Source organism: Elephas maximus, chromosome 21, assembly GCF_024166365.1.
Source record: "Elephas maximus indicus isolate mEleMax1 chromosome 21, mEleMax1 primary haplotype, whole genome shotgun sequence".
NCBI lineage: Eukaryota > Metazoa > Chordata > Mammalia > Proboscidea > Elephantidae > Elephas > Elephas maximus.
The window spans coordinates 35791852-36059154 of NC_064839.1; the positions used below are offsets into that span (position 1 = coordinate 35791852).

The 267303-nt window shown below is 38.6% G+C and overlaps 3 protein-coding genes across 9 annotated transcripts; 1 reads left to right on the top strand and 2 right to left on the bottom strand.

The window, feature by feature from the left end:
* The first annotated feature begins 66082 nt into the window (after positions 1–66082).
* Positions 66083–209902, top strand: NFAT5 (nuclear factor of activated T cells 5). 6 transcript variants are annotated; one of them, XM_049864841.1, is made up of 15 exons: positions 66083–66521; positions 68243–68296; positions 135910–136035; positions 147641–148199; positions 152984–153176; positions 155497–155687; positions 157147–157319; positions 166674–166808; positions 166935–166987; positions 171496–171628; positions 173548–173631; positions 195741–195889; positions 196602–199089; positions 200318–200563; positions 201211–209902. In XM_049864841.1, exons 1-14 carry the CDS (start codon positions 66449–66451, stop codon positions 200551–200553), a joined length of 4647 nt encoding a protein of 1548 aa, XP_049720798.1. In that variant the 5' UTR covers positions 66083–66448; the 3' UTR covers positions 200554–200563; positions 201211–209902. The 6 variants fall into 6 exon arrangements, with proteins under 6 accessions (XP_049720798.1, XP_049720799.1, XP_049720800.1 ...); XM_049864843.1 differs by lacking the exon at positions 68243–68296 and adding an exon at positions 100975–101097 and having other exon boundaries at positions 66432–66521; XM_049864846.1 differs by lacking the exon at positions 66083–66521 and adding an exon at positions 100975–101097 and having other exon boundaries at positions 68280–68296.
* NQO1 (NAD(P)H quinone dehydrogenase 1) lies at positions 206737–234125 on the bottom strand. 2 transcript variants are annotated; one of them, XM_049864849.1, is made up of 7 exons: positions 233914–234125; positions 218594–218758; positions 218355–218485; positions 215840–215953; positions 215156–215257; positions 213585–213930; positions 206737–206827 (listed from the first exon to the last, which is right to left on the bottom strand). In XM_049864849.1, exons 1-6 carry the CDS (start codon positions 233918–233920, stop codon positions 213625–213627), a joined length of 825 nt encoding a protein of 274 aa, XP_049720806.1. In that variant the 5' UTR covers positions 233921–234125; the 3' UTR covers positions 206737–206827; positions 213585–213624. The 2 variants fall into 2 exon arrangements, with proteins under 2 accessions (XP_049720806.1, XP_049720805.1); XM_049864848.1 differs by lacking the exon at positions 206737–206827 and having other exon boundaries at positions 209557–213930; positions 233914–234123.
* Positions 234126–249680: 15555 nt separating this feature from the next.
* Positions 249681–261320, bottom strand: NOB1 (NIN1 (RPN12) binding protein 1 homolog). Its single transcript, XM_049864635.1, has 9 exons — positions 261237–261320; positions 260983–261115; positions 258765–258895; positions 257294–257365; positions 256946–257074; positions 256645–256851; positions 255995–256092; positions 253619–253763; positions 249681–250399 (listed from the first exon to the last, which is right to left on the bottom strand). The coding sequence occupies exons 1-9, from the start codon at positions 261297–261299 to the stop codon at positions 250130–250132; spliced, it is 1248 nt and encodes a 415-aa protein (XP_049720592.1). The 5' UTR covers positions 261300–261320; the 3' UTR covers positions 249681–250129.
* Between the last annotated feature and the right edge of the window lie 5983 nt (positions 261321–267303).

Sequence of the window (267303 nt, forward strand, 5' to 3'; positions counted from 1 at the left end):
ACAAGACCCCATTAGCCACATATGCCTGGTGATTGCTTAAATGTGGTGATTGTGACTGAAGAACTGAATTTTTTAATTTTAATTACTTTTAAATAGACATAGTTATGTGTGGCTAGTGTCTGCTGTAATGACAGCACAGTTCTAGATTCTTTTCTATGCATATGTAGAGGTAGAAGGATATAAAGAAAGGCTACGGGTTGCAGACCATTTTGACAATACCTGCTGTGATGGTTAAGGTTATGTGTCAACTTGACTAGGCCATCATTCCCAGTGATTTGACAGATATTATGTAATCATTCTCCATGCTGTGATCTGGTGTGAACAGCCAATCAGTTGACAGCCAATCAGTTGAAAGTCAATTGACTGAAAGGCGATCAGTTTCCTTGGGAGTGTGGTCTGCATTCAATATATGTAGATGTTCTGACAAAGCTCTCTCTGAATCCTCGATGTGACTTGTCATCTGCTGATCTTTTGTTCTTGGGACATGAGCCACCAGCCTACCACCTGTCCTGCAGGTCTTGGGATTTGCCAGCTCCTACAACCCCATGAACCAGCAGCCTTCTGCCTAACCGGCTAATTTTGGGTTTGTCAGCTCCTACAACCACATGAGTCAGGAGAAGACCCCACCCTGACTCCTGACCCATGGATTTGGCACTTGCCAGCCTCCACAACTGCAAGAGCCAATTCCTCGAGATAAATATCTCTCTATATATATTTATATACATGTGCTTTGCTGGTTTTGTTCCTCTAGAGAACTTAGCCTAAGACATTTGATACCAAGAGTGGTTCTAGAGGGACAAAACTGTAAGGATGACTTTTCTGAATTTATTCTCAAGTCTGGCTACTCTTAAAGGCAATGATGACCCTGCCTCCAGTAGTAAAGAGGGCATTGCTAATCCATGGTGTGAGGTGGCAATAGAAATATGCAAAATATCACCACCAATGGATCAAATATTTGTGAGAGACAAGGCTCTGGGTGATTTCACATTTGATACTTCTCTCGACTTTGTCAGAATGAGAAGTATAAGGAAGCTGGTTAGCTGGTTAGCTGGTCCTGCTTTCACTAGACAAAATGGTGAAAGAAAGTGATGAGCTCAGGGCTTCAAAGTTACAGCTCAAGCACCACATAAAAGACCTGAAAGTTACCACTTGTGCCCTGAAAGAAACCCTCATTTCTTGTAGTAACAAGCTGATATGCCAAAAACCAAACCCAGAGCGTATCATAAGAGTGGCTGAATTACAACTCAAATTGAATCCCCAAACTCAAATGGTGCCCGAAGTTAAACTGAGGGCATTGATTGGGAAGAAATGGGATCCTGAAACTTGGAATGGGAACATATGGATGGATAATCAGGAAGCTGGGGACATTGAGCCCCTAAATTCCATTGAATCACTCCTGTCGACAGAACCAGGCCTCTTATTCCCATCTGAAGAGATTACTCCATCTTTGTCTGCTGAACCACTCTCCCCAGTAAAACCATTATCCCTCCCATTCCCATCTGATGAGATTAACTCAGCTGTGTCTGAAGAAACTTTGAGATATCTCCTGGGGTGGCATCTGGGGCATGACCTGAAGCAGATGCCTTATAAGACATTGCTGAATGTCCCCAGGACTTATCCCCATTACCCATTTTTGCTTCTATAGATCCATAATTAGACTTAAATCTCAATAAGCCCCAAAAGGTGAAGTACAAAGGGTAACCAAGGAGGAGGTATGCTGCACTCCAAAAGAACGGCTTGACTTTTCTAATATATATACAAACAGAAACCTGGGGAATATGTGTGGGAATGGCTATTAAGGGTGTGGGATAATGGTGCAAGGGACATAAAGCTGAATCAGTCTGAGTTTATCAATATGGACCCACTAAGCACAGATTCTTCGTTCAGTGTTTCAGCTCAAAAGGTTAGGAAAGGATCTAATAGTTTACTTGGTTGGTTCACTCAATCATAAATTAAGCAGTGGCCTACATTAAATAAGTTTAAACATCAGATTTGCCTTGGTATACTATAGAAGAGGACATTCAAAGGCTTAGGGAAATTGGCATGTTAGAGTAGATTTATCAGGTTGGACCCATAGACCCACCCATGGAGTGCCCAGAGGACACACTTTTCACCACAATGATGAGGAACGAATTTGCGAAGGGAGCCCTAGTATCCATGAAGACTGCTGGGATTGCTATTTTATGTAAGTCAAATTTGACAGTGGAAACTGCCGTATCTGAATTAAGAGATGTTTAGCTACGATAGGGCTGATAGGACCCAGGAGTGGTAGGGGCCGAGTGGCAGCACTTCATCACCAAAGACAAGGTAAGTGTGGTTGCCATTATGGACAGCAGAGTCAAAGCAGTAATCAGAATAGTCTGACTTGTATGGACTTGTGGCATTGGCTACTTAGTCATGGTGTCCCTAGGTATGAAACAGATGGGAAATCTACTAAGTATCTACTTGATCTGTACAAGCAGAGGAATTCTAGGCAAGTGAATGGCAGTCTAGCTTGAATCACCAGAATAGAGAGTCATGGCCCCTCAATCAATCCCCAGACTTGAGCCAGCTTATAGACACACAGCCCCTTGAATGAAGGAAAGGCCAGGTCCCCTTGGGAAAGGACACCACTACACTGCCAAAAAATTATAGTGTTAGTTTTCCTCCCAGACTTCCCCAAAGGGATCTATGGCCTTTTACGAGAGTGACTGTTCATTGAGGAAAAAATATATAATCAAACCTTTTGGGGATTACAAGACACTGACTCTAAACTAACACTAATTCCAGGAGACTCAAAACATCGTTGTGACTCAATAGTCAGAGTGGGAGAGTATGGAAATCAGGTTATTAATGAAGTCTTAGCTCAGGGCTGTCTCACAGTGGGTCCAGTGGGTCCCTGAACTCATCCTTTAATGATTTCCCCAGTTCCAGAATGCATAATTGGAATCAACATACTCACCAAGTGGCTTAACTTAACCAAGCAGTGACTCCAATTGCAGCTACTGTTCCAGATGTAGTTTCATTGCTTGAGCAAATTAATACATTTCCTGGTACCTGGTGTGCAGCTATTGATCTGGCTAATGCCTTTTTCTGCAGACCTGTTTCAAAGGACCACCAGGAGTAGTTTACTTTCAGCTGGCAAGGCTAGCAGTATACCTTCACTCTCCTACCTCAGTGGTATATCATATCAACTCTCCAGTCATATGTCATAATTTAGTCAGCAGGCGACTTGATCCCCTTTCCCTTCCACAAGACATCACACTGGTCCATTACATTGATGACTTTATGCTGATTAGACCTAGTAAGGAAGAGGTATCAATGAATCTAGACTTACTGGTAAGATATGCATGCTGGTAAGATATGCATGCTGGTAAGATATGCATGCTAGAGGGTGGGAAATTAACTCGACAAAATTCAAGTGCCCTCCACCTCAGTGAAATTTCTAGGGTTCCAGTGGTGTGGAGGCATGTTGAGATATTCCTTCTAAAGTAAAGATAAGTTGTTGCATCTGGTCCCTCCTACAACTAAAAAGGAGACACAACACCTGGTGAGCTGCTTTGGCTTTTGGAGACAACATATCTCTCAGCTGGGTGTGCTACTCCAGCCTATTTATCAAGTGACTTGAAAAGCAGCTAGTTTTGAGTGGGGCCCAGAAAAAGAGGAAGCTCTGCAACAGGTTCAGGTTACCATCCAAGCCACTCTGCCACTTGGGCCATATGATCCAGCAGATTCAATGGTTCTTGAAGTGTCAGTGGCAGATAGAAATGCTGTTTGGAGTCTTCACCCTATTGGTGAATCATAGTGCAGACATTTAGGATTTTGGAGTAAAGCCCTGCCATCCTCTGCAGATAACTACTCTTCTTTTGAGAAACAGCTTTTGGCTTGTTACTGGGCCTTAGCAAAGACTGAATGCTTAACCATGGGGTACCCAGTCACCCTGTGGCCTAAGCTGCCCATCATGAATGTTGTCCAACCCACACAGTCATAAAATCAGATATGCACAGTAGCACTCCGTCATTAAATGGAAGTGGTATATACAAGATCAAGCTCGAGCAGGACCTGAAGACACAAGTAAGTTACATGAGAAAGTGGCCCAAATGCCCATGGCCTCCACTACTGTCACATTACCTCCACTCACCCAGTCTGCACCTATAGCCTCATGGGGAGTTCCTTATGATCAGTTGACTGAGGAAGAGAAAACTCGTACCTGGCTTAGAGATGGTTCTGCATGATATGCAGGCACCACTCAAAAGTGGATAGCAGCAGCAGTACATCTCCTTTCTGGGGCCTCCCTGAAGGACAGTGTTGAAGGGAAATCCTCCCAATAGGCAGAACTTTGAGCAGTGCACCTGGTTGTTCACTTTGATTGGAAGGAGAAATGGCCAGATGTGTGATTGTATACTGATTCATGGGCTGTGGCCAGTGGTTTGGCTGGATGATGAGGGAGTTGGAAGGAACATGATTGGAAAATTGGAGACAAGGAGGTATGGGGAAGAGGTATGTAGCTAGACCTCTCTGAATGGGCCAAAGAAGTGAAGATATTTGTGTCTTATGTGAATGCTCACCAGAAGTGACCTCAGCAGAGGCAGATTTTAACAATCAGGTGGATAGAATGTTGTGGAAACCAGTCATCTTTCCCCAGCCACTCTTGTCATTGCCCAGTGGGCTCATGAACAAAGTGGCCATGGTTGCAGGGCTGGAGATTATGCGTGGGCTCAACAACATGGACTTCCACTCACCAAGGTGGCTTGGCTACAGTCATTGCTGAGTGCCCAGTCTGCCAGCAGCAGAGTCCAACACTGAGTCTCTAATATGGAACCATTCCTTGGGGTGGTCAGCCAGCAATCTGGTGGCTTGCTGATTACATTAGGACCACCTCCATCATGGAAAGGGCAGCATTTTGTTTCTACTGGGATAGACACTTATTCTGGATGCAGATTTCCTTTCCCTGCATGCAATACTTCTGCCAAAACTATTATCTGTGGACTTACAGAATGTCTTAGTCACCATTACGGTATCCCACGCAGCATCGTCTCCGATCAAAGGACTCACTTTACAGCAAATGAAGTGTGGCAGAGCACCCTTGCTATAGAATTCACTGGTCTTACCATGTTCCCCGTCATCCTGAAGAAGCTGGCTTGACAGAATGAATGAATGGCCTTCTAAAGACACAATTGTGATGCCAGCTAGGTGGCAATACCTTGCAGAGTTGTGGCAATGTTCTCCAGGACACTGTATATGTTTTAAACCAGAGTCCAAAATATGGTGCTGTTTCTCCCATAGCCAGGATTCATGGGTTCAGGAAGCAAGGGGTGAAAATAGGAGTGTCACCACTCACTATTAGCCCTAGTGATGCACTCACAAAATTTTTCTTCATGTTCCTGTGACCCTATGCTCTGAGAGTCTAAATGTCTTAGCTTCAAAGGGAGGTTGCTCGCTCCTGGAGACACATCACTGATTCCACTGAATCTGGAAATTAAGAACGCCACCTGGCCTCTTGGGGCTCCTCATGCCTCTGGATCAACAGGCAAAGAAGGGAGTTACTGTACTGGTTGGTGTGATTGATCCTGGTTATCAAGGGGAAATTGGATTGATATTACATAATGGAGGTAAAGAAGAGTATGTGTAGAATACAGGAGATCCTTTAGGACGTCTCTTAGTACTACCATGCCCTGTAATTAAACTCAATGGAAAACTACAGCAACCCAATTCTTACATGACTACTAATGACCCAGACCTTTCAGGAATGAAGGTTTGGGTCACTCCACCAGGTAAAGAATCATGACCAACTAAGGTGCTTGCTGAGGGCAAAGGGAATACAGAGTGAGTGATGGAAGAAGGTAGTTCTAAATACTAGCTACAACCACATGACCAGTTGCAGAAATAAAGACTGTAATTGTTTTTAGCATTTCTTCTTTGTGTATGTGTGTGTGTCTGTGTGTATAAAATATCTTTGTTTTCTTCCCTCCTTTATTCCATTAAAAAAAATTTTTTTTTTTTTTTTACTTATAAAATATAAGATGTAAACTGGGCTAGTGCATTTTTGGTTGTATGCACGTTGGTTGTATCATGTTAAGCGAAGTATGACTTTATAATTGTCTTTATTTAGAGATTATGTATGGTTTAAGGAGTTGTGTACAGATGTCAATTGACAAGGCGTGAACTCTGATGATTAAGGTTATGTGTCAATGTGGGTAGGTCATGATTCTTGTGGTTTGGAAGATATTAGTTATCCTCCATTTTGTGCTCTGATGTCAGCAGCCAATCAGTTGAAACCCAAGCAATTGAAAGCCAATCAGTTTCCTTGTGGGTGTGGCCTGCATCCACCATATATGGATGTTCTGGCAAAGCTCTTTCTGGATCCTGCAACCGACTCATCATCTTCTGACCTCTGTTTCAGTGGCCTGTCTCCTGACCTGGAAATTTTGGGTTCGACAGCTCCTGCAACCATACTATCAGGAGAAGCCTCCAGCTTGACGCCTGACTCACGGATTTGGAACTTGTCAGCCTCCACAACTGCGAGTCATTTCCTTAAGATAAATCTCTCTCCATATATATTTATATATATATATATATATATATATATATACTGCGTGACTCATTTCCTTAAGATAAATCTCTCTCCATATATATTTATATATATACTCTTCACTGGTTTTGTTCCTCTAGAGAATCCAGCCTAAGACACCTGCCAAAAGCCTCACAAGTGTGGTTCCTAATCTACCTAGGAATTCCACCTCTGTGAATTGCCCTAAGGAAATGGTTATGAATTTACTCAACATTTAGCTTTTGAGAATGTTGATTAGCACAAAAAAACTGGAACTTCGTAGGAAAATATTTACTGACATGGAATAAGGTTCATGACCGTCTATTAAGTGAAAAGCAGGCTACAAAGCAGGATGATCCTATTAAAATATAAATAGCCTAGAAAGATACATTTCAAACTACTCAGCATGTTGCAGGCACTCAATAAATATTTATTAAATGAATGAGTGAATTTTAACGAGAGTTAGCTCTGGGTGGTGAAATTAGGATTTTTTATTTTCTCCTGCTCCCTTATTTACCCTCAATTTATATGTTCTAATTTTCTGTGGTAAATACATATACCTTTGTAATGAGAAAAAATATTTATTGAAATAAAAAGTATAGTTGTTGTGTCTTAGTATTTCAGAGCTAGAAGGAACTTTAGAGACGAAGGCACACACAGCTAGTTGGTGGTAGACACTTAGATTACCCAACTACACACAAACACTTCCAGAGCCAAGGAGAAAATATTGTTTGATTGTTTCCTGTTCTGGATTATCCCTGGCAGGGGCAAACTCAGAGTGGCAATTCAAGAGTGGATTTAGGGAGGAAAAAACAAAGGGTATTAATATTCCTCAACAAGATATAAAACATCATGAAAAATCTTATTAACAAACTATGTGCCAAGTAGTCTTTGCTGTAGATGGTCCTGACCACCCCTCCAGTGCCCTCCAGCAGGGACATACCCCAGGACTCTCTGTCCAGCCAGCATGTGGGAGAGAAGCCTCTGTCCCTTGCAGGACAGCCTCCTGGTTGTCCCCACACTTTGGCTCCTCTTCAAAGCCTGTCGTTTTTCCAAAATTCTTAACTGGGTTGCTAAGTCTCTACTCAGATGTCCTTTCTTTTTATTCAGCCTTTGCCGCTGGCTTTCATGCTCAAATTTGGAATATGAAATGATTACTGCTAAAAAAAAAAAAAAAAATTTTTGTTTTTTACTCACAGCTCTTAGTTCTTCAGATTAGTTCATTTTATCCAATATTTTTGAGTGCCTTCTGGGTGCCAAAAATTGGTGGACCCAGAAATTACAAAAAGGTATTCATTAGAGAGAAATGAAGACATATACCCACAAAAAGACTTGTACATGAATGTTCAGCCACTTTATTCACAATAGCCAAAAACTGGAAACAGCCCAAATGCCCATCAACAGAACAAAGGATAAACAAATTATGGTATATGGATATAATGGAATACGACTCAGTAGTAAAAAGAGGTGAAATAATGTTATACACAACAACACGAATGAATCTCAAAGACTTTGTACTCAAAGAAGCATACCGTATGATTCCATTTGTATGAAGTTCTAGAACAAGTAAAACTAAACTAAGGTGAAAAAAATCACAACAGCAGTTGCCTTTGAATGGATGGATGAAGGTACTGAATGAGAAGCTACAGAGAATAGTGAGAGGTAAAAATGTTCTATATTATGAAAGCCAGTTGCTGTGAAGTCGATCCCAACTCCTGAAGACGCCATGTGTGTCGGAGTAGAGCTGTGTTCCATAGGCTTTTCAATGGCTCATTTTTCAGAAGTAGATTGCCAGGCCTGTCTTGCAAGGCACCTCTGCGTAGGTTCAAACCACCAACCTTTGGCTTAGCAGCCAAGCATTAACCACTGGCTCCACCCAGGGAAAGGGGTGTGTATTACTCAGGTGCACCCACTTGTTAAAATTGTATAGCCTAAGATTTGCATATTTTAATATGTGTGAATGTCGTGGATTGAATTATGTCCCCCCAAAAATGTGTGTATCAACTTGGTTAGGCCATGATTCTCAGTATTGTATGGTTGTCCTCCATTTTGTGATTGTAATTTTATGTTGAAAGGATTAGGGTGGGATTATAATGCCACCCTCACTCAGGTCACCTCCCTGATCCAAGGTAAAGGGAGTTTCCCTGGGGTGTGGTCTGCACCATCTTTTATCTCTCAAGAGATAAAAGGAAAGGGAAGCAAGCAGAGAGTTGGGGACCTCATACCACCAAGAAAGAAGCACCAGGAGCAGAGCCTGCACCTGAGAAGCTCCTTGACCAGGGGAAGATTGAGGACAAGGACCTTCCTCCAGAGCCGATGGAGAGCGAAAGCCTTCCCCTGGAGCCGACACACTGAATTTGGACTTGTAACCTACTAGGCTGTGAGAAAGTAAATTTCTCCTTGTTAAAGCTATCCACTTGTGGTATTTCTGTTATAGCAGCACTAGATGACTAAGACAGTGAATTTTACTTGAAAGAAAATAGTAATAATAGAGTGGGAATGAGAAGTGGGTAGAGGTATAGATGAAAAAAGGACAAAATGTTGATAATTATTGAAACTGGGAGATGGGTATACAAGTACTCTTTATGTTATTCTCTTTGTATATGCTTGAAATATTCCATAATACAACTTTTTAAAAATTATGAGCTACGTTTTCTCTCTATATTGTAGTCAGGGTTCCAGCAACAAGTATGTACCAAAACAAAACAAAACAAACCAGTTGCGGTTGAGTCGATTCTGACTCATAATGACCCTGCGGGACAGAGTAGAACTGCCTTGTAGGGTTTCCAGGGGCTCCAATTAAAATTGGGTAATTTGGAGAGAGTTTAATAAAGGAACTATTTATAACTATAACAAACCAAAAAGCCAAAACCAAACCCAGTGCCGTCAAGTCATTCCGACTCATAGTGACCCTATAGGACAGAGTAGAACTGCCCCATAGAGTTTCCAAGGAGCGCCTGGCAGATTCAAACTGCTGACCCTTTGGTTAGCAGCCGTAGCACTTAACCACTACGCCACCAGGGTTTCCAAACTACAAAGGCTGCACAAAATTGCTTTCTTCCAAAGAGTACAGAAGGAGCCCTGGTGGTGCAATGGTTAAGCGCTAGGCTGCTAACTGAAATGTTGGCAGTTGAAACCTACCAGCTGCTCTGCAGGAGAAAGATGTTGCAGTCTGCTTCAGTAAAGATTACAGCCTGGAAGGCTCTATGGGGCAGTTCTACTCTGTCTGATAGGGTCACTATGAGTCTGAATAGACTCGGCGGCACCCAACAACAGAGTACAGTATGGAAAGGAGGGGAAAAAAAAGAAAACACCTCAGCCAGATGATCAAGATCAACACCAACAGTCATGAATCATGATGACATGATGTGATGAAAATGGCATTTTACCTCTTTGGTCTCCCTCTCAGAAACCCACAACCCCAGTCTAATCATGAGAAAAACATTAGACAAATTCCAGTAGAGGGGCATCCTACAATATACCTGACCAATACTCCTCAAAACTGTCAGGGTCATCAAAAACAAGGAAAGTCTGAGAAACTGTCACAGCTGGGCGGAGCTAAAGGAGACAAGATGACTAAATGTAATATATCCTAGATGGTTTCCTGGAAAACAAAATGGACTTGGTAAATTAAGGCAATCTGAACAAACTTAAAAAAAAAAACAAACCAAACCCATTGCTGTTGAGTCGATTCCAACTCATAGCAACCCTGCAGGACAGAGTAGAACGATGTAGCCAGGTTGGTACACTAATTGTATGTACCATAAAACTAACATGTTAATAAGAGAGGAGACTTTGCATGGGGTATATGGAAACTCTGTACGCTCTTCTCAATTCTTCTATTAATCTAAAACCATTCTACAAAATAGAGCTGATTTTTAAAAATTCTAGGCCCAACCCTCAAGGAATGGAGTGGTTGGGGGCGTGAACTCTGGAGTCTCCTGAGTTCTAATCCTAGCTCCACCACTAACTGGCTGTGGGGCCTTGAGAGAGTTATGTTACCTGTTGGCAAGTCAATTTCCTGTCTGTAAAGTGGGGAAAATACTAGTACCTGCCTCACGGAGGTGCTGCATTAAATGAGATACTCCATACAACGTGCTCAGCATTTTATAGTGTTGCGAGCGTGCATTTTGGAGCCAGGTAGTCTAGAATCCAAATCCTAGTTCTTCCAGCATCTATTTATAAAATCCTGGACAAGCCACTTGGAGCTGCTGAGTCTTGGTTTCCTTAGCTATAAAATGGAATGAGTAACACCTACCCTCAAGGGTGCTTGGGAGGATTAAATGAGCTTATGTATGTAAAGTACCTGATATGTGGGGACTGTAGAAGCCCAGTAGGTATGCAACGAGAATCCAGGGGAGGCTGAAATAAAACTGCTTAGGAGTCCAGGAAGGCTTTCCAGGGGAGGCCACCGAAAGGGGACTGCTCTAGCTTCTGGGCTATGGGTACTGCTGGGCCTGCTTCACAGTCCTCCAAGGTCCGATGTGACCTCCTCCCCAATCCCGTCAGGTCCTCCCAGGTCCCCAGAGCTGGCACAAAGCTTTTCGTCTGCTGTTGTCCCACTGTTCTCTGTCTGAACTCTGATTAGGTCAAAGGGTCTGGCTTTGCCCTGCTTGGCTGCCTGTCACATTCAATTCCATTTCAGGGCATTCATTCTTCCCTGGTCCCACTGCCCCTGAGTGTGAGTCTCTGGGATGCGGGGCTTGATCTTCATTGTCCTTGGTTCCCACAATACTGAGACCATGTCTGGAACAGAGCAGCTTCCCAGCACATGGAGGTTGAAGAGAATGAAATTATTGACAAACTATATGGTCAGATTTCAAGGCACTGAGAAACACCTCCACATACCTCCTACTTCAAAAATACCTTCTCTCTCTGGCCTTCTTTTAGCCCCAAATTCTATGATTAGAGCTTCATTGCTTTTGCTTAAGCCAAATAGGGAGTTTATACCTGATAAGATACAATATTCTGGGTTTAGGAAGGGGGAGGAGAAATGAGATCTCAATGACTTGGCCTGGCCTTCATGAAGGAAATTAGGAGAAACAGAGTGACAAAGGAATGGAGTCATAGAATGGAATGAAGCTTTCCTGGGGCTGGGAAAGGGCCAGGAATAATCTAGAGCCTTGCTACTCAAAGTGGGGACCGGGGACCAGGATTATTGGCAACACCAGCAAGCTTGTTGGAAATGAAGAATCTCTGGGCCCACCCCGGACCTAATGAATTAGAATTTGCATTTGCATCAGATTCCCAGATGATTCATGTCCATGTTACAGGTTGAGAAGCCCAGCTTTAGTTCCTCCGGCTTACATGAGCCTGCCCTGCTCAGTCTCCCCCTCCCCCAGTACGCCGTAACATTTTTCCCTGGGAACCCTTTCATTCGGAAAGTCAGTCAACAAACACTGAATAACTAGTCCATGCCAAGCATTGGGAATACAGGAATTAACAACAGACAGAGAAGCAAATGGGAAATCAACCCAGTGTGGGAAATTCTGAGATAATGATGTTGGGCTTGGAATGGATATGGGAGGACCAGAGAAGGACCCCCAGTCTGTGGTGGGGGCAGTGGTCAAGGAAGGCTTTTTGGAGCTGTGCACCTCTCTCCCTCCACTTGCCCAAATCTCACTCACTGATTCCACTCTGGTCTTGAAGCCAGCACCATTCACTTGGTCTAAAATCTTCCTCTTCTGATTATTCCACAATTTTGTGCTCAGGTTTCATCTCATTAACTAGATTGTACTCTTGTACTCTTCTTGTTTCCTCCCATTCTAACCCCTAGCTGTTCCTGAATGAATGATGGATGAATGAATGGTATGGTATAGATTATAATTCCCCAAGTAACAGTGAGACCCACTCCTTTTTCATATCTGTCAGCCTGCTCTGCAGACAGACCCCCTTATCCATCTCTTCTTTTCTACATATGATTTTTGAAATTTGAGGGTTTCTTTCCTCATTCATCAGTTCTTTAGTAGAAGCAGTGCACAGAGCAACCTAGGAGGCCTAGCATAAGGAAGTGATTAAAAGCACAAGTTTAAGGCAGATGTCTGGGTTCAAGTCCTCATTTCATTATTTAGTAGGTGAGTGACTTTGGGCATGCTACTTAATCTCTCTGTGCCTCTGTTTCCACATCTACCAAATGGAGGTAATGATAGCACCGTGTTCATAAGGTTACTTGGGGGCATTCCACGAACTGCTATCTGTAAAGTGCTTAGAACAGTTCCTGGCACTTGGTAACACTATGAGAAAGTGTTTGCTATTCTTCAGAACCTGCTGTGTGCTGGGCCTGTGATTCCTTTGCATGATCTCATGTAATCAGGAAGGCCGCCAGTGATCATCTGCAAATTGTAATGGATGGGAGGCTGGTCTTCCACACACAGACATGAGAGAGCAAGTCAGGGCTAGAGGAGAGAAGTTTTTGTCACCAGTAGGAGGCCAGGCTGTGGGCTTGCCTGGGGCCATCACAGTCTAGTAACTACTTTCATGGGAACTGGAAAGGCCTTCTTCTCCTGTTTTTCTCAGCAGGAGTTCTGTGATTGATTCTCTTGTCAGGGACCTCTCTGACCTCCTCCTCTTTGAAACCTCAAGGGCTGGTGCCCTTTCCACTTCTCACTGCTAATTGGAAGTCAGTGGGTTGGCTCTGGTAGGCAGATGGTGATACCCAGGTTTGGCTGGCATTGAAACTCTTTTGTAGCGTTCATATTTAGTGAGTTCTGAAGGTCAAAGGGCCAATGTGTTTAACTTGAGCATCCTCTGAGCCTTGATCGGGTCTGTTTCTTGTAAGTCAGTGTTGCTGCCACCTGCCTCCTACCTATCCAGTAGAATAGGAACAGGGCCTGTATCCTGACATCTGAGACTAAGCAGCGCAGTGGAAAGGGCATCCTTTACTTTAGGCCAGTTCAAAGACATTTGGCTAACTCTGTGGTTCTGAGATGCTCTTAGAAATTTGTAGGATTTTGCACCATGGCCAGACTGCTCTGAGCTGGATGGAATGAGATTGGTTTCTGCCTTTTTTTTAATTGTGCGTTAGGTAAAATTTTACAGCGTAAATTACGGTTTTTGACTTTTGGCCCACGGCCCAACTCTGTCTTGGGGGACAAAAGAGTTACTGGTTCCATTTCTCGGACCTCATGGAGGAGCTTTTGAGATGTCTTCCAAGTTGAGATCGCCACTTTCAGGGGCTGACTATGAAGTCACGGAGATGACACCAATGTTTTGGTAATGCAGAGGTTCCTATCAGCTACTGGGAGATTGTCATCAACTCAGACAATTGTCACCTTAGATACAGTGGCAGCTTGGTCATGACATTTACTCCTTCTATTTGCCATCCTATATTCTGTGACAGAGACTCTCAGGAGCCTCCTTTTCTTTTTTTAAACATTTTATTTTTAAGTAATTTCGAACTTAAAGAAAAGATGCATAGTGTAAAGAATTCTCATAATCCCTTCACGTAGATTTACCAATTTTTAATATTTTGCTGCATTTTTCCTCTCTTTCTCACTCTATGTTTATGTATATACCACACGTATAAACCCACCCAGTGCTGTCAAGTCGATTCCGACTCATAGCGACCACACATATATTAATTATAAATAATAATTATTATTATTATAAATAATAATTAGTATATGTGTGGTATACACACACACACATAATTTTTACCTGAACTATTCGAAAGTGAGTTATAGACATAAACTACACTTATGCTTAATACTTCAGTGTGTATTTCCCAAGAACAAATACATTTTGTTATGTAATTACAGTATAATTATAAAATTCAGAAAATTTAACATTGACCCAATATTAATTCGAATACTAAATTCGTATTCTAATTCATCAATTTCCAATAATGTCCTTTTATAAAAAATTTTTTTTCAGTCCAGGATCTAATCCAGACAAGCATTACATTTTGTTGTCAGCTGCCTTTAGTCTGTTTAACCTAGAGCTGTTCCTCAGCCTTACTTTATCTTTCACGTCCTTAGGAGTTTTCTGAATGAAAATAAATCTGAAAGCATTCTTGTGGCTATGACTTCTCTAAATGCTCACTTAAAAAAAACAAAAAACAGAAATCCTTTTTAGTTCCTTCCTTTGAAGCCTCAGGACAGATGGGTTTGACAATAGTCTATTTTAGTTATGCCTGGGCATTTTGGGCTGATCCATCTACACTAGTCTCAAATGATCCTGGGATTTGCTCTTGGGTACACAGTAGATGCTTAATAAGACCTTGTTGATGTGCCAGGAGAGAGAGTGGATTTGACTACAGGATTAAATAACCCAAATGACATTCCAGGAAGGCTTTGCTGATGTAGGTAGAGAGACAAAGCGTTGGCCCTTCCAGAGGTCAGTACTACGGGGTGTTAATCCAAGGGCAACACGCAGGCCTAGAGTTCTTTATCTTATTTTTATTACATAGTACACTAAGGCTTTCTTTCTCCTCAAATTCCCCAGCAGAAGAGTCAGAAAACTCCACTCCAGTTTGTTAAATACACCAAGGGGAGAAAGCAAACCACTGTACTGTCAGGATCCTACAAACATTTGACACATACTTTTTTACCTCTTGTCTGCGGTCTGTACGTTTGGATCATGTCCTCAGGAAAAATAGAGGACATACCTTTGAAGGCAACCTATTCGTGGTAGTCATCCTCCAAGATGGTCCCTAATGATCCTCACCTTCAGTATCTACACCGTGGTGTAGGTTATCAGTAGAATATGGCAAAAGTGACAGTGTGTGACTTCCAAGGCTACGTTATGCAAGATAATTCAGCTTACACCTTGATCTCTTGACTTGTTTATTCTGGCAGAAGCCAGGTACTTTGAGGACATTCAGGCATCCTTGTGGAAAACCCATATAGAGAGGAACCCAGCCAATAGTACCAACTTGCCAACCATGTAAGTGAGCCATCTTGGAAATGGATCCTCCGGCTCCAGTCAAGCCTTCGGAATACTGCCACACTTATCAGCACCTGTCTGCAACCTCATGAGAGACCCAGAGACAGAACTTTCTATTCAATTCAAGGTGCTCCCAAATTCCTGACCCACAGAAACTGTGAGCGATAATAAATGATTATTGTTATTTTAAGACATGAAATTTTGGAGTAAGGGGTAATTGACACATTATTCCATTTACTCCTAGATATATACCCAGGAGAAACAAAAATATATGTTCACACAAAAACTTGTACATGAATGTTCATTACAGCTTTATTCCCAATAGCCAAAAAGTAGAAGTAACCAACTGATGAATGAATAAATAAAACATGGCATATATCCATACAAAGAAATATTACTCAGCCATAAAAAGGAATGAGGTACTGATACATGCTACAACATGGCTGTTATCAAAACAAAAAGCATAAAGAGGCAAGGCTATCTGGGGGACCACACAGAAGTTTCTTTCCTATTCTTTTTGATTAAAATAATCTAGTATCTCTTTTGGCGGGTGCTTGAAGGTCCTAAGAAACTTACCTGGCTGTAAGGTGGAAAGGAGCTGCTGTAATTGAAAGTCAGGAGCAAAGGGAAATGCTTTTCTGCTAAAATGATTAAAGAAAAGTTCTAAGACACTAAATGCTGTACAATGAGAATCACAAATCATAATCCCTACAAGATTAGATTTTGGGTAGGAAATCAATAATAGAACGCAAATTCCTAATTAATTCCTGGTGAGATTTTGATGTTTCCAATCTCTAAGAATAACAATTAAAAGTAGTCTTGCCTCCTACACCTGCACTAAAGCTGATGCTTTAGCTCAGAGTGGTGTCTATTCTGAACTCTCTGGAGTTACAGATTAGAAGTGGTAGCTGCCTTCCTTTAGCAATATGCAGACCTATATGTTCGGTGCCAAAAAAGCCTGGTAATTTTTATTTTAAAATAAAATCTGTAGTGGGTACAGAGTTTCTGTTTGGAGTGATGAAAAGGTTTTAGAAATAAATAGTGGTGATAGTTGCACAACACACACGCAAAATAAATAAAATTTAAAATCTGGCTGTAACTTCTTTGTTTTGCCTTTTTAAAAATGTTCCATGGAAACAATTCCTTACTGTCATGGATTGAATTATGTCCCCCCAAAAATATGTGTATCAGTTTGGCTGGGCCATGATTCCCAGTATTGTGTGGTTGTCCTCCATTTTGTGATTGTAATTTTATCTTAAAGAGGATTAGGGTGGGATTTTAACACCCTTACCCAGAAAATCCTGGTGGCATAGTGGTTAGGTGCCACGGCTGCTAACCAAAGGGTCGGCAGTTTGAATCCATCAGGCGCTCCTTGGATACTCTATGGGGCAGTTCTACTCTGTCCTGTAGGGTTGCTATGCGTCAGAATCGACTCCACGATGGCGCTGGGTTTGGTTTGGTTTACCCAGGTCACATTCTGGATCCAATGTAAAGGGAGCTTCCTTGGGGTATGACCTGCACCACCTTTTATCTCTCAAGAGATAAAAAACAAAGGGAGGCAAGCAGAGATTTGGGGACCTCATACCATCAAGAAAGCAGCACTGGAGCAGAGTGCGTCCTTCGGAGCTGGGGTCCCTGTGCCTGAGAAGCTCCTTGACCAGGGGAAGATTAATGGCAAGGAATCTTCCTCCAGAGCCAACAGAGACAGAAAGTCAACCCCTGGAGCTGACACCCTGAATTTGGACTTGAATAAATTTCTCTTTGTTAAAGCCATCTACTTGTGGTATTTCTGTTATAGCAGCTCTAGATGGCTAAGACAGAATTCAATCAAGGGGTGGAAATGGGAGTGCCACCACTCACTACCTTACCCCTAGTGACCCACTTGCAAAATTTTTGCCTCCTGTCCCTGAGACCGTATGCTCTGCAGGCCTAGAGGCCATAGTTCCAAAGGGAGAAATGCTCCCACCTGGGGACACATCACTGATTCCATTGAACTGGAAGCTAAGAACGCCTCCTGACTTTGGGCTCTTTATGCTTGTGGATCAACAGACAAAGAAGGGAGTCACCATACCGGCTGGTGTGATTGATTCAGGCTACCAAGAGGAAATCGGATTGATGTTACATAATGGAGGTAAAGAAGAGTATGTCTGGAATGCAGGAGATCCCTTAGAGCATCTCTAGTACTACCATGTCCTCTGATTAAAATTAATGGAAAACTACAGCAACCCAATTCCGACATGACTCCTAATGGCCCAGACCCTTCAGGAATGAAGGTTTGGGTCACCCCACCAGGCAAAGAACCATGACCAGCTGAGATGCTTGCTGAGAGCAAAGGGAATACAGAATGGGTGGTGGAAGAAGGTAGTTCTAAATACCAGTTACGGCCATTTGACCAGTTGCAGAAACAAGGACTGTAATTATTATGAGTATTTCTGATTTGTATGTGTGCATCAAATATTTTAAGATGGAACGAATACATAGAGTCATTATACCAAAAAGAATTAGTCGATGTTCAACCATTTCAAGAGGTAGCATATGATCAGGAACTGATGGTATTGAAGGAAGAAGTCCAAGCTGCTCTGAAGGCATTGGCGAAAAACAAGGCTCCGGGAATTGATGGAATATCAATTGAGATGTTTCAGCAAACAGATGCAGCGCTGGAGGTGCTGACTCGTCTATGCCAAGAAATATGGAAGACAGCTTCCTGGCCAACTGACTAGAAGAGATCCATATTTATGCCTACTCCCATTAATATCACACGCAAGCAAAATTTTGCTGAAGATCATTCAAAAACAGCTTCAGCAGTATATCGACAGGGAACTGCCAGAAATTCAGGCTGGATTCAGAAGAGGACGTGGAACCAGGGATATCACTGCTGATGTCAGATGGAGCCTGGCCGAAAGCAGAGAATACCAGAAGGATGTTTACCTGTGTTTTATTGACTATGTAAAGGCATTCGACTGCGTGGATCATAACAAATTATGGATAACATTGCAAAGAATGGGAATTCCAGAAGACTTAATTGTGCTCATGAGGAACCTTTACATAGATCAAGAGGCAGTTGTTCGGACAGAACAAGGGGATACTGATTGGTTTAAAGTCAGGAAAGGTGTGCGTCAGGGTTGTATTCTTTCACCATACCTATTCAATCTGTATGCTGAGCAAATAATACAAGAAGCTGGACTATATGAAGAAGAACGGGGAATCAGGATTGGAGGAAGACTTATTAACAACCTGCATTATGCAGATGACACAACCTTGCTTGCTGGAAGTGAAGAGGACTTGAAGCACTTACTAATGAAGATCAAAGACCACAGCCTTCAGTGTGGATTGTACCTCAACATAAAGAAAACAAAAATCCTCATGACTGGACCAATGAGCAACATCATGATAAATGGAGAAAAGATTGAAGTTGTCAAGGATTTCATTTTACTTGGATCCACAATTAACAGCCATGGAAGCAGCAGTCGAGAAATCAAACGATGCATTGCATTGGGTAAATCTGCTGCAAAGGACCTGTTTAAAGTGTTGAAGAGCAAAGATATCACCTTGAAGACTAAGGTCCGCCTTACTCAAGCCATGGTATTTTCAATCGCATCATATTCATGTGAAAGCTGGACAATGAATAAGGAAGACCGAAGAAGAATTGACACCGTTGAATTGTGGTGTTGGTGAAGAATATTGAATATACCATGGACTGCCAAAAGAATGAACAAATCTGTCTTGGAAGAAGTACAGCCGGAATGCTCCTTGGAGGCAAGGATGACCAGACTGCGTCTTACATACTTTGGACATGTTGTCAGGAGGGATCAGTCCCTGGAGAAGGACATCATGCTTGGCAGAGTATGGGGTCAGCAGAAAAGAGGAAGACCCTGAACGAGGTGGATTGACACATTGGCTGCAACAATGAGCTCAAGAATAACAACGATTGTAAGGATGGCTCCGGACTGGGCCGTATTTCGGTCTGTTGTGCGTAGGGTTGCTATGAGTCGGAACCGACTCGATGGCACCTAACAGCAACAAGAACAATCAGATATTTTTGTTTTCTTCACTTATAAGATACAAGATGTAAACGGGGCTAATGAGTTTTTGGTGTCATGTGTTAGTTGTATCATGGTAGGCACAAGCATAACTTTGTAGTTGTGTTTATTCAGAGATTATGTATGGCTTGGGGAGATGTGAACAGATGGCAAGTTGACAAGGGGTGGACCGTGATGGTTAAGACTGTGTGTCAACTTGGCTGGGCCATGATTCTCAGTGTTTTGGCAGTTGTGATCACTTCCCTGTTGAAATTTGATATGTGATCACCCCCTTGATGGGGTCTGCTGAGTGGTACTGGCAGGGGTGGGGCCTGTGGTGGCTCACCACTCTCTCAGCCTTCATCTCTCTGCCCTCTGCCACCTACTTCATTTCTGCTCACCTCGCAAAAGTTGTTGGCTTGCTCTGGATCCAGAAGCTGTCTCTTGTCTGACCTCTGGTTCTTGGGACTTGAGCTAGCAGTTTACCTGTCCATCTTGGGATCTGGTGATCTTCACGGCCTGCGAGCAAGAGTCCAGCTCCATGACCTGCCTATCTTGAGTTTGCCAGCCCCTGCAGCTACATGACTCAGGAGAAACCTTGCAGTCTTGCCTGCCGACCTTGGCAATTCCTTGACTGTCATAGCCTGTGACCAGGAGCCCTGGTCTCCGGCCTGCTCATCTTGGGTTCACCAGCTTTTGTGGCTCTGTGAATTGGGAAAGGCCTCTATCCTGATCAAAGGACTTGGGATGTTCCAACCCCTATAATCACGTGAGCTGTTTCCTTGATATAAATCTCTCTACATAGATTTGTACGCTTTACTGGTTTTGCTTCTCTAGAGAACCCAGCCTAAGACACCTTTTAAAATTAACTCATAATTTTAGAGCCCAAGGATAATCAAGATGGCCTGTAGTTATATAATGTACATAAAGGAGGGATTAAGAGTTTTTCCTTTTTTTTTTTTTATGACATGTTATTTCAGGTAAACTGCAGCCCCATTTTATAGATGAAGGAAGTGAGACCTAAGGACATTTAGTGACTTGCTCAAATTGGTATGGAGTGGTGCAATTAAATACTTTTGCGTGTGGCCTTTCTAGCCATGGTCTTGTGACTCCTACCCATGTGATTTGGGTGGGGCTGTGCAAATAAGATAATTGTGGCCCACTGAGGGGATTGGCCAGTTTTACCTTAAAAGAGAGCCAAATCTAAAGGAGAGAGGAGAACCCGCCACCACCAAAGAAGGAGAGACCTGCAGCAGAGACCAGCAGCAGAGACCCTTGTTCTGTTTGAATGACTGCTTCTTGGTCTCTGTATGGGCCCCTCATGAGCACAATTAAGTATTCTGGAATTCCCATTCTTCATAATGTTATCCAGAATTTATTATGATCCACACGGTCGAATGCCATTGCATAGTCAATAAAACACAGGTAAACATCTTTCTGATATTCTCTGCTTTCAGCCAAGATCCATCTGACATCAGCAATGATATCCCTGGTTCTATGTCCTCTTCTGAATCCGGGTTGAATTTCTGGCAGTTCCCTGTCGGTGTACTGCTGCAATCACTTTTGAATGATCTTCAGCAAAATTTTACTTGTGTAGGATATTAATGAGGAGCCTGGTGGCACCGTGGTTAAGAGCTGTGGCTGTTAACCAAAAGGTCGGCAGTTCAAATCCACCAGCCACTCCTTGGAAACCCTGTGGGGCAGTTCTACTACATGCTATAGGATTGCTATGAATCAGAATTGGCTCCACAGCAATGGGTTTCAGTTATTTTATAATATTAATGGTATTGTTCGATAATTTCCGCATTCTGTTGAATTGCCTTTCTTTGGAATGGGCACAAATACGAATCTCTTTCAGTCGGCTACACAGGTAGTTGTCTTCCAAATTTCTTGGCACTTACAAGTGAACGCTTCCAGTGCTGCATCCGTTTGTTAAAACATCTCAGTTGGTATTCTGTCACTTCCTGGAGCCTTGTTTTTTGCCAATGCCTTCAGTACAACTTGGACTTCTTTCTTCAGTACCATCAGTTCTTGATCATATGCTACCTCCTGAAATGGTTGAATGTCAATCAACTCTTTTTGATATAGTGACTCTGTGTATTCCTTCCATCATCTTTTATGCTTCTTACATCATTTAATATTTTTCCTGTAGAATCCTTCAGTATTGCAACATGAGGCTTGCATTTTTTCTTCTGTTCTCTCAGCTTGAGAAATGCTGAGCACGTTCTTCCCTTTTGGTTTTCTATCTCCAGGTCTTTGCACATTTCATTATAATACCTTGTCTTCTCAGAGCTGCTCTTTGAAATCTTCTGTTCAGCTCTTTTACTTCATTAATTCTTCCATTTGCGTAAGCTACTGTACATTCAAGAGCAAGTTTCAGAGTTTCTTCTGATGTCCATTTTGGTCTTTTCTTTCTTTCCTGTCTTTTTAATGACCTTTTGCTTTCTTCATGTATGATGTCCTTGATGTCATTCCGCAACTCATCTAGTCTTTGGTCATTAGTGTTTAATGAGTCAAATCTATTCTTGATTTAGATAGTCTTTAAATTCAGTGGAATATACTCATTCCTTTCATGGACTTGGTCTAATTTTCAACTTCAGCTTGAACTTACTTATGAGGAATTGATGGTCTGTTCCACAGTCAGCCTCTAGCCTTATTCTGACTAACGGAGTTGAGTTTCTCCATCGTTTCTTTCCACAGATGTAGTTGATTTGATCCCTGTGTATTCCATCTGGCAAGGTCCACATTTATAGTTGCCATTTATGTTGGTGAAAAAAATGTATTTGCAATGAAGTCATTGGTCTTGCAAAATTCTGTCATGCAATCTCTGGTGTCATTTCTATCACCAAGGCCATATTTTCCAACTACTGTTTCTTCTTTGTTTCCAACTTTTGCATTCCAATCACTGGTAATTATCAATGCATCTTGATTGCATGTTGGATCAATTTCAGACTGCAGAAGTTGGTAAAAGTCTTCAATTTCCTCATCTTTGGCATTAGTGGCTGGTGTGTAAATTTGAATAATTGTCATATTAACTCATCTTCCTTGTAGGTGTATGGATATTTTCCTATGACTGACAGCATTGTACTTCAGGATAGATCTTGAAATATTCTATTTGAAGATGAATGCAATGCCATTCTTCTTCAATTTGTTATTGCTGGCATAGTATACCATATGATTGTCCGGTTTAAAATGGCCAATACCTGTCCATTTCAGCTCACTAATGCCTAGGATATCGATGTTTATGTGTTCTGTTTCATTTTTGATGACTTCCAATTTTCCTATATTCATGCTTTGTACATTCCACGTACCCTTTTTTTAATGGATGTTTGCAGCTGTTTCTTCTCATTTTGAGTCACACCACCTCAGCAAATGAAGGTCCCGAAAGCTTGATTCCATCCATGTCATTAAGGTTGGCTTTACTTTGAGGAGGCTGCTCTTCCCCAGTCATTTTTTGAGTGCCTTCCAACCTGGGAGGCTCAGCTTCTGGCACTATATCAGACAATGTTCCATTGCTATTCATAAGGTTTTCACTGGCTAATTTTTCAGAAATAGACCGCTAGGTCCTTCTTCCTAGTCTGTCTTAGTCTAGAAGCTCAGCTGAAACCTGTCTACCAAGGGTGATCCTGCTGGTATTTGAAATACCACTGGCATAGTTTCCAGTATCACAGCAACATGTGAGGCACCCCAGTAGTACAGACTGACAGATGTGTGGGGCTACTGACTTTTTTTTTTTTTTTTTTTTGGATTCACCAAAATCCTCTTCGTAATCCTAGGAGACTTCTTCTGAAAATGACTAGCTGATTCTAAAATTTATGTGGAGGACCTAGAATATCCAAAAAAATATGGGAAAAAAAGAAGAAATTTAGAGGACTCCCATTGTCCAACTTCAAGACTTACTGCAAAGCTGCAATAATCAAGACAGCAAGCTTCTATCATAAGAATCAACAAATAGATTAATGGAATGGAATAGAGAATTTATAAATACACTTACGTGGTCATCTAATTTTTGACAAAGGTGCCAGAGCAATCCAAAAGGGAAAGGAAAGTGTTTTCAACAAATGGTGCTGGAACAACTGAATAGCCATATGAGGAAAAAAATGAACCTCAACCTTTACCTAACACTGTATGCAAAAAGTAACTTGAGATGGATCACAGACCTAAATGTAAAAATTAGAATTATAAAGCTTCCTTATAAAACTTAGGAGAATACCTTCACGACTTGGTGGTAAGCAAAGATTTTTCTAAACATTCAAGAGAACCAATAGGCCAGCCATAGACCGATAGACATTATTTGTAAAGTATTAATCTGAAAAAGGATTGGTATTTGAGACTTAGAAAGAATTCCCACACCTCAATAAAAAAAATTACAAAAGACTCAGTAAAAAATGGTCAAAATTTGAACAGACACTTCACAAAAGAAGATCAGTAAGCCAATAAGCACTTGAAAAAATGTTCAACATCATGATTTATCAGAGAAATGGAAATTAAAACTACAATATGGTAATACTACACACCCACCAGAAGAGCTTAAATTAAAAAGTCTGATAACACCAGATGTTAGCAAGGAGGCTGAACAACGTAAACTTTCATATATTGTTGGTGAGAGTATAAAATCATACACTCACTTCAGAATAAAGTTCTGACAGTTTCGTATAAAACTAAACATACCTACCCTATGATGCAGCAATTTCAGCCGTAGATATTTACCCACGAGAAATGGAAGCATATGTCCGTAAAAAGGCTAGTACGAGAATATTAATAACATCCTTTTTTCATAAAGCCAAAACTGGAAACATCCCAGATATCTGTCAACAGGAGGCTGGAAAAACAAATTGTGGCATATTCATACAATGAAATACCACTCAGGAATAAAAAGGAAAAAAATTATTTATTCACATCATGTTATGAAGGAATTTCATAAATATTATGCTGAGTGAAAGAATCCTTAGACAAAAGAGTACATACTGTATGATCACATTCATATGAAGTTCTTGATCAGGCATAAGTAATCTCTGATTTAAAAAAAATCAGATCAATGGTTTTGGGGAGGGTTCAGAAGAAATTGAGAAGTAGCACGAGGGAACTTCCTGGGGTGATATTTTGATAGAGGTTTGGGCTACACAGGTTCATGCATTTCTTAAACTCACTGAATTGTTCTCCTAACATTCGTTCATTTTATTTTGTGTAAATTTTCCCTCAAAGAAAAATCCATAAACAAATATTGAACCCTGGTTAATGATATGCATGCTGTAGTGTTTTGGGGTCAAGTGTACTGATGCGTGCAACTTAATTTGAAATGCATCCAAAAATAAGATGGCTTGATGGATTGCTAGTGGGATAGATAAGTGATGAAGCAAATACAGTAAAATGCTGATTTAGAGTCTAGGTGGTGAGTAAACAGATGTTCACTGCACAATTCTTTCAACTTTTCTGTATATTTGAATTTTTTCAAAATAAACTCTTGGGAGGAAAAATGAACACTAGACACAACCAAATATGTTCATGGCAGCAGTGTTTGTAATGGCCTCAAAATGGAAATGACCTATATGTCCATCAATAGTACAAGGGATAAATAAAGTGTGGTATAATCATATGATGGGATAATCCAACCCAACTGACTCTGCCATCGAGTTGATTTTGACTCATGGTGGCCCTAGAGGACAGTGTAGAACTGCCCCATAGGGTTTCCAAGTCTGTAAATCTTTATGGAAGCCAACTGTCACGTCTTTCTCCCACGGAGCAGCTGGCGAGTTCGAACGACCAACTTTTTGCTTAGCAGCCGAGCACTTTAACCACTGTCCCACCAGAGCTCCTCTATAACGGAATACTCTACAGAAATGAAAATAACAGATCTAAGCATTGCATCGGTATAGAGGGATCTCATAAATATAATGTTGAGTGAAAGAAGTCAGACACTAAAGGTAAAAAACAGGCAAAACTAGTCCATGCTGTTGGAAGTTAAGGTAATGGTTGCTCTAGGGTGGAGTGGGGATTGGAAGAGAACATGAAGAGGCACATTTCTGTCTATATCCACTATACTTAAATTAAAAAGTTAAGAAGAAATGAATGTTAGACATCACTGCTCTTAAATCAGGTTCCTTAGCCCAGCCCCACCCCTGGGAATTCTTTGCCAGCCGCCTTTCTCCCCTCAGTCTTCTCCCAGTTCCCAGACTTGGACACGCCTGTCTCCCTCACCTGCCAGGGAGAAACTCAGTGCAGAGGAATTTAGTTCTCAACCCTTACCCTAGTCCAGGCTCCAGGATGTGTCCAACTAGAAAGGCTCATTAATAACCTTGCCTAAATCAAAGAGCCGTTCAGCCCCAAGATTAATTTCTCTGCTTCTTTATAACAAAACGTAACTGCTGCAGCCATTTTTGAAAAGCAAAATTTACATAGATGTCTGCACCTTCTCTTAGTTACCACCATCAGTTTATCCCTTCCACCTGTGTGGCGGCACCAGCTTACTCCCATGGCCAAATCTAGGAAGCAATGACTTGTCTAAGAGATTGTTCAGTGCTTCATCTTGGGTCCAAGAGTCTCTTGCCTGGTATTTCAACTGTCAGATCCCAGCAAAGCATGGGAGAGGGGAAGCATGGTGCAGAACTCAGGAACACGGTCCCTACCCTTCCTGAACAGATGAATGCACATCTAAACAAGAGAACTACTATTTAACTAAGCATTTCTTATTTTTATCCAATGGTCAATTTTCGGAAGCATTTGACATAATTAATACTTCTCTCTTCTTGAAACGCTCTTCTGGGTTACTTCTTACCTCTCTGTCTATTCTTTCTTGGTCTTTTTTGCTTGTTCCTTCTCTTCTCTTTGGCCTCTAAATGTTGGAGTGCCCCAGGACACTTGGGAGACCTCTGCTCTTCTCTAGCTACACTCACTCCCTTGATGATCTCCTCTAATTTTGAGGCTTAAAAAATACCATCTATACCCTAATGACAACCACATTTGTGTTTCTAGCCAGATCTCTCCCCTGAACTCCAGAACCACCTACTCAACATCTCCACATAATTGCCTAATGTTGTTAGGCGAGTCAAATCAATTTTGACTCACAGGGACTCATGTGACAGAGTAAATCTGCCTCATAGGATTATCTTGGCTGTACTCTTTATGGAAGCAGATTGCGAGGTCTTTTTCCTGTGGAGCTGCTGAGCAGTTCTGAACTGCCAACCTTTAGGTTATCAGCAGAGAACTTAATCGTTATACTACCAGGGCTAATACCCAAACCCATTGCCTTTGAGTCACTTCTGACTCATAGCAACCCTATAGGACAAAGTAGAACTGACCCATACAGTTTCTAAGGAGCAGCTGATGGATTTGAACTGCCAACTTTTGGGTCAGCAGCCTCAGCTCTTAACCACTGGGCCACCAGGGTCCCACCAGAACTAATAGGCATCTCAAATTTGCCATGGCCAACACAGATATTCCTCCTCCAAACCTATTCCTCCCACAGTTATCTTAGTAAATAATGACTCCATCCCGGAAGACCCTTGGGCCAAAAACTTGAGTGTCATTCCTGGCTCCTCTCTTTCTCTCACATTCCACAACCAATCTGTCAGGAAATCCTATTGACTTAACTTCAAAATACGTCCAGAATCTGACCACTCTCACCACCTTCACTCCCTCCAACCTGGTTCAAGTCCTAATTAAATAATCCATTATTAACTCTCAATCTCATCCCCTTTTAGTCTACTCTCAACACAGCATCCACAGTAATACTGTAAAAAAACAAGTCTGCCGCAGATTCCATAATGGCTTCCCATTTCTCTCAGAATAAAGGCCAACATCCTTATAATGGCCTGCAAGCCTCCACCCAGTCTGGACCCCTTTCCTTACCCTCCCACCTCATCTCTGACTTCTCTTACCCTCACTCTATTCCACTGCCTCCTTGCCATTCCTTGAACACATTGCTCCTGCCTCCATGCCTTTGCATTTGCCCTTCGATCTTTTTCAAATGGCCTTTCTCCTTTATACACCTGGCTTACACTTATCTTGATCAGGTCTTAAGTCCAGTATCACTGCTCAGTAAGGCCTGCCCTGGCTACTGTGTCTAAAATTGTACCTTCTCTCACACATTCCCTATCTCCTTTCTCTGTTCAGCATTTATTGATATCTATTATATGTATTTTTTTATTTATACTGTCTAGTACATGTCTTCCTCTACTAGAATGTAAAGTTCATGAGACCAGGGATTTTGGCCTACTCTGTTCACTGCCAAGTCCCCTAGAACAGTGCCTGGCATATATTTATTGCATGAATGAATATTTCGGAATGATCTGAAAGGTGCTAACAGGCAAGAGGAATTAAGTAAGATATAAAACCAAAAACCAAACCCGTTGCTGTCGAGTCGATTCTGAGTCAGAGCGATCCTATAGGACAGAGCAGAGCTGCCCCATAGAGTTTCCAAGGAGCACCTGGTGGATTTGAACTGCCAATCTTTTGGTTAGCAGACATAGTACTTAACCACTATGCCCTGAGGGTTTCCAAGTAAGATATGGGAGGCTCAAAATGGGCTATGGATACCTGGGAGGGGGTGGAATTTGCTTTGGGTTTTTGGAGAATAGGGAGGCCTTAGAAAGGTGAGAAGAAAGAGAGATCCTTTTAGCATAGTGATTAAGATTGTGAGCTTTGGGGTCAGCTGGCTTGGCTCAGCCACATACTGCTATGGGTAAACTACGTAATGTCTCTGGGCCTCATATCTATAAAATAGAGATAATCATAGCACCTACCTCATAAGGTTGTTTTGAAGATCCAATGAAATAATATATAAATTGAGTTCAGCCAGGGCAGGGTCCTTAGGAAGACTTTGCTCAAAAAGTGGTAGTTGTTATCACTGGGGAGAGCTCAGAATACCTACAAGTGGAAGGCATCATGGAGCCCTTCAAACAGGGTACAGAGATGGAGCTAGTAGGGTTTGAGCTTTAGACTCCAGAGGAACAGCTCCTAATAGGTATAATAATGACTCCTGTTTCAGAACTATCAGCCCCTGGACTCAGCCAGCAAGCAGTGTTGAACCTAACTCCCATCCTGCATTAGTTAAGATGGCCTGGCCCTACCAGGAGCAGAAGGGAGGGGGAAAAGTGGAGATTAATAGTGATGGAAATATCACGTTGATTAAGGGTGGAGTTGCACAGCTGCTTATTGTGATTGCAGTCAATAAGTGGTACACCAGAAAAAAGTTGAATTGGCAAAAGTGTGATAGATATATCTACAACAACAACAAAGGAGCTGCTGAGGATGCTTATGTACAACCAAACTCCTCATGAGATTTGTTTTCTTAGTTTTTTACTGCTTCCGTTCTATCTCCTAGTTCAATGTGTAGTGCCTGAGGTCTTTAAGCTTACAAGGAGCCATAGGCGTAACAACTGGTTTCTATTCACCTGGAACAACAGAGGAAGACAAGTCAAGAACAAGAGGAAGATATGAAATGTGTGGCTAATTGCCTCCATGAACAACTACCTCCTCTGCCATGAGACTGGAAGAACTGGATGGTGCCTGGGTACTATTACTGAACCTTTTGATCAAAGATTCCATAGAACAATCCTCATCAAAAGCGGGAAAATATAAAACAAAATTTCAAATTCTCATGGACTCCAGACTTCCTGGAGCCAAGAAGTTTGGATGAACCCCTGAAACTATTGGCCTGAGATAATCTTTAAACCTTTAACCAAAAATATCCCCTGAAATCTTCTTAAAACCAAATGATAGTTTAGCTTAACTAGTAAAAAATGTCTGCCTTGAGCATTATGCTCTTTTAAGAACTATCTATGTGGGATCAAAACTGATAACAACTGAAAAAATTAGAAAGGACCCTTAGAGAGCAGTAGATTTATGTTAATGGATGAGGAACAACTCGGAAAATATAGGTGAGAATGGTTGCACAATTCAAAGAATGTAATCATTGTCGCTAAATGTAGAAACTATTGAATTGCTGTATGTTTTGCTGTGTATATTCTCAGCAACAACAAAATAAATAAAATTATATTAAAAAAAAAAAAAGATGGCCTGGCTTACAAGCAAAAAGGGAACCAGAATTAGGCACAAATATGATGTGAGGCCTCTGCTGGAGACCAAATCGCTCCCAGCCAGCTGCCGCTGATGCAATCAGAGCAAAGAGAAATGATTCAATTCGATCCTGCCACCGACTCAGGATCTTGGCCAAGTGCAGGTTTGAGGTTGGTTGGTTGATTATTTTTTCCCTTCCTGAGTTGAAAGAGTAACTTTGTGTTTCAAAAAGCACTTTCTTTATGCAGAGAAATTCTGTGGTGAGGTTTTGCTGGGCTCGGTTTGGGATGAACCACTTTGCTTATATCTGGGGAGAGAATGAAATCTAGCATCCCTATTTTTTCTCCTCCCACCCAGTAATGACCCAGAGCTGAAAGGGTCTTTCAGAAGGGCTGGAGACAAGGGAGGTGACTCCTAGGTAAAAGGACACAGTACAGGAGGCTGCCAGAGAAGTGGCTTTTTGTTTGTTAGCGTGGATTTGTGGTGAGGAGGTCTGTGCAGTCCTCCCCTAGAGTACCTAGGTCTAAACAGAACAAATAAAACCTCTCTTTGTTCATCTCCCCCCTGGATTTAGATGGTGCTTTATGGCCATGGTTATGGAGATCAGCTGAAACTCAGGCTGATGTTTATTCCTGGGGTTGCAAAGACAGACAAATACCTCTCTGTCCTTCCACTTTCCAGGCCAGGAGGCATGAGATACTTTCAGTCAAGCAGGCAGTCAGTGAAGAGTTATTTTTTAGGTGCCCACTGTGTCCCCAGTGCTGAGCAACATAAATATAAATAGAAAAAGTACAAAACTCAGGCTCCAGCCCTCAAGGTACATAAAATCCAGTTAGCAGGAGGAGGCTTGGTGGGCAAAACAAACTCAGGAGAACTTGTTAACAAACAGTGCTGTGAGGCACTAAGAATGAATCTTACGAGAGGGAACGGAGGAGGAAGATGAGTGGGAGTTGGGGTGGTCTTGGGGAAGGCTTCACAGAGAAAGTTCATAAGATAATAAGCATGGTGACAGAAAAATTGTCTGTTTTGTCCTGCACTGTAGCCTGGCATTTAGCATAATGCCTGGCACATAGTGGGCATTCAGGAAATATCTGAAGAATGAATGAAGAAGGAGGGGGCTGATATTACAAGAATAAATAGGTGAAGAAGAGGGAGGAGGCCATTCCAGCATGAGGAGAGGCCCAGAGAAATGAGTCGGATGTCTTGGTGAGACTGGTTTAACCACAGTGAAGGGTGTGTAATAAGGAGTAGTGGGAAATGAGGTTAGATACGGGGCCAGATGGGGAAAAGGCTGGAAAGCTAAGCAGAGAAATTTAGAGGGCTGAACATTCCTTCATTCTTTCATCAAGCTTTTACTGAATCCCGACCATATGCAAGGCACAGAGGCAAGGGAAAGTGGTGGGATATAGAGATGAATAAAGGCATCACCATCTACTGGGGATAGACAAAGTATCTGAACTTTATTCTAATCACTGTAATAATGACAGTGTGGACGGAATGTTTTGATGTTCTAGTCACTGTTTGGTTTCAAGAAACTTAGGCCACATGAACTTGCTCAAGTGAATTGGGAGTTTATTAAAAGGTATACCAGACATTCCTGGGACAGAAAGTGAGGTTCAAAAGAGACATGACGGGGCCTGACCTGATAAATCAAGCACCAGCTCTCTTCCCTCCCTCTCTCTGGGCAATGTCTCATGGGTGGTCTTTCCCCTCTGCCCCCTTCTCTAGGTGGACTCCATTCTCGGGCACCTCTCTCCTACTTGGATTTTACTTGGTCCAGTCTTAACACCTTAACACCACAAAACCCTCCTGCCCCAGGGCCAGCCAACCTCCTTTGCTCTCTGAGCCTTTTAGGTCAGAATCTTGAGGAAAAACAATCTGATTGTCTCAGTTCAGCCTATCATGATTCCCTTGGGTAGGTGATCATTCAGAACCAATCAGCTGTGCTAAGGAGGCAAATCATGTGATAAAACATGGCTGCCCGCACTTACTCAGTTTTACTAAGAACTGTGGATAAAGGATAATTTCAAAGAAGGGGCACGGATGGGAGGCAGTAACAGACAAGTCTAATTCCCACAGGTTAACCATGCAGGGAGCAAACCAATTCACCAGGGGTGGGGTACTAAAAGGAGAAAGCTTCATGGTGAAATTTGACTTGGGCCTGATTAAAAGGCCTGATTTAGCCCTAGGGGAAAAAAGACATTCTAACTGTCCATGAAAGCAGCAATTTAGAGCAATTAGATTGGCTGTGGCCCATGGAGTCCCTGGGTGGTACAGTTAATGCACTTAGCTGCTCACTGAAAGGTTGGAAATTCGAGTTCATCCAGAGACACTTCAGGAGAAAGGCCTGGTGATCTGCTTTAGAAAAATCAGCCATTGAAAAGTCCTATTCTGACATACATGGAGTTGCCATGAGTAGGAGTGTGAGAGGAATTAGCAAAGCTGAAAACTGAAGGGACATAGACTATCAAGAAAACCTTTGCCTAACCCAGAACAGAGCAATTTAGAGAAAAGGATTTTTGAAAAATTGCAGCCCACATTCCTTCAGGACAGGGTCTGCTTCTCCTTTATTGCTATAACCCCAGCCACATAGGCTCAGAGTAGAAGCACATTACACATTTGTGCAATTGAATTGAACTCTCCTAAAACCTAGACAATCAAAGGACATATTGCTATTTGTACTCTGTTAGGGACAGAGCCAGGACCAGGAACTCAAAATAAAAAATCAAAACATGTTTTTTTGATTCCTGGTCCAGTGCTCGGGTCACTGGATGCAGACTTGGTGAGAAGCAAAAAGAAGGCAGAAGGGGAGTATGAGCCAAGGTGCCTGGCGGACGGCTAGATAAACAGATAGCACTGTGCCCAGTGGCTCCAGGGACAGATCGAAGCCGGCTTCCATGGCACAGGCAGCAAGCATATCAGGAATCTGGGGACCTCTCACCCAATCCCCCACCCATGCTCACAAATGGAAAGCCACACCATTAGTGGTCACACCTTTGAGCACTGCCAATGCACAGGCATTTGTGACAAATCTTTAACGGTCTAGTATATAGCTCTCTCCAGACAGGCAGCTGCGGTATGACTGTTTGTGTGATCTTTGGCCAGAATACCTGGGTTCACAGCCCAGTTCTGCCACTTGGGCAAGTTATTTAACTACTTTGTGTCTCAGTTTCCTCATCCATAAAATAGAGTTAATAAAGTCTCTTCTAGGGTCATTGAGAGGATTAAATGAGATGTGGAAAGCATTTAAAACAGGGCCTGTAAGCACTCAACTGATCTTAGGTTTTATATCATGTTTTTTATAACTGGTACCAAAAGACTAAACTGCAGAGAAGACCTAAAAATCATAGGATTTCTAATCTGCAGGGCCAGAGAGATCATTTTAAATCCACAGAAAGCAACCTGTGGATGGCTATGATTGGGCTTGCCTACCACCCATCTCTCCTTTCTTCTGGGAACAGACCCCTCATTGGTGCAGGAACTGGCAGAGAAACTAAGCCAAGCCTATCAGAATTCTTCCCTAGGATTTTGCAACTGTGTCTTAACAACTGGTAGAAAAGAGAGCCTTTTTTTCCCTTTTTGTATTGCAAATAGTCCGGACATGAGTCTATAGCCTTTGATTTTTTTTTTTTTTCTTACTTCATGTGGAGAAGCTGGCCTAAAAGGATGAAGCTGATTTGCAGAGAAAAGCTGGAATGAGAGTCCTGGCTTGGGGTAGAGCTCCAAACCCCTGAATCCAATTAACAAAATAAATATAGCAGCTCTTGCCCTCTCTATCCTCTGAATATCAACAATCCTTCCTCTCTGAATTGCCTGTTTGGACACTGAGTCATAAACTCATTTTTTTTTTTTAAGTTATTGAGATAAGATGTTAAGCATAGGACATAAAGTTTGAGTGTCCACCTCCCACCCTATCTGCAGTTTGGCTACAAGGCTACAGAAGCCATTAAATCAATCTGAATATCTCTCTTCCTCATTAAACTAGCTCAGATTATGTTTCTGTAACTTACAACTAGAATTTGTGCTTGAGGCTCAGTTCGGGAGAAAAAGCTGAGTTTACATATTTTTACATTAAAAAATGACGATACTTTGACTTCTGTGGCAAACAATGTAGATTCTTACAGTTTATATTTCTTCGGGGTTTAAAAAATTGTTTTTAATTTTATCATAGTGGAAATATACATAAAATATATGGCATCTCAACAATTTCTGTATGTACAATTCAGTAACATTGATTATATTCTTCAAGTTGTGCAACCATTCTTGTTATCCTTTTCCAAATCAGTCCACCACCATCAACATAAACTCAATGCCTCCTAAGCAAAATCTCCCTTCTCCCACCCCTGGTAACCACTGAAAATCTTTGATTTCTATGTATTTGCTTATTTCATGTAAGTGAGATCATAAATATTTGTCCTTTTGTAACTGACTTATTTCCCTCAGCATGATGCTTTCAAGATCCATCCATGTTGTGCCATGTGTCAGGACTTCATTTCTCTTTATGACTAAGTAGTATTCCATTGTGTGTATATACCATGTTTTTATCCATTCATCTGTTGATGGACACTTGGGTTGTTTCTACTTTTTTGGCTATTGTGAAAAGTGTTGCAATGAACATTGGCATACAGGTTTCTGTTTATGTTTCCGTTTTTACTTCTTCCGGATATATCTAGGATTGGAATTGCTGGGTCATATGGTAGTTCTATATTCAACTTTTTGAGGAATTGCTAAACTATTTTCCACAGCAGCTGTACTATTTTATTATTTGTGGGGAAGAATTCTATAGTTGTAGCAGCATTCTTCCCAACTCCATCTCGCCCAGATCCCCCAGAAAAGTAGAAGAGTCTATCTTGTAGAACCCTCCTTTTCTTCCCTTTTGGTTGAGTGAGAGTGCACATGCATTAAGATTTGTAAGCCAACCCTTCACGCCTTTATATCCTCCCATTTCAGACAATTATTTCAATTGCTCATTCCAATTCTCTATAAAACTACCACTCTGCGGATGATATGCAACATGATATGCACTTTGGGCTGTTCAAGGAGCCCTCATGGCACAGTGGTTAAAGTGCTCAGCTGCTAACTGAAAGGTCTGCAGTTTGAACCCACAGGCCTCTCTGTGGGAGAAAGATGTGGTAGTCCGCTTCCATAGAGATTACAGCTTTGGAAACTCTATGGGGCAATTCTACCCTGTCCTATAAGGTCGGTGTGAGTTGGAATTGACTCGATGGCAATGGGTTTTTTTGGTGGTTTTTTAATTGAATACTGATTAGAAAGTTGATGGTGCTTTGTAGCCACTAAAATGTTCCTATCTTGGGCCATTTGAAGAGGAGCAACCTAAAGGTGATCTTTTAAAATTTCATCTCTTAGAATTTTAAATGCTTCAAAGGTTAGGGTACATTTACATCAAGGTTTGCAAACTCAGATGCTACAAAGGGCCAGACAGGTAATAGCAGTGAGTGAAATGGATGGGTGGGTGTTATGCAAGAGGGAGTGGTGCAGACTGTGGCAAAGTGGCAAGTGTTTGATCCATGTAAGAGAAGATGCCACCAGTCAGCCCCAGCCTATCGTTTCCAAGGAGGCTCAAAGTTGCCAGATCCTCCAGTTTTTAAGAGGTGCTGGACATTTGGAATGTTTAATATGAAATCTAAATTTTAAACAGTGGCTGTGAGATCAATTTTATAAAAAACGACTGTGTAGGCAGCATGACCACCCATCCCAGTTTGCACAGGACTAAGGAGTTTCTGGGGATGCAGGCCTTTCACTACAAACTGGGATGAGTTAGTCACTGTATGTGTAGGCCAAACGAAATTCATCTAAGACCTCTGGCTTACACACCTGGTCTCATTTCACCTGGGAACAATCCAGTGAGGTAGCTAAGCATGGTACACATATTCTCTCAGGGGCCCCTCCTCACAGTCCCAGGAGGCAGGTGTCATTGTTTTCCCCACTTAAGGATGGATTACTCAATAAGTAAGGTACACATAGGCTTACTTGTGCTTACTTACTAATCTGTAGACACAGCTTCACCTATTTTTCTCTGATGTGGTGAAATTGTCCATTACAGATTAGTAAGTAAGCACAAGTAAGTTCGTGCTTACCTTGCTTGCTGTAAGCCTATACGTACCTTGCTTACTGGCTAATCTGCCCCTGTTCCCACTTCACAGAGGAAGAACCTGTGGCACAGAGACCCAGAAGCTTCTACAGCGAATGTGAGGCAGAGAATCCATTTATTCCACAACCCAATGAAACATTCACTCCACCTCCCTAATGGGCCTGGCCTGTTTGATAAATAACACTCAGGCCTCTTCCAGCTGCTTCCAATGGCTTCTCCATGGCTGTAAGCTCTCATTCCTGCTTGGGAAGAACAGAGTCTGTCTGCTGGGCAACCAGGAGTGATTCTAAGTGGTTGCCTTAGATAAGTTTTCCGCTTAATCCCTGCTCTTTACGCTCAAAGAAAGTTTGTATTTATAATTACATTCCATATAGTGAACTTGGAGCTGGTCCAATTTTATGAATGTGGAAAGCGAAGGTACAGAGAGGAAAGATGACTTGCTTGAAGCACACAGCACGTTGGTAATTGATTCTAACCTTTAGTGTCTTGTTTGCTGGCTTCGCACCAGTCTCTTCTGTTAGGGATAGGGAAGGGGACCAGTGTTTGGTGTTTGCCTCTTGGGTACCAGGTCCGCTGCTGGGCTCTCACATAGCCGTCCCAATGGCCAACAGACTTCCCAGGGAAGGACTGGAGGCCCAGGCCCGTGCCCTTTCCAGTCCACCTCCCTGCCAATCCAGGCGTGCCAGGAGGGTGTTTGGAATTGCCAGGTTGTCATTGCACAAAGGGAGGGGCATGCAGCTCAGAATAGAGTGAAATAATAAGGGTCACAAGTAGGCTTGCTCCGCAGGCAGCTTGCCAGGTGTCTGTCGTTGGCTCTGTGGGTGGGTTACAGGGAAAGACAGGTCCACCCCCTCATGAGATCATTCTCTGATGAGATGATGCATGTTAAGCGAACTATAAACTTTTAAGAGCACATTCCATACCCACTCATAAACATTAGGAATCATTCCCTTTGGGAAAGCTGGTATTCTCTAGGCAACAGAACACACTGCCAGGCTAGAGGGGGCCCCCGCTAGGATTTCCTCCCAACCAACCAGAAGCCTGAATTCTTGTAAGGGAGCCAAAATTGGAAAGAAAGTGAGGTTTGTGTTTTAACACCTTTAGCCCTTATACCTTAGGTGTCTTTGACCCCTTTTAACATAGAGACAGAAAGACAATATCAACCACATCATGGTTATCAGCAGGAGGTTTTTTCTGTCAGATCTGAGTTTGAATCCCATCTTAGCCTCTTAACAGCTGGGTGATGTGGGAGGGCAGGCTTCTGAACCTCCCTGGCCCTCAATTTCCCCTCTAGGGATGAGGCTAAAAAGACAAGTCATGGGGCCATTCAAGGATTAAAAATAAGAAGACATATGCTCTTCATATGACCCAACAATCCTGCTCTTACATATTTACCCACAGAAAGTGAAAATATACCTTCACACAAAAACTTGTATGGAATGTTTATAGTTCTATTCATAATTGACCCAAAGTGCAAACAATCCAAATGACCTTCCACTAGTGAATGGATAAGCAAGCTGTGGTACACCCATACAATGGAGTACTGCTCAGCAATAAAGAGGAACAAGCTGTTGATACACAAGACAATGGGAATGAATCTACATTGCATGGCTAAGTGAAAGAAGCCAGACACAAAATACTACAGATTATATGATTCCATTTATATGACATTCTGGAAAAGGCAAAACTATAGGGACAGAGAATGGATCAGTGACTGCCAGTGGCTGGGAGTGGAGGTGGGGAGGATGACTGCAAAGGGTCATGAAGGAGTTTTTTGAGTCGATAGACCTGTTCAATATCTCGATTATAGTAGTGGCTACAGGACTGTATGCGTCTGTCCAGACTCACAGAACTGCCCACAACAGCAGAATGAATTTTACTGTATGTAAGTTTGGCTTCATTAAATCTGACTTAAAAAAAATGAGACGACAAAGGAAAATAGCCCAGCTCACTGCCTGTAGGAAGCACTAAAACCTGTTGCTATCGAGTCAGTTCTGACTCAGAGTGACCCTATAGGACAGGGTAGAACTGTCCCATAGGGTTTCCAAGGAGCGGCTGGTAAATTCAAACTGCCAACCTTTTGGTTAGCAGCTGAGCTCTTAAACCACTGCCCCATCAGGGCTCCGCAGGAAGCACTGGGTACCTAAAATATACCAAAAAAACCAAACCTGTTGCCGTCGAGTCGATACCGACTCATAGCGACCCTACAGGACACAGTAGAACTGCCTCATAGAGTTTCCAAGGAGCGCCTGGTGGATTCCAACTGCTGTAGTACTTAACCACTAAGCCACCAGGGCTTCCGCTACCTAAAATATAAGGCCTTGGAAACTCAGAACACGCAAGTTAATTACTTCCCTGGCTTGCCTGGGGTAGACCTAGTTGAAAGTGCTAAAAAAGACAGAGCAGCGGAGTCCTGCCATGATTGGGAGCACAGGTTTTGGAGTCAAGTCTGAATTTGAACCTCTCCTTATCTTCTTCCTAGCTGTGAGCCTTTGTTTCCTTCGTGCTTTAGTTTCCTCATCTGTAAAATAAGAATGTTAATAGCACCTGTATCTCGAGGGTTGACATGAGGATGAAATTAGATCAGGCGGGTAATATGCACGCAACCATGAACAACCCACCTTAGGTGCTCAGCACCCAGGAGCCCTTCTCAAAGAGATCAAGGCCATGCATGTGGTTCAGGGGAAAAGGGTGACAGACAGAGGAGCAGTGACATGGAACAATACCAAGAATGAAAGCAGGGCGGCGGGGCTGACTCACTGGATGACTCACTTCCTTGCCCAGGGATGTTCTGAGCATCCACGGAGCTGCTTCTCACACTTCTCCTACCCTCTGTTCCCTTTTTTCAGGGGGAGGAGGAGGCAAGGAAGATTCCCCTGCCCCCACAGAGAGCAGGGAGCAGAATTTCAGACCCCTCCCTACCCAGGACCACCTAGCTAGAACAATGCTTTTTAATTTCCAAAATAACAGTCCCTGAGCAATGCAGTCATTCTAAGACTGAACAGTTTTTGCCCTGGAATACAAGAGCAATTCTAGACTCCTTTTGCCCTTTTCTAGATGATCGCAGGGATGTCTGCACCCATAGAACATTTAGAAAGGACAGGAAAGTGTAAAGAAGCTGAAAAAAATCACCCATAATCCTATCATTTAGAGTCAATCACAGTGAAGAGTCTGGTATTTTTCCATTCACTTTCTTTTTTCTCTGCCTTTTTTCATTATGTGGTCAAGTTATATTGTATATATCAGCACCACCCAGTAGAAATATTATGCAAACCACAAATGTGAGCCACATATGTAATTTTAAATGTTTTAGTAACCTCATTAAAGAAAAATAAAAGGAAACAGGTGAAATTAATTTTTAATCATGTATTTTATTTAACCTAGTATAGCTAAAATACTATCATTTCAACATGTAATCAATATGAAAATTGATTGTACATTATTTTTAAGTCTTTGAAATCTGTTTTTTTCTTTTTTTTTCCTTTTGCATTCACAGCACATTTCAATTTGGACTAGCCACATTTTAAGTGCTCAATAGCAACGGCTTCTATATCATACGGTACAGGTCTATACAGTTTCTATCTTGCTTTTATTTTTGCTTAAATTACACCCTAAACTACAAGACATAAAATGATACTGGTGAAGAGTGTGCTTCTTAGCTCAGGAAGATACATGAGATTAACGGGCAGCTCCTGTCTGGAGGCGAGATAAGAAGGCAGAAAGGGACAGGAGCTGGTTGAATGGACACGGGAAATACAGGGTGGAAAGGAGTGTGCTGTCACTTTATAAAGAGAGCAACTAGGGTCACATAACAATGTGTGTGTAAGTTTTTGCATGAGAAACTAACTTGAACTGTAAACTTTCACTTTAAGCACAATAAAAAATAAATACAATTTTTAAACATTGTACCTTAAATATTTCCTCATATTATAAAGCATCTTTTGAAAAAAGCCTTGAAAAAATTCAAATAGCATGTATTTACTGTCTAATTCTTAAGGTAATATATTTTGTCTTGGGATAAAAACTGGAAACTTCCCAATGAGAGATAATTTGTCTTAGCCATTTGATGCAATTATTTCTAAACTATTTTCTCAGCAGATATCCATATTGAACAAAAATTAGATGCATACAAGATGCACTGTTTTAAACCACTCTTTTTGTGCAATGATATGTCATAAACACACAAACAACAATAACAATGACAACATTACGTTTGAGCCTCTGTTAAGAGCCAGACACCTTCAAACATCTGTCCTTGCCTCAGCAATGGGAGAGGCAGCATTTCCACCCCCATTTTTCAAAAGCGGAAGCTGGGGTTCAGAAAAGCAAAGTAATTTCCGTTATGGCAAGGTTGAGATTCAACCCAGATCTTGAACCCAGAGCCTTTTGTTTCCACCATATGTTCTCCCTTTTGGACACAGGCAGACAGAGAATCCAAAACATGCCAAAGAAGCAATTTACAAATGAATTTTTGGAGTAGGATTCTCAATAAATTGGGGCTGTTTACCCATTTTTGTTAGGTACCATGGAGTTGCTTCCGACTCATAACGACACTCTGTAAAACAGCGAAACACTGCCTGGTCCTGTGCCAGCCTCACAATTGTTAATGTTTGAGCCCATTGTTGCAGCCACTGATTCAATCCATCTTGTAGAGGGTCTTCCTCTTTTTCACCGACCCTCTGCTTGATCAAGCATGATGCGCTTCTCCAGGGACTGGTCTCTCCTGATAACATGCCCAAAGTAAGTCTCTCCATCCTCGCTTCTGAGGAGCATTCTGGCTGTAGTTCTTCCAAGACAGATTTGTTTGTTCTTCTGGTAGTCCACAGTACATTCAATTTTCTTCACCAACCCCATATTTCAAATGTGTCAACCTCTGTAATCACCCAGATAAATCCTCTACCCCCTCCACGCATATCCCTCAAGGGCTGCCATTTTGTCTTTGTGGGACATCCTTCTCCTCCAGATTTCTCCTCGTAACTTCTAAGAAAGAATCCTGAGAGTCTCTCAGATCTTCTCAATCTTGGCACTATTGACATTTGGGTCAAATAATTCTTCATTATGGAGGACAATCGTGTGGCATGTAGGATGTCTAGCAGCATTCCTGGCCTCTACCCACTAGATGCCAGCAGCACCCCCTTAGTTGTGACCACCAAAAATGTCTGCAGACATTGCCAAATGTTCTTGCTGGGGTGGGGGTGGGGGAATTGTCTGTGGTTGAGAGCTACTCTAAGTGTTAACAGATGGAAGAGCCATTTCCTAAACCAGTCATTTGGTGTTACCCTGGACAAAATAGAGCAATTAATTCTTACACAGAATTCAGTTCCTATGATAGGAACCTTTTCTCTCCACCATTGAATCTCTGGAACTTTAGCATAGTATCTGCATATAGTAAGTACTCAATAAATGTGTGCACAATGAAGGATGTTGGTGTTTTTGTTTGTTTTTCACCTTATATTAGCCTTTTCAAGCCCAAGCTAAATGTACACAAGACATGTCCCAAATGATGGTGCCCTTTAAAGATCATATCCTTTTCCCCTGGAGTTCTATGCCTTTCAGATTCTGATGTTTAATCTGTTGTTTCCTAAACCAAAGAAAATGATATGCAATCTTACCAACTACATTCCTGTTACATTTGGATAGTGCACATATGTCCTATGCTAGACTGAACAAATATTTCTATGAGACAAAAGGAAGGTGGTTTTTCATACTTGCATCATATGCCTAGTTAAGCACTTTTCTAATTTTGAGCATTTAGATTGCTTCCCATTTTTTCTCATTTTAAATAATACTGCAGTGGACATCTTTGTGCATATATCTCTGCTGAACTTTTTTTTTTTTAAGGAAACCGATTTCCCATTTATGGAATCCAAAAACAAACCCCATCCAACCCAGTACACAGAAACTTTTGCTGGATTTTACACCTGGGAACTCTTTCTCTGATTCATAAAACAAATTTCCAGCATTAATTGAATTAATGTTATTGTTGTTGTCAGGTGCTGTCGAGTCAGTTTCAACTCATAGCGACTCCATGCACATCAGAACAAAACTCTGCCTGGTCCTGCATCATCTTCACAAGGGTTGCTATGCTTGAGCCCATTGTTGCAGCCACTGTGTCAATCCATCTCATTGAGGATCTTCCTCTTTTTCGCTGACCCTCCATTTTACCAAGTATGATGTCTTTCTCCAGGGACTGAGCCCTCCTGATAACATGTCCAAAGTGTGTGAGACATAGTCTCGCCATCCTTGCTTCTAAGGAGCATTCTGGTTGTCCTTCTTCCAAAGCAGATTTGCTCTTTCTTTCGGCAGTCCATGGTGTATCCAATATTCTTCGCCAGCACCACTATTCAAAAGGTCAGTTCTTCTTCTGTCTTCCTTATTCATTGTCCAGCTTTTGCATGCATATGAGGTGATTGAAAACACTATGGCTTGGGTCAGGAGCACCTTAGCCCTCAAGGTGACATGCTGAACTAATAAAAAAAACCCAGTGCCGTCGAGTTGATTCTGACTCATGGCGACCCTATAGGACAGGGTAGAACTGCCCCATAGAGTTTCTAAGGAGCGCCTGGTGGATTCGAACTGCCAATTCCATTAAATTCAGCTGAAGTTGGCCTCCATCTTTGTGAATGTTAACTAAGGTAGTGGTTTTGAAGAGACTAACTTTGTAACAGACTGCCACTCCTCTATTTCCTCATCTGTTAAATGGGAATAATAATAGCGCCAGCTTCAAAGAGTTTTTCTTTGTTTTTTTTCCAAGGGTTAAGTGAGATAATGTATGCAAAGTACCTGGCACATATTCAAAACAATAAAAAATAAATCAAGTATAGTAAAATGTTTAAGGTAGCATCTAGGTGTTAGATGCATGAGTGTCCCCTGTAAAATTCTTTCAAATTGCCTATATTTTGAAATTTTGCATAATAAAATGTTGGGAAAAGAAAATGTAATAAATATTATCTTAGTTCATATCACTATTATTGACTAACAAGTGAATAGGATAAGTATTAGAGAAAGTCCGGTGCAAGGGAAACACATTATACCAAGCTTGAAATGTAGACCCTGCACCTCAGGTACCTGATGGAATTTATTTAGATTTCCTTGAGTGTAGAAAAGTGTGACCAGAACTTGTGTGAGCGCTAGCAAAGACTCTTGGGTTTGTTTTGCCATCTGGTCTCAGAATGTAAACCACGGTGTAGGGGTAGCATATGTTCGGGAAGTGATTTTCTTTCTTTCTTTTTTTTCCTTAAGTTTATGAAATTAAAGTATATATATACATAGTTTATATGCAAAGCTAGTTTGATACATTCAGACAAAACATGTGCTTTGGAGTCAGGTGTACCAGGCTTAGAATCCTTTCTCAGCTGCTTATTGGTTGTGTAACATCTGGGCGAGTCACCTCTCCTCCTGGAACCTAAGTTACCTCGTTTGTACTGGTTGATAAGAATACCTTCCTCACAGAGTGGTGTGAGGATTAGGTGAGAGCACATAAAAGCGCTGCATGGAGGGCTTGGCACAGAGCAAGGGTTGAATGCACAGTGCAGTTTTCCTTCTTTCTAAGGGGCCGCACTTACGGTTTGTTTTGCCAGTGAATTATTCAAAAAGCTGTTCTGCTAATGTAACTGAGGGCGATTTTTCTGTTGGGAAGGTTACACAAACTAACTTTGAAAAAACAAAAAAGGTATCCTGAACTGCCCACATACCGGTGTTAAAAAACTCAACATATTGTTGTTCCGATTTCCTGCTATTCAGAGGCCCTGCACGTGGTGACTGGCTTTATGATTCACTGAGATCACTCCCAGAAATTTCTCTTTGACCTTAAATGTGTGAAAATTCCACTCCTGGCAAGTGCAGCACATTGCTTTGGGAAAGAGAGCTGGACACGCTTTTTTTCTGAATCCTGTATTAACTGGCCAACATTGGAGGACCCAAAATGTGCACCCATCATCCATAGAACATGGGCTTGCTGTAACATATGAAATTTCACGCCCCTGTGTTTCCTGATATTTATAGAATACATCGCTCTCCCCATCCTCTACCACTGGCAACACGTAACACATTCAAAAGCACACTCATTATGTTTTACCACAACCACGGCCATGGCCAGCATCACCATCCTCTTGGCATAGGAGACATGGAAGGAAGAAAACTGGTGCTAGACCGTATGGTATCTTTGTGCCAAGTGCAGGAGGGTTCCCTTTCTCCAAGCAGATGCACCAGACTTGAGAAGAACCCATGACTTAGGGAACAGAGAGTGGCCCCCACTCATCCCCTCAACTGGATACCCTTGTGCAGGGCACAGTCTGGTGAACCCTGGGAACGGCATGGAGTTTGAAGTTAGGTGGAGTCTGCTTTGAATGCTAGTCTCAGATATTTGCTAGCTCTGTGACTATCAGCTGGTTACTTAACCTCGCTGAGCCTCAGTTTCCTCATTTGATTGTAATGCTATTTTCATACGACTGTTTGAAGACTTATATGAGGTAGAATATTTTAAAACTGTGTGTGTGTATCTGAATAAACATAAAAGAAAAGGCCTGGAAAGAGATACACCAATCTGTTAAAAGTAGTTGGAATTTAGGGGTGGAATTACAAGGCAGAAAGGAAGGACATTCTTTTTTGTTTCTTTTTTTTTTTTTTCTTTAAACATTCGTTTTGCTTGCTTGAATTTGTTTTAACGAGCCTGTATTACTTGTTTTAGATTATCTTTTTATTTTAGAATAAAATAATTTTAGATTTATAGAAGACATGCAAAAATGATATAAAGGTTCTGTATACTCCTTACCTAGTTTTTCCCACTGGTAACATCTTATATAACTGTGGTACGTTTGTCAACAGTAACAAACCAGCATTCATACATTGCTACTAACTAAACTCCAGACTTCATTCAGATTTCACTAACGTCCTTTTTCTGTTGTAGGATGCCACGTTGTGTTTAGCTGTATCACTTATGAATTCATATGTATATATACATCTGCTCCACGGGAGAAAGATGTGGTTGTTTGCATCTGTAAAGATTATAGCCTTGGAAACCCAGTGGGGCAGTTCTACCCTGTCCTATAGGGTTGCAATGAGTCGGAATTGACTCAATGGCAACAGATTTGGTTTTTATCATTATTGTTATTAAGAACTGGAGCCTTTGAACTGCAGTGTTGGCAAAGAATATTGAATATACCATGGACTGCCAAAATAACAAACAAATCTGTGTTGGAAGAAGTACAACCAGAATGCTCCTTAGAAGCAAGGATGGCGAGACTATGTCTCACACACTTTGGACATGTTATCAGGAGGGCTCAGTCCCTGGAGAAAGACATCATACTTGGTAAAATGGAGGGTCAGTGAAAAAGAGGAAGAACCCTCAATAAGATGGATTGACACAGTGGTTACAACAATGGGCTCAAGCATACCAATGATCATGAGGATGGCACAGAACTGGGCAGTGTTTTGTTCTGTTGTATGTGGGGCCACCATGAGTGGGAACTGACTCCCTGGCACCAGCAACAACATTTTTTATATTATATATAATTGAAGTATTACACATATAATTTATTTATATATAATTTAAAACTGAGAGTGCATACATAAAGTGCTTGGCATACAGTAGGCTTTTTTACTGTAAGAAATTTTATTTTAATGAAGTTTAACAATACATTAATATTAATGTCATTTTAACACAGATAAAAATTTTATTTCAGCTCCAAATATATTCTTATTCTATCTTCGAGGTCAGCTTACATTTTTTCCCATTACTTAAAAAAATTTTTTTATTGTGGTTAAAATACATATAACAAAAAATTTTACTGTTTTAACCATTTTAAGTGTACAATTCAGTGATATTAATTACTTTCACCATGTTGTGCAATTATCACTACTATCTATTTTCAGAACTCTTTTATCACCCCAAAGAAAGGAAAGTCTTTCCCATTCCCCTTCCCCCCAGCCCCTGGTAACCACTAATAAGCTTTGGTCTTTATGCATTTGCCTATTCTAAATATACATATAAGTGAGAGCATACAATATTTGTCCTTTTCGGGTCTGATTTATTTCACTCAGCGTAATGTTTTCAAGGTTCATCCACGTCCTAGCATGTATCAGAAGTTAATTCCTTTTTATGGCTGAATAATATTCCATTTTACATATATGCCACATTTTATGTATCCATTCATCTGTTGATAGACACTTGGGTTGTTTCTACCTTTTGGCTATTGTGAATAATGCTGCAATTAATATTAATGTGCAAGTATTTGTTTAAGTCCCTATTTCCAAATCTTTTGGATATCTACCTAAGAGTGGAATTACTGGGTATTATGGGAATTCTATATTTAACTTTTTGAGGAATTGCCAAACTGTTTTCCAAACAGCTATACCATTTTATATTCCCACCAGCAATGAACAGGGTTCCATTTTTTCTATACCCTCACAGTAGGCTTTGGATATTCCAAAATGTAGGGGAAAGAGAAGATCAAGAGGTTTGAGAATGACTCTGCCATAAACAGCTGTGTGACCTTAAGCCAGACACTTCCTCTCTCTGGACCTCAGTTTCCTCATCTATAAAAAAGTGGGTAGGGCAAGAGATCGCTAAGCTCCCCCTTTCACAGTCCAGGCCCATTGTGTATCAGGGGAGAAAAAAATGAGGAAGCTAACTAACATAGGATACAAAAGCACTTTTAAAACACAATCCTCAAAATATTAAAATAGGTGCTGTAGCTCCAAGGAGTCCCTTTTGGCCTCATTAAAGAAAGGAACAGCTAAAGATCTGATCACATCTTCCAACTGGGGACTTTCAACTACCATGGCCACTGGGGATGGAGGCATTTGGTGATCTAACAGGTCTTTTCCGTTTCTCTTAACTAGGATTTATTTTTGTTTTAAAGGCCCCAAGTGGGGCAGAGAGAGATTTTGTCCAAATTCTTTGAGAAATGAAAAATATAATCAATCTTGATTCTCATTTTGTTCTACTTCCGCCCACAGATCTCTGTTGAGGAAGACAGGACCTGTAGCTGGTCTCCACTTTTACCAGCTGGTTTAGTCTCAAGTTCATGGCAGCCTGCCCAAGCTGTGCCAGTTGAGCAAGCTTTAGACAGTATGATCTGAAACGGATAATTATGCATTAAAACCCAGCTTGTTTTACCTCTCTTAAAGGAACCAGATGCCTCTACTTTCACGTCTGACTTCCTTTCCCCTGAGCCATCAGTAGGGACTTGTTAATTCAGCAATGTGTCTATGGCAGGCAAGTACTACCCATTTTTGGCTAAAAGGGGAGGCAATATTGTCACAGCCTCAGAGAAACCTTCCTCATCTTCCCCTTAAAGATTAAGTAAAGTCCCTGGTAAATGATTTCAGAGTACCCCACACATACCCATCACAGCAGCCAGCACGCTTGTCATTGTTTAAATAATTTGCTATAATTTGATTAATGTCTGTTTTTCCCTATAGTTCCTAACAGGAGTGATTTTGCCTCCCAGGGAACATTTGGCAGTGGCTGAAGACATTTTTTGGTTGCCACAACTGAGGAAGAGGGGTGTACTACTGGTGTCTGATGGGTAGAGGCCAGGGATGCTACTAAACAGGACAGCTCCCTAAAACAAAGGTAGTGTTGGTCTTCCCTCTGTGTCTAAAATGCTCTTTTTATATCTCAAAAGTCATTAGACTTGAGACACACCCTATACTGACAAGGACTCATTAACATAACAAAGAAAACCCTATTCCCAGATGGGATTATATCCACAGGTACAGGGGTTAGGATTCCAACATATATTTGGGGGAAACAATTCAAGGCATAACATATACAGGTAATCCCTGATTTACGAACGGGTTTCATTCACAGGACTGTCATAAGTCGGTTTTGACGTAAGACAAATTCCTCTTTTTTTTGTCTTAGCTTTCATTATTATTGCCTTTTATTATCAGTATCTTTATAAATCCTATCTTTGAACACCTTGCAAGTGAACATCGGACAATGATCACATAACAAATTTTGCACTGCAACACTGTATGTAGTACAATGTAATGTATGTAAATTACTAGCAATCAGGTGTACAAAAAAAAGACATCTTGAGTGCAGTTCTTCTTAACTTGAATACATCGTAAGTTGGGGACTGCCCGTATCATACTTTTTCACGGGTTCCTGCAACCTGGCTCTTTCACTAATTCTGTTTTTGACATCTTTCTACTTAGATCTAGCTCATTACTTTTACCTATTGCATAGTACTTCAGAGTATAATTATTTTATATTTTGTTAGCCATTCTCCTACTGATGGACATTCTGGTTGTTTCTAATTTTTATGCTATTATGAACAATGCTGCAACTAACATCTTTGTAGGTCTCCTTCTTGGCAGCGCTCATGAATTTCTGGGCTATACTGTGTGTACATGTTTAGTTTCATCAGAAACTGCTGAAGTTGTGCCCTAATTTTTTCACCTATAAAATAAGAGGGATCCAGTGATTCCTAAGGCTTTTCCCCCCAGCTCTAAAACTGAGTCATTCTGGGACAATAGAGGTGAGAAGCAGACTTTAAATCTTTGACAATGATCTGGTATATAAGTGCTCAGTCAGATGCAGTGGAAACAGATAATATCCGGGGTCATGTGTCCCAGTTGTTCCCTCTCTGGGTCCCTGGGAAGAGAAAGCTCCATAAAACACCAGATCAAATTTTCTTTTAATCCTGTAAGTAAATGAAGTGGATAAAAGTTTCTGACAGTGGAAAACTCCAATTATTCAATTAAATCTGTCACTAGACTTGGAAACCTAAGCTTTGCTTGCTCAGATAGCTACAAAAGTAAAATGGTTTCCATGCTATGCACAATTTTTCTAACTTCCCCCACGTGATTGTGATTTAGAGTCATTTTACCCACTCACACCTGCTGTTACCCAACTGTTAAAATCAGTGCAATGAATGATAAAACACATTGTAAGAGGAACCCTATCTAATTCCAGTAAATACCTCATTCCTATTCACTTTGAATGTGTGGGTTGTCTTTGAGAAGTAACCACAATTCAGGATATCAGAATGTGCACATGCACAGGCAAACATAAATTCTATTTCTTAGAAACTAAAGATACAATAGACCTTGACATTTTGTCTATGACTCATGTCCACATAATCCCAAACTCATGAGAAGGCTTTAGCCCACTTATCTGGGTGGAGGAAATATTGCTAGGACAACACAGACTTTTCCATGATCTATTTAATTGTAAGATACTTGTACTGGGGAGTATATTAATAAAAGTGTATATAAAATATATAAGCTACCTCAGTATTGATTCTGTACTGGCATTAACTGCCCCCAGGTATTTTGATTAAGTTTGTTATGAAACAACCCTTTAAAACAAAACAAAATGATTTGGTGGTCCCCCGCATTAGAGATCTGGTTATTACGTAAATGTTGCGACTGGTGGGCAACTAACAGTAACAATATCTTTCTATACATGTTATGTGTATGTTTCTCTCTCTCTAACAAAACCAAAACGGTTGCCGTTGAGTCGATTCACACTCATAGCGACCCTATAGGATAGAATAGAACTGCCCCATAGAGTGCAATGGTTAAGCGCCCTACTGTTAAAGGAAAGGTTTGTGGTTTGAATTCACCAGCAGCTCCCCAGGAGAAAATACCTGGCGATCTGATCCCATAAAGATTACAGCCTAGGAAACCCTACGGGGCAGTTCTACTCTGTCCTATAGGGTGGCTGAGTCAGAATCTACTCTATGGCACACAACAACAATGTGACCTCTGGCCATATACCTGACTTCTTTGAACCTCTTTTTTCTCGTATTTACAATGCAGATAATAACAGTATATATCTCTAGGTTGTTGTGACAGTAAAGATAGATAATAAAGTGCCTCGTACAGGGCCTGGCATATTGTAACCACTAATTAACTGCCAAGGAGCCCTAGAAGCACAATGGTTAAGTGCTAGGCTGCTTAGGGAAAGATAGGTTTTTGGAACCTACCACAGGCTCCGTGAGAGAAAAGACCTGGTGGTCTGCTTCTGTAAAGATTACATTTTAGGAAACCCTATGGGGCAGTTCTACTCTGGTCAGTAGGGTTCCTATGAGGCACAAAACAACAACAATGAACTGACTGCAATTATTACTCTTTTTTTTTTTTAATCCCTAGCTTCTCACCTCCCTTGGACCCTTAAACTTTATCCTGCTCAATAGATCTTCATGGCTGGAAATGAATCTATTGAAAAAATGTTCCATAGTCAAATGAGTTTGGGAAACTCCATATATTCTAGTCAGCCCCTGATTCACAGTGCATAATAACAACTCAAAAGTAAAACAGTCCAAGGTAAAAAAGAAAGTGTTAAGCCAACATTTCCCAGATTTATATGACCACAAAACCCTTTTGTTGCACTAACATCTATAAACATCCCAAAGAAGTAATATTCTATGTGGAAAATATTTTGGGTAATATTAGTTGTTTGATCTCCTCAGATTATACACATACACTTGAAATGGTGGTCTTATGTGTCACGACCTACAAAAGAAACTTAGCTAGCCCCTCCAAATTCTCCAATGTGAGAATATCAGCATAAATTAGTATATGTGATGGTAACTGTATACTTATTCTCAGATTCTCAGACAGTCTTAAGTACCCTACAGATTATTGGTCCTGCAGCATAAAGCTTTCTTTAGTTATTCCGGAGGCAGTAGTCCATTTATATGTTGAATGGAACTTTGTGAACCCTGGAGCAAATCTCTTAAAACCTTTAACCCTCATTTGACTCTGTACTATGGGATAAGACTGGCACAGTGGTTAAGAGCTCAGCTGCTAATCAAAGTCTGGCAGCTGGAATTCACCAGCGGCCCCTTGGAAAACCTATGGGACAGTTCTACTCTGCCCTTTAGGATCGCTATGAGTCAGAATGGAGCAACGGATTTTACTCAAGGCCTGGCTTTAATATCCTAGGTCTTTCAAATGTCCTTGACAGTTCTGTATGACAAAGAACATGATAAACCAAGGTGAAGACAAGCCACAGAGAAAGAGAAGATATTTAAAATATATAACCAACAAAGAGGAACTCTGGTGGCGTGGTGGTTGTTCAAAGCTACCAGCTGTTCCACGGGAGAAAGGTGGGGCAGTCTGCTCCCGTAAAGATTTACAGCCTTGGAAATCTTATGGAGCAGTTTTACTTTGTCCTATAGGGCCGCTATGAGTCAGAATCGACTCAACGGCAAAGGGTTTGGTTTGGTTTTTGGTTGTAACCAGCAAAGGATTTGTATCCACAATATATAAAAGACTCTAACAAATTAGGAAGAAAAAAAAGGACAAACCACCCAAAAGAAAAAAATAGCTACCAATGGGTCCAGGGTCTGAAATAATGACATCAAGTCTCACTCTCTAGTTTTTTCAGTGTTAGGAACAATGTTAGAGCATATCATCTGATACACGTGAGTGACAGTTTCTCAGACCTAGCAGTGGTATTGCTGGGTCAAGAGCACAGACATTTCCTACTTTACCAAATATTGCCAAATTTCTAGCCAAAGTGTGTTTTGTTTTTTGCCAATTTATATTTCCATCAACAGTGAATGAAATTTATGCTTTCCTTTATCCTTATTATACATAGAATTTTAAGACCTTTAAATTTTTCTACTCTTTAGCTAGGTGATGAAGGTCATCAACAGTCAAAAATCTTGTTGATAGTACATATCCTTGATATGATGTGATAAAAATGGCATTTTATCTCTGTGGTCTTCCTCTCAAAAAAACCATAACCCCAGTCTAATGAGAAAAACATCAGAGAAATTTCACTAGAGGGGCATTCTACAAAATACCTAACCGATCCCTCTCAAAACTGTCAAGGTCATCAAAAATGAGGAAAGTCTGAGAAATTGCCATAACCAAGAGCAGCCTAGGAGGCATGGTGACTAAATATAATGTGGTATTCTGGATGGTATCCTGGAACCAAAAGAAGACATTAGGTAAACCAAGGAAATCTGAATTACCTATGAACTTTAGCTAATAATGATGTATTGGTATTAGTTCATAAATTGTAACAAATGTATCATACTAACGTATGATGTTAATAATAAGGGACACTGACAGAAGGTTTTATATAGGAGAGCTTTCTATATGGTTTATCCCAATTTTTTCTGTAAATCTAAAACTGTTCTAAAAAATAAAGTCTATTTTAAAAAATTCCCCTGCTCTAGTAGGTGTGAAGGAACCCTGATGGTGCAGTGGTTAAAGTGCTGAGCTGCTAACTGGCACGTGAAACCCACCAGCCTCTCAGAGGGAGAAAGATGTGGCAGTCTGCTTCCGTAAAGATTTGCAGCCTTGGAAACCCTATCAGGCAGTGCTACCCTGTCCTGCAGGGTTGTTATGAGTCAGAATCCATTCAACGGCAATGGGTTTGGTTTTGGTTAGTAGGTGTGAAGTGGTGTCTCATTGCTTTAATTTTCATTTCCTTAATTATTGGCAAAGTTAAACATCTCAAATATTTACTGGCCATTCAAGACACTCTTTGGTGAATTTTTTGGTAATAGCCTTTGTCCATTTTTAAAACTGATTTTTATAAAAATGATTTGCTGAAATTTGTATATATCCAGTGTAGTAATCTTACATTGAGTAAATGAGTTGCAAATATTTTTAGTCTGTAGCTTATATCCTTTGACATTTTCTATCATATCTTTTGTCAAACAGTTATTTTTAATTTTAACGTAGTCAAACATTTTTCTCTATGCTTTGTACTTTTTAGTCTTGTTTAGAAAATCTTTCCCTATTCTGACGTCATAAAGATATTCTGTTTTCTTCTAAAATTTTTTAAATGTTGCCTTTAACTTAAAAAATTTTAATTCACTTGGAACTTATTTTCATCTGGTGTAAGGTAGGTAACTTATTTATTTTAGTTCTGTACAAATAGTCATTTACTGAGTTTTTCACCTTTTCCTAGTGACTTACAATGCCATTTCTGTTTTATGCCAAGTTTCCATATGTATTTAAGCTGTTTCTGTACTGTCTGTTCCTTTAATATTTGTTTATTCCCAGACAAATGTCACATTGTTTAAAAAATATAGCTTTATGATAAATTTTCTTATCTGGTAGGTCAAGTTCCCTCTTTTTTTTTCCTTCAGAATTATCTTGGGTATTTTTGGCCTGTTTGCTCTTTCATATGAAATTTAGGGACAGTTTATCAAGAGCTATAAAAAAAATTCTCTCAGAATTTTGATGGTATTACAATGAATTTATAGGTTAACATTACAATATTGAGTCCTGTTCATGAACATAGTATAGTGTCTCTTCATTTAAGTCTTCTTATGTCATTCAATTCTATTTTATAACTTTCTCTTTAAAAGTCTTACGCATCTTTTGCATATTTATTCATGGGTATCTCATCATTTTTGTTGTTCTTATAATTATATTTTTTATCTTTAAGAACACTATTGATTTTTGGGTGTTGTCTTTACCAGCAAGTTGCGGACCTATTTTTAATGTTTTTCTTGGCCTTCCTCTGTAGACAATTATTTCAACTGCAAATGACAAAGATTTTTCTTTCTTACTTTCCCATCTTTATTCTTCTTACTGCATTGGCCTGGACCTTTAGGACAAAGTTTAATTGTAGCAGAGAAAGAAAAGCACCTTATCCTATTTCTTATTTTAATGAAATTCTCCATTTCATTAAAATTTCACCATCTGCTGTGATATTTGCTGTAAGTTTGCTGTAGGTTTTTGGTAGGTAGTTGTCTCATTATCTGGTCTCCTATTTTTCTTACAATAATAGGACCCCAGATCTAGCTGGTCATATAGCTTGCTTGAAATGAATACTACATTTTTGAGCCTCTCTTGCAGCTAGTAGATGTGGCTATATATCTAAGCACTGGCCAACAAACCAAAAAAAGCCAAACCCATTGTCTTTGATTCCGACTCATAGCGACCCTATAGGACAGAGGAGAACTGCCCCCTACAGTTTCCAAGGAATGCCTGGTCGATTGGAACTGCTGACCACTTGGTTAGCAGCCAAGCTCTTAACCACTGCACCACCATATAGTAATTAGAAGTGGTATACATTCTTAAAGGAATGGGGAATGCCCTTTCCTTCCCTCCTTTCCATTGGCTGGTGTGCATTCTAGACAACTGAGGTAGAATAGTCATCTTGAATGAACCAGAAAATGGGAAGATGGCAGGGAATCAAAACGGGAGGACCTTGGTTTTTGACGGTTCTGGAGCTGCCATACTGGCCAGGGATTGCTCGTATTCATACAAGTGAGAAGGAAGTTTTTATCTTGCTTGAGCCACTGTTTTTTGTTTTTTGATAATTTGCAGCTAACCTTGTCTTAATTAAACCTTTATTAAGAGGGAAGCCCTGGTGGCGTTGTGGTCAAGAGCTATGGGTGCTAACTAAAAGGTCAGCAGTTCGAATCTACCAGGTGCTCCTTGCAAACTCTATGGGGCAGGTCTACTGTGAGGTGGATTTGACCTGACGGCACTGGTTTTTTTTTTTTTTTTATTAAGAGGTTAAAGATGTTCCCTTTTATTCCTAGTTTCTTAGAGTTTTTAAAAAATCATAACTGAATAATGAATATTATTATGCAATGCTTTTTTCTGCATTGATTGAGATGAACATAACTTTTGTCTCCTTTGCTACATTCTTTCCACCTCACCTATAACATTCATTTATCCTATGCTTTGTTTCTAACCAGGATAGAAAGATTGATTTTATTATTCTAAAACATAAATTAGAATGACATACAGACAGGGAAAGTTAACCGCCAAATTAGAATTATTTTGAAAGTTAGGTGAGAAAAAAGTGATTAAGAGAGACAGAATTCTAAGAATTCCCAACTTGGGCTGAATTTCTTTAAATTGATTTGCCAACGTTAAATGGACTTTAAAGAAATAAAAGGAAAAAGTAAAACATAGAGGGAAACCTATTTATTCTTTATACATCTAAAAGTTTAATTGAAATTCTGTTACAATTAATAAAGAAAATTTTGAAAACAAAAAAATCCATAAAGCTGCCACTTGAATGCAAATATTATTTTTGCCTGTGACTTTCCAGACTTTGTTCATATACTTTTGTTTTTTACACATTTATGATCCTAATGTATGTATACTTCTTGCATTTTGAAAAATTGGTTATTTTTAAACTTTAGGCAGCTTTAAATCTCCATGTGAGAAAAAGTTAAACTACTGAGCAACTACCAAAAAACACTTAAAATGAGGGTTTGTCCCCTCCCATTTGAGTAATAGAATAAAAGACCTTTTAGAACTGGGGAGAATTTTTTAATCCCACTTTTTGAAGACTGATCAAAGTATCTGTTTGTATGATTGTTTGACAATAGGTTTGAGAGAATGCTCTCAAATCATTAAATTCTTATATTTAGGATTGCATTTTTGCTCTCAGATCTTTGTGATAAACTCAGTTCTAGGAAAGCCTGATTTTTTTCAATGCTTTATCAATTACAATAGCAACTTCTGGTAACATTTGTATTATAATATTGCATTTTATGAAGCACTTTCCCACAGTTTAGCTGATTTTCTTCCTATGATAAGTCCGTGAATTAAAATGGTGCTGTTAAAACCAAAAACCAAACCCATCGCTATTGAGTCGATTCCAACTCATAGTGACCCATAGGACAGAGTAGAACTGCCCGATAGAGTTTCCAAGGTGCGCCTGGTGGATTCGAACTGCTGACTTTTTGGTTAGCAGCCGTAGCTCTTAACCACTATGCCAGCAGGGTTTCCATGGTGCTGTTAGTAACCCCATTTTGCAGAAGAGGAGACTGAAGTTTCACAGTGATTAAGAGATTTATGCACTTAATAAGTGGCAGGGCAGAGATTAAAAAATGAAATATTCTGCTTTTTCCACCTGTGGGTTTTTTTCTTTTTGTTTTCTTTTTTTAGCTCCACCAAATCAGATAATGCCAGTCTTTTCTTAGACTAGGAAAACAATTAATGGGCCAAAGTTTCTCAATTATACGTTTTTCTTAAATGGGTCTTTCATGCTTGTCTGTACTAGATGCTGGAATAGAATGGTACCTGATTTAGCATGAAGTTGTATATTTTGTGATTTAAAATTTTCCTATCATCATTTCTACAGAGTTCTGAAGAGAGCTCGGATTTCCAGGTGCTGTGGCACAGGACTATATTTTAAAAACCATTGCACTAAATTATGCTGAGTAAGCCCTGGAACCTGCAAGCCAAACACATTTTAGGTCCCAAAATGAAGTTAAAGAGCTACTGTGGGCTTGCTCCCACTTCACACATTATTTCTCCTTACTGCTCATCAAAATAAATCTTATTACAGAGTGCATCCAAAGGAAATACATAATTAAGGAAAGGTTATAAGCACATATTTAAGTTACAAGGATGTTCGTCTCAGTGGTATTTACAAAAGTTTTCAAAATAGGAAGTAAACTAAATGTCAAAAGTAGGGATTGGCTAAATAAATTAAGGTACATCCTATAGTAGAATACAGTTCTGCCATCACACATTATTATTGATGTGGACTGATGTTCGCAGCTATATGAAGAAAGCAAGATAATCACATACACAATTGAGCCTTTTTTGGTAACATGAAAAGAAACATATATAGAAAAATTCCAGAAAGATATGTATCTCCGTGTGGTGGTTTATGGGCTTTTTAAAGAATTCTTATTAATTCTTGTTTATATTTTCACCCATTGTTTTTACCTTTTACAATGAACATATATGCATATTGTTTTGCAGCACAAAAACCCCACATAACTTATTTTTGAGTGAAAAAAAAAAAAAAGCTCTGGGCTTTATAAAGCATTGTTAAACATGTTACCTGCTGTGTTCCATCAACTTAGCAAAGGAAGAAGAATGGCTGTGACACAATTTAATTTAGATATAAAGAGAATTTTCTGAAGGTGAAGTCTGTAATCTCTTAAAATGGGAAGGAGCCTAGATGAAACAATTAAGTAAAGGGACGTGGTCATGGTGTTGACTTCTGGAGCTGGATGAATGTACAATGGTGAAAAAGTTTTGAGGGTAGAAAATAAAAGACTTTCTAAAGCTGGCTTCCTAGGATACACATTGCTTTGGTATGAGTCTGAGATGCAGTTAGTTAACAAGGACAGAGTTCTGAGGAGAGAAAAGAAATACAAGTTTGGATTTCAATTATTCATTCATTCACTCATTGCTCAAACTTTATCAATTGTTCACTACAAATCCAGAATGGTGCTAAGCGTTGGGCTCTGTTCCTGACAAGTTTACAATTTAGTTAGAGAGATAAAACATGATGGTATGAAATTTTTTGAGAATGGCTAGAAGTGAGAAGAAAAAAAAAAAAAACCAGGTATTCGTTCAATTAAAGAAGGGATCAGAATAGGTTGGGATTAATTAGTGAGTATAGGCTTCCTGAAGGAGATTTGAATTCAAAAATTTAAGAAAGTTTCAGTAAGAAGAGGAATATGTGAAGAGATTTTTGCTAGTAATCTAATATCATACACATACCTATCATTATTTTATTTGTGAGATGTACCTCTACTTCTCCAAAATTTTAGATTTTAAAATATGCTCCCTTTCCACTAAATAGCTCTTTTTCCATTAAAAAATAATTAGGTAAAACAAACTAGAAAGAAGACTAAAATTACCAAATTTCAGAGAGGGGAAGGAACTTTTGCTATTATGTTATCTGTGCTCTTAAATCCTTACAAGCTTATGTTTAGGATTGCATTTTTGCTGTCAAAGATACTACTAATGATCTACCCAACATCTATTCTTTCCCACTTCTTTGTCAATGACTTCCAGTTTTCTTCAGGGCATCAATGTACACATCTGAAAAAAAACCTACACATTTCCAGCTTCCCTTTCAGATGGAATGACCATGTGACACAGTACCAACCAATGAGATTAAGTAGAAGTCACTGTATGAGTCTTTCAGAGAACGAACTTGTCCATTTTGCCTTTTATTCTTCCTTTCTCCTCTGGCCTAGAATGCAGACGTGATGCCCAGAGGTGATGCAGCCATATGATAAGCATGAGAACAACGGCCTCCCTCTAAAGCTGGCAGAGGGGAAAGCCTGTGTGCCTGATGGCGTCGCGGGGCTGTAAGACTAGCTCTGGATTGCCTAACTCCACACTTCTTGCATGAGAAAAATAAAAACTCTAAATCAGCTCTGGGGTTTGTTACTCGCATCCAAATGCAATCCCTGCTTGATAATCTCACCCAGTTATTTCACAGAGAGGAGAAAGAGGCCCAAGGAAGTTCCATAAATCTCAGCAGATTGTATCAAGTTATGAATTTCTTACTTTGAAGTGACAGAAAACCCAACCCCACCCAACCTTTCAAGAAAAAAAAAAAAAAGGAATTTATCGGTATAGATAATTGCATAGTAGAAGATTTAGCTTCAGGTGTGGCTGCTTCCAGAGACTGAAATGTTATTTTTTCAGGCTCTGTTTTCTCTCTCCCCATTTCATGCCTCTACTTCCTTGTGATGAGTCTATTTCAGACAGACTCTTTCCTCTTTGTGGCAAGGTGATACCAGTAGCTCCAGTCTTACCCTGCTTAGGCTTATATCCAGAGGGAAAGAAAAAACTCCCCTCTGGAGCAAAATCACCATACTGTTATCAGGAGAACTGTGAATGCCTGCTGGACTTCCCAAAAGTGGATAACCTCTGCTTAGTAGGTGCCACACTAGAACTAGAACTTCTAAGTTCATTCCCTTTCTATTTCATCAAAATGCCTCTGATAGCTATGAGTCGGAATTGACATGATGGCAACAGGTTTGGTTTTGGTTTTGGCCTCTGATAGGTATATGTGACATCTATGAGAAATTCATACCTATCAGATATTCCCTTGGATCATGAGTGATTACATGGTAGCTTTTGGCCATTTGAGGTGTGTGAGTACCGAAGAGAAAATACCAAGTCTATCTAGCAGAATAGATAGACTTGACAGCACTGGGTATCTAGAAGAAATTAGAATCCATTTGGACAACATATCTAAAGGTGGCCCCCAACACTGAAGACCATGTCTAATTTGGGGTTTGGGGTTGATCTGCTCATGAGCAATAGTACAGATTATACATTCCTCTTTGCCTCTGGGGGGGAAACTTACTGGAGCAACTGTCAGTAGAATTTATCTCTCATATTTTTCTCTTTTTGAATGTTTCTAATTTCCTTCTCTTTCATATTCCTCTTGCACCCAAAAAGTATTTATTTAATAGCTACAAAGTCCAGATGATCTTCTTATTCCTTATGATTTCAGTTCAGTTTTCAGGGCTCAGTTCTGACACCCATCAGCCTGTTTTGTGCCTGATTTTTAAAGGCCTTGGTCCTTGGTCCAGGCCTTATGGAGTAAACCTTAGGTCCATTATTACCTAAGTCTTCCATGAATGGAAGGTTTGCAAATTGATCCTTTTTAAAGACATTAGGGTGGCTTTTTATTTCTACAAGGTTTTATTTTTTTCCGCTAGAGTTTTGGTCTTTAGGATTCTTGAATTTCTTTCACATTTAGTTATTATGAAAGTGAACATTTAAAGGCTTAAATGTTAATGCTCAGGTATGTCTGGAGTGCAAACCTGGGAATGCATGCTCATGTCAGTTTGTATCTTATCAGCTTACTCTTTCACTGAATTTCAGCAGGTTAAGTTTACTTGGATTTTCTACTGGAAAAAAGTAAGTCCAGGATAATTTCTTTTCGGGTTAGTGTCTTTGCAGTTCCAGATAACAAATTATCAGTATAAAGTCTATTGGGTGATTCATGTCTCATATTTGCTTCTCCGTTAAATATTTGTTTGGTGGGTTAAACTATTGGATTCTAGTGGTGAAGAGTCTGTTGGCGGATGTTTCAAACCTTTGTTCTACTATCTCCTTTTCTTGAATATTCTCATCTTTTTCTCTTTCCCTCACTCTTGACATTTAAGCTGTTTCTGACTTCTTTTGATTCTACTTCCACAATTCCACAATGTCTTATGTACACAATTCCTTCTTTTCACTTTTCCTGCTCTGCTCATCAAGACCTCATTGGCTCTTGGCTGGGCTTTCTTTTCAGGCTCTCAGCTCCCAGTTTACCCCCCACATTGCTACCTCTATTACCTTCGTAAAATACAACTCTGGTCAGGTTATTTTCATCCTTTAAAGAGTTCGATAGTTTGACATAATATTCAAGGCCTTTCACTCTCTGCCCTTCTCTTATCTTTCCAGTTTCCTTCTCCATACTGTTAATATCTGTACCCCATGTGAAATTCCAATTCAAATATCAAAAGATGGCTATTGGAGAGCTTATTTCATTCTATCTGGGCACTAAAGCTATATGCTCATAGTTGTAAGTAATTTAGGGCAAGGGTTTTATTTCAACCTTCTCAGGTACTATACAACCAAGTGTTCTCACAATATATCAGAGAGAGAGAGAGAACTATGAACTATATGAGGATTACTGTTATGGATTAGATTATGTCCCCTAAAAATATGTGTTGTAAATCCTAACCCCTAGACCTGTGTTTATAATCCCATTTAGGAATGAGTTTTCTTTGTTATATTAAAAGACCGTATCAGTATAGGGTGTGTTTTAAACCAGTTCCCTTGGAGGTATAAAAAGAGCAGATTAGGTATAAAGAAGCAAGCAGAGATGGGGAAAGGACGATGCCATGCCACATGAAGATCACCATGGAGCCAAGGAACAGAAGCTGAAGAGATGAGGACCTTCCCCCAGAGCTGACAGAGAGAGAAAGCCTTCCCTAGAACCGCTGCCCTGAATTCGGATTTCTAGCTTCCTAAACTGAGAAAATAAATTTCTGTCTGTTAAAACCACCCACCTGGGGTATTTCTGTTATAGCAGCACTAGAAAACTAAGACAATTGCTATACTAATAATTTGAGCAAAATGCTGTATGAGCCCAGAGGAGGAATATTGAATATTGCTTGGGAGGGTTCAGGATGAATTCCCAGAGGAAGTGATAATCTGAGCTGCACTTGGAAGGAGAAGTAGGATTTTTTGAACATGGAGAAACTGAATGAATAAATATTCTCCCTGTTCTAGTTCTCATATTTTATTATTAGATTCTAAGGCCTGTGGGCAGGTCTGGTGCACATCATTTCTCATGTTTGGGGTGTCCACATTTTCTTATTTAGCTGAAATAAATGCTTTACAGGTAGGAAATGTTATTTCTACAGTCACTCTATCCAATAACTTCAATTTAGCCGTCTTAATTTTGGGGCTTAGTTGTGGATGACCAATTCAACTATTTTATCATAGCGTCCTTAACCTAAGTATTAGCCATAATCCTCAGCAAAGCAGAAAAACAAAAAAAAAAAAGTGTTTCTTTAGCCATCCATGACAAAGTCCAGTGAAGCCCAGGTATTTCTTGGAATATTTGCATCAACACATAATGGCTGTGATGAGTCACAATATAAATGTTTGTATGTCAGGTCTTTGCCCTGCAGCCTCTTTAATCCCCAGGGACTGTAAGAAACTGGGGTTGGAGTGAAGGGATATCAGCTGTGGCGGATAATGAGTGGAGAGGAAAGAAATAGTAACGTGTGTTCGATGGCAATTCTTCCTTTTCAGCTCTGTTAGCTCATTAAGAGAGCAAAAGGATAATTTCTCTCTAGATACCTGTGCAGACCTTCAGCATCGCACCTGTCACTACATATGTGTTATTTACAGGCCATCACCCCCATCAGTTTACTTCTTATATTCATCTTTGTAAAATCTTTGTATCTCCTGCACCTAGCATAGCGCCTGGTGCCCATTTGTGGAATGAGGGAACAATGGATTTGCTTTGCATGAAGGAATTCATTTTCATCTTTTCTGGATTATAGATCTTTCAAAAATCTTAAAAAAAAATCTTATGAAGGCTAAATCCCAAGGAAAGAGATGCATACAAGTTCAGGGAGATCACACATGCCTTGGAGCAAATCCATGGACCTTAAGTTAAAAATTCCTGAATTAGAAGACAGGGTGATAGGAAATTTTAAAACCAGTACCAGTTCCTACTCTTGGTCAAACTAACATCACAGTTGAGGCGGGACTATTAGACTCACTAAATACTATGATTAGATGTGGAAAGAGCATCTTAGCAAACTTGCAGTGCTGTCAGGTCAGCAGGAATAAAGACTTGCTTGCAGTTTGTGTTAAGTCTAACCTGCCTGGTGTTGGGATGACCTAGAGACATTATCTTCCTTCCTTTCTTATTTTAATGGGTCCAGGAGTTTCTTTAAAATTTTCTTTTTTCAATAAGAGTGCTTTGTTTATGTTAAAAATTAAAAAAATTCTTTTCCTTTGAAATTTCTCCTCCTAACCTAACTTCTAAGGAGCCCTGGTGGCACAATAGTTAAAGCGCTTAGCGGCTAACCGAAAGGACAGTGGTTCAAAACCAATGGCCACTTCTCAGGAGAAAGATATGGCAGGCTGCTTGTGTAAAGATTACAGCCTTGGAAGCTCCATGGGGCAGTTCTACTCTGTCCTATAGGGTTGCTATGAGTTAGAATTGACTGGATGACAGTTTTGGTTTGGTAACCTACCTTCTGAATTCCTCTAGCATTCACCTCCTTTCTCACTGCTCACTAAATGCTCCAGATTCAAGCTGATAACACTGTATCCCAGGACTTGTAATGATTCTAGATCTTGAGAGACTTCACTGGTTTCTGCAAGATTCTAGATGAAAGCTCTGACTCACACCAACGCATAAAGTACAGAAATACTTCACCGACATGAATTAGATACTTGATTATAAGATCTAGGCACTTTGAAAGATGTCAGGAGTGAGAATGTCCTAAATCTGATGGCAAATAGTATAGGAACTAATTTCTCCTTCAGAAACATTCGCTAGAACATGTTCTAAGGGTGAAAGTTGACTCACAATCAAATAAGGGTTTGGTTATGATTTTGGCACAAATGCAGTCACTGTTGTTTCCCACCACTATCAATTCTCCATCATTACTAAGGAGGTGCTTCCAAGGTGGGGCAAAAATAATTGGTGGTTTAAACTTTTTTTTAGTCTTTTACTTGAATCATTCTGGAAATTTTCCTTTCGGGTTTTATTTGTTTAGCAAGTTCATTACAATATATGTGCGACTAAAATTATTTTAACAGCCTTAATTGTATTACAATGACAGAACTTCTGTAGATCTTGTGACAACACATTCCTCTGTCCTGTATGAGTTTATTTAATTCCTTTTCAGTGGTTGATATTTGAACCTCTTTCATTTAGAGTAGATTCAGGTACGTAATTCACAAAGTGCCTGAACAGGTTCAAGAGGGGTTAATGAACACACCACCAATATAAAAACTGCCACTCTACTTCATAATCTACACAATCTTGTAGTTAAATCTGGGTTCTTGTGAAATTTTAATCAAGTGACTTGGGAATGTGATATATAATTGGGAAGTAATACATAGGCATCCTAAAAAAGCTACTAAATCTACTATATGTTTTGTTCATGATCCTATTATAATCTTCAATGAGAGGAAATTTCCACTCTTTATGTGCTTAACATTTTACTTGTCACACAGGAAGTCTTATGAAGGTATATATGTTGCAGTGGGGGGGAGGCGTCCGGTTTTTAAAATATAAAATTAGACTATTTCTCATATCAAATAAAAGGGGAAGCAACAGAAACATAAATGACCACAGATGGAAATATTATTGGAAATAGGCATAACATGTTATTTACTAAAGACAAAATGATCAGATAGTCATTTCTGGCAACCTTGAATATTATGCAGGCCATATCATATTTTGTGATCAGCAGAGCAAACACTGTTTACTAATGAATTTAGTAACTTAAATTTTAAGGACAAAATGAAAATCTTGGTCTCTGTGCTGTTGCTAACCATGGCCATGAAAACTGTCCATCTAAGTAAATTTTTTAAAAAAATGTAGCTCTTTAAAAGGAGAAATGGAGGGGGGAGGAATTAAATTTTCAACGGCACTGGGTTTTTTTTTTATTCAGACACAATCAATGCAGGGCCTGACTGGGAGGTAGGGGGCTAAATTCATGGAATTCCAGTCTAGGGAAGTCAGTCTAGCTCAAGTCACACTTTGGGGGACCCCTCTTCACTTTCCTATGGCCTAATCAGGGGAAATCTGATTAACATAAGCAACAACGGGCTCTTACCAAAAAAAAAAAAAGTCACAAAAGGGCAGAGAAGTGTTGAGGGAAAGAGGAAGAGGCCTTGCCAATTCTTGACTTGTTAATTAGGGTCAGAACATTATTGGGGATTTCCTACACCCTGTTTGTTGAGTGATTACATAGGTCTGGGAAAAAAGGATATGCTCAGAGTGATTCATGCAACTTTGTAAATATTGGGGCTCTGCCCAGGACCACTACAATTTCCTCTCCTCACATTATGCATTGAGTAATGGAGGTAGAGGTCTCCAACAGGTGTTTACTCCGGTTCAAAAGCTGTAAGAGTTCAATAAATCTCTGCCTGTTGGGTAGTGTGGAGTTTGACTCTTCCTCTCAGATGAGAAGGGCTCCTTCTTGCCAGTTATGAAGGAATTTCTTTTGGGACTTGTTACAACAGCATATGGAAATTTGAGGGTAGTTTTCTGCTCTGTGTTGCAGTCTTGGGGTGGCTCTGAAAAGCTGTTTTACCTTTGAGGGGGAAGAAGATGTTCCCAGGACTGATTAATTACTACACAGAATTCAGTAATGATAACTGGGCAGCTTGAATCAGATGTTCAGATAAAAAGATAGGTAAGTTCCGACGACACAAGTTTACATTCTGGGTCTGCAGGTAAAACTTTGCAGAGGGCCTCACCCAAGGACGGTTTACACAATAAGCAAGGTATGCAGTGGTTTACTTGTGGTTAATTTACTAATCAGTAGTGCACAATTTCACCTGTTTTTCACTACATCAAAGATGTGGTAAAACCCACACTTACTAATCTGTAGTGCACAATTTCGCCTGTTTAAAACAGGCGAAATTGTGCACTACAGATTAGTAAGCACAAGTAAACCCGTGCGTGCCATGTTTACTGGTTAATCAGCCCCTGCCCAGACACCTTCACTGTGGCCTCCTCTGCTGAGAACTTCTCCCCCTACCCACAGCAATCCAAGTCCACATGGACTTGACCAAATTCATGGGAGAAAAGCTTTAACACAACCACAAAATATATACGAATATGTATAAACCAAAAAAACCAATCCCGTTGCCATCCAGTCGACTCCGATTCAGAGAGACCGTACAGAACAGTGTAGAATTCCCACAGGGTTTCCAAGTAGCTCCTGGTGTATTCGAACTGCCAACCTTTTGGTTAGCGACCTTTTGGTTAGCAGCCATAGCTCTTAACCACTACACCACCAAGGTTTCCATGAATATATATATGCATAAATTTAAATACACATCTATAGTTAAAGGATATAACAGGCTGATTTTTATGATTTGTATCTTTGTTGGAAACCCTGGTGGCCTAGTGGTTAAGTGCTACGGCTGCTAACCAAAGGGTCGGCAGTTCAAATCCTCCAGGCGCTCCTTGGAAACTCTATGGGGCAGTTCTACTCTTTCCTGTAGGGTCGCTATGAGTCGGAATCAACTCCACAGCACTGGGCTTGGTTTTTTGGTTTTTGGTATCTTTGTAGATAAGATAACGAAAACTAAACAAAGCTAAATAGCTTAAAAAACCTTGCTGAAGTGCCTGTGGCATCAATATTCCACTCAAGATTAAAATTATTTCCCAAGATGCACACCCTGAGCTTCAACTGATATATTAACAACTTGATTAAAAATTTCTCAGAAGCCTATTAAGAGTTAAGAAACGGTCTGCGGTGTGAGGATTTGGAAATTTTAAAACGTAAACTTGCGGCCTCAGGAGCAGAATAGAAAAAAAATTAAACATGTTCTTCCTCCATTCTTGCCTAGTCCCAAGGTAAAAAACGAAAACTTTTGAGGAGTGGTGTTTAGGTTTGCTTTTTTCTTTTTTAGCCAGGTGGACTTCATACGATCCAAATTTTAAACTGTCTTAAAACTCCCACTCTGAATAAACCTGGCCGCCCCAGCAATCAGAGAGTTTTTTTTAATTTCTGCCTCCAAAGGCGGGAGTGGGTGGAGGGGGGGCGGGGGTAGAGACTTTGTTAAAAATAACCAGTAATTCGAGGTTTTTAGGAGATGGTCTGCCATTTCCTAATTAAGAAATGAGTTTGACAGCCCTTTGGCCAGTTCAGTGTAGAGAGACACTGCGAAGAAAAAGTGGAAGGGTTGGTGCTGTCCGAGCGATGAGAAACTCCATTCCCCACGAGACCCCGAGCCAGCCCGCCCCAGCCGCCGCTCGTCTCTGGGGTCTTTGCCCTCTTCGCGCGGACACCTCGGCTCCCCCAGGTCTGTCTCCTCCAGGGCTCAGCTGAGCGCTGGCCCGGTCGCCCCTAGCTCGCCGCCACCAGGTCGGAGCAAATACCTCTTCCCTCCCCGGGCCCCCAGCAGGCGGACACCTCCCAGCCTGCCTCCCTCCCTCCCTGGCGGCGGGGCCCTTTCCCGGCTAGGGAACTGAAGCCCCGGCCGCGGCGGCAGGAAGCGAAGCCCTTGTTGATGCTGTGCCATGGCGCGCCTCCCCGCCCTCCGGCGGCCGCCCCGGCTCTTCCCTGGTCTGTGGCGACCCCCTCCGCGCGCTTGCGCAGTGCCCCGCGGGGGGCGGGGCTCAGATGCCTGTCAGCGGCGGCAGCGGTAGCGGCGACCGTCAGTTTTCGCTGAGGAGAAGCACGAAACGGACCCGTTGGCTCTCCCCCATCCCATTCCCCGCCCTGAACCCCCCTCCTGGCTCGCCAGGAATTAGTCTCCGTGGAGTTTCACCTTCACCTCGCCGCCGCTTCTTCGGTCCTCGGCCCGGTGGAAGTCACTGCCCTCGAGGAGGAGGAGGAGGCAGCGGCACGGCAGCCGCCCTCGCCTCGCCGCCCCCGGTTCGGTGCCCGCGGTCCCGGAGAGGAGGTGCCGCCGCCACCGCCGCTCCCCCCCTCCCGCTGCCCTCGGGCCGGGCTGGGTCGAGCTGCGATGCCCTCGGACTTCATCTCATTGCTCAGCGCGGACCTAGACCTGGAGTCGCCCAAGTCCCTGTACTCGCGAGGTGAGTCAGGCTGGGGGCTGGGGCGTGGGGGTAGGGAGGCCGGGCCCAGGGCAGCGAGACGGCTCCCTGTCGCGGGCGCGGGGCGGCTGAAGCCCGGCCGGGCGGCGTCTCTTGGGGCGAGGGGACCGAGGGGGCTGGGCGGCGGTGGAAGGGGCGGCGGGAGGAGCGGCGGCCCCTCCCCCGCAGAGCCGCCGGCCGCGCGGGGCCCGGATTCCGTCGGCCCCCGGGTCTCTGCCGCGCCGGGGGCGCTGCGTGTCTCCCAGCCCGCGGGGCCGCGCCGCACTCCTCGGGCGGCCGGCTCGGCCTCCCGGCCCGGGGATCACCGCGCACTGGGCCCCGCGTTAGGGCGCTGCGACCAGCGCGCGGCGGCTGCTCTTACCAGGACCCTCCTCCCCAGCAAAGTTGCCCGAAGACGGACGGCGTGGCCTGGGGCCCGTTCTGGGTACAGGGTCACCATTTTCCTCCCCCTCCAGGTTGTTTGTGCGCCGTCGTTTTACCCTCTCCTTTCGGCCTAGTCCACTCCCTCCCCTTGTTGGGACGGCCCCTTCGATCAGGCGTTCTTCCTTTCCTCGTCATCTTATTGCTGGAAAGGGCCCGAATATTCTTTTTATCTTCCCACCTCAGTGGTATTCTAGTTACTTACTTCTCCCTCTCTTTTACAAAGATAAGGGTGCTCTCCCTGGATTAGTTTTATTCCTCTCTTCTCCTGGGGGTACTAGTTCAGGCACAGATACTGTCCTTTGAGATTTTCTCTCCGTTGCCATTCTAGAGTTCCTTGCGGCGAGGGGGCATGGGTCAGAGATTCCCGACTTAAAACTATGTTGGCTAAGGCCTGCAGGGGATTCCCAGCATCTAAAATATTAACACTTGAGCTGATCTATCTCTAAAAAATACTGAGGTTAAATTCCTATACTGGACACCACAAGAATGTGTCAGAACAGGTTCTCTGTGCAGGGGGCATCAAATCAAAATACTCCCACTGCACTCCACCACCTTTGAAACCACTGAGGGCAATAGATATAACTGCATTGTTAACTGCTTATTTCACCATTAAAAAAAAAAATTATGTGGCATTATGAGCTCCCTTCCTGAGAAATTTAGTATTCAATTTCGGATGTATCCATCCGCTGATTCCCACTGCTTCCCCCTCCCCCCCACAAAAAGGACTTCAGCTGGACATTAATGTATTTAAATTAAGTAGATCCGAGTGAAATGGTTTACTCTGGAAGGTACTGGACTTTACAAAACTGAACTGACTATTGAGTTTGTACACAGAGTCCTACTTAGTAACTGTAGCCATTGTCTGTGGCTCTGATGACTTTGGTTGGCAGTAACCACCTTTTGGGTTTTTTTGGTGGGGGGGCAACAGTACCTGAAGTAGTTTGGTAATGTAGTTTTGAGAGTCAAAAGAAAGAGGCAATTATCAAGAGATGATTCTTAGAGGAGGACTAATGTGGTACAATTGTGTGCTAAAAATAGTCAAGACATTAACACCTTTTGGGCAGTAATAATTTTCCACGAAACAAGTGCTTTATGAAAGCCTTAGTGTAGAGACCCATTTAGAGACAATTCAGCCTTCCTTTTGCAGGTAATATATTTACAAATATGGGCTTTATCTCTTTTAAATACATACCAGTTATGTAAGAGATGTATGCTATTCTTGGCACTTTTTTAAAAACCATTCAACATAAAAAGTACTTGATGCTTTTTGTGTTTTTCAGATTCTCTGAAGTTACACCCATCACAGAATTTTCATAGAGCTGGACTATTGGAAGGTCAGCGAAGTGCCATTTAAAAGCATATTGTGTCAGTATGCAAAGGCTTTCTCTGAAATGCGGTTTAAATGAGAAAGTGTGAAACTTTGCTAACTCACACAATGTAGTTTTCTCCTAAAGAGCCTGATCCTTCTCTTAGAGCAGCTGAATCTTTCTGTCGATTTCATTGCTGGATTAGGTGCTTGTTGGCTGTTATATCTGCTTTGAGAAGCCTTGGAAAAAAAACAAAAATCATTTAAAATTATGTGTTGGGTGTTCAACTTAGAATTCTAGATTTTAAGTCTAGCTTTTGTGTATGAAAAGGCACAAATTTTAAGTTCATGAATGTAACTGAAAGAGTAACACCAAATACATATTTAGTTTGAAAATTCAGAATTTAGGGCTATTATATGCTGAGCATGTCTAAATGGTGTATTAATTATTACAAAAGCATTAATGTCATTATTTGCATTGTTTTTTAAGGATAAAGAAAGCCAAGTAGTGGGATGATGATTGAGTTAATGGTTGAGCTATGCTTGCAATAAAGGGCTTTCAAAAGCCCTGGAAATGTTAATAGAATCTGTAAAATAGTTTAAACTGCCAACAATTTCTTTAGAAAATTCTATTTTGTGTTGTTTTTACCATTTTAAGACAAAATACTCTATTTGTGGGGTTTTTTTTTTTTTTTTGGTAGGTTTTGAGGTAATTTCTATATCATCTTTGAATCTTATAATCCAGGAATTAGACAGCAAGGATATTATTTTCCCCATTATACAGATGAGTAAACTGTGATTGAAATTAGGGACTTGAAAAAAGTCACACAGTAGCAGAAACCATGCCTTTTGTGTTTTAATTAATGCTCTTTACACAAAGTCAAGCTGACACTGTAAGGTACATGTAACTAGTAACTTAAATATTTTGTGATCCTTTTTAAAAAGGCCCTAAATATTTAAGTTTGACTTTAATTTAGACTTTTGCCTCTCTTGCAGGCAGTCTGGTATCGGGGGAGAGTGGGCTTTTAAATTGAGCTTGAGTTTGAATGCCAGTTTATTATAGTTACTTATTAGCAACTGATGTTTACCTCTCTAAACTTTAATATTCTTTCTATAAAAAGTAGATGATCTCTAAGTTTAGTGAGCTAATATGTATGAAGTGCACAGTTTAGTATCTGACTTATTACATGTTAGTTTTTTTCTTTGATGTTAGCTAACTTGTTTTAACAGTATACTTTCAAGTGTATAAAGGTTCTGTAATTTGTTATTGATTGTATTTGTTCTTGAAAGAAGCCCATCAATATATATTTGTATGAAAATCAAATATTTTGAAGACTGTACTTTGAAGTGAGAAATTTTTAAAGGTATTTCTTAGTGAAACAGATTTTTGCTTTTATTCATATTGTTCAATTTGTGATCATGTCGTGGAGTCGTATTTGTACAAGTCCATCCACTTCCTGGGCAACAGACCAAAGAGGATCATAATCTTAGATATTATCAGGCAGGAGGAAAATAATGGAAGGAAAAAAAAAAAAAGAATGTTAAGTATTTAAGCAAGTATTTTTGAGTTGCTGGAAATGCAAAGATAGTTATTTAATATATATACTTACATGGTTGTGTCTAAATAGTTTTATTAAGTAAGACTTATTATATACAAAATGTGTATTTACCAAATGTGTCATGTCCTTTTTGTTTTTGATACAGGGTGTTATAAGAAACTTGTTTGCTTGTATAATGAAGCATTTACTATATACCAACGTATTTCTATTTTTTAACCTTTTATTATGGACGTTTTAATGAATACACAGAAGTAGATGGAATAATGAACCACCATGTGCTTACCCATCACCAGGCTCTAACAGTTACCAGTTTATGTCTGGTATTCTTTCTTTTATCCTCTCTCTTTTTTTTTCCCTACCCTAAACTGGATAATTTTAAAACAAATACCAGACGTTATATCATTTCATACATAAATACTTCTCTGTTGTACTGTCTTATTTCTTACATTAATTTTTAAAATACTTATTTTATTCCAGGAAATGCGTACTCTAGTTTATTTCAGGAGAGTCTCTTACGTCTCCCCTGCCCTCTTTCAAGATAGAGTTCAGCAAGAGGCTACTGCTTCTAGTGTATACTGTACCCTGTAATCTTTGTTTAGCTTACAGTTCATGAGGTCAGACTTGGGTTCAAATCCTTATTCTGGCATTTACTTGTGTGTGGCCTTGGCCTTATCATTTAATTTTTTGTGGTTCATTTTTCTCATCTTTAAATGGGGACAGTAATACTGTTTTCATCATAGATTGTTCTAAAGACTGAGGCAAATTCATATAAAGCATTTAACCCAGCACATAATAAATGTTCAATAAATGTTAGTTAAATATAAAAAAGTAAACAGCAAACATGTATATAATGCTTACTCTATGTCAGAAACTGTACAAATATGATCTTACAAATTCTCATAACAACTCTTTGAGATACTGTTATTACCCCGTTTTACAGATGAGGAAACTAAGGCGTAGTAACTCTGAATAACTTACTGAGAATCACGCAGCTAGTTGTAGAGCCAAGACCCCAAACCTACGTAGTCTCACTTTAGACTCTATGCTCTTAACCACTGTGCTATAATCCTCCCTATGTTATATAATATAAAGTATTATTAGTGACATGTATATATACATGCTTCAGTAGTCTCGATCTCCAACTAATAATTAAAAACTAAGCCCAGAGTGAGGAGAATTTGAGTAATTACTATCATATAGTCTGCTAGTTTTTTTTTTTTTATAGAGTATATATTTTCCAAATTTAAGTTCTTCATTTAGGGAAGCAAGGTTGGAAAACCTGCAGTTGGGTATCATTAAGCTTTAGAGAGAGAGTCAAAATATCTTTACCATTCAACTAAGTTTACATTTATTTACTTTTACTTAGTCAGTGCTCATCCTTCCTGCTGCTACCTTTATATTTAATTTCGTGATTGCTTGACAATGGGAAAAGATGTTCAGCTATTTAATGCAACAATATATAGCCATTAAAGTGATATTTCTGAAGACATGTGAAACTCTTAGTAAGATAAATAAGTAAAAATGATACTGTTGCACTGGTATTAAAAATAATTTGCATTAAAAAATATCCTGGACGAGCTATATACTACAGGTTTTTATTTTTAATTCTCTTTTTTTATTTTCCCTACCTTCTTGAAAGAACATGGTTTGTATATGTTAAGAAAATAAAATGGTTTACAGTTGGAATAAAAAAAAAAAGTTGCCTTCAAATCAATTTCTGATTCATAGCTACCCGATAGGACACAGTAGAATTGCCCCATAGGGTTTCCAGGTAGTGCCTGGTAAGTTTGAACTGCCAACCTTTTGGTTAGCAGCTGAGCTCTTAACCACTGTGCTTCCAGGATTCAAACTTGAAGGCTAGGGTTCTTTGAGGATCTGGGGGAAAAAAATACAACTACGGAGAAAAAAGGCACCATTTCTTAACTGAAAAATATTCGTTTTGGCCTTTAATTTTTGTTTGCCTCATAAAAAAATAAAGATAAAAATGAAACTAAATGAAAATTAACAGATAGGCTTAAATAAGAGGTCATTATAGAAATATAGAGGCATAGCATAAAATGGTAGAAAATCAGATAAAAATAAGAATATTAAAAAGTTGGAAGATAGAGAAAAACATACTAGATTAAAATTTTTAATGATTTTTTTAAAAGCATGAGTTAGATTACACGATGGATCACGTTAAAGAAGTGGTTAAATAAGAGCTACACATCAATATGGTGGCAATTCTGGTATGAATTAAACGTTTACAACTGGAACATTTTTAAAAGAAAACATGAAATATTATAGTGCCTTAGAAGGAAATAGATTTTTTTAACTACTGCCAATCTGTTTAATATGTTACCGTGCGTAACTAGATAGATGACCATGAAAACCCTAACAATAATAAAAATAATAGCAGTGTCTTATTGACTTTCTGAAATATTTCCAAATTGCGATTAGGTGTGACTTTATTTCTCTTCCTAGGATCCATGTTAGTAAAGTTAGACCTTTAACTTCAATGAAATGTAAGAAGATATCTTACTGGAAAGAATTTTCTTAAAATATGTAAATGTTAAAAATCTGTCAAAGTATTTTCTTGTTTAGTATCTATGAATCTCTATTGAGCCATATCTAGTAACCTAACAATATCATTATGGAAATAATGAAGTTCAAACATATATTAAAAGCCATCCCAGCCTCTTGCTTCTAGGATCCATTTCTCTGTGAGCTGCCAACTGGTGTCATATCTCTTCCTAAACTCTGCTTTCATTATTTTTATTCAATGCTATGGAAACCCTGGTGGTTAAGAACTATGGCAGCTAATCAAAAGGCGGGCAGTTTGACTCTACCAGGCGCTCCTTGGAAACCCTATGAGGCAGTTCTACTCTGTCCTATAGGGCTATCATGATTCAGAATCGACTGGATGGCACTGGGGGTTTAAAAAATTTTTTAAAATTCAGTACTAGAATTCTGTGGTTTATTACCATTAGAGGATAGAAATTCATATTCTAAGGTGTTTTTTAACCTGACCTTCACTCCTAACTCCGCTGTAATTATTTCAGGAGCTCCCCCCTAAAACTTGAAAGTGATAGTACAGAAAAATAATACTGAATGTAGCAAATAGCCAAACTTTATTAGAAAATGTCTCCTCAGGTTATATCTTCTATTAAGAGTAACAGGTGATTTTAAAAAACAAAAGATCAAATTAATATTTGAGAGATCAGTTGGGCCTGATTATATGGTGACAGAGGATAGTCCTGTTAACGTTATAGAGGTAAAAGCCATTATTGAATGGAAATGTTCCTTATTAACTTACGTTACTGTCTTTTTTGCTCTTGCTAAGATTTTAAGTTACTAAAAGAGATTCATGTATCTTCTGTTTGTTGTGTTGTCTTAAAAAATATATAAAAAACTAAAAAGTAATTATAAACATGTACTTGAATGAAAAAGTAGAAATTTTATTTATAGGTTAACTACAAATAATGGGTTCAGCTTTCAAATGTAAATAAAATCTGATGTTGTGGTAAAGGTTCTCTGTTTTAGATGATTTGAGCTAAAGATGTGTTATGTAATAATTTCAGTTACTTCTATTCTTAACTTTTGAAAAACAGATTTTTTTCTTTTGCTTTTATTTTTAATATTTACTTGAGAAGTAGGTGATAATCATTACTGCTACCCTGCCATGAGGATTTATCCCTTCTTTTTTTTTTTTCCTATTCAGAAAATACTGTGATTAATCCTTTACTAAATTTGGTAGTACTTGGTTTTGAAGGTGACAAGGACAGAAAAGTTTCTAATAGAGCTAAGTTGTTAATTTCTCTTATTTTAAAAAATCTACTTAAAGCAATGTTTGTAGGAGATGTTCATCAAAAGAAGGTGTTGGTAGTTGAAGAGAAAAAAGAATAATAAAGCCAATGTTAGTAATAACCAAAAACATTTTCTTATTAATTTATGTGTCAGGCACATGTGTCAAATAATTTATGTGCATTTTACAGATATTTTTCAAATTTAATCCTCAAAAAAAAAAAACCCATGATGTTGTACCATTATCCATATTTCATAATTGAGCAAACTGAGGCACAGAGGTATTCACTAATTTTCTTGAGGTTGCACAGCTAGTGGAAGAGGCTGGAATTTGAACCTCCCCATTTGACCTTACAGTTGTGAGTTTATACTCTTTTACAGTATAAACATTTGATAAATGATATTTATATTTTGGGCTCTAGTAACATTAGACACCCACCGTTCAGGTGGTGTAAAAAGAGTACTTTGTGTAGGATTCTTTAAAACCCAAAAACCAAACCCACCGCCATCAAGTCGATTCCGACTCGTAGTGACCCTATAGGACAGAGTAGAACTGCCCGATAGAGTTTCTAAGGAGCGCCTGGTGGATTAGAACTGCTGACCTCTTGGTTAGCACCCGTAGCACTTAACCACTATGCTACCAGGGTTTCCTAGGATTCTTTAGCTAAACAAATTCTATAAGTGAGAGAAGTTCTATGAGCCACATGTAAAAATCAGTAAAGAGTATGATGATGAGCCTTTTGGGGAAGATTTTAAACTTGAAATTAACAATCATTGCCTTAATTTGGTGTGTGTTTTTGGTGTATGTTTTTAAGATTTAGGTGAAGCAAATGGCTGACCAAACCATTTCTGTGTTGGCTGATAATGGGACTCAGAAGCAAAAAGTAGGGGAAAGATAAGTAGAAGCCACCACCTAAGGAGAATTACTTTAGAATTGGAGATACGATGGGCCTTTGGATTTCTGTGGCAGTAGTTTTATGGAAGCGCTGAAGTTAATTGTCCCTTATTTCTGCTGGTATGTTTCAGAGCCAAACTATATTTGAGAAGAGATGAGCGACAGAAGCAGTACTAAAAGGAGCCTCAGGAGTTGTTTCTCACTGAGTGGTTTTTGTTTCCTGAACTTCCCGGAAACTTCTGTGTTAGGAATTAGAAGATCTGGGTGAATTAGTTCTAGTTTGGCCGTGAGACCTTGTATAAAATCACGTAAAAACTCCTTTTCTTCAGCAGAGACATTATTATGAGCCTACTAGAGAACTATGAGAAAGAACAACTAAAGTAATGTTACAGGGCTTTGAAAATTGTGCAGTGCTATATGAGTTTTGTGTGTTTTTATTACCTGCTGTTGAGTTGACCCCCGACTCAGGGCAGCCTCATGCCCAGTGAAATGCTGCCCGGTTCTGTGCTAACCCCAAGATCAGTTGTCAGTCAGATTGGTGTGATCCACAGGGTTTTCACTGGTTGATTTTCAAAAGTAGATCACCAGGCATTTCTTCCCCTCTGTCTTGGTCTGGAAGCTCACAACATCATACCAACATGCAGGCCTCCACTGACAGCCCCAAAAAACCTGTTGCTGTTGAGTTGATTATGACTCATAGTGAACCTATAGGACAGAGTAGAACTGCCCCATAGGACTTCCAAGGAGTGGCTGGTGAATTCAATCTGCCGACCTTTTGGTTAGCAGCCAAGCTCTTAGCCACTGTGCCACCAGGGCTCCCACTTCCGTTGCCATCCAGTCGATTCCGACTCATCACAATCTGACAGTTAGGGCTCTGTTAACTTACTTTGATTCTTCTTTTCGCTGTCCCTTTTTTTTTTTTATCTGCTCCCTTCTACCCATATCTCCATTTTCTTGTGGTACTCTACAGTTTGCCTGTTGGTTCTGCTATTATTTCTTATATCCTTTACCTTTCATCTTGTATCTTTCCCTTCTTTTTAAATATAAACCACCTTTATAGAAGTATAGAAGTGCACCCATTTTAAATGTTGGATAAGTTTTTAACAAGTGTATACATTTGTGTAGTTGTCACAATCAGGATACAAAAGATTTCAGTCACTATATAAAGCTCCCACTTGATCTTTTGCAGTTAATTCTGACCACTCCAGCCCCCAGGTAACTACTGATCTGATTTTTGTTATTTTAGATTTGTTTTGCCTTTTTAGAATTTCTTAGGAATTTGTTGTTCATCCACCATCATCATCCAAAAGGGAAAGCAATATAAAAAAATGGGCATAAAGGTAATAAGAAATTTTAAATTCTATTATATATGTCTATATCATTCTATAATATATCCAAGTGTAGATTTTTCAGTGATTGATTTTTGATGTTTATTTCTAAGTATATGTTCCAGTTTTTTAAAAAACCAGTTGCCATTGAGTCAGTTCTGACTCAGGCGATTCCATATGTGTCAGAGTAGAACTGTACTCCATAGGGTTTTTTGTAGTTCATTTTCAGAAGGAGATCGCCAGGTGTTTCTTCCGAGGTGCCTCTGGGTGAACTCGAATTTGCAGCCTTTTGATTCGTAGCTGAGCATGTAAACTGCTTCAGTTAATAGGGTGTTAAAGAGTTTAGTAATTCCATCTAGATTGGAGAAGGAAGTTAGTAATATGGTTCACTTTTATTGGTTAATATGAAAATAGTTTTGTGCAAAGAGTACCAGAGGATAAAGTTTCCTCTTATATTTTATGATTGTAAACTGAAGTTTAGAAGTTTAAAATTCCATTTTAGAATAATTTAAGTCTTTAGAGGGGTATAGAGTTGAATATGTAGGAGGGATGTATTTATTTGCTCTGATAGTTTCTGTAGATTAAGCATAAAGGTAAAAACTGAACGTAATTTATTGTCCCTTAGAGTGAGTAGTATCTTGAGCTTAACTGAGTATTGTAAATACTCTTTTTAAATAAAATTCAAATTTGAGCAGTAGTTAAACATACTATATGCTATATTGCTGGTTCAGACATTAGACATTAAAGTACTCTTGTTAGCAATGTAATGGAACATTTAAATGCTTGTTGATGGGGGCCTGGTTATACAAGTGTATTTATTTGAATTCAAGTTTTCATTGCAGTCGTCTGTGTAAATCATTGGGTCACATTGTGGTTGAAAGCATGTTTTATGGCAATGAAACACCCAAACATAGGTTAAGCTAACAAATAGCTGTTCCTCACAGTGGAATTGTAATTTGAAGTCACAAGAATTTGTTAATTTCTTTTTTCCCAGTTTTTAAGTACCAGCTTGCTTGTTCAGTCTTCATTCCAGAACTTGTATTTCCCTTGAAAAAATATTACTGTAAAACGGAATTAATGGTAATAATTTAATGTTCCCATGTGGAATGTTCAATTTACCAACACCTAGATAAAAAACAGGCAGTTATAAGGACTTTAAAAACACCATATATTAAGTTTACTTGAGTAAGTTTTTGTAAAACTATATTGTGAACTCCAAGACTCTTTTCTATATTCTTTTTTTGTTTTTGTTGTTCAATCATATGTAAAGTAAATGAGTGTGAAATATAAACATAGCTTGAATTTTAAGGAAGTTTTCATTTTCTTAGTTTATTTTTGCCAGAGTACAACATGAAGATTTATGTATAACATTTGAATAACAGATGCTTTGGGTGGGTTGGGTAAGATGAGTACCTAATTCTTTAAACTCCGTTATTGCTTTTTTTTTTAAACTGGGTAAGGAAATAGTTCAAGGACAGAATGTCATTAGTTACGTAAACTACCACACTACTACAGTAAACACAAAGAATACATTCACCGTGTAAAGCACGGTAAATAAAACCTAAAAAATAACTTTCTTGAAAAAATGTTTTCAACCAAACTTCACAAGAGTGGATAAAATTAACACAATGAATTCTGCACAGAAAAATATTAATGCATACTAAATTGAAAACAAGGAAACTTATTCAATGGTGGCTCAATGGTGAAGTGCTTGGCTGCTAACTGAAGGTTGGCGGTTCAAACCCAGTCAGTGGCTCTGCAGGAGAAAGACCTGGTGATGTGCTCCTGGAAAGATTACAGCCTAGAAAACACCGTGGGGGAGTTCTGCTCTGTCGCATGGGGTCACTGTGAGTGGAAATCAACCCAGTGGCACATAACAATACCAAATTGACAACAGATTTACAGAAGTTCTTATAAACTAAAAATGGTAAAGGTGATAATAAGCAAATCAAAGCCCCATGTAATTTTCAGGCTTGTGAATTAAAACCCAATTTCGAAAGCGTTCATTACTTTCTAGTTGTATGATTTTAGGTAAGTTGCTTAACCTTTTTGTGACTCCAGTTTTCTTTTCTGTAATGCGGGGAAAATAGACTGATAGAATTGCTATGAAGATTCAGTAAGTTAATGTAATTCTAAATAATTCTAAAGTACTTGGAATAGTGCCTGGTGTATAGTAGGCACTATGTAAGTATTAGCTGTTGCTGTCGAGTCGATTCCAACTCATAGCGACTCTGTAGGACAGGGTAGAACCGCTGCCTACGGTTTCCAAAGAGTGGCTGGTGGATTTGAACTGCCAACCTCTTGGTTAGCAGCCACGCTTTTAACTACTGTGCCAAAGAAACATGGCGTCAGAGTTGGAGGAAGACTCCTTAACAACCTGCTTTATGCAGATGACACAGCCTTACTTGCTGAAAGTGAAGAGGACTTGAAACACTTACTGATGACGATCAAAGACCACAGCCTTCAGTATGAATTATACATCAACACAAAGAAAACAAAAATCCTTACAACTGGACCAATAAGCAATATCAGATAAACAGAAAAGATTGAAGTTGTCAAGGATTTCGTTTCACTTGGGCCCACAGTCAACACCCATGGAAGCGGCAGTCAAGAAATCAGATGATGCATTGCATTGGGCAAATTTGCTGCAAAAGACTTCTTTAAAATGTTAAAAAGCAAAGATGTCACCTTGAAGACTAAGGTGCGCCTGACCCAAGTCATGGTGTTTTCAGTTGCCTCATACAAAAGCTGGACAATGAATAAGAAAAACTGAAGAAGAATTGATGCCTTTGACTTATAGTATTGGTGAAGAATATTGAAGATACCGCGGACTGCCAAAAGAATGAACAAATCTGTCTTGGAGGTAGTACAACCAGAATGCTCCTTAGAAGCAGGGATGGCAAGACTATGTCTCACATACTGTGGAGATGTTATCAGGAGGGATCAGTCCCTGGAGAAGGACATCATGCTTGGTAAAGTGGAGGGTCAGCAAAAAAGAGTAAGACTCTTAACGAGATTGGGTAACACAGTGGCTACAACAGTAACAATTGTGGTGATGGCACAGGCCCAGGTAGTGTTTCGTTCTGTTGTCCATAGGGTTGCTATGAGTCAGAAGCCACTCGATGGCAGTTAACAATAACAACATGCGTTTGTTAAATAAACAAATAAAATAAAACACTTACCCAGAGAAAAATTATTTGGCAAATGAATGTACCTAGAATGTAGCCAGGAACCAGAATTTTAGTAGCATAAGGTTCAGAAGAGGAGCCCTGGTGGTGGTGTGGTTAAAGCTCTTGGCTCCTAACCAAAAGATCGGCAGTTTGAACATACCAGCTTCTCTGCAGGAGAAGGGTTGGTAGTCTGCTTCCATAAAGATTTACAACCTTGGAAACCCTAAGGAGCAGTTCTACTCTGTCCTACAGGGTTGCTATGAGCTGGAATAGACTACGACAGTGGGTTTGGTTTTGATTTTAAGGTTCAGAACATCCAAATCAGATATTGCTAAATTTACATACCAAGGTTTAGGCATTCACAACACTGTGTTGCTGCAGTATTTACCTTCTTAAAATACAAATGTAATCCTACCAGTTGCTTAAAAATCCTCTAGTAGCATCTGTGGGCTTTAAAATGAAATCCAAATTCTTTTTATAAAGACGTGGTTCCTGATTATCTTTTTAAGTTTATTTTTATTTATTTTTTTATTGAAAAAAATTCACACAGCAATGATCATCATTTAAACCATTTTAAAGTGTACAGTTCAGTGGTTTCTAGTATATTCGCAGTGTTATTCAGCCATCAGCACTCTCTAATTCTGGGACGTTTTCATCACTCCAGAGAGAAACTCCATACCCATTAAGCAGTGATTCTCCATTCACTCCTCCCCCCAGCCCCTGACAACCACTAATCTGCTTTCTGTCTCTATGGATTTGCCTATTCTGGACATTTCATATAAATGGAATTATACAATATGTGCCTTTTTGTTCTGGCGTTTTTCACTTAGTATACATAATGTTATCAAGATTCTTCTGTGTTAGTGCCTGGTGAATTCAAACTGCCGACCTTTTGATTAGCAGCTGTAGTTCTTAACCACTGCACCACCAGGGTTTCCTTCTGTGTTATAGCGTGTATTAATACTTCATTCCTTTTTATGACTGAATAATATACTGTATGGATAACATTTGGCTTAAACATGCATTCATCAGCTGGTGGATGTTTGGATCATTTCCACATTTTGGCTGTTAGAAACAATGCTGGTATGAACATTTATGTACAGCTTTTTGTGTGGACATAAGTTTTCATTTTTGGGGGGTGTATATAAAAAAAAATTTTTTTTTTTTTTTATATCAAGGAATGGAATTGCTAAATGATATGGTAACTCTGTGTTTAACTTTTCAAGGATTGCCAAACTGTCTTCCACAGTGGCTGCACCATTTTATATTTCTAACGGCAATATATGAGGGTTCCAATTTGTCTATATCCTGTCCAACACATTATTTATTTATTTTTTTAATTATGTCCATTGTAGCAGGTTTAGTAGGTATGAGGAGTCCCTAGGTGGTGCAAACAGTTAAGCGTTTGGCTGCTAACTGAAAGGTTCAAGTCCACCCTCTAGAGTTGCCTCAGAAGAAAGACATAGTGATCTACCTCTGAAAAATCAGCCACTGAACACCCTGTGGAGTAAAAGGCAACAACAGTAAATACTGTTACATATACAATACTGCAGTAACAGTAATAAACAATTTATGAGTGGATGCATAGGTAGATACGTAAGCTGAACAGGTATGGGAGTACGCCCACAAGCACCTATAGGTATGGCAGAGGGTATTTCTACATATGCATCTGTATGTGCTGCAGATATATCCGTGTATATAGTAGAGCACACAGGGGTCACAGTTTTGAAAACTTCTTAGCCATAACCAAACACCTTGAGGGACTGAGTCTCACTGGACATGAAGGCTTAGGACCAAAGTCTCAGGGGACAGCTAAGTCAATTGGCATAATACAGTCCATAAAGACAATGTTCTACATCCTCCTTTGGTAGGTAGCAACTGGGGTCTTAAAAGCTTTTGAGCAGCCATCTAAAATACAACTATTAGTCTCTTCCTGTCCATATCAGAGAAGAGTGAAGAAAATCAGAGCCTCAAGGAAAAAATTAGTCCAAAGGACTAACGGATCATGTGAACCATAGCTTCCACTAGCTTGACACTAAAAGAACTAGATGGTGCCTATCTACCACTACTAACCACTTTGATCGGGATCACAGTAGAAGGTCCTCAACAAAATGTAGAACAAATTTCAAATTCATAAAAAAAAACAAAACAAAGTAACTGGTCTGATAGAGACTGGTAGAATCCCCAAGACTCTGGCCTTTAGACATCCTTCAAACCTGGAACTGAACCCACTCCCTGAGATCACCTTTCAGCCAAACAATAGACAGGCCTGTATAGTGAACAGTAACACTTGTGAGGAACATGCTTTGAAGAACAGTGAACCATACCAGACCAAACGGGAAGCATTTGCCCAAAAACAAAGTTGAGGGAGAAAGGGACAGGAAAGATGGGCAAGTGGAAATGGGGAACCGAGGAAGGAAGTGGGTAGAGTGCTGTCATATTGAGGGGATTGCAACTAATGTCGTGAAACAAAATGTGTATAAGTTTTTGAATGGGAAACAGGTTTACCCTGTAAACTTTCACATAAACCACAATAAAATGTTCAAAAAAAAAAAAAAAAATCCTGTGATGCACAGTTCTACTCTCATACACACGGGGTCACCATGAGTTGGAATTGACTCGATGACAACTGGCTTAGTAGGTATGAAGTGGTGTCTCATTATGGTTTTTATTTGCATTTCTGTAAAGACTAATGATGAACATCTTTTCATATGCTTATTGGCCATATGTGTATCTTTGAAGAAATGTGTATTCAAGTCCTTTGCCTATTTTTTAATTGTGCTATTTGTTTTATTGTTTAGTTAGGAGAGATCTTTATATATTCTGGATAGCAGTCCCTTATCAGATACATGATTTTTAAATATTTTCTCCCATTCTTTGGGTTCTCTTTTCACTTTTTCAGGAATAGTATCGTTTGATAGTGTCCTTTGAACACAAGGTTTTAATTTTGATGATGTCCAGTTTTTTCTTTTCTTTTTTTTTTCCTCATGCTTTTGGTGTCATTTCTAAGAAAACATTGCCTACTTCAAGGTCATGAAGATTTGTGCTAAGAGTTTATAAGTGTTAGTTCTTACATTTAGGTCTGTAGTCCATTTTGAGTTCATTTTTATGTATAGTGTAATGTTGGGTCCATATTCATTCTTTTGCATGTGGATATCCGTTTGTCCCAGCACCATTTATTGAAAAGACTATTCTTTCCCCATTGAGTAGCCTTGGCATCCTTGTCAAGAATCAGTTGACCATAGATGTATGAGTTTATTTCTGGCCTCTCAGTTCTATTCCATTAACCTATGTGTTTATTCTTATGCCGGTACCACAGTGTTTTGATTACTGTAGCTTTGTGGTAAGTTTTGCAGTTCAGGACTATTTTACCTTAACATGTTTCTTGTTGTTGTTTTTAGTTGTTGTCAAGTTGATTCCAACTCCTGGCAACCCCATGTGTGCAGAGTAGAACTGCTCCATAGGGTTTTTGAGGCAGTGATCTTTTGGAAACAAATCACCAGGCCTGTCTTCTAAGCTGCCTCTGGGTGGGTTTGAACTGCCAACCTTTTGGCTAGTAGTCAAATGCTGAACTATTAGCACCACCCAGGGACTCTTGCTTTGTAATAAGTTTTGAAATTGAGAAGTGTGAATCCTACTAGTTCTTTTCCAAGATTGTTTTGGCTCTTCTGGGTACTTGAAATTCTGTATGTCCATTTCTGCAAAAACAGGCAGCTGGAATTTTGACACAGGGATTGCACTGAGTCTGTAGATCAATTTGGGGAGTATTGCCATCTTGATATTAAGTATTGAACCCATGAACACTGTATATCTTCCCATTTATTTAGGTCTACTATGTAATATGAGTTTGGTTTTTGGTTTTAAGTAATATAGTGAGCAAAAGCTCTCTTAGGGTACTTTGCATCTCCAACATGTTACAGACAGAAAAAATAGAATCCAAATAGATAATAACACCATTATGGATAATTGAGAAAACTAGAGATGTAACCTTAGGTTATGGCATAGAAGGTATCTGAAGATATCAGAAAATATAATTTTTCTCAGCAGGACTTTTTTTATTTTAACTTTTTTTGGGTGTGTGCTTCAAGTGAAAGTTTACAAATCAAGTCAGTCTCTCATACAAAAACCCATATACACCTTGCTGTATACTCCTAATTGCTCTTCCCGTAATGAGACAGCACACTCCTTCCCTCTACTTTCTCTCCTCGTGTCCATTTGGCCAGCCTCTGACCCCCTCTGCCCTCTCATCTCCCCTCCAGAGAGGAGATGCCAACATAGTCTCATGTGTTCACTTGATCCAAGAAGCTCACCCTTCACCAGTATCATTTTCTATCCTATTGTCCAGTCCAATCCCTGTCTGAAGAGTTGGCTTTGGGAATGGTTCCTGTCTTGGGCTAACAGAAGGTCTGGGGACCATGACCACCAGGCTGCCTCTAGTCTCAGTCAGACCATTAAGTCTGGTCTTTTTACGAGAATTTGAGGTCTGCATCCCACTGCTCTCCTGCTCCACCAGGAGTTCTCTCAGCAGGACATTTTTTTCCTCATGTTAGGATGTTTTGGGGGAGGTGGTAGGTCGTAATAAAAAAGAGCTTTGAAAAATCTATGCCCCACAGAACAGAATGTAACTAGTTAGTATGAGATGGTTGTAGAACTGTAAGTAGAGCTTTTACCCAGCACTAACTTGATATAACCTAGTTTTCTTAAGTTTTTTACTTGATATGCTTTGCCTGGGACTTTAGTAGAATGGAGTGTGTGTGTGGCTCATACCTCTTCTCTTCCCTCCCCTCCCCAATGAATAATAAAGGAATTATGTAATTTTTAACTCTGTCATATTTCAGGAGTTAATTTTACCTTTAAAATATAAGTCAATGGGAAATAGGACTTAGTGGTATTATTTATAGATAGATTTAAAAAAAAGTATATATCTTTCATGTACAGAAATACTGCATAGAAATCAAACCCTTTGATTTCTGCAGGTCTAGGAGAAAGATTACATCTGAAACACTGATTTGGGATTACTAAAAATCCATTGCTGTCTAGTCAATTCCGACTCAACTCATAGCGACTCTATAGGACAGAACAGAACTGCCCCATAGGGTTTCCAAGGAGCAGCTGATGGATTCAAACTATCGACCTTTCATTAACAGCCACGCTCTCAACCACTGTGCTACCAGGGTTCTTTGGGACTAGTAGACTTGTGTTATTGATTTTATTAGTAATAATACTACTACTTTTGGAGTAATTGTGTTATGAATACCTTAAAAAAATTTTTTTCTGTTAGAATTAATCTTTGAATTATGAGATACCGAAGTTCAGAACAGTTTGTGTGCGTGTGTGTGTGTGTGTGTATCATTTTAGTCCTGTGATTGACATTCTTGAGCACGGAATTGATGGTATTTTATAAAAATATATGAGCTAAATGAGAGAAGCGTTTAGGTGACTGGCTATAAACAGTATGGATAGAGTATGACTACTTCATTTTATTGATTAGAACAACTTTTTGTATATTTATTTTAACGGCAGCAAAATGCTGTTTGTGCTTTTAAACATTTAAGTCATATTATAGACATACTGACTTTAATATCTTTTCCAGAAATGTTCAGTATTTAAATGTTTTAATATAAAAGCATTGATAAAGTAAAAATACATAAAATATCAGTAAACACATGAAAAGGTGATCAGCACCATTAGTCACTAGGGAAATGCAAATGAAAACCACAATGAGATACCACTTCACACTCACTAGGATGGCTATAGTAAGACAGACAATAATAAGTGATGAGGATGTGGAGAAATCGGAACCCTTATACATTGCTGGTGGGATATAAAACAGTGTAGTCACTTTGGAAAACAGTCTGTCAGTTCCTCAAAAAGTTAAACATAGAGTTACCATGAGACCTGGCAATGCCCTGTCTAGGTGTATAGCCAAGAGAAACAAACACTTACGTTTACACAAAAACTTGTATCCAACTCTTCATAGTAGCATTATTCATAATAGTGAAAAGGTGGAAACAACCCACGTGTTCATCAACTGGCAAATACCTACCTAACCTACTGCCGTCGAGTCGATTATAGATAAACAAAAAAAATTTTTTATATCCATATAATGAAATAATACTCAGTGATAAAAAAGAATGAAATACTGATACATGCTACAACATGAACCTTGAAAACATTATGCTAAGTGAAAGAAATCTGTCACAAAAGACACTATATTGTATGATTCCCATTTATATGAAATGTTCAGAACAGACAACTCTATAGTGACGATAATAGATTAGAGGTTACCTAGACTACCTAGGGTGATGGCTAAGGAATGTGGGGTTTCTTTTGGGGTAATAAAAATGTCTAAAATTAATTGGGGTGATGGTTGCACAGCTCTGTGAGTATACTAAAAACAATTGCATACTTTAAGTGGGTGAATTGTATGATATGTGAATTGTTTTTTTAATAAAGCTGTTACAAAATATATGTGTGTATAATATATAATGTATAGGAGTTTAAACAGGTAGTGAGGGCTGTGAAAACAGAATAGAATTTATGTACTTGATTTTTTTATTGTGTAGGACTGTTCTAACAAAAGTAATTTTGAAAGTCTGATATGTACTTTTTTGGTAAATTTTATGAGACAGAAGTGATTGTGTGGTGCCATGTGGAAAGGAGATGATTTTTGTTCATTTAACAGTATATTTTAATTGTCTTTTATAGTTTTGTTGTCATAGAATAGAATTTGTTACTTTGTATATGGAACCCCAAATCTTTAACCTTAAATATAAATGAGATGAACTAAGTATCACCGAGGGTGACATATCTTGGATAACCAAAAAGAAAATTGTGATGAGTTAGACTGGACTACAGATTACTTTTTGAAAAAAATTTATGAAGCAGACACATTAGCCTCATTTAGATTGGAGTTTTTTTTACTATTAATATGCATGGTTGATTCATTTTGTTGTTTCTAGAAAGTAAATATTTATATTTAATACTGGAAAGAGGTTTGCAGTTTTCTGATAAATGTCACAGAATAGTGGCAGTGAGCCAGGGAGAAGAAAAGCTGCATTAGTGAAGTGAGAAAGACTTCTGTAGCTATGGAAACCATAAACCCTACTAAATCTCAAAAAGATATTGTTTGTACTTAGGGTATTAATTAGACATTGGTAGAGGTTAATGAGAACCCTGGATAACTGCTAGATTAAATCTAGTTGTAATTGTATTCATGAAAGGGTCTGGTTAAGAAGCATTGTTGGGTGGTTTAGTATTTGTTTTGTGTGCACACTAATGTGCTTAATTTATTTTTCTTTAATTTGACTTCTTATTGCCCTCAACTACTAAAAAGCTTTATTTAAAAGGATAATATGTATGTAGATTATTACTACAGCTCAAATTTTAGTTTATTTAAGAATAAATGAGAGAATATGAATATGATTCAGTTTAGTAAAAGTTAAATTTTGACCAATACTTGTTTAATTACTGGTAAAGTGCATATTAAGCTATGCATGCTAGATTTTATGGATAAACCACTTTTCAGGTGTAAATTAGGCACTTTGGTAATTTACAGTAATTCTTGTAAAATGGCCAGTGTTCAAGTAGTAATTTCCTGATGGATACCCTGACTGCCTTATAAGCTTAATATTTCTCATAATTATAGAAACCAACTTATTCTTCAGAATATTTAAGATTACATCTATAATCAGGGTTGCCTATACTCGTTTGGTAGAATTAAAATGGGCTATTGGGGGTGACAAGCATTAGAAGTGAAATGCTGGTTAGTCCAAAAAATAGAAAGGTAACCTAGAGCTAGCAAAGAGAGCTGCTGAATAATTGTGTTCTTCCCACACTTGTTTATTTATGTGTGTGTACATTTCCCCTCAAATTTAGATGTGTCTTCTTATTCTAGAAGGTACTTCTTCAATTTACTAGGCCCATTTATCAGAAACATCCACCTGTCAACTAGCATAGAAGCAGATTGTGTTTTGAAGTCTCCCAAATCAAATAAATTTAGAAGCGAAATTTAACAGTCCTTTATTGGAAATGAATTGGAAAAAGTGAACTGTGAGAAGTAAGCTCTTGGAAAAATTATTTTAGGTCACAGCCTATAATCAGAGCCTAGAAGAAAGAACTGATCCATTGGGAATGCAAAATCAGAGGAAAGTTGGTGGAAAAAAAAAAGTTTTATACCTTCTTCCATGAAGGACTATTAAAATACTCAAAATGTTTTACTTTTTGAACAAAGATAGACCAGGGCATTACATTGCAAAGTCCTTGTCTGTGTTGGACCCTCCCCTTTCCTACCTGTTTTTTTAGTAGCACATTATTCATCTAATTTGTTCATTAATTGCATATTTCAAAAATCACGGATTTCAGTGGATGTAAAAACCAGTTCTCCCACACGTTTATCAGTTTGTCATACTGTGGGGGCTTGTATATTGCAAGAGGATGACGAGACTTCATCTCACATACTTTGGACATGTTATCAGGAGGGTCCAGTTCCTGGAGAAGGACATCATGCATGGTAAAGTGGAGGGGCAGTGAAAAAGAGGAAGACCCTCAATGAGATGGATTGACACAGTGGCTGCAACCGTGGGCCCAAGGATAACAACAATCATGAGGATGGTGCAGGAGTGGGCAGTGTTTCATTCTGTTGTACATAGGGTCACGTTGAGTTGGAACCAACTTGACGGCACCTAATAACAACAAAAACCATTTGCTACAGAGTTGATTCCAACTCATGGTGACTCTGTGTGTCAGAGTAGAATTGTGCTCCATAAGGTTTTCAGTGGGTGATTTTTTGGAAGTAAACCACCACGGTTTTTTTCCTAGCTGCCTCTGGGTGAGCTTGAACCTCCAATGGGTAAATTAACCATTTGTATCACCCAGGGACTCCTTAGTAAACATAGATCTCCGTAAAGGGGCTGGATGGTATGTCCTGTGAGAAAAATACCATTTTAGCAATCCAAATGTGTATGTGTTTCTCGTGATAATGTACTAGGAAGGATTTTTGGCCACTGTGTCTCAAGTTACTCAGGTTTTTGAGAACCAACATGAAAAGGGAAGACCAGATGAAGAGCTGTAGGGACAGTTAAGGGGAAACAAGCATCCAGCTTCTCCTGTTGATGGAAAAGACTTTTTTCTACAACTGTGACTCTCTGTATTTTTTGCTTACCATTATAAAACAAAAAGTAAAAGAGTTAAAGGAAAAAGTAGTATTAAAGCACTTAATTAGAAGAAAAAGTATTTTTAAAAAATTATTTCAGTGTAAATAAAACATCTAAACCTAAAAAAAAAAAAAAAAGTATTTTAAAAACTCAAAGCAGAATTAAACGTAGATAAAACCTCAACCCAGAAATTCAAAGAGCTAGGAGTAGACAGAATTAAAAATTTTTTCCTTAATTTTGATATTTATCTAAGGTTGAATAAAATCTTCCGTGTGCACAGTCTGTACCTCAGGATGATTCAAATGGCTCCTTTGAGTCTTCAGGGTAAGACTGCAGGGTAAGATTGCAAAGCCAGAAATTAAAAGAGAAGTCCTAATTACTTTGTTGCTAAACAGCAAGAGGTTATTTTCCTTGATACTTTGTAACTTTGTTTCCTATGATCTCTCCTCTTTATATTTTGTTTTCCATCATAAGTGTCTCTGACACCATGACATTTAAAGAGTTCCTTATTTTGGCTATTTGTAAATTTTCTCAGTACAGATTCTGATGAGTGCTAAACACCAGGTGACTAAAACTAGTATTCTGAATGAACCAATAAATTGACAAATCTTGTTTCAGGCACTTAGTCTGCTGTGCAATGAAGTGGTTTCCTACTAATTTTAGGTTTTAGCATTTATAAGATTGTATTTAAAAACCTTTATTAGTCAAAGGTCAGGATTTTTCAGGAAGAGGCATTTCACAGTCCAGTGCAGTATTATTTCTTCTTTGTATTAAGACAAAACTTACTCAGTTGAATTTCAGGTTTTAAATACACACTGTAAAATTGTCATTCAGTTACTTTGTCTCAGGCTAGCAAATTATAAGGAGAAAATTAATCCTGAAGTAGTTTAAACCAAATCATGTTTTAAATTTAGTATTGTACAAATTACAAGTTGTGTTCTATATCTTTTTCTAGCCACTGCCCCCCCTTTCCCTGACAGTTTAGTTGTTCAGTTAAGGTTTGTCCCATTTAGTTATTCAACTTTGCTAAACATTTTTGAAATGGCTACCTTTCGGCCAAGGGTAAAAAGACATTGAGTCTCTCATTGTCTCAAAAGTAAAGTTTTCTAACAACTCTCTTAGGTAATGACTTTTTATTGCCCCACTCAACTTTAAGGGTCACACAGAAGTTATGTTATGGGTCTCTCTTCTTTGCTTTAGAGCAGACCCAATTCCAGGGTCTAATGCCCATCTACATAGGAACATTTAATACCCTGCTGTGTGGGGCCAGTACTCTTGTATGTGGTCATATAGAATTTGAAAAAATTTCCTTCATGTCTCTTTACCATTATATTTCTGTGATAATATATTATTCACATGGAGGGGGCAGTGTGTGTAGTACTTAATGATGTGGGCCTGGGTTCAGATCCTAGCTCTAGTGCCCAGTAGGTGTGTGGCAGCCTGGGTAAGTTAACCATCCTCTCTGTTGGTAACAGAGCCTGCAGCGTATGGTTATGAGGATTAAATAAATTAATACAGGTAATGTGCTTAGAATGATGCCTCGTATAAGCTAAATAAGTTGCTATTATTATTATTGGAATATAGTTTCTAAGTATTCTTTTTTCAGAAAGAGATTAAAGAAAAATTTTATTCCATTATTGTTGTTAGTTGCCGTTGAGCTGGCTTCGCTCATGATGATCTTATGTATAACTGAACCTTTCGTTGGCCAGTACTGTGCCATCTGCGTGATGGTTGGTATATTTGAATCCCTTGTTGTGGTTATTGTGTCAGTCCATCTCATTGAGGATTCCCTCATTTTCACTGACCCTCTTACTTTACCAAACAGGATGTCTTTTATTTGTGAATGGTCTTCCCTGATGATGTGTCCAAAGTAAGCAAGCAAAAGTCTCGCTATCCTCGCTTCTGAGGAGCAATATTGTATTTCTTCCAAGATGATTTGTTCATTCTTCTGACGGTCTACAGTATATTCAGTATTCTTCACCAATATCACAATGCAAATGCATAAATTCTTCTGTTTTCCTTTTTCATTAGTGCTAAAGAAAAAGTGGAAAACATCACATCTTAAATAAGACAGGATAAGTATCAAGTATTGGTCTTTTTGTTATTCTGTGTTTGTGTGGCCATTTTCTTTTGGGTATTTTCTTGATTTATCTGATTGTAGGGCGAATAACAGTGCCAAAGTTTCTTTGGGTCTGAAAACAAGAATTCATGCCTATGCAAGAAAAAGAAATGCCTCCAGCCATCTCTTCTTTACTGATGATTGTATTGGCCAGGGTATCTGGTTTTACGAGGTTCAGTTTTTTTATTCTGGGGATGAAGATGAAGGGAAAAAGCCTTAGATAGTTGACTCCAGGCTGCCCATCTTGGAAAAATTACTTCCTGTTGTCTCTGATTTGCAATTCAGTTAATCTAGAGGTAGTTACGTGGTAGTGGGAGAAACTACAAGATTTGTAGTGAGGAATCATATATTTAAATATCAGTTTTACGTTTTAACAGTTGTATTTCTTTATATTCTTTATCCTCATTTCCTCTTTGTCTAGCAGGGTTATTATGAGGTTTATATCAAATAATGTTCTACATTATGCTGGTGCTTTTAAAAGGAGCCCTAATGATGCAGTGGTTAAGCACTTGGCTGCCAGGCGGAAGGTCAGCAGTTTGAACCCACTAGCCTCTCTTCGGAAGCAGAGACAAAGACCTGCTCCTGTAAAGATTACAGCCTAGAAAACTTTATGGGGCAATTCTGCTCTGTCACATGGGGTCGCTGTAAGTTGGAATTGACACGATGGCACACAACAACAGTGCTTTTAAACATTATTTGAATGTATGTCTCTAACTTACTGTGCTGTTTTGAGAAAAAGTTGAATCTTTTTATGAAGAAAAGAAAGTTTTTCAGGATAAGTCAGTTATTTTGGGGTGTTTAAAATATTTTTCATAGAAATTTTTTAAATTGAAAACTTAAAAATTTTCAGGTGATAAATTATACAGGTTTATTATAAAATGTTAGATGATTATAAGAAATATAAAGCATATACAGCAAAAAATTAAAATAATATGTTATAGAGGTAACCACTGTTAACATTTCTTTTTATATATATAGAGTTTATATATATTTTTTTCTAAAATAGGCTTATACTGTAAATTTTATAACCTGCTTTTTTCTGTTAGTATATTTTGAATGTCAGCCAATTAATCAATGGAGCATAACTTAGCTTTATTGTTTATTATAAAAGAGTACATGCTTATTTTTAAAACTTAATATAAAAAACATAATGAAGCAAAAATCACAAAAAATCCCATCTCTCATAGATATAACCATTATTATGTTTCTGTGCATATATATATACAGATGTACCATAATTGCCATTATTTATTTAACCACTCTATTAACGACATTTAGTATGTTTCCAATTTTGCTATTATAGACAATGCTGTAGGTATTTATATCTTTGCATACTTAGTTTTTTTTAATATAGATTTATGGAAGCGTAATTACTGGGATAGAGCATATGCACGTTTTAAAGAATTTTGATACCTGTTGCCTGATTGTCTCCAAAAAGTTTGTACCAATTTATATCCACTAGCAGTAACCATTTCCCTGTACCTTTGCCAATAGTTTAATACTTTTTGAAAATTATTACAATTTCATATGCTCTGTTATATTGTTGTTTTAATTAGCCATTAAAATGTAATATATGTATTTTGTTGTTGTTGAGGATGTACACGGCAAAACATATACTGATTCAACAGTTTCTACATGTACAATTCAATGATATTGATTACATTCTTAGAGTTGTGTAACCATTCTCACCCCCCTATTCTGAGCTGTTTCTCCCCCATTAACATAAATTCACTCCCCCCTTAGGTTACTATCTAATCCTTCGAGTAGCTGTTGTCAATTTGATCCCATGTACACTATATTTAGATAGTTCTTAAAAAAGCATAATGCTCAAGGCAGATATTTTTTATTAGTTAAGCTAAACTATTGTTTGGTTTTAAGAAGACTTCAGGGGATGTTTTTGGTTTAAGGTTTAAAGATTATCTCAGGGCAGTGATTTCAAGGGTTCATCCAACCTTCATGGCCCCAGGGAAGTCTGGAGTCCATGAGAATTTGAAATTAGACGTTTTGTATTTTCCCCCTTTTGATGAGGATTCTTCTATGGAATCTTTGATCAGAATGTTCAGTAATGGTAGCCAGGAACCATCCAGTTCTTCTTGGTCGCATGGCAAAGGAGGCAATTGTTCATGGAGACAATTAGCCACATATTCCATATTCTCCTCCAGTTCCTGACTCTTATTCTTCTGCTCTGCTCCAGGCAAATAGAGACCAATTAGTGCCTTCGACGGCTGCTTGAAAGTTTTTAAGACCCCAGGCACTACATATTGAAGTAGGAGATAGAACAGAAACACTAAACATGTTATTAGGTCAATTAACTGGGAGATCCCAGGGAACTATGACCTTAAACCCCAAACCAGGAAACCAAATCTTATGAGGTGTTTGGTTATACATAAGCATCCTCAGCAGCTACTCTGTTGTTGTTGTAAATGTATCTCTCACGCAACTTTTGCCAATTCAGCTTTTTACAGGTGTACATCTTATTGACAGCAATTACAGTAATTGGCTGTGCAACTCTACCCTTTCATCAACATGGTATTTGCATCACCATTAACCACTCCTTCCTCCCTCCTGCCCCTGGTAACTACTAATAAACTTTGTTCTCTATACATTTGCCTTCTCTTGTAGTTTTTATGTAAGTGAGGTCATGCGATATTTGTCCTTTTGTGATTGACTTATTTCACTTAGCATAGCGTCTTCCAGCACCATTCATGTTGTAGCATGTGTCAAGATTTCGTTTTTTCCTACTGGCTGAGTAGTATTCCATTGCATGTGTATACCACATTTTGTTTATCTTTTCACCTGTTCATAAGCATTTAGGTTGTTTCTACCTTTTGGCTATTGTGAATAGTGCTGAAATGAACATTGGTGTACAGGTCTCTGCTTTCAGGTCCTTTGGGTATACACCTAAAAGTGGAATTGCTGGTCATGTGGTAGTTCTATTTTTAGTTTTTTGAGGAACCACCACTCTGTTTTCTGCAGTGGCTGTACCATTTCGCATTCCCACCAGCCACGGGTAACATTTCCAATTTCTCTACATTCTTGCCAACAGTTTTATTTATTTATTTAATATCTTAACCATCCCAATGGAAGGAAGTGGTATTTCATTGTGGTTTTGATTTGCATCTCTCTGATGGCTAATGACGTTAAGCATCTTTTCATGTGTTTGATGGCCTTTTGAATGTTCTTTTTAGTGAAATGCCTGCTCAAGTCTGTTGCTTATTTTATGATTGGGTTGTCTTTTTGTTGTTGTTAAAGTTTTATATATGTTTTGAGTATTAGATTCTTGTCTGATATATGGTTTCTGAAGATATTCTCCCAGTCAATAGCTTGTCTTTTCACTTTTTTGGTAAAGTCTTTTGATGAGCAAAAGTTTTTACTTCTTATGAGGTCCCATTTATTTATTTTGTCTTTTGCTCTTTGTACTTTTGTTATTATATTAGATAATTCATTGTTAAAAGCTAGGCCTGATAGCGTAAAAATTCTAAGAACTTTATGGTTTTAGTTTGCATGTTTAAGTCCTTAATCCATTTTGAATTTGTTTTTGTGTATGGTGTGAGGCATGGGTCCTATCTCATTTTTCTGCATGTGAAAATACAATTTTTCCAGCATCATTTATTGAAGAGACTCTTCTTTCTCCATCAAATGGGCTTTGCACCCTTGTCAAAAATCAGTTGACCGTAGATGTGTGGGTTTATTTCTAAACTCTCAATTCTATTCCATTGGTCTGTGTGTCTATTGTTATACTGGTACAGGTTGTTTTGATTACTGTAGCTGTATAGTATGTTTTAAAATGAAGAAGTGTGAGTCCTCTTACTTTGTTCATCATTTTCAACATTGTTTTAGCTACTGGGGGCGTCTTGCCATTCCATGTAAAGTTGAGGATTGGTTTTTCTCTTTCTGTAAAAAAAGCTGTTGGAATTTTGATCACAGTTGTATTGAATGGAATATTTTTACTGTATATAGTACGATTGGTATTTTTTTATTGGCATTAGGTAAGAGCTTACAGAGCAAATTAATTTCTCATTTGATAGTTTGTACATAAAGTGTTCTGTGACATTGGCTTTATTCCCCACCACGTATCAGCACTCTCCCCATTTCCATCCTAGGTTTCCCGTTCCCTGTTGTCCTGATTTTCTACCCCTTCCTTATATTTCTTTCTGAATTGTCTATTCATATCCCTTGCTAAGTTTTCTATTGGAGTATGCATTTTCTAATTGATTTAAGAGTTGCACATATATTGAGAGTATTTATCCTTTGTCATATGTTGCAAATAAACACTTTCCTGGTTTGTGAGTTTTTTTTTTTTTAAATTCAGCCAAGTGGCTGTTTCAGAATCTCTTACTGGTGTATTAGTCTATTCATATATGTATATTTTTTGTGTGTGTTATTGATTGATGACGAGGAATCTTTCCCAACAGGGAGGGAAAGCCGTTCCCTGGAGTTGACGCCCTGAATTTGGACTTGTAACCTACAAGACTGTGAGAGAATAAATTTCTCTTCCTTAAGGCCATCCACTTGTGGTATTTTTCTTATAGCAGCACTAGATGACTAAGACAACTACCCGAAGAGATCTCCTGATACAGTGCAATCCCAATCCAAATTCCAACAGTATTCTTTAAAGAGATGGAAAAACTAATCACCAACTTTACATGGAAAGGGCAGAGGCCCCGGATAAGTAAAGCATTACTGAAGAAGAAGAACAAAGTAGGAGGCCTCACACTCCCCGATTTCAGAACCTACTATATAGCCATGGTAGTCAAAACATCCTGATACTGGTACAACAGTAGACACATAGATCAATGGAATAGAATTGAGAATCCAGAAATAAATCCATCCACCTATGGACACTTAATCTTTGACAAAGGGTAGAAGTCCATTAAATGGGAAGAGATAGTCTCTTCAACAAGTGGTACAGAAAAATGAGACAGGGTCCATACCTCATACCATATACAAAAACTGACTCAAAATGGATCACAGACCTAAGTGTAAAACCTAAAACCATAAAGATCATAGAAGAAAAAATAGGGGCAAACTTAGGAGCCCTAGTTTATGTCATAAATAGACTATCAAACATAACTAAAAAAGCACAAACAGCAGAAGATAAACTAGACAATTGGGAACTCCTGAAAATCAAATACTTATGCTCAACAAAAGACTTTTCCAAGAGAATAAAAAGAGAACCCAGAGACTGGTAAAAATTTTTTGGCTATGACATATCTGACAGGGGTCTAATCTCTAAAATTTATAGAAAACTTTTAACAACTCAACAACAAAAAGACAACCCAATTAAAAAGGAGCAAAGGACGCAAACACACTTCCTTAAAGAAGACATCCAGGCACTCAACAAATACATAAAGAGATGCGATCATTAGGCATTAAACCCACTACCGTCTTGTTGATTCCGACTCATAGTGACCCTATAGGATTGAGTAGAACTGCCCCATAGGGTTTCTAAGGAGCAGCTAGTAGATTTGAACTGCTGACCTTTTGGTTAGCAGCTGTGCTCTTAACCTCTGTGACACCAGGACTCCCATTAGCCATTAGTGGGATACAAATCAAAAGTACAATGAGATGCCTTCTTATACGAGCAATAATGGCAGTGATTAAAAAAAAAAAAAATAACAAATGCTGGAGAGGCTATGGGGAGATTGGAACTTTCACACACTGCTGGTGGGAATGTAAAATGGTACAACCACTATGGAAAATGATATGATGCTACCTCAAAAATCTAGAAATAGAAGTACCATACGATTCAGCAATACCACTTCTAGGTATATATCCTAGAAAAAAAAGAGCCGTGAAGTAAATAGACATATGTATGTCCATGTTCATTGTAGCATTATCTACAATAGCAAAAAGTTGGAAACAGCCTAAGTGTTCATCAACAGATGACTGGATAAACAAACTGTGGTACATACATGCAATGGAATAATACTATGCAACATTAAAGGATAACGACGAATCCATGAAACATCTCACAACTTGGATGAACCTGGAGGACATTAGGCTGAGCGAAGTAAGTCATTCACAAAAGGACAAATATTATATGAAACCACTGTTACAAAAAGTCAAGAAAAGGTTTTCACACAAACATTCTTTGATGGTTGCTGGGGATGGGAGAGAGAAGAATGGAAAACCACTAACTAGATAGTAGACACGTACTAACTTTGCCTAAGGGAGAGATAATACACAATATAGGTGAGGTCAGTACAACATAATCCAGGTGAAGGAAGACACTGAAAGGTATGAAAGAGTAAAAGGAAACAACAGTAAGTACTAATAAATATACAATCCTGCAACAACAGTGATAGCAAGCAATGGATACATAGGTAGATATGTAAGCTAAACGGGTGAGAAGGTGTATGGGAGTACACCCACATACATATATACGTGTACATGATGCAAATATAACCATGTATGCAGTAGTGCACACAGGCGACACAGTCATGAAAACTTCTAAACCATAACCATACACCTCCTAGGACTAAGATACTGGGCTTGAGGGCTAGGGACCATAATCTCAGGGAATATCTAAGTCAATTGGCATATTATAACCCATATAGACAAATGTTCTACATCCTACCTTGGGTGAGTAGTGAGTGGGGTCTCAAAAGCTTGTGAGCACCTATCTAAGATACAACAATTGGTTGTCTTCCTGTCCAGAGCAAAGAAGAGTGAAGAAAACCAAAGTCGTAAGGAAACAGTCCAGAGGACTAATGGACTATGTGAACCAAAGCCTCAACTAGCCTGAGACCAGAAGAATACTAGATAGTGCCTGGTTACTGCTACTGCCACTCTGACCAGGACCACAATAGTAGGTCATGGACAGAGTGGGAGAGAAATGTAGAACAAAATTCATATTCATAAATAAGACCAGACTTGCTGGTCTGATAGAGACTGGTAGAACCCCCGAGACTGGGCCACTTAGAAACCCTTCAAACGTGGAACTGAAGTCACTCCTGGAGATCACGTTATAGCCATATAATACAATAAAACCCAAACCAAACCCGTTGCTGTTGAGTCGATTCTGACTCATAGTGACCCTATTGAACAGAGTAGAACTGGCCTGTAGAGTTTCCAAGGAGCACCTGGCGAATTCGAACTGCTGACCCTTTGGTTAACGCTGTAGCACTTAACCACCACGCCACCAGGTTTTCCATACAATACACAGGCCTATAAAATGAGCAGTAACACCAGTGAGAAATGTACGCTTTGGAACAATCAACTATACCAGATCTAAAGGGCAGCATTTGCCCAAAACCCAAGTTCAGAAGGAAGGGTGGAGCAGGAAAACTAGGCATATGGACACAGGGAACCCGGAGAGGACAGGGGGAGAGTACTCATATATTCAGGGGTTTGCAACCAATGTCACAAAACAAGCTGTGTATAAATTGTTGATTGGGAACTTAATTTGCTCTGTAAGCTTTCACCTGCAAAAAGTTATTATTTGTACCTATAAGATTGTACTTATTTTGGACTCCAAAGATCACAGATCTTGAATAGTATGCCTGTGCTTGCAGTGCGATGGATCACTTTTGAGTGGCCTTTCTCACTGTGGTCTTGTAACTCCCACCTAAGTAATTGAGTGGGACTGTGCAGATAGGGTAATCATGGCCTACCAAGGGAATTGGTCAGTTTTGCCATGCTGCTAGGCTTAAAAATGAAGAGAGAGCCAATTCCAGAGCAGAGAGAGATTCCCACCACCCTCCAGGAAAGAAGAGCCAGTGTGTCTTTTGAAACCGGGATCCCTGTACAGAGAAGCTCCTGGAAAAGGGCAACCAAGAGGCAGAGAGCTATAACACAGAAGAGACGAAAAGCAGTGGCAGAGAAACAACGGCAGGAGAGACCAGCAGGAGATGGTACAGTGGGCTTCCTGGCCCACAGAGTGAGAAAGCTGAGTGTCGTTGGGCAGGATTCTTGCTGGAGTAATAGGGTCCCTCCGGGCACTTGGTGAAGCTAGGTTTGCCCACCCACAGAACTAGAGCTTAGTGCCTTTTGGACGAGGCTTATTGGAGGAGTAGGGTGCCAATAGGAAAGAAAGAAAAAAACAAAATGGATGTCAGAAGAGACTCCGAAAGTTGCTCTTGAAGGTAGAGTAGCTAAAGCAAAAGGAAGAAATGATGAAGTAAAAGAGCTGAACAGAAGATTTCAAAGGGCAGCTTGAGAAAACAAAGTATTATAATAACATGTGCAAAGACCTGGAGATAGAAAACCAACAGGGAAGAACATACTAGGCATTTCTTAAGCTGAAAGAACTGAAGAAAAAATTCAAGCCTCGAGTTACAATACTGAAGGATTCTATGGGGAAAATATGAAACGACTCAGGAAGCATCAAAAGAAGTTGGAAAGAATACACGGAGTCACTATACCAAAAAGAATTGGTTGATGTTCAGCCATTTCAGGAGGTACCATATGAGCAGGAACCAATGGTACTGAAGGAAGGGTTCTAAGCTGCACTGAAAGCCTTGGTGAAAAACAAGGCTTCAAGAATTGACGGAATACCAATTGAGATGTTTCAACAAACGAATGCAGCACGGGAAGTGCTCACTCGTCTAAGCCAAGAAATTTGGAAGACAGCTCCCTGGCCAACTGAGTGGAAGAGATCCATATTTGTGTCCATTTCAAAGAAAGGTGATCCCACCGAATGCGGAAATTATCAAACAGTATTATTAATATCACACACAAGTAAAATTTTGTTGAAGATCATTCAAAAGCAGTTGCAGCAGTGCATTGACAGGGAACTGCCAGAAATTCAAGCCAAGTTGAGAAGAGGACATGAAACAAGGGATATCTTTGCTGACGTCAGATGGATCCTGGCTGAAAGCAGAGAATACCAGAAAGATGTTTACTTGTGTTTTATTGACTATGCAAAGGCATTTGACTGTGCGGATCATAACATATTATGGATAACATAGTGAAAAACAGGAATTTCAGAGCACTTCATTGTGCTCATGAGGAGCCTGTACTTAGACCAAGAGGCAGTCATTCGAACAGAACGAGGGAATACTGTGTGGTTTAAAATCAGGAAAGGTGTGCACCAAGGTTGTCTCTTTTCACCATACGTATTCAGCCTGTAAGTTGTTGTTAGGTGCCCACGAGCCTGTTCTAATTCATAGCGACTGTATGTACAACAGAACTAAACACTGCCTGGTCCTGGGCCATGCCCACTGTCACTGTTATGCTTGAGCCCATCGTGGCAGCCATCTCCTTGAAGGTCTTCCTCTTTTTCGCTGACCTGTACTTTACCAAGCGTGATCTCCTTCTCCAGGGACTGATATCTTCTGACATGTCCGAAGTATGTAAGACGTAGTCTCGCCATCCTTGCAGCACAAATTTGTTTGTTCTTTTGCTAATCCATGGTATAGTCAATACTCTTCGCCAACAGCACAGTTCAGAGGCGTCAGTTCTTCTGTCTTCCTTATTTATTGTCCAGCTTTCACATCCATATGATGCAGTTGAAAATACCATGGCTTGGGTCAGGCACACCTTAGTCTTCAAGGTGATATCTTTGCTTTTCAACACTTTAAAGAGGTCTTTTGCAGCAGATTTGCCCAATACAATGCGTTAACTTCTTGACTACTGCTTCCGTGAGTGTTGACTGTGGACCCAAGTGAAATGAAATCCTTGACAACTTCAGTTATTTTCTCAGTTCACCATGATGTTGCTTATTGGTCCAGTTGTGAGGATTTTTGTTTTCTTTATGTTGAGGTGTAATCCGTACTGAATGCTGTGGTCTTTGATCTTCATCTGTTAAGTGCTTCAAGTCCTCTTCAACCTATACGTGGAGCAGATAATCCAAAAAGCTGGACTATATGAAGGAGAATGGTGCAACAGGATTGGAGAAAACTCATTAACAACCTGGGATATGCAGATGACACAACCTTGCTTGCTGGAAGTGAAGAGGACTTGAAGCACTGATGATGATCAAAGACCACAGCCTTCAGTATGGATTACACCTCAACATAAAGAAAACAAAAGTCCTCACAACTGGACCAGTCAGCAACATCATGATAAATGGAGAAAATATTGAAGTTGTCAAGGATTTCATTTTACTTGAATCCACAGTCAACACTCATGGAAGCAGCAATCAAGAAATCAAACAATGCATTGCATTTGGGCAAATTTGCTGCAAAAGACCTCTTTAAAGTGTTAAAATCAAAGATGTCACTTTAAGGACTAAGGTGCGCCTGATCCAAGCCATGATGTTTTCAACCACCTCATATGCATGTGAAAACTGGCAGTGAATAAGGAAGACCAGAAAAGAATTGAGGCCTTTGAACTGTGGCATTGGCAAAAAATATTGAATATACCATGGACTGCCAGTAGAATGAGCAAAGCTGTCTTGGAAGAAATGTAGCCAGAATTCTTATTAGAAGCGAAGATGTTGAAACTTTGTCTCATATACTTGGGACATGTTGTCAGGAGGACCCAGTCCATGGAGAAAGACATCATGCTTGGTAGAGTAGAGGGCCCACGATAAAGAGGAAGACCCTCAAGGAGATGGATTGATACAGTAGCTTCAACAGCGGGCTCAAGCATAATGATTTGTGAGGATGTCACAGGACTGGGCAGTGTTCCGTTCTGTCTTACACTGGGTTGCTATGAGTTGGAGTCGACTTGATGGCACCTAATAACGACAGCAACAACAGGGTGCCTCGGGGCACTTATCAGCAGAGCTAAAAGCTTCCTAACACTTGCAGGGCAGAAGCCGAAGGCCAGAGAGGCATGCCTGTGTGCACAGCTGAGAAGAGGCTGTCCTGATGAAAGAACTGTATTCCGAGCCTGAATTGTAACTTGTTACTTCCCTAATAACCCCCATAATCGTGAGTATTGTCTGTGAAATCTGTGTGGCCATTGTAATGAATTATCAAACCCAGCAGAGAAGTAGAGAGTGCTGTGGGAAGGAGGATTGTTGTCAGAATTGGTAAAGATGGCTGAGAGAGGAGGCTTGTCTGACTTCTGCCTGATAGGAATCAGCCTTGGGCTGTTGACCTTGATTCTCCTTCCTCCCTTGTGAAGTTAGAGGAGGGTAAGACACTGCGACCACGCCATTTTTACAGTGCTTCTTAGAATTTAGATTAAAATGAAGTTGTTTTGTTCCTGCGTAATGTTACTAAAAGATTTAAAGAGCATTAATATTTATGAAATCGTCAGTTTTATCTTTTAATCGCTCTCCTCAATTCATCCTTCTTAAAAAGATACTTCTAGTTAAAAGATAAACATTTTTATTAATAATAAAATATATTGATAACTTTGTTTTATATAGAACTAAGGGATTTAAGTGTTATACTCTTTAAATACAAGTAATGTGTTTGATCAGGATATTATATAATCTGAAAGTCTTCAGCTATTGAAATGTTAAAATTTAATGTAACTTAAAAGTTTTTAAATTCTGTGTTTCTGTCTTTTCTAAGGAGTATGTCATTGATCTAAATAAATTTTTTCCAGCTATGAAGAATTTCATAATTTGTGATAGATTACTTATTTGTCAGCCTCAGTATTAGGCGCTTGCTATTTCTGAGATATACTCATGTACTTGTGTTAAATTTGTATGCTATGTCCCCTAAATAATACACTGTCATAATTTCACTGTAACGTGATGGATTGATGTAAATTCTAAAGCTGAAGTAATTGTGGTAATTTTTTTAAGTATACTGTCCAATTGTTGATTTCTTTTAAATGTTCTTTTAGGTTAGCCTCTGAAAAATTTGAGTGGGATAATTTGCTTTTGAAGTATATAGTACAGTTTATGCTTGGCAGTTTGAAGTTGGGCAGAAAGGCATGGATGAAAGAATGGATTCATATGTATTTCTAATCTACAGAATCTAGGAAGGTAATCCTTTTTAAAACTCAAAGTTAATGGCAATTTTCTGTGAGGAATCATGAAAATGCCAGATTTAAGCATACAAAAGGACATGTACTGTGTGAGAGCACTATTATTTAAGTACATGTACATATAAAACCACCAAACCCACTGCCGTTGAGTCGATATATGTGTATGTATATACATGTATATCTGTGTATGTGTATATATGTGTAAAAACCAAAAGCAAACCCTTTGTCATCAAGTTGATTCCAACTCAGAGCAACCCTTACAGGACAGGGTAGAACTGCCCCCATAGGGTTTCCAAGGAGCATCTGGTGGGTTTGAACTGCCAGCGTTTTGGTAACAGCTGAGCTCTTAACCACTGTGAACCAGGGCTCCATATATGTATATATGTGTGTATTTATTTGGTTATATTGGTGCCCAAAATGAATAAACTAGTTTTAGGTTTCCAGTGTACTTTGAATATTTTGCATAATACTCTTACAAAAAATGAATAAATGAATTAACAAATCTTAGTCAGAATTTTAATTTTTGATTGGTAAACTTTTTAAAATGTGACTTTTGCTAAGTTACTATATCTGTCTTTCCAGAAGATGTTATAGTGGAATATCTAAGAAGGAAACTGAAGTGACATTTGCTATATGAATAATTTTAATTCACTTTTGGTATTGCAGCAAAGTTACATTTTTATTTTTAACAAAGTAGTTTTGAGAATACAGGTAAAAGGGATGTGATTCTGAAACTGGTTAGTGTACAAAGTGGTGTGGGGGAAAAAGAAGCAAGTGAAATTGAAGGAGGAAAATGATAAGTTGGAAGGAAAGATGCCATTTTTTGTGTGTGTGTGTGTCTGTGTGTAGGGTACAAGAGCCTAAGCTAATCAGAATTTTTAAATATAAATATTTGTGTTTTAACCTGTTTTCATGTTAGAACCATTTTTTCCCTAGATGCAGTTTTTAGCTGTAGCTGTAAATTTACCTGTCTTTCTGGTTATTCATTAACCTGTTAGCATTTGGCGGCTTTAATATGTTTAGGAAAATCTGTTTACTTGTTAGTTGAAATTGCTAAGAGCTGGAATTGGAACTAAAAAAAAAATAACTTGTCCAGAGGCACATAGTAACAAGCAGCGGAGCTGGGATTCAAATTGAGACAGTTTGCTATCAGAATCTGCCCTTCTCTCCCCTCTTGTGACTTTGATAAATTTATCTCTCTCAGTTGTTTTGTGAGGTTTGCTGAGATAATGTATATTTAAAGCATCTAGCACTGTAGTTGGTACCTGTTGCTGTTGTTAGGTGCTGTTGAGTCAATTCTGACTCATAGTGACCCCACGTACAACAGAATGAAACACTGCACCATCCTTGATGTGCATTTTTTGAAAGTAATATTTTATTATGTTTTCGGTGAAGGTTTACGTAGCAGTTTAGGTTCCCATTCAACTGTTTGTACACAAGTTGTTCAGTGACATTGATTACATTCTTCACGATGGGTGAACATGCTCATTACTTCCATTCTGGTTGTTCTGTTTCAATTAATCTAGTTTCCCTGCCCCTTTACATTCTCATCTTTGTTTTAGAGTAATTGTTGATTGGTCTCATATAGGTAATTTTTTAAAGGAGCACAGTAATCATAGGTAATATTTTTTGAGCCATTTTATTATTTAGCAACAAGGTTACCTCAGGGGTTAGTTTCAGTTCAAGGTTTGAAGAGTATCTCAGGTCAGTCATCTCAGGAAGTCTTTCAGTCTCAACCAGCCCAGTGGGTAGGATTGTTTGTTTTTTTAAGGAGTTTGAGGTTCTTTTCCACATTTTTCTCCCATTCTATCAGGATCCATCTGTTGTGGCCCTGATTAGAACAGTTGGTAGCCAGGCACCATCTAGTTCGTCTGGTCCCAGTGCAGGTGAGGACTACATGTAGTTCATGTAGACTGTCATTTAGACTGGTTTCTTCTTTGGGAAAATGTGTATTTTGAAGTGAAATTAGAGTCATCTTGAAATGGGCATGAGATATTCACCTGATTGCCTCTGGAATAAAAGAAATTATTTCCATGGGATATTTCAATAACACCTCCTCATCGTATACCCCTGTGAGGACAGTAATTATGACTTTCATTTTTGTTAGTAGCTCCAGTTAATATCTCCATGGTTCAGTGGTTCCTGGTAGCCCGTCAGCGAATATAGAATGGACTCGAGAGCAGTGGGCAGTGGGTATGTATAATTTAAGCAGATATGGACCTATCCATAAAAGAGCTTATAGACTTATGGTAGAGACTATTACAGGTTCAGTTATTAGCCATATAACAACACAAATATATAATTTTGAGTCATGGTAAGGGCCAGGAAGGAAAACTGCAAGGAGCCGTGCTTCTTCCATTAGATTGTAAATTTCATAAGGGTAGAGAGAGTGTCATTTGCTCACCATCGTATCAGTAGATTCTGAAGGACAGAAAAGCAAGCTAGAAGGGAGTTAGAGTTCCCAGGTTTAGCAAGTAAAAATACAGGATGTCCAGTTAAATTTGAATGTCAGTTAACAACCAATAATATTTTAGAATAAGTATGTCCCATACAATATTTTGTTTATCTGAAACTCAAATTTAATGAGGCATCCTATGTTTATCTGACAGCCCTAGTTGGAGTGTGTCATGGATTGAATTGTGTCCCCCCAAAAATGTGTGTTAACTTGGTTAGGCCGTGATTCCCAGTATTGTGTGGTTGTCCTCCCTTTTGTGATTGTAATTTTATGTTGAAAGGATTAGGGTAGGATTGTAACAACACTCTTACTCAGGTCATCTCCTTAATCCAAGGTAAAGAGAGTTTCCCTGGGGTGTGGCCTGTACCACCTTTTATCTCTCAAGCGATAAAAGGAAAGGGAAGCAAGCAGAGAGTGGGGGACCTCATATCACCAAAAAAGCAGCACCAGGAGCAGAGTGCATCCTTTGGACATGGGATCCCTGTGCCTGAGAAACTCCTCAACCAGGGGAAGATTGAGGACAAGGACCTTCCTCCAGAGCTGACAGAGAGAGAAAGCCTTCCCCTGGGGCTAACAGCTTATAACCTACTAGACTGTGAGAAAATAAATTTTTCTTTGTTAAAGTCATCCATTTGTGGTATTTCTGTTATGGCGGCACTAGATAATTAGGACAGCCAACAAAAAGAACATCGAAGAGGAAATCACCAAATCAATACCATTTACAGTAGCCCCCAAGAAATATTTAGAAATAAAATACTTAGGAATAAATCTTACCAGAGATGTAAAAGACCTATACAAAGAAAATTACAAGACACTACTGCAAGAAACCAAAAGAGACCTACATAAGTGGAAAAACACACCTTGCTCATGGGTGGAAAGACTCAACATTGTAAAAATGTCTGTTCTACCAAAAGCGATCTGTAGATACAATGCAATTCTGATCTAAATTCCAACGACATTTTTTTTTAATGAGATGGAGAAACAAATCAGCAACTTCATATGGAAGGGAAAGAGGCCCCAGATAAGTAATGCATTACTGAAAAAGAGGAACAAAATGGGAGGCCTCACACTACCTGATTTTAGAACCTATTATACCGCCTGGTACTGGTACAACAATAGAACATAGACCAATGGAACAGAATCGAAAATCCAGACATAAATCCATCCACATATGAGCAGCTGATATTTGACAAAGGCCCAAAGTCATTTAAATGGGAAAAAAGACAGCCTCTTTAACAAATGGTGCTGGCTTAACTGGATATCCATCTGCAAAAAAATGAAACAAGACCCATACCTCACACCATGCACAAAAACTAACTCAAAATGGATCAAAGACCTAAATATAAAGTCTAAAATGATAAAGATCATGATAGAAAAAATAGGGACAACATTAGGAGTCCTAATACATGGCATAAACAGTATACAAAACATTACTAACAATGCACAAACACCGGGAGAGAAACTAGATAACTGGGAGCTCCTAAAAATCAAACACCTATGCTCATCCAAAGGCTTCACCAAAATAGTGAAAAGATTACCTACAGACTGGGAAGAAGTTCTTAGCTATGAAATTTCTTATCAGTGCCTGATCTCTAAAATCTACATGATACTGCAAAAACTCAACAACAAAAAGACAAGTAACCCAATTAAAAAAAAGGGCAAAGGATATGAACAGGCAGTTTACTAAAGAAGACATTCAGGTAGCTAACAGATACCTGAGGAAATGTTCACGTTCATTAGCCATTAGAGAAATGCAAATCAAAACTACGATGAGATTCCATCTCACTCCAACAAGGCTGGCATTAATCCAAGAAACACAAAATACTATTGGAGAGGTTGTGGAGAGACTGGAACACTTATACACTGCTGGTGGGAGTGTAAAATGGTACAACCACTTTGGAAATTGATTTGGCGTTTCCTTAAAAAGCTAGAAATAGAACTACCATATAATCCAGCAATTGCACTCCTTGGAATATATCCTAGAGAAATAAGAGCCCTCACACAAACAGATATATGCCCACCCATGTTCATTGCAGCACTGTTCACAATAGCAAAAAGATGGAAGCAACCAACAGATGAATCCATCAACAGATGGATAAATAAATTATGGTATATTCACATAATGGAATACTACCCAATGATTAAGAACAATGATGAATCCGTGAAACTTCTCATAGCATAGAGGAATCTGGAAGGCATTATGCTGAGTGAAATTAGTCAGCTGCAAAAGGACAAATATTTTATGAGACCACTATTATAAGAACTCAAGAAAAAGTTTAAACACAGGAGAAAATATTCTTTCATGGTTGCAAGGGTGAGGAGGAAGGGAGGGGGTATTCACTAATTCGGTAGTAGACAAGAACTATTTTAGTTGAAGGGAAAGACAACACAAAATACAGGTGAGGTCAGCACAACTGGACTAAACCAAAAGCAGTTTCCCGAATACAACCAAATGCCGGAGTAGCAGGGATGGGGGTCTGGAGACCATAGTTTCAGGGGACATCCATGTCAACTGGTGTAACAAAACGTATTAAGAAAATATTCCACATCCCACTTTGGTGAGTAGAGCCTGGGGTCTTAAACGCTAGCACACAGCCATCTAAGATGCATCAATTGGCCTCAACCCACCTGGAGCAAAGGAGAATGAAGAATACCAAAGATACAAGGTAAATATTAGCCCAGGAGACAGAAAGGGCCACGTAAACCAGAGACTATATCAGCCTGATTCTTGAAGAACTAGATGGTGCCCGGTTACCAGCAATGACTGCCCTAACAGGGAATACAACAGAGAATCCCTGATGGAGCAGGAGAGCAGTGGGATGCAGACCTCAAATTCTCATAAAAAGACCAGACTTAATGGTCTTACAGAGACTAGAAGGACTCTGGAGGTCATGGTCCCCAGACCCTTTGTTAGCTCAAGGCTGGAACCATTCCCAAAGCCAACTCTTCACACAGGCATTGGACTGGACTATAAGACAGAAAATGGTATTGGTTAGGAGTAAACTTCTTGGCTCAAGTAGAGACAGGAGACTATGTGGGCAGCTCCTGTCGGGAGGCGAGATGAGAAGGCAGAGGTGGACAGGAGCTGGGAATATAGAATGGAGAAGCGGAGTGGGCTGTCTCGTTAGGGGGAGAGCGGCTAGGAGTATATAGCAAGGTGGCTATAAGTTTTTGTGTGAGAGACTGACTTGATTTGTAAACTTTCACTTAAAAAGTACAATTAAAAAAAAAAATGAGCAATAAAAAAACAACCCTATTTCAAGATGGGCAAAAGACCTGAACAGACACCTCACCAAAGAATATACACAGATGGCAAGTAAGCGTATGAAAAGATGGTTAATATCATATATCATTAAAAATGTGCATATTAAAACAACAGTGAGATTCCACTACACACTTAATAGAATGGCTGAAATTCAAAACACTGACAACACCAAATTCTGGAAAAGATATGGAGGGATAGGAGCTCTCATTCATTGCTGGTGGAAATATAAAATGGTAGAGTTGCTTTGGAAGACAGTCTGGCAGTTTCTTACAAAACAAAACACAGGCTTACCATATGATCCAGCAATTGTACCTCTAGGTATTTATGCCCAAATGAGTTGAAAATGTACATCCACATGAAAATCTGCACACTAGTGTTTATAGCAGCTTTATTCATAATTGCCAAAAATTGGAAGCAACGAAGATGCCTTTCAATAGGTGAGTGGATAAACAACAGTGGAGTATTATTCAGCAATAAAAAGAAATGCACTAGCTAGCCATTAAAAGACATAGGAGAGAAACCTTAAATGCATATTGCTAAGTGAAGGAAGCCAGTCTGAAAAAGCCACTTTCTGTATGATTCGAACCACAAGACATTCTGAAAAAGGTAAAACTATAGAGACAATACAAGGATAAGTTCAAAAAAAAAAAAAAAGCCAGAATCCCTGGGTGGTGCTGCTAAATGTTTGGCTAACTGGAAGGTTGGCCGTTTGAGGCCATCCAGAGGTACCTTGGAAGAAAGGCCTGGCAATCTACTTCTGAAAAATTAGCCACTGAAAACCCTATGGAACACAGTTCTACACTTGACACACATGGATCAACATGAGTCAAAATCAACTCATCAACAACTGGTTAAAAAAATCTGTCAGCAGTTGCCAGAGGGGAAGAGGGATGAATAGGTGGAGCACAGGGCATTTTTGAGGCAATGAACCTATTCTGTATGATACTGTAATGGTGGACACATGATGTTATGCATTTGTCAGAGTCCATAGAACTGTACAAACAGCGAACCCTAATGTAAACTATATACTTTAATAATAATGTATCAATATTGGTTTATCACATGTAACAAATGTACCACATGAATGCAAGATATTAGTAATAGAGAAACCTTGTGCAGGGGGAAGAGGGTTTATATGGGGAAGCTCTGTACTTTCTGTACAATTTTCTATAAACCTAAAACTGCTCTAAAAATATGATAAAATCTTTTTTTAAAAATTAATAGGTATAGAAGGATTTCTTACATGCTTCTTAAGCAGCTGCTTCTAGAGCACAGCCACTAGCAAATAGAAATTATTGAACTCTCTTCTAGAGCACATCCAAGCCATCCCACTGAAGTTCTTCAGCTTTCTACCTCTTCAACTCAAAAATTTGAGTCTTCTCATATTTTCTTGTCTTTTTTCTTTTATGTCAGTGGAAGAAATGCCCAATCTCTTTTCTAAGGCACCTCAATCTCCTGGATTTGACTGAGTGACATATTTTCCTTCTCTTTTTATATCTTCCATCTCTCTTTTTTCATTATTCTTTTTTGAATTTTAGGTTTATTTTTTACAGCAGTTGTTGTCAAACTGCTTTTTACTAATATTTTTGTGGTGGTACCTCTTCATGTAATTCAATTTCAAAAAGGGCCCTGATGCTGCAAAAGAAAACTAGAAAACTAGTATAATCCTAAAATAATGCCCCCCCTAAAAAAAGATGGAAACCCTGGTGGTGTAATGGTTAAGTGCTACGGCTGCTAACCAAAGGGTCAGCAGTTCAAATCCGCCAGGCACTCCTTGGAAATTCAATTTCAAAAAGGGCCCTGATGCTTAAAAAGAAAACTAGAAAACTAGTATAATCCTAAAATAATGCCCAAAAATACTTTTATTATGTTCATTACTATAGGGTTGTTACAGGGTCCCTATGAGTCTGAATTGACTTCATGGCAGTGGGTTTAGTTTTTAGCTTTATACTAGTCTCAACTTCTTCACCATCCAGCTTTCCTTAACCTTTTGTTGGCATGCAAACACTTTATGGGAAATTCACTTATGATTTAACAGTTTTAAAATCTGATGGTGTTTTCTTAATTAAACTTCTTTATGTTCTCTCTTGGAACTTGTCAAACTTTCCCCCATTGCTGGTAGTTTCTCTTATACTGTCAGGCATACACAATTTCTTCTTCCACACCAAAAGACAATGAAATATATTTGACCCTGTTTCCTTAAGTTTCGTTTTTCCTTCCCCTTGGATTGACTTTTTGAAATAGTACTCTATATTTTGGCTTATACCCAGTGCCATTGAGTCGATTCCGACTCAGCGACCCTATAGGACAGAGTAGAACTGCCCCATGGAGTTTCCAAGGAGTGCTTATACTGATTTTAATTCCTTGCTTCCCTTTGGCCTTCAACTCTGCCTTCTGACTTTTATCCCCATTACTTCCGTGATACTTCTTTGGTAAAGATATAAAAAGATACCTTTTTGCCACATCAAATAAATGCATTCTTTCAAGTTCCTTCTTACTTGAACTAGATGCACATTTTTACTTTTGGTCATCCACTCCCAAGACTATTCTTTTTGACATTGTACTCTCCAGGCTCTCCTGACTCCTTCTTTAGCTTCTTTTCTCTTTCTGACTCTTCTTCTTTATTCTTTATATGGTCTGTGAGCAACTTTATGTATTCTCACACCTTCTACTCTCCTTCTCATTCATGCAATCATTGAATGAGTTCCTCTTGGTGCCAGGCACTATGCAATATTGTTAGGAGTCAGTGGGAGTGAGACTGATACATCCACTGTTCTCATGACATGTATAATCTAATAGGAAATACAGATAAATAAACTGGCAATCATGGAACAGTGTGATAAGTATTCTGGTAGGGGAAATGCATAGGACGAATACCTAACTAAGCCTGGAGGGGTCAGGGAAAGCTCCTTGGGAAGAAATTACAGCTGAAAGGGACTGTGGGAAGGGCAATGTTTCAGGCAGAAGCAATGGCATTTGCAAAGACAAAGAGAAGGCAGAGCATGACTGAAGAATGGAAAATCATTGTATCCTGATGCGTGGAGGGAAAGAGAATAGAGAGGAATAAGGCTGTAGAATCATATAAGTCCTTATAAACCATGTTAAAGAGTTAGACAGTGTCGTGTGATATTAATGATAATTGTTCAATAATTTCCACATTTCACTTAATCACAATTCTTTAGAGTGGGCACAGATTTGGATCTCTTCCAGTTGGTTGGCCAGATAGCTGTCTTCCAAGTTTTTTGACATAGACAAGTAAGTGTTTCCAGCGTTGCATTCTTTTGTTGAAGCGTCTCGACTGATATTTTGTCAATTCCTGGACCCTTGATCATATGCTAACTGCGAAATGGTTAGACATCAACCAGTTGTTTTTGGTAAAGTGACTCTGTGTATTCCTTCCATCTTCTTTTGATGCTTCCTGCATCATTTAATTTATTGCCCATAGAATCCTTCAGTAATGCCATCTCGAGACTTGAATTTTCTCTTCAGTTCTTTCACCTTGAAAAATGACTAAGGTGTGTCTGACTGAAGCCATGGTCTTTTGAGTCACCTCATATGCTTTTGAAAGTTGGGTAGTGAAAAAAGGAGAAGAATTGATGCATTTGAACTGAGGTGTTGGCAAAAAATATTGAATATACTGTGGACTGTCAAAAGAATGAACAAATCAATCTTAGAAGAAGTGGAAACATTTGAGCCTTAAGTAGACTCTGGGGGACTTGAAAGTTGATTTTATATAGAAACAGAGGGAGAGAAAGGAGTAGTGTTAGTTTTGGTTGTAAATGATAGAAACTTAATTCTAACTAGTTAAAAAAGGGTGTTTACGTAGGTCCACAGAATCCACTGAGCCATGGAAAGGACAGAGCTACTGCTCAGCATTAGGAACAACTGGAACCAGAAATTCATGCTGCCAGGACATTTTTGCACTTTTTGGTTCAGCTTCTTTCTGGGAAAAAAAAAAATTTTTTTTTTTTCAATTGTGCTTTAGGTGAAAGTTTACAGAGCAAATTAGTTTCTCATTCAAAAATATATACACTGATTGTTTCGTGACATTGGTTGCAATCCCCGAAACATATCAGCGCTCTCCTTGTTTTCAGTTCGGGTGCCCTGCATTGATTCATCCAGTTTCCCTGTCCCTTCCTGCCTGCTCATTTTTGCTTTTGGGCAGGAGTTGCACATTTAGTCTCATATACTTGATTGATCTAAGAAGCATGTTCCTCACATGTGTTATTGTTTGTTTTGTAGGCCTGTCTAATCTTGGCTGAAAGGTGAACTTCCACAGTTTTGTCTTTTGAGTTAGAAGGGTGTCTGGGGGCTGTAGTCCCAGTGGTTTCTCCAGTCACTGTCAGAGCGATAAGTCTGGTCGTTTTTGTGAATTTGAATTTTGTTCTAGATTTTATTTCTGCTCTGTCCAGGACCCTGTATTATGATCCCTTTCAGAGCAGTCAGTGGTGGTAGCCATGCACTTTCTCTAATTCTTCTGGGCTCAGGCTGGTAGAGGCTGTGGTTCATGTGGTCCGTTAGTCCTTTGGACTAATATTTTTCCTTGTATCTTTGGTTTTCTTAATTCTTCTTTGCTCCAGACGGGATGGGACCAATAGAAGAATCTTAGATAGCTGCTCACAAGCTTTTAAGACCCCAGACGCTGCTCACCAAAGTAGGTTGTAGAACATTTTCTTTATGAACTGTAATGCCAATCGACCTAGACGTCCCCTGAGACCATGGTCCCCAGCCCTCAGTCCCAGTAGTTCCCTCCCTCAAGGTGTTAAGATATGTCTAGGAAGCTTCTATGGCTTTGCCTTGGTCAAGTTGTGCCAACTTCCCCTATATTGCCTGTTGTCTTTCCCTTCACCAAAGTTAACACTTATCTGCCATCCAGTTAGTGATTTCCCCTACCCACCCTTCCCCTCCCTAGTAACCATCAAAGATATTTAAATGTTTCCTTGAGTTTTTGTAGTAGTGGTCTCATACAATATTTGTCTTTTTGTGATTGACTTATTTCACTTAGCATAATGCCCTCCAGATTCATCCATGTCGTGAGATGTTTCATGGATTCATCTTTGTTCTTTATTGTTGAGTAGTATTCCATTGTGTGTGTACCATAATTTCTTTTATCCGTTCAGCTGTTGATGGGCACTTAGGTTGTTTCCATCTTAGTGCTATTGTGAGTAATGCTGCCGTGAACATGGGTGTTCCTGTGTCTATTTGTGTTGTTTTCTGAATTTTTCATCAGTGCCATTCTTGCAAGGGTGAGATGGTATGTCATCATGGTTTTGATTTGCATTTCTCTCATTGCTAATGATCATGAGCATCTTTTCATGTATTTGTTGGTTACCTGAGTGTCCTCTTTGGTGAAGTTTCTGTTCATGTCCTTTGTCCATTTTGTGATTGGGTTGCTTTTCTTTTTATTGTTGCATTATTGCAATTTTCTGTATATTTTAGAGATAAAACCTTTATCAGATACGTTGTTGCTGAAGATTTTTTCCCAGCCTGTAGGTTCTCTTTTTACACTCTTGGAAAAGCCTTTGATGAGCATAAGGATTTGATTTTTAGGAGGTCTCAGTTATCTCGTTTATCTTCTAGAGTTTGTCCATTTTTACTTATGTTTGATATTCTATTTATGCCAAAATTAGGATGCCTAGCGTTGCCCCTACATTTTCTTTCATGAGCTTTTTAGTTTTAGGTTTTACATTTAGGTCTTTGAACCATTTTCAGTTAGATTTTGTGTATGGGATGAGGTATGGATCTTCTTTCAGTTTTCTGCAAATGAATATCCAGTTTTGCCAGCACCATTGGGTGAAGACTGTCTCTTCCCCATTTAATGGTCTTCAACCCTTTGATGTAGATTAACTGTCTGTAGGTGGTTGGATTTATTTCTGGGTTCTCAATTCTGTCCCATCGATCTATGTTGTTGTACCAGTACCAGGCTGTTTTGACTTCTGTAGCTGTGTAGCAGCTTCAGAGATTGGGTAGTTTGAGGCCTCCCACTTTGCTCTTCTTCTTCAATAATGTTTATTTATCCAGGGGCTCTTTCCTTTCCATATAAAGTTGGCGATTAGTTTTTCCATCTCGTTAAACAATGTTGTTGGAATTTGGATCAGGATTGTATTGTGTCTATAGATTGCTTTGGGTATTACTGGCATTCTCACCATGTTAAGTCTTCCTGTCCATGAATGTGGTATGTTTTTCCTTTTGCAGGTCTCTTCTGGTTTCTTGAGTAGTGTTTTGTAGTTGTCTGTGTGTAAGTCCTGTACATTCCCGTTGGTGTTGTTAGGTGCCGTCGAGTCGTACAACGGAACGAAAGACTGCCCAGTCCTGCGCCATCCTCATGATCGTTGTTATGCTTGAGCCCATTCTTGCAGCCACTTTGTCAGTCCATTCTGTTGAGGGTCTTCCTCTTTTTCATTGACCCCGTACTTTAACAAGCATGATGTCCTTCTCCAGGGACTGATCCCTCCTGATAATATGTCCAAAGTATGTGAGACATAGTTTTGTCATCCTTGCTTCTAAGAAGCATTCTGGCTGTACTTTCAAGACATATTCGTTCTTTTGGCAGTCTGTGGTGTATTCTGTATTCTTCGCCAGCAGTATAATTCAAAGATGTCAGTTCTTCTTCGGTCTTCCTTATTCATTGTTCAGCTTTCCCATGCATATGAGGTGATTGAAAACGCCATGGCTTGGGTCAGGTGCACCTTTAGTTTTCAAGGGGACATCTTTGCTTTTTAACACTTTAAAGAGGTCTTTTGCAGCACATTTGCCCAATGCAATGTGTTGTTTGATTTCTCGACTGCTGCTTCCATGAGTGTTGATTGTGGATCCAAGTAAAATGAAATCCTTGACAACTTCAGTCTTTTCTCCGTTTATCATGATGTTGCTCATTGGGTCAGTTTTGAGGATTTTTGTTTTCTTTATGTCGAGGTATAATCTCTGCTGAAGGCTGTGGTCTTTGATCTTCATCAGTAAGTGTTCCAAGTCCTCTTCCCTTTCAGCCAGCAAGGTTGTGTCATCTGCATAACACAGGTTGTTGATAGTCTTCCTTCAATCCCTGTGTCCCGTTCTTCATATAGTCCAGCTTCTCACATATTTGCTCTGCATACAGGTTGAATAAGTATGGTGAAAGGATACAACGCTGACACACACCCTTCCTGACTTGAAACCACTCAGTATCTCCTTGTTCTGTTTGAACGACTGCCTCTTGGTCTAAGTGCATGTTCCTCATGAGCACAGCTAAGTGTTCTGAAATTCCCATTCTTTCCAATGTTATGTAATTTGTCATGATCCACACAGTCAAATGCCTTTGCATAGTCAATAAACACAAGTAAACATCCTTCTGGTATTCTCTGCTTTCAGCCAGGATTCATCTGACATCAGCAAGGATATCCCTGGTTCCATGTCATTTTCTGAACCTGGCTTGAATTTATGGCTGTTTTCTGTCGATGTACTGCTGCAGCCGCTTTTGAATGATCTTCAGCAAAATTTTACTTGCGTGTGATATTAATGATATTGTTCGATAATTTCTGCATTTGGCTGGATTTCCTTTCTTTGGAATAGGCATAGATATGGATCTCTTCCAGTCAGTTGGCCATGTAGGTGTTTATTCCTAGGTATTCCTAAGTATTTATCTTTTTTAGGGAGGGGCACTATTGTAAATGGTATTGTATTCCTGATTTCCTTTTCACAATTCTCTTTGTTAATGTAGAGAAATCCGACTAATTTTTGCATCTTGATCTTGTTGTACCTTGCCATTTTGCTGAAGCCTTTTATTAGTTCCAGTAGCTTTCTTGTGCATTCTTTGGGATTTTCTGTGTATCGGATCATATTGTCTACGGATGGGGGTAGTTTTACTTCTTCCTGTCCAATTTGGATGCCCTTTATTTCCCTTTCTTGTCTTATTACTCCAGCTAGGACTTCCAGTACAATGTTGAATAAGAGTGGCGATAAAGTTTTGGAGCAAGGTGTTCAATTTCCGTGTCTGACTTTTTTTCCTTGCTTTTTCTGTTACTGATTTTGATCTTTATGGCATTACAGTCAGAAAAGATGTTCTGTAATATTTTGATACTTTGGATTCTGTTAAGGCTTGCTTTATGGCCTAATATGTGGTCTTTTCTGGAGAATGCTCCATGTACTTTGGAAAAGAAAGTGTACTTGGCTGCCGTTGGGTGGAGTGTTCTGTATATGTCTATGAGGTCAAGTTAGTTGATTGTGGCATTTAGACCTTCAATGTCTTTATTGAGCTTCTCTCTGGATGTTCTGTCTGTAACCCAAAGTGTTGTTTTGAAGTCTTCTCCTATTATTGTGGAGCTGTCTGTTTCTCTATTTGGAGCCCTGTTTTTGGGTGTGTAAATATTTATTATGGTTATTTCCTCTGGTGTATTGACCCTTTAATCATTACATAGTGTCCTTCCTTATCCTTTGTGGTGAATTTTGTTTTAAAGTCTATTTTGTAAGAGTTTAATATTACTACTCCTGCTCTTTTTTGATTGTTGTTTGCTTGATATGTTTTTTTCCATCTGTTGAGTTTGTGTCTTTGAGTCTAAGGTGTGTCTCTTGTAGGCAGCATATAGATGTATCGTGGTTTTTTATCCATTCTGCCAATCTCAATCTCTTTGTCAGTGCATTTAGTCCGTTTACATTCTGCATAATTATTGCTAGGTATGAGTTTAGTGTTGTCATTTTGATGTATTTTTGTGTGCGTGTGTGGACAGTTTCTGCTTTCCACTTAATTTTCTGTGCTGAGTTGTTTTTCTTTGTGTATTGTCTTTTCATCTTTTTTGTTGTTGATTTTGTATTTGCTGAGTCTTTATGTTTTTCTTCTTTTTATTTTGGTGTCCTTTGTGGTTACCTTAATATTTACCTCTGTTTTTCCTGGTTTAAACCAATCTGTTATTTCTTTATATCATCTTGACTTCCTCTCCATATAAAAGTTCTATAACTGCATCATTTAGCCCTTCTTTTTTGTTTTAATATTGTCATCTTTCACATATTGATGTCTGTATATACGTATTGATGTTCCCCTATTTTCAGTGTTTTAGCTTTCATTTATTTTTGTGACTTCTCTCTCTGGGTTGATATCTAGTCATTCTGTCCTGTGTTCTAGTCTTGTATTGTTATCTGATGTTATTGATTTTCTAACTGGAGCACTCCATTTAGTATTACTTGTAATTTTGGTTCTGTTTATCTGGAAATGCCTCATTTCACTGTTATAATTGATAGACAGGTTTGCTGGTTACATAATTCTTCACTGGCAACTATTTTTCTTCGAGACTTTATGTATGTCATCCCATTGTCTTTTTGCCTGTGTGGTTTCTGCTGAGTAGTCAGAGCTTAGTCCTTAGTCTTACTGACTTCTTTGTAGATGACTTTTCATTTATTTCTAGCTGCTCTTAAAATTCTCTCTTTAGCTTTGGTTTTGGCAAGTTTGATTATAATATGTTTTGGTGTCATGGACTGAATTGGATCCCCCCAAAAAATATGTGTCAACTTGGTTAGGCCATGATTCCCACTATTCTTTGGTTGTCCTCCATTTTGTGATTGTAATTTTGTGTTAAAAGGATTAGGGTGGGATTGTAACACCACCCTTACCCTTACCCAGGTCACATCCCTGATCCAGCATAAAGGGAGTTTCCCTGGTATGTGGCCTGTACCACCTTTTATCTCTCAAGAGATAAAAAGGAAAGGAAAGCAAGCAGAAAGATGAGGCCCTCATACCACAAAGAAAGCAGCACCAGGAGCAGAGCACATCCTTTGGACCCGGGATCCCTGCACCTTAGAAACTCCTTGACTGTGAGAACATTGAAGACAAGGACCTTTTTCCAGAGCCGACAGAGAGAGAAAGCCTTCCCCTGGGGCTAATGCCTCAAATTTGGACTTTTAGCCTACTTTACTCTGAGGAAATAAATTTCTCTTTGTTAAAGCCATCTGCTTGTGGTATTTCTGTTATAGCAGCACTAGATAACTAAGACACTTGGTGACTTTCTTTTGGGCCCTACCATGTGTGGGGTTCGATGAGCTTCTTGGGTAGATATCTTCTCATTCACAATATCAGGGAAGTTTTTTGCCAACAAATCTTCAACAATTCTCTGTTTTCTCTTCTTTCCAATCACTTGGATGTTATTCCTCTTGATGGAATCCCACATAATTCTTAGGGTTTCTTCATTTTTTTTTAATTCTTTTTTCTGATTTTGCCTCAAATAAGTTGGTGTCAAGTGCTTTATTTTCAGTCTCACTATTTCTGACTTCCGTTGCCTCAGTTCTGCTCCTATGACATTGTATTTATTGACTTTCTCATTCTGAAATTTTATTGTTAATCTTTTGGATTTCTGTTTGCTTTCTGTCTATGGATTCTTGCAGTCTGTTAAATTTGTCATTATGTTCTTGTATAACCTTCTTAAGTTCCTTTGTTGCTTTGTCTTTGTGTTCCTTGGCTTGGTCTGCATTTTGCCTGCTCTTCTTCTGATCTCTTGAAAAGCTGTGTATATTAATCTTTTGAACTCTACCTCTGTAACTTCAAGAAATTATCTTCCTCTGGAAGGTTTCTTGATTCTTTGTTTTGGTCACTTGCTGAAGCCATCATGTTCTGCCTTTTTATGTGATTTGATATTGACTGTTGTCTCCGAGCCATCAATAAGTTATTATATTTATTTATTTTATGTTTACTTTAATGTGGCCTAGCTTCTTGTTTTGTTTTGTTTTGATATGCCCATATAGGCTGGTGGTGTGAACTACTTTGATTATTGGTGTCTTTGAAGTTCTCACGCCCTGTCACCTGGTGCTTAGAACTACTACTAGGCATGCGAGCCCAGGAGCCTGTTTACTTTTATTATGTGGATTCAGCTCAGGAGTTCAGGTCATCAGTCACCAAGTGTGTGGTATAGGAGCTCACCTATAGTCCTAGTGGGAAGGGCTACTTAGGAGTGATTGGAGCAGGCACAGGTATCTGGCTGTAGTAGGGGGTCATGTGCTGAGTAAGGCAGGGGGCTGATGCCTGCCCCGTGTGCTTGCGCAGAAGGCATGTCCCTGTTCCCTAGTGCACATAGGTGGGCAGGTTTTGCAGCCAGACTTGGAGCACCCAGTGCTTATGGCTGTACGGACTGGGAGGCACCACTTATTCTCAGACCCCTGTTGCGGGTGGCTAGGTGGAGTAGGTGGAGCCACCAGTCCTCAAGCCCCTGATGTAGGTAGGTAAGGACCTTGCTTAGTGGGCAGGGTGGTGTCAAATGTCACGAGTCTGCCACTCCCCCTTAGCAGTTGCAGTTGAAATAGGCTTCAGATATATACCCCGTTGTACTGTGCTGATGAGGGCCTGTGCTGTTGAAATGGCCCACACTGGTCTAGGTAGGGTTGAAAGACATGCAAAGTTTGTGGACCCCTGATGCCTGTACCTAGGCAAAAAGGGCTGTGCCTGCCCGGAGTTCCCAGTTTAGGGCAACTGACAGAGTATTTTTTCTTGTTTGCTAATTTGTTCCCTCTCCAAAGCTGGGAGAACGGCTCAGGGCTTGAAACAGGTCTCACTTCTGGCCGAGGGAGCGCAGCAACCACTGAAGCCAGACTGGGACCAGAGCAGAGCAGGGAGTGGGTGGGTAAATGGGAGAGAGGTACTTCCCAGAGGGGGTAAGGGTGTTTTTGGTCCTGTGTGGTATGTTAGACACTTGTACTTAACTTTCACAGATTCAGCTCTGCTTCTCCCTGGTTCTGGAGGCTTGTGCAGACCGTCTGCCACTCAGTTTCTCCCAGTGTGGAAAATATGCCCAAAGGGCTACTATTTGCCTCAGTCTGTGTGCACCGGCCAATCCAACCTGCAAGGTGCCAGCCAGGTCAGGTCTGGCAAATCATCACTGCTTCTGAACTGTCTCTTCCTCCCCCTGCCTCTCAGTCTGACTCCTCAACTTTGTCTTTGATGTTCAGAGCTCCTAGATTGTCCATATATAATTGATTGACTTGTCTTTTCCAGTCTTTTGTAAGAGGGACTGCAAGAAGTGTCTAACTGCTCTGTCATCTTGGCCCCACTCCCACTTGGTCTTAATGTATTTTTTCTTTTTTTGAGGTGGGGATAGGCTGTTTGATTCTATTGGCTTGAATTTTGTTGAAAATATCTGCATCAGTGTTTGTGAGGGATGTTGGTCCACCGTTTTCTTTTTTCGTGGTATCTTTGCCTGGTTTTGATATCCGGGTTATGTTGGCTTCATAGAATGAATTTGGGATTATTCTTTCCTTTTCTGTGTTCTGGGATAGTTTGAGTAGTATAGGTGTCAACTGTTCTCTGAATGTTTGGTAGAATTCTCCAGTGAGACCGTCCGGGCCAGGGCTTTTTTTTTTTTTTTTTGGTTGGTAGTTTTTTAATGATCTCTGCGATTTCTTTTGTGGTGAGTTTGTTCAGGTGTTCTTCCTCAGTTTATGTTAGCTTAGGTAGGTAATGTGTGCCTAGGAATTTTCTCTGTGTTTTCAAATTTGTCTTAGTCTAATTTTTTGTAGTATTCTGTTATGATCCTTTTTACTTCCGTTGGTTCTGTTCTGATGTCGCCCATCTCATTTCTTTTTGGGTTATATGCATCTTCTCTCTCTTTTTTTTCTTTTGTCAATTTGGCCAGTGGTTTGTTGCTTTTATTGATCCTTTCAAAGAATCAGCTTCTAGTCTTGTTGATTGTTTCAGTTTTTCTGTTTCATTTATTTCTGCTCTAATCTTTATTATTCCTTTCTTCTGGCAGCTGTGGGCTTCTTTTGCTGCTGTTTTTCTATTTGTTCTTGTAGTGTTAAGGTATTGATTTTGGTGCTTCTTTTTTTGATGTATGCATTTATTGCTATAAATTGGCCTCTGAGAACTGCTTTTGCTGCTTCCCAAAGGTTTCAACAGTGTTGTATTTTCATTCTCATATGGTTCTAGGCATTTTTTTAAATTTCATTTTTAGTTTCTTCTGTTGCCCAGTGATTTTTAAGCGTAACGTTGTTCAGTTTCTAAGTATTTGGTTTTTCACCTTGTTCTTCCTGTTATTGATTTTCAATTTTATAGCGTCACAATCTGAGAATATGCTTTGTATTATTTCAATATATTTTAATCTGTTGAGGCCTAGCTTTAATAGACCTGGAGCCCTGATGGTGCAGTGCTTAAGAGCTCAGCTGCTAATCTAAAGGTCAGTAGTTCAAATCCACCAGCTGCTTCTTGGAAACCCTATGAGGCAGCTCTGCTCTGTCCTCATGAGTGGGAATCGACTTGACAGCAATAGGTTTAATAGACCTAGAATATGGTCTATTCTAGAGAATGATCCATGTGCGCTGGAGAAGAATGTTTACTGCACTGCCGTTGGGTGGAGTACTCTGTATATGTCTCTGTATTATTTATGTCTTCTGTATCTTTGTTGAGTTTCTTTCTAGTCTGCTGTCCAATGTCAAAAGTGGTGTATTAAAGTCTCCTACTATTATTATAGAAATATCTATGTCTCTTTCATTTCTCTTAGGGTTTGTTATGTATTTTGGAGCTGTGTCACTGGGTACATAGGTATTTATCATGGTTATGTCTTTGTGGTGAATTGATCCCTTAATCATTATATGATGTCCTTCCTTGTCTTTTATGATGGGGTTCGTTTTAATGTTGGCTTTATCAGGGATTAGTGTTGCCACTCATATTCTTTTTTGGTTACTGTTTGCTTAGTGTTTTTTTCTATCCTTTGATTTTTAGCCTCATTATGTCTTTGTGTCTAAGATGTGTCCCTTGTAGGCAGCATATTGATGGAACTTTTTTTTTTAATCCATTCTGCCACTTTGTCTCTTGACTGGTGCATTTAACCCATTTATGTTCAGTGTGATTATCGATAAATATGAATTTACTGCTGTCATTTTGTTATGCTTTTTTTTTTTTTGGAGATATTTACCGTGTCTTTGTTCTGATTGATTTTCTGTGCTAAGTTATTTTTGCCCATGGATTGTCTTTTCATTTCCTTCATTTTTGTCAGTTTACTGGGTATTTTTTATTTTGGTGGGTAGGTTTGTTAATTAGTGGTTACTGTGTGGTTTACCTTTATCATCCTATGTTTAAAACAGTCTGTTATTTTTAGATATTGCCTTGACTTCCTCTCCATATGGAACTGCTGTAACTACACCATTCATTCCCTCTTTTTATTTTGAAGTTGTCAGTTTCAGATTGACATCATGGTTCCCCATTTTCAGTTCTGTAGCCCTATTTTACTTTTGAGATTTCTCTATCTTGGTGATGCCATTGTGTGACCTATACTCAGGTTGTTGTCTGCTGTCATTGGTTGTTTATCTGACAGACTCCCTTTAATATTTCTTTTAAAGATGGTCTGGTTTTTACAAATCCCTTTAACATCTGTTTATCTGGGAATGTCCTAATGTTGCCATTGTATTTGACAGACAGTTGTCCTGGCTATATGATTCTTCTTTGGTAATTTTTTTCTTACAGGGTTTTATGTATACCATCCCGTTGCTTTCTTGCCTGCTTGGTCTCTGCTGAGAAATCAAAACTTTGTCTTATTGGAGTCCCTTTATAGCTAGTATTTCATTTTCCCCAAGCTGCTCTCAGAATCCTTTCTTTATCTTTGTACTTGGAAAGTTTGGTTGTGATATGTCTTGGTGACTTTCTTGTGGAGTCTATCCTGCATAGGGTTTGTTGAACTTAGAAGGAAATCTTGTCACCTTTCATCATATTGTGGACATTTTCTACCAGCAAATCTTGAAAAATTCTCTCTGTGCTTTTTTTTTTTTTTGTCCCTTCTGTTCTGGGATTCCCATCATGTGTAAATTATTCTCTTCATGGCGTCCCACGTAACTCTTAGGCTTTCTTCATTTTTTTTTTCATTCTTTTTTCCAATTGTTCCTCAAACAAATTGGGGTCAAGGGATTTGCACTCTATTTTGCTAATTCTTTCTTCCCTTGTTTCATTTCTATTTCTGTGTCCTTCCATTGAGTTATGTGTTTCTGATATTTTATTGTCAATCTTCTGGATTTCTAGCTGCTGTTTTTGTATGATTTCTAATTGCCTGTTTGATTTGTCATTTGTTCTTGTATTGTTTTCCTGAATTCTTCTCGGATTCTGTCTGTGTTTTCCTTGATCTTTCCAAGGACTCTAGATAAGCCTTCTGAATTCCTTATCAGGCAGTTCCATTGCCACCTCTTCCTCAGGAAGGTTTCTGCCCCTTTATTTTTGTCATTTGTTTGAGTCATTTTGTTTCTTTATATGATTTGGTATTGTCTACCGTCTCTGAGGCATTAAGGGGTTGTTTTAAGGAGAGGGGTGGAGTGGGTGATTGGGGGGGCATAAACGCTCTCTCTGGTGGGGAGGGGTGGGGCTGGAGACTGGGGGTTGCACAGGCGTTCTCTATGGTGGGGCGGCGTGGCTGGGGACTGGTGGACGGGTGGCTGGTGGACACACGGGTGCTCTTCTGGGTAGGTTTTCTCTGAATTTCAACTTTATTTTCTATCAGTGCTTTCTCTATATGATGGGAAAGACAACTTCTAGTCTTGACTGATCTTAGCTATGTGGCTTTAACCTTTGAAGAGGGACTGCTTTGATATTCTCTGAATATCAAAGAATATTCAAGAAATCCTAGGGATTGCATCTAATTAATTGTTCCTGAGTCACCCAACTATTACCTGAAGTAAAGAGGTGAGAGGAGTTTATATCAGAACCTAGTAGCTCCTGCAGTAAAACAGAATGGGAGAAAGGATGGGTAGGCAGTTTCCCATATAGAACTCAAGTATGACATTCAGGTTTCTGACTTGGTTGGTTGAATGGGTAGAGAGTGTTAAGTATCCATTAACAATCAGCAGTTTGCAAGAGCAAGTTTAATATACTAGTGTTGGAAACTGGATTGCAATAGGTTAAAGAGCAAGTCAGAGTAAAGACATGAGTCAGTGAATACAGATAATCTTGGAAGATGTTTGGCTGTGAAGAGTAGGAAAGAGGGAGTGTTTAAAGGGGGATGTGAGTTGAAGAACTTTTTTGTTTGTTTTTAACCATTGGAGAGAATTGAACAGATTGTATAGTTGGCTCCTAAACCTGCATTTGTACTACAGATTCCTCTCATTTCTATACTTATAATTCTAAAGAAAATTAAACTCTATTAGAGTAGAACCTTGAATTTTAGGTAGTATAACCTCACTACCTGTCATAAAATAGATATTTGTGTAAATATTCATTCAACAGGTATTAGTGCTCTCTTATTTAGTTAATTCATGCTGTTTTATTTCATAGTTATAAGGCCACATAATTATAAATTTTAATAGCCTAGTTTTTGCTATTGTAGCTAGTGCTGCTATGAACAATCCAAAGTACGTTTTAGAAGGTGTCTGAGTCTATCATGATTGCTTATTGCTGTTGATTGGTGTTATGATAGGCTTGTACTAGTAATATTATTAGATCTATTTTCAAAGAACCCTTTATTGATTACTTAAGACCATATCCTCTTGTCTCTGGTCTTCTCTAAATGCCTCATATTTGCTGCCTTATTATTCCAACTAGATTTTTCAGTTCTTTGAGGGCAGGGACTGCTATATTTTTATTTACATCTTCCTTTGTGCCTAGAGTACAAAGCATACATATGTGTATATGTACAGAGTGTTTTTGTACTTTTTGAGAAGATTAAGACTCTTCACTTTTTTAAACCTCAAAAGGCTTACCCCAGTATGGGGCACATATATTAGTTGCTGAATTTTTATGTAACCTGAAAAATCTTCAAATTTATTAAAGATTGCCAAGTAGAATATGGTGATATTAGTTCTTCATCCTCTCTGATTTGAGAACATATTGATACATGTTAAAATTACAGTAGAGTAACTTCTGCTTTTGTGGCTGAATGGTAGAATTCTCACCTTCACACAGGAGACCCAGGTTCAATACCCGGCCAGTGCACCTCATGGGCAGCCACCACCCATCTCTCGGTGGAGGCTTGCATGTTGCTTTGGTGCTGAACAGGTTTCAGCAGAGCTTCCAGGCTAATACAGACTAGGAAGGAAAGGCCTAGTAATCTACTTCCAAAAAGAATCAGCGATTGAAAACTCTATGGATTGTAACAGTCCACTTTCTGTTGTGCACGGGGTCGCCATGAGTTGGAGGCTGACTCCGTGGCAGCCAACAACAAGAACTACTTCCAGCCAAGATAGATTAACAGGGACCAGATTTACCCTCCTGACTCAAATAATTAAAACAACAGACGAAAATATATAAAACAATGGTTCTCTTTACATTGAACATCAGGCAATGAAGGACAATGATCCCTTATAGAGAAAACAAATGAGATGAGCCCTACAATTGCCCTGGCTTACTGCCAGGCCGTGGTGCAGGGAAGGGGAAATCCAAGTAGACCCTAGTGGTCTCTCTTAGTTGAGGAAGTAGAGCTAGGATTCCAGGGAGGCCAGGATGGCTAGAGTTCTCAAGGAAGAGTAATGGAGAGGAAAGCAGTGTATATAGAGAGAACTCTAGAGAGCTACAGAGGGTCTCATTTGAATATTCAGTTGAATGGTGATCATTGCAAGCTTGTGAGTAAACTACCCAAGTTGGTGGGGGGCGGGGGAGAGAAATACTTAAAAGGAATAAAGGGAGCAGGGATCAGAGCTCATATAGGGCTGGGAATGATGCCTGTTTACACCAGCAAGAATAGAAAATCTTTTAATTCAGGGGGCATTTGGTAGAGGGTTAAGAAAGGTCTTGCCTCTGTAAAACCAGAAGAAAAAAAAATCCATTGCCGTCGAGACGATTCCAACTCATAGTGACCCTATATAGGACAGAGTAGAACTGCCCCATAGGGTTTCCAAGGAGTGCCTGGTGCCTTTGGTGCCTTTTGGTTAGCAGCTGTAGCTGTTAACCATTACACTACCAGGGTTTCCCTTGTCTCTGTAAAAAAAATGTCTCTGTAGTAGGGAATAATTAACCATAGACTAAACACGCTCTGTTTGTTCCTAACCAAGCTTAAAAACAAGAACCGATAGGATCAAACTGTTTCCAAGTAACTTAACCATGTCCCCAAACACAGCTCAAGAATAGTTATAAGAATACAAAAATATCCATCACCCAACATGGTAAAATTCACAATGTCTGGCATCCTAATTGAAAATCACCAGTCAAGGAAAGAATCAGAAAATTATAACCCATAATGAGAAAAAGCAGTAAATCAAAACTTACCCAGAAATAATTTGTGGCTTTTGGTGGGGGGGGGGCTTTAAGTGAAAGTTCACAAATCAGTTCAGTTTCTCATACAAAAATTGACATACACCTTGCTATACACTCCTAATTGCTCTCCCCCTAATGAGACACCATAGTCCTTCCCTCCACTCTCTCTCCTTGTGTCCATTTGGGCAGCTTCTGGCCCCCTCTGCCCCCTCATCTCTCCTCCAGACAGGAGATGCCAACATAGTCTCATGTGTCTCCTTGATCCAAGAAGCTCGTTCTTCACCAGTATCATTTTCCATCCCATATTCCAGTCATGTGCCTTTTTTTTGTTTGTGCCCATTGGCATTTCCAGTTTGCTGGCTTCTCTAGCACCTGGCAAAAAGAAAAACCAGGGGGCTCACTGCCATTCATTCCTGGTTCTTGTGATCCCTAGCTGGCCTGCCTTCTTTTGTACACCTTTCAGTTGTTGTGTGTTTTTTTTTTTTTTTTTGGATACGTAATGCCCCGGGGTTTTATCTGTCCTTAGTGGGAGAAATAGGGAGAAGTGTGTCTATTCGATCTTTCTAAAAACAAATGTCTCTGAAGCTCATGTTTTTCGAGTAAAAACAAACATTGCTTGCTGGATTAATTGATATCCATATAAAAAACAACGAACTTTGACTTCAGCCTTACAAAACATAAAACAAATTCCAGATGGATTATAGGTATAAGTATAAAAGGTAAAGCAATAAGAAGAAAACATAGTCCTTCAGGTATGCAAAGATTTCTTAAACAGGACCCAGAAATCACTGACCATAACGGTAAAGATTGATTGATTGGGGTTCAATAAAATTAAAGACTCCTGTTTGTCAAAGTCACCATTAAAAGAGTGGATAGGCAAGCTACATATGGGAGAAAGATATTTGCAATCTGTGTATTTGACATAGGATTTGTATCTAGAATATATAATATGCCTGCAGGTGATAGGTATTTCAGTAATGCATCAAATAAATGAGTATATGAATGAATGAGCAAATTATCTACCTTGATTGATTCTACCCAAACAATTCTAAAACATTATTCCCTGTTTTTATACCCATAAACTGAGGTACAGAAAACAAAAACTAAACAAACAAAAAGTTTAAAAACCACTTTATTTTTCTTCTTGTCATTACCAGAATGTCCTACCTACCTCCTGAACTTTTGCCCCATCATCATCTAAACTACCATTTTCTAATGAACAAATAATTATTTTCAGTTCTTACCATCTTTATTTTTGGTGATTTTTTTAAAACCTTAAGCAAGTTGTTTCCTATCAGTTTTCTTTTATTTATATGGCATGAATTTTTTTCCTCCTTCAGTACTGTAGAAATCAACAGTTTGCTTTGTCTTTTCTACTCTACACAAGAATTATCAACAGGAAACAGGAGGAATGTGTAAACCTCATACTTTGAGAGATAAGCTGATCTTTTACAGTGATCAAACATATGTCTGCCATGAGTGGCACTGAACAAATAACCGAGTTCATTACTTCTGCCTTTTAATTTAAGATAGTGGTTATTAACAGGGAATATCAAAATTGCACATGGAAATATGTTTTTCCTGAATGAAGATGTCTGGAGTTCCATTGCAGACCTATTGAAAAGAGTTCACAGAAGGTAGTATCACAGAATGTATATTTCTATAAAGCTGTGGTGGTTCTGGTTGGGAGTCATTTTAAAGTATGAAATTCAGCCCAAACAAGACAGACAATTAAACACCTCTTTAAGTATTGCTAGTTAATTTTTTTTTTTCCTGAAGAGTATAGAACAGAACAGCAGTGAAGAGCTGAACCATCTTTTGCAGATCACCTAAGTTTTTAAACTTTGAGGGTGAAGTTTTCTTTTAAGTGAAAAATAATACCTTTTAGAACAATATACGATGTGCTGTATTAAAACAGCCATGTATCTCAAGTTAGTTTTCTTGCTCCCCAAATTGATACCATTTATATGAAGCCCAGGTCTACTCTGACACTCATGGGGTCAACAGGAGTTATAATCAACCTGACAACAACTGGTGGTATATTATTTTAAAATATTTAGGATACAAGATTGTTTCAGGAAAACAATAATAAAATATAATGTGGAAGGAGTGGTATGAATAAGTAAATATGTGACAGCAGACTAGTAAATAAACTTAAACGAGAAAAATTTATTGAAACAAAAGTATTACCTACTGGTTATTCTTGGACTCCATAATCTTTCTGAAACCAAATATCCAGTAGACCTGCAGCCAGTATATTTTTCCAGTGGAGATGCCCAGTATGATAACTGTCAAGCCTGAAGTGTTTTTAACAGAATGCATGCTGTCTGTCTTCAATGGAGAGCTGTCTGTGTTAGCACAATAGAGGTGCCAGGTACTCTATTTTAAAAATGTCTAACATGAAGCTATAGCTTTGGGATTTACCAGCTCATTGAGACAGTTAATGGAGATGTGGAAGAATGTCTTTTAACTCTTTCAGGTGCCTAGGCTAACTTTGTATTTAGAGTTAAAAAAAAAAAAAAAAAAAGTAAAATCTCATTAAAAAAAATTTATTGTGATAAAATACATAACATGAATTTGACATTTTAGCCACTCTTTAGTGTACAATTCAGTGACATTAATTACAAGTCCCATTTTTTAAACAAGATAAAAATGGATTTTTCAGGGGTTAGAAGCTGGCAAAATGGATACAAAAAGAGAGAGTGGAGGGAGGGAGCAGGTTGTCTCATTAGGGGGAGAGCAGTTGGGAGTATGTAAGTTTTTGTGTGAGAGACTGACTTGATTTGTAAACTTTCACTTAAAGTACAATAAAAATTAAAAAAAAATTTAAAAATGCATTTTTCAGCATTATAGTATTTGGTTTCTACAAGGTATTAGGGAGCATTCATTATCTGAATAACTGATATCCGTGATGAGTATTAGTTCACTTTTTCTTAAATTTCTTAAGAGTTCCTAACACAAAATATTAATACTTTTTTTTAAAACCACATATAGTTCCATTTAGCTACTTGTTTGACAATCGAACAGAAATACCTTATTTACAGAACTTTTTTTCCCTTTTATTTTTCGTCTCTGTGTAGAATTAAGTCAGTTATATTTGTGGCATACAACTCTTATTTTATTACTTGAGAGTAAATAAGGCAGTTTTGAGAAAAGTCATAAAGTAGGTGGACTCTCTAACAATTTTGGTCTTTATGCTTTGACCCCAAAGCAATTGAAATAAATGTTAGTTCTCAGGTTAACAAAAGTAAGGTGGGAGTAAAATTTCCAAAAAGGAATAATAATTTTGCAGAGTCTTTTTTTTTAACATAGATCATCTTATTTAAGCCCCACTGCAATTCTTTTGACAGTGTAGACATCTTAATTCCTATTTAGAAATAAACTGAGATTTCAAAAATTTAAGTTATTTATCCAAAAATTTAAGCTAATTATTGGCAAAATAGGGAGTCAAATATTGGCCTTCTGACTCCAAATTTAGTTTTCTTCGCACTGTACCATACTGTGGGTGTGTGAATGTATGTGCCCATGTATGTGCTTGTGTGCATATATTAGATAGACAGTACGGCATAATGATTAAGAACGTTAGCTTTGAAATTAGACCGATAATGTCTGTGTTCGAATGATAGCTCCTGCACTTCCTGGGCTTGGCTTCACAATCTTTTTTTTTTGTTTTAAATGGACCTCAGGTGTGACCTTAGGTGGAAAGAATTTCATTAGTCATAATATACACTATGCATGTATAGCCCTAGTTTTATTGTGTTATTTATTTTACTTGGTTATGTATATTTATAGTAAAAAGAAAACCCATGAACTCACTGTTCAACCCAGCTTATTTCTGCTTCTCTTTAGTCCTATCTCCTTGTCTCCCCATCAGAGGAAACTGCTATCTAAACTTTGTACTTATCATTACTGTCTCCTTTTTTATCACATGTATTTTTCATTTTTTACTATTACACAAACCTCAAATTCTTAGGATTGTTTTGAGATTACATGAGAAAGAAAGCGTATATAAGAGCTTTGCACAGTGCCTGCCCCTGCCTCCCCAAATAATAAATGGTAACAGTAATTGTATTTATTATTGTTATTTTGCTGAGAAACAAAATCAAGAAAAGCATGTCTTTTCTCAGCTGTTTCTTTTGGTTTATCTCCCATGACTCTTCTGGGGGAAAGTGAGGGAATATGGGAATTTGTGGTCTTTTTATCTTTTCCTGAAACTGAGCAATAATAGAATGAAGCATTAGAGACTGGGATTCGGGCAATCAGTAGTTAGAGCACAGAGTGCCTAGTTGAGAAAAAAAATTAAACTACACTCTTAACTTTTCCCTTCTCTATCACTGCCCTGTGCCCTCAGGATAGGATTTCTGTCTGCTTTGATCTTGACAGGAAACCGTGGTGGCATAGTGGTTAAGAGCTATGGCTGCTAACCAAAAGGTTGGCAGTTTGAATCTACCAGGCGCTCCTTGAAAACTCTATGGGACAGTTCTGCTCTGTCATGTAGGGTCACTGTGAGTCGAATCGACTCGATGACAGTGGGTTTTTTTGTTTGTTTTGACTTTGACACAGTATAGTGAAATTCGTCCACTCCCTCACATTCAGAGTTGAAGAATAAAGGACTGAATTGGCCCAGAAATAATCAGTGACATAAATGGACGAATCAGAGTTTGCTGAATGACCAAGCAAACAAGCCAGCCAGTCAGCTCGTTTCTGTATCGTTCACTTTCCTACCCAGCAATGAGAAGCATTAATTTATTTTCAGTGTCTGAAAATGGTGGCTTTGTTTCTCCATTTCCTTGTACCCTCTAAATGCGTTAGGCTCCTTGCTATTGCTACAACATGAGGCAATTCTTGATATTCAGAACCTGCTCCCCTTTCTCCCTAATTTCTTAATACATTTATATTAACAACATATGTTAAGAGTTTTTTGTTATATCTCACGTGCCATAATTCTACTACATGGATACTTTAGCAGTGCACTTACGTTGAGATTTTGGTGAAGTAAAATTCATAATAAATCATTAAGTGAGCTTATTAAACATTATTGCACAAATTATTAGCAACATTAATAGAAAAAAAGTATAAGAAAACAGTCACCCCAATTCTGCCAGATTGAGGAAAGATTCCTTAGAAAACAAGTGGAAAATCACTTCTAGATTTAAAAAAAATTGCATAAGAGCAGTTTTACCCGCTGTTAGATTAATCCTTATTAAATTTTACCTTATTCATTTGAGCAGATGTTCCAGTCTTTCATGATCTGCAATAAATTATGACATATATCCCTTTTAAGTATGTTGTTAGCAAATTCTTTATATTTTTTCAAGTTGTTGATATAAAATAAGATGAAGAATAGGAAAAAACTGAATGTAGTAGTACTAACAAACACCTTCTAGCTTGAACCTATAAGTTTTTGGGTACTGTTGCTTAGAAATCATCTGTTTTATTAAGTCAGCATTTCTTCATCTTCAACGCGAGAACTTTTATAGATTTTTACCAGGTATTTTATTGAATTTAGGATAACTATTTTTTTTTTTTTTATGCCTGCAGCATATTCCTGATCCTTTGGTAGAAGAGCCTTAAAAAAGCAAATTAGATTAGTTTGCCTGTAGCTTGACCTTCTTTATGATTTCACTTTTCACAAAACTATGTGAAGAGGTATTTTTGTCCATCAAGTTTATTAGGAACATTGATAGAGACCTTTCTGGCTCTTGTGCAGTTTTCGCTTTTGCTTGGTCTTTTTCTCTCTCCTTTCCCTCCTTTTTAAAACAGCTTTATTGATATGTAATTTATACCATAAAGTTCACCTGTTCAAAGTTTGCAATTCAGTGATGGTTAGTATATTTACACAGTTGTGTAACCATCACCACAATCTACTTTTGGAATATTTTTGTTACCACAAAAATGAACCTTATACCTATTCTTTCTTTTCGTAAAATCTAGAATTAGTTTTCCAAGGAAGCCTTTGTCAGGAAGCTGCCTTTCCATTGTGGATTTTCTACTCCCCTTTCTTTTCTTTTTTTTTTTTTTTTCTTCATATTCTGTGTTTATAAACCTAGAATTTCATTCCTCCCTTATCTGTACCATTTAAAAGATAACAAAAGAAAAATAGATTTTATAACTCAACATAACACTTAGGACTATTTGTAACTTTCTTGAGTTTAAAGTACCTATATTCTTGTTGGGTATGGATTACATCTCAACATAAAGAAAACAAAAATCCTCACAACTGGACCCCAGTAAGCAATGTCACGATAAACAGAGAAAAGATTGAAGTTGTCAAGGATTTCATTTTACTTGGCTCTACAGTCGACACCCATAGAAGCAGCAGTCAAGAAATCAAACATGTTGCATTGGGTAAATGTGCTGCAAAAGACCTCTTTAAAGTGTTAAAAAGCAAAGATGTCACCTCGAAGACTAAAGTGCACCTGACCCAAACTCTGGCGTTTTCAGTCATCTCCTGTGCAAAAGCTGGACAATGAATAAGGAATACCAAAGAAGAATTGATGCCTTTGAATTGTGGTGTTGGCAAAGACTATTGAATATACCATGGACTACCAAATAAAATGAACAAATCTGCCTTGGAAGAAGCACAACCAGAATGCTCCTTAGAAGCAAGGATGGCGAAACTATGTCTCACATACTTTGGACATTTTATCAGGAGGGATCAGTCCCTGGAGGACATCATGCTTGCTAAGTAGAGGGTCAGTGAAAAAGAGGAAGACCTTCAATGAGATGGATTGACACAGTGGCTGCAACAGTGGGCTAAAGCATAACAATGATTGTGAGGATGGCACAGGACCGACGGGGCAGTGTTGTGTTCTTTAGTGCATAGGGTTGCAAGGAGTCGGAACCCACTCAGCAGCACCTAACAACAACAACAACAACAAAAACATACTCTTGTTCAGGCATTCTTTTGTTGGCTAGTGGAGACTGTAAAAGTGTTTACTTTAGATTGAATTTAGGAGTAAATAACAATAGTATTAATAGTATAATTTGTATACCTTTTAATCTTTTGATGTCTAATGGGAAGCAGATTTAAGGAAAGCTCAGTGTATGTGGTCAGGTTGTACAATTGTAGTTTGGGGGGAATACCTTTGAGGTATTGGGGTAAAAGAAGAGTTTAAATGAGAATTTAAGTGTTAAAGGGTTAAGTAAGTTGTTTAAAGTGGCAGAGCCAACCCAGTTCTATCTGAAATCAGAGCATATACTGGTAACAACTATTAACTGCTGCTTCCCTTGAACAGATATGATAAAACTTCTGGCAAGATGGACTTCTTTAATTTTTCAACATTTAAGTCAGTGAATCAGAAAAAAAAAAAAAGCCTACGATGAATGAATCCATGTTTCTTACACCTTCCACATGATCTTGCACTTCACCTTAGCATTTTTTGGGGGTGGGTGGTGGCTTTTCTTTAGGAGGGAGGGCTTTCTGGGCTGGGATGTAACAAGTTCTGTGTTTAGCTACTTTTCAGTGTATTTTTTTAAACAACTTTCTTTTTTGTTGTTCAGAATATACACAGCAGAACATATACCAGTTTCTACATGTATATAGATTAGTGACATCGATTATATTCTTTGAGTTATGCAACCATTCCCACCCTCCTTTTCAGGGTTTTTCCTCCTTTGTTATCCAGTGTACTTTTATTAGCATTGCTTTTATACTACTAATACAGACTCAACTTTATACCCTTCTTTGGAAACCCTGGTGGTGTAGTGGTTAAGTGCTACTGCTGCTAACCAAAGGGCCGGCAGTTCCAATCTACCAGGCACTGCTTGGAAACTCTATGGGGCAGTTTTGCTCTGCCCTGTAGGGTTACTATGAGTTGGAATCGACCTGATGGTAACGGGTTTGGTTTTTGGTTTATACCTTTCTTTGGGAAAGGTAGAATGTTTCAGTCCATAGTGGGTTTTAAGAATTTGATTAGATTGATTGATTTTTATAATTGGGGAAGTGGAGAAACAGTCCTCACCAGTGAAATGCTGTTATTGATTGGGCTATAGTAAGGACACATTTTTTTTTTTCTTGACATAAATGTATTTTGGTAGATCCTTTTCTCTTTTCATCCAAGCTATTTTTATTTCCAAGTTTCTGTTTTGTTTGTCCTAAAAAAAAAAAAAAAGAGTTGAGTATGCTTCTCTTTTATGTCTAAGGAACTCTTCAACATGGTCTGAGAAAAAATTATATTAAAATGAGTATTTGGTGATGTAGCATTTCTGTTTAATTAGGCTTTCCTTACCACCACCACCCCCACATACACACACATCTTATTTGAAAGATAGAAGTAATTTACTTAAAGCTTTTTGCAAGTTTTTAACAAGCTGAAAATTTTCAGTCAGGGTATATTCAACAGATGATGAATTTGCCATATGCTTTGAAGATGAAAATTTCAGGCATTAGGTAATAGGGTTTTTCAAAAAGCCAAACCCGTTGGCGTCGAGTCAATTCCAACTCATAGTGATCCTGTAAGACAGAATAGAACTGCCCCATAAGGTTTCCAGTGGGCACCTGGTGGATTCAACCTGCCAACCTTTCGGTTAGCAGCTGTAGCTCTTAACCACTACACCACCAGGGTTTCTAGTTTTTCAAAAGAAATTTTTAAGCTGATTCTTTACTGTGAATGAAGATAATTTAAGAAGACAATTTCTAATTTTAGCTTTTCGTCATGACCTTTTCCCCTATCCCTATCCACATCAGAGTTAGGATACATACTTCAGTGATTAACTGGAAGAATCAAAGTATGAATTCAGTAATCTGTTATCTAAAAGTATTATCTACTACCAAGGATAAAGTGTCTTATAGTGCTGTCTGTGTTTTTAATCACTCATGCAGATAATTAATAATCTTTAATTGTTAGAATATTGGTTTTTTTAGAGTACTAGTCAAGTCCCTTAAACTCTGTCCCTCAGTTCTTTTTGAAAGTGGGCATAAGCTTCTAATTGGTCGTTTGACATTCCTTTCAAGATTGATTCTACTACCTTTAGAGGATATCTTGAGAATTATTTGTTTAAAAACCATAAATAATGCCTGTAATAGAATTGTTTTAAGTATAGATATAAATTGAATTTTATGGGCAATTAAAGTATTATAAAATACTTTTAAAAGGTATGGTGTTCTTTAATCTGGATAAATAGGTGATCATAATCTAATATAGGTATTTATGTCTTCTGATTTAAGAGTATCCTATACCTGTGCCTTTGCAAGCTTGGAAATGCCTCAGAGAGTAAGAAATATTTCCTTGAGCCATGACATTCCTTTGTAGCTTCTTTGGGAGGGAAAAACAAATTAAGATAGTGTTGCATTAAAATATTTCCCACAGGGTGCTTGGTGAAAGAACAGGACTAAACTAATGGACTAATTGTAGAAGCCAGTTTCAAGCTGATATAACTAGTATATGCTTTCACCTGTATAATGGATGGAAACCTTGGTGGCGTAGTGGTTAAATGCTACAGCTGCTAACCAAGAGATCGGCAGTTCAAATCTGCCAGGTGATCCTTGGAAACTCTATGGGGCAGTTCTGCTCTGTCCTGTAGGGTCGCTATGAGTTGGAATCGACTCGACGGCAGTGGGTTTGGTGAGTGGGTGGGTATAATGGATGGTAAGTTGCGGTCTTATTATTTCAGAAAGATACTGAACCATTTTAGGTTATTTGACATTTCTTTTATTCTGTCTAGTTTTCTCTAGTTTTAAAATTTAATATTTAATAACTCTGGAAAGTGTCTGTGATTAAAAGGAATAAAACCAAGGAAGAAATGGGGCAGAAGTAATGGAAAATTCATTCTTCAGTTCAGTAAAATTATACAATGGAGGAAAAATATATGCTAATAACTATAATATTAATTATATGGGATTAATTTTTTATGAATAACAAAGTTCTCTTTGTGAGCGAAAAGACGTATATTGTCATTTTGTGCACATATATTTAGGTTGTTGACTGACGCTCTTTTTAAAATTTTCCCCCCCTCCCCGACAGAATCCGTCTATGATCTTCTCCCAAAGGAGTTACAGTTACCTCCACCTAGAGAAACATCTGTAGCATCAATGAGTCAGACAAGTGGCGGTGAGGCAGGCTCGCCTCCTCCAGCTGTAGTTGCTGCTGGTATGCATTTCATTTTACTTTATTAAAGAAAACTAGGTTATTATCTGGCCAACATGAACAGTGCTGGCAAAGTTCATATCAAAAAGAGTATAATTCGAGGGTTTGTTTTAGGAGGTTTTAAAATATATACTTTTAACATTAAAATTTCTCATTATAATTTTGTTGATATAATTATTATTTCTTGAAATTTCCATTGGCACAGATAAGTGCCGTCTCCTAAAATGGACCTTGTCTTCAAATATGGGAACCAGTTTAAAGCTGTTTTTGTTGACTGCACATTAAAAGGTTAAATACCAAGCTATGGATAGAAAAATCATATTTGAGTCTCTGTTTTGCAATTTTCTTTTTTAAACTTGCTCAAAGGAAAAAAAAAACTTTATTTTGTATTATCTAAAAAAGGACTCAAATCTCTTTTCTGTCTGTGGCATGTTAAAATAACCTTTTCCCTACATTTAAAAATACATACAACTTCATACATATTTTAAATTCAGTTGAAAATAATGGAAAATTTGAATTTAATATTTATATAAAAACATTTTCTAATACCAGTAAAAAGCTATGGAAGTAATGTTTGAAATTTACTGGCTTGTTTTTACTTGGCTCCCAAATGATACATTTTATAATTGCATAACATTGGTTCAAATTTTTATTTTGAATTAAAAGATTGACAGATACCCTAATAGAAAAAAGTCTTGATTAGCGATAAATTAATATGAATACTTCCATAGTGGTTTGCCCAACAGTTGTTTATTTATTTTTTGATTGGGTTTATAGACTGCTAAAGGTGTTTGCTTTATAAAAGGAAACAAAATTGTGTACATTCTGAAGTTTTATCTGCCTTAGAGGTTTCTGCCTAATATGAAACCTCCTATCTTTTAAAATGGTACTTAAAGTCCATTGAAACATTGCTTTTAGTAAATTCTTTCAGTTTAAAAACAGAACAGTGAAGTGGAAGGTTGTGATTCAAATGAGGATATTGGTACTATAGCAGAATCTGGAATATTTTCTTGTATACTTTAACCTGTGTACCATTAACCTTGTGCACCAATCTTTCCCTTGAGCTGTATGTATAGTGCAGTACACAGCCTTCCTGGTTGAGGGCAGGAAAACTTCAAACATGGCAAAGAAACTTATCAGCCCTCTCACTGTTCATGTGTTGCCAGACATTTTCTAACAGATTCTGTGGATTTAATTGTGAATTTGTGAACTATTTAGTAATCAAATTTATAAGATGACCTGATTTTACTTCATAGCCACTGGGTTCTAAAATGGCCCTGAATTTTTTTCTGGAATTTAAAAATTTTAAATCTAGTTTAAAAATTATGTCACATAGTAAAATATGAAACTAATAAAATATTTTTAATGAAAAATTTCACTTTAAATCCACAGGAAGAAATTGACTAACTGATTTCTTTAGTATCTTTTGAGGTTGTTTTTTAAAGACATGTTGAATCTGTATAGAACTAAAAGTCTGTTTCTTCTGTGCTTTTTTAGCATCTGTTCACAGTAGCTCCAGTTCCTTTTAAAAGCTGAAGGAATGGTAGCTAGGTTTGGAAAAAGAACAATACTTCCTTTTAAATAATAATAAACTAAATTTCAGAAGTTCTTGTTTATAAATATTGAAAGTTGTTGAATTTGGGTTACTAATGAAATGTGAATTTATCCCTCTTCTCATTTATTTGAGAAAACCTTCTCCAGATAAATTAGATGAAAAGCTATGAGTTGAAAAATCGTGAAAATAAGAGATTTGACTAAAGGAAGCATTCTAAATGGCAAACATAAAAGTAATAAATTCTTTTTAGATCTTGAAATTATTGACATTGTAAAGATGATAGAGTAGAAAGGTGACTTTGACAATTTTCTTATATTCACACATGGAACAGTCCTATGATCTAAAACCAAGTCTTCTGTAGTCTTTTTTTTTAACATAAATTTGCTTTTAGTAACCAGCAAACTTTATTCTGGGATTCTAATGTCTTGTTGTTAGAATAGAGGCTTTATTGTAAACCATTATAGATAAAAGAGTTTAAATTACAGACTAATTTTTATAGGGAGATTAGTTAGTATATATCATTACAGTCAAATTTTTTATTTGGCATATTAATATCTTTGGTGACATAAGAGAGATTCGGATTATATTACCAGTTTCTCAGTGTTTTCATGGCCAAAAGACTAGATGTCTAGTAGGAAAAGTCACATGTCACATTAATTTAGACTTCTGTGTTTTTTAATCTATAACATTTGCTGTTTAAATATGGAATGCATAAAAATGATGACTCTTGATGTAGTTAATTCTTCAGAATTTTGAAGGAGCCGGATTGGCTGCTATCAGGTATGAGGGCCTGGTGGGAACAGACTTCTAGTTCTGCCATAAAGGTTTGTGTTTCACAAGTTCTAAATCAATTTAAAATCTAGAGGCTGGTCATATGGGTGTTCGTGGACATTCTTTGTTATTTCATTATTAAAAATGTGTTCTCAGATTCACCAATCTACATTTTTTTCTCTTATGTGTTACTGAGGAATGAGTAAATATGATGCTGCTAATCCACAATCCAGAATATTAGGTAAAAGAGTGTCTTTTCAACCTTTGTTGTACCCATTGCTATGACTCAGTGACAGCTAACAGCAGCAGCACTGTTCACCCTTTTAACACATTCCCATCAATGGCTTCTTTTTATCCTGAGCCTGGGGTAGGAGATGGGGTAAGGAGGTCTTACTTCTCCGACACAACTTCTCCACTCTCCATGGGGCCAGGTGTCAGAGTCTGGGAAGAGGTATTGTTGAGAATCTGCAGCTTGAAGTTTGTATTCCTGCCCATTTTCAAGACTTCTGTTCTTGTCCCAGTGTAAAGGTACTTATAGTTTGAGGTTCAATCTGCAAATGAATAAAGACTTTGGAAGTACATTGTCTAAACAGTATTGTAGGTTCTCACTAGTAGGTAATACAGAGGCCATTTCCTAAAACAAAAAAAGCTATCCAAACAAATTGGTATTTTTTAGCAAAATAAGGAATTGATCAAGATGAAATGCAAATCATGTAAAGTTTCTTTTTGTTTGTTTTTTGGTGAATCCACAGTATAGATTACAAAGAACTAAAATGTAGGTATTATTTAGAGAACTAAAACCAAGCATTACCAGAATTTGGAGCTTTCGAAAAGAGGTATGGCAGATGTTTTTTAGAACAACTTTATTGAGATATTATCACATGAAAAACGATCAGGTATTCTTTTTAATCTGTTTATATCACAAATGGTTAAGCATTCAAGTATTAGCCAAAAGGTTGGCGGTTCGAACTCACTCAGAGATGCCTTGGAAGATAGGCCCAGCAATATGCTTCTTCAAGATCACAGTCTTGGGAACTCTATGGAGCAGTTCTACTGTGCACACATGGGGTTACCATGAGTCGGAATCAACTCCAGAGCAACCAACAACAACAGTAATATGTTTATAGTTTTTATCTTTAGATTCACTTAATTTATTTAAAATAGGAAGTTTATCACAGAAGTGAACAATAGACTTTAATCTTCATTTAAAAAAAAAATCAAATTATTGTCTCAGTTCATCCTAGACTTTTTTTTCTTCATTTCAGAATATGGCATTATGTTTATTAACTTATATAAAAATATATTTCGGTAAGGGGACTATTTCAAGCAAAAGTCACCTCAATAGTTTCTTGAAATTTTTTATTCTCATTTTTGAGCTAAACAATGAATTGATGAAACTATTGATTTTATAATTCAGCCAGAGAATCTTAACGCTTCTAAAAAGAAACCAAAGCAGTTGCCATCAAGTTGATTCTGACTCATGGCAACCCCACGTATTTCAGACTCGAACCGCGCTCCATAGAATTTTTGATGACTGCGACCTTTCAGAAGAAGATCTCCAGTCCTGTCTTAGGAGGCACCTCTCGGTGAATTTGAACCGCCAACCTTTCATAAGTAGCCAAGTGCTCAATAGTTCACACCACCCAGGGACTCCCTTTTAAGAATAGCTAGTTAGTAATTCCTTTTCTTATTTTCATAAAATTGTTATATTACTTTCAGTAATTATACATGGTTGTTGTTGTGTGCCATCCAGTCGATTCTGACTCATAGCAACCCTATATTACAGAGTAGACCTGCCCCATAGGATTTCCTAGGCCGTAATCTTTATGGGAGCAGATCATCAGGTCTTTTCTTTCATGGAGTGGCTGGTAGTTTCAAACCACTGATCTTTCAGTTAGCACCTACGAGCACTTAACTATTTTGCCACGAGGGCTCCTTCCAATTATACATTAGTACACTTATAAAAAGGAGCCGCGGTAGTGCAGTGGTTAAGTGCTTGGCTGGTAACCAAAAGGCAGATAATTCAGATTCACCCGGCAGCTTTGAGGTTGAAAGTCCTGGCGATCTGCTTCCATAACGATTACAGCCAAGAAATCCCTATGGGGCAGTTCTGCGCTGTCACATGGCATTGCTGTGATTAAAAATCGACTTGATGGCACCTAACAGTAACAACAAAGCTTTTTAGAACGAATATATTCTCAGCACACTAATAGTTTATATAGCAATTTTTATCATGTATAGATAGAAAAAAAACCAGTTGCTGTTTTTAATGACTGATTTTTTAGAAGTAGATTGCCAGACCTTTCTTTTGTGGTGCCTCTAGGTGGACTTGAACTGCCAACCTTTTAGTTAGAGGCCAAGCATGTTAACCATTTGCCCCACCCAGGGCCTAAACCAGTTGCCATGGAGTTGATTCTAACTCATGGCAACCCCACATATGTCAGAGTAGAACTGTGCTCCATAGGGTCTTTAGTGACTGATTTCTCAGAAGTAGATTGCCTGGCCTTTCTTCCGAGGCACTTCTGAGTGATAGTAGTGAGTTGATCTCAGTTATTCCATATGGCCATTCCCACTTTTCCTAGAAAATTGGACTACTTTTAGAAGGAAGTCAAATTCTACTTCCAGACATGTTACAAATGGGTTTAAAAATCTCTACTACTCCTTTGGTCTTTTATACTGAAATTGTGTAGTAAATCTAAATACATACACATATCCATATGTATGAAAACCCAAAACCCACTGCCATCGAGTCGATTCCAACTCATAGCAACCCTATAGGACAGAGTAGAATTGCCCCGTAGAGTTTCCAAGGAGCGCCTGGAGGATTCAAACTCCCGACCTCTTGGTTAGCAGCTGTAGCACTTAACCACCACGCCACCAGGGTTTCCAAACGTATAGTGTTTGTTTATGCTGAAGTCTGTATTATTAGAATAAAAAGTAGAGTCAAACTTAGTCTATAAATGTCATCGTAGAAACAACTGCTAATTCAGTGATACTTAAATAGCTGGATGATACAAAGCATCTTTCTCTTCTAATAGGAAGGAATTTAAAAACCAAATTATTTAACATATAGCTAGTATATGTACTTAGAAGCTTAGGGTTGAATAGGAAAGAGACATATTTAAGACATTGCTGTATGTGTCAGAACACATAAGTTTTATAAGCATTTTATTTTTCAGGAAATATTTAATTATTCTGGGAGTATGTTAATGATACTCTGACAAGGTAAGAATAATTATTTTAGGAAATTTCAGATTAAAAACTGGAGAGCAATTAATTTTATAGTATTAGAACCCCAAATGGCAATTTGATGGGCTATGGAAGAAAAAAATGGCCTCCAATAGATCAATAATAAACCTTTCAGCTTCAGCAATTAGTGCTAATCGCTTTTTAAGAAGAGACTTCAGGATCAGACATGTTTGTATACAATAGCATGTCTAGTTTAAAAGTATAAGCTGGTAACTTGTTAAGGGTGGAATGAGGAAGTATAGGGGAGTTGGCCTGAGAATTGAAAAGATTCTTTTGCTGCTGAAATGTAGATTTTTCTTACAGCTTGAGTGTGTTGGTCAGGACATGTCCTGTTCTGCTCTGTAAGGGAGTTTGGTAAGGGCAGAGCCTAAAGACACCTGAGGAAGAAGATCATTCTGGTTTATGGGTTAGATTGCATTAGTAAACAGGAGAACAAATTGGTGAATATGAGGTAACAAAAACTTTGAATAAGAAATTTCCCTGTATGCATTTATTTGGATATTAATTTAAGTTTTTAAAGTTTATTTTGAAACATTGCCTATTGTAGCATGTAAACTTATATTGGGTGGGGAAAGTACAAATGGGAAATTGAAATTGTTTTAAACATGTAAATTCAATGATCAACCCTACAATTTTTGTTTTGTTTTGTTTTGTTTTTTGTAAAGTAATCTGGAATGCTTATTTTATATGCTGGGATGCTAGTTGTTTTTTCTATTAATACACTTAACTTGCATTCTAGCTTCGCCATTCAGAGACAGGCATCGTGTGGTGGGTTGTGTGACAGTGTCTGTCAATAGTGAAGACAAATAGTGCCAGAGACACTTAACCCATCCAATCTCACCCAGGGTATAGGTCGGTCTCGTTTTCAGACTTCTTCATAAATCTCTTTCTTTCATTCTTTATCTTTCTTTCTTTTTTTTTTTTTTTTTGTTTCTAAATAGTGGAATGATACTGATTGAAAGTAAACCCTTTTGTAAAGTTTTATACTTTACGTTAATATTATAAGAAGAAAAAGAAGAGAAGTAGAAAACCAAGGTTGGCATGTAAGGTGTTGACAAAGCAGGTTTGCAGCCACTTTGTGTGTCCTAGATATTTCAATCCCTTGGCAACATGAATGTTGGCCTTATAATTTTTTTCTTTGAATATCTTTCCTCTTTGATCTGAAATATGTCCTTGTATCTGGTGACTTTTATCAGACAAGATGTTTAGATTTGAAGTCATCATTGCCAATAAAAAAAAAAGTAATACATAAAAAGAATCATTAAAGTTGAACAATATGTGTTTTAGACCAGAAAGTGTTTCCAAACATCTTGTGTTTTTTTATGATTATTTTCTGAATAGTCAGTAGTTTACTCCGTGTCCGTTCCACTATTGGTTCACTTAGCACACTTGCAAAATTTTATGGTTTTTGTTTTAATGGAGTTTTTAGGAAACAGCTAATCTTGCACTGATGTTGAAAAATTATAAATTATATGTGCATATTTAAATGCGAGCGATTAGATTTTGATTTTGGAAGCCTAGTAAATGTCATTTCTGTCATAAATTTTAAATCAGTGAAAGGTACTTGTTTATTTTGAGGACTTTAAAGGAAGCTTTCTATAAAAAGCTTAGTTAGTTCCATACGTAGTAGGTTCCTTTTTAGTGACATTTTACATACTAAAATGTTATGGTAGTTAAAATAATTTCTAGTTGACAAGTCTGGAACTAGTAGTTCTTTAAAATATAGTTTAAACAAGGGGTATATAAAATGGTTTTATATGTAATATCATATAAAATCCATTTTCAACCTTTTCATCAAATGAATAATACTTGCAAATTCTGGCATATCCACATACTCCATGTAGATATTATTTGCCACTCATTTTATCCCAACTACTTTGGATATTTATTGTAGACATTAGTAATTTGATCAGTTTTTAGAAGAAGTAATGTATGCAATTCAAGTTCTCAACCACTGTTAGCATTTGGTTCAGTAATTGGCTATTGCCAATAGCGGAATTATTAGATTTGGATATAGGACACTATAGATGATGATGCTTCCCTTTACTTATCAATTTTAGAATTCATTCTTTTGAGATTATACATTTCCATTAGTGAATTGTAGAATTCTCTGTCAATTTTCACTTTGGATCGTTCTGTTCTCTGTAGTCAGAGAACATGCTATGGAAAAATAAAAGTCTTCATGCAAATTTGACTCATTTCAAAGATAAGAAAAATATTTATTTGCATGTTACTTAGATAAGGGGATAATTTTAAGAAAAATGATTAACTTTCAACTTTATAAAGGATTGGTGAGGGATTTAAGGAATAAATAAAATTATATAAATACATTATAACTATTCTGCCAGTGAGAAAATAAAAGCAGTTATTAAAATTTTTGTGTTGGAGTTTATTTATTTTTAACATGCAGCAATTATAGTCCCTACATTTCTAACAAATAAAAATGGAAACTCAGAACCAAAGAAAAAGGGGAGGTTGTTAACACTTTGTTTTTAAGTACATACAAATAAAAAGTATAGGTGGGGCAGAATTGTATTAGCACTTCTATAGAATGTCAGTTAAGTTGTTTCATGATATTTTATTTAATGATATAGTGACTGAAAGGTGTTTGTAGATATATTAAATACATTTAAATTATTCCCAAAAATACCCTTTAGTGCTTTTGTAGGAATGCTTGGAAATGACAAATTAGTATTCAGAAATCTAAAATGTTCTTGATATTATTTTTACATAGTTTAATGGAAAAATATTAAGATTTTTTATTCTCAATACACTTATGGATTTTAATGTACAAGTAATTTGACTTATTTATAATTTCAAGAAAGAAAGTTATTAGAGCACTCTTTGTAGAAATACCAAATAGTTATATCTAAACCCTTCGTAATTTTTCCATAGTAGAATATGCTATCATGGTAATATATATTTTAAGCATTTTGAATAGTAAATTGTTTTGTTTTTTTTTAAACTGATATGTCCATTATGGTCACATTAATACATTTATTTGTCAATATAATTTTAATATGCATATCAAATTTTGGCTTCTCATAAATCAATTTAATTTAAAAAATTGAATTTTTAGTACATACAAGGCACTATGGTAGGTGCTGGAAGGGCCCAAGATGACAAAGATGTACAGTCTATGTTCTCAAGGGGCCCACAGTTTTTATGTGCCACTCCACACCTCACCTGGCATTATTAATGCACTTAGGTGAGCTCTTGCTAACCAGAATGTAGCATCTTTATGTGAAAGATTTTATACACTGTTATCATCAGAGCAACAATGATGCCATTGTAAAGAATTTTATAGTTTAAAAAAGATTGTCTCAGTTGTTTCAGTTTTAAAATGAGTAGAGTCTTTGTAACTTAAGGACAAATGGAGATAGTCTTAAAAAATATTATGTCTCAGTTAAAGGATGCTTACTGCTGTCTTCTGACAGTTTGTGTTTCAGTTTCATAGTATTATGCTAATGAACTTTTTTATTTAATAATTATATCCAGGAAACTGCAGGTAAAATACAATAATTGTATGTTAGGTGTCCAAAAAGAATGTATATAGAGTATCTTAATTTATGTAGGGTATGATATCACAGTTTGGCATACCTGTCCCAGAACAGACATTTATTTATGATGATTGTATCAATCGGGTTTTATAATATGAATGTTTTTGATAAGATTTGCAAGGTAAAATTTATATTTACTTCAACGAGCAATGCTAGGTTGTATCTTCCATATTAAATTTATAAATACCACATAACTTACTTTTGAGTTTGTGGTTGCTTTCCACTTGTATTTTTCATCTGTCATGGACAGGGATACCTGAGATGTTCATATTCTGCATTCTCATGTGCATGATACTTAGATTCAAGTGGGAGGAAATTGCTTTGTAGAAATACAAGTTGACAGCATTCATGCCGCATGCCTTGTGTGTTACACTGCAAATATTGCGTGCTGCATACTTGCATTTCTCTGAAAATGAAGACCATAGACTCATACACACAAAAATTTACTTTTATTTTTTCCAATAGTTGGAACAGATGGAGAAATGTTAGACATAATACCTATTTTTTCCTAAAATTCTGTAGTATTTTTTAAAAAACAAGGAAAAAACTTTATGTTTAAACCCAAAGTGGCTACAAATCAGCTCCTAAACTGTCACTGACATTAGCATATAGATTTTATAGTTTTTATAAATCTTTTAAAATATTATTTACTAAGAAAACATTGCATTAATGCATGACACAAAATTGATAAATTTTTCTTTAAATTGGAATGCAGTTTAAAGTGACTGAATTTTCCAATTTCAGCTACTGCATTTGAGAAGGATCCAAACTGGAAAATGGAACTGGTATCATCTAATTGCTCTAGGTTCTTTGACTTACAGTAGTTGGAAAAATCTTCATGTGGCGTTATGTCGGTCACCTTAGTGATGCCTAGTGTTAATTACTGTCCTCTTCAACCATGACAGCAACTAAAAATTATGAGTGGATGTAATTCTTTCAAATAATTTTAATGTTTTGATACATTTTTTTCTATTAAAAAACAGATCTTTGGCATTTGCCTTTTGATTATGTAAATATTGACATTCTAACATTTTACTCTTTACATTATTATTGATTTGAATGTTTTAATTCCAGTAATTGCAAATCAATTTAAAGTTTTTTTCATACTACCTTAAAACAGTGGCATACTTGGCTATGGATAAAATTTAGTTTCAGATCTTTTAGTCTGTCATGTTACTTATTTTTATTTTGTGTGTGTGTGATTATAAACCTTTCCATCTCTTATATGCAAGATATAATGGTATTTCTAAAATTTTAGGAACAGCAACTTCCAGCCATAGCAAGAGTAGTGTGCCTCTGAAGTTATGCTGTTAAGATCCAAAGTAGTAGTATTTTCAATGCTGTATTCTGCCAGTTGCCACACGTTTTGAAAAGATCTACTTATGTCTTTTTGCTAGGCATAATAGATTTGATAAATTGTTTTATAAAAATCCATTTTATAGGAACTAGTTCTGGTGCTCTCCAGAGATTTCCTTACTTATTTTTGTTTGATTTCAGCTAATAAATTTTACTGTTATTCTTTATTAGGAAATTTCCTTAATAGTCAAAATCAAGTAGGCCCTTTAAAGAGAGAGGAAGTAGACAGTGGTTACCAATTGATGAGTATGTAATCAAGTATTTTTTAAAGAGAAGTCCATCCAGGAATTAGCCCTTTACTCTCCCATAAAAGATGGATTTATTTATTTCAGAGCTCATGGCTTTAAACTGTCACTTCCAACTTCTGGAGACCCTCAGTGGTTAACTTGCTTATCTTCTATAGCCCAGCATGTTCCAAAATGAATCTTTTTCACCTTAGTTTCCTAGATTTTACAGCCAATCATAGTGATGGTACCAGTTCCATTTTGCCTCCAATTCAGTTGATTATATTTTTTTCTATTTATTTTTTCATTTTATAATTGATATCTGGAATAATCAGCAGCTCTTTTCTCATTTATTTTCTCATATTTTTATTCCAGGATTTGCCTCTGAAGCAGGGAGTGTCTGCATTAAAAATGACCTGTAGTTCTCTGCTTCATAGGTTAGAAACTTATTTTAATATTTTGTGGCTAAGCACAGTCCCACTTTTTCAAATTCTATGTAATGAATTGTTTAATTGGCATTGGATGTGGACCACAAGCGTATATTTCATGTTGGGGTTTTCTGTATTATTTTAAGTGATTAAAATTCAACAGATCATCCAGCTGAGGCAATAAAAGCTTTATTCTTGCTTTACAGCTTAAGACATTAAATTAGATTTTTAAAAATCCATCAATTATAACGCAAATAAAATAATGCTATTTGGGCATTTAAAAAATTGCATTTCTTAGGCCTTGTATTTATTACTTAAAGCATTTATATTCTAAAACTTAACCAAATTCCAACTATTCATTTTGGGGAAAAACAATCAGTTCACAAATCACATTTTCAATGGGACTGCTAGCCAGCATAGGTAAAAACATGTATAGTGTATTTACTCTCGAATTATACACTGCAGATGCTTCTTCAGCTCCCTCCTCTTCCTCCATGGGCGGTGCTTGCAGCTCCTTTACCACCTCTTCCAGCCCTACCATTTATTCTACCTCAGTCACCGACAGCAAGGCTATGCAAGTAGAGAGCTGCTCCTCAGCTGTGGGGGTAAGTAACAGAGGGGTAAGTGAAAAGCAGTTAACCAGTAACACAGTCCAGCAGCATCCATCAACACCGAAGAGGCACACAGTCTTGTACATCTCACCACCACCCGAGGACTTGTTGGATAACAGTCGGATGTCCTGCCAGGATGAGGGGTGTGGATTGGAATCTGAGCAGAGCTGCAGTATGTGGATGGAGGAGTCCCCCTCCAACTTCAGTAATATGAGCACCAGTTCCTACAATGATAACACTGAGGTACCTCGTAAATCACGAAAACGAAATCCAAAGCAGAGGCCGGGGGTCAAACGACGAGATTGTGAAGAATCTAATATGGATATATTTGATGCCGACAGTGCCAAAGCACCTCACTATGTGCTTTCTCAACTTACCACGGACAGCAAAGGCAACTCAAAAGCAGGAAATGGGTTGGTATTCACATTTTTTGAAGTTCTATCACCAGTATGCAAAGCAAAAAAATAAATCATTCCCAACTTTTCTTAATTGCTCAGCTCAAGTTTTCAATATAAAGCAAAGCTGCTAATTTTCAATGAGAATACCTGAAAAATTTTGACTTAAGATTAACACATTTTATTAGAGAAAAACTATCAATAGATTTTAGCAATAGGTATCTTATGAGTATGGTTAGGTAGTAGAAAATGAAAATCTGTTTTGAAATAATTTTTAATTTCAAATGGATTTCTATTTTAAAAGAATTTAAAAATATTTTTACTCATAGAAATAACTAGCAGTGTATATAGTTCCAGTTAAAACACTCAAAATGTTCATACAGAGCTAGATTGTGTTCTTTCATATTATTTGTGTCACTGTCTTGCTCAGTTTATTTTCATTTTAGTGAGGATTTTAGACTTTATTTTTTCTCTTTATTTGATAACAACAAGAGAAAACTAATTTGGTGGTTTGGTCTTTATGAATTCACATGTTTTTAGCTTTTTTTTCCTGATATATTGATTGTGCTGAATTAGGGTTTAAAAAAAATAACAAATATATTGCTATTTTTTTTCCTTCTGTGATCCTGAATTACTTATTTAGAGGGTAATGGAACAGAATCAAATAACACATTTGAGTATTTTATCTTTGCCACACTACTCACTAAACATATCTCAATAGCTGTATTAGAGAATATTTACTGCTATATTATAGTATAATATGGCTTATTTTTAACTTGTAATTCCATTAGTGCTTTTAATATTTAATTGTTAGACTTTTTTTTTGGTTAGATTCTTCCTACAGTATATTCAACATAGTTTAGTAAAATTTAACTCACTAGATTTTGAGAGATTACTTTTTTGGGAAGCAGGGTATGGTCCTTTGGTTGATCCCAGGATCTCCTACAATTTCAGGTTGTCGTGAAAGGTGATTGAGAAGCTTCATACTGGTTTACTACTTGATGACATCATTGATATCTTTTTAAATTAAAAATCTGGTTGAGTAATCTTGGAGAATATTCTTAATATAGATTAAATTTGTTTCTAAATATTCTCTCATTACATTTTGAAAGTGGTATCAACTGTGTAAGCAATACTTATTCCATAGTACTTTCTTACATACTGTCATTTAAAATGCCTTTAGGGTGATGTAATTAAATACAAATGCACTAGAATAAGGTTCTGAAATGTAATGAACACCACAGGGAAAACATAAGGTGAATACTCAAGTAATTGTGACTAGTAGAACCGATTAAAAAGGCTCAGTTTTTCATATGTCATTAAATACATGTATGTGTTTACTTGAACTTCAGTAGAAGAGCAAAGTCTTTTATAACGTTTCAGAAGAGAGATTTTTGTTTTCGTATTGAAGTAGGTGTTAAAGGGTCAAATGAAGAGCAAATGAAATTTTGCTTAAGGATATGAGATATCTAGAGTTACTAATTAGAGATTTCTGCTTCTGCTTTTGCATGACATATGTCATACACACGCAAATATATAAGAAATATGTAAGATTACTTGGGGAAAGTATAATGACATTTATCAAGGTAAAATCTCTCTTGGAAGAATTCACGGAGCAAAAATTCCATTAAGGAGCAGGAAAAGAGCCTAACTTTTTAGGTAATAGAAAAATATTTGACACTAGTATATGAAAATCGTGGAAGAGGTTTAAATTTTTAATTTTATAAGAAGTATATATATCAAGGAAAGGGTGAAACCATATGTAAACATACAGAAGAACAGATCTTGAAAACAATTATTCAGAGCATCTCAAGCTAAAATCCTATACTCTTCAACAATGAGAAAGATGTTAGAAACATGAAAGAAATTTAAATATACTTTGAGAGATAAAGTATATAGCCTTGGGTCTGATGTTCCATAAATTTATCATTTATATAATACTAATTATTTAGAAGTTGTATTTTCAAATATGGTGTGTAGTAGTTTATTGATATTAAAGATACCATGTAGAAATTAAGCCAGCCCGTGGGTGGCATAGCATTTTTATGTGACCAGAATGTTAGAGTTTATTAAGAAAATAAAGCTATTTTTTAAAAAAATTGCTCAGTATTTAAACATTCCTAGACATATCATTCTTAAATTTTTCAACTAAATGTCCTGGGAATCAGCAGTTCCGTGTCTTCTACAGATTCCTAGAAGCAAGGATATGTCATCTGGATGTGAAACCTATTATAGGCATTTTATAGTGAGAATTATTTTGTGACATACACAACCAAAGGAATTATGCAACACAAAGGAATTAGAATGTCCTTTTTAGACTTCTGAATATGCCAAAAGATAGTAGAGTTTTCTTTTTAGGTGGCATTCAAAGTATAATCCCGTACAATTACTGCAACTTTCTTGTTTTTTGTGAGCCATCATGCCTTAAAAATTAGTCATTTGAATGACAGCTTTTCAAAGAATTTGTTGATGTTTTCATTGTTTTACATGTCTGTATACCTAAATCTGTGTGTATTCCATTTTTACACCTAAACTTGGAGAATAAAAATAATCTTAAGGGCTTTTGAAAATACCATTAGTATTATGTACTGTTCTTCTTTAAGCCATAATATTAGCCTATACTTTGTGAATTCAGTCTTCATCCCAAGTGAGATATTTTACCAGAATAAGTAAAACTCATTTTCATTTATTTACCCTCATAAATATAAAAACCATATCTTGCCAATTTAATTGATACGCTGTAGAAATTTTCCTTATATTTCAAACTAAAGTTTTCCCTTCCAATTATAAAATTAATACATATTAATTACAGATGTGGAAAATATAGAAATAGAGGAAAATAAAAACTCATAATTTAGTCATTCAGTACAACTGCTATTAGTTTTTTTGCTATATTTTAGTCTCTTTCTGTGCATGTTTGTGGGATGCTTTTACATAGTTTCAAAAAACAAGTATTTTTGTTTTGATTTTAAAATGAGCATCAATCGATATTGTTATAGAATCTCATCTGTAGGAACTGACACTGTATTCAGTCCAAATGTATGAATTCCCACCCAGATTGACGAAAATAAATATAGGGCTTATTGCCCAGTGTTCCAGCTTCAACATGATACTTTTGTTTGTAGAATTTATTCTTCCAGGGCCTTTTAAATGATTTACACAGGTAATCCTTGACTTAATTATGTCCATTTTACATAAATGGCATTTCTTGCTGAGTAAGGACCAGGTCTCTCTCATCTTAATATTGTAGAAGCTCCTTTTTTCTTTCTTACCTCTGATTTTCCTTCTGTCTTTGTTCCTCTTATTTGCCTTTATCAACAAACGTTTTTTCAGCACCTGTTATGTTTTAGTAACTGTGTAAGGTTCAGGAACATGAAAATGATTAAACATATTATTTGCCCCTAGAACACGTCCTCTAATCTGGTCAGTCTTAACAATAGTCCAGTGCTAGTTCCATCCCCTCTTTCCTCTTCTGCCCCTTTCCTGAGTTATTATCCTAGGGAATCTAGATTTTTCTGGCTGGCTATATATCTAGCCACGGAGTTCAGCCCAAGTCCTTAGTTCCACTGAGGACGCTGCCTTCCCTCTCTTTGTTCTTGATGATTGAGGCAATAACTTGGTTAGAGGTGGAGAAGTAAACATTGGAGCCAGGTTTAAGGCTGCATAGCCACCATTGCTCCTCTGTGTTTGATTCATAATATTCCTCTTGATACCTGGTTGCTTTTGAAGATTTTGTCCATAGTCATCTCTTGGCTCCTGGGTCTTCAGTGTGGGTCAAAACATGGGACCAGGATAGTCATACAGAAAGCGTCATTGATCCTGACTCTGTTTTTAAATTTACATAAATAGTTTTAAACCTATTTCATGTTGTTCAAATGAAAAAATAATTGACAGTGTTGTTTTCTACTTATTTTATCACATATTTTCAATGTTTCAGCTATTTACAGGTTAGACGTACTGACCTAAAGTCCTAACCACCATTTGAAATATTGCTTTTCTTTGAACATGCATTCCACATAGCAAACACATGATAAATCAACTTTACAAACACAGTTTTAAAAAATAAGTTAGATTGCCTATACTGTAAAGCCCATATTTTAGAATTTTTATATGCTGAGAACTTCAGTATAATTGCTTCTTTAGTTCAGAATTATTTAATCACAAATAAAAATACTCTGAAAAAAGTAACACTTCTGTGAAAGATTGTTTAAAGCTAACTTCCCAATAAAAATGAGTGAATGATTTTTATCATAATTTTCTTAGTTTGATTTACTAAATAGACTGATGTCCAAAAGAACATGCTATATACACCTTTAGATAGTTTTGTTAAATAGGCTTTTTTGTTTGTTTTTGTTATTCCGGCTTTTCTTTTGCTTTGTCAGTCTAGTTAGAAAATAGTAGTAATTAATCCTGTAACTTTGTATAAGACTTAAATATACATGGGATTTTTAAAGTTTATTTTGACTGAGGTACGATATGAAAAGTTATAGTAACATTAGCTATTCTCTTTCCTGTTATTCCCAGTTTGTTGTACTCAGTCTTCCTCTCTTCCTCCACCTACAGATATGCATCCCTTCACTTCCCTATCCAACTTTCTTTTATTTTTACATCATATAAATTTTGTTACAAAATTTTAAAAGATGCTTTGCTTAGAATGTGTTTTTTCTCAGACTGTATTTTATTATGTCAGAAGCTAAGCAGTTATTCTTAATGTTATTGCCTATTCTGTTTCTTTTTTTCTTAGATGACTTTTGCAGAAAACTTTTTGATAACTTTTTCCATGTTGTACTTTGGCTTCTCAGAACATTAGAAAACCAAAAAGGAGCTGGAGTAAAGAAGAGCCCTATGTTGTGTGGACAATATCCTGTTAAAAGCGAGGGAAAGGAGCTGAAAATAGTTGTACAGCCTGAGACCCAGCACCGAGCCCGGTACCTAACTGAGGGTAGCCGTGGCTCTGTAAAAGATAGAACACAGCAAGGTTTTCCTACAGTAAAGGTAAGACTTACGTATTTAGCAGTATATGGAGAGTTTTCTCCAGTTTTACTTATTAGTTATTTTGTCTTTAATCAGCAGAAGCTGCCTAAAACAGGAGGATATAATTACTAACTATATATCAGGACAGCGATGGTGAGGATGGCACAGGACCAGGCAGTGTTTTGTTCTGTTGTACAATAGGGTCGCTATGAGTCTAAACTGACTCGGTGGCACCTAACAACAATATATGTCAGAAAGTAAAGTAAAAGTCAGAATGGACCATAAGCCAAATACTGTTGCTTTTATATCATTAAAATTTTAGTTTAAATGGAAGGAGAGATGAAAATGTGTTGTGTTAAGTAAAATATCTGGAAATAATGAATTGTCTTCTCCTTTATTTGACATTTGTGGCGACCATACTAGATTCTTCTCAAACTTTATATTTAAGAAGAAATTTAAAATGAATTCAAAGAAATATAGTAGAATTTATTAAGGACTTGGAAGATAAGGTTTTTGAGATGACTAAAATAATCAGTCGACTCCATGGCAATGAGTTTGGTTTGGCTTGGTTTAAAGTAATCAGAATTATTCAATTCAGATAACTTAAGTCTTTAGTTTAAGAAATAGGATATTTAGTTTTTATCTTTTCAGAACTCAGACTAAAAGAAAAAGGGTCTTAAGTTTCAACACCTTTTTATATAAAAAAAAAAATGAGGGAATGGGATATTTAACAAGTTTCCCTGCCTTTTACAAAACACTAAACAGAGAAGAATTTTGGCTAGCTGCATGGTAGATTCTTATTAAATGTGATTAAGTTCCTGTCAATGTTTTAGTTGAACAGTATTTTAAATTTAGAGTTGGATTGCCTTTCATTTTATGCTTGAATGAAAGAATGGTTCAAACTTGGAATCAAGAAACTTGCCCATGACCGTTTATAAGATTGGTTGAGAGTCACGTATACCATACCATTCTTACCCCCACTTTACTACCCATCATCCCTACCCATCCCCAATCCTCCAAACCCAGGATAAGTAACAAGCAAGTGAGAAATTTAATTTCTACTTCGCATAAATATTTATATGGCCAAACATTTTAATAGTTTGGTCAGTATTTTTAACTGATTGCCCTGCCTTTAAGCTGTGCTTTGTACCTGCCTGGTCAGAAATATTTTTAGATTAATTGCCTAACTATGATAGAGAATGAACTGACTGACCTTAAAAGTTTTTTATTCATTCATTCAACAAATACTGCACCCTTCTGTGGGCCAGGCACTGTTCTAGGTATTGCTGGTTTACAGTTGTTAAAAGAGCTATCCTCTGGGTAGTTGGCTAATTTTTCTGGGCCTCTTTTCCTCATTATGATCTCATTTCACACAGATACAGTTATACTGGGATATAAAAGGTGTGTGAGTTTTTTCAAGCACTTTGGTGTTCTTTGTACAAGTTATTTTGTGACTTTCTGCATTCTGCATTAGCAGCTTCAATGTTTGTTTTAACTATAATCCTTATCAAGAGTAAGCATTGGAAACATTTTTCCCCAAATGCTATTTAAATATTTATTTATTCTACAGCATATAAATTATAATTTAGTTTATGAAGAATTGTTAGAGATCTGTAATGATTCATAAATCCTGGTTTGCACTAGCAGGTTTTCAGACCATAATGGTTGGCCCAGGATTTCATGATGTTCTATATATGTGTCTAGTCTGTGAAAGTGAGCTCCATTTCCCCATTATTTAATAACTGCACCTCAAACACTTTTCTACTTAGTTTTAATAGAGTGCAAATTTAGTATTTGTACTCTGATTTGATGAAGAAGATGCCACTAACACAGTTCAGTGAGTTTTCCCATTAGTGGTGGCAGTAGATCTGGAGTCACTCATATGCTCCTTCACGTGGCCCAGTAGTTTGCACATTTCATAATGATCAGGATTAGAAATGCATCATGGAAATCAAGACTACTCATTATCCTTAGCATCATAGTACATACATATACATGGATTAGAGCAAGCATGTTTGGTGTCATAAATTTATAAATACCTAAAGGACACTGTACTCATTCTAATCTGGTTGTACAAATAAATTACAAATGGTATTTGTCATCTAACACCTAAATTTTTAATTAAAATATGATTATTACAGAATTAAAACTTAGAGTTTTCTGTAGAAACTTAACTCTCCTTTATGAAACTGTTTTACCTCTATTTTTCTTGAAAATTTAAAATTATTTTAGTATTGTAATGCTAGTTACAAATATATAACTTGGTCTTAAATATCTTCTTTTACAAGTAGATTATTTGAAAGACTAATTAGTATTTCTGCCACATGTTATCTGGTTACAGTTGGAAGGCCATAATGAACCAGTAGTGTTGCAAGTATTTGTGGGTAATGACTCTGGTCGAGTGAAACCACATGGGTTTTATCAGGCCTGCAGGGTAACTGGACGAAATACAACTCCCTGCAAAGAAGTGGACATTGAAGGCACTACTGTTATAGAAGTTGGCCTTGATCCTAGCAACAACATGACACTGGCGTAAGTATTTAGTGAGGTTTTTTTCATTATATATTACACTTTTGCAGTAGGCAGAAAAAAATTTGTTTCTAGTATATGAAAGAAGGTTTTGAGCATTCTATTAAAATGTTTTAAACATTACAAATAAAAAAAATTTTTCTGAAGAATAGTAATGGGTTAAAATTATCTCTTATAGCCTTTTGTTAGGGAATTTCTGTAGGATGGAATGCTAGCTTTATGGAAAATTATATACTCATTTATCGAGATTTGCATTAACGTTGAAACTAAAAATTATGACCAATGAGATTTGCTTTCCTGAATTCCTCTTTCTCAGCAGAGACCATGAAGTGGCTTGTCTTATGCTGACGTGAAAAGCATGTTGCTGGTCTAAATTCACCTCCTGTTTTTATTTTCCTACATTTAAAAAAATATATCCTGGGACTATATATTTTCCATCTTATGCATTTTCACTGCCTAAAAGATATTAGAAGTGTTAATGATTTAAACTTTTAAAATTATTTCTCTTAAGTCTTTTGGAAAGATCTTTAATTCTAAAGTTGTACTGTAATAACAGCAAATATACTGATACAGGGTAGACCTATGTTGTAATTATTTATAGTGGATAGCTGCTAAAAAACTTTTCCCTACTCGATTTTCAGTTTCCTTTTGAAAACCTTTTTGAATATATTGGTAAAAGGGTAATTGGAAAAGAGAAATTTTGAAAACTATTTAGTAAAAGTTTTTTTTTTTAGACTTAGCTTATAACTTTTGAAAGTTGTAAAAATAAATGTATATGTTGGAAGAGGAGCATGAAAACCAAACTAAACTGTTCGATTGAATAGATTCCAACAGGTAAAAACCCTGGATTGCTGCCCCGGGTACAAATAGTACCTTATCTATTGTAAGAAATTTGAAAATACAGAATAATAAAAAATAAAATACATCCCTCAAAATCCAACTTCCCAGAAATAACCATTATTTTGATGTTTATCTTTCAAACCTTTTTTCTATCAAAATTAAGATAGTACTGTATGCACTGTAACCTGCTTTTAACTTAACATATCATGAGCATTTTCCCATATCATTAAATATTATACTTTTTAATGACTAGTAGTCCATCCTTTTCGAACAGTTGCTAATTTTTTTACAAAGCGAAATTCATTCCCTCTATTTTAGTATTTGAATTAGCTGTAAACAGAGTCTAAATTTTTTTTTTAACTGGGAAAAAGTATCTTCTGTAAGCTGTTACTTATGTTCAGATTTTAAAATAATAGTTTTACTTCTTTACTATTTCTCCCATTATTATAAGGAGAAGTTGACAAGAATTTATCCTTTTGTACCTTTTGAATTTAGAACCTTATGACCATATTACATATTTAAAAAATTAATAAATAAGCAAATTAAAAAATAAATTTGGGAATGTTATATTATTCATACAACACAAAATATCAGTTAATAAATACATTCATTTCTTTGTTAGGGTGGACTGTGTAGGGATATTGAAATTGAGGAATGCTGATGTTGAAGCTCGAATAGGAATTGCTGGTTCCAAGAAAAAAAGTACTCGTGCCAGACTGGTTTTCCGAGTTAATATCACAAGGAAAGATGGCTCCACTTTGACACTGCAAACGCCCTCTTCTCCGATTTTGTGTAGTAAGTAAGAAAATAGGAAGATATTAAATATATGGGTATTTTAAAAATTTTCTATTAATCTTTTAGAAATTTTAAATTTCATATGTTTTACATTCTCCAGATCTGATCATACAAAATTTGAAGTATTTTAAAAGCTGGGGTCAGATTTTCTATACTAATTAAAAAAAAAAAAATTAGAGGTGGGTAATTGGCATAAAATGCAGAAGATGTATAACATTTTGTGTTTCCTATTACCATCAAATATTTACTTAAAAGATAATTTGAATAGATTACAGAAGTAAATTGCAAAGCCAAAGAATTTTCCCAACATCTGCATCAAGTGGTAAGTTGCTGTCATCCTCTTTGTTGTCTAGGACGTAGAGATAGAATAAGGTAAGCAGAACTTTGTAAATACATAGTATGTTAGAAGTTGGAGTTCTGTTTATAAATTATGGTATTATAGTATAGTTGCAAAGTCAGAAATGAAATTTTCATTGCTAACTTTGTCATAGAACGAAAATAACTAGCTTTCTTTTTTTAATTCAGTCATGTTATATGTGCTTCACCATATAGTCTAGCTTCTAATGATTATTATTACAAGTAATAAATAGGGAAAAGTTTTCTTTTATATATCACTTAAGAAAATTTTCATTAAGGATTATTTTCTTTGGCATTGCTTCTTTGTAATTTTATGCCTAATTCAAACAAGCAAAAGAGAAATACTCAGTTGAATTTTCTGTTGGGTTGCTACGGGTTTTATGACCTTTCTACCTCTAGGATAGTTACAGAGCCTTTTGTTACTCACTTGTCAAAGAATTGTATTTTGTCGGAGTATTCATCCTTTTTAAGTCTTATTTTTCCCTTTCTTTTGATGCAGTTCAGAAATTACCACAACCATACTTTAGCTCAGCAAACACCTTAATTTTAAAAAGAAAGTATTAGAAATATCTTTCCAATCTTAGGAGACCTCGATTGAATTTCTTACTTTTTAATTATTGTGTGAAGTATGTCTCAATGCTGGTATTTCCTTGCTATACTTCCTGGTCATATTTAATTATAAATAGGCTATTCTTAAAGTCTGTAGAGTCCATTCTATTTGCATTCAGATAGGGACAGAATAAATAATCCGTAAGTAGTTTACTGAATTGTAAAGCTTTTTGAATTGGGGTACACTATTTCTAAATTTGCTGTAACTCATGATATGCCCAACTTGAATATTATTAGGATAGATATAGCTTTAGTGGAGCATATACAGTTCTTCTTTTACATAATCTAATACTTAAAGCATAACCACAGCCACTTGCTGAAGGCCAGAGCCAGGGACTGGGAAATAGTTACCAACTTTATTTAATGGTTTGTTTCTTCCTTCATTAGTTTGTTCATCCGTTTTTTCCTTTCCTATTTCGTTGACGTATTGTTAAAATATGCATATACGGAACTGAGAATGGTGGAAAATACAAAAGAAATAGAAAGTATGATTTTCTGAAAATTTTCATCTGTAATAATTATAATTTGTTAATTATTATCATTATCGATAATATATGTCTACATTGCAAAAGATTACCTGGGATGGATGTGGTAGCCCTACGAAGCAGCAGAAGTCATATTTAGAGATTTACCCAGGAGATTTATTTTCTGTAATTTAAACTTTTCATAAATTTAAAAAGTAGCTCTTAATTTATATTAGGGGATTTTACTGAATACCTAGGTCGTCCCTTGCATTTTCTTATGTATATGCTATTTATCTTGGAGGTGTGTATATTTTTACTCCTTTATTTGACTAGTTGACATTTACCTTGCCATTTGCTTAGAGAAACTGGATCAAATACACATGGACAGTACCTGCTTTTAAAGAAAGGGACACCTTTGCAGTGATGGTTCCTAGGCCTCTTTTAGAAGAGAAAATGCTAGAGTAAGAATTAATTTGTAAATAAGTTTATATGGTAAAGAATTTTCATATTTGTGTCTTATTGTTACTTATTTTCATGTAAAATGAATTTTTCTTAACATACTGTATAACTAGCTTAAAGTATTTTTTAATAGTAATTTCCATGAATATCAGTTAGATCTAATCCTTCATTTAGAAAGGAGTCTGAGCCTCTTGATCTGCACACTCCTAATGGGTTAGTGATTTGATTTTTTTAAATCCATCATTTCCATATTTGAAATGTAATTGTACTTGATCTTCATGAGTTTTCAGTAAATACACCTAATCCTCACTTATCTACTCTCATTATCTGACATTTTGCATTTATAACAATAGTAAAAAATCTGTTATCTATTTTGCACATTGCCAATGTATGTTTAGCAGTAATAAATGTGGAGGTATGAGATGTGAGAGTAACGCTGGCTGTGATGGTTAAGATTTTGTGTCAGCTTGTCTGGGTCATGATTCCCAGTGGTTTGGCAGTTATGTAATGATGTAATTTGGCAGTTATGTGATGATGTAATTGGCAGTTATGTGATGATGTAATTTGGCACTTATGTAATGATGTATAGTCATGCTCTGTTTGTGATCTGATGTGGTCTTCCATTTTTACATAAGACTGATTTTCACATAATGACCTGGTCTTTGTAATTTAACCATGCTGATAAGTGAAGAATGGGTGTGTACTGTTCAGAGATCTGTAGCTTGTTCAGATAATTTTATTTATTGCTTAACTGGCAACAAACAAATGAAAAATTTTGAAGTGTTTTTTGTACATTAAAATTTTTTTTCCTTAAATGTTCAACTAGATGAACAGGAAAATATGTTAATTTTAATATTAGCTTAATAGTAATGCTTTATATTATACTCTGTAGTTTATGAGGTGTTTTCATATTTGTTGAGGGTTTAGAAAGTTAATAAATAAATGTTCCCCTTGAAATTGGAGTTAGACACATAGGAATTAGAGAAATTGAGATGAAAATACCAACTTTACTACTAATAAAATTGTTAGAGAATAGGGCTGACTTCTTCAGTCCTGAACTAGATGCACCTGTTGATCTTACCACCTGAATGAAAACCTGTATGGGGGTGGGAGGTGGGAAAGAATGCTAGACTAATCATGCCCTGGCCTTCCTCCCAACTCCACATTATATATGTTCCTCCTTCTGTCTAGTGAATATTGCTGTAATGGAGTTTCCCACTAATAATGCAAAAATTATCCCATTTGGTCCTGACAACTATGTAATGTTAGTAGAATAGAGATGATTATTTTCACTGTTTATATAGTGGGAGAGGGAAGAAACCATTTTTATTCAAGATACCTGCTTTTACGGGCAGGGGCCTGGGGACCATGGTTTCAGGGGACATCTAGGTCAGTTGGCATAATAAAATCTATTAAGAAAATATTCTGCATCCCACTTTGGTGAGTGGTGTTTGGGGTCTTAAATGCTAGCAAGCAGCCATCTAAGATGCATCAATTGGTCTCAACCTGCCTGGAGCAAAGGAGAATGAAGAACACCAAAGACACAAGGTAATTATGAGCCCAAGAGACAGAAAGGGCCACATAAACCAGAGACTACATCAGCCTGAGACCGGAACTGGATGGTGCCCAGCTACAGCCGATGACTGCCCTAACAGGGAATGCAACAGAGAATCCCTGATGGAGCAGGAGAGCAGTGGGTTGCAGACCTCAAAATCTTGTAAAAAGACCAGACTTAATGGTCTGAATGAGACTAGAAGGACTCCAGAGGTCATGGTCCCCAGACCTTCTGTTAGCCCAAGACTGGAACCATTCCCAAAGCCAACTCTTCAGAGAGGGATTGGACTGGACTATAATATAGGTAATGATACTAGTGACGACGAGCTTCTTGGCTCACGTAGACACAAGAGAGTATGTGGGCAGTTCCTATCTGGAGGGGAGATGAGAAGGCAGAGGGGGATAGAAGCTGGCTGAATGGATATAGGGAATACAGGGTGGAGAGAAGGAGTGTGCTGTCTCATTAGTGAGAGAGCAACTAGGAGTACATAGCAAGGTACATACAAATTTTTGTATAAGAGACTGACTTGATTTGTAAACTTTCATTTAAAGCACAATTAAAAAAAAATAAAAAGATCCCTGCTTTTATTTGTCCATTGTTTTGAGCTGGTGTCTACTGTAGAATATAGGAAGGATTTTATTTTGATCGAATGAAACATAATAGGGTATACCTCATAAGTCATACAGCTTACAATTTATTAGGAGAGTATCTCAATCATCTAGTGCTACTCTAACAGAAATACCAGAAGTGGATGGGCTCAACAAACAGAAACTTATTCCCTCACGGTCTAGTAGGCTAGAAGTCCAAATTAAGGGCTTCAGCTCCAGGGGAAGGCTTTCTCTCTGCCAGCTCTGGAGGAAGGTCCTTGTCATCAACCTTCCCCTGATCTAGGAGCGTCTCAAGGCACAGGGATCCGGGGTCCAAAGGACGTGCTCTGCTCCTGGCCCTGCTTTCTTGCTGGCATGAGGTCCCCATGTGTCTCTGCTCGCTTCTGTCTTTTATATCTCAAAAAAGAGTGGCTTGAGAGACAATCTGATCTCGTAGATCTCATCAGTATAACTGCCGATAATCCGTCTCATTAACATCATAGTGATAGGATTTACAACGCATAGAAAAAGTGTATCAATCACAAAATGGAAGACAACCACGCAATACTAGGAATGATGGCCTAACCAAGTTGACACATACTTTGGGGGGACACAGTTTAATCCCTGACAGAGTATTGGCATATAGGCATTTAATTGCTTATTTTAAATTTAGATACAATCAGACTCATATTTGCTGTCCCATAGAAGATAGTTTCTTTTATAACAAGTTTATTGAAATATAATTCACATATTCACCCTTTTAAAGTTACTAATCTTTGGTTTTTGGTATATTTGCAAAGCTGTGTAACTGTCAACATTACATAATGTTAGACGATTTTCCTCATCATCCCAAAAAGAAACCACACGCCCATTAGCAGTCACTCTCCATTTCCGTGTCACTCCAGTTCCTGGTAGCCTCTAATCTACTTTCTGTCTCTATGGATTTTCCTATTCTGGACATTCTGTATAATGGAATGATGCAATATGGCCTTTTGTGCCTGCTTTCTTTCATGTAACAAAATGCTTTCGAAATGTTATCAGTACTTCACTTTTTTTTTAATGGCTGAATATATTCCATAATATGAATATACCATATTTTGTTTATCCATTCATCAGTTGATGGACCTTTGGGTTGTTTCCATTTTTTGCTATTATGAATAATACTGTTTTAAACATTGACAAATTTTTGTGTGGACATGTTTTCATTTCTCTTGGGTATATATCAAAAGAGTAGAATTGCTGGATCATATGGTAGATAATTTCTTGTTTAACATTTCTCTGAATTTCCATCTTCTGACCTACAGATGACAGTTTTTTTTTTTTTAACATTTCTCCATACTTTAATATTATTTCCTAAAAATATTGAAAGCAAATGAGTTCTTTCCTCAACTTGATCATTGTTTTGTGTCCGTTCTTTAGTTGTTCTTTTCTAAATCTATCTATATAAAAAAATGAAATATACTACTAAAATTTTCATATTCTTGGGATCAGTCAAAGTATTTTGGCAGGTGGTAAAATTGTTCAGGTGATTTCTTTTTAACAGTTGGTGTTATTGGGGGCTACAACACTTCAGAAAAACAGTTGTGTATTCTAATGACAAAATAGTATGTCATTGCCCATTTATTCAGTCATTTATTCAATGTAACATGCAATGGTTCTCAATCCTGCCTGTATGTTAGAGTTATCTGTGATGCTTAAGAAAAGACACGCCGTTTTATATCTCTAAAGGTAGGTTTTAGGCATGTTTGTTTTAGAAAGCTCATAGTTAATGAGTAGTTACAGTGTGCCATGCTGTGGAAATAAATAGCTGGAATTTTAAGGACCTTACAGTCTAGCAGGCTAGGGGGAGAAACAAATCAGTAAACATATAATTGTAATACGATGTAAGGGCTACAGTAGATGCATAAATAGGTTGCAGTACAAACATAGGAGAGAAGAACATCTAATTTAGACAGGTTGGAGATGGTATAACTTGTGTTATGTCCTAAAGGACAAATAGAGTAAGCCAGGCAAAGTAGGATTTAGAAGATTATTCTGGACAGAGGGAACAGTGTATAAATATACTTCTTGAAAGGGCATGATTATTTAGGGGGAATTAAAAATAGCTTAATGTGATTAGAGCAAAAGGGTATACATAAAGAAGAGGTAAGACTTGAGGCTAAAGAGCTAGGCAAGATTTCTTTTATAAAGAGACTTTTGTGTTGGGCTAGGGAATTTGAATTTTATCCTGGCTATTTTAAGGAGCTAGAGGATTGAATTTAGTCCTGAGGGGTGAGAAGGAGAGGAAGAATAAACATATAAATAATACACTGTGAAGCAAAGACCCAAAAGATGTTTTCATTTAAAGTATTAAAAATAAGAATGTTCCACCGTGAGCTTCTGGTTTGTGCTTATTTCCGTGAATATAACCTTTTTGGCAGGTTTGAGCAGTTGGAGTATAATGAGAGGTGGAAAGGAAGTCACTAAGAAGAGTTGGAATTAGAATGGGAGATAGAAGGAAACAGGATGATGAGAGGGAGGTAGAAAAAGAAGAGGGTCCAAAAGGTGATAAAGGTGGAAGGGAGGAGAGGAAACAACGTGATCTTTCATCTGGAGATGCTCAGTGGAAAGAAGGCATGAATTGCAGAATTCATGCTTGTGGCCTTACAAAAAAATCCTACTTCTCTTCAAATTAATGTTGGTTTAAAAATGGCCATTGAACCCATTGGCTGTCTTTTTGTTTGTTCGATTTTAAGGGCATGGAAGAATCATCGTTTTGTACACTATTGACAACTTCATAGCTCTCCAGACAGTATAGGTGTATATATTCTGTGATTCTACTATATTAAATAAAGAATATCAATTTTCATAATTTTTCAGTATCCTCCCTACTATAATAATAATTTTGTTTAGTAGGGCAAAATTAATTAATCATAGCTTTCTTAGATATTACCTGATTTTATCTTAAAATTTTTATAGAATTTAATCTGACTGAATTTAACATTTTTTTCCCCTCTTTTCTGTCTATCCCACAACTTTGGAAAAAGGATAATAACAGAAATTGAACTTCCCTTCTCTTAAAATTTTGGGCACAATTAGTAATTTAATGATTTAAGGAACCCTGGTGCTATAGGAAACCCTGGTGGTGTAGTGGTTAAGTGCTACGGCTGCTAACAAAAAGGTCAGCAGTTCGAATCTGCCAGGCGCTCCTTGAAAACTCTGTGGGGCAGTTCTGTTCTGCCCTGTAGGGTCGCTATGAGTCGGAATTGACCTGACAGCAGTGGGTTTAGTTTTGGTTTTGGTGCCATTAGTGGTTAATTGCTCGGCTGCTAACCGAAAGGTTGGCAGTTTGAACCCACCGTCTGCTCTAAGGGAGAAAGATGTGGCAGTCTGCTTCCTTAAAGATCACAGCCTTGGGCAGTGGTTAAAGCGCTTGGTTGCTAACTGAAACATCTGACAGTCTGCTTCCGTAAAAATTACAGCCTTGGAAACCCTGTGGGACAATTCTACTCTGTCCTGTAGGGTCACTATAAGTCGAAATCTACTCAAAGGTGATGGGTGGGTTATATGAAAAGCGTATAAAAACGCATTCCTTTTATAGCAGAAAGCTGGCTGCTTTTTTGGCGTGTGATAATTTTTTTAAGTAATATGATCGATTTCAAGAGTCAGCTTACAAATTACTTAAGGATAAAAATAAAGCAGTTAATGCTTAAATAATCCTGAGTTTAGTTCCGTTTAGTGTGGAATTAGTCCTGTTAGGTAACCATTAAACTTTTTAATAGAAAAGACCTTTTAAAAGGACAAAAGTTAAAAGTTATCTTGAATAGTAACAGACTAGTTCTTTGTATAGTATAAATACAAATATGTAGGAGATAAATACACAGTGTACCTCCAGAGGGCCTCATTTGGCAGTCTTACGTCTTAAATACATAAAAGGAAAAAATAACATAGAAAAAAAACTTTTAATCGTCGTCAGTAAAGTGCAGTTTCCACATAGTATTTGAAAATGGAGGAAAGGTTATAGACTTTCCATTCCATTTTGTTTGATGCAGTGTTCATACAGTTTGGCACTTCCTGTTGTTTTCTAATCAAAATGATATTTACCATATTTTTCTTGAATGTCTTTTAGACACAAATATCTAGTTCCTATGTTTCCCCCAAAATTTACCTTACAATTAAATAAATTGGTTGTTAATTACTTCTTAGTTTAAAAGGGTATGTAATATGGCCAATAATTCTTTCTACTTGGTTCATAACCCTGTAGGTTCAAGACAGAGTATATGTATAAACAGTAGTCAAAATTTCTTTTTAACTCCCAGGAATTGTTGCAAATGTCGTGTTATTTAAATATTTAACAAGGATAGGATATTTGTTTGTATCAATCAGCCAAGGCTAAAAGATGAGAAGGCAGAAAGGGACAGGAGCCGGTTGAATGGACACGGGAAGTCCAGGGTGGAAAGCATGAGTGTGCCCATCACATTATAGAGAGAGCAACTAGGGTCACATAACAATGTATATATAAATTTTTGTATGAGAAACTAACTTGAGCTGTAAACTTTCACTTAAAGCACAATAAAAAATAAAAAAGATTAGGTGTGTGGAACAAGCTTGTTTTTTAATTTTTAAAAAATATTGTTAAGACAAAAATATGACCAAATTCATATTTTTTAACCTTATTATGATTCATCTGGAAACCCTGGTGGCATTGTAGTTACTATGGCTGCTAACCAAAGGGTCGGCAGTTCAAATCCACCAGGCACTCCTTGGGAATGCTATGGGGCCCTTTTACTATGTTTTATAGGATCGCTATGAGTCAGAATCGACTCTGTGGCAATGGGTTTTGTTTGTTTGTTTGTTTGTTTTTTTTATGATTCATCTAATCAGAAAACAAAGATGATATATATTAAATTGAAACCTAATCTTAGTTTTTCTATATATGATCTTCAAAGGGCTATTTAAAAATTAATGTAGACTTTCCTGTTTTTTTCTGTGCCCTTTTTTTCTCTGCCCTTTTGTTAAGAGGAAACCCTGGTGTCATAGTGGCTAAGTGCTATGGCTGCTGACCAAAGGTCAGCAGTTCAAATCCATCAGGCGCTCCTTGGAAACTCTATGGGGCAGTGCTACTCTGTCCTGTAGGATCGCTATCAGTTGGAATCGACTCGATGGCACTAGGTTTGGTTTTTGGTGTTTTCTTTGTTAAGATAAAAGTTAAGTTGCAGAATAAGGGAAGTTAAATGCAGTGGTCAACAAAGACAGCTCATAGTTCTGGATAATTGAAAGTTGATTTTATAAGAAGTAAGTGTTAGTGGTTTTCTTTTTATTGAATGCTTTTATATACCCACAGCTCAGCCAGCAGGAGTGCCAGAAATCTTAAAGAAAAGCTTGCATAGCTGTTCAGTGAAAGGAGAAGAAGAAGTGTTTTTAATTGGCAAGAACTTTCTGAAAGGAACTAAGGTTATTTTCCAAGAAAATGTTTCTGGTAAGTAGGCATAATATTGGTATAGGGATTGTTGCATGTTTCACTTTGTAATAAAGGTGCAGTCATAGTAACAGAGTAAAAACATTTTTCAGAACTTTTGTAAGTCACTGTTTTTATTTCAATCAGATGAAAACTCTTGGAAATCAGAAGCTGAAATCGACATGGAATTATTTCATCAGGTATAATTTAAGCTATTTTATGATTTGGTTGTTTACTCTCTGAGAAATTCGGTTTTGTTCTGAATTTTTCCTGAACCGACAGATTAAATTTCCTTTTTATACAAGACTGATGTGAATCATTTAAAGTTTCTTTCTTCAGTTTCTTAAACTGAAATAGAATTATTCCACTGATGCTAGAAATGTGACCAATCTTTTGCTTGAAAATTTTAAGAACATAAATTTTATCAACTTTTAATCCTGCCACAAAGAACAGTTATCATTGTTTATAAATGAAACATTTTTTCCTAATATTTATTTGCTCTGCGAATTTAGATTATTTAACCATACTATTTAGTTGAATCAAACAGAAACTAATAGTTATTGAGTACCTGCTATGTGCCAGGTGCTTTATCTCTGTTATAGTTAAACTTTTTTGCATTCAGAAGCACTATTTGTTACACTTACATTAAAAAATTCTGTATTTGTAGGACTGCATCATATGTTCAAGGAAAAAGAGCTTGAAAACAAGGATGAAGGCCTGACTTAATTAAGAATGTGGATGTAGAACAGATAGGACCGAATTCATAGAGGTTAAGACTAACAGACAAGATGGCCAAATTTATGAGCCCGTGCAAATAGAAGGCAAGGTTGAATTGCACATGCAGAAGAATAATGTGTACAAGTGTAGATCACAGAGGTAGAGAGAGACTAGAAAAGCAGGACAAGCTAATGTATAAAATATCCAAAGCAAAAATTTAGGTTAGCCCTGACAGGGAACGTAACAGAGAACCCCTGAGAGAGCAGGAGAGCAATAGGATGCAGACCCCAAATGGTCTGACTGAGACTAGAAGGAGCCCTGTGGTCATGGCCCCCAGACCTTATTTTGGCTCAGGACAGGAACCGTTCCCGAAGCCAACTCTTCAGACAGGGATTGGACTGGACAATGGCTTGGAGAGGGATGCTGGTGAGGAGTGAGCTTCTTGGATCAGGTGGACACTTGAGACTATGTTGGCATCTCCTCCCTGGACGGGAGATGAAAGGATAGAGAGGGGGTTAGAAGCTGGTGAAGTGGATACGAAAAGAGAGAGTGGAGGGAGGGAGCGGGCTGTCTCATTAGGGGGAGAGCAATTGGGGGTATGTAGCAAGGTGTATGTAAGTTTTTGTGTGAGAGACTGACTTGATTTGTAAACTTTCACTTAAAGCACAATAAAAAATTTTAAAAATTTAGGTAAAGACTAGAGGATGATAGAAAAGATCATATGAAAGCAAGTGGAGAGGTAGAAGAAGTAAAAATTGGAAGAATCTATAGCCAATTTGTAAAAAACTTTGTAATTTGTTTTTAAATTTATTTCTTTATTCCCTTGTATATTAAAAAAACTAATAAAAATTTAAAAACAATAATATAAAATGGAACTTCATGTATACCTAGACAAATGCTGTGTAGAAAATTTTCCTCTAGCCTCATGTTACTACATGCTGTGGAAAAGAGATAGTGGGAGTCAAGTCATTCCTTTATTACATACACTGTTGGACAGCCTCTGCTAGGGTTCATTGCCAGACTAGTCTTAACTGAAGTTCTAGTGCCTGTTTTGTCTTTAATAATCTGTGTTATCTGTGTAAGACAAGTCACTTTTGTGCCTCAGTTTTCTAATGTTTAAAATAAGCTCTTTCACTAGATGGTGTGAGACACCTTCTAACCCTGACGTTTTATGATTTCACATATGACTTATTCGTCAGACCATTCCGTTCCCCAGAGATCAACAGTGGCTTCCTCTGGAGGACTCCTGAAGGTTAGGGACAATGTATGGTACCTCTCTGTGTTTCTCATAATACCAAGCACATAATATATACTCATGAAAAGCTTGTTAGTTCATTTTATTCATCACTGAAGAAAAGATTTCTCTATGGCCTAAGGTCCTTTGTTCTTCTTTCTGAGGGTACTTCCAAACCCTAGTTTCATCCAGATTTTATATGCCTATAGTTTGATCCTGACTGAAGCTTAATTTATCTATGCAATACTTTTGTTTGGCGTGAAAAAATTTTCTTTTTTGATGCATTAATTGTGATACGAACGTCCAACTAAGGGACAACTCGTACTTAAGAACTCACTGCCATGATACCTATTATATTAAAATTTTGATTTAAATACAGTGATTCATAGTAATGAACACACACACTACTTTTTGATGTTTATGAAAACATTGCATGATTGGAAGTGTTTTCTAAGTGTTCTATATGCTTAGAAAGGTAAAATATATACTATATACTAAGACAAACATTTGACTGACACTGAATAAGAACCATATGTACCTCTCCCGACCTACCTGCAAATTCAACTTAAAGACAGGCTTAGAAATGGATCTTATTCGTAACCCCAGGGACTGCCTGTATTCCATTAAAATTGGTATTTCTTACTTTATCTTATGCTGCAGTTTTTAAAAAAACTGGTGCTGGAGACTGAGAGACTTAATCTTATAAATTATACAAAGTAGTAATGAAATAGCCCCAACGAATTATAGTCTTAACTTGCTGTTTCATTTAGAACTTAATATTAAGAACTCATTACCTCCTTCCCTTTTCTCCTTTACTTACTTTACCTTTGAGGCATGGGCTAGTTGCATTTTTAAAAACACTTTTTCAGGGCAGTTATGACACCAACTATTAAAGGTGAATAATCATAAAAATAAGCCATGGTGCAGTAGAGAGGAATCATGTCCTTATTTGATGACTACATTTAGAGGTCCTAGGGTTTTTACAAGCCAAGAATAAAATAAAAAAAAAAAACCTAAATCATAATAGGATCTTTCATTAATTCTGTGATTCTGCTTTTCATTTTAAATTTTTTATCTTTTTCATAGAGGGCTTTTTCTTTTATTTTTTCCTAAGGGGTTTTCTGGGAAGTATTTTCTTAGAGTGAAATCAGAACTGCCATATAAAGAATCAATTCTAGATATTAAGGAAATGAAACAGACATTTAGAGGGAAAGGTGATGAGAACATATTTTGAAAGAAAAGAGTCTTTGGGTGTGGTCGATAAGAAATATCAGGCCTACACATGAAAGTTGAAAGGGCATCTAGAATATTTTTAAAAATCCCCAGAAGATGGTGTAAGTGGAAAAGACCATTTAAAGATAACTGTAAATTGCAGGTGTGAATAATTGTAGTAGTCATTTATTTGCAACCTCTAAATCAGCTCATCAGGTATTAAACTTTTTCTGTTATATAACAGTTGAGATTAATGAAGTCTAGGAAAAAAGTTCTTTGTTTAATATCTGGCTCCTCTAGTCAAGGCCAAATATATCCCATGCTCATGTATACCAAATGTGATGGGCACATGGTCATTATATCTACTCTCGTTTTAACAACTTTAGATGAGTTCTGTATGGCCTAATTGTGTATTAAAATGTGTATCTTCCAATGTCATAAAATAGTATGTACACTAACTGTTTAATGAGAAACTAGTTCTGTAAACCTAAAGTATAAAATATATATATATACATATGTCTTTAAGATAAGTTATAGAAACTAGTTCTGTAAACCAAAAGTACAAAATATATATGTGTGTGTGTGTGTGTGTGTGTGTGTATATGTATCTTTAAGAAGGCAAGAGTGTAGCAGCTTGAAATGTGAAGGTAGCTTAAAAGAAATTAGAAGCTAGAAACAGGTATATAAGAAGCTAGGAAGAACTATACAATTTGATTTGACAAAAACTTGTTTTTGAAAACAGGAAACAGGCATTAGTGTTTCAAAAATAGAGAATTGTATAGATTATCATTTCTCATTCTTTAGTCTTCTGAGTTCTCTGGTACTTCTTAGAGTTATAAGAATAAAAAATAAGGAATTCGTAGTTATTTGTGGGCAAATAGAAAAAAAATTTTGGATGTTTTATATATTATAAAAAGTAACAAAAAAGAATAGCTATGGGGAAGTTGGAATTTTAAATATAAGTGTCCTCAGGGAGTTTACATTCTTGCAGTTGGAGAGAGACAAAAAAACAAGCAGATAGTCCTAGTAATTTCAGGTGGTAATAAGTGCTATTATGGAAATAAACAAGATTTGTATGATAAGGTCAGGGAGGGGTGCTACTCTGAGGAGGTGACGTTTGAATTAGACCTGAAAATGCGTAAAGGAAGAAGCCTTTTGAAAAGGTGAAGAAGGATATTCCAGTCAGAACAAGTATAAAGGCTCTTAGGTGAAAATGAATTTAGTTTGTTAAGAATGGACTGAAAAGGTCAGTATGGCTAGAGAGGAATAGAGTGAATAAGGAATAGAGTGGGTAATGAGTTGGAGATGACAGTGCAGGGGGCCTTGTAGACCATTAAAAAAATCAGTTGAATTTTACCTTAAAAGTGGCCATACAATGAATGTTCTGATTTCTGTGAACCTGAGCTTTAAAATACATGTTTTTTTCTTAGATTTTTTAAATTTTGTAACTAATAGGAAGAGTACTTAAATAAAAATTGTTTTGTTTCAGAAATTTAACTTAAATATTGCTTCTTTTTTTGACTCTTGTACTTTTCTTTAAATTAGAATCATCTTATTGTGAAGGTTCCCCCATATCATGACCAACATATAACTTTGCCTGTATCAGTGGGAATATATGTAGTGACCAATGCTGGGAGATCTCATGATGTTCAGCCATTTACCTACACTCCAGACCCAGGTATGTCAAAATAAAAAGTTGTGAACTAGAATGAATAATTAATTTCTAGTTCTTTGAAAGGATATGAAGACTAGCCAACCAAAAGAAAAATTTATTCACCAAAAATGAGTCAATATTAGTTTGTTTTGGATAAGGCATTATTTCCTAACAAGACAGCCGCCAAATACTGCTCTTACTCTTATGTTAGGGGAATCATTTCCAAGCTGAAAGTTGGCATCATGGGAAAGGGGGACCCTCGGCCTGCCACCCTTCTTCTTCCACTCCTGGCTCCATTCTGAACCTAAAGGGCCTTGATGCCTCAGACCGTGCTTCCAAATTTTGTCTACCCTGTTTTTTTTTGTTTTTTTTTTTTTTTTATAGGCCTAAGAGTGCACACACAACCTGGGTATTTGTACAGGGAATTCTGGGATACGGAGTACTTGATACATGGTCTAAAGGTAGGGGAGGGGGAGGGCTCAAGTGAACATATCCTGAGCATGCTCTGCCAGACACAAGCCACTCTAGGCCTGTACCACCAAAACCCATGCATATTATGTGCATGCTCACAGGCTCTTAGTTCTTGCAGACTGTTAAAACCTTTGTTTCCTTGCCAGTTGGTCCCTGAAGCTTTAAACTATTAAAGCACCTTTAATTTTTTTACTTTACCATATTAAGAAATCAAAACCCAACCCATCCATTTGATTCCAACTCATAGCGACCCTATAGGATAGACTAGAGCTGCCCTGTAACGTGTCCAGGGAGCCGCTGGTGGATTTGAACTGTTGGCATTTTGGTTAGCAGCCAAGCACTTAACCACTGTGCCACCAGCACTCTACCATATTAAGATGCAGAAATAATTTTAAACATTATTTTCAGTGACTCCACAGTGGTAATTGTAAGAAATAGGGATGTATATTTTTATCATTTTTTGCTACTCTAAAAACAAACTGCTAATAACTTGATTTAAAAGTAGAAATTTAAAATTTTCTCAAGGATTAGATTCTATAATCTGTAATTATTAGAATTAATGTTGTTATACTTAAATCGTGTATGGATTTGTTTTCCATTTAGTTCCCTGTAAATCATTTGTTAGACCCACTGTGCTTACTAAGATAAATTATTTAACTTAATTCTCAGGACTTGTGTACAATTTTATTTGTTTACTCAGTGAGGTTTAACTCATTTGACATTGTCATGTCGAGAATAAGACATTGAAAGTAAGCTGACTCAAATCCCATTTTGGACTAAGCTACAGAATAAAAAATACATACATTCAGAAATATAAACTAAAATTTATTTAAATAAAAATAATATCATTTTAAGCAAGGACCTGCTTAATTGGAATTTATTTAATTTTTTCATTTAGAGCTGATCTCTATTCTTAGGCTCATCAAATTTAAAGTTGTCATTATAGATGTAGTTGATATGATTATATATAGTAGCCTAGCAATTTTCCATTAATATTGGCAAAGTTTTGTTTAAAACTTTACCAAAGGAGTAATCATAATTTTATACATTCAATGTATTCATCACAGTTATTTTAATTCGGTTTGAACATTGACTAATGTTTCTGAATAGGTATCTTTTCATAAATCATTTATATAGGTGAATGATGATTTTTTTTTGCTAATATTCCACTATGTTCAATAAGTTATAAATGTTTAATATCAATCTTCTATTTACCTGATACCATTAACATGTGTACTGTTGCAAGAATGATTTTTCTAAGTTGGTTTTTGGCTTTTTTGTAAGTGAGCATATGCTTCTGCCCACTTGGCCACTGGAGGGTAGACTGCTGCTTACAAAAACTCATCTCAGCCTAGAATTTCTGCTAAACAAATAATTTAATGATGTTTTATGAGAAAATATTCTAATTTTTAGAATTTGTTAGGATGAATAAGTTAAAATAAATACAATTTATCTTTATTCTTTTTTAATAGCAACAGCTAGTGCTTTGAATGTAAATGTGAAGAAGGAAATATCCAGTCCGGCAAGACCTTGTTCTTTCGAAGAGGCTATGAAAGGTAACAAATTGATTCTTCTCAAACATTATAAATATGTGATCCTATATGTTTTTTAAAGGAGGACTGATGGTATAATGGTTAAGCACTCAGCTATTAACCAAAAGGTTATTGGTTCAAACCCACCAGCTGCTCCACAGGAGAAAGACAAGGCAGTCTGCTTCTGTAACGATTTACAGCCTTGGAAACCCTATGGGACCATCGTACTCTGTCCTAAAGGGTCACTATGAGTTGCAGTCGACTTGACGGCAACAGGTTTGGGGTTTTTTTTTTTTTTTCTTGGATGTGTTCTGTCTAACAAACCTTAGCTTTTTGTTTACTCTTGTGTACTCACAACAGTTAGCAGATTATCATATTATAAAATAAATATTTCTTTAAGTTTGCTGAACGCAGAGACTTGTTTTTCCAGATTGATGTTCACCATATAAACATATTTTTTCATAATATATGTTGGAGTAGAGGAACTCTTATTTATTTTAAAATTCCTCATGCATTAAAAAATCTTAAAAGAATATATAAAGTACAATAACATATATAAGATAGCGTTTATAAAGGTTCTTGCTACAAATAAGATTAGTACTTGACACTGAGACTAAAGAGACCAAAAAATGAACTGCAGACATTTGAAAAACTTACTTTAGGTTCTTTAATTGTCATTGTTTTTATTGACATTCTTTTTACTTCCCTGCCAGTCCCAAAAGACAGTGAAGATAGTATACTCATATCCTCAGGATGTTATAATGTGGCGTAGTAGACTCTTGTTACCAGATTTCTAATATTACTGTGGCATACGGTGATGATGCTTTCGCACCTTTGCTATATGAAGATTCTGCTTACATGATAATCAGTGATTTATGCCTATACTTCTGATGTTTATATTTTTCTGCCCTGAAATCCATGAGTTAATAGTTTTTAAAAAAATACTCATTTATGTTTTCAAAGGACATAACATGCTTAGTAAACTTTATCAAATACAGTTAGAAATTTTTTTATTATCAGTAGTAAAATTCAGCATTCACATATAAACATATTCAGTGTAGTTTGCCATTATAATTTCTGACCGTGAACACTTTCCAGAGTAGATTAGGGAGGAATTTGTTTAGCTGCCATCTAGTCAGCCCCTGACTCCTGACAACTGCATGCACAATGGAACTAAATGCTGCCAGTACTGTGCCGTCCCCATGACTGATTTCAGATCAGACTGTGTGATCCATAGGGTTTTCATTGGCTGATTTTTGGAAATAGATCACCAGGCCTTTCTTCCTAGTCTGTTTTAGTCTGGAAGCTCCACTGAAAACCTGTTCAGCATGATAGCAGCACACAAGCCTCCACTGATTATGGTAGCTGTGCATGAAGTGCATTGGCTGGGGGATCAAACCCAGGTCCCTTGAAGGAATGAGAATTCTGAATCACCACTACTCCCAGGAAGGAATTATGGGTGTAAATAAACTGCCAACATTATCAGGTTGAACTGCAGGAAAATTTACAAATGTTTAGTCACAACTGACGTTTATCGAACATACACTAAGTGCTAGACAATATGCCAAGCCCTTATAGGTATTATCTCATTTTAATCTTCCTGATTCTATAATTCTCATTTCATAGATGAGGAAGCTGAGGCTCCAGAGAGGTTAAATAATTGGCCAAATGTCACTTAGCTAGGATTTAAAAAGGATCAGTTGAGTTTCAGTATGTAAGGTAATACCTCTAAGCAAAAATAATTCAAATCATGTTTATAAGATGAATAATTTTATAATTCATTTTTAAAGAAAGGGATGTTTGTGGCCTGTCCTTTCAATGTCGGGGCATCCATGCTTTCCTTCAAAAATCTCTTGATGCTGCTTTCATAGAACATTACGCTGGGTAGAATCTAATCGATGTGAAATTTCTCATACAAAATTATAAATTCAAGGTTAGAAAGTTTTAAATTTAAAATTAAATGCTGTGTTTAATTTTTGATAAGAAGAAGATTGTCTTTTGATCAAAATCTGACTAGCCTAAGAAATGGATAAGAAGTAAAAAAAATACATCCAGACATGTTACTCTTTTTCACAATTCAGACTTTGTTATTTTGAACTGACAGTTACTTTATAACTAAAAATATGGTAGAAATATTTTTCTGAAGATATAAAATAAAATTAATTTGAATGCTAAACTATCTTACTAGTTTAATTTTTTTTTTTTTGGTCATTTTATACATAATATTGGGGATTCCTGGTTGATTAAAAAAAGCAGTAGCTTTTACAACTAGAAATTCTCCTTGACAAATAGCTTATTTTTATGATTTCTGAAAATCAGAACTTTAGTATAATGCCAGGGTATTCTGTGGGAGATTTAATCAGATGTACTTTAATGACGAAGACTGAGCTACACACTCCCAATTGCTCTCTCGCTAATGAGACAGCCTGCTGCCTCCCTCCACTCTCTTTTCATGTCCATTTCGCCAGCTTCTAAGCCCCTCTACCCTCTCATCTCTCCTCCAGGGAGGAGGTGCCAACACAATCTCAAGTGTCCACCTGACCCAAGAAGCTCGCTCCTCACCAGCATCCCTCTCCAGCCCATTGTCCATGCCAATCTCTGTCTGAAGAGTTGGCTTTGGAAATGGTTTCCATACTGGGCCAACAGAAGGTCTGGGGACCATGACCACGGGGGTCCTTCTAGTCTAAGTCAGACCGTTAAGTCTGGTCTTTTTACAGGAATTTGGGCTCTGCATCCCACTGCTATCCTGCTCCCTCAGGGATTCTCTGTTGCATTCCCTGTCAGGGCTGTCATCGGTTGTAGCCAGGCACCATCTACCTCTTCTGGTCTCAGGCTGGTGTAGTCTCTGGTTCATGTGGCCCTTTCTGTCTCTTGGGCTCGTAATTACCTTGTGTCCTTGGTGGTGTTCTCCTTTGATCCAGGTATGTTGAGACCAATTGATGCATCTTAGATGGCCGCTTGCTAGCGTTTAAGACCCCAGACGCCTCTCTCCGAGGTGGGATGCAGAATGTTTTCTTAATAGATTTTGTTATGCCAGTTGACTTAGATGTCCCCTGAAACCATGGTCTCCAAACCCCCACCCCTGCTACACTGGCCTTCGAAGCATTCAGTTTATTCCATAAACTTCTTTGCTTTTCGTTTAGCCCAGTTTTGCTGACCTCGCCTGTATTGTGTGTTGTCTTTCCCATCACCTAAAGTAGTTCTTATCTACTGTCTAATTAGTGAATAGCATTCTCCCACTCTCCTTCCCTCCCCTCTCTCGTAACCATCAAAGAATATTTTCTTCTCTGTTTAAACTATTTTTTGAGTTCTTATAATAGTGGTCTTATACAATATTTGTCCTTTTGCAACTGACTAATTATACTCAGCATAATACTGTCCAGGTTCCTCCACGTTGTGAAATGTTTCACAGATTCCTCACTTTTTTCTCGATGCATAGTATTCCATTGTGTGAATATACCATAATTTATTTATGCATTCATCCATTGATGGGCACCTTGGTTGCTTCCATCTTTTTGCTATTGTAAACACTGCTGCAGTGAACATGGGTGTGCATATATCCATTCATGTAAAGGCTCTTATTTCTCTAGAATATATTATACATATATTCCAAGGAGTGGGACTGCTGGATCGTATGGTAGTTCTATTTCTAGCTTTTTAAGGAAGCGCCAAATCGATTTCCAAAGTGGTTGTACCATTTTACATTCCCACCAGCAGTGTATAAGTGTTCCAGTCTCACCACAGCCTCTCCAACATTTATTGTTTTGTTTTTTGGATTAATGCAAGCCTTGTTGGAGTGAGGTGGAATCTTATTGTAGTTTTGATTTGCATTTCTCTAACGGCTAATGATCGTGCGCATTTCCTAATGTATCTGTTAGCTACCTGAATGTCTTCTTTAGTGAAGTGTCTGTTCATATCTTTTGCCCATTTTTTAATTGGGTTCTTTGTCTTTTTGTAGTTGCGTTTTTGCAGAATCATGTAGATTTTAGAGATCAGGCGCTGATCAGAAATGTCATAGCTAAGAACTTTTTCACAGTCTGTAGGTAGTCTTTTTACTCCTTTGGTGAAGTCTTTTGGATCAGCATAGGTGTTTCATTTTATAGGAGCTCCCAGTTACCTAGATTCTTTTCTGTATTGTTAGTAATGTTTTGTATTCTGTTTATGCCATGTATTAGGGCTGCTAATGTTGTCCCTATTTATTCTTCCATGATCTTTATCATTTTAGATTTTATATTTAGGTCTTTGATCCATTTTGAGCTCGTTTTTGTGCATAGACTGAGATGTGGGTCTTGTTTAATTTTTTTGCAGATGGATATCCAGTTATGCCAGCACCATTTGTTAAAAAGACCATCTTTTCCCCATTTGTCAAATATCAACTGTGCATATGTGGATGGATTTATGTCCAGATTCTCAGTTCTGTTCCATTGGTCTATGTATCTGTTGTTGTACCATACCAGGCTGCTTTGACTACTGTAGCAGTATAATAGGTTCTAAAATCAGGTAGAGTAAGGCCTCCCGCTTTGTTCTTCTTTTTCAGTAATGCTTTACTTATCTGGGGCCTCTTTCCCTGCCATGTGAAGTTGGTGATTTGTTTCTCCATCTCATTAAAGAATGTCGTTGGAATTTGGATTGGAGTTGCATTAAATGTATAGATCGGTTTTGGTAAAATAGACATTTTTATAATGTTATGTCTTCCTATCCATGTGCAAGGTATGTTTTTCCACTTATGTAGGTCTCTTTTGGTTTCTTGCAGAAGTATATTGTAGTTTTCTTTGTAAAAGTCTTTTACATCTCTGGTAAGATTTATTCCTAAGTATTTTATCTTCTTGGGGGCAACTGTAAATGGTATTGATTTGGTGATTTACTCCTTGATGTTCTCTTTGTTGGTGTAGAGGAATCCAACTGATTTTTCCATGTTTATCTTGTATCCCGATATTCCGCTGAACTCTCCTATTAGTTTCGGTAGTTTTCTGGAGGATTCCTTAGGGTTTTCTGTGTATAAGATCATGTCCTCTGCAAATAGAGATAATTTAACTTCTTCCTTGCCAATCCTGGTGCCTTTTATTTATTTATTTATAATAATTTTTATTGAGCTCTGAGTGAACGTTTACAAATCAAGTCAGTCTGTCACATATAAGCTTATATACACCTTACTGCATACTCCCACTTACTCTCCCTCTAATGAGTCAGCCCTTCCAGTCTCTCCTTTCGTGACAATTTTGCCAGCTTCCAACCCTCTCTACCCTCCTATCTCCCCTCCAGACAGGAGATGCCAACACAGTCTCAAGTGTCCACCTGATACAAGTAGCTCACTCTTCATCAGCATCTCTCTCCAACCCATGGTCCAGTCCCTTTCATGTCTGATGAGTTGTCTTCAGGAATGGTTCCTGTCCTGGGTCAACAGAAGGTTTGGGAACCATGACCGCCGGGATTCCTCTAATCTCAGTCAGACCATTAAGTCTGGTCTTTTTATGAGAATTTGGGGTCTGCATCCCACTGATCTCCTGCTCCCTCAGGGGTTCTCTGTTGTGCTCCCTGTCAGGGCAGTCATTGATTGTGGCCGGGCACCAACTAGTTCTTCTGGTCTCAGGATGATGTAGGTCTCTGGTTCATGTGGCCCTTTCTGTCTCTTGGGCTCTTAGTTATCGTGTGACCTTGGTGTTCTTCATTCTCCTTTGATCCAAGTGGGTTGAGACCAATTGATGCATCTTAGATGGCCGCTTATTAGCATTTAAGACCCCAGACGCCACGTTTCAAAGTGGGATGCAGAATGTTTTCATAATAGAATTATTTTGCCAATTGACTTAGAGGTCCCCTTAAACCATGGTCCCCAAACCCCCGCCCTTGCTCCACTGACCTTTGAAGCCTTCAGTTTATCCCGGAAACTTCTTTGCTTTTGGTCCAGTCCAGTTGAGCTGACCTTCCATGTATTGAGTATTGTCCTTCCCTTCACTTAAAGTAGTTCTTATCTACTAACTAATCAGTAAAAAACCCTCTCCCACCCTCCCTCCCTCCCCCCCTCGTAACCACAAAAGTATGTGGTGTTCTTCTCAGTTTGTACTATTTCTCAAGATCTTATAATAGTTGTCTTATACAATATTTGTCCTTTTGCCTCTGACTAATTTCGCTCAGCATAATGCCTTCCAGGTTCCTCCATGTTATGAAATGTTTCACAGATTCGTCACTGTTCTTTATCGATGCATAGTATTCCATTGTGTGAATATACCACAATTTATTTAACCATTCATCCGTTGATGGACACCTTGGTTGCTTCCAGCTTTATGCTATTGTAAACAGAGCTGCAGTAAACATGGGTGTGCATATATCTGTTTGTGTGAAGGCTCTTATTTCTCTAGGGTATATTCCGAGGAGTGGAATTTCTGGGTTGCATGGTAGTTCTATTTCTAACTTTTTAAGATAACGCCAGATAGATTTCCAAAGTGGTTGTACCATTTTACATTCCCACCAGCAGTGCATAAGAGTTCCAATCTCTCCACAGCCTCTCCAACATTTATTATTTTGTGTTTTTTGGATTAATGCCAGCCTTGTTGGAGTGAGATGGAATCTCATTGTAGTTTTAATTTGCATTTCTCTAATGGCTAATGATCGAGAGCATTTCCTCACGTATCTGTTAGCTGCCTGACTATCTTGTTTAGTGAAGTGCGTTCATATCTTTTACCCACTTTTTGATTGGGTTGTTTGTCTTTTTGTGGTTGAGTGTTAACAGAATCATATAGATTTTAGAGATCAGGCACTGGTCAGAGATGTCATAGCTGAAAATTCTTTCCCAGTCTGTAGGTGGTCTTTTTACTCTTTTGGTGAAGTCTTTAGATGAGCATAGGTGTTTGATTTTTAGGAGCTCCCAGTTATCTGGTTTCTCTTCGTCATTTTTGGTAATGTTTTGTATTCTGTTTATGCCTTGTATTAGGGCTCCTAACGTTGTCCCTATTTTTTCTTCAATGATCTTTATCGTTTTAGTCTTTGATCCACTTGGAGTTAGTTTTTGTGCATGGTGTGAGGTATGGGTCCTGTTTCATTTTTTGCAAATGGATATCCAGTTATGCCAGCACCATTTGTTAAAAAGACTATCTTTTCCCTAATTAACTGACCCTGGGCCTTTGTCAAATATCAGCTGCTCATATATGGATAGATTTATATCTGGGTTCTCAATTCTGTTCCATTGGTCTATGTGCCTGTTGTTGTACGAGTACCAGGCTGTTTTGACTACTGTGGCTGTATAATAGGTTCTAAAATCAGGTAGAGTGAGGCCTCCCACTTTCTTCTTCTTTTTTAGTAATGCTTTACTTATCCGAGGCTTCTTTCCCTTCCATATGAAGTTGATGATTTGTTTCTCCATCACATCAAAAAATGTCATTGGAATTTGGATCGGAAGTGCATTGTATGTATAGGTGGCTTTTGGTAGAATAGACATTTTCACTATGTTAAAGTCTTCCTATCCATGTGCAAGGTATGTTTTTCCACTTAAGTAGGTCCTTTTTAGTTTCTTGCAGTATTTCTTTATATAGGTCTTTTACATCTTTGGTAAGATTTATTACTAAGTATTTTATCTTCTTGGGGGCTACTGTGAATGGTATTGATTTGGTGATTTCCTCTTGGATGTTCTTTTTGTTGATGTAGAGGAATCCAAGTGATTTTTGTATGTTTATCTTATAACCTGAGACTCTGCCAAACTCTTCTATTAGTTTCAGTAGTTTTCTGGAGGATGCCTTAGGGTTTTCTGTGTATAAGATCATGTCATCTGCAAATAGAGATAATTTTACTTCCTCCTTGCCAATCCGGATGCCTTTTATTTCTTTGTGTAGCCTAATTTCTCTGGCTAGGACCTCTAGCACAATGTTGAATAAGAGCGGTGATAAAGGGCATCCTTGTCTGGTTCCCATTCTCAAGGGAAATGCTTTCAGGCTCTCTGCATTTAGAGTGATGTTGGCTGTTGGCTTTGTATAAATGCCCTTTATTATGTTGAGGAATTTTCCTTCAATTCCTATTTTGCTGAGAGTTTTTATCATGAATGGGTGTCGGACTTTGTCAAATGCCTTTTTGCATCAATTGATAAGATCATGTGGTTTTTGTCTTTTGTTTTATTTATATGGTGGATTACATTAATGGTTTTTCTAATATTAAACCAGCCTTGCATACCTGGTATAAATCCCACTTGGTTGTGGTGGATTATTTTTTTGATATGTTGTTGAATTCTATTGGCTAGAATTTTGTTGTGGATTTAACTTTAAAGTTTCTTTTGTCAGAAATTAATATTGCTACTCGTGTTCTTTTTTGCTTATTGTTTGCTTGATATATTTTTTTCCATCCTTTGAATTTTAGTTTGTTTGTGTCTCTAAGTGTAAGGTGTGTCTCTTGTAGGCAGCATATAGACGGATCGTGTTTATCCAGTCTGAGACTCTCTGTCTCTTTATTGGTGCATTTAGTCCATTTACATTCAGCGTAACTATAGATAAGTATGTGTTTAGTGCTGTCATTTTGATGCCTTTTTATGTGTGTTCTGACAATTTCATTTTTCCACTTTTTTGTGCTGAGACGTTTTTCTTTGTAAATTGTGTGTTCCTCATTTTCATAGTATTTGACTTTATGCTTGCTGAGTCGTTATGTTTTTCTTGGTTTTTATTTTGAGTTATGGAGTTGTTACACCTCTTTGTGGTTACCTTAATATTTACCCCTATTTTTCTGAGTAAAAACCTAACTTGTATTGTCCTATATCGCCTTGTATCCCTCTCCATATGGCAGTTCTATGCCCCCTGTATTTAGTCCCTCTTTTTGATTATTGTGATCTTTTACATATTGACTTCAATGATTCCCTGTTTTGAGCGTTTTTTTGTTTTTAAAATTAATCTTAATTTGTTTTTGTGATTTCCCTATTTGGGTTGATACCAGGATGTTCTGTTTTGTGACCTTGTGTTGTGCTGGTATCTGATATGATTGGTTTTCTGACCAAACAGTTTCCTTTAGTATTTCTTGTAGCTTTGGTTTGGTTTTTGCAAATTCTCTCAGCTTGTGTATCGGTAAATGTTTTAATTTTGCCTTCATATTTGAGAGAGAGTTTTGCTGGATATGTGATCCTTTTGTCCTTCAGTGCTCTATATATGTCATCCCATTGCCTTCTTGACTGCATGGTTTCTGCTGAGTAGTCTGAACTTATTGATTCTCCCTTGTAGGAGACCTTTCTTTTATCCCTGGCTGCTTTTAAAATTTTCCTTTATCTTTGGTTTTGGCAAGTTTGATGATAATATGTCTTGGTGATTTTCTTTTTGGGTCAATCTTAAATGGGGTTTGATGAGCATCTTGGATAGATATCCTTTCGTCTTTCATGATGTCAGGGAAGTTTTCTGTCTGAAGATCTTCAACTATTCTCTCTGTGTTTTCTGTTATCCCTCCCTGTTCTGGGACTCCAGTCACATGCAAGTTATTCTTGATAGAGTCCCACATGATTCTTAGGGTTTCTTCATTTTTTTTAATTCTTTTATCTGTTTTTTTTTTTCAGCTATATTGCAGCCCTGTCACTGGGTGCATAAACACTTAATATGGTTAAATCTTCTTGGTATATTGTTCCTTTAATCATTACATAGTGCCCTTCCTCATCCTTTATGATAGATTTAACTTTAAAGTCTATTTTGTCAGAAATTAATATTGCCACTCCTGCTCTTTTTGATTGTTGTTTGCTTGATATATTTTTTTCCATCCTTTGAGTTTTAGTTTGTCTGTTTGTTTAAGTCTAAGGTGTGTCTTATAGGCAGCATATAGATGGGTTGTGTGTTTTAATCCACTCTGCCACTCTCCATCTCTTTATTGGTGCATTTAGTCCATTTACATTCAGGGTAATTATGGATAGGTATGAATTTAGTGCTATCATTTTGATGTCTTTTTGTGTGTGTTGACAGTTTCTTTTTCCTACTTAATTTTATGTGCTGAGTAGATTATATATTGTCCTTTCCTCATATTGGTTGTTATTGATTTTGTTTCTACTGAGTCTCTATTTTTTTCTTGTATTTTATTTTGATGAGTAGGATAGCTTGTCTCCTTTGTGATTACCTTATTATTTACCCCTATGTTTCTAAATTTAAACTTAACTTTTATTTCTTTGTATGGCCGTATCTTCCTCTCCGTATGGAAGTCTGTGATTACATTTCTTAAGCCTTCTTTGTTGTTTTAATGTTGTCTTCTTTTATATAATAACATCACTATTACCCTATTTTGAGCTTTTTTTTTTTTACTCTTGCTTTGTTTGATTTCCCTGTGTGGGTTGACTTCTGATTGCTCTGGTCAGTGTTCTAGTCTTGGGTTGATACCTGATATTATTGATTTTCCAACCAAAGAACTCCCTTTAACATTTCTTGTAGTTTTGGTTTGGTTTTTACGAATTCCCTAAACTTCTATTTATCTGGAAATGTCCTAATTTTACTTTCATATTTAAGAAACAGTTTTCCTGTATATATGATTCTTGGCTGGCCTTCTTTTTCCTTCAATTTTTTAAATAAGTCATCCCATTGCCTTCTTGCCTCCATGGTTTATGGCAAGTAGTCCAAGCTTATTCTTATTGGCTCTCTTTTGTAGGTGACTTTTCATTTATCCCTAGCTGCTCTTAAAATTCTCTCTTTACCTTTGGTTTTGGCAAGTTTGATTATAATACGTCTTGGTGACTTTCTTTTAATATCTACCTTATGTGGAGTTTGATGAGCATCTTGGTTAGACATCTCATCTTTCACAATATCAGGGAAGTTTTCTGCCAACAAATCTTCAAGAATTCTCTCTGTATTTTCTGTTATCCCTCCCTGTTCTGGTACTCCAGTCACTCGTAGGTTATTTCTCTTGATAGAGTCCCACATGATTCTTAAGGATTTCTTCATTTTTTTTAATTCTTTTATCTGATTTTTCTTCAAATATACTAGTGCCAAGTGATTTATCTTCATGTTCAGAAATTCTGGCTTCTACTTGCTCAATTCTGCTCCTCTGACTTTCTATTGAGTTGTCTAATTCTGTAATTTTATTGTTAATCTTCTGAATTTCTGATTGCTGTCTGTCTGTGGATTTTTCCAGGTTATTAAAGTTTTCATTATGTTCCTGAATAATCTAATTTCGTCAGTTGCTTAATCTTCGTGTTCCTTGGCTTGTTCTGCATATTACCTCATTTCCTTCATGATTTCTTGAAGGGTTCTGTATATTAAACTTTTGTGTTCTGCCTCTGGTAATTCCAGCAATGCACTTTCATCTAGAAGATCCCTGGATTCTTTGTTTTGAGAGGTTGTTGAGGTGATCATGGTCTGTTTCTTTATGTGACTTGATATTGACTGTTGTCTCTGAGCCATCTGTAAGTTATTGTATTAGTTTGTGTTTGCTTACTATGTTGTAGCTGCTTGCTTTGTTTTGTTTTGATATGCCCAAGTGGGTTGTTTGAGTGACCCAGCTTGATTATTTTCACCTTTGGAGCTCTGATGTCCTATGCCCAGATGGCTAGAGCTGTTATCAGCTATATCAGTCTAGGAGTCCATTCACTTTTCTTGTATGAATTCAGCTCAGGTGTCCAGGTAGCTGATCATCAAGTATGTGGCACAGGCTCTACCCTATAGTCTTAGAGGGGCAGGGGTGATTGGTGTAGGTGCCAGTATCTGGTTGCAGCAGGGGATCACGCTATGAACAAGGCAGGGCATTGAGAACTGACCCCTGAGTGTCTCTGAGGAAAGAGCGCCCCAGTTCCCTAGAGTGTGCAGGTGGGTGGGTTCTGCAGACGGACCATGGGCACCCAGCGTTTTTGGCTGTAAGGACTGGGAGGTACTAGTTATCTTTGGACCCTGTCACAGGAGGCTGAGTGGAGCTACCAGTCCTTAGGCCCCAGATGTGGGTAGGTGAAGACCCTGTTTAACAGGCAAAGCAATGTCAAACATCAAACACCCACCTCTTCACCGCACAGCTGAAGCAGTTGGAGTCTGTCAACAAGGACCTTTTCTCCTAAAATAGCCTCACACAGGTCCATGCAGAGGGGAAAGGTGCTCAAAGTCCACAGACTGTTTATGCCTGGACAGGAGCCGCTTCTGTCCTGAGCTCCCCTGGTCAGTGGAGCAGGCAAATTATCGTTTCCCCCAAATGCAAATTTTTTCCTTCTCCAAGGCCGGCAGGATGGCTCTACACACCAACAGTGCCTATCTCAGGCCCAGGGAATTCAGCCACTGAAGCAGGCTTGGGGGTGGGAGGGCATGGTAAAATATACACAAGTACTTAGCTTTTGCCGAGAGCGGCGTTCTTCTCTGGTTTCAGAGGGGGAAAAATACTGTTGTCATTAAGTCGAATCCAAATCATGGCGACCCCATGTGTGTAGAGTAGAACTGCACTGCATAGGGTTTTCGAGGCTGTGACCTTTTGGAAGCAAATTGCCAGGTGTTTCTTCCAAGATGCCTCTGGGTGGGTTCAAACACCAGCCTTTTGGTTAGTAGTTGAGTGCTTAGCCATTGTACCACCCAGGGTGTCAGCTTCTGTAAGGAGTGGTTAATTGGATGAGCATGAAAAATAGTTGAGAACATATTCTTTTCTCAAATTGGTTGCAGCTGTGTAGAAAGGTTTAGGATTTGAAGGAACCGTAGAGATAATCTAGTTCAGTCTCATTTTATAGGTAAATAGACCAAGGCTTAGAGAGGTTAAGTGAGTTTTTCAAGGTCACACAGCTAGTAAACGATAGTGGTTGCAGCCTGGTTTTCCCTCAGAAGTCCATATTCTTACCATTCTGTTTCTTCCCTTATAAATTCTATTTTATGTTTATATGACCGTACATAATTATTTTTGGCCTAAATGCTACTTGGCTGACAACAAAGTTTTAATAAAGTTTATTGTTATCTTAGTTTCAAAAGTCATTATTTGGCATGGGTAGAAGAAATGACTGTTTTAAAGTTTTGTGCCATAAGCTATCAATACCAATATTTTTCACAAATTCTAGTAGATATTGGGTTGATTAAATAAGCCTGTCTTTTCTTATTTAACTCCTGGATTTCCTTAATTGGCTTAAAAGATCCCCCACAACCTCTAGGCAATACGTAGACTTTACTCATTTGTAATTATTTCCTCCCTCAATGAAATATAATTTCCAGGTGTTACCCATCTTATTCATCACTGGATCCCCAGAGCCTAGATTAGTGTCTTTACATTGTAAGAGCTCAGTAAATACATACTTGAAAACGTAGGGGGGAAAGATACAGTGATATGTCTCAAGCCATTTAATACTGTTTAAAGGTCCATTAAAATACAGTTGTGGATTCTGGGACAAGATGGTGTAGACTCAGTTTTCCCAGTTCTTCCTCTCTAAATACAGCTAAATACTTTGGAAATAGTTCAGCAGATAATCATAAAAGGACTTTGAAATATGGAAAGAAGAACATGGATTGTCTGGGGATCTTAGAACTTGAAGAACAGCACAGTGAGTTTCCTGAGTTTTCTTTTTTATCTTCCATTTATCTTGAACTGGGTGCCAGAGAGGCCTGCAACCCGGAACTACCAAAAAGGCATAGACAAAAAAATAAATCAATAAATAAACAAGAGAAGCCTGTTCACTTTGGCCAAAGTAGTGGGAAAGGGAAAGCCCAATAGAGACTTAGTGAGAAGACTCATACCTAGTGGCAGCAGGTGGCCTGCCAGCAGACTTTGGGGGCCAACCTACCCACCCCCCCACCCCCCCGCACCACACCTGCCAGTAACAGCAAGCTCAGTCTGCCCACAGCAGCAACAGTTAGAACCTAGGCAGGCCAGCCCACCCTATGCCCCATATCTGCCAGCAGTATTGAGCCCAATCTATCCACAGTGGTACCTGTGAGGGCCAGCACACTAGGCCCTACTTATGCCAGCAACAGCAGTGGGTCAGTCTGTAGGAGTGGCAACAGCAGAAGCCAGGAGGGCAGCGATCCTGTGCCCCACACTAGACAGCAGTAGTCAGGCCCTTCTACCTGCATTGGTGGTGCCAGGAGGCCCTGTCCACCAACAGCAGAGAGAGATCCAGACCTGGCAGCTCATGATTGTGTATCCAGGAACAGAAGATTCAGGCCAAGTGTCTTGCAGCCCTCTACCCAATGGCGGAAGGTAAATCAGGCTTGGGATCTCCCGACCCTTCTTCCTCAACAGTACTGGCAGAGTTAGAGTAGGAAGCCCACTGGCACCAGGAAACGAGAGAATGTGTCAGGAGAAACTTCTGTCCTACAGGTCTGGCATCCTTGAACCCTACCTAATGACACTAGGCAGCCCAGAGAAATGCCTTTTACTTCTGCAGGCTACACCAGAAGGGATCCAGCTGGAGTTGAAGCAGAGCCAGAACAATGAAGCAGACCAGAATAACATTGCAAGGGCTCAGAAAATTAAATTGCCATTGCAACCACAGCACATAAGAGTAGACTGACCTATAAAATAAACATTAACACCCTTGAAGCATGTGTGCCTTAGAACAGTCAACTATGTGAGACCAAAAGTGCAATATTTGTCCAAAAGCAAAGTTGAGAGGGCAGGGAGGGATGGGGAAACCGGACAAATGAAAAAGAGGAACCTAGGGTGGAAATGGGGAGAGTGCTGACACATTATGGGGATTGCGACCAATATCACAGATCAATTTGTATATGAATTATTGAACAGGAAACTCATTTGGTGTGTAAAGTTTCACCTAAAGCACAATAAAATGTCCCCTCCCACCCTGCAAAAAAGGTAGAATAGAACCTGCATAGATTAAACAGAGTACTAAAATAGGATCAAGAGTCATCTAACAAAATATGCCAAATATCCAGGATACACCTGAAAACGACTTATCATAACAAGAACCAGGAAAATAACAACATGAATGAGAAAAGACAACCGATGTCAGCACTGAGATGAATCATATGTTGGAACTACCTGACAGAAGTTTTAAAGAAGCCGCCATAAAATTTCTTCCACAAGTGATTGTGATTTCCCTTGAAACAAATGAAAAAGCAGAAAACGTCAGCAAAGAAATAGAAGTTAAAGAACCAAATGGATGTTAAAAAACTGAAAAATATACTAACTGGGGCGTGGTGGGGAGACTTAGTGTAGTAAAGACTTAGTAGTACAGTGGAGATGACTGAGGATAAAATCAGTGAACTTGAAGGCAGATTAAGAGAATTTACTCTATCTGAACAACAAAGAAAAATAGATTAAAAAGAAAAGAAAAAATAAGAACAGAGCCTCAGGGATCTGTGTGACAATTATGTCATAAAAGTCCCAGAAGAGAGGCAAGAGGTTGAAAAAGTATTCTGAGAAATAATGGCCAAAAACTTCCCAAATTTGGTGAAAGACATAAACCTACAGATTCAAGAAGGTGAACAAGCCCCAAATAGGATAAAACCAAAGAAATCCACATCAAGGCATTCACAATTAAACTTATAAAAACTAAAGACAGAAGGAAGTTCTGTTGAAAAAAAATAACTGTCAACCACAAATTGTATATCTTGCAAAAATTATCTTTCAGTAAAGACATTTTCAGATGAAGAAAAACTAAAAGAACTATTGCTGGCACACCTACCCTTAAAGAATGGCTAGAGGAAGCATTCCAAACAGAAAGAGTATAATAACAGAAGGCTTGGAACGTCAGAAAGGAGGAAATCTTTGGGATCTAGAGCTAGGCAAACAGTACTTAAGCTTAGACTTGATACCAAAAGCCTAGTCCATAAGAGGGAAAATTGATAAATTTAACCTCATCCAAAAAAAAAAAAAAAAAAAAAAAAACTTTTGCCACTTGAAAGACCCTTTGAAGAGGATGAAAAGACAAGGTACAGACTAGGAGAAAATATTTGCAACCCATAGCCAACAAAAGGCAAGTATCTAGAATATATAAAGAACTCTCAAAATTCAACAGTAAAAACAAAAAAGCAACAACTGATCCAATTAGAAAATTAGCAAAATGAGAAATATTTCACAAAGGAGATATACAGATGGCAATAAGCACATCAAAAGATATTCAACTTCATTAACCACTAGGGAAATGCAAATTAAATGACCATCACTAAATGTCGCTAAATGAAATGTCATTAAAATGAAAAATAGTGACAGTACCAAATGTAAGTGAGGATGTAAAGAAACTCACTCACTCATACATTTCTGGTAGGAATGTAAAATGGTACAGGTATATTGGTCAACAGTTGGGCAGTTTGTTGTAAAACTAAGCATATGACTACCATATGACCCCAGTAATTGTACTCTTGGTGTTTTATCCCAGATAAATGGAAATTTATGTTCACAAAAATCCTGTACATGAATGTACATAGTAGCTTTATTTTTAATAGCCAATAACTGTAAATAGTTCCAATGTTCTTCATTGGGTGAATGGTTAAACAAATTGTGGTATGTCAATACTGTGGAATACTGTTCAGTGCTAAAAAGGATTGAACTATTGATACTTGGAGCAGCTTGAATGAATCTCCAGAGAATTATGCTGAGTGATAAAAGTCAATGCCAAAAAGTTGCACTCTATATGACTTCATTTATATAACATTCTTGAAATGACAGGATTATACAAATGTAGATCAGATTAGTTGTTGCCAGGGGTTAGGACGTGAACAGAGGGGTGGGGAGTTAAGTGGATGTGGTTATAAAAGGGCAGCATAAGGGATCCTTGTGGTGATGGATACACAAGCCTACATATATTAAAATGGCATGGAACTAAAAACACAGACACACCTGAGTACAGTAAAATTAGGAAAATCAGAACAAGATAGGTGGATTGTATAAATGAATATCCTAATTGTGATGTTATACTATAGTTTTGCTAGATATTATCATTGAGGGAAACTGGGTAAAGGGTATATTGGACCTCTGTATTGTTTATTTTTTTTGCAAAGATTTTTGATATACGGGTTTTCATTTATCAAATTTGGAAAGTTTTTTTAAATGTTAATATTCAGTGTTTATGAAGATTTGATAAAACAGGAAATACAAAGAAATAAACTAGCAGTTGGGCAAAAATACATCAAAAGCCTTAAAATGAACATACCTAGAACCAATCCTGCTTCTTGGTAACTATCATAAAAAAAGTAACCTTTAATGTGAAAATTATTTTATTCTCAAAAGATGTTTATGTTAATAATCATCTGTAGTATCAAAAGTAAACAATTTAGAGTCCAAGGGTACATCTTCATTATAGAAAATTATGCAGCTTCAAAATGATATTTGCAATGAGTTTTTAATAAACTAGGAAAAGGTCATGTTATTACGTACTGGGAACAAAACTGCCTCTAAAATTGTGTGTAGACTGTATGTTAAGAGTATTTTAAAAAGTCATGGAGAAAAGAAATATAATGAAATGTTAACATATTGGCTGTCTTGTGTAGTGTAGATAATTTTTTTTTTTTACTTTTCTGTATTCTCCAAATGTTTTACAGTAAGTATGGCCCCCTCTTTTTATTTTTAACAGTTTTATTGAGGTATAATTCACATACCATACAGCTCACCCATTTAAAGCATACAATTCGATGGCTTTTAGTGTATTTACAGAATCTGTGCATTCATCACTACAATCTTAGAACATTTGCATTACACGAAAAAAGAAACCCTGTACCCCTTAGCTTTCACCCCTCAACCTCCCTATCCACCCCAGCCATAGCCAGTCTACTTAGTTTCTATAGATTTTCCTATTCTGGATATTTCATATAAATGGAATCATACAATATCTGGTCCTTTGTTATTGTCTTCTTTCACTTAGCATAATGTTTTTAAGGCTCATCCATGTTATAACATATCAGTACTTCCTCTTCTTTGGATCATCAAGTAATATTCCATTGTATGTTGTTGTGTGCCAACAAGTCAATTCTGACTCCTAGAAGCCCTATAGGCAGAGTAGAATTGCCCCATAGGGTTTCCTAGGCTATAATCTATGGGAGCAGATGGCCAGGTCTTTTCTCCTGAGCAGCGGCTGGTGGTTTTGAACCACCAACCTTTTGGTTAGCAGCTGAATGCTTATCCATTGTGCCACCAGTATAATGCACCACATTTAGTTCTCTGTATTTCTTACAACTGCATATGAATGTAAAATAATCTGAAAATAAAAGGGTTAAATTTTCTAAAATTTAAAATAAAACAGTAAAAATTATAGTTACATATTGTCTTAGTCATCATAGCTGCTGTAACAGAAATACCACAAGTAGTGGCTTTAACAAAGAGAAGTTTATTCACTCAGTGTAGTAGGCTAGAAGTCCGAATTCAGGGTCTCAGCCCTGGGGAAAGGCTTTCTCTCTCTGTCGATTCTGGAGGAAGATCCTTGTCATCAGTCTTTCCCTGGACTAGGAGCTTGTCTGCGCACGGACCCCAGTTCCAGAGGATGCATTCTGCACCCAATGCTGCTTTCTTTGTGGTATGAGGTCTGTCCCTGTCACTACCCTCCCCTTATTTCTCTCTTTTATATCTCAAAAGGATTGATTTAAGACACACCCTAATCTTGCAGATTAAGTCCTCCCTCATTTACATAACTGCCTCTAATCCTGCCTCATTAACATCATAGAGGTAGGATTTACAACACATAGGAAGATCACATCAGATGACAAAATGATGGACAATCACACAGTACTGGAAATCATGGCCTAGCCAGATTGATATACATTTTTGAGGGAAACAGTTCAATCCATAATACTTATGAAGAATGATCATGTTCCAAGTGTCATTTTCTGTTTATTGGTTGGGGGAAATGCCATCCAAAGTAACCAGAAACATTTAGGCCATACATTGGGATGCATGTCATAGTTACCTAAGATATTACAAGAAAGCATCATACTTTTCAAAATTGTGTATGCAAATTAGTCCATAGGAAGAATTCTTTTTTGTCTGCTATAATATTCTCATTTTACCAGTATTTAAAGCTCTGGATTAGATTAATAATTAAATTTTCTAGTAATCTTTCAAGTTCAACAGTTTTCTTTTTTTCATTTTAGGTGTTTTTATAGCTATACAAAGTTACTATTTAGAAATAAAGAATGTGGTTAAGTGAGAATTTTTTAGGGTTGCCTTTGGGGGTTTGTTATTAATTTTCAAAAAAAAATCACATAAAAGAAATAGTCTGATAAATAGAGGTAATTTGAGAAAAAAATATGCCTTGGATTGTAGTGCAGTGACAGCTCCTTGATGTTGTTACTTTTAATAAAGACCTGGACAAGTGAACACAACAGAGTTCCTGATAGAGCAGGAGAAAAGCGGGGCGCAGAACTCAAATTCTGGTCAAAAGACCAGACTCAGTGGTTTGACTGAGACTGGAGGGACCCCAGAGGACATCGCCCCCGGACTCTCTGTGAGCCCAAAACTAAAGCCATTTCCGAAGCCAACTCTTCAGACAGAGATTAGACTGGACTATAAGACATAAATTGATCCTGGTGAGGAGTGTGCTTCTTAGCTCAGGTAGATACCTAAGACTAAGTGGGCAGCTCCTGTCCAGAGGCGAGATGAGAAGGCAAAGGAGGACAGGAGCTAGTTGAATGGACATGGGAAATAGAAGGTGGAGAGGAAGAGTGTGCTGTCACATTATAGGGAGAGTAACTACGGTCACGTAACAATATGTGTAAAAGTTTTTGTATGAGAAACTGATTTGAATTATAAACTTTCACTTAAAGCATAATTTTAAAAAAAGAGGAGAAAAATATATTTTCATTTATAAAATACTACTAAATTGAAATCTGCTGGAGGATTACTACAAAAATTAAGAAAATGGAGCACATTTGACAAACGTACAGTCTGACCTAGAGATACTTTGTATTTTTGGTGGTGGGACTAGATTTAGGATTGGAATATAAGAAAATGAACCCGTGGGCATACGGCCTTAGAAAGACTCATATCTTTGTTTTGTATGTGTGTGTGTGTGTGTGTGCGTGCGCGTGCCGTCAAGTCAGTTCTGACTTGGTGACCCCATAGGACAGAGCAGAACTGCCCCATAGGGTTTCCTAGCGGGGAGCCCTGTTGGTGTAGTGGTTAAGAGCTTGGCTGGTAACCAAAAGGTCGACAGTTTGAGTCCACCATCCACTCCTTGGAAATTCTGTAAGGCAGTTCTACCCTGTCTTATGGCGTCACTATGAGTGTGTATTAGACAAAATGTCCTTTACCTATTCATCCACTCTGATAGACGTATACTTATTTGTCAGTGTTCTACTTAGGATGGGTATAAGACTCATGTTCAACCTATTCTCTTTCCAGAATAGGAAAAAAAGCTATGATAATAAACATTACTCTGTAAATACATTTTGGGGGAAATGGTATATAGATCTGTGAAGCAGTAACTATAAATGATGCATTTATTTAGTCAATAGATATTTATCTGCAGTTTTTAATTGAACTATAATATAAACATATCTTTAGATAACAAAATTTTACCTCAGAAATACTATTATTGAAAATATGCAGCATTGCACAATAGAATTAACCAATACAGAACAAACTAAATTTACTGATAAAGCTAAAGTAAGATTAATTCATTCATTTCTTCAGTTAACAAATATTTGTTGATCACCTACAAAAAATATACAACATGAAGTAAATAATAAACCAAAACCAAACCTGTTGCTATTGAGTCAATTCCTACTCATAGTGACCATATAAGACAGTAGAACTGCCTCGTAGGGTTTCCAGGGAGCAGCTGGTGGATTCCAACAGTCAGCCTTTTGGTTAGCAGCTAAGCTATTAACCACTGTGTCACCAGGGGCTCTGAAGTAAATAATAGAAACAACAAAATTTCTGCCTTCATGGAGCTCACATTCAAATAGAATTCAAAAGAATAGCAATTGAAACACTGAAATCAACTGTATTTCATGTAAAAGAAACAACATTAATGGTCTTTCAGAGTGTCCTGTGATACGAACCTTTTAAACGCCTGCCCATGCATGAGCTAAAGTTTTGTTTCAGCCAAAATTGGATTGTCGGTTGAATGGTACTAATGTTGGTGGAATCTAGGTGAAAACACATCCAGAGAACTCATGGGTAAATGATTTCTTTCTCAAATTATTCAGGTAGAGTAATAAAAAAAAAGTTGAGTGAGTACTTTCCCTCCATCAGTATATCCTCAAAAATAGTTTCTACAGTTGGCTGTAAGGCAAGTTTCAAATATTTTTAGACCAAAATATTTACAAAGGTAGCCATCCTACTCATATACTATGTGCCATTTGAAAATCCTCTTTATAGCCAGAATTTCTTCTTCGTATCAGATTGTATTTTTCTCCACAGAGTCTCAAAGTAGTGGTAAACTTTTAGATGAGTATTTAGCTATGTGTTCAATTCAGAAGACTGTCATTAGCGATATAAGTAGGCTCTACGAACTGCCAATGGCAGACTCAAGGAGACAAAAAGAAAAGGAATCTGTGAGGAGGGAGGGGAGTATATGTAGTAGAGTAGTAGGATCTGCCTTATATGCTATATGATGCCCCTCCTTGATGAAAATCCATAACTACTCTCTAGTGGAAGTGGGTAGGAAACACTTGGCTGTTTTCTTTTAGAAATTTAATTGGTAAGCCTAAAATGGTCCTTAAATTTCTGAAAAGGAAAAATTTTAAGTCCTGTCTAAAAAAGAAATATGTTTATGCATTAACTTGGGAAATTCAAGTTTTCTAAGATGTCAATTTAGAAAACCAAAGTTTATTTGAATACTTGGTGCATTTTCTAAAGGAGGCTTGAGTATTGTTGAGAACAGAAATACTCAGGCAATCCCATGCCCCTTAAGAGGTTTTGAGACTTTGTATTTTCCGGGCAGCCATATGGTAAGAGGAGAGTGTAACAGTTTTAACTAAGTAACTTTAACCTCCTGAAGATTTATAAACTGTATCCTATAATATACCCTGGTCATGTTGACCAGTATAATTTAAGGAGCCTCGGGAGGGTCCTGAAGGGTAAAAAAAAAAAAAAAAAACCAATAGCTTGATAATTGAATGGCTTAAGCTTGTTAATATTTAACCTGCACTCTCTGGCCTATACCAGGAGTCCTCAGGGCATTGCTGCTTCCAAGAAAGGGAGGGCATATTTTGATGCACCAATTGTGTATCTTGTCCTACCATCATAGCGTCAGAAAATAGACATTTAAATCATGACTAATAGTCAACACACTATAGAATGCAGTAGTTGGTTACTTTTGTGATTTTAAACGTTTATGTTTTTGTGTGCAGCAATGAAAACTACTGGATGTAACTTGGATAAGGTAAATATTCTTCCTAATGCTCTGATCCCTCCGCTCATATCAAGCAGCATGATTAAGAGTGAAGATGTTACTCCAATGGAAGTAACAGCAGAAAAAAGATCTTCCCCTATTTTTAAGGTGAGCCACAATGACTAGTGCCCCAAATCTTACCCTCAAGTATAAAAATTGCTCTATCTCGAATGGTTTGATTTATTTTCCCTGTGTTTATACTTTTTACTTTTACTAATTTTTCACATTTGTTTTGCTTTGGATGCACTTAATGAATTTTGCTATTCAGGGTGAATGCCTTATACTCCAACAAAATTGCCCAGAAAGTGACTTCCAATATACATTTTTGACAAGGGAGAAATTAATATGTTAGCTAGACCTGTGGGATGTAGGGTATTGATAAAAATACTGGTTTAGCATTTTCAAAGTTGGGGACATTTTTATTACTTTTTTCCCCTAGTCTTTTCCTGTGAACTCCCCTCCCTTTTTCATGTGCCCCCCTCCATGATGTTATTGATGATCCACAAAATGGAGATATTTTGAAATTTTTTATTAATTCATGAACCATGGAAGTAATATATTCTTATTACCCTTAAAAAAAAAAAAAAAAGCAGCTGATTATTCTACTTATTTATCTTTGCTTATACTGTCTTTTAAAAATACCCTGATGACAGTCAGACATCTTATTATCACCGAGAATCATGGTCTTGCACCTATTTTCCAAATAATATCAAGTGGAAAACTGGTCCTGCATGTGATGTTATAACAATAATGACTTTTGAAATATCCATATGAGCATATTTATATATACATATCATTTGGGGATTTTTTTTCTTTTTAGAATACAAAGCCAGTTGGATCAACTCAGCAAACATTAGAAACTATCTCTAACATAGCAGGAAATGGGTCTTTTTCATCATCATCATCTTCCCACTTACCGTCTGAAAATGAAAAGCAGCAACAGATTCAGCCCAAGGCATACAACCCAGAGACCCTAACAACTATCCAAACACAGGACATTTCCCAGCCTGGTACCTTCCCAGCAGTTTCTGCTTCTAGTCAGCTGCCTAATAGTGATGCACTACTACAGCAAGCTACACAGTTTCAGACAAGAGAAACTCAATCTAGAGAGGTATTACAGTCCGATGGTACAGTGGTTAATTTGTCACAACTGACTGAGGCATCACAGCAACAACAGCAGTCACCACTACAAGAACAAGCACAGACTTTACAGCGGCAGATGTCATCAAATATTTTTCCATCACCAAACAGTGTGAGTCAGCTACAGAATACTATTCAGCAGTTGCAAGCAGGAAGCTTTACAGGCAGTACTACTAGTGGCAGCGGTGGAAATGTTGACTTGGTCCAACAAGTTTTAGAGGCACAACAACAGTTATCTTCAGTTTTATTTTCTGCTCCAGATGGTAATGAGAATGTTCAAGAACAGCTTAGTGCAGACATTTTTCAACAAGTCAGTCAAATTCAAAATAGCGTAAGCCCAGGGATGTTTTCCTCAACAGAGCCAGCCGTCCATACCAGGCCAGATAATTTAATGCCTGGAAGAGCTGAAAACGTTCATCCACAGTCTGAAAACACACTATCTAATCAGCAGCAGCAGCAACAGCAACAGCAAGTGATGGAATCGTCAGCAGCAATGGTGATGGAGATGCAGCAGAGTATCTGCCAGGCAGCTGCCCAAATTCAGTCAGAGTTATTTCCTTCAACTGCTTCAGCAAATGGAAACCTTCAACAATCTCCAGTTTACCAACAGACTTCTCACATGATGAGTGCGTTATCTACCAATGAGGACATGCAAATACAATGTGAATTGTTTTCTTCTCCTCCGGCAGTTTCTGGAAAGGAAACTTCTGCAACCACCACTCAGCAGGTTGCAACCCCTGGCACTACCATGTTTCAGACATCAAGTTCAGGCGATGGAGAAGAAACTGGAGCACAAGCAAAACAGATTCAGAACAGTGTCTTTCAGACCATGGTCCAAATGCAACATAGTGGGGACAGTCAACCTCAAGTTACCCTTTTTTCATCTACAAAAAGTATGATGAGTGTTCAGAATAGTGGTACCCAGCAACAAGGCAATGGTTTATTCCAGCAAGGTAATGAGATGATGTCACTTCAATCTGGGAGTTTTTTGCAGCAGTCTGCTCATTCTCAGGCTCAACTTTTTCATCCTCAAAATCCAATTGCTGATGCCCAGAACCTTTCCCAGGAAACTCAAGGTTCTCTTTTTCATAGTCCAAGCCCTATTGTCCGCAGTCAGACTTCTACAACCTCCTCTGAACAAATGCAGCCTCCAATGTTTCACTCTCAAAGCACCATCACTGTGCTACAGGGCTCTTCTCAAGACCAGCAACCAACCAACATATTTCTTTCCCAGAGTCCTCTGAATAATCTCCAAACTAACACAGTGGCTCAAGAAGAACAGATTTCATTTTTTGCCGCACAGAACTCTATTTCTCCACTTCAGTCAACATCAAGCACTGAGCAACAAGCTGCTTTCTCACAGCAAGCTTCCATATCACACATCCAGACCCCTATGCTTTCCCAAGAACAGGCACAACCATCTCAGCAAGGTTTATTTCAGCCTCAGGTGTCCCTGGGTTCCCTTCCACCTAATCCAATGCCTCAAAACCAACAAGGAACAATCTTCCAGTCACAGCACTCAATGGTTGCCATCCAGAGTAGTTCTCCATCCCAGGAGCAGCAGCAGCAGCAACAGCAGCAGCAACAGCAGCAGCAACAGCAGCAGAGCCTTTTATTCAGTAATCAGAATACCATGGCTACAATGGCATCTCAGAAGCAACCACCACCTAACATGATATTCAACCCAAATCAAAATCCAATGGCTAATCAGGAGCAACAGAACCAGTCAATTTTTCACCAACAAAATAATATGGCACCAATGAATCAAGAGCAGCAGCCCATGCAATTTCAGAATCAGCCCACAGTTTCCTCACTTCAAAACCCAGGTTCTACCCAGTCTGAATCACCACAGACCTCCCTATTCCACACCTCTCCTCAGATTCAGTTGGTCCAAGGGTCACCTAGTTCTCAAGAGCAGCAAGTAACACTCTTCCTCTCTCCAGCATCCATGTCTGCATTGCAGACCAGTATAAACCAACAAGACATGCAACAGTCTCCTCTTTATTCCCCTCAGAACAGCATGCCTGGAATACAAGGAGCCACATCTTCACCTCAACCACAGGCTACGTTATTTCACAACACTGCAGGAGGCACAATGAACCAACTACAAAATTCTCCTGGTTCATCTCAGCAGACATCAGGAATGTTCTTATTTGGCATTCAGAATAGTAAGAAAATTTTCTTAACTTTTCATTACTTGGTCGAAATGGTCAGGTGGTTATTAAAAGGAAGCAAAACACAGTGGTTTTAAGAGCACAGATGGGAGTTAGAACTGGGTTTAAAATCTCAGCTCTACCCCTTAGAAACAGTGAAAGATGCAGGACAAGTTTTTGATCCTCAAGAGCCTCAATTTCCATGTCTCAAATGTTGATAATAGTATATACTTGACAAGGGTATTGGGAAAATTAAATGTGGAGCCCTGGTAGAGCAATAGTTAAGTGCTGCTAGGCTGCTAACTGAAAGGTCACCAGTTTGAACCCACTAGTGGGCTCTTCAGGAGAAAAAAGCCTGGTGATCTGCTCCTGTAATTATCTATCGCCGTTGAGTCGATTCTGACTCATAGTGATCCCATAGGACAGAGTAGAGCTGCCCCATAGGGTTTCCAATGCTGTCATCTTTACAGGAAGGAACCCTGGTGGTGCAGTGGTTAAGCACTCAGCTGTTAACCAAAAGGTTATTGGTTCAAACCCACCATCCACTTCACAGGAGAAAGATGTGTCAGTCTGTTTCCATAAAAATGTATAGCCTTGGAAACCCTATGAGACAGTTCTTCTCTGACTGCCCTATAGGGTTGCTATGAGTTGGAATCAACTCAGTGGCAATGGGTTTGGCTTTTTAGGTTTAATCTTTACAGAAGGAGATTGCCACATCTTTCTCATGCAGAGCGGCTGGTGTGTTTGAGTCACGGACCCTTTTGGCTTGTAGCCGAGTGCTTACGGGGAGGTTCTACTCTGTCATACAGAGTCACTATAAGTCAGAACCAACTTGATGGTACACAACAATAACAACAAATGTTGTCATATATACAAATATATGTATTTGCCATTTTAAGCTATAAGCTTCAAAGAGAAATGAAGTAAGAAACTATCTCTGCCAGTTAAAGTAAGCAGTTTATATAGATAGAAACGTGTCTTTAATATGTATATGCCAAAGAAATGATATAGGACTGATGATGATAACTAAGCAAAGTTGTGTTTTTATACTGCTTAGAGGAAGCTCTCAATGAATTCCTGTACTATTCTGTGAAAATCTTTTTCTTGGGCTTTAGGTGCCTTGTTTTTCGTCATATACTGGGTGAACACAGTAACAAATGTCCCTCAGCAACTAATAAATGTTTTTTTCATGAATTTTAGCAGAAAGTAATTGGGTGCTTCTCTATTTTAAATGTCTCTGCAGACTGTAGTCAGCTTTTAACCTCTGGACCAGCTGCTTTGCCGGATCAATTGATGGCTATAAGCCAGGCAGGGCAGCCACAAAATGAGGGCCAGCCACCTGTAACAACACTTCTGTCTCAGCAAATGGCAGAGAACTCTCCACTGGCATCTTCTATAAACACCAACCAGAACATGGAAAAGATGGATTTGCTCGTTTCATTGCAAAATCAAGGGAACAATTTGACTGGCTCCTTTTAACTGGATATATGTAAGTGTTGCATTTTGCCTTCTTTTTTATTGAAAGGCATTGACAACTTTTATTCTTCTTAACATATTTGGGTTAAGTTAGCATTATTTAGGAACCTTGGTTAAGCACTCAGCTGCTAACTGAAAGGTTGCTAGTTCAAACCCAGCAGCTGCTCTGAGAGAGAAAGATGTAGCAGCCTGTTTCTGTAAAGGTTACAGCCTTGGAAACCCTTTGGGCAGTAGTTCTGTTCTTACAGAGTTGCTGTGAGTCGGAATGGACTCGACAGCAGTGGGTTAAAAGCACTCTTTAGACTCCGATGCCTTAAAATATGGCTTTCTCTAAAAACACTTTTTTACAAATTACTCTGAGTGATAGCTATGGTTTCTTTGTTAATACTGGGATTCCTCTGGTTCTAAGACTCTGCTTTGGAATGACAGAGCTTATGATGAATGTGCAAAATAGGTTTCCCTTGTCCTCTGTATTGGGTATGATTATGTCTCATTTTTCCCTTCCTCAAGAAACAAATACTTAGAAAAGTCTATGGAAGAGTAAATATGATAAGGTATCATTTATAGAACTGTAATATACTTTGGGATTATTCAGGGTGATAGAGACTTTATAAATGCTTTTCCTCCCTAGTGAATTGTGTTAATTTTTTTCTTTTTTAGAAATTCCATGAAGAAAACCTGATTCCAAGATGTCCTGAGATTTTGCGGTTTGATGAGGATTACTGAACTGTTACTTTCAAAACAAAATATGAAAAACTGTGTTTGAGTAAATGAATAGATTTTACTCTGACTGCAAAAGAGCACACATCTGCAGCCTGTTGCAGTGATTAGCCACCAATGTTAACATCTTCATATTTTATATTCCTAATAACAGTGGTGACTGAAAATCTATTTGAGTTTCCAGCTGGCAGAATTCATTGTTGCTATTTTCCTAGGCACTATTTCTGTGAAAGTGCAGTTTAAATTTAAGGCTGGACCATCAGTCATTATTGCTATTAGAAAATAATTCATATACCATGTTTACTTTTGTTCTTTGTTATTTTCTTTCCTGTATTGTTTTAGTCAATTAATGGCTTTTGAAAAAGTAATGTTCAAATAATAACTGAAGCTGTGATTTTCAGTATAAAAAAGCACAGCTGTGGGCCAAAGTGAAGGAATTTTTTTTTTTTTTTCAGTTTTTATGGGGAAACTGAAGGGGTAACATTCTGATAAGTAAGCTGTATTAAGAACTCTACACAGATGAGAGAACTCTTTATTTAACACAAAGGCAGACAATACAGTTACAAAACTGGGGACAGCTGGAATGCTCTTGGTTTTATTTTTCAGAGAGTTGTTAATTCTCTGTGTTTCTACTAAGAGGTTTAGCCATAACTGTGCATAGAAAAGTACCTATCATGCTGTATAAAAAATGAAGGGGATAACATATGGCAAATTCTGTTTTGATATCTTCTACAGTAGTTTAAACCGACAGTAATTTGAGTCTGTTTTCCTCTTAACTCAGTCTAAGACCGGCGTTCCTTTTATATTCATCCATATTATTCTTCCTCTCATTCTCATTTTAGATAATTATTCATATACTTACTGGCTTTATGACCCTGTAGCAACTTAAAGAAAAAAGGCCGCTTTCATCTAGGATGACCCAGCTCCTGCAGTACAGGGCAGGGGAGTGAGTACCCTTTCAGGAATTGATTGGGAGTTGATTCCTGAGAAAAAAATGCATTTTTTCCCCCCATGAACGGTGCTGTTCTAAAATCTTCAGATTTTCCCCTCTAACAGGAAACAGTGTAAAATTTAATTAAAAACAAAACAAAAACTAAAATTTCTTGAAATATCACTTCTCCCTGAGCTGCAGTGAGTGTAACTTCACTTGTCACCTCAGTGCTTTATAGTTTGAAGTGGTCACTTCTGTGATGGTTCCCACAAGCCTTAGGCTTTTACAGGGTCATATCAGTTGACTTAAAATGAAGAATTAACTTTTGTTACATCTATAAAGAGGAAAATAACACACTCCAGAACCTGCAGTTGCAGCACTAGTTATACAGTTTGGGGTGTTCTTGCCACCCATGGGATGCCTGCTTCTCACTACAACCTGTTGTCTGGACATGTGCTTATTTCTTATTTTCCTTTTGGTGTGTAGAAAGCTGTTAATACAGTTTAAGGCCAAACTGTGTGTGGCTTCTATATGTTGATAAAATGTTTTTGGTATCCTTATCCATTTAATTTTTTTTAAGTGTACAAAAAATAGCCTGTTAATTGTTCGTTGAAGGCTACTTTTCTGTTTTTTTCTGTTTAGTTGAACTGTGTGAAATTGTGGTGTTGGTTTTGTTTATATACAGCCAGATTTTTCCCCCCTTTTTGTGATGGCCTTCCTTGGTTCTTTGAGCTCTTCTTCTAATTTGTTTTTTTATCTTTATTCTCATATATTCTTCCTCCTCCCCAACCCTTTCTTCCTTTCTCTCTCTGATTGAGAGGCATTGAATTACGTTTTCAGTAGTACAGGCTTCTTGCCGATATGAAGGGAACTTTTCAGAAAGAGACCTACTCTGGGTCATTTAATTTTGAATACAGTTTTCAATCGTTCAAGTTTTGGATGGTTTATATCTAATGTGTGTTTCATTTTTTTGGAAAGCTATATTTTGTATTTAGGAAATGGTATACTATTTTGCTATTTGTACTGAGTGAGTACATTGGCATAAATATAGAAATTTATATATATATATACACATATATATAAACTATTCTTTTTTTGCCACACATTTTTGTGGTAAATTTGTGAGTTTGTCTGATGTTCTACCACAACGTGGCGTCTGATAACAGTGATGGGGGTGGGGGGATTATTATGTCTTTATTGAGTATTTAAGTATCTTTTGAAACAAATGACCTGTTCATCTGTGGCCATTCCATCAGGCAGTACCTTGGTGTTATTAGTGGGTTAAAGGCAGCTTACTGTATGTTTGCTGGGTCTTCACTCAGCAAAATGTTAGCGTAAGGAAACCCATGTAAGCAGTTTTGTCAAATGGTGTTTCACAAGAATGAGCCATTCAGTCTTTGCTCACTATATATTTAATATTTTATTATTGTTGTTATTGTTATTATTCATTGGCTTTCTGTATTCTATGCCTTTTATTTATAAAGACACTAAAAAAAACCATGTTTGTAATTTTAATAACATCTTTCCCATCTTGTAATATCCAGAGCTATTTTATATAAATTCTCTGAACCAAAAGCATTTTCCTCAATACATTTCTTCTTCCCCCACCCCATCTGAAGAAAATTACCCAATATAGTTCAGGTTATGAGAAGGATCAGCCACATAATCCAGTACTTCAGTTTTAAAATACAAAATTCTGACTTTAGAGGGTTGACTGTAATGTCGGAGAAAGCCTTCCCAGCAGGTATATAAATAAGAAATAAAATGCCATAAGGTTATTTCTGAGTTTTCTGAATTTTTTTTAACAGATTACATAGGAGACTCAGAAAGTCTATTTGTTCACCAACTTCCACTTAGAATGTTAACACTGTGCTATGGATGAAGTGGTGGCAAGAAGACTGGCTTGTGTGCTGACTTCTATCCTGTTGTTTAGCAAGAAGTTTATTGCGGTGAAATGTTGATTGCCAATACCAAGTCACCAGGGACCAATTTTCTGTTTTATGATATCTAAGTTTAGAACAGAACATACACCTGAACTGTAGTGGTTTGGTTGGATGAAGGCAGAAAAACCAGGTTTTATTTTCACAAATTTTGTGGTTATTTATACAAGGGCTGTGCTATGCTACCATATTCTTATTCAATAAGACAGATTTTTTTTTTTTTTTTAACATTGTTAATTGTTCCTTACCCCAAAGGTCAATGTTAAGTACAGAATTCTGAGTATATGATTTGGTCACAAAAAGTATTTGTCTCCTTATTGAAGATTTAGCTCAGTGGTTGATACTTGTGCTAAAAATACAATATCCAGATTACTGTCACAAGTTATAGCTACGTATGGGAGAGACACAGTTTATTAGGTTTATTTTATGGCAGAAGGACCTAAATAAACTGTGAGCCACATTTTATTTCTTTAAATTGTTATATTCAGTTCTTACTTTCAGCAACTTACATTAATGCTTGGAGCTTATCTGTGTGTGTGAGAGAGTGTGTTTTATTCCTTATTGTCATTCCATTATGTATCCACACCAACGTGGTAGAAGATAACTAGAAGTCAGATTTTGCTTTTGAGCTTTATCATCTTACCTGTGTAATTAGAGTATCATGTTGTTATTTAGCCAGTGCAAATCTGTTGCAGCCAGTCTCCCTAGAACAGGTTTTTTAAAGGGCTTTGTTTATTATAGAAACAGTATAAATGAAGGGTTTTCTTTCCTTTCTTCCTCCCTTCCTTACTCCCTCTCTTATAATCTTGTGTATGATGTAGTTCGGAACATTTAAGCCATTATAAATATTTGTTTTGGAAAAGTGAAATCTGAAAAGCATCAACAAATAAAGACCAGAATAAACTGCTTTAGTAGTTAAAGTCTCAAATTCAACATGTTTTTTTTTTTTTTTTTTCATGCTTTAAGTGAAAGTTTACAAATCAAGTCAATCTCTCACACAGGAACTTAAATATACCTTGCTACGTACTCCCAGTTGCTCTCCCCCTAATAAGACAGCCTGCTCCCTCCCTCCACTCTCTCTCTCTCTTCATGTCCATTTCGCCAGCGTCTAACCACCTCTACCCTCTCATCTCCCCTTCAGGCAGGAGATGCCAACATAGTCTCAAGTGTCCACCTGATCCAAGAAGCTCACTCCTCACCAGCATCCCTCTCCAACCCATTGTCCAGTCCAGTCCATCAACATGGTTTATAAATACTCACAATGAGAAACATGAGAATTTTTTTCATTTTCCTGGTGAAAATTTCTGTTCTAGTGTCTCTTTCTTAATTGATTTTTGTCTATTTAATTGAAAATTATATGAGTCCTGTTAGCTTTACTCTGCTTTGTGACCAGAAGCTTCATCCCTAACCTGCATACCTTTGGTTACCTGGAGGGACTTAATGGAAAAAGAGAGACTGGATAGTTCAGTAGATGTCCTAGAGAAGTGGTACAAGGGTATACCCTAGTCATGTGGGTGAGTAGAGTCTTATAACATGTACTTAGAACAGATTTTCTCCTCTGCCTATTTGTATCACTAGAGCTAAATGGTGGAGATAATGTTCATAATGGAGTAAATATCAGAATAATAGCTAAAATATCACTTGTCAATTGTCCCAGTGCTCTACATCTTTAATCACCATTTATTTTAACATCATACTAGCCTTATTAATAAAATTCTGTTTTTATTCCACTTTTTCTGGAAATTTTTTTAATATTTCATATATACATTAAATACTTATGGAAAAGTGTCTTTTTACCTTGATAGTGCCCCCTTCTTATAATTTCATTTTTCACTATTGCCAAAACACATGAACAAAAGGTTTTAATAGGTCCCAACTCTAAATTTTTCCATTTAGCCATTCTTTCCTCCATTTTTTTTTTTTTAAATTATGCGTTAGGTGAAAGTTTACAGAGTAAATTAGTTTTCTCATTCAAAAATTTATATACAAATTGTTTCCTGACATTGGTTGCAATCCCTGCAGTGTGTCATCACTTTCCCACTTTCCACCCCAGGTTCCCTTGTGTCTATTCGTCCAGTTTTCCTGTCCCTTCCTGCCGTTTCATCTTTGCTTTCGGGCGAGTGTTGCCCATTTGGTCTCATGTACTTGATTTGTCTAAGAAGCACGTTCCTCATGTACATTATTATTTGTTTTATAGGCCTGTCTGATCCTTGGCTGAAAGGTGAACTTCGGGAGTGGTTTCAGTTCTGAGTTAGAAGGGTGTCCAGGGGCCATAGTCTCAGGGGTTCCTCCAGTCTCTGTCAGACCAGTAAGTCTGATCTTTTTTGTGCATTTGAACTTTGTTCTACATTTTTCTCCTGCTCTGTCCGGGATCCTCAGTTGTGATCCCAGTCAGAGCTGTTGGTGGTATTAGCCGTGCACCATCTAGTTCTTCTGGGCTCAGGCTGGTGGAGGCTGTGGTTCATGTGGTCCATTAGTCCCTTGGACTAATATTTTCCTTGTTTCTTTGGTTTTCTTCATTCCCCTTTGCTCTGGACAGGATGGGACCAATACATGTATCTTAGATGGCCACTTGCAAGCTTTTAAGAGCCCAGATGCTACTCACCGAAGTAGGATGTAGAACATATTTTCCTCCATTTCTTAATCACAATAGGAAACAACATCATTAAGTCTAACCCCCTTTGACCTAAGAATAGCAGAAAAGATGCAGTGTTAGAAGGAGGGTAAGTAAAAAATTATAGGATTATACTGTTTAGGCTTTATATAAATTAACTATAAATTTTTCCTTTAGCTTCACTAATGATAGATCTATGTTAGTGCTAATGAAATTGTGAGACTCCGTATAAAAAAAATGTGTATAGTGAAATTTCAGCAATAAAGTGTTTAAAGCATCTGCTCTGATCTTAGATGGATGAAATAAATCACTAAAACATAGTTTAGGTAAAAAGCCTGGTAAAATCAATTTTTCTAACAAGACAGGGCCAGGTAATTCATGATAGTGTATCTTTGCCCACCAGAACCTCAGTTAATCTGCCTAGGAAAAATAATGTTAAAGGAAATGAGAAAGGAGCTTTATCTGAAGCCCTCCAGAATTAATAATTTCTTTCTACCAGATGCAGTTGTATTGAGTGTCCCTCTGTTTTTTGTTGTTGTTGTTGTTGTGGTGGTGGTAGTGCCTGAAGAAAAGGCCATCAGAACAGGTCAGGATGGTAGTACCTTTGGGATAGAGCAGCTTTTCTCATGTATTTCCATGACTGTAGTGGCACTGAAGTTAGCAAACCTTTATGCAATATTCTTAGTACTCTATTGACATGCACTTTAATCATTCCAAAGAAGCCAAGAATGCTATATAGTGATGATTCCTTCTTAATGAATACATCTTAATTACTTAGAATACTTATGTCCATTTTTATTTTGGATAGTCAACTTGGTATAAGTATTATGTAGATGTTTTCTAAAATGATTGTATAGTAGGACCTAAGCCTTTAGAACATTTTTCGTTGCTATCGAGTGGATTCCAACTCATGGCAATCCCATGTAATGACTATATAAAAAAAAATTATTACATTTCAGCAAATCATTTTAGAAAAATTAAAATGTCAGCTTGCTCATCTATATGTTTGAGTTAATTAATTAAAACCAGCCCTCTTCCTATATATTTTCTGTGTCATGTATATAAGAACATTATAGTGTATAGTTTTCTACATATATATAAACCAGTGGTTCTCAGAGTATGGTTCTCAGCCCACCAGCCAGCATCAGTATCACCCAGGAACTAGTCAGAATTGTAGATGTTTGGCCTTATCCTAGTCATACTGAATCAGAAATTCTGGGGTGGGGCCCAAGAAATCTGTTTTAACAAACCCCCCAGGTGATTCTGCTGCATGCTAAAGTTTGCGAGCCACTGGTGTAAACTATATATAGTAAGATGTAGAAGGTTTTTTTTTTTTTTTCCACTCAGATAGATACACTTTCTATTATCATTTATTGGCAATGATAATTTATTCTCCGTACTGCCTGTAGAAATACAGTATAGTTTATGTACATGGACAATTAGTCTATTGATATTTGGTTAACTCAGTTTGGCATTTTCCTACCACTTACTAAAAAGTTTACATTAAATGACTGATTTAAATATATAGGTGCAATGTTCTGTATTTCTTTTCTTCCGACATTTAAGTAGCTAATGTAATTGGTGGGTGCTAAAGTCTCCTGTTTATCCATAAAATGAGTACATTGTGGGCTTTCATTTCATTGCCCCTTACTTTACCAGCAGACTACAGTTTTGCTCTGGCTAGACCAACTCTCAGAACAAAATTCTTTGTCATTTCCCATATTTATGTTTGTATCTGAGGTAGCAAGATGGCTGGCCAGGTCATCATAGCACCTTTTTAAAAAATTTTTTTAATACATAAAACTTCTTTAAAGGTAGCTTGCTTTGTTTATGAACTGATGCAGTAGAGATATAGCTATCCTTGGGAGCTTCAGACAAAATTTTTTACTAAATTAAATGATAAACGAGATAATGCATTATATAATTTGGGCATTTCTCCCTTCTCAATTGTACGCATCACAGTAAATGTAAACCACAAGTCAATTTGTTCAATCATTTTAGTCTCCCTGTGTGATCACAATACCTCCATCGTTGTTCTAATCTTCCACTGTTTACAAATCACCAGTTAACTCATAAAAAAAAAAAAAATTCACATTTCAGAATGGAGGTTATCTTAAATATATACTCACTTTATAAAAATCACTGCTGTCTTTACTTACTAGTAGCAGTGGAAATGTAAGTGGCTTACTCTACAAACTTTGGTGCTGGCAAATACATAGACAAACTGTTGGGAGATGCTCTGGTTACATTCCTCCTTTCTTATCCCATTTCTCCCCTTACCCACTTTACTGCATAATGTATTCCTGTACCGACAGCATCCAACCACTTTATTCAACTCTAACTTGTAATGCCACCACCTTTAAAAACCCAATGTTTAACCATAAATCTTTATCATCCCAGCACTCTCATTTCTTTTCCAGAAGTCACTTGCCTGGTTGGAAATATTTTCTAAGGACTGCTTCTTATGATTTTAGCTAATGAACCTCAGGACAACATACACAGACATGTACACACACACGCACATAATCTCAGATGTTTGAGAGTAGGTTTGGAATCAGATTTCTGTGTCTAACAAAGAACTGTCCTGCACTAAAGTATTTGTGACTTTAGTAGCTACAGACTGATTTCAATGAACTTGAGTAATTTCCTTTCATCTAATGAATGTATCTGTTCACCTTATTCCCTTAATCCTAACCGATAAGCTCCAAGTAGTTGCTACTCTTTTGACGGCTTTTACTGCACTTCATCCACTTTCTTTCACTCAGTCATTTAATAAGTATACTACAGATATTTCATTAACCTTTCCTCAAGTGGTTTAGCTACAATTCTGCCATTAAAGTTTTTTAATTTTATTTGCTTGGGCACATTGATCAACCACTGAACTACCTTCCTCCATTGTCCTACAATGATGTAAGAATTACATTTTCGTGTATATGGCTTTCATAGTTGGGATTTCAGAGCACTGATACCAGATGTTTTCAGTTTGTTCTCTGGGGGAATTTTATTTGCATCTATCTATGTTTTTAGCTATCCGTGATAACTTGTTAAATATTAAAAAGATATTTTGCTTCTATTGGAACATTTGTATACTCGCAACTATATTTCTGTAAACAGCTGCAGTCAAAAATAAAACATTGAAAGTTTTTATTTTGCAGTGAGTAGCTGTCTTTTCTCTTCAGACTTTGTGAATGAATTTGCATTTTTGTATGTCAGTTTTGACCAACATGAAATTATAAAATCATTATGAAAGAGGTATGAAATATGGAAATATTTCTGAGTACTTTGTTTCTACTATTTTTTCAGGCATAGTACAGATGAGATGGCATGACAGAATTTTTGTTTTACTTAAATGTTTCATTTTTAGTAAAGTAACACATACACATGGTACCAGATCACGTAGCACGCAGATGCTTTGCATGAAAACCAAGTCTTCCCATCCCGCAGTCCCACACCTAGACATAATCTTTTTATTCTTGGTAGTTACTTCTACATATGTAAATGAGTGGTTACCAGAGTGTAGTTAACATATCCAAATGTATACATCTTAATGAGTTGTCGTTTTGAGAAGTCATGTATTTATTTCAACAATGCTGCCATTGTTCTCTTTTAGCATTTATGGACTTCATCAGCACTGAAAAGGAGCAATAATCAAATGAAATTTAGTATAAACATCAAATTTTCATTTAGTCCAAAAAACAGCATATGTGGACAAAAGTCTGCTGTGAAGATGGGACAATGGGAAGTGGCTGCCAGAAAAACTGATGCAATGTTGAGTTACATAATTTAAGTACAGTATCTATGTCCAGAACAAGAAATGTAATTGCCCTGATTTATTTCAAGCTGGTAAGAACACTACTCTGTCATCTTTTAAAGGAACAAATTCTCAAATCAGACCTAGCAGAGAACTGGAACATCATTTATCCCTGCTCAGGATACAACAAGGGCTCTAGAAATAAAAAAACAGCTATAGTTTCTCACCAGCAACACTAATAGTCTTACTTTCAGAAATAGGTATTGCCACCCTAGTACTCTACACTTCATGATGCCATCATCTCAGCTTCTACGAAGACAATATAACAGTTAAAAACATGGACTTTGGAGGTCACCTGCCTGGGTGAGTTCTGGCTCCAGCACTTACTATTTAACCTTCCATTTCTCAATTTCCTTATCCATACGATGGAGACAGAAACCCTGGTGGCATACTGGTTAAGAGCTGTGGCTGCTAACCAAAAGGTCAGCAGTTCAAATCCACCAGGTGCTCCTTGGAAACCCTATGGGGCAGTTCTACTCTGTCCCATAGGGTCACTACGAGTTGGAATCAACGGCAACCAGTTTGGTTTTTATAATAGAACCATAGAATTCAATGGGGTTCTTGTAAGAGTTAAATGGTATTAATTCATGTAAAATTACTTAGTTCCTGAGGCAAAGGTAAGTACCTAATAAATGTTACTTTGTATTAATATTAGTTCTCCTGATAGTAATTGTCTCTGCTTGTCTCTTGTACACTGTATCCCCATATCTTTTTGCTTTTTCAAGGACATGTTCTTTTTATTGTTTTTACTCTCCAGCATCAAAACTTTTTCTCTAAGAGTCATTCCCACTGCCATACAAATTTGCTGCAGTGTCTCTTCTTTAAAAAAAAAAAAAAAACTTTGACCACATCCCCCTCCACTTCCTCTCTTCCCACTCTCTCTTGAACCCATTCCAATCAGGCTTTCATCGAATCACTCAACTGAAATGGCTCCTGTCAAAGTCACCAATGGCCTCCACACTGCCAAGTCCAATGGTCAATTCTCAGTCCTCATCTTACTCAGCTTATCAGTACTTAATATACTTAATCACTCCCCACTTGAAGCACTTTCTTCACTTGGCTTTCGGGACACCACACTTTCTTGGCTCTTCTGCTTCACTAGCCACTCCTTTCACTCTCATTTTCTTGGGTCGTTGTGAGTAGGAAGTGACTCAACAGTAACAGGTTCAGCTCAGTTTTCAAAGCTCCATCATATCAGTTCTCTATTGCTTAGGACAAAGTAACTTTTCTCTTTCAAATTCCATGAGAGGGTCAGAGTCCATTATTCCATTTCCATTCAGTATGAAGCAGCCTTGTTGGGTGGGCTTTCAAGCAAAGTCACCATGATTTATTATTCAAATCTCTGATCCTGTCTTCCACAGTAGAATCCACTTTTGCCTGAATGCCTCTTACCACTAAATTCACTGAAACCAATGAATGTGGGTGTTTTACAGAAATTAATTTTATTCGATTTGAAATTTTCTAAAGTTTACACAAAATTGCAGTGACACTGAAGGCAACAAAAAATACTTTCAAAATGAAACACCCATCCTTCTGCCATTGTGTGTACCGTAGAGGGAAAAAATATCCAACACTAGTCAGTATCCGGTAAAGGAGGTTCTCCAGCCTATAGTCATCATTTCCTTGGCAGGTAAGTTGGCTTCATTTCTCTCATTTTCTTTCAGTGTACCACAAGAGGGCGATCTTTTATCATATTCTACTTGAATTACACCAATAGTGGGAAAAGATAAACTTCAACAATTTAAATGGGAAATTAGAATATTATGCTAAAATTGTTCACCAAAGTTAACAAACATCTAGGCATGCAATTTTACTCCAAAAGTCATGGAACCAAAACATTAAAAGGTCGGTTGTCAATTTAGCAGTGGTACAGAAGATAGAGGGTAACCTTCCAGGATTTTAGATCACAAGGCTGACTACAAGCACTCACTTGTTTGTAAAGTTGTTATTTAGTGGTGGGAAGAGGGGTGCTAGTAAATGAAATGATTTCTATGGTCCTTCACAACTCCAATATAATTTCAAGTTTAAGAGAAATTGTTGTAAGGCAATTATGGATTATTGATAAGAATTTTATCATTTTCTTTTCATCTTCCTTTTCCAAGCTGTATATCCTAAGCACTATAAAAAATTTTTAAGTATTGGAGGTACTCTTTCCTTTCTTGATTTCATTCAGTGTAGCAGACCTAGGACGTACATGTGTTGGTTTATTTCTGCAAATATTAAATTGGAAGATTGAGGTAAAGAAGAAACTTATATTAGCTTTTCATTTCAAGGTATCTGTGTGCACTGTATACAAACAACAAAGGCTGAAGAATCACACTCACGTTAGGCATGTAAGTCACTGTGTAGTCATTAAAACCAAAAGGTATCATCAACAAGCATTAGATTACTAATTCCTAAACAAATTAAGTCCCTTAGGTCAGACAGATTCAGTCATTTCTTTCTCTGAGCAATTCCCCTCTGACATAAACCACAGAGAGATGATTAAAAGAAAAACAGGTAACTGAAGAGTTAGGTGCTGTTTACCCATTAAAAAAGACAAAACCCCATTGCCAGTGAGTCGATTCCAACTCATAGCGACCCTACAGGACAGAGTAGAACCACCCCCATAGAGTTTTCAAGGAGCAACTGGTGGACTCGAACTGCCGACCTTTTGGTTAGTAGCCACAGCTCTGAATCACTGCACCACCAGGGCTCCTAGATGCTGTTTAGTCAACAGCATCCCAAAAATTTAGCTATAAAAAAGAGATTAAATTGTGTAGATGACCTTAAGGAATATTCTCTATCATCTTTCTGTGTCCTTCCCTGCTTTATAACCTAAGTGGCACCTTAACTCTAATCAGATTTTGGTCATATGCCATGGTAACAATCAAAAGAATCAGTTAAATTTAAGAATAAAACTATCCAAGAATATATGAGTATAGTCTATTCTCTCCCTTCTATTCATTCCTTATGAAAAACAAAAGGTTTAACCTTGAAAACCAAAGCAAGTCAAAGAATCCTGAAAAGGATACCTACATTTGGCTATATTTAGAAGGAAATCTAAGTCTTGTGCATCTCATTTTCTGGCTTTGATCTGGTTGTCATTTGGGATGGATTTGCCCAAGTGATGGCCCACAGAAAGGCCAAATTTCTTCTTTTTCTGTTCATCCTGTACCTCTTTTTTCATTAAGAACCCTGCCTCAAAGTTTAGGTCAAAGAGGCTGCTTGGAGCAAAATACAGTGGAGTCTCATCCCAAATATTCTCCAGGCGTTTCTTCCATCCTTCGAGGATCTGGATCCGGACATCCGGTGGAGTGTGCCCAATGCTATACGTCAGCTGAGGTTCCAAGACTTGGAAACCACAGAAATGCAGAGTACCACTCTGGGGATACACAAAGCACAGAGGTGAGTGACAGAACAAACCCCATATTGTTTGTATTGAATACAAACAACAGAAGTTGGTCTGGGCTTCTCAATAAGATACAGGCAGTCCCTGGATTATCAAGTGCTGGGTTCCTAAATCTGTCTTTAAGTTGAATTTATACTAAAACAGGAACAGTTAGTCTAGTATCTAATTAGTACCTAATGTCAGTCAAATGTTTGTCTTAGTATACAGTGTACCTTTCTATGCATAAAGAACATTCAAGAAACACTTCCAGGTACACTAAAACATCTTTAACATAATACAGTAATAATAATGTTTTGATGCCTGTCGCCAAGTAGTACCCGTTTGTTATTACAAACCATTGTATATGCCTCGACTTTTTAATATAATAGGCTTTATGGGGTTGGTTTGTAACTACAGGTTGTACGTAAGTCAGACATTCAGAACCCTGGGACGGCCTGCACCTCAGTAGGGAGGTCTGAGGTAACCTGGAGAATCAGTTCAAAAATATATTCTCTCACCTTCTCTATACCTACCTGCTACCTATTTTAAGCCTATTCAGCTGTACTCTTCTTTAAATGAATAAAACCTTGAAACCCTGCCAGCCTGGGATCGTCTGCCAAAAGTGCCGGAAATTCTATTACATAAGGGAGAGTTTCAGCTTCTTGGCAGCTGACTCTTGCCAAGCACACAGATGTGCATTTCTCTGCCTCTTGCTCCAGATAACTAGATGATTCTTAACAAATGATTCTTCTGGGTGGCCACCTCATTTGCTGTTCTTTCCAGCCCCTTTCCTTGTGAGAGATTATTTGAGAACCCCATGACCACCAAAAAGCCTACCTCAGACTTCAGTTTGACTCATTTCTAAAACTGGCTGGACCAGATCATTTCTTATATGTTCATGGACTCTAACAGTCTGAGACTATAGCAGCAGTTTGGAGGAGGACAGGAAGATTGGAGAGAGATGTCAGTCATCTGAAGAGAATCAGGGCACATGGTTATAGAAATCAAGGGCCACCTGCTTTCTAGTCCTTGGTTGGGAGACAATGATGTTTGAGTATGTGCGCACATGGGTGTATTCAGTAACCACGGGGGCCTCCTGTAGTTCTGAATCATTACTGTTCTTTCATCTTCCCAACCCAGATCTGTTTTCAGTTGCTGTCTTGAGAGTTTGGACCCTCAATTAACTAATGCCCCTAAAGGTTCACTGAAAACAAGGTACCTGAATTGGCCAGAGAATGATATTCATGTCCCCATGGACACCCTCCAGAGAGTACATGGAGCCACTGCCACCAGTGGTGATGGAAAGCACTGTCTTCTTATTCTGTAAAAGGGAAAAAAAAAATTACTCTCCACATCTCCTTGGTGACAGGAAGTTAATGAAACAACCCCAGGGAAAAGAACACACAAGTCCGCCCTACTTGCTGCTTATATTATTTCACACTTTGACTCCTCTGAGCCACCCAGTCTGACTCTGCAGAAGTACCAGCCTAGAAGGTTGCACACGGACAGGTAGCCAGGGGCAAGCCAAAGGATCCCATACTCCTGAGTGTGGCAAGGCTGTCACAATTATTTAAAATCAGTGCTGGCTACCTTGGTAGAGTTACTTGTCATTTTTATCTCAGTCTCCCCACGGTGCTAGGCATGTTGTACAATAGGAGCTTTAACACAGAAGGTCTCAAAGTGTTTCTTGTACAGTATTTGGGTCTCCAAAAAACTAAGACAGACTTTTTATTATTATGGAAAAGTATTTTAAAGCAAATCTTTAACATGTCATTTTAGCTATAAAAACTTGGTTATGCATCTCTTCCGAAAGACCTGTATCCTAATCGTAATATCTAATCGTGCTCAAAAGTTGCCTCAGGACAGAATCCAGCTGTTAGAAAAATTAGAACCATCCACCTACCCGGAAAGGTCCCTTGTCATACATGGCAGCATATGTGTAAGCAAACTCCCCTATGAGCACTCGCTCAAACCAGCCTTTCAGAATGGCAGGGACTCCAAACCACTGCAGTGGGAACTGTGGGACAGAAGACACCAAAAAGGTCAGGTCAGGGACACCCCCAGCACAGAGGGCAGCTCAGGGTGCTCAGCTGCTGCCTATCATGTCACTGTAGGGATGTGCCCTTCTTCAGGCCCTTTTCATTCCTTCTGTAGGAGTTAATACATAAAGAGTAAAGTATTATCCTTGGTCAGTCCAACTTGACACTCCTGCTTCTGTCTACAAATACTGACTAGGTCTGAATAAAGCCACATGCAAGTCGGATAATAAATAATAAATGCAGCCACAGTCAGAGCTGAAAATGGAATTGGTTGCCTTGGGGTTATTAAAATTTCACTCGCCATGGCACCTGGGGTCTTAAAACACTAGCAAGCGGCCATCTAAGATATATCAACTAATCTCAACCCACCTGGATCAAGGAAGAATGAAGAACACCAAAGACACAAGGTAATTATGAACCTAAGAGACAGAAAGGACCACATAAATCAGAGACTACATCAGCCTGAGACCAGAAGAACTAGATGGTGCCCTGCCACAACTGATGACTGTCCTAACAGGGAACACAATAAAGAGCCCCTGAGGGAGCAGGAGAGCAGTAGCATGCAGACCTCAAATTCTCATAAAAAGACCAGACTTAATGGTCAGACTGAGACTAGAAGGACCCCAGAGGCCATGGTCCCCAGACCTTCTGTTAGCCCAAGACAGGAACCATTCCCAAAGCCAACTCTTCAGACAGGGATTAGACTGGAATATGGGATGGAAAATGATACTGGTGAAGAACGAGCTTCTTGGATCAAGTAGACGCACAAGACTATGTTGGCATCTTCTGTCTGGAGGGGAGATGAGAGGGCAGAGGGCGCCAGAAGCTGCCCGAATGGACACGAGGAGAGAGAGTGGAGGGAAGGAGTGTGCTTTTTAATTAGGCGAAGAGCAATTAGGAGTGCAGAGCAAGATGTGTATAAATTTTTGTATAAGAGACTGAACTGATTTGTAAACTTTCACTTAAAGCACAATAAAAAAATTTTTTTTTAAAAAGGCAGAGGGAAAAGACACACATGTGAAGATGAAGGTAGAGACTGGAATTATGCTGCCACAAGCCAAGAAACACCTGGAGTCACCAAGTGCTGGGAGAGGCAAGAAAGGTTCTTCTCTATAACTTTCAGAGGGAGTGTGGCCCAGCTGAGACCTTCATTTTGAACTTCTGGCCTCCAGAACTGTGGGAGAATAAATTTCTGTTGTTTTAAGCCAAAAAAAAAAAAAAAAATTCAGTCTCCCTCAAGCTGTTCTTAGAGAAGTAAGAAAACTGAGCCGAGTTCTAGTCTAGGTGGCACCTTGACATGAATTAAGGCATTCCTTCCTAGGCATACTTTATGTTGAAAGTCTGCCTTAGTACACCTCATTTTGCTAGAATAAGATATTTTCCTGTCATCTGTTGGAAAACTGATATAATAAATATTCCAATCTACAGTGTTTACATTGCCTTAGATGTGATGCTATTTTACAGTGTATAACCTGCACAACTGTATTGATAATGAACAAAATTTATGCATCAGATAGAAGCTAAATGCAAAGACCGCCAAGGTCCTTTCCAATTCTAAAGTACAGTGATTCGGAGACACAGAACTGAAAGCTGCTACTGCCACTGCCTTAACTGCACTAGGCTAAGATGAGGTAGGAAGCCTCGATCTAGAAGGCACCTTTTGGGGCATGTGGCATTGACTCATATCAACAAGCTTGGGCGGGGCGGGGGGGGTGGAATAAAGGACTTCAAAGGCTGCATTCTCTGCAACTGCCTGAATAACTACAAGAGCCACAGAGAACATCGCCCTCCTTGTGAGGCTTCTGTCCTACACTGTCAAAAGGCTAACTGGAATTAATACAAGGGACGTTGTTGAATACGGCCAGATGCTTTAAGGAAGACTGACTGGCAAACGCCCAGACAGTTCCAGTATTGGCTGTTAAGTGGAGAGGCAGCTTCAGGGAAAAGAAAGGCCATGATGTGCTGCTGGAACACATTAAGCAGAGCAATGCATACTCTGACTGGGAAGATACAATGGCAAACAGATCAATCTCTCACGCATCACTCTAGAAACTATTCAGGATCCTTAAGAAGAAAGAGAGAAAACTGCAAACTCAGAAAAAATAAACCAGGAATGACCAAGTGAAGGGAAGATCAGGCACAAGGGGGAAAAAAAGCTCAAGGTATATATGTCATCTTTGCAGTCACATTCATATACCCAAAGAGTAACAGAGCCAGAACACATCTATAGATCGGTGTAATACTGCACCTTTGAAGTACTCACCCTGATTTATACAGAATGTGGTAAAATGACTAAATGACTTTTCTGAGATCACATACCGTAAGAGTAATAGGTCTAGGACAATACGAACTCAGATGTCCCAACACCCCCTACCATACTTGAAATATCACAAGGTCTGCAGCCTCCAGCTTCTTTTGTTCAGCCACAATATCCGGGCTCAAACGGCCTTCTTTGTAAGCTAGAACAGACTCAGCAGGATACTGAAAGTTCTCTGGGTCCTTTAGTTTACCTGCAGAGAAGAAAAAGAGGCTGAGGCCAGGGGGGTTGAGGCTGAGCCAGAGAACTTCCAGCCAAGAAGTTTCACAAAACCCTAATTTAAGAGAAGAGCCAGTCTTACCCTTGATGTCATTTTTGGAAATGATGGGGTTGAACTTCATGGCATAGAGGTCTGACTCAGTGACCTCCCATCCTTTCCTCTTCAAAGTCTCTACAGCAGCCTCCTTCATGGCATAGTTGAAGGACGTCCTCTCTGAGTGAGCCAGTACGATCAGTGCTTTTCTGACTATTTAGACACACACAGGGCATATGGAGAAAATCAGTTACCTGTCTGCAAAATTTCAGATACAGGGCAGTCAGGATCCATAACGGAAGAGGTAATGTGGTTAGACATTAGGTTATGCAATCTGTCCCCTGCAGACAAAAATCTGTTTTCTCCTGAAAGGTACCAACGCAGAAAGTAGGCATTTTGATTCAGTGGGAAAACAATGGCTAATTAAATAAATGGTGGTGACATACTTAATTAGCCATCTCCATAGAAATAAAATTATCCCTTGTCTTGGTTAACTGGTGCTACCATAACAGAAATACCACAACTGGAAGTCCATAACAAAGAGAAATTTATTCTCTCACAGTCTAGGAAGCTAGAAGTCTGAATTCAGGGTGCCAGCTCCAAGGAAAGGCTTGCTTTGTCAGCTCTGGGGGGCAGATCCTTGTCTGCAGTATTCTCCTGGTCTGGGAGCTTCTCAGCACAGGGACCCTGGATCCAAAGGACACACTCCCCTCATGGTTCTTCATTCTTGGTGGTAGGTTCCTCTCCTCTCTGCTGGCGTCTCTCTTTTATATTTCAAAAGTGACTGACTGAAGATATAACCTAATCCTGTAGCTTGAGTCATGCCTCATTAACATAACTGCCTCTGATCCTGCCTCATTGTCATCATAGAGGTTAGGATTTACAACACATAGGAAAAATACATCAAATCACAAAATGGAGGACAACTACACAGCACTGGGAATCATGGCCTAGCCAAGTTGACACACATTTTGGAAGGACCCAATTCAATCTATAACATTCTATCCTTTGGCCCCCCAAAACTCATGCCCTTGCCATATAAAACACTTTCACCCCATCATATCATTTCAAAAATCTTTCAATCAACTCTAAGTCCAAATTCCATCCTGGGGCAAAAATTCCTCTTCATCTGTGAAATCCAGAGTGTGAATTACTCGCTTCCAAAGTACGATGGTGAAACAGGCACAAGCTAGACATTTCCATTACAAATAGGAGAAACTGGAGGAAAAGAAGGAATAACAGGCACCAAGCAAGTCAGCAGAACACATTATATTACCTCTAAAGGCTTGAAAATAATCTTGTTCTCTGCGATCATTTAGACAATGGCCCTGCCCTCGATTCTGGGTAGAGGCCCCTGGGCCTGGGCTCCAGCTTTGCCCTCCAGCCCTATGGAATGGCAACTCTACGCCCTCGGCTCTGGCAACCACATTCTCCTAGTTCATCCAAGTCAGCAGGCCCCGTTTTTCTGCTCCTTGGGCCTGGCAGCCCTGCCCCCTCAGCTTTGGGCAGCGAATCCAGCCATATCCTGCTGGCACTCTTGAATGGCAGCCCTGCACTCCACAACCGAGTTGGTGAAGATCTGACTCTTTGAAACCTGGGAGGCTGTGGCTCCAGCCTTTCAGACCCCAGAGGTCACGGCCCTGACCTTTGAGACTGAGGCAGCTCTGCTGCTTCCTGCGTTGTCTCTTCAGCTTCTGCTTCCTGGTTCCTTGGCCTCTTGGCCCCTTGGGCTTTGCTGCCCCACGTCTGCCCTGCTGGGGCAAGTGTTCCAAAGCTCTTTAGCTCCACCAATAGGTGCCTGGAGGCACCCCATTCCACCAGTAAACTTCAGCCAGAAAGCACTCAGCCCTCTTGCTCTATGACTTGGCAAGCCTAGCTCCACTGCTAAGTGCCTGGAGGCCCACCACTCCTCCAGGAAGCCTCCCTCCTATGCAAAGGCACTCTGCTCTCTCAGGGATAGTGACTAGAAGGACACAAAAAGGGCCTTTTGGAGGTGCTGACAATGTTCTATTTCTTCATCTGGGTGCTGATTACATTGGGTGCTGCTTCAGTTTGTGCCATTTCATTGAGTGCTACACTTTAGAACTTGCGCACTTTTCTGTGTGTCTATTCAATAAAAAAGTTTTTGTCTTTAATTATCCCACTAACACACCACATAAACGCCAATAATTTCCAGGTAGATAAAATATCTACATTTTTAGAAATGAAACTATTTAAATAGTAGAGGAGTCAAGGGAGAATTTGTAAACCTCAGGGTGGAGAAGACCTTTTAAGAAAGATGAGAGATTCTGAAGTAATGAAGGAAAAGCCTGACAGATAAAGCCACATAAACACAAGAATTTTTGTTAACAGCACCATATAAACAGTCAAAGGCCTCCCTGACAGGGAACACAACAGAGAGTCCCTCATGGAACAGGAGAAAAGTAGGGTGCAGAACTCAAATTCTAGTAGAAAGACTAGACTTAATGGTTTGACTGAGACTGGAGGGACCCCGGAAAGCACGGCCCTCAGGCTCTGTGTTAGCCCAAAACTGAAACCACTCCCAAAGCTAACTCTTCAGACAAAGGTTAACTGGACTATAAGACATAAAATGATACTTGTGAAGAGCACACTTCTTAGCTCAAATAGATCCATGAGATTAAATGGGCAGCTCCTGTCCAGAGGCTAGATGAAAAGGCAGAAAGGGACAGGAGCTGCCTGAATGGACACGGAAAATCCAGGGTGGAAAGGATGAGTGTGCTGTCATGTTACAGGGAGAGCACCTATGGTCACATTATAAAATGTATAAATTTTTGTATGAGAAACTAACTTGAACTATAAACTTTCACTTACAGCACCATAATAAAGTTGGAGGACAGTTAACTAGGAGAAGATACCTGTAATTCTTATCCACAGAGTTAAAATCTCTCAAAGAATAAAAGAATGCCTAAAATCATTAGAAAAGACAGGCAATGCAGTAGAAAAATGGGTCCAGGATATAAACACAATTCACTGAGGAAGAAATGTAAATGACAATAAACAAATGCTCTGCCTGGCCTCTCAAGAAAAGCAAATAGAAATATCATTTACCCATCAGATTAGTCACGAATTTTATGATCAGTAACACTGCAGGCTATTTAGATAACAAGAAAACTGGCACATTGCTGGTGGGATTATGAATTGCTTCAAACTTCTGGGAAAGTAACCAGGCTGAATCTGTTAAAATTTTAAAGGCACATGTATTTTTGCTATACCACTTCAACCTTGGGTAATCTTTTCTACAGACTAAAAGCATCAGGACATAAAGATATATTGGCAAGGATGCATGCTCTTTATTGGCAAAAATTAGGCATGACCTGATTGTTAACGGGGAGCATTTGAATAAAATTACATCCATACTACAGAATATTATGCTGTTAACAAGAATGGTAAATATATATAGTGACCCAGAAAGATATCCACAATATATTGTTAACTGATAAACAAGTGAATGCGAATCCATTTTTATTTAAAAATGGAAAAAATCTCTCTCTCTTTATATATACATACGGAAACCCTGGTGGCGTAGTAGTTAATGTTACAGCTGCTAACCAAAAGGTCAGCAGTTCAGATCTACCAGGCGCTCCTTGGAAATTCTATAGGGCAGGTCTACTCTGTCCTATAGGGTCGCTATGAATCAGAATTGACTTGACGGTGACATGACAGGTTTGGTTTGGTGTGTGTATATATATCTATATACATACACAGTATGTTGTTATGAGGGAGAAATATTTGATTACATTATAAGGGGTGGCAAGGGGGTATAGGTCCTCTTCTGTGTTAATAAAATTGTGAGAACAGACATCCTTTACTTTTTTTTTTTTTCATTATGATGAAATAAGAGGAATTTATTATAATTGAATCATTCTGCTGTTGCACATTTCCACTGTTTGAATATTTATTCTTTTATAAATAATGCTAGCACTAAATATTTTATTTCACACATAATTTCTTCATTTCTAATTACCTACTTAACACAGATTTATAGAAGTAGTCTTATTGAGTCACTGGCCAGGCTAATTTACTGTTAAAGTGGCAAAAGATACTGGTAAATTTTAAGCCTAAGCTTTTAAGTAATTGAGGTCCATACATTTTAAATGACTTGTCTAAGGACACTGGGCTATACTTTTACTTCCACGGTAGCACTTCCTCTTATTTCACCTCTGCTCCTAACCACTGCCCTATGCTCAGCAACCTTTCTTGTTCTGCTGACTGTAAGAACTTGGTGCTGCTGTGCCTGGGTGATTAGTAATAATAGCATAAAGAGTCATTCACACCCTACCATTTATAGGAGCTGCCACTGGGCCTCTTGCATTTTGCCTCCTTGGTTAATAATATTTTATCTCAATTAAAAATGTCCCGATTATCACCATGGTCTCATGCCATATTGGTACAGGAAAACTTTTTTTTTTTTTCCCCCGTGTCCACCTGATTTAATTAGCTCACTCTTCATCAGCATCTCTCTCCCCCCCACTGACCAGTCCTTTTCATGCCTGATGATTTGTCTTCAGGGATGGTTCCTGTCCTGTGCCATCAGAGGTTCTGGGGAGCATTGTCTCTGGGATTCCTCTAGTCGCAATCATACCATTAGGTGTGGTCTTTTAATGAGAATTTGGGGTCTGTATCCCATTGGTCTCCTGCTCCCTCAGGAGTTGTCTGTTGTGCTCCCTGACAGGACAGACATCGATTGTGGCCGGGCACCAACTAGTTCTTCTGGTCTCAGGATAATGTAGGTCTCTGGTTCATGTGGCCCTTTCTGTCTCTTGGGTTCTTAGTTGTCGTGTGACCTTGGTGTTCTTCCTTTGCCTTTGCTCCAGGTGGGTTGAGACCAATTAATGTATTTTAGATGGCCGCTTGTTGGCATTTAGGACCCCAGGCGCCACAATTCAAAGTGGGATGCAGAGTGTTTTCATAATAGAATTGTTTTGCCCATTGACTTAGAAGTCCCCTCAAACCAAGTTCCCCAGACCCCAGCCCCTGCTTCGCTGACCTTTGAAGCTTTCATTTTATCCCGGAAACCTCTTTACTTTTAATCCAGTCCAATTAGGCTGACCTTCCTTGTATTGAGTGTTGTCTTTCCCTTCACCCAAAGCAGTTCTTATCTACAGACTGATCAATAAAAAGCCCTCTCCCTCCCTCCCTCCCTCCCCTCTTTGTAACCACGTAAGTCTGTGTTCTTCTCCGTTTTTTCTATTTCTCAAGATCTTATAATAGTGGTCTTATACAATATTTGTCCTTTTGCAACTGACTCATTTCGCTCAGCATAATGCCTTCCAGATTCCTCCATGTTATGAAATGTTTCAGAGATTCGTCACTGTCCTTTATCGATGCGTAGTATTCCATTGTGTGAATATACCACAATTTATTTACCCATTCGTCCGTTGATGGACATCTTGGTTGCTTCCAGCTTTTTGCTATTATAAACAGAGCTGCAATAAACATGGGTGTGCATATATCTGTTTGTGTGAAGGCTCTTGTATTTTTAGGGTATATTCCGAGGAGTGGGATTTCTAGGTTGTATGGTAGTTCTATTTCTAGCTGTTTAAGATAACGCCAGATGGATTTCCAAAGTGGTTGTACCATTTTACAATCCCACCAGCAGTGTATGAGAGTTCCAGTCTCTCTGTAGCCTCTCCAACATTTATTATTTTGTGTTTTTTGAATTAATGCCAGTCTAGTTGGTGTGAGATGGAATCTCATCGTAGTTTTAATTTGCATTTCTCTAATGGCTAATGATCGGGAGCATTTTCTCATGTATCTGTTGGCTGCCTGAATATCTTCCTTAGTGAAATGTGTGTTCATATCCTTTGCCCACTTCTTGACTGGGTTGTTTGTCTTTTTGTGGCTGAGTTTTGACAGAATCATGTAGATTTTAGAGATCAGGCGCTGGTCTGAGATGTCATAGCTGAATATTCTTTCCCAGTCTGTAGGTGGTCTTTTTACTCTTTTGGTGAAGTCTTTAGATGAGCATAGGTGTTTGATTTTTAGGAGCTCCCAGTTATCTGGTTTCTCTTCATCATTTTTGGTAATGTTTTGTATTCTGTTTATGCCCTGTATTAGGGCTCCTAGGGTAGATCCTATTTTTTCTTCCATGATTTTTATCGTTTTAGTCTTTATGTTTAGGTCTTTGATCCACTTGGAGTTAGTTTTTGTGCATGGTGTGAGGTATGGGTCCTGTTTCATTCTTTTGCAAATGGATATCCAGGTATGCCAGCACCATTTGTTAAAAAGACTATTATTTCCCCAATTGACTGACACTGGTCCTTTGTCAAATATCAGCTGCTCATACGTGGATGGATTTATATCTGGGTTCTCAATTCTGTTCCATTGGTCTATGTGCCTGTTGTTGTACCAGTACCAGGCTGTTTTGACTACTGTAGCTATATAATAGGTTCTGAAATCAGGTAGGGTGAGGCCTCCCACTTTCTTCTTCTTTTTCAGTATTGTTTTGCTTATCCGGGGGTTCTTTCCTTTCCATATGAAATTAGTGATTTGTTTCTCTATCCCCTTAAAGTATGACATTGGTATTTGGATTGGAAGTGCGTTATATGTATAAATGGCTTTTGGTAGAATAGACATTTTTACTATGTTAAGTCTTCCTATCCATGAGCAGGGTATGTTTTTCCACTTAAGTATGTCCTTTTGAATTTCTTGTAGCAGAGTTTTATAGTTTTCTTTGTATAGGTCTTTTACATCCTTGGTAAGATTTATTCCTAAGTATTTTATCTTCTTGGGGGCTACTGTGAATGGTATTGATTTGGTTATTTCCTCTTCGGTGTTCTTTTTGTTGATGTAGAGGAATCCAAGTGATTTTTGTATGTTTATTTTATATCCTGAGACTCTTCCAAACTGTTCTATTAGTTTCAGTAGTTTTCTGGAGGATTCCTTTGGGTTTTCCATGTATACGATCATGTCATCTGCAAATAGTGATAGCTTTACTTCCTCCTTACCAATCTGGATACCCTTTATTTCTTTGTCTAGCCTAATTGCCCTGGCTAGGACTTCAAGTACGATGTTGAATGAGAGCGGTGATAAAGGGCATCCTTGTCTGGTTCCCGTTCTCAAGGGAAATGCTTTCAGGTTCTCTCCATTTAGAGTGATATTGGCCGTGGGCTTTGCATATATGCCCTTTATTATGTTGAGGAATTTTCCTTCAATTCCTATTTTGGTTAGAGTTTTTATCATAAATGGGTGTTGAACTTTGTCAAATGCCTTTTCTGCATCTATTGATAAGATCATGTGGTTTTTATCTTTTGTTTTATTTATGTGATGGATTACATTAATGGTTTTTCTGATATTAAACCAGCCTTGCATACCTGGTATAAATCTCACTTGATCAGGGTGTATTATTTTTTTGATGTGTTGTTGGATTCTATTGGCTAGAATTTTGTTGAGGATTTTTGCATCTATGTTCATGAGGGATATAGGTCTAAAATTTTCTTTTTTTGTAATGTCTTTACCTGGTTTTGGTATCAGGGAGATGGTAGCTTCATAGAATGAGTTGGGTAGTATTCCGTCTTTTTCTATACTTTGAAATACCTTCAATAGTAATGGTGTTAAGTCTTCTCTGAAGGTTTGGTAGAACTCTGCAGTAAAGCCATCTGGGCCAGGACTTTTTTTTGTTGGAAGTTTTTTGATTACCGTTTCAATCTCTTTTTTTGTTATGGGTCTATTTAGTTGTTCTACTTCTGAATGTGTTAGTTTAGGTAGGTAGTATTGTTCCAAGAATTTATCCATTTCTTCTAGGTTTTCAAATTTGTTAGAGTACAATTTTAGGTAGTAATCTGATATGATTCTTTTGATTTCATTTGGTTCTGTTGTGATGTGGTCCTTCTCGTTTCTTATTCGGGTTATTTGTTTCCTTTCCTGTTTTCCTTTAGTCAGTCTGGCCAATGGTTTATCAATTTTGTTAATTTTTTCAAAGAACCAGCTTTTGGCTTTGTTAATTCTTTCAATTGTTTTTCTGTTCTCTAATTCATTTAGTTCAGCTCTAATTTTTATTACTTGTTTTCTTCTGGTGGCTGATGGGTTCTTTTGTTGCTCACTTTCTATTTGTTCAAGTTGTCGGGACAGTTCTCTGATTTTGGCTCTTTCTTCTTTTTGTATGTGTGCATTTATCGATATAAATTGGCCTCTGAGCACTGCTTTTGCTGTGTCCCAGAGGTTTTGATAGGAAGTATTTTCATTCTTGTTGCTTTCTAAGAATTTCCTTATTCCCTCCTTGATGTCTTCTATAACCCAGTCTTTTTTCAGGAGGGTATTGTTCATTTTCCAAGTATTTGATTTCTTTTCCCAAGTTTTTCTGTTATTGATTTCTAGCTTCATTGCCTTGTGGTCTGAGAAGATGCTTTGTAATATTTTGATGTTTTGGATTCTGGAAAGATTTGTTTTATGACCTAGTATGTGGTCTATTCTAGAGAATGTTCCATGTGCACTAGAAAAAAAGTATATTTTGCAGCAGTTGGGTGGAGAGTCTGTATAAGTCAATGAGGTCAAGTTGGTTGATTGTTGTAAGTAGGTCTTCCGTGTCTCTATTGAGCTTCTTACTGGATGTCCTGTCCTTCTCCGAAAGTGGTGTGTTGAAGTCTCCTACTATACATGTGGAGGTGTCTATCTCACTTTTCAATTCTGTTAAAATTTGATTTACGTATCTTGCAGCCCTGTCATTAGGTGCGTAAATATTTAATGTGGTTATGTCTTCCTGATCAATTGTCCCTTTTATCATTATATAGTGTCCTTCTTTATCCTTTGTGGCGGATTTAAGTCTAAAGTCTATTTTGTCAGAAATTAATATTGCTACTCCTCTTCTTTTTTGCTTATTGTTTGCTTGATATATTTTTTCCATCCTTTGAGTTTTCGTTTGTTTGTGTCTCTAAGTCTAAGGTGTGTCTCTTGTAAGCAGCATATAGATGGATCGTGTTTTTTTATCCAGTCCGTGACTCTCTGTCTCTTTATTGGTGCATTTAGTCCATTTACATTCAGCGTAATTATAGATAAGTAAGTTTTTAGTGCTGTCATTTTGATGCCTTTTCATGTGTGTTGTTGGCCATTTCATTTTTCCACATGCTTTTTTGTGCTGAGACGTTTTTCTTAGTAGCTTGTGAGATCCTCGTTTTCATAATGTTTAACTTTGTGTTTATTGAGTCATTACGTTTTTCTTGGCTTTTTTCTTGAGTTATGGAATTGATATTCCTTTTTGTGGTTACCTTTTTATTTACCCCTATTTTTCTAAGTAAAAACCTAACTTGTATCCTTCTATATCGCCTTGTATCACTCTCCATCTGGCAGTTCAATGCCTCCTATATTTAGTCCCTCTTTTTGATTATTGTGATCGTTTATCTATTGATTTCCATGATTTCCTGTTGTGTGTATTATTTTGTTTATTTATTTATTTTTTAGAATTAGTCTTAATTTGTTTGTTTTTGTGCTTTCCCTATTTGAGTTGCGTTGATATCAGGACGTTCTGTTTTGTGACCTTGTATTGTGCTCGTACCTGATATTATTGGTCATCCGGCCAAACAATCTCCTTTAGCATTTCTTGCAGTCTTGGTTTAGTTTTTGCAAATTCTCTAAACTTGTGTTTATCTGTAAATATCTTAATTTCTCCTTCATATTTCAGAGAGAGTTTTGCTGGATATATGATCCTTGGTTGGCAGTTTTTCTCGTTCAGTGCTCTGTATACGTCGTCCCATTCCCTTCTTGCCTGCATGGTTTCTGCTGAGTAGTCTGAACTTATTCTTATTGATTCTCCCTTGAAGGAAACCTTTCTTTTCTCCCTGGCTGCTTTTAAAATTTTCTGTTTGTCTTTGGTTTTGGCAAGTTTGATGATAATATGTCTTGGTGTTTTTCTTTTTGGATCAATCTTAAATGGGGTTCGATAAGCATCTTGGATAGATATCCTTTCGTCTTTCATGATGTCAGGGAAGTTTTGTGTCAGGATTTCTTCAACTATTTTCTCTGTGTTTTCTGTCCTCCCTCCCTGTTCTGGGACTCCAATCACTCGCAAGTTATCCTTCTTGATAGAGTCCCACATGATTCTTAGGGTTTCTTCATTTTTTTAAATTCTTTTATCTGATTTTTTTTCAGCTATATTGGTGTTGTTTCCCTGGTCCTCCAGAAGTCCCAGTCTACATTCTAATTGCTCGAGTCTGCTCCTCTGACTTTCTATTGCGTTGTCAAATTCTGTAATTTTATTGTTAATCTTTTGGATTTGTACATGCTGTCTCTCTATGGATTCTTGCAACTTGTTAATTTTTCCACTATGTTCTTGAATAATCTTTTTGAGTTCTTCAACAGTTTTATCAGTGTGTTCCTTGGCTTTTTCTGCATTTATCCTAATTTCATTTGTGATATCATTAAGCATTCTGTAAATTAGTTTTTTATATTCTGTATCTGATAATTCCAGGATTGTATCTTCATTTGGGAAAGATTTTGATTCTTTTGTTTGGGGGGTTGGAAAAGCTGTCATGGTCTGTTTCTTTACGTGGTTTGATATGGACTGCTGTCTCCGAGCCATCACTGGGAAACTAGATTTTCCAGGTAGTCGGCTAAAAGAAAATGCAGTCAGATCCCTATCTGAATTCTCCCTCTGGCTCCGGGTATTCGGATGTTAATGGGGCCGCCTGCCTGGTACGCTGGCTCCTGGTTCTGAAAACGGTCGCTGTCTGCCCGTATTTGTTCGTTTTCCGTCTCTAAGTCTGTGCTTGTTGTTCAGAGTTCGTAGATTGTTATGTATGTGATCGATTCCCTTGTTTTTCCGAGTCTTTGTTGCAAGAGGGATCCGCGGTAGCGTCCACCTAGTCTGCCATCTTGGCCCCACCCCATCCTTTACTTTTGCTATAATAGTATTTAATGAGTGCTTACTGTGTTCTAGATTTTTCTAAGTGCTTTGCATTTATTCTCAGTTGTCACAACCCTGTAAGGTAGATGCAATTATTATCCCTATATTATGAATGAAAAAACTGAGGCACAGAAAAGTTAAACAGCTTGCCCAAGTTTACACAGTAAGTGGTGGAGCTGGAATAATTTAAAATATATAGACATAGAAATAAACATGCAGCAATGTGGGTGAAAGAGGTAGCAAGGGGAGTTTCTCCTAATAATTTATCCCACTATGTCATCTCTCTGACTATTAACAGTGATGACTATGGGCAGATCTTGGACAGAAAGCACCTGCAACTTTTTTGTACTGCTTGAAGTAAAACAGCTAGAAAGGCACATTTAAGCCTTTAGTTCTCTTTCTTCTTTTGTTCTTAACCACGCCTGGCTTAGGTACCTCCTCTTGGGTTAAGTGAAGTATAAAACTTCAGCCCAGCACACCAAAAAACAGTGTCAGGAATTTCCAAGCTTGGTTCTGGGCTATCAGAAAAAAAACCACATTGCCATCATCAGTTCCAACTCACAGCAACCCTCTAATAAGGTCAGAGTAGCACTGCCCCTGAAGTTTTCCAAGGCTGTAAATCTTTACAGAAACAAACTGTCTCATCTTTCTCCAGCAGAACGGCTAACGGGTTCAAACTGCCAGCCTTCTGGTTAGCAGCCGAGTGCTTTAACCACTGCACCACCAGGGCTCCTTGTTCTGGGATACAGGACTCTTAAAACTAAGATTCAGTGGAATATGAGTTTGACAAAGTTATAAATGCTATGGAAGTGATTTATCTGCTTTGGAGGGCCTGGGAAAACGGAAAGAGACTCCTGAGGCTGCCTCAACAAATTCCTGCCCCCTTTCTTACTAACTCATGGGTTTAACACTTTTGAGAGACAGAGGAGTGACATGCATTTTCTTTGTGACTTTCCTTTACATTATTCATGTTAGTGGTTGCTGACTACTGCTTTGTCATTTTTTATTCTCTTGATTTACTCAGTAAGTATTTCTTAAGTAGTAAAACCATAAAGGCACTTCAGAAAATTAGAAAGACAGGAAACCCGTCCCCTGCCTTCAACAAGCTTACCATCTGAGTTAACTATAGGCATGCCTATTAACATTAAAAACAAAAAAAGTAAGGCAAGGGACAAACGGGAAGAATATATTTGCAATGAATATAACCAAGAAACTGCCATATCTGGAATAAAAAAAAAGTTGCTAGTGAGTTGATTCCAAATCATGGTAACCTCATCTGTGTCAGAGTAGAACTGTGCTCCATATATTTTCAATAGCTGATTTATTGGAAGTGGACTGCCAGGCCTTTCTTCTGCAGTGCAAGGGCATTAACCATTTGCACCACTCAGGTACTCCTCCAAAACAGATTCCTGAAAACCACCCAATAGAAAAATGAGGAAAGGCTATGGACAGACAATTAACAACATTCAAGCTTATTTGCCTGAGGTAAAGGGTAAATCAGGAGAAATTCTACTACTCAAACTTAATAATCCTGTGTCACTAGTTGAGATCATTTTTCATGACAAACCTGAGTTTTCTGGACTTGGAGCCAAATAGGCCTGGGTTCCCTGCCCTACTATTTGACCAGCTACATGACCTGGGACAAGTTAGATTTTCAGAGAACTTACACTAAGATTGGAGATAAGGCACATACCCAGCTAACTACCCAGAGTGGAATGATATTAAATTAATAGGTAAGGGAACAGAATTCACAGGGAAATGGCTGGCTTCACGGCAGACAGCTTAGGGAATGACTTCAGAAGGAGCTGCTATTTGAGCTGCGTCTTGAAAAACAAATGGGATTATTAAAGTACCACTAGTTTTTCATTTCTGCTTTATGTCACTGACCTGTCTATTGGAAGCTACCATATTTAACATAGCTTTGTCTTCTTTACAGCTGAGTGCACTGCTGCTGCTCACAGAGGCTCAGCACATCTTTGTTAATGCATCTCTCTCCAGCACTGGTTTGCTGTCAGATCTTCCTTTTTCCTGCTATCGAGTCAATTTCACTTTGTGGCGACCCTGTATGTTACAGAGCAGAACTCCTCCACAGAGTTTTCTTGGCTATAATCTTCTTAATGGAAGCAGATCACCAGGACTCTTCTTCCATGGTACTGCTGGGTGGGTTCAGACTGCCAGCTTTAAGGTTATCAGTTGAGTACCAACTGTTTGCACCACTTAGGGACATATAAACCGATCTTAGGCTCTATGAAATATGCTCCCAGTTCATCCTCACTCCTCTGTGCCCGCTTGCCTTCCTTCCCCCACCATTCTATGTCTACATCATTCAACTCTTCTTTAACCTACTGAAATGCTAGTCTTGGCTTACTCCTTTTGCTCCAGACTTAGTCTTTCTGCCATTCATCCCATACTGTTTACTGAGCACCTGCTATATGCCAGACACCGTTCTTGGCTACATCAGTATACGAAAGAGACACAAATCTCTGTCCTTGTGGAATGTAAATTCTGATGGCCCAAGCATCCTAACAGTTTCCTGGGAGCTGACCTCTGCCCTCATCTATTGCTCCAACATTCCTACTATTCTCAATCTTCAACCACAGGCCAATCTAAAACCAAACAACCTTCTAAATTAAACTGTACTTGGGTCAAGCTGCATAGTTTCATTGATGGCAAACAGAGTAGAACCTAGTGACAAAAGAAGATAAAACTGTAGCATGTAGTACATCATTTTACTGGAAAGTATGCTTAGATATCTTTAGCAGTAATCATGCAATCTTTTTGGCAGGAAGAGCAACAATAAAGGAAAACCTGTAAGAAATGTAATAAAGCCGGACCGTCAAATCAGTTTCATGCATTCTGCCTCTGCCCTCTGGTCTCATTTGAATCTTCAAGGGAGTATTCGTGAGAGCCAGATACATCTATGTGTTGCAAAAAAATGCTCTGAACGTTTCAGTTAACCTCTAGATTTGTTTAGCTGGGTAGAGCTAAAACTAGGTATAAAAAAAAAAAAAACTCCAAATCTACCCACTCTCCCTCATTAACTCTACACCTTAAGTTACACTTAGAGAAACTTCTGTAGGACTGGAGAATCAGGAAATAGTTTCTGGAGTAGGGGCTGCTGGTGCCTCTCAAGGCAGCTGAACAACAAAGCAAGCAGAGAGAACAGCTAGCATGCATTGGGGAAGCCTTATCAGCTGTCAAAACCTCCTTCACTGCAGTCTCTCCCAGATGCTTCTGTTCTAGGCCAAGCAATCCCCAGCTCAGCCCTTTTCTCAGACATTCTAACAACTGTAACTTGTCAAGTGCAACAGCAATCTCTTCCCCCAATTTTAGCAAGATCAGACTGTGTATATGTTTCCAAAAGTCAGAATTAGGATTAGAGGGAAGGAAATTATGGAAGGAGAGTTCTGCCTCAGTTGAAGAAATAGTTTTCTAAACCCTACTGCTATCCAAACTCGAAAGTGAGGCCCTCCCAGAAACGGAGCTCCCTGCCCTTGCAGGTGTTGAAACTGCAAGGATGCTTATGCATCAGATAACGTTGTGGGGACCACTAAGCTTCCTGCAGGATGATGTATGGGAGCCTCAGTCCCTCCTTAAAGAAGAAATGGACCCTATACCAGATCAGATTCACCAACTGGAATACCTCCTGGGCCAGGCAACCTGGGGGTGGGTCTCTATCAAACCAAAGGGGGCAGCCTCTGTAGCTTCAGCCCACCAAACGCCAGATCTTCCAATTTCCCCCCAGAAGCTTGGAATGCACGTTTTTAAGTGAAATTACCAAAATTTATTTTAAATACCAGCAACTTACTTGGAAAAGTTTTTAAATACTATGAGACCAAACAAGACGTGACGGTGGGCCAGATTTGGCCTTTGAGGTCAATTTCCGACCTATGTTTAGGGCGGGATTTTTGCTTCAGAGGTCATATCTCTCCTAAACCCCCTTCCAGGATTTATGCGTGTGCGGTGGTGGCGGATCCGTGACTCTGGGGTAGAAACAGAACCGTCCCCTCTCCCGGAGTGTGGTCAGGGCTCATTCCAGGGCCCTAATCCCTTCACTTTTTCCACTTTAAATCTACGAACAAAAACCAGGGCCAAGCGCCTACCCAGTACCCAGTGCCGTCGAGTCGATTCCGACTCATAGCGACCCTACAGGTGCCAAAAAAAAATCAAACCCACTGCCCTCCAATCGATTCCACCCGATAGTGAGCCTACATATAGACCAGAGTAGACCGCCCTATAAAGTTTCCAAGGCTGTAAATCTTCACCGAAGATGATTGCCCCCTTTCTGCCCAGGAAAGACGGTGGGCTCAAACCACCAGATTCGCGACCGAGCGCTTAACTGCTGCGCCGCCAGGTCTCCTTTCCTACAGGTTCAGCCTCCTTTCCTACACAGCCTCTCTTAAGGGAGCACTTCTTCAGACGAAAAAGGGCCTGGCGCTGGCATCCTCCAAGGCTGGCAGAAGCCGTGCACCGTGCGCGTGGACTGACTGCAACAGGACCCTGCACTCACCAGCCATGGCTCTTGGCGCGCGGTGGAGGCCCAGTCCCCGAGCGCTGACTGACCGAGCTGCTGGTTGCCGGGGCGACCTGGCGGGGCTAAGTCCAAGCGCTGCGGCACAGGCTGCTGCTGGGAACGCGTGGCTGGCGTTGCCGCCTGAGCGCCCGCTATTTTATACCCTGCCCGACCCGGCCCGGCCCAGTCGTGCTGGGCTGCCAGAAAGGGCGGGACCAGGTGGTCAGGCCCTGAGTCGCGGGGCCTTGACTTCAGCAGTCGTGGCGGGTCGTGGGGGGGGGGTGGAGTAGGGTACGTGGTACTCAAGAAAGCTCCCGGGGGGGTGGTGAGCGGAGACTCGGGGGTTCTGCGTAGGGGTGGGAGGAATGCCCCTCTGGACCCTGCCCTGGGAACAGCCGGGGCTGCGAGAAGAAAATTTTCCATGGAGACCGGGGTTTTCTGGGCGCGCCCTTCGTGCCTCTCCCCCGCCCCGGAAGTCGCCTCGGCACGCGAAGGGCGGCGGAGTGCAAAGCGCGCAGGCCTGCGGCCCTGAGGCTCTCACATTCTGCTTAGTCATGGTGACTACGGGCGTGAATATTGAGAGCTCAGGCGAGGGAGACCGAAGAGAACTAGGGAGACCTGCCTCCGTGGGAGTGAGCTTGTTTCTTCCTCTGAAGCGATGGGGGCGGGCGACGGAGGGACCACAGAACTCACCTCCCTGGCTGCCTGCCCCTCACCGCCAGATAATTGGGCACTATTTCCGTGTGACAGCTGTCAAGCATGCCAGAACCAACTGCTTCTCCTCAAACAGTGTGTGCTGGCCTCTCTCCATGTCCCTCTCCCACCACCTCCCTTCCTTCACTCCTCCTTTCTGGGCCCCAGCTCAGATGTCCCCAGAGGGAGCCCCTTGCCCCACCCTCCAGGCCCAAAGAGGTGCTGGGGCCCACGGCTTGGCCACAGCTCAAGTATGAGCACAGCCAGCATGGAGCACGCACCCCAGCCACTCCTTACTCAGGCAGACTCTTACTTCCCACACTCTGGAAATAGGACTTCCTGGGATTTTTTTTTTTTTTTAGTTGGTTACGCCTCCCACAAGCTGGGCCCAGGCTGGCCCGGCAGGCAGTGGGTTCGTTAGTTTTTGTCGTATTGAATACTGAGTCTACAACAGGAATTGTTATAAACATAATATGTATTAATTCATGTAAATCCCCAAAACAACCCTTTGAGAGAGATACTATTGTAACACCACTTTTTTAAAACATCTTTGTCGAAATATAATTTACATACCATAAAGTTCGAATGGACAAGACTATGGACTTAGTGTATTTACAGAGTTTTCTAATGAAGACCGTAATCTAATTTTAGAATATTCTCATCATTCTCAAAAGAAACCTTCTGTTAACAGTCGCTCCCCATTTCCCCCACCCCTAACTGTCCTTACCCCCAGGCCTAGGCAATCACTAATCTACTTTCTGTCTATAGATTTACCTGTTCTGGACATTTCGTATAAATGGAATCATACAATACGTGGCTTTTTGTGACTAGCTTCTTTCACTTAGCTTTTTTCATTCATGTTGTAGTGTGTATCAGTACTTTATTCCTTTTTATTGACGAACACTATTCCACTGTATGGGCTCACCACATTTTATTTATCCATCAGTTGGACGTGTGGTTGTTTCCACTTTTGGACAATTTATTATGAGTAATGCGGCTGTGAACATTCTTACATACGTTTTTGTGAGCACATTTGTGTTCATTTGTCTTGAGAATATATCTAGGGATGGAATTGCTGAGTAATGTGGTAATTCTATGTTTAAAATTTAGGAAACTGCCAAACTGTTATCCAAAGTGGCTCCACCATTTTACGCTCTCACCTGTAGGTTCTAAATTTCTCCACGTTTTTGCCAACACTTGTTACTGCTGTTTTTACAGTCATCCTTTTTTTTAGTAGGGTTGAAGTGGTATCTCATTGTGGTCTTGATTTGCATTTCCCTAACGACTAATGATGTTGAGCATCTTTCTTATGCCTATTGGCTATTCATACATCATCTTTGGAGTAACGTTTATTCAAATCTTTTGCTCATTTTTTAATTAGATCATTTTTTGTTATTGAATGGTAAGTGCTTTTTATACAAGTCCCTTACAGATTTAAAGGAACCCTGGTGGTGCAGTGATTAGGCACTTAGCTGCTAACCAGAAGGGTTCAAACCCACCAGCCACTCCATGGGAGAAAGATGTGGCAGTCTGCTCATGTAAAGATCATAACCTTGGAAACCCTATGGGGCAATTCTACTCTGTGCTATAGAGTCGCTGTGAGTCATAATTGACTCCACAGCAATGGGGTTTTGTTTTGTTTTGGTTTTACCAGATATTGTGACTCACAAATATTTTGTTCAGTCTGTGGATTTTCTTTTCACTTTTTTCATGGTGTCTTATGAAACAAAAAAGTTTTAAAGTTAGATGAAGTCCAGTGAAATCAATTTTTTCTTTTATGGATTGTGCTTTTGATGTTGTATCTAACAAATCATTGCCTAACTCAAGGTAATGAAGATTTACTCCGGTGTTTTCTTCTAAGAATTTTATACTTTTAGCTCTTACATTTAGGTCTGTAATACATTTTTGTGTATGGTGTGAGGTAGGAAATAAAATCCTCCTTTTACAGATGAAACTGAGGCACCGAGTGGTTATGTGACTTGCGCGTGGTTACACAGCTAGTCAATGGTGGAGTCCAGAATTTGAACCCAGGCATTCGTACTCCAGAGCCAGCTCCCAGTCCCTACTTGCTATCAGAGTTCTTGAGTCTAGCTCTAGGTCAGCTGCTTCTCTCTGAGCTCTGGTTGCCTCATCTGCAAAAATGTAGGTTTGAGCTGCGTCACCTTCAAGGTCCCTTTCAGCTTTAGTTTGCTGGCAATACAAGATTTGTACAATTCCCATGGTCTTCTCTGAAGCAGGCCTCAGATCCCAGGTGCATGTATGTACTGGGACATTGTGTGTCAACTGAAAACTGTCCTCAAGGCCGTTCTTACATCCCCAGGGTGCAGACTGAGACCAGGGAGCCTTAGGAAGCTTTGTTGATTGTCTTTATTATCTAGAAATAAAAAGCAGGGATAGGAGAATTCTCGGGAGTCACCCCATCCTCCTCCAAATGAGAGAACACAAACGGCCTTGTCACCTGGTAATGCAACATGTCTGTGTGTATGGCTTCTTTCCTGCACAATAAGAAGTCCCCAAAGCCCCCTTGCTTTTCTCTCAGCTTTGGATGATGGACTTGGTACATTAGCTCAGAGCCATGCTCAGACCTGACTGGGGAACTCAGCATTTATTGTCCTCAGTGTTCCTATGGATACCAGCCAAGTGACCCTAGAAGGGGACAGGTCCTTGGTATTAGGGAAGAAGAGATTTTTCTCCTATAAAATTCCTCCCTGCCCTTCTGTCTTCCTATCAGTATCACTATTGCACAGAACACGCCATGAGGTTGGACTTTCTGTGTTCTGGTGTGTTCTGCTGGGATGTTGGTGGATGTAGGCCAGCCCCCAAGGAAACTCCTCTTTCAGCTGATTGGCTGCTCACATCGTATCACTAGCTTCTCTCTTTTATATTTCAAAAGAGATTGACTTAAAACACAACCTAATCTTGTAAATTGAGTCCTGCTCATTAACATAACTGCCATTGATCTCATCTCATCAACATCATAGAGATAGGATTTACAACACATAGGAAAATCACATCAGATAAAAATGGTAGACAGTCACACATACTGGGAACCATGGCCTAAGCCAAGTTGACAGATATTTGGGGGGGATACAGCTCAGTCCATAACATCATCACAGTATCTAGTATTTGCCTCAGTAAACAAAATTTACCTTATTCTTCTTGTGCCACACATGGGCCACAGGACTTCAATTTCCTGTTCCTGGATGTTAAGACAAGCCCAGTTTGGACATAAAGCTTGAAGTAGTTCCCTTTTTAATGGTATTCCCACCATTCTAATATGAGTTTTACTTCTTTGCAAGTAAGAGGAATAAATGGGTGTTTTGGAGATAAAGACTTAAGTGAATGTGTTTGAGGATATGCAGGTTGCCTATCTCTTGTGCGACCATTGCCCAGCTGTGGTCACCATAATCCAGGAGTTTCTAATTTCCCATCTTCCTGGAGTTGACTCCAGTGACCAGTTTGCTCTCACCTTGACGAGTTACCCTTCTGGTTCTCTTTATTTTGGGGACTCTTTTTCTTTCCAGCATTAGATCGGAACCATGTTTGTCTTGCCTTAAGGTGATTCCTAATCAATGTAAATTAACCTTGAACCCAGCTCTAGAGTACAGATATCAGGCGGCCAGGAGGCAGACTTCTCCCCTCTTCTGCACAGTAGAGACTATCAGCAGGTGAAATATCACAGTCATTTGGAAGTAAGGGGCTCGGCTGCTAAACTAAAGGTTGGAGGTTCGAGTCCACCCAGAGGCACTTTAGAGGAAAGGCCTGGCGATCTACTTCCCAAAAAATCAGCCATTGAAAATCCTTTGGGACACAGTTTTACTCTGTGGGTCTACGCATGGGGTCACCATGAGTCAGAATTGACTCACTGGTAACTGGTTAATCTGTTAAAATCTGTAGTCCTGCTGACTAAAAAACTGGGATTAATAGTCCCCTTTTTTATCATAATGTTTCCACTTACAGGTACATTACAAAGTGTCACATATGCCTCTTTACAACTGTGGTTGTCACTAATGCCGTGTGCCAAATATTTCTATCTAGCACCTCACCTTCCACACACAGGTTGGGATTGAATTTCTTGGCCCTGTATGGTTGGGTGGGGCCACAGGACTAGTTCTGGCCATTGAACTGTGAGCCGAATACTTTTGAGGTTTGCTTTGTTGGGCAGGACTAGAACAGCCTTTGGTCTAGAGATAATATTTCCTTATTCCTGAGTTCTCTATCTGCTGCCTCATGAATTATGGAGTTTCTCACTTGTTAGTGGGAACACAAACTATTCCTGGCCTTGTGTGAGCTCCGAGGATTATTTGCTCTGCTTCCTTTGGGTATTCCTTTCCCCAGCCTCAGGTAGCTCCGCAAATGCATATGCTGATCAGTACTTAGCTAAGACTCAAGGGGGACCCTCTGCAGATCTCCAGAACTTTCTCTCTGTGAATTTTCTCTAGTACTCTGTCTTGCAAATTCTAACCATCTTGGCCCCCCTGGACTTTTAGCTGTGTTTCCTTAACTCAGGAAGGCTTCTGGGATCCACCAGGATTCTCCCTCCCTGCATTGCATTGGGAAATTCTCTCTAGGCAGCAAACCAGTGCAGGTGTAGTGCTCAACTTGTTGTGTCCTCCTCTCTCAGGGATCACCATATTGTGCTGCCTGATGTCCAAAGGCTGAAAACCTTTGTTTCATCTCTTTTATCTGGTTTTTAAGTTGTTTCAGTCAGGAGGGTAAACCTGGTCGCTTTTACAACATCTTGGTCAGAAGTGAAACTAGATGACATAAAATCTATTCCAAGTTTAACGACAACTCAAAAAATTTCTCTACAACCTAGCTGGTATTCTGGCACTATTTTTGGTACCTGCAAATGGACTTTGAAAGAGTTGGATAGAAAATTGTGCTTCATGGCTAGCTAGTCAAAACTGTTTTACGCAGCAGGTGGAGTTATGTTATGCATATTAACTTTAAATATGTATACTACAATATTTACTGAGCACCTGCCATGTTCCAGGCACTGTTCAATGTGGTGAGGATAGAGCCATGAACAAAGTAAAGCCCTTGCCCTCAAGGAGCTGATAGTGTAATAGCAGGAGATGGACCATACAGCACAGAAATTTCTTGTCCAGAGATGACCACAGCGGTATTTTCCATCTCACCTGCTCTTCCAAAGCCTTGGCAACTTCTCCTATCAAAATGTGAAATCTAATTTTTCTTCCCTTTAATATGGACAGGATTATGTAGTTGCTCCAATCCAAGAATGTAGCATAAGTGATGCTGTGTGACTTCCAACGCTGGGTCAAAAAATGATAGGACTTCAGCCTGTATCTCTCTCGGGGTGCTTGCCCTGGGAACCCAGCCACCATGCTGTGAGGACCCAGACTACATAAAGAGGTGACTTATAGCTGTTACAGCTGAAAGTTCCAGCTAAGGTCTCAGTCTACAGCCATTTATTAACCACCAGATATTTGAGTGAATGAGCCTTCAGATGAATCCAGCCCCCAGACTTCAAGTCTTCCAGCTGAGACCCAAGACACGTTGCTGTTGTTGATAGGGGCTGTCCAGTTGATTCCGACTCATAGTGACAGAGTAAAACCGCCCCACAGGATTTTCTTGGCTTCAATCTAATCTCAGAAGCAGATCTCCAGGTCTTTTTCCTGCAAAGCTGCTGGGTAGGTTCAAGCCACCAACCATTCAGTTAGTCACTGAATGCTTAACCATTGCACCACGAGGGCTTCTGCCCCAGACATGAACAAGCTGTCCCTACTGTGCCCTGTCCAAAATCTTGACCCACAGAATCGGTGTGCATGATGAACAGTTGCGTTACACCACTGTTTTGGGTTAATATGTTATGCAGCCATTATAACTGGAATGGGCAACAAATAATATATACCAAATGGTGACAGGAAGGAGTGGAAAGGTGAGAGATTTGAAGTTAGGGCAGGAGGAGAGGTGGTCAGATCATATAAGACATGGGTTGGCAGACTACAACTATGTGCCAAAACTGGCCCACTGTCTGTTTTGTAAATAAGGTTTTATTGGAACACAGACACACCCTTTCATTTTTGAATTGTCTGGGGCCAGTTTTGCTCTACAACAGCAGAGTTAAGTAGCTGCAACAAAGACTGTATGGTCTTCAAAGTAAAAAATATTACTATATAGCCCTTTAAAGAAAAATTTTATCAGCCCCTGATACAGGGCTTTGTAGGCTACAGCAAAAAGTTTGGTTCTTACTCTGGATAAAAATGGAAAACTCTGGAGGCTTTTAAGCAGAGGAGTGACATGATCTGACATCTTTTAAAAGGTGCTGGGTACTATGGGAATCAAAAAAGTAGAAAAGGCATTCTCTGCTAAGAGCTAAGATAAAGAAAACCCTGTCTATACCTATACACAAGTATTCATCAAACAACAAAGGTCTATTTCCCAAAAGTTTGAAATGCATTTTACATAAGAAATAGCATTGCACTAACATACATTAACATTTATGTAGTATATATAAACCAACATTTATACATAGTTGTCTTAGTTATCTAGTGCTGCTATAACAGAAATACCACAAATGGATGGCTTTAACAAACAAATTAATTTTCTCACAGTTTAGGAGGCTAGAAGTCTGAATTCAGAGCTCTGGCTCTAGGGGAAGGCTTTCTCTTGGTTGGCTCTGGAGGAAGGTCCTTGTCTCTTCAGTTTGTGCTTCCTGGTTCCTTGGAGATCTCCATGTGTCTTGGCATCTGTCATGGATTGAATTATTTCCCCCCACCAAAATGTGTGTATTAACTTGGTTAGGCCATGATTCCCAGTATTCTGTAGTTGTCCTCCATTTTGTGATTGTAATTTTATGTTAAAGAGGATTAGCTCACATCCCATCCAAAGTAAAGGGAGTTTCCCTGGGGTGTGGTCTGCACCACCTTTTATCTCTCAAGAGATAAAAGGAAAGGGAAGCTAGCAGAGAGTTGAGGAGGACCTCATACCACTTAGAAAGGAGCACCAGGACCTGGGCACGTCCCTGTGCCTGAGAAGCTCCTCGACCAGGGGAAGATTGAAGACAAGGACCTTCCTCCAGAGCCAACAGAGAGAGAAAGCCTTCCCCTGGAGCTGACACCCTGAATTTGGACTTTTAGCCTACTGTTCTGTTAGGAAATAAATTTCTCTTTGTTAAAGCCATCCACTTTTAGTATTTCTGTTACAGCAGCACTAAATGACAAGACAGCATCTCTTACCCCATTTCTGATTCTCGATTGCTTGTTTAAACTTTTATATTTCAAAAGAGATTGATTTAAGACATACCCTCCTAATCCTTTCTCATTAACATAACAAAGACTACCCATTTCCAAATGGGATTATAACTACAGGCATTAAAAAAAAAAAAAAACTGTTGCCATCCAGTCAATCCTGACTCATAGTGACCCTTTAGAACAGAGTAGAACTGCCCCACAGAGTTTCCAAGGAATGCCTGGTGGGTTTGAACAGCTGAGCTTTTGGTTAGCAGCCATAGCACTTAACCCACTACGCCACCATGGTTTCCAACTATAGGTATAGAGGTTAGGATTTACAACACATATTTGGGTGGGGGGACACAATTCAGTTCGTAACAATAGTTAAATACATACATGTGAATTCCTTAGTATTTCATTTGCAGCATCTTCCTAAAATATATAATTTTTTCTACTTCTCACAGCAATACTTTGAAGTAGGTATGATATTCCCATTCTACTGAGGAAAAATATTGAGCCTTCAGAGAAGTTAGAGAATTTTTCCTAGTTACCTGGCTGGTACAGGGGCCTGTAACCACGATTGGAATCCAATACCCACCTTTTTTGTTCTCATTATATTCTATTGCCTCTCTTGTGGCTTAAATCCTAGATATCTACAATGAAAAATCATAGTTCGTTGTTGTGCCATGATGCAGCAAATCACAGGAAATAATATTTAAATTTACCTATGTGCTTGCTTGCACTTAAAGGAAACAGGTTTCACTGGAAATGGATAGAAATTTGTGGAAATGTGGGTGGCTGCTAACATTTCAGAATTTAAGGCTTTCCCAGTAAAAAGGATATTTAACTGTTTTGTAAAATATTTATCATTACATCTCTGAAAAAATTAGGTACCTGGATAAAAGATCAGAAAGGAAAATGATGGCATAGTTTCTGTTTTAAGTAACAGGGTTACAAGTGGATTAAAATTTCTTTCCATAGTGTTTAAGATGAGTTTAAGTGTTTTAGTAAGTTTTTTAAAAAAGGTAGTTACCCTGGCTATCCTTTTTAAATAGATCTCTTGCAAAAACCTTACCAGTCTTAGTAAAGTTTTGTGGCCTCATGAATGGAATAGTACCATTCTAAGGCAACTGGTTGAGATGAGGAAGAAAGAAAGGAAGGGGGAAGGAATTCAAACATGGCGTGAGAAACCAGGGTGAATTTAACCTAGAAACTGTCCTTGGCCCCCTTCTCTATAGATTTCATTCTGTTGGCCACAATAAGAAAAAGCAGGTGTCTTTAGGATTCCCAGCCGGATGCAGGATCCAGAGCCTTGCTGGAACATCATTTATATATTGGAGGCAGGCCACATACCCAAGGGAATTTCTTTTCAGCCTATTGGCTGCTTATGGCGGATCTCATCATGGAGTTGATTACATCATTACATAACTGCCAAACTACATCATAACTGCAAACCACTGAGAATCATGGCTCAGCCAAGTTGACACACAACCTTATTTATTTATTTATTTATTTTTAACCATTACATCAGGATAAAAGAGAATTGTATTCTCTTGGGGTTGGGAAGGTCTGCCCTTATAAGATTTCCATTCCTTTTCTCTGCCATGCCCCTGGATTCGTGGGAATATTCAGGAAAACCCTTAGTGTATAATTGGATTCGGCTGTTCTGTCAGAAGTGTCCTTTAGAGGGCAGTGGCCATCACCTTTTCCAGTCCTTCCTCCAGGAATGTGGTGGTGCTGTGTGTCATTGAGTAGATTCATAGCAACCCCATGTGACAAGAGTAGAACTGCCCCCATAGGATTTTCTTGGCTGTTAATATTAATGGAAGCAGATCACCAGGTCTTTCTCCAGCAAAGCTGCCAGGCAGGTTCGAACCACCAACTTTTTTGGTAAGCAGCTGAATGCTTATGCCGATTTTCTACCTAATTCATGTTTTGTTTTCTCTTTACAACCCAGACATTTTTGGTACCTGAAATGTTTTATTTCTTAATTTCGAAGCAAACTTAGTGAAATGTTAAGATTTGAAAAGGCTAGGTGTTGGGTACAGCGGCGTTTGCTATATTATTCCCTACTTCTCTGTGTGTTTGATATTGTAGAATGAGGAGGGAATATAGAAAAGGCAGAAAGCAAAAAAAAAAAAAAAAAACTGTTGCTGTCAAGTTGATTCCGACCCATAGCTACCCTTTTTTGCTAAAAAGGCAGAAAGTGTACTAGTATTAGGCTGTAACTACTATTGACCTCTACTCGAGCACTCTGGGCCCTAGGTGTGTATCAATCTATCAGCTGGCACCTCAGTATGAGCTTTACAAAGATGGGTGGTTGAGTGGTGCAGAAAGTACTCAAGCCTGCTCTGACCTCCACAGGTACACTTTTTGCTGTTGTTAATTTTTCTTGGGGCTTAAGTGAAAGTTTACAAATCAGGTCAGTCTCTCATACAAAAATTTATATACACCTTGCTATACACTCCTAATTGCTCTCCCCCTGATGAAACAGCCCACTCCTTCCCTCCACTCTCTCTCCTCGTATCCATTTGGCCAGCCCCTGGCTCCCCCTGCCCTCTCATCTCCCCTCCAGACAGGAGATGCCAACATATTCTCATGTGTCTACTTGATCCAAGAAGCTTGTTCTTCACCAGTATCATTTTCCATCCCATAGTCCAGTCCAATCCGTATCCAAAGAGTTGGCTCTGGAATGGTTCCTGTCTTGGGCTAACAGAAGGTCTGAGGACCATGACCTCTGGGGTCCCCCTAGTCTCAGTCTGACCATTATGTCCTGTCTTTTTATGAGAATTTGAGGTCTGCATGCCACTGCTCTCCTGCTCCCTCAGGGGTTCTCTGTTGTGTTCCCTGTCAGGGCAGTCATCGGTTGTGGCTGGGCACCATCTAGTTCTTCTGGTCTCAGGCTGATGTAGGCTCTGGTTTATGTGGTCCATTCTGTCTCTTGGGCTCATAATTACCTTGTGTCTTTGGTGTTCATTCTTCCTTGCTCCCGGTGGGCTGAGATCAGTTGATGCATCTTAGATGGCTGCTTGCTAGCGTTTAAGACCCCAGAAGTCACCGTCCAAAGTGGGGTGCAGAATGTTTTCTTAATAGATTTTATTATGCCAGTTGACTGATATTTCCTTCACAGGTACATTTGTTATATACAAAAGCACAAATGGACTAAGGTGAAATCCTGACCTGGCCACTTGAGCTATGTGACTCTGGGCAAGTCAGTTAACTTCTTGTAGCCCAGGACTGCTAGAGATAATAATACCCATATCTCGTAATGATATTCTATGGGTTAAATTGGCCAATGTAGATTAAACAGTTAAATGGAGTACTACCCATTGCCTTTGAGTCAGTTCTGACTCATAGCAACCCTACAGGACAGAGTAGAACTGCTCCATAGGGTTTCCAAGGAGTGGCTGGTGCATTAAAACTACCAAACTTTTGGTTTGCAGCTGAGCTCTTAACAACTGCATGCCACCAGGACTCTGGTTAAATGGAGTACTAGACAGCTAAAAAAAAGAATGAACATGCCTTTGAACTGATATAGGGTGATTTCCATTGAAAAAAGTATATATACTGTACTATTTGTGGAAAAAGAAAGGGAATGTAATGCATACATACACTTATTTTTTTCTAAATTTTATTTATTTTGTTGTTGAATTCAATAGTTTCTTCCTGCACGATTTAGTGACATTGATTCCATTCTTCAGTTGTGTAACCATTTTCAGCTTCCTTTTCCAAGTTGTTCTTCCCTCATTAACATAAACTCACTGCCCCCTAAGGTTTCTATCTAATCTTTCGAGTTGCTGTTGTTGCTTTGACCCCATATAGATAGTTCTTAAAAGAGCATAATGCTCAAGGCAGACATTTTTTACTAGTTAAGCTAAACTATTGCTTGATTTTAAGAAAACTTCGTGGGGGGTGGGGGGGATATTTTTGGTTTAAGTTTTAAAAATTATCTTGGGCAATAGTTTTAGGGGTTCATCCAGGCTCCGTTGCTCCAGAGAGTATGGAGTTCATGACAGTTTGACATTGTGTTCTGCATTTCCTCCCTCTTAATCAGGATTCTTCTAGGGAATCTTTGATCAAAATGTTCAGTAATGGTAGCCAGGCACCATTGAGTTCTGGTCTCATGGCAAAGGAGTCAGTTGTTCATGGAGGCAAATAGCCACACATTCTATGTCCTCCTCCTATTCCTGCTCCTGGAATTGCTGGGTCGTATGGTAGTTCTATTTTAGCTTTTTGAGGAACCACCACAGTATTCCACAACAGCTGCACCATTTACATTCCCACCAGCAATAGATAAGGGTTCTAATTTCCCCACATCGTCACCAACATTTATTATTTTCTGCTTTTTTTTAAATCTTAATCATCCTAGTGGGAGTGAAATGGCATTTCATTGTGGGTTTGATTTGCATCTCTCTGATGCGTAATGATGCTAAGCATCTTTTCATGGGTTTGGTGGCCATTTGAATGTCCTCTTCAGTGAAATGTCTACTCAAGTCCTTAGCCCATTTTATGATTGGGTTATTTGTCTTTTTGTTGTTAAGCTGTTGAAGTTTTATGTGTATTTTGGTTATTAGATGCTTATCAGATGCATGGTTTCCGAAGATATTCTCCCAGTAGGTAGCTTCTTGTCTTTTTCACTTTTATGGTAAAGTCTTTTGGTGAACAAAAGCTTTTTTTATGAGGTCCCATTTATTTATTTGTCTTTTGTTGTTAGTGCTTGTTATTAGATAATTCATTGCTAAAAACTAGGCTTTACAGCCTTGTCCCTGCTTTTTTCCTCTAAGAATTTCATGGTTTTAGTTTGCATGTTTAGGTCTTTAGTCCATTTTGAATTTGTTTTTGTGTATGGTGTGAGGCTTGGGTCCTATTTCATTTTTCTGCACTGTGGAAACTCAGTTTTCCCAACACCATTTTGGACTTAGCATCCTTGCAAAAAATCAGCTGACCATAAATTTGTAGGTTTATTTCTGCAAAGGATGAAATGTCATGAATTGAATTATGTCCCCCCAAAAATGTGTGTATCAACTTGGTTAGGCCATGATTCTCAGTATTGATTGTCCTCCATTTGGTGATTATAATTTTATGTTGAGAGGATTAAGGTGGTATTTTAACACCACTCTTACTCAGGTCACCTCCCTGATCCAAGGTAGCTTCCCTGGGGTGTGGTTTGCACCACCTTTTCTCTCTCAAGAGATGAAAAGGAAGCAAGCAGAGAGTTGGGGGACCTCATACCACCAAGAAAGCAGCACCAGGACCAGAGCACGTCCTTTGGACCCGGGGTCCCTGCACCTGAGAAGCTCCTTGACCATGATAAGATTGAGGACAAGGACCTTCTTCCAGAGCCGACAGAGAGAGAAAGCCTTCCCCTGGAGCTGACGCCTTGTTTGGACTTTTAGCCTACTTTACTGTGAGGAAATAAATTCCTCTTTGTTAAAGCCATCCGCTTGTAGTATTTCTGTTATGGCAGCACTAGAAGACTAACACAGGTCTTTAATCCATTTTGAATTTGTTTTTGTGTATGGTGTGAGGCATGGGTCCTGTTTAATTTTTCTGCATGTGGAAACCCAGTTTGCCAACACCATTTATTGAAGAGACTCTTCTTTCCCCCATGAAATGGACTTAGCACCCTTGCAAAAAATCAGCTGACCATAAATTCGTAGGTTTATTTCTGAACTCTCAATTCTATTCCATTGATCTGTGTGTCCATTATTATACCACTACCACGCTGTTTGGATTACTGTAGCTGTACATAGTATGCTTTAAAATCAGGAAGCATGAGTCCTCCTACTTGGTTCTCTTTCAACAATGCTTTAGCTATTTGGGGCCTCTTGCATTCCACATAAAGTTGAGGATTGGTTTGTGTATTTCTTTAAAGAAAGCTGTTAGAATTTTGATTGAAATTGCATTAAATATATAGATTGCTTTGGGTAGCATTGACATCTTAACAATATTGGCTTCTGTTTGTCTTCTTTAATGTTGGGCTTTTGATATATACTTTGAATCATACTGAGGATTTTCCCTTCTATTCCAGTCTCCTTTGCGGCTCTCATCAGGAAAGGGTGTTGGATATTATGAAATGTTTTTTCTGCATCCATAGAGATGATCACGTGGTTCTTTTAATTTGTTCTATTGATATGGTATATTATGTTGATTTTCTAATGTTGAACCATCCCTGCATTCCTGAAATAAAGCCCACTTAGTCATGATGTATGACTTTTTTAATATGCTGCTGGATTGTTATTTTATTGAGGATTTTTGCATCTATATTCATAAGAGACATTGGCCTATGGTTTTCATTTCTTGCGTCCCTATCTGGTCTTGGTATCGAGCTTGTTTGCTTCATAGAATGAATTAGGCAGTATGCCTTGTTTCCCTATCTTCTGGAAGAGTTTAAACAGGATTAGTGTCAATTCTCTGAATGTTTGTAGAATTCCCCAGTGAAGCTATCTGGTGCAGGTCTTTTTTGTTGGTAGGTTTTTGATCACTGATTCCATCTCTTCACTTGTTATGGGCCTGTTGAGACTTCTCCTTCCTCTTGTCAGTTTGGGTAGGTTGTGTGCTTCTAAGAATCTCTCCATTTTATCAGTGTTATCTAGTTTGTTGCCATATGGTTGTTTCTAATATTCTGTCATTATTCTCTTTATTTCTACTGGGTCTGTTGTAACATGTCCCCCCTTTTTGCTTTTTATTTTGGTTATTTGCATTTTTTCCTTGTCAGTCAACTAGAAGTGTGTCAATTTCATTGATCTTTTCTAAGAACTTCTGGTTTTATTAATTCCATACACACATATTTTAGCAAACGGAAACAAGGGTAAGTCAGAAACAAATAAAATTATCTAGGGGTTGAGGGCAAATGGGGTAGCATAAGGAAAGTAATGGCATCCAACTCTACATATTCCTTTTAGTGCTTTTGACTTTTGGAACTAAGTTACTGTTTTCATATTTTAAAAAAGTAAAATTAGATCAGTAGGATGGGGGAAATTTTTAAACTGAATATAAACCAAAACAAATGATTGATCTATATACCAAATGGACAAGATTACCACAGAGGTGAAAAAACCCTAATTTAAGGAGCTTTTGAAGATAGCACTTTGAATATATACTATCAGTCTAAAGAACTGAATCTTGTACTCAGCAGGTTTGTTCTGGTAGTGCTATGGGTATAGCAACTCTGAAACCACTTAATGGGAATTCACACTGAGCAAATCAGTTGTTGGAACTAGTGTTCTCAGTGAGAAGAGCTGTATACATGAAAAGGGGAAGGTAAGAGTCTCCCTAGGTGCTGGTTTGGAATTAGAGGTATCCGTATGTAATAGTTTCCGCCAGCTTAGTAGCTTAAAACAACATACCATTTATGATCTTACAGTTCTAGAGGTGTGACGTCCAGAACGGGTCTTTTGGGGCTAAAATCAAGGTGTTGTCAGAGGTGTGTTCCTTTTGGATGCTCTAGGGGAGTATCTCTTCTTTACCTTTTCCAGCATCAAGAGGCTGCTGGCATTCCTTGGCTCATGGTTGCACCACTCCAACCTCTGCTTCCCTGGTCACATCTCCTTCTCTAACAACGACCCTCCTGCCTCCTTTCCATAAGGGCCCTTGTAATTACACTGACCCACCTGATAATCTTCCCATCACAAGGTCCTTAATCACATCTGCAAAGTCCCTTCTGACATGTAAGGTAACACATTCACAGGTTCTGGGGATGGGGACAAGGGACATTTTTTGGGGACCACAAAGTTGGTGGTCCAAACTCACTCAGAGGTACCTCAGAATAAAGGCTGGGCAATCTGTTCAGAGCCTTGAAAAACCCTATGGAGCACAGTTCTACTCCGACACACATGGGTTTCCATGAGTCAGAATCGACTCCCCGGCAACTGGTTCATTTTTTGGTTTATTATATTTTCTGGCAAAAAGATAAATCTAAATGCTTATTCCTTGGATATACACCTTAAATGTTAGCTTTCCAAGTACCTAACCAGCAAAAAATTAGGCTATTTCATAAAAATGTACAGAAGCTTGCAACCACATTTATTAGAAAAATATCATTTGGAAATTCCCTCTTTGAAGTTCAGGACATTGTCCTTCTGTTTGTATCAAATTCCACCTGACGCGGCAAGAACTCCAGCTCTCTGGACGCTCACGGGCCAGGGCTGCCCGCTCCCACCACAGACCCGGCATACCACAGCATGTCACAAAGCGGCACTCTGTAAGCTGAAAGCTGAGCCTACTCTTCTCATCCAGATGGTTCTGGAGAGGATACAGCTGGGGAAATGGGACACAGGAACTCCACAGCAGCAGCAATCCAGTGTGCCTGGGGGAGCTTCCAATCACCTTTTCTTCACAAACTTCTTTCTGGAAGCGTTGGGATTTAACCGTCTCCTCCCAGCCCCCAAGGTGCCATCTCGGATCTGTAAGGTAGCTGATCGGCTGGAAATATCATTCTCTGCAAAGGGAGATACCCCGGCTGTGTAGTCAGGGGCAAACACGTTGGTTTTCTGCCTGGCCTTTCGGGAGAGTCGCAGCTGAGGGAAGCGTTGGTCCTCAGTTAGATGCGGGTTGACAGCATATTTGCCCCCCTTAGGAGTGGGAAGTGAATACTGCAAATAAGACAGGAAGGGCCGTTAGAAGAATGGGGATCCACATTCATTGATATATAGCCATATCCTCTTATAGCAAAACTCACCTTACAGATCCCGATTCAGCCAGATGACAACAACAGTGTCAGTAATGTGCTGCCCACTAGGTGCTAAGTACTTGGCATGCATCTTCCCACTTGAGCTTCACCTAAACTCACAGATGAGGACACTGAGGCTCAGGGGGTCAAGTCACTTGCCTATGAGTTGTCTTGTAAACCTACTGCTTTCCAGAGAAACGCAGTGACAAAAGAATCAAATAAAATTCTAGGAATGGAGGGGCTGACAATCTACCCATCTGGCACCAACAGCTTACAGGTACTCCTCAGTATCTTCTCACTCTCAGGTCCTGGATTTCTCTATAGGAACTCTCTTGATAGAAAACATTCAACCCAGTCACACCCCTGCCCCACTCACCTCAAGCAGATAATTTTCTTTTCAACAAGGCACCCTTCCATTGACACACACTCAACTCCTTTGTCTGATATTCCCCAAATTTCCAGACCTGCTTTCACAATTTCTGTCCTATCTGCAGACCCTGTGTCATTATTTACTCAACCTTTTTTCTTTAAACCCATATATATTTTTAAAAACTGAGCATCTTCCTAACCAGTAATAGCCACAAAGTTGCAAATGAGGAACTTAGAAATAAAAATTCTAAATTTATGTTCCACCAAAAAATGCCTTTCTAAACAGAAAATGAACTTAATTGTATTTCAAAAAATTAATTACACTGAAGGAAAAAACAAACTAATCTATTTGAACACAATATTTTGACTTTATACCCCCAGCTAAAAACAAAAAGAATTATGTATCAATACAGAACTCTACTATTTTTGCAATGGTCTGGTTGCCCAGAGGCTCTTCAGAAGAAAAGCCTGGCAGTCTACTTCTGGAAAAATCAGCCACTGAAAACCCAATGGAGCCCAGTTCTACTTGGATGCATGTGGGGTCGCCATGAGTCAGAGCTGATTTGACAGCAACTTTTTTTTTTTTTTGGTATAGGTTAGCAATCCTAAAACAATGTATATTCTAGGAATGAGCAAATAAGTAATTATGAAAAAGAGGAGGATAGACCTATTACAAATATGGTAAAGGGGAGAACCAGAACAAACCCTGTGAGACGTTGGATTGAAATTGAAATTACAAATTTATGTATTTAATATATAAAAATACATAATGTTAATGTTTGTACTTATACACATCACTTATATTTCCTGTCTCTGTCTACTGAGAGCTGAGGAACAAGGATACCCAGGACTATGAGCACACCCAGTGCCCAGATCTTTGCTTCTAAAAACCATTCTCCATAAAAGGAACCAGAGCTTCTTAGAGAAATAACCGATTCCAGTGCTGGGGCAGGGAAGACTGAAGAGCCTGGGACATGTTACTATGTCCGAAAGTGAGAAAGTGTTCAAAGATAATAGGAACATGTCAAAAGGAAACAAGTTAGCTTGAAAGGGCTCTCGCTGACCAATCATGGAACAATGTGGGTATCAAAATAAAGACTGTAATATACCACAGCCTGTAGACTAAAATAAGGACCCACAAGTCCACACTCATAGGTAAATGAATAAATAAAAAGGGACAAAAGGAAAGCTCCCTCTTACATTAGAATGTCAACTATTAAGTACAGAAGGAATGATGGAATTAGAAAGCCACCATTTGGCAACCATTATTGTAATGACTGATTCAGGCAACTTTAATAAATGAGTTTTGATGAGAATGATATATTCTCAAAGTATCTTTCTACAAGTTATTTATTAATTAAAAATAATAACTTTACAGAGGACATTTCTGGCAGAAACCACCTTAACTAAGTAATTAAAGTTAATATCATTAGTAAATCGGACCCTTGACCATCATGTACCCTCTGGTATGATGCACTGAGGACACAACTTCCCTTCCGGGTGTTCCTGCTCAAAACGCACAGCCTGAGTCTCATCACAAGGATACCTCAGACAAAAATGTCAAGGTCCTAAAAGACAAGACTGACAGACTAAACCACCAAAAAACCAAACCCAGTGCCATCGAGTGGATTCCGACTCATAGCGACCCTATAGGACAGAGTAGAACTGGCCCATAGAGTTTCCAAGGAGTGCCTGCTGGATTTGAACTGCCGACCCTCTGCTTAGCAGCCACAGCACTTAACCGCTACACCACCAGGGTTTCCACTCACAGATTAGTTTAAAAGAGACATGACAGTTAAATGCAACATGTGACCCTAAACTGGATACCAGACACAGACACACACACAGAAACCCCTTTTGCTATGAAGGAAATCTGAGGGACAACTGGCAAAGTTTGAATAAGGTCTACAGATTAAACTTCTTGATTTTGACAACTATACTGTAGTCCTAGGATAAAGTCCTTGTTTTAGGAAATACTCTACATACCAAGGTATTTACTGGTAAAGGTGCATCATGTGTGCAACTCACTCTCAAACAGTTCAGAAACACACACACACATACACACACGGAGAGAATGATTAACATTGGGGAATCTAGGTGAATGGTAAACAGGAATTTTTTGTACTATTTTTGCAACTTTTCTATACATCTAAAATTATTTCAAAATAAGAGTTTAAAAAAAAATCTTGTCCCCAAGATCAGCTACACCTTGGCTCTCACTTGTCTCTCCAGTCTTCATCCTACCCCTCTGGTTCAGAACTTCTAGAAATCCTGCCCATCCTTTAGACCCCTGCACAAATCCAACCTCCACCATGTTCCAACAATTTCCCTCTTCTTGAACCCCACACATTTTGCCATTATCATTTACTATCTGGAATTACTGGTTATTTCTCATTAGATCGCAGACCCCTCAAGAAACTCACATGGAAGCTATCTTGTACACTTTCCCCATCTCTGTCGGTGCCTTATTTACAGCCTCTTAATAGGCTGGTGGCATAGTGGTTAAGTGCTACAGCTGCTAACCAAGAGGCTGGCAGTTCAAATCCACCAGGCGCTCCTTGGAAACTCTATGGGGCAGTTCTACTCTGTCCTATAGGGTTGCTATGAGTTGGAATTGACTTGACGGCAGTGGGTTTTGGGTTTGGAATAGTTACCCTATAGGAATGATTGGGGTTTTTGGTCCTCTCTGTTAATCTTGATTCTGGCATTAAAAGGTTCCACTTTCCCAAAATTAGGTCCTGCTGTTGGGGAGTTGGAGATAGACGACACTCACCCGGAGGCCCCGAGGGTTCAGCACCTTAGGGTTATGGGAAAAGTGCATATGCAGGGTGCCATTGTCGCTGACCGTCACAGACACTTTCTTCAAGGTTTTGTTTCCACAATGAGAACAGAACACTCGGTTCATGTCAGATGTTGTCCTGGGAAACACAAAAGGAGATGGTCTGTAATGGACCCACAGGAACAAACCCCATCCCCAGAGCAGAGGCAAGTCACAGGCCTCAGAGGAGAAAACAACTGGAAACAGGGGAAAGGCTGAACCATCAGGCACATGCAGTACAGAGGTGGCCTCAGGCTGAAGGAACGAGCATTTCTCTGAGGGCTACAGTAAATGACACAACGAGCAAATAAGTAAATGTGAAAACAAGCTGAATGTTGTCACATTACTGAATGTCAAGTATCATTCTATAAGTTTAACATAAAAAAAAAAATCCCATGAGGTTGGTACTATCCCCATTTTACAAACTGGGAAACTGAGGTAAGATAAGACTGCTTGCTGAGTGGCAGACACAAGCCCAGGCAGTCTGGCTCCAGAAAACAATGCTCTTAATACTGCTGTGCTTTCTCAAGGGACGTATTTTTACAGCTCTAATGACCTGTCCCCAAATGTCAGCCTGGGTGTTAACCAGGAAGTAGCTCTGGAGGTGCCAAGAATTTATTAACACATTACATAGAAGACACCATAAAAGCTGCAATACTGGAATTGGGCGTGGGTGCTGAGGGGAGACCCCAACGCCTTGGCCCTCTTCCCTCCCCTCCAGTCCCAATGGTGGACCCTGGGCAGGAAAAGCTGCTGCTTCCTGTCCTGAGTTTTCTGTGAATTCCCAATGGTCACAAGGTAAGAGCTGTGTCAACCTGCTGGAAAAGCCAAATTCCTTCTCTCCAAGTCTCTGAAAGTGAATGAAGGGGCTCTATGTAAGTGCTTGGAACCAATTATCCTATACAAGAAACTGTTCAAGCTTTGGGGCTAATCTCACTGGACGGGAGAACACTTCTAAGTGTACCTGACACTGAATGTTAAATTGGGAGAACACTTCCAAGTGTACCTGACATTGAATGTTAATTTGGGGAACGCGGGGCTTTTGAAACAAAGGACAATCGCGGGGTGGCGGTATCTTATAAGGAAAGGGGGTTTACTGTCATAAGCCTGGTGCATCTAAATTTAAGCACTAAGAAACAGAAGGACCAAGAACGCAGAGGCAGCTTTGAGGAGTGGCTGTTTCCTCACTCGTAAGTCACTGGCAGGACTGCAGATAATGGTAGGCAGGGCCAAAAAGAAAAGAAAAGAAAAAAAAAAAAGCCCTTTGAGCCCATTTTTTTTTTTTTTTTCTAGTTAGTCACTGTTTTTTTTAAGCCCACAGGGGAACATGGTTCCAGACGATTCTACCCAGTGGGATAGCACTAGGGACCCAGTAATACACCTGGCTGCTTCCCAAACGTTTTACACAGCCCTCCACAGTGAGGAGGGTCCACTAGACAACCTGCACAATGGCCACGAAATCCAGACCGAGTCCATGGGATGGCTGGAAGCCACCAGCACAAGTTCCCAGGGCCACACTCGAACAGCAAGGCTGTAGTGAGGTCGGTGTTCTTCCATCCAACCAGAGGGTCTCTAGTGGAACACCAGCCCTCACAGAGAGAACCAGTTCAAGAGCCAGAAAACAGACGGAAGAGCAGAGAGCGCCTCACAATCCAACAGTTCTCCTGAATGAGCGCGCCTCTGTGCCAGACACCAAGCAAAACCTTTATACAATTATCTCCCTAGTTCCTCACAACCTTCTCAACTTTAAGAAGAATCTGAACCACAGAAATGTTAAGTAACTTTTGTAAAACCACACGCAGTAGAGGACAGAAACTGGATTGGAACCCAAGTAGTCCACTACTTTTTTTAAATAAAAAATTTCAAACATAGACTACAGTAGGCCAAAGACCACAAGGAATCCCTCTGTAACCAACACCCAGCTTTGACAAATATCAATTCATGGCCAATCTCATTTCATTTCTACCTCCATCCATTCCCCCCACTTGTGTATTATTTCCAAGCAAATCCCAGACAGCATCCCATTCATTAACAGTTCAATGTGAATCTCTAAAGGATGACAGCTCTTTTGTTCCAGAACCCAGATCCCTAACCCAATGCCATTAATTTAAAGACTGAAAACATCCCCTGGATTTGTCAAGTGAAAGGTCACTGGTGACCTGTCCCGGGGGTTTCAGTGCCTTGGTAAGGGCAGAGCCCAGCTGACAGAAGGAATGATGAGACGGAGGGAGTATGTGTATATAATGCAGTGTTCTTTCTGAAAAAGCTCATGGGAGGGTTAGGGAGAGAAGAGCATGCTAGACAGAGGGGTGCAGAATACTTGCTGCGCACTTGAAACAGCCATGGCAGCGCAGGACGTAGCTCCGGGCCTCTCGGATCAGCATGCCATTCACCGCCAGCACGTGCAGCCCCATCTGTAGCAGAACATTCTACAACCAACAAGGGAAAGCACAACTGAACTCACGGCAAAACTAAACTTGCTTTTAATGTTAATTTTACAACTACACTCAAGGGAACCTCACAAACCTGGTTCCGCTCATAAAGGGCTTTTGCTAAGGAAAAGTAAGCTTTAGGATGCGTCTTACAATGTGTGAACTAGGACAAGGACCCAGGTTTCTCCCTCATCTCAAGTGCCAAGGCCCCTCATTAACTCTACTCATTAACTACAGACACAATTATTTTGTCAAGGCAAACATACTTATTTCTGGGCTGGAAACCTTCTCTATTTCTCTAAGTACCTAAATGAGTATAGAAAGTTATACATATGGAAAGGCATCAACAAATCATGAATGTTAAACGTTAAAAATTGTATTCTCTAGCCTCCAACCAAAATTAAAAATTACCAAAGGGCACAGGTAAGGTTTCTGGAACCAGAAGCTTACACACAGCTCTGTATACAATCCTCAACCTCCAAGCGACCACTGCCGATGACGGGTATGACACACAGCCCAGGGCCAGTCCGTGCCCATTCAACCCCTCACCTGCATGGCAAAGTCTGTTGTCACGCAGCCAACTCGCACGTCATTTGGGACACGACACTGTTCTAACTCCTGGTGGATCTGCTTGATGTTGCTGGGGGTTATCCACCCACCCCCATCATCGTCACTGTCTTCGTCTTTCCTTTCTTCAAATCCATTTTCTTCTTCCTCTTCCTCCTCCTCACCTGGCACACTCCCCCCTTTGTCAAGCTGAAACAGGAAGAATTCATAAACTCCCAGCCCACAGGAGCAGCAGGGAGAAGCTACTGTGTTGTCACCAGGAGATCAAGAATCAAGGCCTTACCAACAGCTCCTGGAGTTCACCATCAATATTAGGTAAAGGGTTTCTCCAGAACATGAAGGAACTGAATTCCAGGTTTTCAGGCTCACTGGCTGGGTGTTCGTGATCTACTTTTTCTGGTGGGGGTTTAAGCTGAGATTAAAAGAAATGATTATGAAAAAAAAATGAAATGAAAATGGAGAGGGTACAGATGAAAACATGTATGACACATAAGTCAGATTGACAGGGCTGATAAACTACGACATTAGTCCAGGTACAGTGAAAGTCTGGTTCACTGTAAACAGATAAACCGTGGCGGTATGACAAATGGCAGAAAAAGAATGTGACAGCATGGCTTGTGGAAGGAATTACCTTTGAAGGCATATGGAAACCAGAAATGAGCAGAGGAGTTTCTGGATGCTGAACAGATGAACTTACTTTAACCTAAAACGAACAAAAATGACAACTCTAAGCAAGAAAATACAGCTTGCAAATTGAACATGGAAGGGTAATTCACAAATAAAAATAAAAGTATTTCCTCCTCGTTAATGAAGTAAAAAACTTTACTTGCTTAAAAAATTGGAAATTATTAACAAAATAGAAAAAAACAACATTCAGTGATCCCATCACCACTGGACAACCACTCTGGGACGTTTGCTTCACACCATTACACATAAAATTGTAATGAAAATTGTTAATTGTAAAACTTGAAAGTATCTTTGATTATATCCTTAGGATGAGTACCTAAGAGTGGAATTGTTGGGACAGAGAATATGTCATCTTAAAGCTTTTGATACAAAATATCTAACTCCTGCCAAAAAGGCTGAAGAGAAGGGCAATTTTTAGTCATTATGGAGAGACGGATGCCAAATGGAAGATCAGCTACTAGTTACACAGTGGTCAGTCACAAAGTTGGAGTCTACATAAAAATATTCTCCCCGACAAACTTTCTATCAACACACAGAAGTATGTTTTAAGCATCATGTTTAGAGTCTTTGAATAAAGGACTCTGAACCTGGTTGAAACAAGTGAGGGCAGTTCCAATGAGCACAGGTACATGAGTCCACCGAAGTTCTGACTCTAGGCAGAGGAGATCACACAACTGTCAACACAACTCGAAACTGGGTTTTATCAGTTTATTATTTATCAAGTCAAAACTGTCTGGCGTGGAAAATACAGCCAGCTAGAGTCCCAGGCACAAATCCATCAGCCTCCTCAGCCTAACTAAGTTGGGTCCCTAAAAGCACAACAGGAACCCAGAGTTCTGAGTGTACACGGGTTTAAAAAAAAAAAGGAAAGCACTTAATGTTTACTTCTTTCTAACTTCCAGAAAGAACTTTCTACATTAAAAAAATTAAGGGGGGACATAGGCAATTTTTACTTTCTTTCTGCATTTTTTCAAATTTAAACAACCCTTCCTGGGAATCTACAGATCCAAAGAGACACGTTCGCCAATCCCTTATTTGGACTCCAATTCAAATTCAAACAAACTGTTAAAAAAAATTATAAAATAATCAGGAAATGGGAACACTGACTGCATATTTGATGACATTAAGGAATTACTATTAATTTTGCTTAGGAGTAATAGTGATTTTGTGGGTAATTTGAAAAGAATCCTTATCTTTAGAGATACACCCTGAAATATTTATTGGTGCCATAATGTTATGTCTGAGGTTCAAAGTACTTGGGGCTGAAGGCAGGTACACACAAATACAGATTTAGCCACGAGTTTTTTTGGTAACTGTGGATAGGGACAATGGGTTCACCATACTATGCCCTCTACTTTTGAATATCTGATATTTTCCACAAGAAAGTTAAAAAAAAAAATAGCTTCCTGATTTACCTTTTCTGGTTCTTGTTTTAGGTGGGACACCCCAACAAATTCTGCTTCCAACTGGTAGGTGAGCGCCAGTACTTGGATATCTGTGGCAGAGAGGCTGGGATAGTCTCCAGTTTTCTTTGAAAACTCGGTCACTGTAAACAAAAGATTCTCAACTTCAGTTAGAGGCAAAAAGTCATACAGTCTTGAACACTTTTGGGTGCCGCTGAGTCGATTCCAACTCACAGTGACCCCATGTGACAGAGTAAAACTGCCCCTACGGTTTTCTTGGCTGTAATCTTTACAGAGCAGATTGCCAGGTCTTTTCTTCTGTGGAGCAGCTGGGTAGATTCGAACCAGCAACCTTTCAGCTAGCAGCTGAGCACTTAACCACTGCACCACCAGGGCTCCTATGGCCTTAAATAACCACAATGAAAACAGGACAAGAACTGAGAAAGGATAAATTTTCAAGAAAAACTTCTACTTCTAACATTTTCATCTACTTCTTGAACTTTTTCTAGTCATAGTTGAGAATTCTGTATTCTCTACCACAAAGATCTATGCCTGTTAGGTTTACTGTGACATTCTTATCAAGTGCTGGTGAAGGAACACAACAGTTTCTAAGCTTCTTTGTTCTAAGTATATCAATCCAGGTTAATAGACTGATGAGCAGATTCCAAAACATTATGGGAAGTTAATTCAACCGATAACCATTGCAGACTATAATAAAACAAAAATACTCCGTTGCTTTGTTAACAAGTATTGTTTTTTTAAAAAAAGAAAAACCCACGTCCATGCTTAACTTGTTGCCGTCAAGTTGAATCCGACTCACAGTGACTCTATAGGACAGAGCAGAACTACTCCATAGGGTTTCCAAGGAGCACCTGGTGGATTTGAACTGCCAACCTTTTGGTTAGCAGCCGAACTCTTAACCACTGCGCCACCAGGATTTTCTTCATGTCCACGCTTAACATATAGCAAATGCCAGATGTTATTGTTATTCTTCTGAGACATAGACAATAATCACAACCAAATTTTCTGACACAGTAACAGGAAGAAGTTTTCACTTACTTTCGCTGGGCACTTACTACGTATTAAGCACTGTGTTAAAAGCTTTACAAATTAATTCGTTTTTCAGTGAAATCCCATGAAGTACTATTAATATTTACTCAGAAAAGTTAAATAACTTGTCAAAGATTACAAAGCCAGTAAGTTGGTGGAGAAAGCCACTGTTGTTGTGGGGTGCCCTGCAGCTGTTTCTGACTCACAGCGACCCCGTGTGACATCAGAACTGTGGCACAGGGTTTTCTTGGCAATAATCTTTATGGAAGCAGATCACCAGGTCTTTCTCCTGCAGAGCCTCAAAGTCAGAGACTGACTCGGTAACAATATCTCCACTAATAGCCTCTAGCCCCTAAAATATTTCCAACCACTAAGGAACTTTCCTGGGTATAACCATCTTGATCCCTAACAAGACAACACTGACCCCTAAGCTGAGGGACACTTGTTTATAGTTTTCTTTCAGGCCTAGTTTAAGGCCTAAAAAGCCTTTTTCTGGCTTAAGGCTGGCTGGCTTTTCCAAAACCATCATCACCCTATGGGGATGATGTAGTGGAAAGTAGGCAAGAGTAACAGATTTGGTTTCTTTCATCTTGAATTGAAACAAATTTATTGAGTGCTTACAAAGTGCTACACATTATGCTGAGTTATGCCTCATTTAACCTCTGAGGTGCGTTGTTTCCGTCAGATGCTATGGAGTCAGTTCCGATTCATGAGTGACCCTGTGCACGACAGCATGAAACCGTCCTCACAATGGTCGCTATGCTTGAGCCCACTGTTGCAGCCACTGTGTCAATCCATCTCGTGGAGGGTCCTCCTCTTTTACCAAGCATGATGTCCTCCAAGGACGGGTCCCTCCTGATAACACGCCCAAGGTATGCCATCCTTACTTCTAAGAAGCATTCTGGCTACCTTTTATTCCCACTTAACAGATGAAGAGACCGAGACCTACAGTCTGAATGACAGGCCGGAGAACACATAGCTAGTAACTGCCAAGGCCTAGCCTTGAGCTCAAGCCTGGCTGACGCCCGGAACCTCTCTCTCGCCACGATCTCCCAGAACGTGTTGTTTCTAAATCAACTGCTGATGACGGAGCCAGACCCCAACTCGCAGCGGAGCAGGTCCGGTCTGGTCTGCGCCCTGGGGCCCGACTTCCCGTCAACGCTGGGGCAGAGGCACTCACCCAGCCGTATGTACTCCGGAAAGGGCTCCTTGAAACGCAGCTCATAGGGCAAGACAGCGAGCCGCCTGCGCGTGGCCTTGTCCCGAATCTCGCTGACCACCTCCCGGATGGTATAGATATTCTTCCCGATGTCCTGCGGAGAGATGGGCCCAGCTCAGATCCACCCGCACCACGCAATCCCCCGCCTGCCTTTACGCCCTCCTTCAGCAGCCGCCGGCCCACACTCCGCTCCTCTCGGCAGGAGCCCTCCGTACCTGCAGAGCCGCGTCCCGCAGGAAAGCCCCGGCGTCTGCCACAACGTGCTCTACCGGAGCCATCTTGGTCGAGCCAGCACCGATAGTGCATGCGCAATGAGTTCAAGTCGGCCCCTGCTTCCCTTTCCAGGCCTCTGGGAACCGGAAGAGCAGCTGCGACTCAGCGGCGCCTCCTGGCGGCCTGGCCTGCATCTCCCGACTGAGGAGTACCTGCGAGCATGCGCGCCTACACCACAGGCCCAGCCAAGGAGATGTGGGCGGGGTCAAACCTTGAGGAACTGCCCAAATCCTTCTTCCACAAAGAACCGTATGGGCTTTTCTAGCAGCTTAGTCACTTCAACCTCTGGAGCCAATGGTTTTTACCTTACCATCCCTGCTTGAAATTGTGTAGTTGGAAGCTCTTTCTAATTTTCTAATATGATATCTTTTTTTTTTTTTTAATTTTGGTTTTCATTTCTCTGCCTTCTAAATTTCACTGTAGTATTTGGCATTGCTGATAGTCCCCCCTTTCTGGAACTCCTCTTCTTACCTGACTCAACCCCCTCCTCAAAAAAAAAAAATCCACTGCCATTGAGTTGATTCCAACTTATAGCGACTTACCTGACTTAGGATAATATATTTCAGACTTTTTAATGTGTCTTAAAAAAATCAGTCCTACACTGTAACAGCAACGAGTTCAGTGCTCAATAAATGTGACTGAAATCTATTCATTCAACAACTCATTTAAAGAGGACTTTTATGGGCCAGTACTCCTTTAGTGGCTGGGATATAGCTCCTGCCTTCATACATTCTTGCTGGAGACATAATACAGGCATACCTCCTTTTATTGTGCTTCACGGATACTGTGAAATTGAAGATTTGTGGCAACCCTGAGTCAAGCAAGTCTGTGGGTGCCATTTTACCAACAGCATGTGCCAACTTTGTGTCTCTGTGTCACATTTTGATAATTCTCACAATATTTCAAACTTTTTCATTATTATTATATATGTTATGGTGGTCTGTGATCAGTGATCTTTGATGTTACTGTTGTCATTGTTTTTGAGCAGCATGAACTGCACCCATATAAGATGACAAACTTAATAAATATTGTGTGTGTTCTGACTGCTCCACCGACCAGTCATTCCTCTCTCTCCCTCTCCTTGGGCCTCCCTATTCCCTGAGACACATCAATATCGAAATTATGCCAATTAATAACCCTATGGTGGCCTCTAAGTGTTTGAGTGAGAGTTCACGTTTCTCGCTTCAAATAAAAAGCTAGAAATCATTAAACTTAGTGAGGAAGGCATGTCGAAAGCTGAGATAGGCTGAAAGCTAGGCCTCTTGCACCACAGTTAGCCAAGTTGTGAATGCAAAGGAAAAGTTCTTGAAGGAAATTAAGAGTGCTACCCCAGTGAATCCCATGAATGATCAGAAAACGAAACAGTCTTATTGCTTATATGGGGAAAGTTTTAGTCGTTTGGATAGATCAAACAGCCACAACATCCCCTTAAGGCAAAGCCTAATCCAGAGGAGGCCCTAAATCTCTTTGATTCCATGAAGGATGAGAGAGGTGAGGAAGCTGCAGAAGAAAAGTTTGAAGCTAGGAGAGGCTGGTTTATAAGGTTTAAGGAAAGAAGCCATGCCCATAACATAAAAGTGCAAGGTGAAGCAGTAACTGCTGATGTAGAAGGTGCAGCAAGTTATCCAGAAGATCCAGCTACCTGGTGAAGGTGGGGACACTAAACAACAGGTTTTCAATGTAGGCGAAATGGCCTTATATTGGGGAAAGCTGCCGTTTAGGACTTTCATAGCTAGAGAGGAGAAGTCAGTGCCTGGCTTCAAAGCTTCAAAGGACAGGCCGACTCTCTTGTTAGCGGCTGGTGACTTTAAGTTGCAGCCAGAGGCCATGTACCATTCAAAAAATCCTAGGGCCCTTAAGAATTATGCTAAATCTACTCTACCTGTGCTCTATAACTGGAACAACAAAGCCTGGATGATAGCACATCTGTTTATAACATGGTTTACTGAATATTTAAACCCATCATTGAGACCTACTGCTCAGAAAAAAAGATTACTCTCAAAATATTACTGCTTGTTGACAGTGTACCCGATAACCCAAGAGCTCTGATGGAGATGAACGAGGAAATTAATGTTGTTTTCACGCCTGCTAACACAACATCCATTCTGCAGCTCATGGATCAGGGAGTAATTTCGACTTTCAAGACTTGTTATTTAAGAAATACGTTTCATAAGGCTATGGCTGACAGAGATAGTGATTCCTCTGATGCACCTGAGCAAAGTAAATGGAAAACCTCCTGGAAAGGGTTCACCATTCTAGATGCCACTAAGAACATTTATGATTCATGGGAGGAGGTCAAAATGTCAACGTTAAGAGGAGCTTGGAAGAAGTTGATTCCAGCACTTACAGATGACTTGCAGGGGTTCAAGACTTCAGTGGAGGAAGCAACTGCAGATGTGGTAGAAACAGCAAGAGAACTAGAATTAGAAGTGGAGCCCGAAGCTGTGACTGAATTGATGTGTATCTCACGATAAAACTTTAACGGATGAGGAGTTGCTTCTCATGGATGAGTAAAGGAACTGGTTTCCTCAGATGAAAGGTACTCCTGGTGAAGATGCTGTGAACTTTGTTGAAATGACAACAAAGGATTTAGAAAATTATATAAACTTAGTTGATAAAGCAGCAGCAGGGTTTGAGGGGATGGACTACAATTTTGAAAGAAGTTCTACTGTGGGTAAAATGCTATCAAAAAGCATCATATGCTACAGAGAAATCTTTTGTGATGACGGGTAACACTTTTTAGCAATGAAGTATTTTTTAGTTAAGGTTTGTACATTAAAAAAAAATTTTTATTGTGCTTTAAGTGAAAGTTTACAAATCAAGTCAGTCTGTCATACAAAAATTTATATACACTGTGCTATACACTCCTAATTGCTCTCCCCCTAATGAGGCAGCACATTTCTTCCCTCCACTCTCTATTTTCGTGTCCATTTGGCCAGCTTCTGACCCCCTCTGCTCTCTCATTGCCCCTCCAGACAGGCGATGCCAACATAGTCTCAAGTGTCTACTTGATCCAAGAAGCTCATTCTTCACCAGTATCATTTTCCCATAGGCCAGTCCAATCCCTGTCTGAAGAGTTGGCTTTGGGAATGAATGATTCCTCTCTTGGACTAACAGAAGGTCTGGGGGCCATCACCACTGGGGTCCTTCTAGTCTCAGTCAGACCATTAAGTCTGATCTTTTTACGAGAATTTGGGGTCTGCATCCCACTGCTCTCCTGCTCGCTCAGGGGTTCTCCGTTGTACTCCCTGTCAGGGCAGTCATCTGTTGTAGCTGGGCACCATCTAGCTCTTCTGGTCTTAGGCCAATGAAGTCTCTGGTTTATGTGGCCTTTTCTATCTCTTGGGCTCGTAATTACCTTGTGCCTTTGGTGTTCTTCATTCCCCTTTGCTCCAGTTGGGTTTAGACCAATTGATGCGTCTTAGATGGCTGCTTGCTAGTATTTAAGACCCCAGAAGCCACTCTCCAAAGTGGGATGCAGAATGTTTTTTTTAATAGATTTTATTATGCCAATTGACTTAGTCGTTGCCTGAAACCACGGTCCCCAAACCCCTGCCCCTGCTATGCTGGGATTTGAAGCATTCAGTTTCTTCAGGAAACTTCTTTTAGTCCAGTTATGCTGACCTCTTCTGTATTGTGCGTTGTCTTTTCCTTCACCTAAAATAGTTCTTATCTACTATCTAATTAGTGAACACCCCCCCTCCCTCCCTCTCCACTCTCCTAAACATCAAAGAATATTTTCTTCTCTGTTTAAAATATTTCTCCAGTTCTTATAATAGTGATCTTATACAATATTTTTCCTTTTCCAAAAACCAAAACCAAATCCAGTGCCTTCGAGTCAATTCCGACTCATAGCAACCCTACAGGACAGAATAGAACTGCCCCATAGAGTTTCCAAGGAGTGTCTGGTGGATTCAAACTGCTGACCTTTTGGTTAGCAGGCGTAGCACCTAACCACTACGCCACCAGGGTTTCCATTTGTCCTTTTGCAACTGACTAATTTCACTCAGCATAATGCCTTCCAGATTTTTCCATGTTATGAAATGTTTCATCATTGTTCTTTATCAATGCTTAATATTCCACTGTGTGAATATACCATTGTTTATTTATCCATTCATCTGTTGATAGGCATCTTGTTTGCTTCCATCTTTTTGCTGTTGTAAACAGTGCTGCAGTGAACATGGGTGTGAATGTATCTGTTCGTGTAAAGGCTCTTAATTCTCTAGTATATATTCCCAGGAGTGGGATTGCTGGATTGTATGGTAGTTCTATTTCTAGTTTTTGAAGGAAGCGCCAAATCGATTTACAAAGTGGTTGTACCATTTTACATTCCCACCAGCAGTGTATAAGTGTTCCGATCTCTCCAGCATTTATTATTTTGTGTTTTTTGAATTAACACCAACCTTGTTGGAGATGGAATCTCATTGTAGTTTTGATTTGCATTTCTCTAACGTCTAATGATCGTGAGCATTTCCTCATGTATCTGTTAGCCACCTTGATGTCTTCTTCAGCGAAGTGCCTGTTCATATCCTTTGTGCATTTTTTAATTGGGTTGTCTTTTTGTAGTTGAGTCTTTGCAGTATCATGTAGCTTTTAGAGATCAGACACTGATCGAAAACGTCATAGCTAAAAACTTTTTCCCAGTCTGTAGGTAATCTTTTTACTCTTTTGGTGCTGTCTTTGGATGAGCATAAGTGTTTGATTTTTAGGAGCTTCCAGTTATCTAGTTTCTCTTCTGCATTATTAGTAATGTTTTGTATACTGTTGATGCCGTGTATTAGGACACCTAGCATTGTCCCTATTTTTTCTTCCATGAATTTTATCATTTTATATTTTAGATTTAGGTCTTTGATCCATTTTGAGTTAGTTTTTGTGCATGGTGTGACATATGGGTCTTGTTTCCTTTTTTTGTGCAGATGGATATCCAGTTATGCCAGCACTGTTTGTTAAAAAGACTGTCTTTTACCCATTTAATGGACTTTGGGCCTTTGTCAAATATCAGCTGCTTGTATATGGATGGATTTATGTCTGGATTCTCAATTCTGTTCCATTGGTCTATGTATCTGTTCTTGTACTAGTACCAGCCTGTTTTGACTACTATCGCAGTAAAATAGGTTCTAAAATCAGGTAGAGTAAGGCCTCCCACTTTGTTCTTCTTTTTCAGTAATGCTTTACTTATCCAGAGCCTCTTTCCCTTCCATATAAAGTTGGTGATTTGTTTCTCCATCTCATTAAAAAATGTCATTGGAATTTGAATCTGAATTGCATTGTATCTATAGATGGCTTTTGGTAGAATAGCCATTTTTACAATGCTAAGTCTTCCTATCCATGAGCAAGGTATGTTTTTCCACTTATGTAGATCTCTTTTGGTTTCTTGCAGTAGTGTCTTGTAGTTTTCTTTGTATAGGTCTTTTACATCTCTGGTAAGATTTATTCCTAAGTATTTTATCTTCCTGGGGACTACTGTAAATGGTATTGATTTGGTGATTTCCTCCTCGATGTTCTTTTTGTTGGCGTGGAGGAATCCAACCGATTTTTGTATGTTTATCTTGTATCCTGATAATCTGCTGAACTCTTCTACTAGTTTCAGTAGTTTGCTTGAGGATTCTTCAGGGTTTTCTGTGTATAAGATCATGTCATCTGCAAATAGAGATACTTTTACTTCTTCCTTACCAATCTGGATGCCCTTTATTTCCTTATCTAGCCTAATTGCTCTGGCGAGGACTTCCAGCACAATGTTGAATAAGAATGGTGATAAAGGGCATCCTTGTCGGGTTCCTGGTCTCAGGAGGAATGCTTTCAGACTCTCTCCATTTAGGATGATGTTGGCTGTTGGCTTTGTATAAATGCCCTTCATTATGTTGAGGGATTTTCCTTCTATTACTATTTTGCTGAGAGTTCTTATTATGAATGGGTGTTGAACTTTGTCAAATTCCTTTTCTGCATCAATTGATAAAATCATGTGGTTGTCCTGTGTTTTATTTATATGATGAATTACATTAATTGTTT

What these genes read in the sequence shown, in the direction of transcription:
- NQO1 (XM_049864849.1), bottom strand. An exon ending in TTCCAAAAATGACATCAAGG is followed by an intron (nt 218,486 to 218,593) that starts GTAAGACTGGCT and finishes TCTTCTCTGCAG; the next exon opens with GTAAACTAAAGGACCCAGAG. An exon ending in TCATTCTCTGGCCAATTCAG is followed by an intron (nt 213,931 to 215,155) that starts GTACCTTGTTTT and finishes GTGTATCCCCAG; the next exon opens with AGTGGTACTCTGCATTTCTG.
- NOB1 (XM_049864635.1), bottom strand. Translation starts at nt 261,299, where the DNA reads ATGGCTCCGGTAGAGCACGTTGTGGCAGACGCCGGGGCTTTCCTGCGG. An exon ending in CAACAGACTTTGCCATGCAG is followed by an intron (nt 256,093 to 256,644) that starts GTGAGGGGTTGA and finishes TGTTGGTTGTAG; the next exon opens with AATGTTCTGCTACAGATGGG. An exon ending in TGAACCCTCGGGGCCTCCGG is followed by an intron (nt 250,400 to 253,618) that starts GTGAGTGTCGTC and finishes TCTTATTTGCAG; the next exon opens with TATTCACTTCCCACTCCTAA.
- NFAT5 (XM_049864841.1), top strand. Translation starts at nt 66,449, where the DNA reads ATGCCCTCGGACTTCATCTCATTGCTCAGCGCGGACCTAGACCTGGAG. An exon ending in AACTCAAAAGCAGGAAATGG is followed by an intron (nt 148,200 to 152,983) that starts GTTGGTATTCAC and finishes TTGGCTTCTCAG; the next exon opens with AACATTAGAAAACCAAAAAG. An exon ending in CTCTTCTCCGATTTTGTGTA is followed by an intron (nt 157,320 to 166,673) that starts GTAAGTAAGAAA and finishes ATATACCCACAG; the next exon opens with CTCAGCCAGCAGGAGTGCCA.